General features: G+C 40.2%; 8 protein-coding genes across 15 annotated transcripts; 5 read left to right on the top strand and 3 right to left on the bottom strand.

Moving 5' to 3' along the window:
• Positions 1-664: 664 nt before the first annotated feature.
• tnip1 (TNFAIP3 interacting protein 1) lies at positions 665-15,181 on the top strand. Of its 5 annotated transcripts, none has more exons than XM_054597672.1 (18): positions 665-747; positions 5,355-5,543; positions 6,007-6,171; positions 6,298-6,383; positions 6,539-6,598; positions 7,292-7,501; positions 8,180-8,274; positions 8,712-8,877; positions 9,081-9,173; positions 9,290-9,355; positions 10,544-10,675; positions 10,793-10,921; positions 11,010-11,144; positions 11,689-11,814; positions 11,959-12,042; positions 12,537-12,752; positions 13,020-13,104; positions 13,497-15,181. In XM_054597672.1, the coding sequence occupies exons 2-18, from the start codon at positions 5,396-5,398 to the stop codon at positions 13,598-13,600; spliced, it is 2,100 nt and encodes a 699-aa protein (XP_054453647.1). In that variant the 5' UTR covers positions 665-747; positions 5,355-5,395; the 3' UTR covers positions 13,601-15,181. The 5 variants fall into 5 exon arrangements, with proteins under 5 accessions (XP_054453647.1, XP_054453649.1, XP_054453646.1 ...); XM_054597674.1 differs by lacking the exon at positions 665-747 and adding an exon at positions 4,382-4,490 and having other exon boundaries at positions 12,627-12,752; XM_054597671.1 differs by lacking the exon at positions 665-747 and adding an exon at positions 4,382-4,490.
• Positions 15,182-15,339: 158 nt separating this feature from the next.
• On the bottom strand, positions 15,340-18,851 carry gpx3 (glutathione peroxidase 3). The gene is made up of 5 exons (XM_054597440.1): positions 18,708-18,851; positions 17,171-17,318; positions 16,918-17,035; positions 16,315-16,414; positions 15,340-15,859 (listed from the first exon to the last, which is right to left on the bottom strand). Exons 1-5 carry the CDS (start codon positions 18,801-18,803, stop codon positions 15,635-15,637), a joined length of 687 nt encoding a protein of 228 aa, XP_054453415.1. The 5' UTR covers positions 18,804-18,851; the 3' UTR covers positions 15,340-15,634.
• Positions 18,852-19,810: 959 nt separating this feature from the next.
• Positions 19,811-31,268, top strand: dctn4 (dynactin 4). 3 transcript variants are annotated; one of them, XM_054597397.1, is made up of 13 exons: positions 19,811-19,829; positions 21,966-22,036; positions 22,183-22,361; positions 22,479-22,522; positions 23,037-23,144; positions 24,498-24,571; positions 25,313-25,425; positions 25,521-25,630; positions 25,756-25,829; positions 26,112-26,166; positions 26,532-26,639; positions 29,307-29,404; positions 29,586-31,268. In XM_054597397.1, exons 2-13 carry the CDS (start codon positions 22,002-22,004, stop codon positions 29,803-29,805), a joined length of 1,218 nt encoding a protein of 405 aa, XP_054453372.1. In that variant the 5' UTR covers positions 19,811-19,829; positions 21,966-22,001; the 3' UTR covers positions 29,806-31,268. The 3 variants fall into 3 exon arrangements, with proteins under 3 accessions (XP_054453372.1, XP_054453371.1, XP_054453373.1); XM_054597396.1 differs by lacking the exon at positions 19,811-19,829 and adding an exon at positions 21,206-21,437; XM_054597398.1 differs by lacking the exon at positions 19,811-19,829 and adding an exon at positions 21,626-21,845.
• A 31,315-nt stretch (positions 31,269-62,583) lies between these two features.
• On the top strand, positions 62,584-74,838 carry LOC129090338 (mucin-2). 2 transcript variants are annotated; one of them, XM_054597966.1, is made up of 3 exons: positions 62,584-63,329; positions 67,689-69,751; positions 71,690-74,838. In XM_054597966.1, exons 1-3 carry the CDS (start codon positions 63,161-63,163, stop codon positions 72,893-72,895), a joined length of 3,438 nt encoding a protein of 1,145 aa, XP_054453941.1. In that variant the 5' UTR covers positions 62,584-63,160; the 3' UTR covers positions 72,896-74,838. The 2 variants fall into 2 exon arrangements, with proteins under 2 accessions (XP_054453941.1, XP_054453940.1); XM_054597965.1 differs by lacking the exon at positions 62,584-63,329 and adding an exon at positions 65,017-65,273.
• A 1,761-nt stretch (positions 74,839-76,599) lies between these two features.
• On the top strand, positions 76,600-95,373 carry tspan17 (tetraspanin 17). Its single transcript, XM_054597368.1, has 8 exons — positions 76,600-77,206; positions 84,564-84,614; positions 86,419-86,565; positions 87,324-87,494; positions 87,980-88,105; positions 88,776-88,823; positions 90,463-90,579; positions 90,827-95,373. Exons 1-8 carry the CDS (start codon positions 77,120-77,122, stop codon positions 90,890-90,892), a joined length of 813 nt encoding a protein of 270 aa, XP_054453343.1. The 5' UTR covers positions 76,600-77,119; the 3' UTR covers positions 90,893-95,373.
• A 23,686-nt stretch (positions 95,374-119,059) lies between these two features.
• LOC129090466 (melanin-concentrating hormone receptor 2) lies at positions 119,060-122,031 on the bottom strand. Its single transcript, XM_054598119.1, has 2 exons — positions 121,628-122,031; positions 119,060-119,699 (listed from the first exon to the last, which is right to left on the bottom strand). The coding sequence occupies exons 1-2, from the start codon at positions 122,029-122,031 to the stop codon at positions 119,060-119,062; spliced, it is 1,044 nt and encodes a 347-aa protein (XP_054454094.1).
• A 37,091-nt stretch (positions 122,032-159,122) lies between these two features.
• On the top strand, positions 159,123-234,417 carry ctnna1 (catenin (cadherin-associated protein), alpha 1). Its single transcript, XM_054597101.1, has 18 exons — positions 159,123-159,384; positions 160,993-161,108; positions 161,367-161,562; positions 168,797-168,963; positions 169,553-169,672; positions 171,199-171,468; positions 174,935-175,138; positions 197,684-197,764; positions 198,216-198,368; positions 204,873-204,965; positions 205,709-205,865; positions 206,629-206,829; positions 209,432-209,583; positions 213,732-213,842; positions 215,903-216,084; positions 221,060-221,165; positions 231,409-231,543; positions 232,491-234,417. Exons 2-18 carry the CDS (start codon positions 161,004-161,006, stop codon positions 232,779-232,781), a joined length of 2,724 nt encoding a protein of 907 aa, XP_054453076.1. The 5' UTR covers positions 159,123-159,384; positions 160,993-161,003; the 3' UTR covers positions 232,782-234,417.
• Positions 190,876-195,725, bottom strand: lrrtm2 (leucine rich repeat transmembrane neuronal 2). Its single transcript, XM_054597399.1, has 4 exons — positions 195,664-195,725; positions 194,041-194,212; positions 193,738-193,828; positions 190,876-192,518 (listed from the first exon to the last, which is right to left on the bottom strand). Exons 1-4 carry the CDS (start codon positions 195,723-195,725, stop codon positions 190,876-190,878), a joined length of 1,968 nt encoding a protein of 655 aa, XP_054453374.1.
• Positions 234,418-285,885: the final 51,468 nt, after the last annotated feature.

Here is a 285,885-nt window from a genome sequence, read left to right as displayed (position 1 = left end):
TTGCGTATGTGTGAGTGCAGCTGTTGTCAGGCCATCTTTGAGTTAAAAGAGGAAAGGAGAAAAAAGACGTATGTGGCGAGGAAATCCCCTGCAGTGCGCCAAAATCCAAGGCAACAAACAGAGTCTGCAGCAGACAGTCACACTCTGGTTTTAATGGCACACCCAACATGAAATTGTTCCATTTGATGATAATTGTTAGTGATTAAGAGATTACTTAAATAGCACATTGTTAAAATGCAGCCAATGTCAATTTGAAAAATATACAATTTCAAATACCCTTTTGACAGCTGGGGGAAGTTTGTGCTGTGGTGCCGTTCAGAGCAGTTTGCATTAAATTAATGAAGTTTACATATTTCTTGTGTGTTGCTTTAGCCTTTTACTTTTTATCTACAGTCTCCATGATTATAGTGGCATCGTGATGTAACCATGCAAACAAGCCCATTACTGAGCTGTATATATTGTACTTTATATACAAGTTAGTGTATTTTAGAGGTTATCTGTAAATTTGCAATAAAGTGCACAGCGTGGTCTGCATGCAGCAAGCCACTGTACAAGATTAACTAAATGCATTTAGTCGTTTTTATGTGTAGTGTTACTCAGTTAAGGCAGGCCAGGCAGTTGGACAAACACCCAGCGTACAGTATCAGGCCATTTTATGGGAATTCCCCAACTCTCACATTGATTGCTTCCCCCAGTTCAACAGTTTCCTTAAAAAGTGCCTCTCTCCGACACAAGCTGAATGTGTGGGTGAGTTGTTGTTTATTTGTTTTAACATTTGAGGTGTATAGTAACAGAGAATATTGCATTTATATTCAGTATTTTGTGGCATTGTCTTGTCTTGTTTTGTTATTTTATTCAGGGCAGGTTGAATAACTTTTATGTTGTCACTGAAACAGGTGTTGTTGTTCTGGGTTTGGAAAATTACATGAGAGGCAAACGTAACACAAAAGGAATAATATCTGCACTATATACCAGAAAGAATATGCTGTAAGCTATATCATTGTATGTCATTGGGGGCTATTGCTTGCTTAAGGAAATACTTTGCTGGTGGATATGATTTTCTCACATTGGTTTCTTGGTCGTAGTTTTGATTTTCAATAAAACTTGGTATGAAGAGCCTGTTGGAGTTAACAGTGAAGCATGTTTTGTGCCAGTGCTTGTCGTCCACATTTTTTGCATAGTGATAGAAACTCTTCAGGGAAGATGTCTCTGGTCTAAGGCCTCGAGAGGACAGCTGGAGTCACTAGTCGGCTAACAAAAGGACATTTTGTATTTAGCAGCACAGGGATAATGACTATCAGCTGCTGATTTCTGCTGTTGGAGATGGGAAACTGGACTGTCCTTGTGTTTCAGCAGGGTGGGGTGCATACTCTGTACTTGTTAGAATTCAATCTAAAAATGACCCATTCCTACATGTCATCTGCTCACTCTTCTGTCTATGTACAATGAGGAAAAATGCTTTCAAATATTTTTTTAATTATGAGGAGACAAATTAACAAAATGTACATTTTATTGTAAAATGTACATTTTATTGTAAAATGTACATTTTGTTACACAGGAGGACTAAAAGATTGGAGACATTTCCTGTGTCCTCTGGCTTTTGTTTTTGTGCACCAGCCTGTTTTTTATTTCAGCAGCCGGAGATGGAAACATTGTTCACCTATTAAAAAGGACAAGGTTTTTGGTGGCACGGCGTGTGAACTGTATGTTTGTTTTTTCCTGTAGCCAGCTAACAGCTCTCTTGGGAACACAGGGACACATTTTAAAAGTGTTTTCTGGCTGACAGGGCACTGCTGGTCCACACACCATAGTGTCTAAAATCATATTATCTGTCGTTTTGTTAATGCTTGTGGTTTTGCTTGAAGCAAGGGACTCTGCAATTGAATCTAAAACAGTTTAAGCTGCATTCTTAAGGTTCTAGTTTACGTATGCTATTATCTAAACTATTACTAAATGGGTTTCTCTATTACAGCAGTTTTAACTTTAGCAGTTCCTCAGTATTACTGGTATACACCATCAAAGTGCACCTTTTTGTTCTTACAGGAAGTAATAAGGGTGGCCACATAAAGAGAAAAACAAGGGTGTGTTTTTGATTAGTTTAGATACATTTTTCATAAGTCATGTCATATATAGTGCAACACAATTTGGAAACTAGGTTTTTCCTGTGTTAACACAACACGCTTCCCGATAAGACCTCAAAGGCTGATGCTCTAAAATCAAAATTTTATGGAGGGTGTTTGTCTTAATTGTCTGTGTGGTCAAGGAACAGTATGTTTTAATTTTGATTCCTATAAGAGACTTTTTGGTAATTAAACTAATCATGTTAATCAGTTACAGAGTAGTAGAAACAAGCAATACTTGCATCAGAAGTAGTTTGTGCTTCCAGTTAACCGCATGATAATCTTTTTAATTCTCTGAGGTATAAATATGATCACAGATTACCTGTTTGTTTTTCCCACAAGATGTCACCATTGCTCTAAATCATTCATCTTCGGTCAGTCAGGGGCCTGAAATAAAGTTCAAAGAACTCTGGCACAGTGATCCTCAACAAACACCTCATAACCTGTGACTAACATAACGTTTCAAATATATATTGCAATCGACTTCAAGCTCAGGAAAATATTACATTTAAATGTCATTGTGGTAATAAGTAACCAAATTTAACATATCACAGTCAGAGCTAAAAGGATTAATCAATTGATGAATTTGTCGATTAACAGACAACTAATCTACAAATATTTTGATAATGGACTTATTGTTTCACTTTTTTTCTATTCCTCAACATGAATACTTAGTGTATTGCTGTGTGTTGTGCATTACTTCTTTTAACTGAGTGTGTTTAGGTTTTCGGACTGTTTGTTGGACAAAGCAACCAGTCTGAATATTTAAATTGAGCTTCATAGGCATTTTTTAAAATATATATATTTTATAGACTGCACAACTAATCGATAAAGTAAAATAATTGTCAGATTAATCAATAATGAAAATAATTGTATGTTGACCTAATCACAATATTAATATTATATATATCTCAAAGTAGCTTTAATACCATATATTTCCTGTTAACCTATACACTATAGGTTAACAGGAAATATATGGTATTAAAGCTCAATGTGACTTGAACTAGCCTTATTGGCCTCCTAGTTCAGAGGAAATGTGTGATGCAATAACAGAAACCCCCAACAGCCCCTTCTCTAAATTTATCAATAAAGAAACAAGTAATTCTGTGAGAATGGTTGGGTTTGCCCCTGTACTAAAAAGTGTGAGCTACAAGAGGAAAAAAAAGAATAAGAAATATAGATAAGAAATAAATAAGAAAGAATATAAATCATTACAACTCAAGAGGAAAAATCAGGCTGGTTTTGATTATCTGCTTTACTCATTGTGTCATATGAGCTGTTCTTGCGAAACATTATTATTCATGTACAGTACCAGTCAAAAGTTTGGACACACCTTCTCATTCAACTACTTTGAAGAATCTAAAATATAAAACATATTCTGGTTTGTTGAGCATTTGTTTGTTTACCACATAATGTGTTCCTTCATAGATTGGATGTCTTCAATATTAACCCTTTCATGCATGAATTATGACAACCTCAGTCAAGTGTTTTTATTGCTCTTTAGGCATGAAAAACAAGATTTGAACTTTTTTTAATCCAGCTTTTCCAAGAGATTTTTACATGTCCACTCAAGTGGACAGCATGCGTTTTTGTTTTCAACTGAAGAAATATGTATTTAACAAACAAATGAATAAAATGATATATAAAGATGTGAAAACTATAAAATAATATATGTACAGTACCAGTCAAAAGTTTGGACACACCTTCTCATTCAATGATTTTTCATTATTTTTATTTTTAATTAATATTGAAGACATCCAAACTATGAAGGAACACATATGGAATTATGTGGTAAACAAACAAATGCTCAACAAAACTTGAATATGTTTTATATTTTACATTCTTCAAAGTAGTTGAATGAGAAGGTGTGTCCAAACTTTTGACTGGTACTGTATGTATATACAAAGAAAATGTGCAGACTATCTTTTGTGATAATTGGCAAAGCACCCAGGGCACAAAGCCACAAGATGCATATACAAGAAAACAACATTTGTAGTGACCTCTATGCATGAAAGGGTTAATCTACAATGTAGAAAAATAAATAAATAAATAAAAATAAAAACCATTGAATGAGAAGGTGTGTGCAAACTTTTGACTGCTACAGTACATATTTAAAAGTCCAGCATGTGTCATTCTAGTAAAACTTCCACCAAACTCATGAGAATGTGAAGCCTTCTGCTCCAGTGTTTACATGACGCCCAGTGGCTCCCGCTGGCAGAGCGCTGCGTCCTGATTGGTCCGCCGGGCTGTCAATCAATCGATGTTTACATCAAACGAGGTGGAAATTCCCGGGTTACAGCATAGACCAGTAGACCACTTCCGCAATAGATGTCTGGGCTAGGGAGACGAGAGGCCACTGCGAACTGAAAGGTACCCAGACAAAAAGACACCTCTTTGTTCTTTTGTTTGCCGCTTTACTCCGCTTTACAGCTCGCTAAACGCAACAATAAAAGTATTTAAAAGGGGTTAAAAAGAGAAGAGCTAGCTACTTCCGGTCCCGCACTGTCATCTAGAGCGAGCTAGCCGGGAGCTAACGAGGATGCTAGCGATTTGCATGACAACAGCGAAAACTAATATTAGCCTTTTTCAGCCAATCAAAGGTGGCTGTCATTTGCAGGATTGTGCTGTATGTTTCTCTGGATGTTGGTGAGATGTTTGTCTGCAGGATTAGCGGGTCATTTGTTTGTGTTTGTGCCTTTCCTCCCCTGGATGTGGACGGTGCAGCATGTCTCTGCCATATGTCTCTCCATGGTGGTCATGTTGCTGCTTTTGTTCTCCACCAAAAGCTGTCTGCTGATCTCTTGTTTTCTCCACAGGGCTCCTGAGTGGGGTTGTTTTTTTTATTCAACATGCAATCTAGAAGGAGCAGGAACACCCATTTGTTTTGTTTCTTAGTGTTTGTTATGGTGTTGCTGCACATGTTGTGGTTTAAGGGGATTTGAACCAAGAAGTACTTAAGATGTTTGTCCTCATGCAGTAATGTTTCTGTTCAGCTGTTTCCTTCTTCTGCACAAACAGGTTGGGTGTCATGCCATACCGGCCATACTTTACAATTGCCTCTGATTGGTACATCATTTAACCCAGATTCAAATGTTTCTGTCTGTCAATGTTAGAGTTACTGAAGTAACACAAGGACTCTGTCCAGAAGTTTTCTTTTTTTTCTTCTACCGAGTAGTATCTGCTACTTTGTGTGTTTTTTGAATTGAGCAGAGAATAACTGTTTGTCTCTTCTAGTTACAGTTCAGAGGACCATGTGTAGAAAGTGAGCGACGGCAATGGAAGGGAAAGGCCCGTACCGCATCTATGATCCAGGTGGGAGTGAGGTCAAGGCCAGGGAGGAGGCCGGAGGGGGAAGCAGCTATCGACAGCTACTGGAGGAGAACAGCATACTGAGGGAGCGGATGAAGGGACTTAAGAGCTTAGGTAGGTTCCCAAAGACAGCATGGTTACCTCAAAGCTGAGCACTGAGGGCTTATGCCAGCTGCTCTTGGCATTACACATCTGCTTGACCATCGGAGTAATTATTTAACTTTAACTTAATGCAGCCACAAAGTCATCATAAGATGTCTTCCATTACAGAATACATGACTGAATATCCAGTCAAAATATATAAAAGGGAAACTACTGCAAATAAGGTGGAATGTAGTAAAACCAGATGATCTTCATTGTTAGTTTGTTCAAAAGTATGTTATGTGAGTGGCCTGATTGCTCCCTTTGTGATTCACCAAAGGAGTGCTACTTGCACCTTATTGGTCACCAAACTTCTATCGCATCATATTTGATGACTGTTCATGCTGATAGAAATAGTCTTAGCAGTGTTTGTTGATTGAAGTTAGATCATGTAGAGTGCTGCTGGACAGAGACAAGATCTATCTTAAACTTGCAGGTGATTTGCTGGAAGAGTCGCAATCAGAGGCATCAAGGCTTCGGCAGCGAGTGGAGGAACTCGTGAGAGACAACGAGGCCCTCAAGTCCTCCAGCTTTGCCGCCAGTCTGTGTATGGGAGGGCCCGTTCAGACCGAGGCACAAAGTAGGCCTCACATACTTGAGGGTAATTGTTCATTTTACTCATTAACTAGACATATTTTCACATTTGTGGATAATCACTCTGACCAGTGTTTTAATTATAGGACATACTGTTCTACTTAACTGAGACTTGGATTTGGTATTATTTCAGGTAAACATTGTTTACACTCCGCTGCAGAGCAGAGGGAGGAGCAAACCAGCTGTTTAGGGAAGACCCTTCAGCCTGAGAAGCCCAATGTAAGTCATTTGTACTGTGAGTGAGAGCTTTTGGTACGGACAGAAACAACTTTGTGATGATTGTTAAATTGTAAATGACATTAGATACAGGTATATCTGCTATCCGATATCACTGTGTGTACTATGGTGTTACTTTTATTTTTGTTTTTTTACAGGAGGCCTTAGGAGAGTTTGAGGTCGTGAATGTAGATGGGAAGACTTCAGATGCCTTGACTGTACGTACCAAGCACTCTGTGACACAAATTATTATGATAATTTAACCACTACCACAGGAACTCAAAAGGGGGGGAAAAAAATGTTTATTTTGATCAAACTATTTAACATGTTTAGAATATCACATTGCTCCTGGTGCTAACTCCCAAAATGTATTATTTTGTTTAATATACATAGGCTAACCTTTCTTCTTTTATAGCCATTGCCAAATATTAGGAACATGTTCTTGGTGCGGTGACTCACCGACAAACTCAATACTGGTGTCTCCAGTCTGAGTCAGCCAGGGGAAAGTCCAGGATTTATACTGACTTGAATTACACTGCTGATTCATTCACACACTACATCCTAGGGGATGTGTTAATGGGATAGTATGCCAGAATATTTCTGGCATGTATTTTATCACAATTAATGTTATTAGCTAGCCTGTTCTATAATATTACTCTATATCTTACCTTGGCACAGTTTAACACCTGAAGAGAATATGTTTGGTAAAGGTAAAGATTCAATTTAGATCCAACAGGAAAAACTGGTTTGCCTTTTCAGATAAATTTGCTGCTGCTTTTTATAAAAATAGTAGCACAATGACTCTAACGGTATGTTTATCTTTCTGTCTTGTGCTCGTTGAAATACATTGAACACTGAGTCAGCTTGAGAGGGAGAACTGACTGACTGTTAACCTGTCTGTATATCTCCAGGCCGGGTCGGTGGTAGGAGTAATCCCCGTCCTGCCTCAGGAGAACATCGAGCTAGCCAGCCAGCTGAAGAAACTAGAGAGCTCCTTCAGCATATTCGCAGAGGAGTCCAACCCGAACCAGCTGTTAGCTCACCTCGGTCGCATGGCTGTGGAGTTTCACCATCTTTCCTCTAAGGTCCAAAAAAATGAACAGAGGACTTCCCTCCTACAGGTATGCAACAGGACGACTGCATGATTCATTTGAAATGCTAGACATTGAATTAAATGACATGCCAGATTCATATATCTGATTATATAAAGATATAAGATTTATTTTATTTTTGGCACACAGCACAAGCTTTTCTTATATGAACATATTGTCATTTTATCTGTAATAAATGTATTGTTCTCGCACATTTCTAAGCAATGTGAACAAAGTGCTTCACAATAAAAGCACTATAAATATCAAGTGTATATAACATAGATGTTCACATAAAGAGTAAGCAGTACCAGTTGAATTGCATCACCACTTTACAGGAACATAACGGCTTAATTTAGAATTTACGAGAGTACAAAATTGTAGCAGTATTTGCAGTGACTTGGTCTATATTTGTACTTTTTTATCATTCTTAAAAAAAACTAAAAAAAACCCTTACATAAACTTAGAAAAACTGTTGTCAGTTTGTATTCTGACAAATTTTAAATACAGGACCATATGCCTGAAGAGTAACTTTGTGCCATATAGGTGGGACACATTCAACATAATTTCATTCAAAGTACCTTTTGCATTGTATTAAAGTTAGCTGCATCTGTCTCTATGTAGGCATACTTATGTTAAAAACAAATGTTGATGTCATTACACAGACAGTTGTGAAATATTGAGATTTTTTTTTTTTTATTTGTTTTATAGACTCTCTGTGAGCAGCTCAGACAAGAGAACAATGAGCTTCGAAAGAAAATGGAAGAGGATCATCATATCAGGAATCAAGACTTGGAACAGCTAAGGTAATGTCTTTCTTCTTCTTTTACATTTCACTGGTCTTTTTGTTGCTTGTCTGCTGGAGCAGAAACTTTTTTGTTAGTAATGTTAAAGAGGACAAATCATGAGATCTGCAGTATTTTTCTTACAAATAATTAAAACGCTTTCACATCTCATCACTCTGATCTATTTTCTTTTTTACTGTGGGACAATTGTGTTTCTCATGACCGTTTTAATGTAATATGAATAATCACACTGTTTAGTCTGTCCTGAATGTTGATTTTTCCAATGCTTTCACTTTTGATGGGGGATTATTCTACTGCTTTCTGTTGGCGTCATTGCACTCGGAGGGTATCGTAGGTTCTTCCCAAAGGACATCCTGAAGCTGTGCGAAAACTTCAACAAACTCCGGGAAGGGACCGTGCTCACAAACACTCTCATTTTCATTTTCTTGCCCATTCAGGCAGGAGAATCAAAAACTCAAGGAGCTGGTCACGGGAGCAGCAGCAGCAGCAGCAGCGTCCTCTGCAGCGCAGTCTGACACCGAAGCTCCAGAGACCAAAGAGGAGCCTGTGAAGGAGGAATCAGCTGCTGTGAGACCCAAGATGGAGGCCACCACACCGCAGAAGGTAGTTTAAATTAAATTACATCAAAAATATTTTTTTACTTAGCCTCATGTCAATAAATCTGTCATTTACAAGCCAACTATTTTTTTTAAGGTTTACCCAATCATCTTGTGACTACAAACTTCTCCACCTGTAAACTCTTATGATGTGGGGTTTCGTGTAATGGAGGAATGTTGTGGATTAAGAATTTTTTTGTGTGCCCCCAGAGTGGAAAAGCTGCAGAGAAAACCCCGACTAAACCTTGTGATGTAGAGGTGTATGAAAAGAAGATCAAGCTTTTGGAGAAGCAGAGAAAGGATGTGAGTCTTTTTTTGCTCTTACTGCTCATCCTCTTTTGCCATTGGGGAAAGTCTCTGTGTAATTTGTTTCCTATATGTTCAGTGTCATTTGTTTCACTTTCTGGCACTGCTTACAGGTACTGGAGGTGAACAAGCAGTGGGACATTCAGTGGAACTCCATGAAGTCACAGTTTGAACAGAAGGTACAGTAATGACTTTACAGCTGTTGGAACTGGTGTGGGAAGACATTGCTGTGTCCTCGACTGATAAAGAGCTGAGGAAGGAGAATTAATAACTAATTCTCTCTGAATTCTTATGACAAACATTTTTCATTTTTGTCATTTCAAATCACACTTAAAAAAAGTAAAACAAATTTAAAAAAAAATGTTTTATGAAAGCACTTCATTTCAATCCAGCCAATTATTTGTTTAATTATTGATATTAAAAGACCTCTCCCACTTGCCAGGCTTCTTTTTAGATTCAAAGCAAAGCACTTGGAACTTATACAAGAATGCATTTACATGTTTATTTATTACATGGACTATTCATCTTGCATTTTTCCATAAAACTGTCCTCATACAATATAAATATTGTATGTGCCTAGAATGTAAAACCGTTTGTCTGGTCAAAACGTTTTGCATTATGCCAGTGGAATAACACAATAAAAAATGTGCCATTACCATTAAAGTTGACATGGTTTTGAAATGACAGATGGCAGGGATTTTGTAATTCGGAATATCTTAAAGGAACAGAGGCCTCTGACGTTTGTGTGCATCAGTTGGCAGTGAAGCAGCTGTGTGTGTGTTTTCTATATGCTTGTCCAGTGGAAAGGTGCAATCTTGCAATAGCTCAGTATCTGAGCATACTTACCACACAGCCTGTCACACTTCAGTCAGAATTCCCCTCACCTCTCTGGTACCCGCTGACTTCCTCTCGTGGTGCAGTCAGAGGGCAGCAGAGACACACATATGTACACAATCTCACACACACATACTCACACACCTACGCGCGTGCTAACCCACAATCATGAACAACCCTACATTCACACTTAGTGAGACTGCGACACCATGCAGCCTGGGGTTTAAACCGCAGAACCCTAGATATATCCATTTGCGTCACTAAGTTTGTTCATATTTTACACAAAAACAGAACTGCGTGTCCTTGTGACAGCGGTTTAGCTTATCATTTCACAACATACCTTTTAAAGCAGGTATCATAACGCATTCAACAACAGATGTTTATCTTTACCAGAGATATGTAATCACTGAATCACATATCCATTTTTTTGGTAAATCTTTTGGGTTTGAGTATTTGAGAATTGTTTTTCATAGCTTTGGTTAGTGGACTCCATGAATGCTGTCCTCAACTAAATGGTTTACGTTCCCCCTCAGATCACAGACCTCAGACAACGGCTGGCTGAGTCCCAGAAAACTGTGATCGAGCTGGAGGCAGAGCGAGAGCAGAGGCAGCGCGACTACGACAAGAAGCTGCTGTTGGCTAAGTCCAAGATTGAAAATGTACAGGTGAGAACACAAAGCCCAGGTGTAACTGGTCTAACATTTCCAAACCAGGACAGAGTAACACACATGTTTAAAAAAAGGATACATGACAAAAGGTTTTTGGGGTGTGTATCATTTCAGGGGGAGAAGGAGTGCCTCACCTCTGAAACCACTGAGCTGAAGCAGAAGATTCGCTACCTGCAGGATCAGCTGCTTCCCCTCAGCAAACAGAGGGAGTACCAAGAGAAGGAGATCCAACGCCTCAACAGGGTGAGTGTACTTGTTCTCTCCTCTCGTTCTGCAGCTCTTCCACAGACACCGTTCCTTCTGTGTAATACTTGTTTTTGTCTTACTTCAGGCTTTAGAGGAGGCCTTAAACCTGCACACCCCTTCATCCTCACAACAACCACCTGGTCAGGGTAACTTCGCCGATGCAGCCAATAACCTGAAGAAACAGGAACTGCTCACTCAAATTGCTGTCCTAAAGGAACAGGTCAGACATGCAACAAAACACACACACACATAATCTAGAGTTGTTCAGATAACGATACCAGTTTGGGAAATGGCTCAGGTTTTCACTCTTTTGCACCCTATATTTTCCCTAATTCTGCAATGTGAACAAGTCAATGTTGAAACCTGCAGGAGGAAAGTTAGTTAACTGGTGGTGAGCACCACAGACCTGCTGGGCTAAATAGCGAAGCTAACAGCTGGAAACTGAGGTTTCAATGAGGTACATTATGATGCAATCAGGCTCCATTCAGTAAAAATTAGGCAAAGGTACATTTATAATGATGTGTAATCTTGTGAAACTTTGTTTTTGGCTAAAAAAAGGATATTTCCACAACAATATAGACTAGATATTTGAGAAGGAATTATGACCCGTGTAACTTTATTATAGTTTAACGCGCTGGTATCGGATCAGTGCGATAAGCAGGTTCAAGTATCGGTATCGGGAAGGAAAAAATGTTATTGGAACATCTCTTAACATTCACACATGTACTCTCTCAGGTGCTTTTAACTGTTGTTTTGTACTTAAGGTGAAGATCTTTGAAGAAGACTTCAGAAAAGAGAGGAGTGACAGGGAGCGGATGAACGAGGAAAAGGAGGACTTGAGGCGGCAGGTTGAGAGACTTCAGGGTCAGATTACTAATTTGACCAATCAGGTAAGATGTGTGTTCTCTGCTGTATATGTGGCATGATGAGGAATGCTTTAGCTTTTGTCTCGCATTTAATCACAACTATGACCTTCAGTGCTCTCTAATGTGGGATTTTTTTATTATTTTTTTGACTTTGTGTTTGTGTTTCAGCTTCATCAGGCACAGAACGAGTGTCAGAGGGAACGTACGGAGAGATGTAAGCTGGAGAGACTGCAGATGCAGCATCACAAACAGGTACTGGCTGCAGCTCAGGTCTGAGCCTGGTAGTGTTGCAGACAAGTTTGAATTTTAAATGAAATGGTGCCATCAGCCTGGATAGGTGATATATATATATTTTTGGCCATGCTTACTTGCATTTACTTAGGGCCAGGGCCTTCACTGAAAGTGGTTCTACAAGCCTTTGGGACACATCATGCAGAGGGATATGAGTTGTGGTAAACCTTGCAGACTAGCGCCCCCTTGTGACAGAATGCTGTCACGTACATATTGAATGTAATAAGTTCACATTGGCCAAATGAATACTCCAGGACAAGAGCCTCACTCCAGCTAGGTTGTTTGTCAGTGCATTCGGGATCGTAGATGGAGCATTCACACTCCTCAGTGGGAGGCAGCTGCAGTAGGGTTGGAGGTCAGCAGTGGACCCCTGCCATGACAGGGCCACTGCGCTCGCTGAGAGTAGCAGCCGGGCACTGATTGGGGATCACGTGTGTACTTGTGATCCCTCGTAGGGGCAGCAGCAGGAAAGACGTACCTCAGACCCCACGTCAGGCTCAGTGAACGGCCCGCTGAGCCCTCCCTACTGTGGTCCCTTTGTGCAGGTGGGACCGCAGGGCCCCGAGGGCTGGCCCATACACTTCCCTCCCCGGATGCCCAATGCAGCAGGCGCCACAGCCGCAGCCGCCGCAGCACCGCCCCCTGTACGAGACTTCCAGCCTGTTACCCCGGTAAGGGTCCTCTAAGGCCCCTCTGTCTCTGTCTCTGGAGTGACTCTCTGGTTCACTGAGGAAACGAGGCCCTTTTCTCTCTCACCTCTACTCCCCTTATCTTTTGGGGGAAACAAGCAGTTGTAAATAGGTCTTAACTGTAGCTCAACCTAGCCACGCCTACACTCAATAGCCATTGTTAGGTTTCGGCAAAGACTTGAGGGCTGCTGGTTGTGATGAATGGGTCTATATAGATTTCATCTAAAGTGGTGCTTTCTCTTTGGTCAGGGTTTTCCTTGGCAGTCGTCATTCCCGCAGCCGAGAGGGGCCAGAGCAGTAGGAGAGAGCTCGAGACCACCACCAGAGAATGCAGGTATGGTGCAGCCAGCCAAGTACAGTACTTTTGCTCAAAGGATACAGCTGGTGTTACTCTTTATATTTCCTTGTCAAGGAAATGACATCAACGAAATGGCAATTAATTACTAAAACCACCGATGCGTTTGATGCTGTAGTCCGTCTCTCAATACTTTCTGTGCTTAACCAGACAATACTCGTATGTTTGATTCATTGTTGTTTTGATCATTACATGAGATTTGCTAACAAGAAAAATATGGAATTTACCTTTACCTTTCATGCAAATCGACTCATTAGAACACACCACACAATAGCTAAATGTTTACTGTAATCATTTCAAATGAAAAGTGTGTAGCAGCAAAGTTTGTGACTGTGAAGATAATGCATTCTTGTTTCTTTTTGTGTCTGTAGATCAGTCTGCAGCAGCAGCGGCAGCAGCAGCAGCGGCGGCATCAGCTGCAGCTGCTGGATTTGGAAAAAGGGAGCGACAGAACATTGACCCTGGAAAGCACTAAAGCATCACCGTATCCGCCAAATGGAGTCTGGGTAGTAGCATGAAATCAGTTTGTTTTTGAGTTGACAAGGTGTGATTTGATCTATAATTTTCCTACTGAACTGTAGATATCCTATTGTAATGTTGTTTATACTTGCGTTTTATAAGGCTATTTGTGAAACACTTCGCTATTCTGAATATATACATTCAATATTATTTCGTTTATTTTTTATTTTTTATCAGGAACTGAAGTCATTTATTAAATAGGTTGGGATAGTAAAAGTTTTTGGTTTTTTTGAAAATATACCTATGTGCTTGTATCTCTGCGAATCTGTAACAGGTTGACACTTGGTCTGTTACGTGTAGGGTTACAGGAAGCCATTCCCCAATATGAATAAGACAACATATACTCATTCCAACAATGGATGATTATATAGGTACATTGAATCATAGAACTTACAATGTGAATGTTAATTGATTTAAGAAGATTTCTTCAGTACCATTGATGTTATAGAAATGTCCCATACGTGTAACTGTTCAAAAGTGGTTGTTGAAATACAAAAATTTGGGGAAATGAATTTTGATGGTATCATACCAAAAACATGATTGTGATTATTGATAATTTATTTATAACCTGCTGTTTTGATAGTTGCATTGACTAAGTGTAAATCATTGTCTTTAGTAATGCTGTTCTTTCTATGTTGTTAGTGTAATCCCAATATATTGTAGCTATTGACATTGTATGTTTGTATCAGACACAATACACAATGCACAGTACATACACAACCTTTTTTTTTTCCCATGATGATGGACCTAATCTCATTAAACACAACACTTCTTCTTGACCACAATTGATTTGACCACTCATTCCGATTCTCATACTCATCTTACTGCATCCTGTACTATTGCCCTCAGTTTAGCCCCGACATACAGTATCTAGACTTTAAAACACAAAACCTTTAGGCAGCAGCGATGGAGGTCTTCATACTGTTAATCTTTTTTTAACTTGGTTGTAATCAGTGAAGCTAGTACTGAAACATTCTAATTTTGCTCAAGCAACAGAAATAGGACAATTTTACCAGTATTTAGGAACCCTAGCTCCAATGTTACAGCAACACAGCTGCTCTGAGTAGGAAAACCTCTGCCAGGATGTCTGGCTTTGCTGTAAGTCCACTTCAACAACCTGCAATCAACGGCGTGCCGACTGTCCTGTGAACTGTTGCGACACAAAGTCAAGAGCCCTGATAACAGACACAGGATCCACACCTCAACAGAATGTGTGTTACCATTTAAAAACTGAAGATCAAGTCAAGCCACGGTTTCAACTGAATACCCACTAAATTGACATAGAAGGGCTTTAAAATATGTGCAGATGAATTAGAAGAAGCTCCATCTTATCAAGCAAGTTAAGTTACAGGGAACAAAGTCCTGATGGGTGAGAGCTGAAGTGAGAAATTAGCAGAATTGCACTTTGAAAGGTATGCTGTAATTACTGGCAGTTGTATTTTCTTAGTTTGTAGCCCTTTTTTCTTTTTTGCTGTAGGCAAAAGCACATGTGAGACTTTTTGTATTTGACTGGCTTAATAAATCTATTCTAAATGTCTTAGCATCTTACCTTGTTTATTCATGTCCATTTTCTTCCATTTTTATTGCACCATAGAAAGGTCTGGTCCACAAACTCACTAAATCATGTCCACTTTTCCATGACATGAAACCTTCATAATATTGGTTGTTTATTGTAAAAAAAAAAAAAAAACAAAAAGAAGTCTTCACATTAGTGTGTTATTCTCCATGATTTATTATAAGTAATTAACATTTAGGATGCAATGGCTAACAGGTCCTGGGATGAGAAGATGACATGAAGCTGTGGGATTACAGGGCAGCTCGAATGCACTGAAGAGCTGGCCCGAACCCCAGACTCGGAAGAGGCACCACAGAGTTACTGTTTTCAAGCCTCCTCTTCATTCAACATGCCATCTTCATGTGTCAGGATCTGTCAACATTGCTCTAAGTACATACACAGGTACTTCATTAGATGGAGATACAGTGTGATCAATCAGTTCTCGCTGAAGATCTGCTGTGTGTACAGCTGGAGCAGGTATTTGCGAATGTCGGCATGGATCTCGGAAACAATGACACTCGGGTGCCACCTCATCACCGGCTTCCCGTCTGGACCCACCAGAAACTTCTCAAAATTCCACTTGATGTCGCTGAGTTTCATGGGACCCCAGAACATTCTGGCAGGGTCACCGAGGAGGTCTCCGACTGGAGGGCAGGAGTTCTGCGGTGCAGAAAGCACAGTTGTTATGAGAGAGCAACAAAGTGACCTACCTCCACCCTACAGAGCTGTAGTTTACAAGAAGAATGCAATTCCTTTATTGGCAAAGTACAATGAAATTAAGTAGCAATTCTGCATTCACACATATCAAACAGTAATAAAAGATACAAAGAGAAAATATGTACTTTTCAAAACGGTAAGACAGTTGAGTTATTGAATACATAAACTCCTCGCACTTCATCGATTATAGGAAACCTAGTGAGGATGTTTTCCAGTGGATCATAAATGAAAATCAAAGACCTTTTAATATCCGTTTACAGCTAATGAGTGATATGAAGTTTGTGCACAGCTGGAGTACAGCATTAGTGAAACATGTTGGGATATAGACTCAACAGGCAACCTGTATTGATTAACAGTATAAATGTAAGCTTTCAAATCACACACAGACCACAACGTACCTTAAGGAAAGTGAAAACCTCTTGCTCGTTTTTTCCATTTACATCACCTTTCTCAAACAGCAGGAAGTTTGGAACATATCCATTGCCTGGTCTGACATGCCTGGAATCCAAAAAGAGGGCAGCTTATCAGTGGACGTGCCTCTGAGCACTCTGTGGCTTGGCAGCTGCCCTAGATCCACTACGAGCTGAGGAAAAAAACAAGTCTATTGCGAAGGCTTTGCTATGGATATAAGAAGCCTGGTGGAACCTGAGACATCAATTCTATGCGTGTTAGTGAGGCCTCTAACAGAAACTGATCTTATTGCCAAAGGATGTCCTTCATTAAATTAAGCTTTGTTGATTGACATAGGATTTAAGAATATTGCAAATTCCTCTCTACATCCAGCTCTGAAGGCTCTTATGTTACAGAGCATTACAATGTATACCGTCTTGTGAGAAGCTTGGGACTCAAATTTTAGGGGATTCTCATGTTTCCAGATCTTCTATAAGCTCAAGAAGCTTAATACCACATTGAAATTAAACCTTGTGGTTAAATTGGTTGGGGTTATAGTGTTTTCAGGCTACCCTGATTTTGATTTGCATTTAACAAGAAACATTTCTCACTTTAAACCTGGAAGAATTTCTTTGTTTTGCCCTGGTTCCTGTTTCCCAAATTGGTTGCTGGGAAAGCCCAAAATGGTTAGTCCGAGAGGTTTCATCTGCTCGTGTAGTGCATTCAGTTCTAATGAAGGAAATGAAAAAAAAAAAAAATGAAAAAAAAGCAAAATGTATTCAGATGACGAAGCTTGATTTTTATTTCATTTATTTTTTTAATACTGCAACACAAAATAATGCGACCTGTCGAGCAGTTTCTTACCCACGTACTGGAAGGTCAACCCTCAGTATGTGGCCACGTTGATGAAGAGGACACTCTTGCCCTTGTAGTCGCTGAGGTTTACGGTGTGACTCCCGTTCAGAGTCTTTGCATGGTAGTCGTAAATAGTGTAATCCGTTGGTTCACACCGCTGGGGAGTGGAAACAAAAGGTCAAAGCACGGTATGGTTGTTTTAACTGGCCAACACAATCACCAGCATTTATTTGGCGTAGAATTGTTTGCTTATAAAAGATGCTTCTGGTTGGATACAATATATTTAAATGAAACAAAGCATATGCCAATATGGATGTTGTATGTCCTTTAATTGTTTTTAGACTTCTATTTTCTACAACACTCATTTTCTAGCCAATGTTAGGCCTTGACATGGATTTGAACTTTCTCACTTGTTGTTTGTTTGATTATCAGTGGTGTGTTTTGTAACATTTCAGTCACCCACTACTTTTAATGATTAGTTTCATGAGTCATAATCTTGGCACTTACAAAATAAACAAGAAAAAATACATTTATAATGACAACATGGTAGTTACAGCCCTGCATTAGTCCCAAAATATATTTATATATTAACAAATCATATTTTAATGCACTTTTAAGTCCACTGTCTCTGCCTGACCCAGCTGTTTCCAGTGCAAATATCAGTGGGGGTTGTTAGATAACAGTTCCCAACGCCTTAACCAAATATACACCATAGTAACAGTTGCAACACTTTCACCGTTCTCCCTACTCATAGATGATGTTGTTTTTATGTCAGCCAGACTCCTGACATCTGCCCAACTCAAACCCAAACCCAGTGTCAACAGAAACACAGGCACTTGGTTAATGTGTAATAAATAAACACTCACAGATCTCAGTTTATTATTTACCCATGGAGGAATAATGCCCTCTATAATCCTGTAATTAAACAACCATCATTTTATACAGTTCAGAGTGCCTCCATCCGTGTGACGGAGGTTGCCGGCCCCTGTGTATGTGTGTGTGTGTGTGTGTGTGTGTGTGTGTGTGTGTGTGTGTGTGTGTGTGTGTGTGTATATATATATATATATATATATATATATATATATATATATATATGTATATATATGTGTGTGTGTGTGTGGAAAACAGAAGCTACAGCACTGTCTGTGACATCATGTTGATTTCCATCATGTTTGCTTTAGACGTAATTTGCATATGCAAATGAGCATGAGAGGCCTACATTTGTCATTATTTCAAACTTTTGATGTAACTCATACACTTAAAACAACATTACATTACATTACATTACTCCACACCACCTGTTTTCAACATTGATGCCTACCTGCTGAAGCTTATTTAAGGATAACACAGCGCAGGTGTGTCAGCAGTGCCTAATTAGACATGACTGTGACGTCTGATCTGGTATTAGTCTTTATCTATCTATGTGTGTGTGTGTGTGTGTGTGTGTGTGTGTGTGTGTGTGTGTGTGTGTGTGTGTGTGTGTGTGTGTGTGTGTGTGTGTGTGTGTGTGTGTGTGTGTGTGTGTGGATATCAACAGGTGGCCTACCTGTGTGAATGGGGTTACTGCGGAGCAGCAGGGTCGCAGCAGGCCGAGCAGCAGCAGAGGTAAGAGGGGCCGCATCGTGCCGACCTTCCCCGACATGGTGACGACTCACTGTGAGCGGCCGCGCTTCTCCCTCGGGATGTCTCTGCCTCCTCTGGCTCGGGGGCGGAGGGGCGAGATGACGCCCTCTGCGGACGTAATGACGTAATACACGGTGGTAAGCCTTTGGATGAATGAATGCATCTCCAGTTATGAATAAGATAAGATAAGATAATCCTTTATTAGGGGGGACAATTACAGGATTACAGCAGCATAGAGGATAGTGCAAACAAGAGACATAGTAAAAAAAACTAGATCAAAATAAGTATTATAAATAAGCAAATGAGCAATAAAGAAAATAGAGAGAAAAAGAATAGATGGACATTTAGACAGTGCTGTTATACATATTTTCTTCTGGTATCATAGCATTCACATGATGAGGAGCCAGCTCTTTAAAACGCACTTCCCCTAATCAAGACAAGCTGGCAAACCCAGTGGACTAGGAGTGCGTGTGTCCCTGAGGATGCCTGGTGCTTAACCTGCTGTGAACATTCATAAACAGCATTCATTGAGACGAGAGAGAAAAACATAAGCCTGAGTAATAAATTAATAAAGGAGACTAACGAAGCTGAACTTTACTGAATAAAATGAAAACAAGATACGCATCACGTTCCTGAAAAGAGGAGAAACACGGTTGGTTTAGTTTTTATTCATGGATCATTTCTCCTCTCTGGGATCAGCTGTTGCCATGGTGAGCTGGTACTTGGCCATATGCCCTGTGAGTGGCTCACAGGCCTAATTCCAGTCCTGCTAGAGCACCTCGTAGACCATATTTTACACAGCGTTCAGTTAAGATCTGTATTGTCCCAGAAGGCCACATTCATTATTTTTGCAGCAACACAACACAAGTATAATTCCATATTAATTTTGTGTATTAGTTCAGTCTCTTTGAGGGATTTGTTTTTAATTAATTCACAGATGTTATGATCCCAGGTTGAGTGACGACGCTGGAGCTGCTAATGGAGCAAACTCCTATAGGACACAATCACAGCAGTGACGATGATTTCTCAAAGAAGCACAGGAACTGTAAGACCTATCCAAATGCATTTATCTTTTAAATGAATAAAATATATGTTTATTAAATATAGAATATAAAAGATGTTGCAGGTTGTTCATGCAAAGCTAGTCTGGTATGAGATGGATGGATTTTAGACATCTGGCCCCCGGGGCACAGACACATAAAAGACTGCATCACATTTTGCTTGTTCTTGGTGTCATTAAGAGACATATTTGAAGCAGTTGAACGCTGTAAGAAGAAATTTACAGGATTACAGCAGCATAGGTTATAGTGCAAACAGGAGACATAGTAAAAGAAAAACAAGATAAAAAATAAAAAAAGTATTATAAATAAGCAATAAAAACAGTAAAGAATCCAGTACCAGTCAAAAGTTTGGACACACCTTCTCATTCAATGGTTTTTCTTTATTTATTTTTTTCTACGTTGTAGATTAATATTGAAGACATCCAAACTATGAAGGAACACATGTGGAATTATGTGGTAAACAAACAAATGCTCAACAAACCAAGAATATGTTTCATATTTTAGATTCTTCAAAGTAGTTGAATGAGAAGGTGTGTCCAAACGTTTGACTGGTACTGTAGTCTCAAGAAATGTTTAACCTTAGAAATGCTCATTTAATCCTCACTTCTCATGGTCTCTATTGTTTGAGGAAACTGGTGTTTGATACATAGCTCATTTAAGGTAATCCAAACAAGGAAACACATAAAATACCATGATGTCACCTTGTTAATGTTTTCATGGTTAGACATTTTAATTACTTTCTGTTTCTTTGTCACTGTCAGTTTGGACACACCTTCTCATTCAACTACTCTGAAGAATCTAAAATATAAAACATATTCTGGTTTGTTGAGCATTTGTTTGTTTACCACATAATTCCATGTGTTCCTTCATAGTTTGGATGTCTTCAATATTAATCTACAATGTAGAAAAACCATTGAATGAGAAGGTGTGTCCAAACTTTTGACTGCTACTGTATTACAATGTTAAATGTTAAGGCAGAGTTGTGTCGTTCTTTTGCACACTTTGAATAACCTAGTTAGTTAACACAAGATGTCACTTTATCATACAATTATGTGATATCTAGAGGATACTGGGAAACATCCATCTATCTATAACATGTACAGTACCAAGTCAAAAGTTTGGACACACCTTCTCATTCAACTACTTTGAAGAATCTAAAATATAAAACATATTCTGGTTTGTTGAGCATTTGTTTGTTTACCACATAATTCCATATGTGTTCCTTCATAGTTTGGATGTCTTCAATATTAATCTACAATGTAGAAAAAAATAAAAATAAAGAAAAACCATTGAATGAGAAGGTGTGTCCAAACTTATGACTGCTACTGCATGTGTCGGTTTAGCCCTGGCAGTTCCCCTGTTGACCACACGGGGTCGCCATTGAGCACACCGTGTTTCCTCTCCGACCCGCTGGAGAGCAGTCGGAGAACCCGTCGTCTCGGCTGAGCTGCTCAGAGATGGCGTCCCTTCTGCAGCCAGATAGAGTCGTCTATCTGGTGCGTGGAGAGAAAAGGATCAGAGCCCCTTTATCTCAACTTTATTTCTGCCGCTACTGCAGCGAGCTACGGTCTCTGGAGTGTGTGTCCCACGAGGTACGTGGACGTTTTTCCCTGACTGTCCTGAAGCTAGCTGTTGTTAGCCGCTTTGCTAGCAGCTCTGACAGGGAGGCGGGTGTTCGTCCAACCAGCTCGCGCGCTGTATGGCTAAGCCGCCTGTCAATCAAACCAATGCCCTCTTCTCATTGGCTACCAGCGGGGGGGTTCACTTCCGCTGGATTTAGCACAAATGGGCGAGCAAGCTAGCCGGCTAGCTCTTAGTATTATTTGAGGTTAACGTTTAGGTGTTTGTCTAGCTCGTGTATATAAACAATATGTCCAACAAGTGAGACATTATTTGTGACTACATTATTTCACCCAGCTGACGTCATCACCATCATAATCCACCCTGTTAACGTGGCTCACAGCTATGGACACCACACCCAGACTAGCTTCATATAAAGAGTCAGGGGTTCCTTTGTAAACACGTGATTGCTTATTGCTGCAGCTGAGACAGTAAAACAAAATCAAAGACTCAGTTTAAGGTGTTTGACTGACTCCTCCCTCCCTGTTTTTGGTCACCAGGTGGACTCTCACTATTGTCCAAGCTGTCTGGAGAACATGCCATCTGCAGAGGCCAAGCTTAAAAAGAACAGGTGAGACTATATATATATATATATATATATATATATATATATATATATATATACACACACACATAAACTCTATAGCACTCTTGCTATAGTCCTAGCAGTCCTTTCATTCATTCATTCCTGATTGTCTGTGCTCTTCTGTGTTGCAGGTGTGCAAATTGTTTCGACTGCCCATGTTGCATGCACACGCTGTCTACTCGGGCCACCAACATCCCGGCTCCTCTGCCTGACGATCCGACCAAGACGGCCATGAAGAAGGCCTACTACCTGGCCTGTGGCTTCTGTCGCTGGACCTCCAGGGACGTGGGAATGGCTGACAAATCAGTTGGTGGGTGCGGATATAATGTAGATATTAAGTCTACAGTTGCTCATTAATTCAGCACATGTACATAGCTGTGTATTTCTTTGTATTTCTTTCTTATTTGTTGAATTTTGTTTACTGCAGCCAGCGGTGGTTGGCAGGAGCCAGAGAACCCTCATACGCAGCGGGTAAGTTTCCCCCTGTGGTTATTTATTCCCACAAGTTGCTCACATGCTCCCTGACCATGAATTACTTCTTTTGAATAGAAGTGACACCGTCACATAGCTGGCCAGAGGCAGAAGGTTGCTTAGTTGCCGAGTCCAGAAATGTGCCGCAAACAAATCATCAATTCCCCTTTTTGTGCAGTTTTTATTATTAAACCTTTATGTACAAACATATTTTTAGTGTTTGTAATTGTAGATGATCATTATTCAGCACTTTTCCACATTTCATAAGTTAATTGAAAGTGTGTCAGACGGTTGTTTTGAAGGGTGCCTGTAATGCCATATTGTGTTACATAAAAGAACATCAAATTCTTTGATTTTAAACTCAAACTGGTGAGTATCCAAACAATATGTAGTGTCGGGACACTGTAAGTTGTTTGGTTAAAGTTTACAGAGGCTCAATTCTTGATCACTCTTGCTTTATAAGAAATACATGAAGCATTGATGACCAGTCTCTGAATGTTTTTTTTCTCTACAGATCAACAAGTTGATTGAGTATTACCAGCAGCTGGCCCACAGAGAGAAGCAGGACAGAGATAGGAAGAAGCTGGCCAGGAGACGACAGTGCATGCCTCTGGCATTCTCGGTACTTTCCTTCCTCTGAGCACAATTCAGCCTTTCAAACAATTCCATACCTTCTTCTGTTCCTTTCAAATGTCAAATAGCTGCCGTCTCACTGTAATCTGTGACACAATTTGCAGGTTCTGTTGGAGCAGAATTGAGATCAATGATTATATGCATTTAAGAGATCTATTTGATACGGAGATTCTAAATCTCAATAACGTTACCAATGACACATTTAGAGTATGTGCCCTTGGGGAAACTATATGATGAGCAAATATTTTAAACAAAGCAGAAGGGAAAAATAAGCTGCTCAGCTGCTCTAGTGTTTCGTTGGAGTGCAACTTTACACCATGTCTATACTTGGGCGGATAAGTAGGAAAAAACTATGCATTTGTGGAAACAATTTTATTTATTTTTTTCAAATGGTTTTCGATCCACATTGAAATAATAATAAAAAAAAACCTGCTTAGTCCTTCTGAAATGACAAAACGGAGCAGAAGATGTACATTTTTCAAATCTATTAGCTCCGGTGTAGACATGGTTTTCATGCTTCGTGAGCTTGTTTGCACATGGTTTTACACCTTCTGCATTCTGCTTTACAATGTTAACATCCAATAATGCAAACCAGTCTTTCCTATTGTGTATTGGAAACATTTCCAGACACTTAAGCTGCTATGTCCTGCAGTTGTTTTCCATCTCTGATTACTTTCTGTTGTTGTTGCATGTCACCAGATGCCACTGATGTTTGCTGAATTGCTTTTGTTTCACCTGGTTCTTTATTCTCTCCTTTTTCTTTGCTTATGCACTCTGATATTTTGGTTTTTGCCCCCCAGCAACACACTATTCATGTGGTGGTGAGTGGTATTTTTCACAACTTGGATAATCTCATCTTTACAGTAGCACTGTCTTCTCCTCATCTCTCGTCCTGTTTAATCTGTTATTGAGTAACCTCACAGATCACATGAATGTCTCTGAGATCCAACCAATGGGAGCCTTTGTGTCTGTAAGAGGGAGCGAAGAAATGGAAGACTTTGTTAAACTCTGTGTAACCACACCAAAATATTTTCATACTAATTGAATTGTGAACCCTCAGTCCGTCCGAGCTGATTCTCTCCCACTATCGCGGGCAGAAAGGCTCCTGTTATTGTCTCTTTCCACAAGACCAATGGAATTGTTTTTGGCTTATTTATTGTTTTTTAAATGACAAATACAATTTCTTTCCATTTTAGTTTTTTAAGTTGTCATAAACTCTGCTTATGGATCAAAATGTTGTTAAAAGTAGTCATGTAGAAAATGATTGTAGATTAAGTAATTTCATGAATTTTCTTTAGCTCTTCTTCTCACTTGGAATAATGTCTAATCTTGGTTCCCTCAGGAAAAATATGGCCTTGGAACCAGACTGCAGAGGCAGAGGTCTGGAGCTCCCATATCGAGCCTGTCTGGCCTCTCGTGAGTGTTCTTTCTATCACATACAGGGAATTACTGCTGCTTTTGACTCCACACAGGAAACATTTTTTTTCTAGTAGATCTACATGCATATTATTGGTGACTTGGATAAATTGACTTCTTACCATCCAGCAGCGATCGTTTCATTAATTTCAGTGTGCCATCAATTTGTAGAGCCTTGAAACTTGGCTTGAGATACATGGGAATCCATCACAGTGAACAGCTCATCACCCTTATTTATTTCTCAAAGCTCCATCATCACCTTGTAGTAATACAGTTGTGAGCGATCACCATTTTTATATTAAACCACCAGGATGGATTCAAAGACCCTGCTTTAAGTCTGAAAATTAATAGGCTGACAAAAGTCACTGTACTGACAAAGTGTGCTGTCAGATCTAAGAGACGCATGTAAAACAGGCCAGGAAGCCATGAAAATAATTATACAGATTTGGTCTCTTGTCTCAAAAGGGTTGTCGTTCAGTAGCCAGGTCTTAAATATCAGCTGACAAAGCTTATTTCCTCAACTGCATAACCATGCAACTTTATCCTTGACGAAATATTAAATATAGCTGCTGGACGGTATAGGTATATATATAAATAAATGTGTTGTTAAGTATATGTAGTCTGAGTGACATAAACATTAGAAAATCCCCCTATGCTTTGCTGCTTTCAGTTTACATTTAACGGCATCGTCATAAGAGATGCATCAGATTGTTGATGGCAGTATTTGTGTAACTTCACCAGCCTAAAAGAGGGTGAGGACCAGAAGGAGATCTCCATCGAGCCGGCCCAGGCCCTTGATGAGGTGGAACCCCTGCCTGAAGATTGTTATACCAGGCCCATCAGCCTACCGGAGGGTAAGAGTTTGTTTGGAGCTCACTAAACAATACAAATTATCTTTGTCTCTCTGATTGAGGTAGAGTTGAAACTAAGCTTTCTTGTGTCCTCGCAGTGACCACGCTGCGCCAGCGGCTTCTGCAGCCTGACTTCCAGCCTGCAGGGGCGTCTCAGCTCCACCCGAGACACAAACACCTCCTGATGAAGCGCTCACTGCGCTGCAGGGTCAGTACCACTTCACGGTTTTATTCTCCTGTATATATTTTAAAAGGCTGATCACATTTCTTCTTTATTATTATTATTATTATTATTATTATTATTATTTATTCTTTCTTTATTTCCTCCTCCAGAAATGTGAGCACAACTTGAGCAAGCCAGAGTTTAATCCTACTTCAATCAAGTTTAAAATACAGCTGGTGGCTGTGTGAGTATTGGTCAACAGATTACTTCAAACATGTGTCTTCATGATGATGCTGAACAACAGACTCATGTTCGGGAAATGATCCATGCAAAAGTTGCTTTTACCTTAAAACATTTAAAGGAAAATAACCCCATAATATCCACGATCTTAATGGTTTACTCTTTTTGGGCAATTTATACCATCCAAATAGCACATTGTTCTCAGGCGTTCATCAGGAGTTCATGGTTTGCTTGTGTTTTAACTGGTAGTGAATGTGTTAAACATAGTCGGTTCTTCTTCCCACAGGAGTTACATCCCTGAAGTGAGAATTATGTCCATTCCAAATCTCCGGAACATGAAGGTCAGTGTTTGCATTGGATCGGACATGTTGAGTGTATTATCTTTTACATATATTATCTATTCTGTTCATAATCGTAACGTCAAGAAGTTGGGTCTGTAACATGCTGTGCCCTGCCCTCAAACACAGCTAACTCACCAGTAACTTACCTTTTTGAGTGTTTTTAAGATGAGGTTTTGACACTAGGGAGACATTGCATCTCTTATCAGGACAAAACTTAGTTCTATTATGTTTATTGAGTTAAAAGGTTTATTTTATGGTGCTATTTTAGAGATCAAAACAAGACCAAACCTTTTGAATGAACTCAATCAGGTTTCAAAGGTACGTTGGGTTAAACTTCAGTGCTTTTCTCCATCCTGTCTATTTAGGAGAGCCAAGTGCTGCTGACTCTGACCAACCCAGTGGAGAACATCACCCACGTCACATTGGCTGCTTGTGAGGACGAAGATCCCGATGACATCAACAGCACAGCTAAGGTATTTAAGAGCCCTTTCTCCTTTATTTGTTGAAATAAAAGTATCAGACAGTTAAAAAAGGGGGAATCCGTGTCAAATACTCATTACTGTCCAACAACTTCCAAACATTGACACTATGATTTGAACAGTAATGGTGTAAATACTTAGTGCATCTAAAGAATATCTCTCATGACAAACCTGTAGAGAATTATTCACCCAACTCTGCAGCCCAGATATTTTTTAGACTGAGCTGAAAGCCCAGTGAACATTGAAAATAAATTAGTCAGGTGGTCAGAAACATTTCAGTGGGCTGATCATTTTCTTCCATGTTGTCTGCTGGACACACAGTTGTTTACTTAAACCACTTAATGAGGCAATAAACTGTAAGGACTGTGTTTATCAGCGTGTTGCAGAGTAATTCTGCCCCACATGCTGGCCAAACATCAACGAATGGAGCTTTAACTGCTGAGAAGAGCATTATGGCTCAAATACAGAGTATATGAAATGTGCATATTCCCAGATTGTGGCAGTTGTTGCCACCTGCCTACTATTAAATATGGCATATTATATCAGGCAGTGTTTCTGTGCGCAGGGCGGTCTGTTCATTCACAGCGCCTTTTCCTTATGTGGTAGGTAGCCTTATCATCTTCTCATATGCAGAGCAGTTGGTTCCCATTTTTATCTCCATCTGTCATCTGTCACAAGCACGGCTAAGAGTGCCGTGTTCCCGGGGTAAATGGTCTGCCGAGCTGCCAGTTGCCAGCAGCCGCTTCGAGGCTCTCGGTGACTACAGGCTGTTTGTCCTGGCCTCTTTAGCGATGAACGCATGGGCCAGACTGGGTAAGGAAGAGCTCCTGCCCAACACGGAGCGTCTTCATGACCAATTTCCTTTCACACTGTGGCTAAACAGAGTGTGCATTCCTGTCATCCTGCTTGATCTGACATTAAAACACCTGGAGGGCAGCGTGAGCCGCAGAGAGCCATGTTTGGTTGATTTCATGGACCAGCTCTTTATATATATCATTGCGTATCTTATGTGTTGTATTGTAGAAAGTGTACTTTTGCTGATGACTATACAGTCACAATATACTCATTTTACAGGTAAATATGAGCCATATATATATATATATATATGAGTCCTTTTTCCACCCTCACACATAGCACAAATATAAATTACATGTTTTCTGAGCTGTGCAATTGCATTTGCCTTCACGAAACAATATTTTGGTGTGGGAAGCATTTTAATTTGTAGTCCGAGAAATATCGATCAATAACTTTCGAGCAGGTAACTGCAGATAAACAGGCCTCCTCTTCTGACTTGACGTGGATATCCGTTGGCCACAGCAGAACCCCAGAAATGTGGCCGCTCGCCACCCGATGCTTATCTGTCCTCAGACCAACAGCCGATGGCTTCAGAGATTGGTGTAAATCACTTGTATTCAATTTGGATTTTGGAACACCTTCTTTTGAAGTCTTCAAGTAGTAGCAACAACTTAAAAATCTGCAACTGGTGCTTTTAAAAACCTTATCTGGAAACCTGCGGGAAAAGTGGTCATCCATAGAGCCCAAGCTGTTGTCAGAAGAAACGGACCAGAGCCAAAATGGTAAAGTGATTATTCTGGTCTTTATTATGAGCGTAACATAATTGTTAATTTCATATTTCATGCATCTGCTCGTTCCCTAATCATTTCTTAAAAGAGAAATATGCTAATTGTAAGGTTCATACTGAATGGGTTTCTACTTCATGTTAACATTCTTTAATATAAAAAAAAATACCGTCTCTCTGATTATACCACTTTTCACCCTCTGTCTGAAACGCTCGCCTCTTCACACCCCCTCCCCCTAAAGCCCGGTCTGCTCTGATTGGTCAGCGTCTTCACAGCGTCATTGCAGCCAGGGCCTCACTGTGAGCCAGTTACAGAGTTTAGCGTCGCTTCTACCGGTGACATCACAACCGTACTGAAGTCCTGACGGCTAGTTTAAAAGCACATTTTCTGAATACTGGTTGTGTGCATTTCTCCCTAGATTGAGGGTTTTGATACTGTCACATTAATTAAATAGCACCTAGAGCTTCTTTTTAATCCAAAAAAGACAACTCACTCTCTACAATATTGGACCTTTTAAGATTGTAGTAATAGGATAAATAAATCGATAAATGCGATGTGTTGTATAAAACTTAACTTAAAAATGTATAGAAATAATTAAAATTATTTTGCAAACCATTATTAGTCCAGTCATCTGTGATGACATGAGAATACTCGTCCTGGAATAATAAATTGTGGGGGGTTTTTCTCTGTCAGATATTCTTCATTTGAATTTGCCTCTTCATCTTCTTTGACAACGATTCTGAATCTATGAATATGCAATTACTATTAACTTCAAAAGTCACAAAATGATGCTTGAAGTCAGATTTCAGCGGAGCACAGAAAAATGAGTTTTAAAAACAGCCCTCTGGTGACAAACTGCACGTATATCATTCTGCACAGTGAAGGTCAAACTTCCAAGTGAAGCAACAAAAAGCAAAACATTATTGTCTTGAGTGGGATTGTTTTTCCCCAAAACACACAGATTTACATTGGCCTACCTAAAAACAGAGAAACTTTATAATGTTTAAAATCTCTGTTAACTCATCCAACAGTCTGAAAGTCACTGAATGTTGAACTGTAACTTTTTCTTTCTTTCTTTTAGGTTATGGTACCCAGCAAAGAACTGGTCTTGGCAGGAAAGGATGCTGCTGCTGAGTACGATGAACTGGCTGAACCCCAGGACTTCCAAGATGACCCAGAGTAAGTTAATAGACCCGTGCACAGGCGCACGCACACACACACACACACACACACACACACACACACACACACACACACACACACACACACACACACACACACACACACACACACACACACAGAAAGAAGGAAATGATAGTGTGAGGCAACTCTTGGCCTGATCCCTCTGTTCTTTCCACAGTGTTGTTGCCTTCAGGAAATCCAACAAGATTGGTTTCTTCATCAAAGTGATCCCCCAGAAAGAAGAGGATGCGGATGTCACTGTTTCCTTTAAGATTCGACACGACTTCCGCAACCTCGCAGCTCCCGTCAGGCCGAGCGAGGAGGGAGCCGAAACCACCGCTGAGGCCATTTGGCTCACGCACCATGTGGAGCTGAGGCTGGGACCGCTCGCTCCCTGAACCCGAATACTCTGTTTGCTATCAAACAGTCCTAGTGTTGAGTTCTTTGAGCTAATTTCTGTAAACTGTGCGATGAATTTAATTTAAACATGATTTCTGATTCTGCTTATTGATATGTAAGAACTATCTGTGATCTGCTCGGCATACAGCTGTTCTAGAGTTTTAGCTTAAGTTGCATCACCAGACATCGGGGAGCATACAGTGATCGCATAATAGCCCGCTTTATAAAACTACGTGAAACCATGACTGACTGCATTCTGATGAATGCATCAGGTTTGAATTTTTTTAATCTTTTTGTTTATCAAAACATGCCTTTATACTGTATTTCACTGCATCGTCATTCTCCTCAGCTTAACACTAACCCATCCGACAGTAAAAATAACTATTTGTGTGAAACAAATCCTTAAGTAAAACTTTATGTATACACACTGCCATTCAAACGTTTGGAGTCACCTCTGTGTTGATGTTTTTTCTCTTTACATTAATATTAATTTGTAATTCAGACATCAAATGTATTATTTACATTTTCTGGCCACTGAAGAAGAATTAAATGATTAAAACTTAGGTTTAGTCGTTGTTTCTACAGTGTAACATGCCAGGGGAGAAAAATACCGTGTTGAGAATACCCAATCAGTCCCAAAACTTTTAACAGCAGTGTACATAAAAGTAGTTATTAAAAATGTTAAGTTTTGTTTTAAAACCTCCACTTATGTGCTTGATTGTGATAAAGGTTTTGTCACTGGGCTGCATAGCTTATTAATATAAATGGCAAAGCAGGCGAAGTATTGTTTTTAGCTCATTCCGTCTGTCAGCTGTGGACTTTTTTTCTACAATATTGGTCTTTAATATATGTAGAAAATAGCAGTTTACGTTCAAAGATGGGTAAGTTTATGTATGTTAACATAACGTTGAGAGTATAAAACGGTATCGAATAAATGAGCAATGAGCAGAATCAGAAATCAACCTTAAGAACAATCCAAACAATTCCCCACTGTGCAGCACGGTCCTCTGCGCTTTCAGCTTTTGTATCCTCGTCAGCTTTCTTTTCTGCGGACAGTAATATTGTATTAACTTGCATGCTTCAACTATAGCAGATCTGCCACACGTTAGACAATGTCATCACAGTTACTGCTCCTCTGCTGTTTTCTTATCAGAAAGGTTCTTGGGTCTAAGGTGATACTTGCCCATCATTTTACTATTGTCTTAAGTCAAACAGTAACCTTCACTGGCACTATGGGGAGGAAGCTCTGTAGATTACATTACAGTACAAAGTGTTAAGTATTTAAATGTATGGAGACACTATCATTTTTTTCTGATTAAGAAATGTATCTTCCCGGTTTGTAGAACTCACTAACCTATCTGCCAGTGTATATCGTAAGCTGCTGTCAAGTGTGTTAGTAAAACAGAGCCTCACAACACGGTTAATCTTCTGTACAGGCTAATAAAATAATGTCATACTGTAACAGTACTCTTGACTATTGTTGTTGTTGGGGACTGACATGACTTTTAACAGGACCCTGAATCCCACAATTTCTGTCAAACTCTACCTGTGCCCTGTGGTGTTTTTGTTCTCACCACAGGATGGCGCTGCAGGCAAACAGTTTTTAGATACTTGTTTGGAAGAGAGCTTCGGTAATGCATTCTTCAGTATGATCTTGAATTGCCCTACAAGCTGAAACAGTATGCCTGATTATAGCAATGATCCAGACAGAAACATTTGAATAATGATCAAATCAAAGCTCGATATTGGCTTTTTCAGGATGTGAGTCGTGAGGATAAAATGTCTACCTGTCAACATTTGGAGTGGCTAATAATGGAATGTGTGTTCCAACAGATACCATTTTGTATTTAACACATATCAGTCCTGTTCAGTGATGCTTTGCACACATGGGACACTTTATTGCCTCTGGAAAGGCAGACCAGATACATGCTGCAGGCCTGTCTGCTGTGTAAACAGACCCACTCCGTCTGGGTAATAAAGCCATGATTTTCTTTTATCTCTGGCCGATATAAACAGCTCAGAAGAGTGGCCTGTGTAAGAGCTGTAAATCACCACAGAATATGAGGTAATAAAGCACACATGGGGCGAGTCCGTACCACTGAAGCAGCCCAGACTCCGACTTCAAGCACAGCTGATGATAGCAGCAGCAGCAGCAGCAGACAGACTTTGAGTGCACAGCAGTGGTGTGCTGTACCTGCACTTACTGGCTGGTTGCTTCCTGCTTCAGATATCATATTTTATTAAAAAGATGAATGCTTGCAATGCTAAACTTGTATATACAGTCATGGCCATGATTTAATTTAGATAAACATGGAAGACTGGCTTGCATACGGCCTTGAATCATCTGCCAAAACGCTGTCTGGAAGACAAATTCTGGATTCCTCTGGTCAGGATAATATTTTCCTGGATCAAGACTCCAATTATTTCATGCTCAGCAACAGCGTGATCTTATTTGTAAAACCTCGTACTGTAAACAGCACAGAAATCTGACCTGTGAGCGCGTTACGGGGATTAGAAATGAATATCATGGTTCCCCAGCAGTGTTGAGTAAGTAAGTGGGTTAGTAAAGGGCTTTCACGTCCTTCCTCTTCCTCTGTTTTCCCTCTTTTGAAGACTTACAGCTTTATTTATAAAGACGGGCCCGGCCAGCCTTGACCAGATGAAAAATTCCTCACTGAATTACAAGTTTGACTGCGCCCAGGACATTTCCACAATTACGTCATCGCCACAAACCGCCAGTAACTCAGCCACAGGAGAAGCATGACACAAACGAGCAAAAGAGGAGAAAAACTACACCTCAACAGAGGCAGTAAATTCCCTCCATCTCATAAAAAGATGGCGTCTGGAAGCCGGCACGACTATCATTTCTCTATGTATTACTACCCCTCTCACGCATCAACTGTATGGTGCTACAGTACATATGAGTATAAAGGTGTGCATTCTTCTTTAGATCTGACTGGTGCATAGCAAACTCCTGCACACAAATACATCTATTTGCAACGTTTTGGTATATTGGGATATTGCCAATATGATCCTTAAGGTAGTTACTTTTTTCTCCTGCTTGTGGACCAGAATAGTTTGGACATGTCCTGTCTCTAAGCATGAGTAGGAGAAGCACAAAAAGACCCAAGAGCTCTTTTTACCCCCTTTTTTTCAGGTTGAGAAGTAGGCCTGGAGGTGCTGTGAGTGATTAATCGCCTGCTTCATTTTATGCTCACCAGACCATCATCTGGTTAATTAGAGGTAATGGATGATGTCTACCCATATGAATAACTGTAGGCATGTGGGCTTCCAAATCTGGGAAAGCCAAACTTGAGAAACATTAGCTTCTTAGGAGGAAAAAAAACAAAACTCTCAATGGCGCTTCTTTTGTCATTTTCTCTCCATCTCCGTCCATTTCCTCTCGCTTTCATTCAGTCTGCATACTGACGGCTGTAGGTTAGTTGGAATGTTGACTTTGGACGCCTGGTTGGAAAAGATCGCTCTGAGAAAGCAGCTGACCCTTGACACCCCCTCTGAGCGCCCGTCAGGCTGCAGGCCCGCTCTTTGCTTTCATTTATTATTTGCTCAATTGCTCACTGGGTGCATTACGTGTGTTAGGGCTCGAGTGTGTCAGCACCCTGAGCTAAGGCCACAGATTGGAGCCACGGGGGAATCACTGTAGCCACCGGAGGGCTAAAAGTCTGCTGTTGGCTCCACATCTTCCAACTCAATGGAAAGACCAGAGTAGATATGAAATTAGACAATCAGGATTAGTCTAGTTTAGTGAAGGACATTTGTCACCAAAGGCTACTTTGTACATTCAGGCTTCTATTTGCAAAACAAGTCTTCTGTCTGCCAAAAGAGATAAAATGTTTTACCAGTTTTGAGGAAAACAGTTAAACACAATATTTCGATTTAACACAGACCTATCCCAGTGAAGAGTCAAGAGCAGAGCGGGGAGGCACATCTTATCTTAGCATGAAGACTGGAAACAGCAACTAAAGCTTCATTTATGGATTAAACCACTAAGATATACTGTGCCAATTAGTGAGTTTTAGACGTGCTTGTAGTTGACATTTTTTTATTATTAACATTTGGACCCAGCCAGCTGAGTCCCCCTGTTTCCAGTCTTTAGGCTAAGCTAAGTCAAGTGGCTGATGGCTGTATTTCAATATTCAGCTTACAGATACAATAGTGTTATCTCTCTGTATGAAAGCAAATAAGCATATCTCCCAAATTGAATATGAGGTGATTTTCAATGGAATGTATCATGTGCAGAGTTGTGTTGGCACCTTGGAGATAAACTAGAGCTTGCTGCCATAATCACACCTAGGCCCGAACTTTCCAAAAAGGCTTTGGGTTTCTTTGCAGAGACCACAAGATATTTCCCCCTGGAACAAGAATGACTCATTTTATTTGCTGTTATCAGCAAACAGAGCCGAGCTTGAGTTCCTCTGACATTTACAGAAAAGAGTCATGCATTTTTGCACCCACCACACTGAGATCTTTATTCAGTGATGCTCAGCACACGATAATCCTCTATGGTCTACAAGTATCCACCCAAACAAGGTTCATTAACTGCCCAAATGAATTACATGCCCCAAAGAAATTCAGCCACACGCCAGCAATAATACAAGTTCAATAAATAGAGGATTTTCAATTAGGGCAACACTTGTAATAGAAACACTATTGTTGTCTCATTGTGGACGGTATATTGCCGGAGGCACCTTGGTCAGCTAAGCCCCATTAGGTCTTGCTGAAAGTGTGCTGGCAGCTAAGAGCTTGTGGATAGATGCTGAAGGCAGAGTCGACTGGTTTCCACTGTGTAGCTGTCCCAGGGGCATACAGCCAAACTCACGGTAGCCCAGCCCAACATGACCCATCAACACACCACAAAGATCCAGTACACACACACACACACACACACACACACACACACACACACACACACACACACACAAGTTCCCATCGCTGAGCTGTGCCGTATTTCACCCACGAGGGGCTAAGTTAAATCGATGTTGGGAATCAATGAGAGCTTCATTGGATTTACAGTGCAGGAATATGAAATGTCAAACTGTGGATGTGGATTTGTTATGGACTCTATCAGTGGCACATTTCACAGACTGAGGAGGTCCTCCACTGTAGTTGGACTTGAGGAGCAAACAGCAACAAAGCTGTTCTGTCCACAGTTAGTGTCAAGGCATCCCAAGACAACTCCTTCTTTTGGAATATTTGATAATTTCACCTCTTTGGGCCACAATCCACCAAATGAGACACATCTGTGAAGAAATCACTACTCACATCCCATGACTACATTAAGCTGTGGTGAGAGGTCACAAGCATAAACTGTATATTAGAAGTGGACGTAGTCAGTGTGACGTCCCCCATTGGTTTGTAGACTGCAGTTTTTAAGCCTTTATTTGGGCATTTTGACTGTCGCCATCTTGATTTTTGCTATTTGCCATCTTTGCTATTTGCAACCAGAAGTGACACAAAGGATGGAGCTAAGTACAAATGAATGCTGAATAACACATAAAAGCCCACCTCCATGTCTTTAGCCTTAGTTGGAAGTGAGTTTAGCTGGCTACATGTGCAACTATACACATAGGTGAGTGAGGGCAGAAAACATTTCATGTCTGAGTTAGCCTACTACAAAACTATATGATATGGATGCTATATTGTAAAGTGGCCAAAACCATGCAAGTACTGCACTTTCATGCATGAAGCAGCCACTGAATTAATGAGAGCATCATATGTAAAAAAAGGTTTATAGATACTCAAGCTCAGCTGTGGAAACAGAGTCAAACTAAAGATCCCACAGGGACTGTCGGCTGAGAACAGAGGGCTAAATTACAAATTTTAGTCGTGCCTAAGGAATTTTACACAGATACACTTTGCCATCCCTGCTGAAACAATAAAACAAGGAACAAATAGTGAGATCATCAAGACACACAGTTCGTGGGATTAAGGAAAGCTAATTGTAGTCAGAGAGGTTGTTTGTTAAATAGAAATGAGGCTGTATTAACTGAGCCTTTTCAAAAGCAGAAACATATAAATGATAGGAACTCAGAGACAAGAGGAAGGAGACTACAATCACTGGTGTTTGAGGAAGAAGTTTCCAAACATTTATTATTTACATAAGGATATCTGCTGTCTGTGGACTCTGGCTGCTGTTTATCTACAGATTGGACTGAGGAGTGTTTCACTGTCAGGACGTCCTGAATCATTGCCAGGCGTAGACACTGGTTGAAGTGGCTGCTGGGAGGATCTGAGTAGACCGGGCCTTGTTGATTCTTGTCTAAACCATGTTGTTTTCTTTAATTTCCTGTTGATGGGGCTCACAGATTTGATTTCCTGCCTATGCAGGAAAGATAATCTTGCTGTCAATCCACTGATTTTGTCGGTGGAGAATTTAACTTCAGTGAGCCACGGCGACTTTATCTGGGACCCCCATAACCCCCTCCACCACCTTCACTGTTAGATAGGCCTCCCTGTCATGTGTTCTTTCATTATTTAGTTTTGATAAGACTTGGTGGGCGAGTGTGTAAAGGAGAGAATGAAAATGAGAAAGTGAGTCAGTGTAGGTATACAATACATTTTACAATTGAGATAATAACATAATCCTGCTACCACCGGCAGCAACAACTAGATACAAATCTGGTTTATACAATACATCTGACGGTACATAGTGTAGTGATACTGCAGTGTAGTGGAAGTGGCTTGGCCTGGTGGCAAGATGGAAGAAGGTCAAAGATAAAGAGTAGGAATAATAAAGATTGAGGACGGGGAGGAAGATAGGTGTCCCGAGGGGGAAAAAAAATGTCTTCAATGGAGGGGAATATTTTGGTCTTGGCCCAATCTGAAGCATCTGCCACTCCTTTCCGGTGTAACATCCTCTGGTAATGGTTGAGTCTTAGCAGCAGGGGCTCTTCATAGAATCTCACTTTCTCCAGCAGCTCATTTGAATTCACATGTGTCGGCTTCTTCTGTGTCCCGGCTATAAACTATATAATTTGTGTCAGAACAAAATGCTAATGGCAGTCGGCCGGCAAACATCCAATCTACAATAGTATGAGCATTATAGCTTGGCTTCCAAATGAAAAGTCTGTGCACACAGCAGCTCGCCCACAGCTACAGGGATGGCACTGCACTCCAGGCCTTGCAGTAGTAACACATCTCTGACATCATACCCCTTACCAGAGGATGAATGAGCTTGACCCCTGAGTACTTAACCTTGTTCGCCCTGAAGCTAATGCAACACATTCCCCACTGTATCAACACCACTCTTTTAAAAACTTTCCGTTCGCTGGATGTTGAAAGAGGGACCACCTCTGAGGTGTAGTTTCATACAGATTAGAGTCACATGGATATTTTTGTGTTGCTGTTGAGATATTCCTTTAACCGGGTAAAAATCATGTGGGTGTTAGCCTGAGCACGGCTATGACTTCATGTGTCTGCCGGAGCTTGCACAACACCGCTAGCAGGAATTTAAGTCCAACATGATCTGTTATTAAGGGCCTTACTTTCCCTTCACATCAGTGAGTTCGTACATATTTTCATGCAGAGGGTTATCATAACATGACCTTGTGAAAAGCCAAACAAAGCATTCCTTCTCCTCCTTCTGCGCAGAATAAAAATCATCTACATCCCTCCCCATTTATTTTCATTTTCTCCCTCTTATTCACAGCTCTTAATGACGTCTTTCCTTTCCTTTCCTTTCCTTTTCTTTATTTCTCTGACTATCTTTCCATTCGTCCATCCCTCCCTCTTTCTCTCCTCCTGGTCCACCAAGCCCCTAATTAGAGGGGAGTTAAAATAAAAGTGGCTTTGCTAAGCTTTAGGAGACCATAGTCAAGCCAACCAGGTCCTGCTGCCAGACGAGAAACCTCTCTGGCACATTTGCCAGCATATAGCCTTTAAGTGGGTCACGAAACTGAAAATCCAGGCTGGACTTTTTAGTGCTTTAAAACAGCCCTTCGGAGGCAGAGAGCCCCAACCAGAAGGTCAAACATCCCCTCAATCAAGACCCCCAAATCACAGACACCTCAGGGACTGTAGTGCTGAATTTATTAGTGAGCTTTTACACTGGCTCCATCACCTGTGGGCTGGAACAGGAGAAGGTGTTTTTTTCTTGAGTCAGCCTGAACAGGAACTTGGTACTGCAAGCTATTTATCTTCTTATTTTCTTATTCAGCACTGTAACTGGATAGGCCCAGATGGCTGCCGCTGGCTGGATTGTCAGGCGTGTATTTCAGGCTGTTTATATTTGGATGCGTCTCCAGGGATACTCTCATAACTTACATGGCTGTTATATCAATACCCGATGAGTTTACAAATAACACGCCAAAGATGTTTCTTGAGGTCATTATGTTTTTTTAATTAATTTTATAACTATTTGATTATTTATTTGCACAGGAATACCATGATGGACTGATTTAGAGTTTTCTCTGTTTAGAAGATGTTTTTTTCTTTTTCTGGATGCTCTGTTAAACATTGTACCCTGGCATTAGTCCCTCGCTAGTGAGAAAGTAAACAGTACTATTTTCAGCTGCAATGCCTTGTGTTGTGACGGTAGGATTTTAGTTTCGTAGTCAAATAACCTGAGCTGAACCCCATTCCTTTTGGCATTTGTTCTTCAACCTCTGCCACTTACCTTCCTAGTTGATGTTGGGCATCCTGAATGTCTGACTTCATGAACCCCAGTGTAACAATTGTCAAAAATGCACAGGCCTGTCTGCCTCTCGCTGTACAAAAAGGTTGAAAAGGAAAGGATGCAGACAACTGATTTTTTTTTATGAGGGTGCAGTTTCTGCAGAAAGATGTATTTGTCACATACTTGTTTTCATTGGTTGTGTGGTGTTGCCTTACATTACTTAAGGTTTATGAGGGGAAATATGGGAAAACCCAAACTGTCAGTTAACCTTGGCTGCAGCCAGTAATTAGACTTCCATCACACACGATGGTTAGACGACTGACTCAGATTCAGGAGGCAGAATGCTGGTTTGGATTTAATCCCAGAAGAAATGGTCCCTTCTTTGATTCTACAGACAATAATAACACTGTGCTGCACTGGTGTGGGTTTTCAGTCTTGTGTCGACTTGATTGCGCATATTGACAGCATTTAGCATGGTTAGTTTTTTTTTTTCATCTGATGCTTTCAAGCTCCTCACAAAGGAACAGCCTACATCTTTAAAAGGAATAGCTCAATGTTTTTTGGACATATTCCCTTTTGCTTTCCTGTTGAGAGTTAAATGAGAAGATCAATACCACTTTCATGTCTTTACACTTTCTACAAAGCAGCTGCCAGGTAGCTTAGCGTAGCATAAACAATGGAAACAGGGGGTTAAAGCTAGTTTGGCTCTTTCCGATGGTAACAAAGTCTTCCTACCAGCACCTCAGAAGCTCACTAATTAACACTTATATCCAGTTTGTTTAAGCCGTACAAAAAAGTAACAGTCCAGCACCAGAACACCCATAAAAACTACAAATATTATTTTTTGTAGAGGTTAAACAAACAAGATACTAAGTGTTAATTGGTAAGCCTTAGATGTGCTGGTAGGTGGGTTTTGTTGCCTTTTGACCAAGAAAGACCAGCTGTTTCCAGTCAATATGCTAAGCTAAGCTAAATAGTTGATGATCATAGCTTTATATGGAACAGGCAGACATAAGTCTGGTTTTGATCTACTCATCTAACTATCATCAAGAAAGTGAATAAGTGTGTTTCCAGAAACTATTCTTTAGAAAAAATCAGGACTGTGGAATTTGCTTTTTATTTTAAACATCCAGCTGTGATTTGTTTTTTTTTATCTGCTCTTGAACTTCTGATAAACTTCCCCTCCTTTTCTTGTAACTTCCTCAACATTCATCGTCCTTTTATGGTTATGGAGTTATGAAACACACTGAAAATCTGAAAAAACATCCATACAACATTCAAACTTTGCTCTGTTTCTCAGGAAATGGTTAGCAGAATGACTAGTGGGTTATTTTTTTAAAGGGAGTCTGAACTTGTGCTTGGCTGCACTGAGAGGAGGAGGGGGAGGAGGAGGAGGAGGAGGAGGAGGAGGGGGAGGAAAGGGTGTTGCCGTGGATGCTAACTCAGAAAAGCACAGTACCTTCCTATTCATGCTCGTTGACTAACAGGTAGCCGGGAAATGACACATGGAAAGTGCTGCTATCACCTAACACACCTATTTTATTTCAGCCAACCACCTCATTATCATGCACTCCATCTCTCTACACATGCACACACACACACACACCCACAGTCTATCATCCTGGTTCAACCCACACACCCTCTGTCTATCCTGTATAAAATCGTGTGTCATATTCTGTCACATATCACTAACCTCACATTGTATTTAGCCCAGCTTTGGGTAAAATAATGATTTGCTACTCTACTTCATGTATTTCTGATCAGCATGATCACAGTAGTACACTAGAGGATGCTGTTTTCATTCCTTCAAGTTTTAATAGATTCATGATGTGCCTTGTCTCTCTAAGTTTGCAAGTGCGCCCTGATCAGAGCAAAAGACAATTGAATCAAAAAGTATTTTAGGGGCAAAGAGAAGCTGGATTGTGGATTTCACCATGACGGCCCTGTAGCTCATTTGTTTGAGTGGAAAATGAAACAAGGGGTCATTCACATGGCAGCTCACACCGCTGACATCTGTTTCAGCATCATTTTGAATAAATCTTTTTGTATTCAGCTGCCATGATATAATCTAGATGTACTGCCCGTCATCAAAGTCAGCTTTGCCTGTCTGCTTTGATGTCCTCCATATCACTTTTGGCATACAGTAATGCCTGCCATGACTCGTCTGATCGGAGAGATGTTACATTTTCCCCAGATTTTCCAGTGTTTTGTTTGATGGCAACAGTATGACAATCGCTCATGAGTGATCTTAAGGGAAATGTGAGTCAAAAGTAATTACATTCCTCATCGGACCTCCTCTCCTTCTAGAGAGCATTGGGGCAGAAACCAGGAAAGACAACATCAGGGCTGATAAGACGCTTGGCTGACTGCCCTGTACACAACAGAAAAACATGAGGCATCTAAATTCTACCATATCACTTTTGGAATATACCCACCAGGCCCTGGCTGTCTGAATTCATTGTGTGTTGGTTTTTGCTCCAGGCTGGGTCTGCAGAGAGACGGGAAGCAGATTTAAAGGTTTCATCAGGTTGCTGTTGAAAGGCGGATTTAGCACCCTGCGTCCAGTTAGTCAGCCAACCCAGCCTGGGCCTGCTCCATGCCCACTTTCTCCACACATCTGTAAAAGCTTAGAAGTCAGTGGGCTGGATCACAGAGACAGAGCTGGGCTTTGTCAGACCACAGATTCTCTGCAGCGACTCGATCTGAATGGATTAGACTCTGTCAAAGAGCACAAGGGTAGGACAGAGTTTACTGCCCCCGACCAGCAGCCCCAGACCCTTTAGTCCGTCAGAGCACTGGTCTGCAGAGTGCCAGGACTGAGGGACTGCTCTCCATTCCCCCTGAAGGGTTTTTCTTTGAGAGCACTAGAGAGTAGAGGCAATGCAGCCAGCAGAGTCATGGGTATGAGAACCCTCAAAAAGACTAAACAAAGGCGTAGAGGGTGGTCTAAATAGACTTTACAAATGCCTCTCTTCATTTGATGACTTTGGCGTTTTAGCAGGAACAGCTTACCCTGGTATTTCTGTCTAAAAGCCTCCTCCTCCTCCTCTCATTCCTCATTCTGTCACCTTCCCTCTCTCTCTCCTTGTTTTTTCGTCTCCAAGCCTCTCACCCAGCTGCCATATAATGGCATGTGTTTTGATTGGTGCAGCACAGGGAAGCCGGGTATTGTCTGGACAGGATCTAAGCTGAGATCCGCAGATAGATCGGATGGTGGTTTAGGGCAGTACTCGAGCCACCAACGTCATCTTTGTTTTAGTTGGACCTTGCGAACACTTAGCTAATCCTAGAAAAGAGCCAGACATGCGGGAAGTAGGGACTTATGAAAACAAGCACCAAGACCGCCATTATTATTATTATTATGTCAAACTCATTCATTAGAAATATTTTACTGTTGATAATGTGTCCAGATGTTATCAGACATCTTGTTTTCATTTTGAGTACTCTGGAATGAAATGTAATCAAAAGGATTGATAACTCAGGAAATAATATAAAATGTTGAATTCCCTGCTTTATCCAATCCGTAAATATTGTATTTTGTAAGTTTGGGCATCCTGAATGGCTGATTTCATGGTTGGTTATGGCCCACCCCGGTGTTACTATCATCAGAAGTGCGGAGGCCGGGCTGTCTCAGGCTGTGCAAAAGGGTGCTGACACTGAAAAGATGCAGACAACTGATTTATGTTTTCTGGCAAAAAAGTAGACAATTAATTCCTGGCGACGGGCTCAAATTACAACATGCTTGGGTTGTTGTGGCAGGGGTGCCTGACCTGAAATAGCTGGTCTGTCAGTGCTGTGAATCCGCTGTGATATAGAGGGGTTGGTAGCCAATGTGAAACAGGGCGTGAATGGTAATATATAACATATGGTGTTCCACGCTTTGATCAATGCAGTAAGAAGTCAAAATGTTTCAAGACTTCTGTTTAGATTTATAACATACATAGTATTTGTACAGATTTTGAAATATTAAGGTTGTGAGTCCAAGTTCCCCATTGCAGCCCCTTCCAACTCAGCCCCCTTCAATACAAATTTGACCAGACACCAAAATAATATTATTTTTTGTTACTTTTATTACATGGTGTTCAAAAGCCAATTTCAAATGGGGAAATGCTGAATCCTTATTTTTTTTATCTGTCATTCACTGAGATTTCAATGTACACTGGAATCAGCCTGTAAAGTGCATGTACAAGTAAGTTTCAAGTGTAGAATGTCAACTTGCTCCAGGTTTCTATATCTACTAAATTTATCTAACAAAAATCTAACAATTAATTGTCTGTTTGCACTTAGGCTAAGTGGTGCTTTAAAGTGACAGTTAACCCCAAAATTAAAAAATAAGTATCTTTCCTCTCTCCTGCAATGCTATTATGGTGTGAGTTCCCTAGATTTGGAGATATTGGCTGTCAAGATGTCTGACTTATCTTGAATATAATGGGACTATGTGGCATTCAGCTTGTTCTAAGCACTAAACACAAAATACTGCTGAGGTAAATGGGAACGTCATTAGTTTTGCAGGTGTTTGGTCATAAACCAAAGTATTGTACATGCTGAAATGCTGATCTAATGATAGCACCAAATTAAAAGTTACGGACTCCCCAAAGTTAAAACACTCTTCACCCTTCTTGAGGAGAGAATTAATGTTTGTACAAAATAAAAATGAATTACAAAGATACCATGATTGTCAGGCACGATCGGCTGGCAATCCATCCAATAGTGAGATATCTCAGTCTGAAAGCAGAGTGGTGGACTGACCGACCAACAGACCAACATGATAGTGTCCTCATGATGTGTTGTCTTCACGTCCTCCACACAGAGTCCCCCTCCTGTATGACACATTGCACTGCTGTCTGGGTGACACCCTGGCCAGAGGGACAGTAACACAGGAATCACAATATGTCCAGTTTGTTGAAATAACTTCCTCTTCTTCAGGGGTGGACTCCACATCGCCTGATTCTGTGGGATTCAAGGCCTCTGAGGCTTTCCACAGTGTGTCATTTCCTCCCTGGAATCTGTGGATTCGTCATATCACTTCCTAATGTCCTTGCCAGGCAGTGGCCCACTTTGCCGCAGCTCCTCATTGTTCATGGCTGCTTTTATGGCCTTATGGTTGTGCCATGGTCAGCAAACATCCACTACTGTCAAAAACATTATTTCCTTTGCGTTTCTTTTTCCTTTCCCATTTAACTATTGGTAACATTAAGGAGTGCAACTGTGATTCATTTCAATATAATTCCCAGGCTTTGAATGGCATTTGGCAGAGGACTTTATTGTGTGGCCAAAGGCAGGCAGCAAGTTATTCAACAAACTTTCAGATCCATACCCCTATATGGTGTTGGTTAAACCATTAAAGAAACATTTAGTTGCTCTTTTGATGGGAAGTTCAGCTTCGAGTGATACAAGTTCGGAATGTGTAAAAAAAAAAAAGTGTTAATGAGAAAACAATTGCTTCAACACTTTATTCCCTTAACTGAAACACTGTCTGTGAGGCAGATACCACTTTATTTCCTGAAGGCTTGAGTTGCATGAAAAAGAAGGGAAGAAAAAAAATAACTTTTTCCATCCAGCCTCTGGATCCGCATGTGGAAGCTTTAATGGGAGTCAGATGTGCTCCTAATCAAAGGAATATGGCGGGATATGTTAGTGAGCCCAGGCAGGGAGAAAAGGACTACAGGAACTGTGATAAGACTCAAACGACAGTGACAAATTACACCCCTTGACTTCAGAGCCAACAAACAAATTCACAGTAGGCCTAGAGTTCTTTTTACCACTGCTGGGAACATGATCATACTGTACTACGGTGTTAAATGCCATTTTATGAGGTTCTGTACATTATGGGACTTCAGACAAAATAGCTTGTAAAAGAGGTACAGGCTGTATATCTTTTTTTTAGTGGCTATAATACTAGCGTACTTACATATTATTATATTAGCAATGCAAATTTATTTTCTTGTATCACTTGGTATTTAAATCAACTATAGCACTATTTTCACATCAACAATAGAGCAAAAGACTATGCGTAATGTAAGGGGGTCACTTGTCACCTGAATTTTCCAGCCAACTCTACAGAACATTTTAATATACCGTATTTCAGCTCACAGTTTCTGTTTTACGGCCCAAAACTATCATTTTTATTCACTCTCATCAGTGTTGCTTTTGGCTGCAGCTGACAGCTGTTTTCATAGAAAAAGATCTGAAAACCAATTGCACATTACCAGTCCACCACCAAACTGCAGACGGACAAAGTTAGCAACTAGATGATGAATATAGCAGAGCATTTAGCCGTTTAAGAGACAGATATTTCTCTCAAGAGTTGACGGGGACGGAAAACAGAGTGAACATTGGACTTACATTCATCAGATGGCCAAATACCTAACTCCAAACGAATGCTATTGCAGCTCTATGTCTATAGGCAGTTGCTTGCTAACAAGTTAGACACATCGACTTAAATAGTGATATGCTAGTGTTGTATTTACAATTTTTTTCTGCTTCTCCGGAATAGCCAAAAAGTGTTTTTATGCAAGTCCTTGTCTAGGATAATAAAATCAAAAAAAATCATGAATTGCATGACAAGTAAAACTAATTAATACTAATGACCTTGAGTTGAGTTTTGACTGAAATTAACCAACTGGATTCATAGCTTCTCTTTAGCTTTCTTCATCACCTCCAAGTGTGTGTTATATTTTCAATATAATGATTTTTTCTCTCCACAAAAGAAACGGTTACTGTTGCTCAGCATATTTTTGAGCTGATGTTGCACATGTAGTTAACACTCTGGTAATACCACAGTAGCTTCCTCTATCCTGTGACAATGGCATACCGCCTATCTAATCACCCACTGCACCCGACCTCGCTCTGTCTTCCGCTCTCGCCCTGTTTTCCAATCATGCATCCCGCTTATTATATATTTCAGTGCCGGAGCATGCCCAGAGCACACTGACCACCAGTCAGGCAATGGCATGAAAATGGATGTGATGATGTCATGTGCTGATACACGTTCACAGGAGGGGAACAAACTCGGCTATTCGTCTTTGTCAAACCACAAGCTCCTTTCCTCTGCCTGTAGACTAAACACACTCGCACACACACAGGCACGCACTGTGTGCATGCTGCTCATGAGAACACACAATCAAAGGCCGGGACATACACAGACATAAAAAGCATTTTAAGACTTATGCAACAAAGGAATGACACACAAGCACAAACTAACAGGCCAAACATCAACTTTGATCTACTGTATATCTAATTCTTCACTAATCTGCCTGTCTGTCCATGGGGTCCCTCTCTTGTGTGGTGACTTTAACTGTTTCTGAAGTTTCGTTTGCATCCATCTGACTCTCACAGACAGACGAACCGCAGAGCTGTGACGGCTGTGCCTCCAAACTCCCATAAAATAACCTTAGGTCATGCACAAAGAGCTCATGGGAAAGCAGCACTGAGTCTTCAGCCCCCTCTTACCGCTCAGGCATTGGCTTGGTTACAAAAAGGACATTTCATTGCACTCCATTTTCTTAACCAAACTGGCTTGCTTTACAGAGATCTGTGGTTTTAAGAGTACTACTAAAGCGGGTGGAGTAGGAAAAAACAAAATAGAGAAAGGACCAAAAGACAGCAAATGTCGCAAAAAATAGGAGTTGATAGAGGAAGCTTGTCGAAGCATGTTTTGTCTATTTACAACACACTCATTGCTGCAGTCTGGAATGCCTGCATTTGACTGGAAGAGCAATAATCAAGAGAGCTGCAGGCTGTGGTATCCACACAGAGAGAGGTTATGGGTATTCAGCAGTTTTGCATGAACTATATCTCTCCCTCAGTCCTGCCAGTGAGACAAAAGCTTAAAAACATGCTTATGTGGGTTGCCTAAAAAAAAGAGCCTCTGATGTCTGTTTTTATTTAGCTCTGCACGGAAGGGCCTCAGTGGTGTCATCATCCAGGTGGGTGGCTGAGGGATTTTCTTGAGGCATAGATAGTTTTTCCATTAAAATGGAATCTGGTGAAATAACATGTTTTCTTAATTGGCCATTGTAAAAAGCGAAGAGAATTTTTCCTCCCCAAACCCATATGCTGAACAGATGGGATTAAACCGAACCGGCATTCACAGGGAGTTATGGATAAACAACTTGGATGGCCTGAGGTGTAACCTCCTCTTTACAATAACAAATTAGTTCACTTTAAATTGAAAAGGACACTTCCGCTGCACGCTGTGTGAATAATTTGGGCATTGATTCCACATTTTCCTGCCTTGCTAAGTGCCTGTCAGGGGTCAGGTGCAGGAGCAGACATGATGGAGGATCTGGTATTTATGGGAGGAGACGATGATTTCAGAACCGTTGTGTCTTCTCCAGACATCCGGTTGAGGCGATGTCTGCTGATGGTTTGGTTCACCTGAGGCTGATTTAACAGGTCTGGGAAATGTTTGTGTGTTAATGTGTCTGCAAGCTCATGTGCATTCACACACACACACACGCACGCACACGCACACACACACACACACACACACACACACACACACACACACACACACACACACACACACACACACACACAGTGTAGAGTGAAGCTCCAGTCATCTGAGCTCACAAGGGCATAGTGACAGGTGGTGTACCAAGTTCAAAGAGTTAATGTTCCTCTACTCCTCCGCTGTATTCTCATCGTCTGAGTCACCCATCTGTGGTATTAAGGAATGTTTTCAGTCCTGTCTGGTATTTAGATTCCCAAAGGAGCAATTTTAGGAGTTATGTGTCATTAACAGTCATAGTTTATGGTAGAGCTTCAGTGAATTCTTTATTCTTTCTATGTTTGGAGGGATGAAATTTAGAGACTTTGCTGTTCTTACATCTGTCCAACTCCTGGGGCACAAAGTATTAAGTCTGTCAGGTGTTAGGATGAACAGCCACGGTCTACCCTAAAACTAAGTAAAAATGCAGATTATTTCAACTTCTGTTTTCTTTTGTAGCTCCTGCCAACGGTTTTATCAGTTTTGATAAAAGTTAGATCTTAGGACTGAATTAGATCCAACAGGGCAACAGGCATGAGAGGCCTTATAGATTCTAAACAAACCCCCAGGTAAGTCGAACTTATTTGGAAGAGAAAACAATTGTAAAAAAGACTATCTAAAGACTATCTTGTGATGGGATCACATGAGCTGTGATGCCAAATCCGTTCTCAAACACGGCCTTCATTGAACTATACTATGCACCTGTAGAGATTTCGTGACTGCATCTTGCACGGTTGTGACACGTTGACAAAATCTGTCCACAGACAGACAGACATATCAGCACCTGGCAAAGTACTCAAAACCACTTCTGTGGTAGTTCCTGTAGGAATCTCCAGGACCACATTTTGCCATGAAGACTCACACACAGACGCACAATGTGAAAACAATACCTTGTCGCTGTGGCGGCAGGTAATGATACAAATTTTACCCGAACTGTCCATTGTTAAAATGTGCTAACATTGTTTATAGACCTACTCCTAAATCAACTTTGACCCACATTGTGAGAATAATGAGGGGATTATTGGTGCTCTTGCAGGTTAATTGCTACCTCTCTGATTGTCTGGCAGCTTGTTTTTGATTCCCCACTGGATCTTTTTTTAAAATGTTTCCAGGTTATGAGATCTCAGCAATTATTTTGATGAGTACAATGTTATTGCCTTCAATAAAACAGATGGCTGGAGCAACATAAACATTTTTTAGTTTTTGTTACATTGGGTATATATTGTGTACAGTGTTTACTAACTTGTCAGGCTCAACTCTATAATGTCAGACTTTGTTCAAATTCAATCAAAGCTGTATCTCGTTGGATTTATATCTTTTAACACAGCAATGGTAGAGAACAATGTTATCAGTCCAGCACATATAGTAATACATACTTTGGTTTGCTTAGGCTCCATAGTGATTAATAGAGACAAATATTGAATGCTGTTGAATACACATAGACAAAGTATTGTTTAAAATGTACAACAATCCAAACCTCTTCAAGAATATACTTGTGCAGAGAGACACAGATAATAAACTGTATCTTTGACACTTACAATGCCATCAGTGTTTACATGACCACTGAGCTGTGACTGGCATTGAGAGGACACCGAACACCACAGAAGCTGAGTCCTCCCAGCGTGAGCCGACAGTAATATCGCCTCCCAAAACACTAAGGCATATAAAGCTGATTAGCCAGCTAATAAATCTGATTAACCGGATAGAGATTCAGGGATGTAACAATAGACCATGAGCCAACATATACAAGCTGGGCTAATCACCGTAATTTCAATATATCCCCCCTGTGCTGGGGAGGGAAAAATCTGTCAGGCTGCCCAGTGGAACCAGTATACTCTCATTCACAGTGGCTTCTATGTTCTAATCAATTTGTCTAACTACACATAATCTTGAAATTAAAAAGGTATTATAATTTGATTATGTTTGGTTTGTTAAACGTTAAGGTTGTAATAAAAATCAACAGAACATCCCCTCACTTGCTCTTTGCTTAGCTGTTGTTTTTTCTACTTCGTCCTGTTTTTGTTCTACTTTTTATCAAACTACAACACATCTGTTTGCGATTATCTTCTTTGAACTGCCCTTGGCTACTCCACAACGTTAACGTGACCCAAACAGTAACCTAATAGACTACAGACAGAGCTGTGCCCTTGACTGCCCTTTGCCTCTCTGCTTATCAGAATCGATGAAGTGCACAGACTGTCAGACATTGTTACAAAAGATTGGATTTTTCCGCATGGGAAAGGTCTTACGAAAATGAACAGCTATCTCTAAATGACTCCATAACTTTCCCAAGACTCACTGAAACGAAGCTAGTGAAGTCATGTGCTGTGAATAGGATTTCTACCTGCTGGGATAATCTGAGTGCTAAACTCTAGAGATAAGTGCAAGACTGTCCCCCCCACAGAGGGCAACTTTTATGGATTTAGTCCTGCCAACTTTTACCCAGAACATCTGGCGAACAATCAAAGATGGGCATAAACACAGATCACAGGCACCTCCAACATCGTAACTGGAAAACAGCTTTGAATTATTATTAAATATCAACGACACAGAGATGGAGATTACTGCTGATGAGACACGGGAGTGTTATGAAGAGTTCCAGTTGATATGAAAAAAGCATAAATTACATGTGTGGAGGCCCAGTTTTTTCTAAGTTTACCTCATTCAAAAGTCAGCAAAGGGATCAACCAGTTCAGCACACTCTTAAAACTCAACACATGGCTTAGCAAAACCGGAGGTCTCATAAGGGATCAACTACATTGATCAATTCTATCTGTTGTCCTCCACTAGGCAGATCTGGAGTTGAGGTACTGATGGACAAATTTTGTCTAAGATGATTCACCCTGACACACAGCGGCCTCGGCGCCACAAAGAAAAGGCACCACAGCCTTAATGCTCATGGATCACTCTATTCATTCCTCCTCCCTTTACTTTACCCTGCCTTACCCTTTTTGGGATTTAATAAAGAGGAAGCTCTGGTTAATACATGTATTCAATTATTTCCTGGTCAGTGCCACCCTAACCAAGCACATTCTGTTACACCAACCTTGCTGATAATGAAGACGTCAAAAAGAGAGCACAGCTCTCCTCTGCCCGGCTGACGAGACTGATTAGGCCAACAAGGTCATCAAAAGTTTGATTCATGAGGCTCTTCTTCTGGACTTCATGTTCCTATTCCTGTTTAGATAAGTAGTAGAATGAACAAGATGCACTCGGCAAATCCTGCAAATTTATCAAATATGATATCATAATTTAATTCCTCGTGCTGAGCTGCATTCTTAAAATCTACAGGCCACATAAATAATGTGCGAACTTGTTAGATGACTGTGCTGAGCAACTGTCTGTAATCTGCATTGACAAACCTCAGGACAGAAACACTAAAGAAATAAATGGACTGAGCTCACACACATTAAGGATATATGGGATCAGATCTTCTGCCAATAATCAACCCTTCTCTACTCTCAGAATATTTCCCACAGGCCCTGAAAAGTGCTGTTATAAAGCCACTCTTAAAAAAACAAACAATCTAGACACAACACAAGAACAATTAGAGTCCTATGTCAAACCTCCTGTTTTTACTTGTCAGATCTAATCAGCAAACTTTCTGTTCTTGCCGTTCCACCAGTTAGACACACTGTTCCATCAGCCGGCTATGACTCCTCGTGCTGGGGTTTGTGCCGGCTGTGGTGGAGTTGCTGCGGCAGATGATTGGGCCGCTCTAACCGCAAATGTAAACTTTAGGCCAACACCAAACGTGAAAATTACAAGATAGCAGTGTTATTTTGACCGTCTCACAGAGTTTCAGCAGTTTGGTTGAATTTAGCGTAATCTTGCCCTGCTCTTAGTTAGGGGTTGCCTTTTTTTGATGACTGATGACCCAGGTGTGAAATGCCGACCCCTGTTTCTTTGTGGCAGGTGGCGAGACATTACACATTTCACATTTAATGACTTTCTGTCCTCTGTAAAGCACTTTGAATTGTCTTGTTGTTGCAAGGTGATATTCAAACAAACTCGCCTTGCATTCAGTGAATTTATTTGAACTGTACTTGGTCATGATTAGATGCCATCACTGACTGATGACTTAAATCTGTCCAATCTCTGGAAACCACCATGAAGAACATTATTCTCATCCTGAGCAACTGTAATGTAAGAAGGAGGGTGTGACCACCTATCTTTACTCCATCCAAACACACATACCTTCACACACACATACACTCCAAACCTCAAAGTAAAAGCCAAATATCTGTCGGTGTGGCTGCCCACCACTTCCACAATGAGCTCCAGTATTCCTTTACTTTGTTGGAGACCATAACCCCTTCTAAAAAATGATGTTCACATAGATTAACTTTGCATGTGAACTTCACTGAATGTGTCAAAACTTTCCCTTAAGAACAACTTTGATCAAGTTGTCTGTAACTTTTACAGAGGAAATTCTTTCCTAAAGCTGCCTGGGCTTTGAATTGAGGATTTTTACATTTATTTTACTGGCACAAGCCACTATTGAATAAGTCATTGTGGGGAAACAGACCAATCACTAGGAGCCATCAAAAGAGTTACCAAGCTCCCACTGCTAGTGGGTAAGTTCCATGGAATTTACAAGCCTGTTTATCCTAAATACATGTCCATATGTACAACTTGTCGTGCATTTAAAGCATCATGTAAAATCTAGTTGGCGGTCTTATTAAATAGGTGAGTGAGTTGCTGCAATGCCTCTTGTCAAGGCATGTGCAATTAACACCTTCCTGTTGGGCAAAGCAAAAAAAAGACGATTTTTATTACAAAGGAAGTGAGAAACTCCTAAGAGTGAGATGGGAGATGATGCCACTCATCGTCAGTATGATTTTTCCAGGGTGCAGAGGAGGCTGTCTCTGTTGCTGTTAGTCTTATCTGTCAGGCGGCTGGTGGACAGCTCAGTAGGGGTCCTCTTTAGAAACTGCATGTCTCCTGTGGTCTTTCGAGCCCGTCCAAAGAGGATAAATAACCGTCTCCAGCGTCTGATGAAGCAGCTTCACCGTGACCCGTCCATCGGTCTCCATGGACTCTTTTAGCACTTTCCCCTTAATGGAAAAGTCATGTCCTTGCCAGTATCTGCACTGAGCTAAAAGTAATGGGATCCACTGCAGGCCAGTGAAAGACCATTAAACTCATAGAGTGACAGTGATGAGCAGAGCACACGGTTGAGACTCTGCTTAAATGTGAGCAGCAGGAACACCTATTACAGCCTGACTCACCTCCTGGCAAACCCATGAGGCATTACCTGGCAACTGAAATGACACTGAGCTTCAGCTTTTGCTCTTTGATGACATTTCTCTCTGAATAAGCCGTGTGAACAGATTTTGCATCGTGGATGAAATCATTCAAAAGACTATGTCTCACTATAAACCGTCTAACAACATCATTTGACATGAATGTTTTTGCAGCTGCGTTATTTGTGCATTAACTCAGCAAATCTTGTTACAGTGAGTTATCCCCAGGTGGAAGATTGAAACCTTCTCCAGTGGCTTATTTTTACTGAGAAATGTAGAACGAGGCTAAGAAAAACTGAACGCACAGAGCCTCTAGTGTCTTGAGAATAAATACGAGCCTACGGAATGGAAAAAAAGATTCAAGCTAGTCTCTTAATTTAGTGAATAAAAAAACGAGAGCCCAGATGGTATGAAAGAGGTATGAAGGTATGAATTGAATTGCTTCCAGACACACAGCAAACAGAGGGGGGTACAAGGTTCTGTATCGGCACAAAAAACCAACTGAGAGACTTCTGATGAGGAAGAATTGTATTACTAGTCACCAAGTCTTGAATGACTGAAATGAATTGTGGCGATGAAATGAGCAGAACCATCCCACTGAGCACTGACAAATAATCTCTGTTGAAAGTCTTAATTGTTCAAAATCAGTTCAGGCCAACCCAGAGAAAAAAAAGTTTCTCTATGGTTTTTGGTTAGATCTCCAGCAACATGAAACATTGTGGCAGTGTGATGATAGCAACCCTCTACTGATGTCACAACATGAGCCCTCTGATTTCACAAGCTGTTTGTAAATTCCTTCCTAAATTTGAGTATAAAGTCCTTTCTTAGATCTTAGTAACTACTGTACAAACTAATGACTAATTAATAAACCGGGTTGCACCGATAAAAACTAAGAAATGTCTTAGCTAGTTAAGATTTTAGGAATGTGGAAATCGGTAGTAAGTAAACAACTGTATAACTGTCAAATCAGAAGCAACCAACCATGTAAACAGGAATTCAGTACAGCATCAAAACTTCTAAAAATATAATATTGAAAATCTATATATAACCTAATTACATATGCATACATGGAGAGTTATATGTCTCTGAGTTAGTAGTATTCATGTAGTTTAGTAAAAGTGGGAAATGTCTGATAATGAAAACCTAACTGACGCTAGTTAACATTAATACAGTGTGACATTGTTAGAAAAAAGTTATGCTTAATTACGTATTTTGTGTTATTATTATTTAACGTAATTGTTAAACATTTTAATCCAGTGTCAAGTCAATAATGTCATATTTAGCAGCCTACCTCTTTAATATAAAAGAGTAATATACAGGCTCAGGTTATCTTTTTCAGAAGTTCAGTAAGCTACATAACAGTAACAGCAGTTTCTAGATGTAAAATATGTAACAACTATGTAAAAACTAAGCTGTGTTATGTGTTTATTTCCATTTAAAAAAAACACGTTATAGTGAAGAGCTGGAGCTGAAAATAAGAATATGAAAAATGTGAGTATTTCTCTCACTTTCTCTTTCCCTTTGCATTTTTCACTTTCTTTGATTCTTTCCTTCTCTCTCACACACACACTGGAGCCTCTGATTTCCTGGCATTTCCCTACATAACGCATTCACAATGACTATTTTGGGCTTGGGCACTGATGTAATTTGCAGGAGGGAAGACGAATAAATGTTTTGTCAGAACCTTGCATTGTGTGTGTGATACAAATTAAGTCCTTAGCTTGCATGGCTGTGAACCAGATCAGTGTTTGGCATTTTGTTTTCGTCTCCCGGTAAATTTTGATTACATTCTGCAGAGCGTTGATCCAAACAAAGAGTGAGCCTCTTGTTAGGAGAATAATTCCTGCCTTGTTCCTATCACATCTGCAGAGAGGCCGGCTGCTAAGCAGAGAGGCATTTACATGGAAATGGGCTGAACCACACAGAATCAGATGGGGATGTCACATCTATTGATCCATACACATATGCACAGGCTGATTTGATGGATACAGGGCTGCTGTGAAAAGTGCAGTTTTGATAATGTGGGAGCTTAAACTTGATTGGCTGGGAGGAAGCCTCATACAGGAAGCCACTCTGCTGCAAGGTGACAAGTTACAGTGTGTGTGTAATGGGCCTTTTTTTTACCTAGGCTCCCACCCACTTCCCCTTATTCTTTAAGACTTATATAGTGAATTAGGAGTAAAAATGGGGCATGCCATTCCATTGAATTAAGTAATGTCCTGTACAGATAACAGCCCAATTCTGTGATGCCGACCTCTCATTTTAATTCAGTTTCACTTCGCAGATACTCATTTAGCTTTTAAATGTGACATCCTTGAACTTTTTGGTGCTGCAATGACATATATTGAAACAAGGATCACAGAGCCCTTTTTTCTTCTACTAATAAACTTGGACTAAATCAAACTGACCAAACTTCCGGTGTTTGTTTGTTTTGGCTGCCGGAGCCATGCGAACACTAACGAGGGTGATCTTACACTGATTCAGAACCTGAAATTTACAACATTAAAACATTACAAATCAAAACCAGACAACCTGGCAGTGATGCAAAACAGTGATTTTGTCCAGGGCTAGCCCCTAAGATTCGTTTTGAGTAATTTCTGCTTCCCTCATGTCTGAGAAGCATTGTTGCCCCTGACATATTACGAAGGAGGAAATGTTGCCATATAGCTGATTAGAATTTGTTTTGTTATGTGTAAATAACACCGTTGGCTCTGTGTTTCTGTGTTTCAACACTACCCAGACAGACTGAGCCAGCTGATTGTGGTTTGGGCTCCGTCTCTGTCTGTGTATTAGTGCACAGTCCCACCATATGCTGATGGTGTTGTGGGTCTGGCACACATATACAGTTCATAAATGAACGCTCACACACATGTAGACGCACACAAACAAAAACAAAAAAAGTCTCCAAAGTCTATAGCAGCCCAGATGCCCCGCCTAGTCTGTGGAAGCACTTTAGACCACTTAACTATGTTGTAGTGGGACTTCATCCAGAGTATATTTAGTGTGTATGTTGGATTTGGGGAGTTTGTGTGATTTTTTATTATATTAGCCGGAGCCATGCTGGCACTCATAGCAGAAAAAAGCAGAGGTTGAAGACAAACTCAGATCTTGTCCTTAAAGATATGCTGGGTAATATGTTTTAGAAATATTGTAAATTTTTAACATTTGTTGAAATTCTCTTTACAGCAATCAAAAAATAAAATACTGGGACTGCCACAGGACTGTAATAAGGCTACCCATCTACCTGTCTTCCTGCCTGTTCATTGCGGTCACCAGAGTCTTCCAGACGTTGCTAACTTGACAGCTGTGAGAACTAACAGAAGCCATGTTGGTTGTTTACATTCCTTATGAAAATTTCATGGCGGAGTGGCTTTGGAGGGAGGCCTGAAGTGACGGGCTATCAGTGTCGTCCATTGACTGACTTTCTCAATAGATGTAGCGACTTTTGGAGCTAGTACTGCTAGTTACTTACAAAGGTTAACAACACTGAGCTGCTTTTTTGGTTTGGATCATTTTTTAAATCTTGATTACTCAAAAAGCTTAAAGTAAAAGTACTAAAAGTCATGCAATCAATGATTTCCTTAATAAAAAGTACAAAAGAAGTAGCACCAAAATATAATGAAAGTACCAAATATACTTTGAAAGAATGGCCCATTACATATTATATTATTGGATATCACTTTAATGTTGAGCTGGTGAAGGTGGGGCTGATTTAAACTACTTTAATTGCTGGGTAGATGGATGATTTCTCCTATACATCTTATAATTAATTTATTGATTATATTTTGTCTCATTAATCTGAATCTGCCAGGTAATTAGTAACCTAATCACTAAATAAATGTAGTGGAGTAGACGTATAAAGTAGCAGAAGTACCTCAGAATTATGGTTAAGTATAATTTAGTTACTTTCCACTTCTGGGACTTAGACTGTTGGACTGTCTCTTTCTAATGAGGCCTTACAGTAGTATACATCATCAAACCACAAGTGAACACACCCTCATTCTACCAAGCTTTATTCATCTCTGCTTCTGACCACAACACCCTCTGAGCTAGTTTATGAGAAATACAGATGTCTGGTTGACTGAAAATAAGCAGAGGCAGCGCGGAGCCGAATTAGCCCTGCATACATACCGTATCCCAGAAGATTATTAATCAACCCTATCGCTATGCAGCTGTACTCGAGACGAGGGTCGACTGAGTTGCGCCTCATCTTTGAGGAAAATCTACCCATCAAAACATCCACATTCACGGCAAATACTCTCTCTTTCTCTCTGCCTTTCCCTGTGTTTATACTAGACCTGTGCCTTTGAACAGCCCCACGGCTGAATCCCATTACATCCAGAGATGAGCCGAGGGTTGGTATGGTGAGCAGGAAAGCAGAGACGGGCCCTGTGTATGATTTTAATCAATTCAGGCCTCCGCCACAGCAAAAACTCTCTAATAATAACTTCTGTAGATGGATCCAACTTGAGAGGGAATGCAAACCAGACTCGCTTAGGAAATTCCAAGATGCTCTCTTTGCAGCAAAAGCCCCTCTTCTGAAGGAATGTGCTCTAACATTTCCCCTCAGCTCCCTGCTCTCCCACACACACAGCTGCCCTTCAGAGAGTCACGGCAGAAGAGCACAGGCCGCTAGAAAAGGGAGAAAGAGAGCGATAGACTCTCTCCCTTCTGCATGGGGTCTTATACATGTAAACATGTCAGTGGTTGTGGCGAAGGAGAGAGCGCACAGGAATGGTGATGAAGTGAGGGAGATTTGGTGGGAAAATAGGAATAAGTAGCCTAAAGTGGACTATAAAGAAAGAAAATACAGAGATAAAGAGAGCGAAGATCCATCTAGGCTGACAGATGTGTGTGGAGAAATGATAGAAGAATACAGAGAGGGAGAGCAGGAGGAACGGGGTGTTGAAGGAGGAGAAGAGGCAGTGCTGCCGAGACGTTAAACAATGATGGACTGTCTGAGCAGTCTGGCAGGACCATCCATCAGGTGAGGAATAGGTGGTGAAAAGAAAAGTTCAAATAAACATATGACATCACAGTCACCAACAACAACACCCTCCTAAATTACAAAAGATGCTGGAATAATTTAATATTCTTTGAAAATGATCCAAACTGATTTGGGGAGTTTGTTAAACTTTGTGTGACCTGCTGTTTGAAAGAGTGGAGAACCACGAGCAGAGTAACTCCACCATAAAGTAAAGTTAGCTTATCCTATGTCTGAAAGGAGATTAAACCATGGCAGCCAGTCAAGATATATATATTTTTTCACCATATTTTTCATCCAGTCATGCAGTCTCCACTGTGGATCCAAGAACCCAGTGCCCACAGCCAGTCCTCGTCTCTCTGGAGGACCTCAGGATTCAATTTTAAAGATTTCAAAGATCGCTGAAATATATCCAAATGTTTCTCTGCGGAAAACTGCATATCTATAAATCTAAAGATCTTATCATTTCTAAGCCTCAGACACTATATGATGAACCAGATGTTACTGACATTTTAAAACACCCATGGAATCTTTTGAGTAAATCATTGTCGAAGATCAGAAATTATATTAGAGAGAACCATCATTTTACGATTAAAGTCCCTGCAGAGAGGTCAAAAGTAGTGTACGTCACAGCATATAACTGTCCATGAGTTACTGTCCTGAGTCTGCACACATGGTAAAAAAGCTCTGAAGGGTCTGAAGGGTGTTTCTTGTTCTAAGTCTGCCTTTCTGTTCTTGAGTTTTATGATCCAAAAGCTGCCAGTGACTGCATCAACAAATTCTTGGTGGGTTTTAGCAGGAACTTCGTCTGTTTGGATTTCTCTGCCCGGTGTGCATGGCGGGAACATGGGTCTAGAAAGGAAAGGGGGGGGAGGGCAGAGTGGGGCCCACTGGTCCCTCAACATCCCTGTGTTGAATATGAAAATATATTATAACATAATGTGTTCAGTATGCAAGCTTGAAGGAAACCATATGAAAAGATCCCAGACAAAGAGCCTTCTGTGTTCCAACTGACCCCCCTCCCGCCCTCATCCTTCGTCTGCTTCAATTCAGAGAGGGAGGGAGAGAGAGAGAGAGAGAGAGAGAGAGAGAGAGAGAGAGAGAGGTAAAAAAGGGGGAGGTGTGTGTGCAGAGTCGTAGGAGCTGAAAAGGGGCAGTACACACACTTGCTGCCTCACACAGCCAGACCCACCGGAGTACAGGTGAGCAGCATGACTAAACCAACACGCTCCAAACAGGAAGGAAAGTGCAGAATCCCGGACTTTTATCTGTCGCTGTGAAACTGTGATTGCTGCAGACTTGGTCACCTGCAGCCCATTATAATTTATCTTTCACTGGGTAAGATGCTATCTTTGTTTGAAGAAGGAGAGAGTGAGAGTGAGTGTGGTGGGATATGCAGTGAACTGGAGCAGAAGAGGAGGGAAACTTTGAAAGTCTTTGTTTGAGTAGATGACAAACATCTGGGGCCGCTGTATTTTCCCCTCGGTGCAGCCTGCAGGGGGGGGGGCCTGGCTGGCTACATTAGCGCTGTGGTCACTGATAGCCGAGCCTATGTCCTGGCTGTGTGAAGCCTGCTGTGTACCCAGGTTATAGAGTTGAACTGCACTGTGTAACATTAGATGGTGTATCCAATTAAAGACCTGGCTGGAGCTGTATTGGCTTACATATATAAGTAATTGCTTCCTGTTAACACAACAGGTGAGGCCCATTAACTGCTTTACAGGGGGGGGGCAACTGTAGGTTGTCTTGAGCTACATGTTACCATAGATATATTAACTAATAATACACTTTTTCTGTGACGGAAGATGCTCTGAAACTGCAGAAAAATCCTTTTGTCAAATGTCTCACTGCGACGAGAACACTGATGCTATAAGTAAATACCACTCCACAAATAACTCCTGCAGTATTAATATTATTTGCACACCTTTTAAAAGCGCTTGTACTTTCTCCCTTTGATGTCTAACAGTTTTGCAGATTATGACTGTTTTAGAAGCCCCTCCCCCTCCTCTCTTGGCACCAGATCATACACACCTACTTCAAGTATTTATCTTTGCCTCTTGAAGTTCCCCACCTGAACTCTGAGAGTAGAATGAACTCTGCATTAAAAAAAGTTTTTCCTCTGCATGATTTATGACAGCACTTTGCACGATTTCTAATAGAGGAAAAGGGAAATAGAGAGAAGTAGACATTCGTGACTTTTATTGCAGTCTGTGTCCTGCGGTGTGTGTTAGATGTCAGTCATCAGCCAGCGCAAGCCGAAGCATGTTGACTATCGCAGCCTCCTGAGGAATTATGAACCAGGAATGCAAATTTTGGAGCACTACCCAAAATGATTTCCCAGTGCTGCGAGGGCCCTTGAATGGTTCTTTGTCTGAGCAGGAGCGAGAGAGTGAGCAAAGGGCCCTGTTGAAGCCTCGAGCATCTACTGCAGAATGAATTTTTGCTTGCCAAACTGTAAGGGATCGAGGCAAAAAGGAAAGAGATAACAGACACACAGTAGCTCTGCCCCAAAGGGATTCTATCATAAAGGCTTGTCAGTCAATTTCGTGACCAGATGCCTCATTAAAAAAGCTGGGTAACCGATATGCTTGCGATTCTTACAGTAGGTGGAATGCAAGCTCACCTGACAATGCACACATCTCGGATACCTCAACACATGTGCGCCCAGAGCAACTGATGATGTACAGATGCTGTAGCTGAGGTGAAAATGCATCCAGCATATGAGTTATTAGGTGGCTGACATGCTGTCTACATGTTGGCCATTGATGCAGATGTGTAATAAATGTACAAGACATCGTCCATGAGAGACAAATGATTGCAGTTTGTACGGCTGCCAAAGCCATTTCTTTAGAGCGAGGCATGCCGTAGAGAGCTGTGGGACATTTTCTGTCATCATATATGTCGACGATGTACAGGAACTCTGCGATTACTCACTAAAGTGGCCTAAGGGCCAGACTGGAAAAAGATACCCATGGCTCTAATCATGGAGGTCAATGGGTGGCACAGGAAAACTTTGTGTGGGGGTGGGAGCTGAGCTGGACAAGTGGGCGCTTTGAAATACCTGGTGAACTTCAAGGCAATGGGACGGTAGATTGTGGAAGACGAGGATTTCAAAAGTCCATACGTCTGTGTGTGTGTGTGTGTGTGTGTGTGTGTGTGTGTGTGTGTGTGTGTGTGTGTGTGTGTGTGTGTGTGTGTGTGTGTGTGTGTGTGTGTGTGTGTGTTTTAGCTAAGTCTGCATCTCTGCTACATCTGTTCTTTGTCTGGGAGTTAATAAATATGTGCAAGCTGGATCAGAGAGGAGTAATCAAACCATGTTTCAATCCAACATGTGCTCACCTCTCCTCTCACTGATTACAGCAAACAAGACATCTTGGAACCTCAAAGACAACTTTGAATAAAAGAAATGTAGCGAGATGAGGTGCTAATCTAAAAAGACAATGTCGGCCTCCAAATGAAATCCAGATAGATCCAGACACTTCTGGGGGAATCAAAGAGCTGTTTTCAGTTCGTCTAACAATACCGGCCTTCATCTCATCTCACTTGACAACGATCACGCCAGTAAACGAAAAGGATTTTTCTCTCTCTTCGCAGGGAGGTGGGGCAGTGTTTTGTTTGGGTTGATTGTGTTCAGGGGCCGATGAGCAGTTCTTCCCACAGACCGTCATGACTAAGCTGTCATGTCAGAGGGACGCGTCTCCACAAAAACACACGATCTTCAAGGTGATGCAAACAAGTTAATGGCGCTTGCACACCTTCAGAAAAGCTGAATGCGAGCGTGGTTGCTATGCCTCGAAGGAATTTCAGAAGTAATGATTATGTGTGTAGCTTTCTGCACAGACCTCCCACTCTTGAGCGTTACAGTGGTGACTCACGAGCAAACACAACTGCAATCGTGATCAGCTTCAAGGAGAGGCAAGTCTGATCAAGGAAAAGGACGTGCACACACTGGTATATCATTACAAACGTTGCCAGTGGGTGCTATTTGCTTTGAAGTAGGAACATGACACTGCGGATGTAATGAAATGCTTTATCCGGTAAGATGGAAGGATGCAAAAGATGTCACTGTTGGACATTTAAATCATTGTTTGTCTCTTTACTTCATGCTAGATGCATGCATGTAGAAATCTTTAATCTGCATTCACTTTCTCACCGTTCTGTATTACATCAAAGACCCGGAGGTAGAGATAAAGCTCATTTTTGACAGGTTGATTACACATTTCCGACCTTAAAGCATGAGTCAATTATGAACTTCTTCCGTCTTTGGAGACAACAGTGAGTTTATCACGTTCAGACTTTTATAAAGGCGTCTCCTCATTTCCTCCTCCACCCTATTAGCCTGACTGTAGTTCAAAGTCAGACGGCTGATCTTTATCTGGTTTTTCCATTGTCTCAAAAAGTGGCATATAGGTTGAGATATATGCCTTTTGGGAGTAAACCAATCCTCATTAAAAGTATTAGATGAGCCAAACTGAATATATATAAGTGTTATTTAAGCCACTTATTTTTCACTTTATCACCCACTCCAACTTTTTAAAAACTGCAGACTGCAGCGTCAGGTATTTTGGACTGCTTATATATTTTATATCCTGTATAAAGTATTGGGTTTAAAACACAAAGGGCGATGATGGAATATTGAGTGTGATTCTTGTTCCAGCTGTTTGCACAAAGCTGCCGTTTTTGCCGAAGTTTGTGGGTAGACGCAACATCCAGCTTTTGTCTTTGCAAATGTCGCATTTAAATAACACAATTGACGAAAAGTTTGCATAACAGAATCTTAACCTGTATATTTCTCTTTCTTACAGGTGGTTCTGGACAGAAAATGGACACAGAGAGGAATACTGGATAAAGAACAGCAACCTGTCATCCATTTATCTGAAGCTTTGTCTGCAAAACTAAAACATATTTTTGCAAACCCTGTGAACAATGAGAACACATCAAATCTTTCCTATAAGCAGCAAAACAAACAAAAATCAAATTTAAATGGCGCAGCTGCTAACCACAGAATTACTGCATTCATGACAAATTCTTAGCCCTAGTGTGCCGATGCATTTCAGTATTAATCAAAACTACCACCAGAAGAAATAAAAACCTTCCCTCTCAATTGCGGTTTTGTGAATAAACAAAACAACAGAATTGATTATCCTGCCTTCAGAGGCTGAGGCTGGCTTTAATGTATGAGGAATAACAGAACACCAGAATAAAGCAACTTTAATTGAATACATTGGAGTTCTGAATACAAAGCAGTCTCTGGAATGACCTTTCAGAGTGAAATGTTATTCCTCACATGCACCTAACAGCAGGAAGCTGCCATATACACAGTTCCCCTTCACGTCACTGTGGAGTTATGATCTCCAAGATAAAGGGCAGATCCTTTTCTCCGAAAGAAAAATAATCTGCAGGCTGGAGATTGGGGTGCAGACGAAAAGCATGTTTTGGTGACCAAAATAGCAGAGGAAGAAAAGCAACGTCTGGGAAAGAAGAACAAGGAGTATTAGAGGGATGCAAATAGAGAAGACCGGACTGTTTCTCAGCCCTCTTTGCCAGAATTCCAACAGAGCACAACAAACTTGTGCAATTTTTGTGGCAGTTGTCCATGGGAACTCATCCAAGGCGCATCTGAGCTGACCCTCCTGGGAGGTCCCGTTAGTTCGAGAATAATACTTCATGAGTAAGAGCACACTTTTTCCGTCAAATTCTGGCTGACTACAGGACAACATGTGGAAGGATTATTGCTGAAAGTGGAGCCACGACCGGAAGCAGCAACTTGGAAAGCTGAGCTACTCCTTTCCCTTGTCCCTTTTTGTGTGTGTTCTTGCATTTCAAAACATATTCACTGCCTGCCAGCGAGGACTAAAACTTCCATCTCCACAACTGCACCGACAGTTTCCTCTCATCAGGAAAGAAGATTGAGCTGACTGGAACGAAACACGCAGACATCCCCCTGTGGAGGGCTTTTGCTTCTGCTGCGAGAAGAAACGTTTTACCTTGAGTAGCGATGGAAATGGAGAAGGGACATACTTCTATCAGGAGGGGAGTGAGCTGGAGTCCAGGAGGATTGAGAAAACCTCTCCAGGCAACACACAACACACACACTCCTGGGACAGAGTGCAATGCATCATGGGAGACAGCAGGATTCAACAAAGAACAGATGAGCCGGAAAACAAGTAAGTGTTTGTTTATCTGGCATTTGCTGTCCTTATTTGGGGGAGACTGAGCAGCAGCAAGAGACGGTATTGTTACTCTGTTACTTCACAACACAACAATGTAGTTGTAAATACGTTTGCAGTGGGTTGTTTGTATCTCTGCCTTAATGCTACATTATGGCTTAAACTGCAGTATATCATCATATCAGAAGACCTATAACTTAGAGGAGTAGATAGCAAATAGAGAAAACAGGCAGCCCTGCCTCCTCAGTGCAACTTGACACAGTGAGGCTCTCTGTGAAACATCTGTTTCCATGCCGTACAAATACAGGCTGCCCCCAACAGCTATGGAAATGCAATCATGCATCATTGCTAAAAGCCAGTCTTAATATAAAACACAGCCACTGAGGAAATCGAGCTAACTTGTGGCAAAAGCTGTTTCTGGAAACTTCTTCAGACCCTTCTTATTACTTTCAAAGCTGACAAACCCCAGTAAGTAAGAAAAAAAGATGAGCTCACACTCCATAATAACACCAACAACATTTTGTCATTAAATGGAAAAATGGAAAAACACTGAAACAATACTTAGCTGGAAAGATAATTACCTCTGGGCTGTGAAAGGTCTGTCAGAGGCAGTTTTCAAAGACATTGGAATGTGAGGAAGTTTAACAGGAAGGTCATGGCAATCAGATAACTGTCCCTGATATAGATCTATAGCCTCTGCTCCTCCAACACTGTTCCCGTCACTCATTACTCACTAATTAGTTTCCTCAAATACAGCACAGACCACCAGAAACAACACAGAGGCACAGTTAATAGTCGACTACACCTCTGCAGAGACCTTCCTGAACACAGAAAAGTATCAGTATAAGCAGCAGAGCCTGGTCTTTTATTCCCCTCACGGGATCCACTAAGAGTTTAAGTCAGACTCAGTTGTGGAAGATCCCAGGACCCCTGTTAATCCTCGTCTTTCCATACCGCTTCACACATCACCCACGGGGGCCGGTGCTGTCATCCCACTCCCCCCGCAGCCATCGCCCGGAGAAAGATAACATCCGACAGGGTAATCTGACCTTTGATACACAAATGCAGGGTTGGCCCCCTGATTTAAATCCTTCGGCTGCGGGGTGAGTATGCCGCTGCTCTCACCCACGCAGGGATGAGGGGCTGGGCCGGAGAGAGCAGAGGGATGAGTTATATAGAAAAGGGGGGGGGCAGATAAATGTGGAGGCTCTTGCATCATTGCTGAGGGCTGAGTTTTGCCTCTGCTGGAGGACAGGAAATTCCTATATTGCCCTTGCAGGCTGGAGCTTAGGGCCCGGAGGGTTCAGGGAGGGCAGACACTCGGTTGGGGAGAGGGCTCAATAATCACACACTTACATTTGGATATCCAGACAGACACAGAGGGAGGCAGAGGTCACGTACTGGATCTGTGGAGTCTCAGTAATCTAATCCATACGCACGTTTTTATCGCTGGTATCCCTTTCCACTTCAAAGACTGCAACAAGGGTCTGACACTTCCCTTCCCATCAGAGGACATTAGACAGAGATAAGCCGCTCAATACTCCTCATTGATTGGATACCTTCTCCAGAACTGTCAAAACAAAGTTCAGTCTGAGTGCTAAAAACATCAATGCGTTTTGCAGCAAAAGCCCTGAGCTCTTTACTCAGAGGCATGTCTCTGTTTTTGTAATTAGTAGGAAAGACCTGGAGGTGGGTGGTGATTTGAAAAAAAAAAAGAAAAAAAAAAGTGAAAAAGAGCTGGAGGCTGAATGACAGACAGCACAGCCACGGACCACCTCCCTCCCTGTCTGCCTGTCTGTGTGCCGGGCTGCAGGGAAACAGAAATCCGATCCCGTGTCTCTCTACAGAAAGGGGGGTGTGAAACTATAAGGCGCAGTTATATTGAAAACTCTTGTGGAAGTACAGCAAAACAGCGGAGCTCTGAATCCGAACATGAAAAAGGTAAGGGATCGGCCGCTACATTAAGATAAATCAAAGTTTCGTTTAACTTCGGGGTGTTTTACAGCAACCTGAGGAACAGCTTGTGACTGGCTGCATTGTGAGGAAATGCTGCTGGTTATAAGCAGCGTGTTGTTTTAGTAACTGCAGACATCGACTACCGTCCATAAACTTTAGGGGATTTTTATTTTTCCTCTCTTAAATCAAAAAGTTATAACCGAAGTCTGTCGGACTTTTTAACCTTTCTGTGTCATCAGTTTCTTCTGACTTCTGTAATATGCGCTGTAAATGAAAGAGAGCATCATATATATCTCCGTTTATTTATTAAATATTAACATCTTTATAGATTTTACTGGAAATGCAATGACTTAGTGGTTGGTGTCATTTATTCAGATAATAACCAAAGTTTTCTAGACATTACTCACAAATTCACTGAAAGCCATGAACAAAAAGTACACATTTTTAAAAAAGAGTATAACTTTTTTTCATTATTATGTTCATGATTTGCACCTGCATGCGTGCTCCGTGCTGACCAGTCTGGCTCCCACTAGAGGTAGACGTTTACAGTGAGGGGACATTTCATTTCAAGCCTCACTGCTCTGACTCTGATGTATCCAGGTGGCCCTGGATTATAAAAATGAAATAGCTAATAAAAAATGGGACCTGTAGTGGTATCCCCACCCATGTTGATAAAAGGTGCTGAGTATACAGAGAATACCTGTGTGGTAGGTTTTTGCTGCAGTCTATAAAGGAAGGTGATTTACGGCCATGCCAATAGCTGTGAGAGGTCTGCTTGTTTTAAGGGTTGTGTGATCACACTTCCATCCTTACTATATTGCTGACACAAATATGTAAGGTGGTTGATATATCTCCCTCTAATAGTGTAATTTCCTCTTTTCATCCGTCAGTGTCAGGTTGAGGGATATACCATAGTTGATGCTGATATTGATATATTTCCTTGCAGACATAACCACTGTCATCATCAAAGGGTGTCATTTTGTGCATCTTAATGCACCGCAAATGTTTATCATCCACATAGCCCTTACAGTCCCTAAAATGTAAAAAAATGTATGCTATAAGGACTTTGTATTGGTTTATGTAAAAGGAATGATGGGTTACCTACAAAGAGTTAATTCAATTACTGTGAGGGCAGACTGAAAGTCTGTAAAATTAATGACAGACGCATATTATTCCTTTTTACTGGGGGACGGATCATGTTAGCCTTACTCTCCGTGCCAGGAAAAATCTTATTCTTATGCAGAATAAGATCTATAGCAAAGCTTTACAAGGGATTGATTTACGCATAATTATTGTGATTGGCACATGATTAGATCAAATAATGTAGCTGCTTGGATCCGTCACCTTATTAAATGACGAGAGAGTCTATGGCTGTGCCAATGAGACGTTGCATATTTCCCACCAATCATATTTACATAACTTATAATATATCAGTGACACCACAACCAGTTCTTCTCCTTTAAAATTTCCATTAGAGAATCTGTAACTGAATGTTTTTATTCTGAAATGCAGCTTTGATTTTCCTCTAGTTAACTTTGAAGCGTGATGTAGAGACTATATTTAAGATGGGAACACTTGATTGTATAGTATGTTTATAGACTGCAGTCGGAAGATGTCATTTTTGGGAACCTTAGATTGTAAAAATGGTCTATTAAGGGTTTGAGTGGCAGTATTGCACAAATTAACTACAGAGAGAAACCAAAGGCATGTTGGAAGCTCAGGCAGGGAGTTTTCTCAGCGGTGGAGGAATGCTCAGGGAGGGACTACTGCAGATGGCAGAGGAAATAGCTCCGCTGCCTGCTGGAGCTCTTAAGCTTAAAAAACAAACCTTCAATGGTAACATAGCCATGTTTCAAGGCAATCAGCAAACCTGCAACATCAGTGTTGGACAAAACTGACAACAACTTCTTTAGTACTGTCGGAGACATTGATGTAGATCTTTTTATTAACTTCAACAAGCTTATTAAAATGTTTCTTTGCCTTGCGTCTGCTAGTTCTTTGTCTACAGCTCCACTCTGCTGAGTCAAGTGTCCACAAAGCCGTATTTTTCTTGCTGGATTGGTTGTAATCAAAAGGACTGTAAAGAGCTATCAAAACCATATGGTGCAGAAACTATTTTGTGGGTTTTTAAAAGAGAATATTTAATCTCAGACTTGTTAAAACATTTGTCCTTGCTGGTTCTCTCTATTTGTACATTAAAAGCGGTTTGGTGAGTTTTAATTAGATGTTGAGGGAGTTGTCTATGCTTGAACACTGAACAGCAGATGCAGCACATTGTTAAGTCCTTCAGAATTAGGACTCCTTTTAAAATTTATTGAACATCTCTGTTATGTATAAAGGCAAAATCCCATGTGTGCTGCCTCTCATTGATCATGCTTTTTACTGTCTCTTTCACTCCAGATCTGACCAGGAGCGCCAGTTTATCAGAGAAGGAGCTAAAGGAGGCTCGCGTCAGGAGTCAGATCATCGCTGCTCAGCTCAACGTCCCATCCAACTCCAGCTCCAGAGGCGTGCAGCTCTTCAACCGGCGCAAACAGAGGGTCAGCGCCTTCACGCTCGAAAGCTGTGGAGAGGGGTCACGGGGGGACAAAGCTGAGAATGTGATAACAGACCCTTCATCTAACAAAATAACATGGGCAGAGAGAAGCTCTGAAGAAAAGGATAGAGACCTGAACTTTAAGAATAGCTCTACCAAGCCTCTCTCGTCACCACCTGTGAGTGTACATTCAGTGGGTGATATCATGGAGGAGCCAGGTAAGGAATTTCACAAGGGAGACGACATGGAGGTAATTGTTATCCAAGAGAGACATTTCCTCCCTGTCAAGGAAGAGCAGGAGGAAGAGGAAGAGGCAAGAGATCAAATCCATGAGATTCCCCCTGGAAGTAATAATACTGATCCAGCTCTGATGGGACATGATGGAGGGGAGGCAGACACACATGGGGGCCACACGGGGCCAGCTCCCCCCGGAAAGCTTCATAATGGCTGTCAGAGTACCTCTGGAACTGAGAGGGTGTCTGTGCCCACATCCAAGCAGACAAGCACCATCATCAATCGAACTGCCAGGCCCTTTTTCTCACCGCTGACGGTGCAGTCCCCAGAGGCGCTCAGCCCTGTCATGGGCATCCCCCCTCCTCCTTCCTATGCCACTCCTCCTCTCCCTGCTTTCTCTGCCCCTCAACCTTCTGCGTTCTCACCTCCACCTCCACCTCCGCCTCCGTCATATCCCACGCCTCCTCTTCCTTCCTTTACAAACCAACCTCCCCAGACCTACTACTCCGGTCCACCTCCGATGTCTCCTGTTATGTCTCCTTCCTTCAATGCACCACCCCAGCTCCCCGTGTCTTCTGTGTCTCAGTACCCACCCATGCCCCATTATGGCCCTCCCACGGCCCCAAAGCCCTCCACCTTCGTTCCTCAGCCTGCTGGAGAGAGGAAGCCGATAACACCAATCAAAACAGGAATACTTGAGGAGGGTGCTGCTAGAAGGGGAAATAGGAAGTCAATGTTCACATTCAAAGAGAAGACAGTGGTAGCTCCGAACCCTGAGCTGCTCTCTCTCGTACAAGGGGTGGATGAAAGGAAGAAGCATGGACATAGATCTGTGCCTGAGCCAGCATCCGAAGAAGAGTTGCTGGCGCTGGGGGCGGAGGCATCCAACTTCCTCGCCAAGGAAGAGGACAGGGTCGAGGAGGCGAGAGCTCCGGAATGGGCTTCCTGCCTCAAGACCTCCAGGACCCGTCCAAGGGAAGAGCACAGGCCAGAGCAGACCCTCACCAATGTATCAGGAAAGGGGGCTGAGCTGTTTGTCAAGCGTCAGTCCAGGATGGAGAAATACGTCGTTGAGAAGCAAAATGCAGGACAAATGAGGTCTCCTTCTCCCACGATGTCTCTGCCACCATCTTGGGTGTACCCATCAAACATGCCCGGCAGGGTCAAGGCCATCGCTAAAAACTCTGACATGAGCGCTCAGCTTTCAGAGAACCTAAAAGCCGAACAAGCAGTCAAGCCAAAACCAAGGCAAAAAGCTCCAGCACCAGAGCCAATTCCAGAGCCCCCTCCTTTGGAAAATGGTTGCTCCCAGATAGAGATGGACCTGTCAAGGCACCGACCCTACCAGCTTTCCTCGTCCCTCTTCATCCTTAACCCAGTCAAAGACCCCCTTAGTGCCCTACCCAAAGGAGCACCACAGTCCAAGAACCTGATGTCTACCCAGTCTTTCTCTAGAAAGGCTTCCTTACCAAATAACCCTCCTTCTCACTTCAGTGCCCAGTGTATGTCTCGACAGCTGCCTCTCAGCCCCACAAGAGGCGGAGCAGAATATCGTCCAGATCCGGCCTACGGGGAGCCGAGGATCAGCTCTCCTATGGCGGCCTTTTCTCCAGAGCGAGTGTCCTCTCCTCGGTCAGGGGTCCAGGCGCCGAGGCCCACGTTTTCTGCCAAGAAGGCAGGGATCGCGCCACAGGTGTGGAGACCCTCTCTGTACCATTTTTAGAAAATGTCTTTAATCCGAGGGATGGTTAAAAAACTGAAACTGTTTTTAGTAGGGCTTAACTTTACAGTTTTCTGCACTCTTTTGCTCAACTCGTGCCTTCTTCTAGTACTATCTCTTGTATTGTAGGTATGAAATGGAGTGGAATATTTGTATGTGTATCCCATGGGTCAGAAAGCAATTGATGTATAAGAAACGCAATTATAATTGCAGTAAGGGTGAGACCTTTTCTGTTCCTAACTAAATTATCTCAGTGAATTCGCCTTAATTGTTCAGTGATTTTTAATTATATATTTTTCTACAGTGAGAAACAAATAAGCAGCGGTAATTACTCTCAGTGAAAATGAAAATATGCCTGGAAGTAATCAGATAAATTCTATACCCAAAGCCGCTTATAACGTTAGCCTTCAAATAAATCCATTTTCAGTAAGTTTTAAAATGTGATGAGAAACAACCTCACACTTTTTCCACTTTGTCTCCGAATTCTGTGGGCACCAGGGGATGCTGCTCGACAAAGCACTTTAACAGATGGTCTGGCATCTGCTTTATGATCTATGATTTGCAATTTAATGCTGCTCACTGACATGAAAGTTGCAGTGAAAGAACTCCTTTTATGTCTTTATGTCTTCAGGGTAATTTACTCTGCTTTGCAGCGTTTTCTACATAAATATATGTTGTGTACTTGGATTCTTTGATGTTTCAAACTACAGGCTGCACACTAATTTGCATCACGAACCTACACATGTATTGTATTTGTGACTTTGAGCAGTAATTCCAAAGGTATTTTTTCACAGGACATTATAAATCACTGTTGTTTTAGACTACTGAGTTTATGTTTGTTCCATTTCATAAACTTTGATTCACTGCTCTCTTCTGCTTTTATTCTGTCTGTGATGATTGATCTTTGTGTGTTAGAGTCTTTCCTTCTCTGATTAAAACTTTGTGCTAACACTCTGCTGTGACTTCCTTCTCCTTTTTCTCATTTCCTGACCTCACTGGCTTCTTTCGATCATTAATTTCACTGTTTAGTGTTTGTTATTTCACTTTTCCTGGCTCTCTTCCTATCACTGCAATCGCCTGACCACACTTATAAATGTTATTATAGATCATCTGCAACAGAAGACATATCTATTTTGGAACTTAGTATGTGACAATTCAATTTAAATCATTATTCTTGCCATTGCAAGATGTTTTACACTTTAATAATAATTTGAGTTATGTATGTTCATGTTAAGACGTGCCCCTTGTTCTTGTTGGTCTTCAGACAAATAGTTAGACTTTTGACTTTGTTTTTTCACAGATGCCCTGAAATTTTGAGATTTGACCAGCAACATTAATCTTATGTTCTCAGGACACTGAGCCTTGCAGTTCAACACTGAAAACAGTCTTCATATTATTACCACCAGTGGAGATAGTTTTCTCTTAAGTACTATATGCATAAGTTGGAATGCTACTCTTGCTTTAGTCGAGTAACTTCATATCCCCGTAAAGGTTAGCCACCTCAGGACGACCAGATGACAGTAACCTGAGAGAGACACTAAAGACCTGGCCTATGTGTGCTGGCAGCGAGGCTTATTGAAGAAGAAGGGGATACTTGGAGATGACCTAAATGCCACTAGGGCTTAGATTTAAAACATTGATACTATTTGACCAAAACAAATACACTTTGTGTATATACTTAGTATTATTAAAATGTGTCTTATTGGTTGGGGTTAGCGTCTGTTTAACTGTAAAATATAGTGCTTTTGAGAATTTATGCAGAACAAAACATTTTGTCATGGTTAAATCAAAACCTTAGAATTAACTTAATGAGGACATTTATTTACTATAATTATACTAACATGTCTATTATATAGCAAGCTGTATTTAATGTATGTTTCCAAGTATCTAAAATACATTATTTGCCAACAGACACCAAAAGATTCCTCCCAAGTGGAAACCCCAAGTGAGACTCCCACGCCCACCAGGATGCCCAGCCTCAACAGAAGTTTCAGCAGCCCGGATGGCCCCGCCGCTGGGACCTGGACTCCCAGCCTCCAAACTGATCGGCCCTCCAACACCATCTTTAGCCGACAAGTCACTTCCCCTGTATCCTCTGCCAGGGGTACAAGATGCCAATCCCCTATGGCCAGTCAGAATATCCAGTTATCCACTGTTAGCTCCACTTCAACATCCAGACCCTCTCAAACATCTACAGCCACCTCTCCACGCTCTCCTCCTTGGGGTTCAAGATGTCAATCCCCGATGGTGAGCCAGAACAGCCAGTCCTCCCATGCTGGTTTCAGACCCTCCCAAACATCTACAACTACTTCCCCTCTTTCTCCTCCTTGGGGTTCAAGATGCCATTCCCCAATGGTAAGCCAGCATACCCAGTCCTCCACTGTCACTTCAATGTCCACATCCAGACCCTCCCAAACAATTACAGCTACATCCCAACGCTCTCCTCCTTGGGGATCAAGATGCCAGTCCCCTATGGTGAGCCAAAGTACCCAGTCTTCCACCATTTCCTTTGTCCCTACTTCCAGACCAACCCAAACATCTACAGCCACATGTCCTGTCTCTCCTCCTTGGGGCTCACGTTCCCAGTCACCTGCACTTTCTCAGACCAGTTTGTCCTTCCAGGCCACTAAACCTCTGTACACCTCCTCTGCCACCTCTCCCGTTCCCCCACCCAAAGACAGTCGCTGCATGTCCCCCAATGTTAATAACCCAGACTCTAAAGCCAACCACCGCCTCCTGGCTAAGAACATAATCAATGCAGCCAAACGTAAAAACAGCCCCTCCCCTGGAGCACTGGGCGGTCACAGCCTCCCCATCTCACCTCTGGGAAATTCCCACCATGGCTACGACTGTCACAAACCACCCATCAGCCCTTTCCAGTCGCGGGGATATGGTGCCCAGTCCCCTACCTTCACCAGCCCACCTCCAACCCCATCACAGAGGATCTGCTCCCCTGTGAGGCTCTACAACACTCGCTCCCTCACCGACTCTGATGCCTCTGTTGAGTCTGAGGATTCGGGCCTCCGATCACCTGGCTTGCACTCCTACAACACCTGTCCCCGAGGCTGGGGCAGTAGCCTGAGGGTGAAGAGGAGCTCCGTCTCCACTGACCTGTGAGGGTGTTACAGGAAGACAATCAAAGCATGATTTCAGTTTTCATAGACTTTTGGGGCATTGGGATCAACCAGTTAGAGAGATTCTGATGGCATTTCATCAGACTAAGAGAAGATGCCTTTCTGTAACGTTGAAAAACTGATCCTGAACAATGGTAAATGTTGTATCAAGGTAGTAACAGTATTTTATATGACTCACTTTCATAGCAAGGACTGACAAGAACAAGCTTCTGACATAACGCAGTTGCTGTGGCTTGTACGCTTTTTTAATACCAAAAAAGAACAAAAAATACAGCAAACAAATATAATTGAATTCACTTCAGTTAATGTTATACTTTCTACACTTGCACAACAAATATACACTCATAGCCGCTGTTCAAGTTAAATGGCTTTTAAGTTAATCAGTTTTTAATGTTATCAATGAATAATAATTATGTTTGCTGGTCTGATGCAAGTCAAAATGGGAAGAGACCTTAAAAGTAGGGCATAGAAGACACATATTGAATGAGTAATGAGTACATATATAGCTCATTGGACTGTGCAGTACTTTGTGTAAAGCATTCTTATTGCATTAGAAAGGGATCAAGTTTAACCATACAATGAGTAATGATTTAGATTATACTGGGTAAAATGAGTTTCCATCACACATGCTATCTACATTATCATACAGGGTCACAGTATTCACTACGGTTTATTATCCATTTTAATCAATTTCAAATAAATCCTATGCATTATTATATCAGTGCAATAATCAAAACAATAAACAGCGTTTGTTTGTACGTATGTTATATGTTACTTTATGTACTGCGTTTGCTAAAATGAATGTAAGCTGAATAGACAGATTGAAAGAGAACGACGAGGGGACAAGGAGATGAATAGTTAAGTGAAGGTTTGATGAGGCATTGACGCACCTGTTCAACCAAACACTGTTCCCATGATTCAGGAGGAGATTTCAAAGGGTTTTGCGCTAATGTTTAAACATTGCTGATGAACAATTCAATGAACAAATATTAGCTGTCAACGTGCAAATGTAATGGCATATTGATTGTAATATTCATATTGGAGAACAACGTTTGCATGCCAAAGGTTTGTGGCTTTTGCAGAGCACCTGTAATGTCTTTCGTGAGGAACAAATTAACATATTTTGTGTCTGTACAGGCACAAAAAAAACCTTGGATGAGGTTCAGGAGCAAATGTGTATGCCAGAGAAGGTACAACAAAGCGTTGTTTAAAAAAGGTTAGAAGTATGTTGTATGATGTGAGATATTAATTTAGGTGTGGGAAAAGGATAAGATCAATGGATTGTATTTTAAATACATACATATCTCTTTTAAATACATTCTCTTTAACTTCTGAAGTTTCTTTTTATACTTGATTTGCACTTATGTTCATTCCATTTCAATGGCTAAATAGGCATTGTTTAAAACTTGACTTGCTCGAACGTATCATTCAAAAATAGAACCAGCAAATAAATAACAATGAGTACATTCTTGCGCAAATAAATACATTTACTTGATGGTGGAAATTATAGCTTTAAACCCTGACTTCACACCACATCTGGCTTTCTTTTCACACCATTTGCATCTTTCCCAGTCCTGAACCAGCACACACAACAGATCATTCCTTCACTCCCTGACACGAAGGTCAAAAGCCTCAGCACATTTCTAAATATTTACTTCTGTCTGTCTGTTGAGTGACAGGGACACCTGCTACAGGGGGACCTGGCTCCTTCAGCAGGTTTAAGCCTATTACTGTCATGGATTGGTTTCAACTTGGGTCACCTCTGGACAAACTGCACGGCGCTGACATCCTCAAACACCGAAAAAATATCATTGTACTTTTTTTAGATGGGGGATGATTGTTTTTTTGTTTTTTCAATACTGCAATTTTGTCTCTCATTTCAAAACTGTATGATGTCTGAAAATTAATGCATAATAAAAAGTGAACTTTGAATAATGTATTGTCTTTTTTTAAATAATACTTCATAACAGCTTGGACTGAAAATGTTGGTAAATTACTGTAAGCTGAAGTAGTAATTTCCTTTACTAAATATACAGTACTAAAATGAAACATTATATGGGTCATGTCATGGAATGCACATCATGTCATATGCAACACATTTCCACATACATTTATACTGTTGAATTAGTCCTTTGCTTATCTAATTAATGTATCCTTATTGTAGACTCGTAATCCTGTACAGTGCCACTCACACTAGGATTCCTATTTCATCTGGTCCTTACATTAACCCTACATGCACTTCAACAGCCCCTTCATTAAAACTGTATGGTAGGGGAATTTGTATATTTTTATGCAGTTTAGTAGTTGGAGTGAGATATTATGTATTGTCTATTTTTACTCGCTTCAGCAAATACCAATACAAACGTTGGTAGGTTGATTTAATTACCACATAATTACTAGATGGCTACCCTGTGACTCACAAGTTAGGTACTTCCACATGTACTGGATCACCCAGCACATTTGAGGACGTATTTATTTGGTTTTACAATCTTATGTCGTGCTTTACTGTCAGGGCAACTAACAACAGATTCGAGGTAATAGTAATGGTGGCTGCAATGTCCTTTACAGCAACTCCTCAGGGTGAAAGTAAAACTAAAGTCCCATTTATCACAGGTTCATAGACTGCCATCTGTAGGACTCCAGACAGAAGTTCAAATGAGGCCACACTGTCTGAACTGCTTGTGTACATGCAACTGTTTTCTCGAAATAAGCATGTCATATATTCTCTCGTGGTCTCTATTTCTTTGTGTTCAAGAATGTATCTTAGTATAAAAATGAAACAAGAAAAATACTATGAAGAAAATACATTAAAGCTGCAGTTTCTCTCTAGTATCTCCATATCAAAGGATATTTTGACATAGCAGCAGGGAATAACTAAATGCAGTCTGGATGCTCACATCCCGTGATTACAATGATGTGATTCTGGCACAGTCGGATTGCTGGGGGGGGAACAAAGGTGATATCTTTGTGTTAGATATCACAGGTTTCATTAAAGTGAAAAAGTGAAAGGCATGCAAGAGAACTGCAAAGAATGTGGCATGCAGTCAGCAGCTGTACAGCAGGTCTCTACAGCATGTGTTGACAAGCTGAGCAGCTTCCATTTCACAACTCACAAACACTGTGTTGCCAAATATAAATGAGCCCATCAGATAAATAATGGTATAGAAATACAGTACCAGTCAAAAGTTTGGACACACCTTCTCATTCAATGGTTTCTCTTTATTTATTTATTTTCTTTTTTTATTGAAGACATACATTGTAGATTAATATTTTTATATTTTACATTCTTCAAAGAAATGACATCCAAACTATGAAGGAACACATATGGAATTATGTGGTAAACAAACAAATGCTCAACAAACCAAGAATATGTTTTATATTTTACATTCTTCAAAGTAGTTGAATATGATATTTTACATTCTTCAAAGAAATGGTGTGTCCAAACTTTTGACTTGGTCCTGTGTATAGTAATATGAATAATTAGCTGTAGATAGGGGACGTTTACAACAAGTAGGTCTGTGAACCGTGTGATTAAAATACAGCTGTTGATTGGTTTTTTTCCCCTCTACTTTGCATTGATTCAATTCTAAAACGTCTTTCGACCCTGCTGCCCCCTGCGGATCCATAAACCTGAACACGGGCTCAAATGATCTCGCCAAAACACTTCCTCGAGACGCGTGAGGGCGCTCGTGAGGAGGAAACGCGCAGTGTCCTCGCTTCCTCGTTTGACAGCAATGGGCTTGTTTCACGAGACGAAACTACAAGAATGAAGGTTTCAGGGGACGATGCGGGAATAGACGCAACCGAGGAGACGCTAAGCTGAAAAGGCCATCAGCTGGACCTGGCGAGGAAAACTTCAGCCCATCGACTGAGCCGCAGATGTCTCCTCCGTAAAGTGTCCCTGCATGTTGTTGTGGTTAGCTGCTAGTGCTAACCATAGAAGTTGCCTTGCTGGCTGGCCTAGCAGGCTCATGGTTGAAGCGGGGACAGGATCATTACATGCATGCGTTTCCTTGTCTGTATCTGATGGAGGCTTCAGGGGCTCAAGCGCCGCAGCGTCGGTCCAGCTGTTAGAGTACCAGCGGCGTGAGAGTGAGAGAGTGAGAGAGAGAGTGAGAGAGTGAGTGAGAGAGTGAGAGAGTGAGAGAGTGAGTCCCCACACCGTGAGTTAGCTCCCCCTGGTTAGCCGCCTCTGTCCTCTGGAAGAATGAGTAGAAAACACCATCATTTAAAAGGAGCAGAAGTCAGCTGCTGCGTGAAATACTTCTTGTTTGGATTCAACATTTTGTTCTGGGTGAGTGGACACAGTCTTTGTCTAATAACATGAAGATATTTGAGAGTTTGAACTTAAATTTAAAGTTGCTTAATTCCACATGTTGTTGTTTTTGTTGTTGTTGTTTACTTCTGGTGACTTGCATAAGAGATCTACTTGATTGTGCTAGAGGAAGCCTCTTACTGTTGTGTTGGTGATGACAGTACTCAGGTGTGCTATGATCCTTTAACACTTTCTTAACATGTCTTTCAATGGTTACATTTCACTTTTGTTTAGCAGACCGCTTATTCTAAAGTAGCTCTCTTTTATTATTGTCCCTATGCTGCAACTTCTCCTGTCATGTGACTCTGAAATGATATAAATCACAAATATCACCAGCCGCTTTAAATAGCCCACTTTATTGGCCTACTATAGTTTCTAGACTAGTGAAGGGAACTGGAGATACACACTCATGTAGACAAAAGCTGGGCTGATGTGATTTTCTCTCGTTTGTAAGGATCGGTACCAATAACATGAATCTCATTTGTTTTGTTGAGCCAGTGGAAAGTTAGCCCACATCTCCTCCACAATGCCCCTCTCCATATTTATCTCTCCTCAGTCTGAAAAGTTCCTCTGTTCAGTCTCCCTCACCCCTCCCTCCTCACCCGTCTGCATTGCGACGGGTGTATCATAATGTCTGTGGGTGAAGGAATAGCGTGTCTGTGTGCCCCGGAGGGTCTTCCCACACACTGTTGGAAGGGGAAAAAAAAGGCCACACGGGCCTGAATACCCTCCAGCCCTCCTCTTGTCAAGCACCCCCCCTTTCACTCCCTCCACCACAATGGTACTCAGGCTCTGTGGGACAGCATTGTTTCTCTCACTGACACACCCACTAACGCACAAAGATGGATGGTGATAACAAAGACTGGGGGACGGGGTGTGACTGTGCTTTCTCCCCCCCCCATATGCTTGTTCTGATGGACTCATCAGGCACATGGGATCAACATGCAACTGGATCTCTTCCTGTTCCTCCTCCATTCGTCGCCACCTACTCATTCCTTAACACTCGCCCTCAAATGTAGCACTATTACAGTGTAATCTCTGACATGTTTGTCTGTGTGTGTGTGTGTGTGTGTGTGTGTGTGTGTGTGTGTGTGTGTGTGTGTGTGTGTGTGTGTGTGTGTGTGTGTGTGTGTGTGTGTGTGTGTGTGTGTGTGTGTGAGAGAGAGAAAATGAGGTGATAAGAACTGCCAGAGGTTTGTTTTTTTAAAGAACAATGCACAATTTCATTTTACAATTGGCCTCACAGATGAAAGGTGCTTTGTAATTCAATTGTATTGAGCAATCAACCAGGAAATATTGAGTCATAGGGCTAAAGTGTTGTGTCTGACTCATATTGCCTTCTTTCCGACTGTTCTGACACTCAGGCCAAGCTAACAATCCCGTGTCAGAGCTCTCTCTGAAACTATAGAACAAGTTCCAGCTCGCTGGCTGTTTCCGTTAATAATTGCTATAAGATGTTCTCCTCTTGTCTGTGGGCTGCGAAACAGGATTTGACAGACAAGCTAGTGCATTGCCGAAATAGAGAGAGATGGGGTTTATTCTCCACAAATCAACCCATTTGTCTTTCTCATAGTGATCTTGTCAGGTTTGAAAATGCTGCCTAAATTGAGACAGAATGCTTATAAGACCCTAAACTTAGTGAACAAAATAGAGCAGTACAACTGTGTGAATTCTTCCGGTGCCCAGTCTGCTGTTGACAGCCAGAAATTCTCACCCAAGAACAACATACCTTCTCTCGTCCTTACAATAGACACGTTCCTCACATCCACTTTATTCATATTTTTTTTTCTGCCTGAGCTGCTGAAATGTTTGGAAGCTCTGCATGCTGTAATTAAAAGCTTGTTAAGCTCTCACCAAGTTGCTGAGTTGGTTGGATGGAGACTGTGTTATTAGCTAGCTTCTGCTGTAAGTGTGATACAGTGTTCACATTAGGTTATCACACCATGTTGGGATAGCACATCACAGGTGGTGGTGAGCAGCTGTAAAGAAGTGGGATAGCAGTCATTTGAGGACACATCATTCAAGCTACATTTAGGGACAAGGGCTCATGTTTCTACATGTTGTATACGTGGTATGCATCTCTGATTTGCATTGGAAGAAAAAGCAAAGCAGACTTTTGACTGTGTGTATAGTAAAGCTGAAATGATTACTAACTTAATCAATTATTTTATTGACAAATCTATCGTTCCAGTCTTTTTTTCGAAAAAATGCCTGTATGTTTTTTTTTTTTCTTCTGTTTTAGTAGTTGCCGTTTCCCACAGCAACAGGGAGGCAAAGTCCACTCACAGTGGGAATTTTTCTTTTCTGATTCATTTTGATTTCTGTTCTGGTACTCTATGTCAAGTGCAGTGTTCCTCATGAGTCATTTGGGTTTACACACTATCTGGATTTCCATCGTTTCGCAATAACTGCTTTCAACAGCAACTTTCCATTATAGCATCCTGTGTCTAAAGTCCATTCCAGTCAGATATATTCTCGCCCTGAAATTTGTTTTAGTGACACGCTGTTGTAATTAATCAGCCAAATTGTTACATTGATATTGCAGTTTCAAGTGTGAATGCCAAATGGCAGTGTCGTTGATATCATATCCCTAAGAATGGCTCGGTTCACATGGCCAGCCACATTAGGGATTCAGCTTTTTAGGGAGTCAACAAAAGGGCCGTCACACTTGAGTAAGTCTAAACCCTGTGTGTATTTGTGTTGTTGTGTGAGTCCAGGCAGCGTGGAGCTTGGTTTGTCTGCTAGTTAGTTGGGGTTAATGGGATCAGCTGGCTTAAGGAGGCATCTTCTCAAGTGTTGATAATCTCTCTCCACATCCAGAGAAAGTCTTCGCTCTGGGACACACACACATCTTGCAGCAGCACTTGACAGAAAAATAACCAGATCAGACCTGATTTGGATAATGAGGCAGGTACAGGGACATCTAGATCCAGATTTTGTTTATTTGCTCTGTGATAACAGCACATAGATCAGACAGATACAAATGTACAGAAGAAATGGAAACAAATTACTTCCTAGATCAGGTGAGATTTAAAGAAACAAATCCTGGAGTGTTTTAAGATATGAGAGATACGAGACAGCTACAATTAGATGAATGTGAATCTCATGTAAAATTAGCATCTTATGTTTAATTTTCACGTTGTTTTTATCTACTGCTCAGTAAAAAAAAACCTGATAATCTGGTGTGTTTCAATGCCACCGACTGACCTGAATTTGACTCTGGCTGCTCCCTCTGTGGGAAAAGGAAATAATGTAAAAACTGTACAAAGGCTCAGTTCAGTTTCAGTGTGCTCATTCAGTCAAAATCACTTAAATATAACCGTATTGTCCAAGGCTGGAAGTTTGGTTTGCAGATAATGCTCTATAAACAATATGCTTATATTATGTTGAATGGTGTGTTAGGCTTACACAGTAACACACTTCACAACATTGTCTAGTGATACTTTTAAGTAACGGTAGGAAAATTACAGGGCTCCTACGCAGTATGCAAAATTATTACATTTGAGCCATTTTCAGGTCCGTCGGAAAGAAAAGAAAGTATGGAATTATATGTGTGTTTCCAGACTATTGCCCCCATTCTTTTTTCTGAAATATAACATTCAATCATGTCTAAAAATGAATGTATTATTAATGCAAAGTGACTTTTGGAGCAGACAACCAGCGCAATGTTTACCACTATGTTAGAGCGAGCTGGCCGTAGTGTCCTTGATGCCGTCAATAGCAAGGCAAGAAGTAAGGCAGCTGAGCAGACACACGCAGAACTAAGCCTGTACATCACAGCCTGTAGAACAGCTCTGCTCCCAGTGCAAGATGTTTGACAATGGAACGTCGTCCAACTGTCTGCGTAGGAGTGTGGACCGAACGGCCATGATAGGTGAATGGAAGTTTTCCGAGGGCCAGCTTGACAATTCAATAAGGCCTGGTTGGCTAAGGATTCCAGAATGGAAAAGACAGCTGGGTGCAAACTCTGTGTAAAATCGTTCCATAACCCATGGCAATTGTAAGCCCATATGCAAGGGCAAAAGCACTGTAGCATCCTCTGCACAAATATGGTCTAAAAAACCTTCTGGAATACTATGGAAATGGAAAATGTGTGGGAACCCTGAATTTAGTTGAGAATGATTTTTTTTTCTTTGTTGTGGCTTAAATTGTCCTAGTTGTAGTTGGGCATTGATTTTTAAGTTTTGTTTGTCTGTTCCTTTTCTGAAAAAGTGGCTCAATTATTGCGTGTTTTTAGAAATACCGTTATTGGAGCAATTTACTGTTTGAGAAAGAGACTGAGAAATGGTGTAAGAAATAGTAAGCCAAAATGACAGGGATGGTACCGGGCATGGTTACCTCCATATTGTCTCACTTTATGCTGCCTTCAAGGTGGCCTCAAGCTGTAGCAGGGGGAATGCAACTTGACATGTCTAGCACTGAGGTACTTTTGACCGGAAATAATAACAAAATTCGTTGTATAAAATAAGTACTTTTCTGGTGTCTGGCTGTTGTTTTATTTTAGAAGCACCATGGTAGAAATATTATTTTCTTCCTGCTTTAATTGGATAGTTCACAGCAGAGACAAAGCGGGAGAGATGGGAAAAGAGATTGTGATGCGTACATACTGAACCACCAGGGCATTGGTGATTTGCAATTAGCCATAAGGAGTTTTATATTTATTTGAACTAGCCTACCTATGGAATACTGTATGATAAACTTAATGACACATGCCATCAGTCAGTATGGATTATGTGTGCACACTTCACGTTGCAGTGTGAATAATATCCCAAATCTACTTTTCACAGATTTAAAATGAATCTTGTTATTGAATGTTATATAATTACTTATAATTAAGCATTCACAACTGGTAACTATCCACAATATCTGAAGAACCATTCAGTAAAATTATACTTTCGACGGGGTTGTATAACAGTCTTTTCCATGCTGTAAAGTGAGAGTTGTTTTCTTTGCCTTCTTAATCTATGTGGATTATTTAGAGTCAGAGGCTAAATGGTTGATTACTCCCACTCTGTCAATCTAATCTCTTCTATCTGATCTCCACGTGCTTACCTTGACTTTTCCTCTCTTTTTCTCGCTAAAACCACCACACCCTTTCCTAGAACTGCTTATGTCACTACCAGAACACGCCTGCAGCAACCCTCACTTGTTGGTCTTGTTATGTATTCTGACGTATTGCCATCAGTGTACCTGCTTCCCCGCGATTTAATCAGCCTCCAAACCACATGATTTTTATCTCATGTCAATGGAGCTATTATATCTCCGTCTCTGTCTTTATAATGTGCCTCAGTTCATTACCTTCCCAAAGCTCATAGGAATGACATTTTGTGGCAGCTAAGCAGTTGATTAGACAATAACATTATACAATTAGAACCACACTACCCAGAAATGGGGGATATTCACTTATGCCGTACTGTTGTTTTGTGAAATAAAGCACATTGGTTGGGTAGAACTCTACTTCAAAGTCAAAGAACAGAAGAAGGTCTTTTCAAAATTAGAACTGTATTATCATTATCAATAAATAACACAGCTGAAAAGCTTTGATAAATATTAATAGCAAACAATTAAAGTCTCACAACCTATTAACATCTCACTTTACAAAATATAGTGTAAAAGTATCTCACATCGTCATAAATAGCACAATAAAATCATGGAACTAATTTGCATTAAAGTATTCCTAGAAGCACACAAATTTGGAATAATCCAATCAAAAGAAATCCATTATTTTGAGCTAAATTGGGGTAATTAAACATTAATTTGATATGAGTATGCACAATAGGATTCAAACATTTACAGAACTTCAGAATAAATTCACTTAGGCAAACTAGGATTTAAAAAAATATATAATCACAGCTAAAAAACAGGATTATTAAAAAAATAGATTTGCACCATGATTTGGTGCTGTGACCCTTTTGAGGAGGTTTTTAAATGGTAGAAACAAATATATAAAATGAATTGGCAGAATACACAACGTTCTGCTCAAGGAAAAATCTAACCGGTGCTCACTGCAAAAGTTTAATGATGGTTGGAATAAAAGATCTCCATTCTAAAGAAGCGAACATAAAATGATAGAAATGCATTTCCTCAATAAAAGCATTACCACAAATGAAAAATATTGTTAATGCAGTACAACTTGATGACATTTTTATCAAGTTTCCTCTGATAGTTGTGTGAAGTGTGTCTGTTAAGATGTGCATTCCTTTTGGCTTTGTCCAAAATCAAACAGAGTGTGGAATGAAATCAAAGAATGCACATCTATAACTTGGAAAAACAAAAATGTAATTATCGGCTGAACTGTGTCTCTGTCTGGATGCCGAAAAAATAAGATGTCCTACAGGGTTTTTTTTTTTTTTCCCTCTCTTGTTAATATGAAGCTCTGAAAAAACTCACTAACTTACCATATTTGAAAATAATTGAATAGATATTATTTGACCATAGTAAAGACATTGTCTGAAGATAGCAATAAAATGAAGCAATTCCATGAGGTATAGAAGTGCATTAATAGGGGCCTATAGGACTTCGAGTGGTGGCGGGCTTGTGATATGAATGTTCGTGTGTATTTTGTCTTTAGATTTGTGTAGGTGAATGTGTTAACGTTTCATGTTAGCCTGACACCGGTCTTATATAACATACTGTATATGCTCGTACACTTCAGAGTTTCTTTACATGTGGTGGTCCATCTCAATCAGTCACCCCAAGTTCTCCTTTTTTGCCGTGTTTTTAAACTGTGAGCCCTACATCCATCCTTTACTGGGACAGGAGGCTAATGCCGAAGGGATTTCCCTTAGCTCTCAGGATATCAGATCCTCCAACTTCCTAATCGTGCAGTGCAATGACTCTAACCTGCAATAACCTGATGTAATGATTCATTCTGTCCACAGCAAGTAAGACATTTTCCAGAAGTTAGGTTTCTATAAAAGGTTCTAAAAGCCAATTTTCTCAATGGGCCTCTTTTTACAGTGTATGGGTTTCTACATGAACGCACTATTAACTGCCCATTTTAGAAGAATGCTGGTTATTTTCAACAAAGAATGTCTGTATTTCTGTATTTCTGTACACACTCTTCTTGTGTGTTGATGGATCCACATTTATCCATGAGCCTCACCCACATCAGAGTTCAACAACAGACAGTAATTTGGGATGTCTATCAGGACTGTGTGTGTGTGGTTGCTTTGATCACTTCTGATTTACAGTCTGTCAATGTGAAAAGTGTTTTTTTGTTCGATCTTAACTTTGTTTGATGGTTATTGAGTCTCAAATGTAGAATTTTGCCATTATTTCACTGCTGCTTTCCATCTGACAGTGAAGTAAATCTTCTGTGTGCTTTGTTTTACAGTTACTAGGAGCCGCATTCTTGGGCATAGGCCTGTGGGCATGGGCGGAGAAGGTAAGTTAACATGTCACGCAAACACACTGTTGAAGTACAACATGATTGCCTCAGCAGCATAGCTCAAATTCTTTCAAAGTCTTTACTTCAGCAGAAAAAAGGCTGGAAGAACAATTTTGCACAAGAGAGTTTACGTGAAGACAGGGCTTTTAAGAAAAGTGGCATGGAAAATAAAGGTACTGTTACTGTTAAGGCAAATAACTTTATAAATGTCCGGCTAAACAGGCCACGGTCGTCTCAGGAAATGAATTATGTTGCTGAAGCCGAATTGTGATTTGTGACTGGGAAAAGTGTTGTTGAGCCAATATGTTTTTCCAATAGTTGCAGAATTTAACTTAAGCTAGTAATGGTTACAAATAAGGAGTCAAAAGGCCAAAATTACAAATGCATTTGACTCATAGCTACCACGAATTCAGTGCCTTACCTATCACAAAGTAATTGCCTCAAATTTAAAGTTTATTTTCCACAGTATACCCGCAGCAAACATCAGGTGCTGCCATCAACCTCCCATGTGCAGTGGATCATGACCACATTTAAAACTCCTTCCTATCGAGTTAACAGTCAATTTGTTCATTAATTAGCCACAAATTGTACTTGTCTGTTCAGTAAATGCTACGCCAGCGTGGAAGCGTGTACTGATTAGTAACGTCTGGTCATGAACTCTGTGCAAATAGGCCTGCACCGGAGAACCTTGCTGGAACCGCGTGAATAATTTAAAGGGATTAGACCGAATGATGAATAGCGGGTACTGGGAAGGCATAATGGTGAGTTTGGTCTGAGTGACTATGATTGGTTTGTAGCCCGCTGCGTTCAGACAGACTACATTGTTTCCGTGCGTCATGCTTAAATTCGAATGAGGGCACTTTATTCTGCAGGAATTCCATTAAAACACAAGAATGCAGTTATGCCTCCGTCCTGTAGTTGTCCCTTGGCTTAATGCAGTGGGAGCTTAACATAAGCAGTATGAGATTTCAGCTTCTTGGGCTTTAGCTGCAAGTGTTTGACATGTGTACTAGCAAACAGCATGTCAGAACAGAGAGCAGGCACGCATTCTTTCTGGTGGGATCTCTTTCGAGACGGGTGAGAAATATAGAAAGAGATGGTGCGAGATCATGCACGAATCAGAACACGTTATATATGAACCAGCGTTTTCACTCCCAATCCGCACCTCTCTCTAGTGTGCAATCCTGTGACAGTGACTCATCTTCCAGTGAGCCCACTCTTTGGCGTCAGGGTGTCTTTTCTGTTTGTGTAATGTGGCAATGCGAGGCATGATGCGGACCAGAGACTGACAGGAAAACATGTCGGACACACTGTGGCCTCGGGGCTGTCAGGGCAGGATATGCAGAGAGGAAGGACAGATGTCTGTTTGTGAATGTCTGCTGAAGGCTCCTGAACGGTGCCTCTTCTGATAAAAGTCACTTATTTCATAGCTTGGACAGAGATATACCAGAATTGTGTTTCAGATAAATTGATACTAAATAAAATGATCGAAAACCCTTAGGGGTTGTGTTATTGTATTTATGAAACAACACACTTGGCAGATACATTCTAATCAAATACCTTTTAACAGATGTTTCTGCTGTGCCGCTTCATCTCTGAACAGGGCAACCCTAGATGGCCTCTTGGTTAACTTCCCCCTATTTATCTTTGATATCACAATCCCTTTTCAAGGTTAACTGTGTGTTATTGAAGAGAGAGGGTTTTTGCCGGGACCTATTAAAAGAGAGATAGTAAGGCTTTTTTGAAATATTAAAATCTGAATTTTAACCATTCCCTTTTGTCTTTTGTCCTTTTCCCTCAGGGCGTGCTGTCCAATCTGTCATCCATCACAGACCTAGGGGGCTTGGACCCCGTGTGGCTCTTCATCGTCGTAGGAGGGGTCATGTTCGTCCTGGGCTTTGCCGGCTGTATCGGAGCGCTCAGAGAGAACACAACTCTGCTTAAATTTGTAAGCCAGCTCTCCACTTTCTGAGCACAGACTCCATTTCAACCACTTCTCGCCCTCTTATTGCTGCGGTTCACACCAGAGCCGAGGCTGTCGCTGCAGCAGGTGACTCACCCATAGCCAAATGCTCTAGGTGGTCGCATGGCACAAATATGTGTTATCACATCACTAAACCAAGTCCTGATTCATCAGAATGTTCTGATCAGAAACAGTGATCCGAGCTTCATAAACACACCAAATTATTTTGTCTGTAAGAAATATTGGAATTATTCTAACGGCAAAAACCACGTCAACACCATTTTGGGAGGTTTTGTTTGTGTCTAGCTGTATTGATAACTACATGTGACTGACGGAGACAAACATGCCTTGTTGCTGGCTGCGATTCTGAGTAGCTATTAACTCCAGCCAATGTCCATTAGCAGCAATAAGTCAGGCGTCAGAGCGAGGAGCTAATGTGGCTTTTCAGCATTTATCATTAGCCCCGTCTCCTCCTACATTTACTGTAAAGGGGATGCTATAACGGCACCTCTGGGACTGCGGTTTTTTGTTGCCACACTCACTCAGCAAATCAGTACCGGCCCTACAACCAGACCTGCGCAAGGACATTACATCAGAGCTGGTTTCCTTTTTAGTCTTTTAAAAAGAAATGCCAGAAATAATGTAATTGGTGCTCTGATCCCTTTTAGAAAACAGGATTCTGTTTGGTGTAACCAGATTCCCTGACTGAAGTGACTGATTTATTGTTTTCTTGTGCTTTCCAGTTTTCTGTGTTCCTGGGTTTGATCTTCTTCTTGGAGCTGACTGCAGGGATCCTTGCCTTCGTCTTTAAGGACTGGATCAAAGACCAGCTCAACTTTTTCATCAACAATAACGTCAAGGCCTACCGCGATGACATCGACTTGCAGAATCTTATTGACTTTGCCCAGGAATATGTGAGTCAACACCTGCTGACTGAATAGTGTTTCCAAATGTAGAAAATCCAACTTCCTCTTCCCAGCTCATTGAAATTTTGTTTTTGATACGAGTTTCAAAGCTGTTCTTGAATCAGGCCAGTTCAGGGCAGAGAGGAGACCATGTGACCCACTACAATTGAGTACATCGCATGATTAATGTTATTGTATTTCCCTCAAATGATTATCCAATTATATGAATGAGGCAGTTGAGATAATTGGCTCCCTAGTGTAAACACTAGCCTCCGTCATAATGAACTGTAAAGGCGATTAGATCCTCTGTTGCCTCGCTGTCTGTGTCTCACTATCTGTAGTCGCTCCCCGCCACAGTAAGCTGGCTACCCACCCAAGCTGACCTGAGCCAGACTCTAAAGGGCTGTTTCAAGACCAGATCAGAGCAAATAAATCTGTCTGTTAGCCGGAGTTGGCTGCCTAATCTCTGCCTGTTGTTGTTGCTGCTGTCTCAGTGGTCATGCTGTGGAGCTCACGGGCCCGACGACTGGAACCTGAACATCTACTTCAACTGCACTGAGCCGAACCCCAGTAGAGAGCGCTGTGGAGTGCCCTTCTCCTGCTGCGTCAAAGACCCTGCAGTGAGTCATTCAACCATGTTAATGCATGATGAATAGCGCAAAATTATCATTTCAATTTTTAATCTAGTATAGAGCTGTAAGGATTAGTTGATCAACACAAAATTCATATGTAGCTAACTTGATAATAGAATATTTGTTTAACTCATTTTTAAAGTAAGAATGCCACTTGATGCTTTTCTTTGTCGTACATGATAGTACACTGGATATCTTTTAGTTTTGGACTTGTTGGTCCAACAAAACAAGGCATGTTAAAGATGCTATCTTTGACTCATAATTGGCATTTTCCACAATTTTCTTACTTTTTTTTAGACAAAAAGTCTGCTTATCAACCGATAAAACATTTCTACGTTAATTGAAGCCCTTAACTAGTTTATGAATTGCTTTATTTCTTTTAGCATTTGAGTTGTTTTTAAAAAGTATATTTGTAGAAAATGGCGAATAATGACTCCATATGTAGCAAACATTTGTAGCCATTATTCTGGATCCATACTCAGTTGACGGATCGTTTATCAATCACTTGTGGTAAAGTTACTTTTTAAAGCAGTAAGTTAACTTGATTTAATTCTGCTCTATTCAATCAGACTTTTAAAAAGAAACATTCAACATCTCCAAACTTGTGACCAGTAGCTGAGATTGGGAGGATTTCAACATTTTTGTGTTGTTCTTACAGGAGGATGTCATCAACACGCAGTGTGGTTATGATGTTCGGCTTCAAGGGGTTTGTATTTCTATACATGTCTCTACCACGCTCTATATACTTAACCCTATATTTGGTTTACTTCACTCTCCAATTAAGCTCTGTCTATACCTAGTTCTCTGAAATTTTATATTGTGATTTGTGTTATTTTTCAACAATTTTTAGATAATTCCAAGTCTAATCAAATTCGAGCAGTCAATCAGAACCAATTCTCATTCACAGTACAGTCGGTGTCAGTAGCAGAGCATGATTGGCAGGCAGTGCAAGCCTTTCTGCTGAGTGAAATTACTCCTGTGGGCGAGTTGATTGACATGCTGCAAACCTGTTTGATTGAAACGATCTAAGCATTTGTGGTGGGTGGAGTGGCAATCAAGTTTATTTGTATTGGGCTTGATTGCTTGTCTCAAACCTCCCAGTAAAGTGGATTAATAGATTTAAATGAACTAAAACAATCACATTTAGATTTGTATAGCCTCCTTAGATCATAGTATTGATAAGAAAGAAAGAAAGAAAGAAAGAAAGAAAGAAAGAAAGAAAGAAAGAAAGAAAGAAAGAAAGGAAAACCCCCCCCAAAAAACACAAAAAACGTGTGCCTAGCAACAGTTGGCCAACACAGGGAATGTGTAGGGTTAAGTCGCACTCACTCCCTTCTCTTGGTGCTTCTTGCCTTAATAACAGATTGTTCTTCTGACGGGGATAATTAGGCTCCAGTTATAGCCTAGAGAGCAGCCATACTACACTCTGTAATTGGCAACTGGGTTATGCCAGTCCGTTCCCTTTTCCTCTGTGCGTGGGTGTGGTGGTTACATCTCACTGCACTGCAGTCAGAGAGATTGCTGTTGCTAGGCGCACTGCAATACAGTGAGCCACCTGCCACTGAGTTGGTATGAATTAATTTCCCCTGTGTGCTCTTCTGCTAATGCCCTGGCCATTGACATTTTGCTGAAACTAGCTTGTTTATGGAGTCCAGGCTGGGGAAGAGGAAGAGCAGGAGACACAGGAAGGACAGCAGCACAAAGAAGGGCAGGGGGCTGAAATAGCTTCAGAGGAAGTTTGCAGCCAGAACAACATAGTGTTTCCTGCTTTTTTATTGGCTGCCAAGGGGCCCCCTTTAGCTTCCATTGGTTGAAAGCTAGCTTTCAGGTTTTTGCAAGAGAACAAAGGGTTCGCCTGGTTGAATTGTCTTGAAGAAGAACAAAGAGAGCATTGTATGGGGTACTGTTCAAACTCATTCTTGTTCCCCAATTTTAGTGTCTTTTCAGCTCTAAATTACACCTTTTTCCGTCCCTGAATAGACCATGTACATCATGGTGTGAATCTGACAGGACAAACGGCTAGCTGGAAACAGCTTCCGCCTGTTTGTTCAGTCCTGACAGAGTCCCCCGAGAAACTAAACACACTGCCTTGATATTCCCCGTGATGTCCAGACACTGACCCGTTGTAATCTAAGAGTGACTCAGATATCTGTGGGGAAGGAGTCCCTGCTCAAAATGCTATCTGTGTTGTTTGTTTTGTTCAGCATTAGTTATAGGTCAGAGTTCAGATGTTTGTTTAAGGCCAATGTCCTCCCTGTGAGCTGATCATATCAATGTGGTTTTAAAGAAACTATATCTTTTTCTTAATTTAAATGAACTTCTAATTTTTTCTTATGGTTAAAAAGGAGCTGGACCGGCAGAAATATATCTATACCAAGGGCTGTGTGGGACAGTTCGAGAAGTGGCTTCAGGACAACCTCATTATTGTAGCTGGGATCTTTGTTGGTGTTGCACTTTTACAGGTAAGAAGTCCCTGTTTGTAGATGTTTTTTCTTACAAATAACTTCACAAAGAAACCTAGTACATTAGAAATGAGGCGTTTACCTAAAACTAACAATATGCCTTGGGCCTGATTTTGTATAATCATTGCCATCTAGTGGTAAGAACCGGTATCATTAAGCAAACCCCTGTCACTATAAAATGCTGTATTCTGGTTTCCTTTCCTGTAAACATCGCTTTACTTAATGCCCTGTGTGCTCTCTTCTACAGATTTTTGGTATCTGCCTTGCTCAAAACCTGGTGAGTGATGTCAAAACCGTCAAAGCCAACTGGTGACATGAGAGGTGACGTGAGGGAGCCCCGCCCCTTTAGGCCCAGCAAGGTCAACACAGCACACACAAGTCCCGTCCAGCTGAGGACGGAGAAGCGGAGAACCATTGCCGTTGAGCTAAGCAGCACATATGCACTCTCACACTTTTATACCTGCATACACAAAGAGTTTACTTCCCTGTTTATCAGTGACACTTGAATGGGGAGAAGAATACCCCACACAAACCAAACAGTTAACACTTTGTTTACCACTCAGCTGGATTTTAACCCGGATATACAAAGGACGGTCCTGCCTACTTCGTAGTTAGATTCTTTTTTTCCCCTTTCTGCTTCCTCTGATTTTTGTTCTTTGGACAAGTATATTTATGGGGCGCAGTTTCACAAGAACTCCTGTCAGCTGGGAGAATGGAAGCCATGGATGAAGCAAACTAAAAGAAAAGGATAAGTGACATTTAGTCTCCTTTTTTAGGTTCAACCATTACATTGTTACACAGCCTCCTTCCTCTCAGTGAGGGGTGGAACATCTCCGCCTACAAACAGCCTGTTTTTAACTTGCTTGTCCCCACTCCCTGCTGTAGGGGATCGTGGGTGGCTGGCTGGCTCGCTGGCTGGCCATTAAACACATGGAATCCTCTGCGTGTCTATACTTTCTCCATTATGACTTTTTATGACCACTGTAAAGACTCTGAAGACTGACTGGTAAGGTCTGCAAAGTGTAAAAAAGTGCCATTAATTTCCACTGATAATTTTGTCCCCTTCCTGTTCTTTACATGGAATTTCTGCACCCCGCCCCAGAATTCCTCAGGGCCTGGCCAGAAAGATAATGCTTTCTGCCATTGGTTAAATGCATATCTATTTTTTTTTTCCATCCATGTCTGTGCAATTTAAAGATACTAGCAGTTCATTGAAAGTCGCCCCGTTTGCCCTGCAGTGATTGTATTATCCAATGATTTACTGAAGGATGTTGTATTGTATGATATGGAAAGGCCTGGTGTGGTTAGGAGCGTAGTACTATGCTATATAGGGAAAGGGTTTAATGATATTGTTGTTTATCTCTTAGCATCCCTCAGGCACATGGGATTGCTGGTTTGGGGCCTTTTTTACTTGATTTATGTTACCACACTTGTCTTACATTCTGTCCTCTGCATAGTGAAATAAGAATATTTGTCTGTTTTTAAAGATGTCCTTTATTAATCCTTTATTTCCTATCCTTTTTATAGACACAGATTTTTATCCTGAGTTCATTGTTTGGCTTCACCAGGCGCCTGTTTTACCTCTGACCCATCAGTCAACTGCGAAAATGGCTTCTTATTGTTGATGTTGTTAGCAGTCCTCATGGACACAAGCTTACTGCCAAGGTTTTGTCCGGCCTCAATTTTATAAGGAAGGCTAAGCAAATGACAAATAGCGTTTCTAGACAGCCAAAATGTGAATTTATTGTCCCTTTTATGTGGGAAGTGCCAGTTGGAATGAGAAGTCAAACAAAAATGTAAAATGTAACATTATAGCTTTTATCTTTAATTAAATGTTGTGTTTTTAGTTTTGACTGGTTTTTAAATAGAATAGTAGAAAAAAGCTGTTACCTTTTCATATTAACGACTCAGCCTCAATTTAACATGAACGCTGCTTGAACGTTGACTAGATTATTGATATGTAGTACAATAACCAAGCTAACAAGTCTCACAATTTGCCATGTTGCCATTGTTTCCAGGCTGAGGACATATTCTGATTATTTGTTCTTTCTCAAGTTTACACTCTGCGCTCAGCTTGTGGTCCCTTTTGTTGTTCATTTAAACAAAAAAAGACTCTGGAATCACACTATTAAGTCGCCCTTACAGCTTTTCATCCTCGTCCATGATCCTCACAATTTGACTGGGTTCACTTGATACTTTTGTTAAAAAAAAAAGAAGAAAAAAAAAAGAAACTCTCTGTATTTAACCACGACAGTTGTTTCTGATTGTAGCAGTGTCATTCAGATACACCGCACAGACATGATTTGGCACACCCAGACAAAAATAAAACATGTTTTGAATTGCAATGCAAATAAGTTGAAAGATGAGTAGCATTAATATTCTGTGAACAGAACACCGAACCCCGCTTCACTGAGTCTCTCTGTAGTATACACACACACACACACACACACACACACACACACACACACACACACACACACACACACACACACACACACACACACACACACACACACACAGAGAGGAGCTCGTTCAGTAACAGCACCTTATGATCGCCTGCTATGCCTACATGTCGCATGTTGCTTTCACCCACACGCTCCCTCTTCAGAACCCTACCTGATCCGGCTGCACCTGTTTCAGAGCCTGTTATTTTGATGTATTTTTAAACACAAGGCTCGTTTGAACAAAAAAGAGAAACGCAAGACGGAACAACAATCGTTTGAATTTAGGCTGTCACGAATGAGCGAGTGGATCCAGAGCAGCACAATGCATCTGTACCGGAGTGACTGAAGTGAGTCTTTAATGACTTCTCGATGTTGAAAGTTTTCCATAAGAGAGGCTCATTCATTTCAGCTCTTTAGTTGTAATCAATGAGTAAAAGCCTCGAGCAGTCTTAAGAAAAATGTATAAACATTTTTCAGCCTGATGAGATATATCTTCTCTCTATTCCAAGTGTGTGTGTGGGCCTCTTTGATTCTACTAACTGTTGTAAATCAATCTGTCCCACCGGAGTCTAAGAGATCAGGAATAAATAAACCAGTGTTTATTTTCCCTTTTTTCATTTAATCTTTTGAGAAGTAGGTTGAAACAGATAACGGGTGATTAATTAGTTCAACACGCTTCTTTAAAGGGTTTCCTTATTTTTTTCTTAAATTACCCTTATTTGGAAATGTTTGCTCAGGGTCTTCGACACCCCTTCCCCTCATGATTAACAAAAACCCTCTGCTCATGCATTCGAGAAGATTCTGTGTTGAACATGATAAAATGGTGGGCTGCTGCCTTTTGAGTGATGCTGAGGATCTGGCTGAAGGCAGATGGAGGCCACGGGTGTCAGTTCTGCTGCAGTAGAGAGCCGCAGCTCTTAGACAAAAAGCACTCCCTCTATTTCACTCCCTCTATGTCACTCCCTCTGCAGCCGCCGCGTCTGGATGGATATGCCAATAATCAGACAGTCACCTTGGTAATAATGACAATAATGCCATCATATTCAGTCGTAGCAGCGAGGCTTCAATATGCAGACACTACAAAGGTGACTTTCTGGAATATGTTTGTTTGTTTTTACAGCTTTGGGTAATTCTGGGTTTTGTATTCCTTTAATGTAGGGGAAAGGGGGAGGGAGAAAACAATGCTAATTATGCTTTGTCCTTTATCATAATGGCCTTGCATTATGAAACACCCTCTTAATTTCTCTGCTTTCCCTGTGGGCAGTTAAATCATTCCCGAGGAGGAGCCTTATGCATGCCATGAATGTATAAGTGTATCAGCCGCGGCTCCACACTCGGTTAGGATTTTATTCTTACCCTTATGCAGTGCGATGCACAAGTGAAGCTTAGGGATGTGAAATAAAGCTTTGTCTTTAGCAATGTGTGAGATGTTATTCTGGTTTGTTTCTTTTTTTGATACGTTTTAGTGAGCATGAAAGCAGTTGAGCATTCCATTTCTTCTGTTCGTAGGCGTGTGTGCAGAACCTCATATGCAATCGCGAAGACTTTAAATCCTCAGAAACGACCAGTTAAACAATGTTGTTCTTGTCAATCTCTCTTGTTTTAACAATGTGTGTGATTTCTGACTGATCAAAATCATCAATCAGGTTTTAATAACATTTATTGATCTAAAAACGTATTTAGCTGCATATGCACTTATGAATGATGTGACTGAACTTTTTTTTATCCTTTTCACATACAAATACAAAGTGACACATATTTCACTCTGATAATCTCTCCTGTGATCCTTTTTGAAGGTTTTGACATCTGCTAATGTTTTGAGGCATTTTCAGTTTTATTCCCGAGAAAGGTGATCATTCACAAAGTCTTCAAATGCAGATGCCGGCCACAGAGCCAAGAGAAGCAGCATAATTGACTCATGTTAACAGCAATACAATGGTTGTTAGTGTTGACATTTCCATACCAGGTCATGATATTTGATCAAGACTCAAGCGTGATCTGACTGGAACAAAAAGTGTTTCAAATTCATGGGTTTTACAGTTGAGGATAACGGATTCAGTAGTTAAGGATCATTTAATCCACACAAGAACCACTATAAATATTAATTTTGTTCCGCTGAGCAGCAAGAACAGCTTTCTCAGTTTGACTTGGTTTGCAAGTACAGTTTTGAGTTGATTGCAGCAGAATACAACAAAGAAAAACCATGTTATCCATCCACTCTCTCAGTTTAGACCCATCTACTGGATCGGGTAGCCTTGTAAAGAAATGTTGCATATGAAAACTGTGGACATGGTCTGTTACACTGTATATTGTGTTTAAAATATGCCTCTTTCATATATTAAAGGATTTATGATAACAGAGGAGTGTTTTCTTTTTTTCATCCGAGCATTCATGCTTAATTATATGCTGTATTTACACATTGTAATATTTCATATTTCCACTACTTTATACCTCTACTACATTTACTGCATTGATATCTATAGTTGATGTTTATTTCAGATTTTTTATTTTTTTTTACATATGACCAGCTTACAAAATAAATTCTGTCATAAACCAAACACTACCAAACATGTATAGTTAGTATATAAAATTGGTGCTGCCTTGACCAACTACTCCATTAAAATGTTGTTACATGTTAATGCAACTAAATACTACAGTAAGAATAATGATGTGTATGATATATTTTGCTTTAAGTACATTTTGCAGATTGATTGATTGTAAGCTTTTGGACTTAGTAGATAATTGTGCTTGTCCGACTCTTACTGAGTATCTAAATTATTTTTCCCCCACTGAACTGTAAAAGGGGTCCAGCAACTCTTTTCCGTTAGACACTGACAAGAAATGAAGAATGAACGCTATAGTAATTGTTCCACTTACACTGGAATGTTGTTTTTCAGGTTTTCTGTGATTAGAAAATGCTTTAACTGATCATATGACGGATGAGTCAGCCAATAGAGGGAGACAAATAGTTTCTGTGAGTTCAGACACTGACACACATCTGCTGTGGCTTCGTCTCTTAAATCCTGCTAAAGCAGCAAAAACTGCAATGCAAAACCTGCTAAAAGGGGGAAGGAAATCGGTGTGTGTATTCTATCATTGCCATTAGAGGCTTTTGGAGAGCGGCTAGCGGCTATACAAATCCATTCAGTTACCTGCTATTGCAGCTCTGCCTTGAAGTTGAGATCAAAGAGAGTAACTCTAAGGCAAAAAATAATCCATTAACTTCACAGACTATAGACATTGTCTTTTACTGTGCTTCTCAAAGACAAAACACGCCAGCAGGTTGCAGAAACTGGAGCCGTCTCCTTGACAATGAATTAATGACTTAGTGGACACAAGCTTCAGTGCTTTTGCCGCCTTTGTGTTACAGTTTTTTCCGACAGGGAAGGGCAGCAAATTATCATTTGTAAACCTAGCCATCCTTGAAAATTCATGAATTTAGTGTCGCACCTGTTTACATAAAGCATGTGGCTTTGTGGCTGCAAGGACAACTACCGCAGCACAGATTCCTCCTTTTTTGATTTGATTTAAAGCAGCTGCTACCATGAGCATTATCGGCCCAATAAATAAGACTGGCCTTGTGTTTTTATCTGCACAGGAAACATCATGCACGGTGGGCAGCAACAATCTGCTCCCATACATCCGCACAGTGCTCAAAACCAGGCTGATGTTATTTAAAGGACACAGTGAAGCGATATCATTGCGAGATACTCTATTCATAAATAAAGTTTTAAAATGTAGTAATCACCAGCCTTTATCACAGATCTGCAAGGCTACGCCGGACTCTGCTGCTGCACCTTTTGTCTTGAATTCTGCTTTACAATTTGTAAACAGAGCTGAAAGCAGTCTAATGCATCCGACCCTAGCATACATATAGATGCTCTTCCACGGTACCATGGTACATTGTCATTTCCTTGAGTTCAATTTAAAAATGGTTGGAGATTGTGGTGAAGTCGAAGACAGATTAGTGTAAAATAAGAAAAGTGTCTTCTCTTGAGATTAATTGATAATCTATGTTGTGCGGTTGACTGAACACAATGTGTGAATCAAGTGTCCACAGCATTCTGATTTATGCTTATGGCTTTACAGATAGTAATCTGGAATGCATTTAAAAAACAAAACAAAAAAAAGTGTCAATTTGAACTAGTTGTTGGTACATTGATAATTCTACTTCTACAGGTGTTGGTCTGATTGAACAGCTCCGTCTAGTGGATCTCAGCCTCTTCAGCCTGTTCAACGTGAGTACCAAGTTCAGGCTGTTCTCATGCACTGTTTGTACTTATACCTAAGAAAAGTATCGCAGTATGATTAGCTTATAACACATGTAATCAATTTGAATGAAACCCACAAAATCGTGAGACAAGAAAGACAAAGTATAAAGAACAACAAAGTCCATGTAGGGAGGAGGATGGGTGAGTCCAAACACATATGACTTTCCATTTGTCACAAAACTTCTGTACTTATTTTAACCCCAAACAACAGTCTTTTCCTAAAACTAACCAAGTAGTTTTTGTGGTTTTAAGAAAGCAGGAGCTTGCGCAGAACCACTGATTGCTTGTATTGCTGGACAATTGTAGCAAAGCGCATAAAATGGAACTAATGAACTTTTCATAAGACATCATAAAAACCGTTGTATGAAGATACGTTGCAGAGTTACCATCATTCAATGTCAATATCTGAAATTGATTAATTGATTAATTTTAAACCCTAAGTCTCTGTATTAATATATCATTTTGGCAACTGTGAATTTATTTGCATGTACTATACATAACCAGCTGATTTATAAAGAAATCTGCTAATGTTTTAAACATTAACTGCAATATCTTCCACTGTTGTTTGGGCTTTTGCTAACGTTCAGTCTTTGTGTTTCTCTGCCAAGGAGGTTTTAAGCCTTGCTTCCTTTCAACAGTCATAAGGTCTGTTGAGTTTTTCACTCTGCAGAATTATTAGTGAGATTTCCACACTATAGATATGATCATGCGACTGACAGCAGGTTCCTTGCAGCCCAGAAGTGTCTGTCTGAGTCCATAGCCCCGAGGGCCCCTACATTTGTGTTCAGGATTCCACCAATCCAGTTTTAATCCTTGACTGAGCAGCCGAGTTAGATCCACACAGTTTGTAATTAACCAATTAAAGCCACAGTTCGCAATCTTAAAGTAGACTGACTGTCCTCCATTTAACACTCAGAGAAGAAAAAGCTTCTTGTTCCTGGAGGTGAGTCACTCTGAGCTCAACCTGGATTTGAATTTGAAATGGGAAAAAATCACACCACTGCATTTGATTTCAAAATGTGAGGACAAATGAGAAGATAAGGTTAAGCATGATAATGTTATGAAAAAGAAACCTTTATGCAATATAGATACAATGCATGGTTGTAATGTTCTCATATACAACATCTACACCTCTGGATGTCTGTTTACCAACAAAATGACACATAAATCACAACAGTCATAACACAAATAAGCTATGGTTACGGCCTCTGAGCAAGCATAGCAATTCTTTCCTATGGTTCACACGGGAACAAAACCCACAACTTTGAAGTAACATGCAGAAACCCAGATGCACCGATTGAACTGAACAAGCATCAGCTATCAGGGGACGGCAACACATTACGAGGCAGTGGGAATAAGAGTTCCTGTGGTTCTCCACGAGGGAAGAACCATGTCAGCCTCCAGATAGGGCTGTTAGTCCTGCCGGCATGGACAGCAATTGATTTCATTGATGCGCTCCGTGGAGCAGACTAACCCTGCCAAACTGTCAAAGGCCCCCATTCAGTAGCGGGTGACGTCACATCTGCGTCAGCTAACTTGGAGAAACAGACATCACATGACAGTACTCAGCTCCTCGCCCTTTCATGTGGTGTGTTAAAGGCCTCTTTGAGAGCATTTATAGGGCAGAGACGGAGGTAAACAGAAGTTGCTGTAAATAAAAATCTTTTAGGTATTTGGGGAAAACCAACCTGGTCCCAATCTCAAATACTGTAGGCTGGTCAAGGCCCCCCTGGCGTCTGATACTGACGCACCGGCTATCAACTAACGCTAATGTTATCCTACCCACGTTATTATCAGACAGTCAGATCAAGTGATCTAGTATAAAGACCCAAGTTATAAAAGAAGAGCACCGCGCTTTGACGCTAATTCTACATTGTGGCCGAACCGTGGAATTACAATTTCCTGGTCTGTGACTTGATGCCATTGGGCCCCAAAATACTTTTTTTCAAAAGACTTTAAATGGAAAACAGATGTCTAACTCAGCGACTTACATTTTTTTTGTTAGGTCAGTCAACTTCCCATAACGAACACTAGAATAGCTGCTAATTATGTCACTAAATACTAAAAGTTGTAAAATGCACTAAAAGCCAAATCCAGAGTTCATGTGAATGAGAACGAGTCTGGACGGAGGGCCGGGAGGCGAGGTTAAAAGAAACGCTAGTTATTTTCATCTTAATTCCATACTCAGAAGTCAAACTTTTGTTGCTTCATGCACTAAGGAGCAACTTTCAGAGGATGCTGTATCCACTCCTCTTTATACATCCGAGCCGAAACCAAATTAAGTGGTTTAGTTCCCTAACTAACCGAACTTTCTGTGAAGACGGAAGTTTATTTTAAGACATATGTGTGTAACCAATGTAAATGAACACGCCGTCCCTGCCTCCAAAACTGTAGCTAGAGGGCTACATTTGACGAGTTGGGAGTGTGTTTGGAAAACATGAATACGCTAATCTTCATAGTGGTGCGCTCCTTTTCTTATCTGTTTTAAAAAAAAATGTATGATGTGTATTTCTTATCCCTGAGTTTTGACACCACATGATCCACAACTGATGATGGCCTCCTCTCAAACAAGATAGATAAACATCAATGATGTCATGATGTCTGAGCTTTGTGGTCAGACCTGATTGGTTGATGGTGTAATTGAATGAGTTTCTGTAATTATCTGAGAAACAGTGATTGAATCAGAGCTCAATCTAATTAAAGGCAAGAAGGATTACGGCTGAAGCACAAAACTCACGGCACTGCTCTTAATCTGCTGGCACCTCAGTCACAGGAGCGTGCCGCGGGGTTAAGTCGAAGGATAGAGCTTCTCGGGCCAACCATAATTCACCCATGTGGCTCTGCTTTAAAGACAGAATCACACAGGAGCTAATTGCATGTCACCCATTTTTAGCCGGAATATATATTTATCTGCACTATATATATTTATAGTGCTTTCAAGGTGCTCGACCAGAAGAGCATAATGGATGTGTGAGTGTGCTTCTGAACTAGGTGGGGCACAGCTTTACATTGAAACCAGTTAATGGGGGGGTTCTGTTTTCATTAGATCTCAAGCTAAGGCTCAGGGCAGTCGGGGAGTGGTTGAAGCTAAACACGTATGCGTTATGGTTAAGAGTGAGTGTAATTTAAGTGAATGTAGAGTCTTTAATGGGAAAGTCAGATATGCTCTCTTTGCTCTCTTATAGAGAGTCTGTTGGTTGCCTGGCAACCTCAGAGTGAAAACATGACTCCAGGAAGTCACTGCATCCTGTAAGATATTCCCATTGTTTTTAAGGTCGTTTTGCGCTTTGTACTTTGTGCTTAGTGCTATTTAGCAAACATATAAAAAAAATTAGCAATGTCATTTGGAGCAAGAAAGCCAATAAGGACTGTGAGGAATCTGGGTGTGACCCTGGACGACCAACTGTCGTTCTCAGCAAACATTGCATCTGTCACACGCTCCTGCAGATTCCTCCTCTACAACATCAGGAGGATTCGCCCCTTCCTCACTGAGGAGACGGCGCAGGTGCTCATCCAGGCTCTGGTCATCTCCCGCCTGGACTACTGCAACTCACTACTTGCTGGAGCCCCGGCGTCGGCCATCAGACCTCTGGAGCTTGTCCAGAAAGCTGCAGCACGTCTGGTGTTCAATCGCCCCAAGTTCTCCCACACAACTTCCCTTCTCCGTTCTCTACACTGGCTCCCTGTAAGAGCTCACATCCAGTTTAAGACTCTGGTGCTAGCCTACAGGGCAGTGAAAGGAACAGCTCCTTCCTATCTCCAGGCCTTGGTCAAGCCCTACACCCCCGCCCGACCACTTCGCTCTGCTGCCTCGGGGCGACTGGTTGCCCCGTCGCTCAGAGGTCCCTGCGGCCGATCCACCCGGTCACAGCTTTTTTCTGTCCTGGCCCCTCAGTGGTGGAATGAACTCCCCACTGACGTCAGGACAGTAGAGTCGCTGCCCATCTCTTCATGAAGTACTACCCTGAGCCTTCCTCGTAGCACTTATTGCATTCGTATTAGTTGTTGCACTTATTGTATTCGTATCAGTTCGCTGCACTTATTGAATTCGTATTCGTTTACTGCACTTATCCTATTCGTAGTAGTTTGTAGCACTTATTATATTCGTATTAGTCTGTTGCAATTATTGTTTTTTTTTCAATTATTTGCCTCAGCACTATACTTTTGCTCTGGTTTATGCTTTAAGATGCTTGTTTAAGAAAGGAGATGCACTTATGACTTCTGGTGACTAGTAGTTCTCTTGAATATCTATGTTGAATACACTTCCTGTAAGTCGCTTTGGATAAAAGCGTCTGCTAAATGACTGTAATGTAATGTAATGTAAGTATCTTTCCCAAAATGTCAAAAAAGAAACTGAAGATACAAACCTAAGTGAGCAGGTCATGTATCAGCCCGATCCAGTTCATTTCTTCATCAGGTACCTAAGTACCTGGTGTACAAACGCATACTGTAGCTCCTTCGTTGAGGCCTCTCACTGTAAGTCTCTGTGAGGCGAGTGTGTGCCCTTATTCACCTCAAACACAGTAATTAAGAAGTTGCTTCTGAGCGCATAAAAAATATCTTTCTCTTCATAAATACTTAAGAACAACTGTGTAAATGTAAAGCTTTTTTTCAAGGCCTTAAAAGGTGTAAATTAACAAGTCAGTGGCTGCCTCCCCAGAATATTAATCATTTTGAACTTCACCATGAAGGGATCAGCTAATGGCATCCTGAAAACAGCTACAAGTGAAGTGCAATACAGGTTCCTTACATAGTTCATGTACCAAAGAGTTTAAGCTTTACATAGCATGAAATATTGAATTCTGTCTACACAGCCGTTAGCTCATAATCCCATCATTCCTCTATATATCATCAAGGCAAGGTTACATAACATATGCAGCTTCCAACAAGTCCTACTTAATCATATTAGTAAAAAACACTTCTTCCTCAGCCTATTTAGTGCAGATTTGTTTATCTCCCACCTTAAAATATGTTACTGCGAGGCAATTTAAAGCTGGGGTGTGCAGTTTGTTTTTTGGCTTCATTGGGCAAAAATGACATAATAGCCTTGACTTCTGCACATCCACTTGGCTCTGTTTTAAGGCTTCAAAAATCTAGCCTGTGAACGGAGACTTTGGTCAATCACAGGTCATTTCAGAGAGAGGGCGTCCCTATTGGCTGTTCTACAAATGTGGATTGCGCGTGTACATCCATTCAGATGATGAAAGCCTGATTCAACGGGGGAAACTACTGCATGAAAAGTTGCTATTTAAGCATTGGTAACAACTGCCTCTACTGCAAGGCAGACCAAAAACAGAAGATGGTCTTATTGAAGATGGAGAGAAAATATTGCTGTTAGTTTATCCTTCTGCTAATCGAAGCCAATGGCTCACGGCTGCTGCTAGCTCATGGCAGCTCACAGCTACGGTTAGCAGAAGGATAAACTATAAGCATCATGTTCTCCTCATCCCTCAAACAGTTTGACCCTATGTGCTGTGGTGCAGCCCTAACATTTATGGTTAGCAGAAGGTTAAACTATTAGCAACTTTTTCTCTGCATCTTTAAAACGCTACGCAGATATTGTAGCTCACTCGAGTCTTGGATCACAGTATATGTCATCATATATCGGCACTTCATTTTTTGTGTCTGCCACTTCGAATTCTATGTAGAAACATGAGTCAGTGGTACCAGGCAGTAGAATAAAGGATTACCTTAATCCCTGACTGATTTTGATTTAGGAATAGCTTTTTTTTACCTTACATTTCACCAGCCACAGCCAACATTTGGCAGGTGGCAGATGTTAAATTCATTTCCTGTTGCCAAGGCAGCCTCCATAATATTGTCAAAAAAAAAAAGGGAGAAGAAAAGAGAATTGCCAAAAGATAAAAGAACAAAACGGCAGAGATGCCTATTATTATCGCATGACCTCTGTGTTCAGCGCAATCTGGAAGGTAATTTGTGGTTGAATTTTTCCTTTGCAAATTACCGACATGTCAGATTCACACGGGATTAAGATCACAGACGTCCTCTGCCATTATATCAAATTACTCCCAGGTAATACTAGTCCCATGCGAATAGGGATTGTTGAAAGGAACCTTTGTTTTTTGTCAGGAATGGTGGAGGAGGATGAAGAAGCTCATGCAGCAAACACATTCACGTGAACACTCACATAGGCTCTCTGCTACTCATCCAGACAACAGTCCTGATCTTGACATTGCACGCTACTAAAGAAAGCCCACCAAAATGTATTCAATTATAAATTAATTTCCAAATTATAACACAATTAAAGTCTCATTAATTTGAGGAGACATTGTCACAAGGTGCATTCAGTGCTGTTCTGGAATTTTCAACCATATCACATAATCTTCATCAGCAGATTCAACTTGCTCTTAAACTGCTCAGGAAAATAATTGAAATTTGATGATCTAGATTTCCATGACAACGGGGCAAACATATGTGATATGATCAAAAGCTCCAGAACAGCTACTAAATGGACAGCGTGTTTCCCTTTGTTCTTTTGAATGTATGCAGTAAAGTAATTAAAGTTAAATGTTATTGTATAGGTTGCAATAATAACAATTTCATACATTTTATGTTTTTAAATACAAAAACAAACGTACAGTCCATTTACAAATGGGGCTTTTTAATCTTTGAATGCATCTTCCCCTTTTTATCTTTACTTGTATCCTTATAATTCTCATTCTTTGCAAAACTTCTTTCAGCACAGCCCTATGACCTGCACATAGTTTGTTTATGTGATGCATATTATATAACTCTGTGAAACCTTAAAAGACAATTTAATTTGCATATTTCTAAAGTAGACACAACAAAATACAAAAACAAGTCATGAAATTTATACAGTAAAACCTGTAGTGTTGGCATATTTTGTCAAAGTGTTGGCATATTTTGTTGTTTCCTTGTTCCAATTGTTAACACCACAAAATGCACCAGTCAGCATGGAAACAAGGCTGTTTCATAATATTTCTCTAAATAAAGTTTACTTTCCACAGACATAAAGTTCAACTTCAGTTCAACTGTGTAACTGCAGCTGAGCCAACACACACGCAAACACCATGAGCTTGCCAAGACTGTTTGAATTATGTGTGGTTAACAATCTATATACTAAATGATGTCCTCCACGTGAACACACCAGCCTTGGCCTCGTCATTACTGTTGGCGGTATTTATTCTTTACCTTCAGAGCAGATTTGTGCGCTGAGTCGAGCTTCTGCACCTATTAAACTGGTCTACTTGCTTCTGCTGCCAAAACTCTCGTCTTCTGGCTTTTATTGCCTGCCGAGCTCCGAGCCAATACCTTAAACCATATTCTCCCCAGCGCCACGACGAGAACAGTACGTTCTCTGGCAGACCGATGCAACAACGAGTACTTAGGGAACATTATCGAAATCAGAAATGAAAAAATGCTAATCAGTTGTTGTTGAAGACAACCAGAAGTTGACCTTTTTTGTTGAAAAGTTTCTTTTTTAAGATGTATTTATGATTTTGTGTGGCGGTCAGACGAAATAGAGTTGAAAATAAAATATTATACAGACAACAGCAAGAAACTTTGAAAAACATGTGTTTATTGGCAATAGACCTGGGCGACCAGCATACCTGTGTAAGGCCTCAGCAGGAGTCCCTCTCAGCAAGACAAACACCCCAGCGTCTGGCTGTGCGTATGAAAGCGGAAAAGTGTTTTTCAGCGCTGGAATTGAATGTCGAAATCGATGTCCAGATTTAGTTTTGATATGGCTTAGGGTTGTCATATCACATTAAGATGGATACCCTGTGGAAGGTGTTGCCAGGAAGTGTGATGAGGAGGATCCTTTCCTCCAGCAGCAGCTAATCAATATGCCTCTCAGACACTCTCTTTCTCAGACTGAGCACCGCTTCTTTTTTAACAGTGCTGACACAGTTCAATTAAACATGAAAAAAAAAATCAGGATTCAGTGGGTCTAACTCATTTCGATTTCAGTACACTCAAGCATTTTCCCGCTATTTAATCTGCATCTCGCACCTTCCTTTAAATAGATGATCAAAACGTTACAAAAGTAATGATGCATCTGGATCGGCGCTTGAGTGATTTGTGTGTTCGTATGTGTGTGTGTATGTTTGTGTTTATTGAGTTATGACAAATCACACCTCTCACAGCGTAGTTGCATCCTCTGTCATCACTCGATCAGCCACTCTCAGAAGGAGACAGAACAAGTGTGGAAATGATTATATTGAGTTGCCCCACGGCTGTACACAGGCACCTGATCAATATTCAATCTCAGTTATTTCATCCCACATTACCATCCCACACAAGGCTGCTCCATGACTGGAAGGCTCACTGAGACGAAGAATCGCTTAATCAGAGAAAGTAACTAGATTTTGTGGTGTCAATAAGTGCATGTGAGCTTGTGTGTTTAAAGCAGGTGGAGATATTATGGTGAGCCTTTAATGCAGCATGACAAATTAAGCAAGGAACGCCTTCAGGATATGAGACAAATCATTTTCAGTAGTTGTGCCAGTGTGTTTTTTTATGTGGGTAGAAATGTGATTTATTAGTTAGCTATTAGCTGTTCTTGTTTGCCTTGTGGTTAAGAGGCACAGAAACATTTGCGTGGAAAGTTGCTCGTCCATTCTCAAATCAGTGTGTGCAGTTAATGGTGATGAACTTATCTTTTATCTGGAGAACGTTTGTGATGAAGAAAAAAAAGAAGGAGTCACCATTCTTTCTTTAGTATTCACAGACAGAAATAATTCTGAGTTTAAGGTTCTACACTCAACTCAAGGTCCATTTACAGACACATCTCGTGGTCTTCATCAGATGTCATGGAGATGGTTCAGTTGTCATCACCTTACAGAAGTCGGTGAACCATTTCTATTAGGATTTAACAAACTTTATCCACTGATGAAGACCAATAGATGTGACTTTGATTGAGATGAAATTTTTTTTTTTCTTTTTAAACTCAACCTGCTGTTTCCAAGTTCAAGAATCGACCTTCATCCTTCAACCTGGAAATATTCAACTTTCAAGCACACTTGACATTCATTAGACTTGACTAATACAAATACCCACCGTGTTTAGGTTTGGAAGATGTCTGTCAAAAGGTTGTAGTCTGCTACTTCATGGAGAACATCTACACCATATTTGGCAAAACTTGATTTGGATTGATGTTTTACTTTACACACATTTTTCTCAGATAGGTTGCCAAGAAGAGTTCTGCTGAAATACATAAAACCAACAGCTAAAGAAACAAAAAGGGCATTTAAATACCAGCTAAAATAGAATAAGACAGGCGTTAAATAAAAAAATTAAAGTCAAAGTGCATCGTTAATGAAAATAAAATATATAAATAAACATTTACTCTTTGTTTATGTAGTTGGGCCCTGATGAATCTAATAATCGTGTTTACTTGACCTTGCCTGCCGAGCAGCTTGGTGTTGATTTTAGCTGAGAGAGGGAGTGTGATTTTTTGTAACAGCCTTCATGAGAACACAGTACACTTTATTGAATCTTAAGTCATGCAGGAATTAGACAAAACAGTCTTTCAACACAGACTTGTATTCTTTTTTTTGATTGCAGAGTGCATGAAGACTGAATATACAGGCATTGCTTGGTCACAACAGATTCATTTTGGGTAAGGCCTGGAGGAAGGTGTTTATCAGTACAAGGCTGGTCATTATGTCCAAATGAAAAGAGGGGATGACTTATGCTTTATGAGTCTTCTAACGGCTTCCAGGGTGAAGCACTGATGCACACAATTAGCCACATACCAGCAGCTTTGTCAGTCTCCACCACTAATCCCAAAACATTTTTTTTTCTTGAGTCTATATAAAGATGATCACGCATTTTCTCTGAGAGTATTCTTTTTAAATTTAGTACACTATGAATGAAGTTTTTATCACTCTCATGGTCACACTTTATTTTCAGTCAAGTAGTTGGTGCAAAGAACAAAAGGAAGTTACTGTGCTGCTTTAGATTCAGATTCACTGTAACTGGAAATCATGTTCTGACATTCTACTGGGCTGTTCTTATTCGCCAAACATTGGGGACTTGTTCAGGGATTGATTATTAATTAATAATTCCTTTTATGTAAAAAGATGGTTCTATAATCATATATCTGCTTGTTTTCTAGGATATTCGTTGTATTTTCTTTTTTTCTTTTACTTATCTTTCTCTGTGAAATTTCATATGCAATGCCTATTTGTCCGTCTTGTTTTTTAAGTGCTTTGGTTATGTTTGGCACTAATTATGTTGTTTGCTGGGACCTGTCTGACAGGCGACCAGACGGGTTTTACATCTGAGGATCGATAAAGTTATCTAATGCAATCTAACAGTTGCATGCAAATAGAAGAACTGAAAAAAAATATAATCAGAGAACAAGTTAGGGGCGAAAGTGAGGGAGAGATTGGAGATTGTGAGTTCTGCGTTGGTCACAAACATCCTTGTTATTGTTGTTTCTGCTAATGTTTGGTTAGGGACTTTCATTGAATAGATATGTTGTGCGTCACATTTTAAAGAACATTTAGAAAAGTACACTGGAGCCAAGCTGTTCTCCCAAATGCCAAATTCTACATTTTTAAGAGAGCTTTACATCTTTTAATAAAAAACGTATTTGAGCTGGAAAATAGTGATACGAAGCCAGCTGACGGAAGAACACCCTGCTCCTTTTAGTGCACTCAAAGATAACAGCGTTAAGTGGAAAACTGCATTTTCCAAGTCAGTGACAAAGTAATGAAAACAAAACTGAGCAGACCAAATGAACCAAAGAGTACCCCGATTTAACTGCTGGAAAGACAAGAACAATTGAACCTGAAAAGTTAATGCAACATCGTTTGACCCACAGTCAAACACAGAGATGGAAGCATTGGATCAGGTTGTTTAGCATATTCAGAGATGTAAAGGATCATCTCCACTCCGACCACAGAGAGGTGCCGCTCGGTTCATGCAGTACAGTTCCGCCTGACTTAAAAAAGTGTCGCGATTTTCTAGCTAGACAAAAGCTTAACTCGCATCAGAGCTCTCTTTCAGGCCTATTTAAATCCAAGGAGAAGCAACAAGCTTTCACTAGCATGGCTTTCTGTCAGCAGTCACAAGACCGCAACCCCAACATCTTTGAGAATATTGAGAAGGAAAAGTATTTGAAAAATATCACAAGACCGTCTCTGGTAGCTGGAATATAGGTTTTCAAATTCTGAATAATTGGTAGAAATAATCTGTGAGTGTGAACTCTGATGAAGACAAACAGTGGACAATACAGATATCTAAATCGGTATTGCTCTGGAGAAATCAAAACCGCCTCTCCAGTGTAGGCGAAATGTATAGTTGTCAAAGGATAAATTAGGTTGAATTGATAAAGCATTCACAAATATTCTAAAAGTCTATCATGCAAACACTTTTGAAATCGCTCCTTACATCTCAAATGTCCTTCTTGTGTTTTCAAATGATTACTTATAAACTGGGCAAAAATAAATGTGTAAAAACAAATGTGTAACCACCCGGCCAAATTTAAATGATGAAAAAAACCCAGCAACTATATTAAATTTGGTTTCAAAATGTCCGGTGATGGCTCAGAAACCACGCCGAATTTTGGGTGAGGCTTTATAACATAACAAGTTAGAGTATATACCACATGTGGGCCATCTCACTGCTGCGCACTACTTTTGCAGAGTGTTAACGCTCTATGGGCAGAGCATTCACACCGGAGACTAGCCACTTAACTTGAATTGGGGTAAAGGGACTCGATTGTGCAGCTCTTCTAGACTTTCCAAATATTATTGGACTGAATATATCAAATTCTCATTGTGAAACTAGTTCCACCTTTTAACTGCAACGACAGTAGTGCAATAGTAGTAGGCTATGATGGAGCCTATGATGTAAGCACAAGTTTAAGTGGAACACGCATTCAGTACGCTCTCATGCATACCCACAGAGAGGAGACAGACAGGGCCGGGCAGCCGGTCAAAACTTTATGGATTTTTTTGCACCCAGGTGTCGGCCCAGGGGGATTTGTTCTGGTATGCCAAATGGCCAGAACACCACTGCTAGATGTCAAACTGTAGGCTGCGGTGAGTAAGTGCTGTAACTGGCGTTTGAGTAGCAGAACCACTGATGCAGATATCAGCTGTAAAGCTGTAAAATAGTGACCTTCTCAGGCTTTACCAAAGCCACATTTAATACCTGAGCTGCTGCATTGAGATCCTCAGTCAAATCACTGAATTATACTCATGTTGCCTGTCAACATGTTGATACCGCATGTCAACACCTCCATTGTGTGATCGACTATAGCGGAATAAAACATGATTGCAGAGAGAGCTGGAGGCTACCCCACGTTGCTGCTAAACAAAAGTATTCACTTTGCCAGTGAAGGTCAAAGGGAAACTTTGGGGTTTTTTCAACCTGGACCCTATTTTCCGATGTTTTTGTTTCTAAGGGACTAAAAACATGTAATTGGTCCAGCATTGTGTGATAAACGGGCGTTATCGCACCATCAATTTACGTCCACTAAAGGTGCTTGTTTTTGACACTGACAGGCTAAGATTGTTATTAATATTTGAAAAGGACCCAACAGAGGAATAAAACATGTATTCCATTTTGCTTGTTTGTTATGGAGTCTAAACATGTCTCGCTCGGGTTAAGCCTCATCCACATTGTCCTAATCAGCTAAATATTCAGCCATGACATTGAACATATTCTAAATAAAACTGAGATACGTTTGCTGTACTCCAACAAATGAATCCCTGCCCAACAATTCTCTTTCCAACTCTCCCTCACATTTTCACAACTGTCTTCCAGCACCAAGTCCCCTCGCTCTAGATTTTAGAACAATACTTCCCCTATAGCAAGACTTGTTGCCTGACAATTCTGAACCTGTCAGTGGCAAAAACAAGCACTTTTAGTAAATGTACAGTAGATTGACGGTGTGCAATTGCCCGGAATAATTACGTCGTAGCCCCTTTAGCAGCTGCCGGCTAAAGCTTTCTCACTCAATGCTGGACCAATTTTAAAAATTGTTGTCCCCATTAGTCACCTAGACACACAAACATGGCAAAATAGGGTCCAGGTTGAAAAATACTTACGTTTCCCTTTAACTCTCCCTGACAGAGTACTTTTGTGAAGAAGCCTCCAGCTTTCTCTGCAATCATGTTTTATTCCCCGATAGCTGATCTCACAATAGAGGTGTTGACGCACCGTATCAACATGTTGACAGGCTACATGAGTATAAAGCAGTGACTTGACTGATAATTTCAATGCAGCAGCTATATAGGTATTACATTTGGCCTTGAACAGACATTTTAAAGCCTGACAAGTTCACTATCATACCGCTCTGCAGTTGCCTGCAGATATGACCATCAAGTACAATCCAAACCCCCATATTGTGTGCTTGAAAACAAAGAATAAGGGATCACAGTGAGTGGAGGTGACAGAACGCACATTCAACCTTCTGAGAACAAGAACAAAGTGTCAAACTTCCCGTTCCCTACCAGATGATGGATGCATTGTACAATTATGTTGTTAGCCAACTGAAAAAGGTAGAAGCAGAATACATTTGATCATTTCCTAGTTTTTGTAGAGAGAAAATAAACTTTTATGTTACACATTGAAAACACCCGACTCACTTTTGAGATGTAAGGAGCATATTCAAAGAGATAAGTGTTTACATGGTAGAAAACTTAGACTTTTGGAGTGCATGTTAATTTTCTATCCATATTTTCAACCTTATTTCAAACAGTAATTTGGTTTCTTATGCGCATGTAATTAAGCAGCGTCACCAACCTGGTCTTGACAACACCAGCAATGATTTTTTTCAGTGGTTCAATCTTAAGAAGCACATCATTCAGGGCAGTCTGTGGTGCTTATGGATATTGAGTCCCCGCTCTTAAGGCCTCCAAGTGCCCTTATGGTAAATTTGTACTTGAGTGGTAAGAGATAATGAAGATGAAGAGCATCGAGTCACACCAGGGCCGCTGCTCCTTCTACCAAGATTTGTATTTGTGGCCTCAAACACAACATATCAGACATGAAGCTATGCCTGTTAGCTAATCCAGGCAGACACCTCAAGACCGCTGCCACCCTTACATGTCATACTCCTCTCACTGCAGCATATCGAACGTTCTTTTAATCTGGTCGGTGTACTAAAGCCTGCCGCCTCCCTGCTCAGCTACAAGCTTTGCTTATGCCACTTCCACCACAGCATTCACCTGTAAGCTCAGACACTATGTTCCGGTGGGGAAAGCTGCACATTAAACATTAATAATTATCTATTCGGCTTGGGTTGGCTAGCTGGTGCTATGTAGATAGCAACACATCAGTATTAAGGGGCAAATTGAGATTTGGAGAATTTCATTGTCTCTTAACGGCTCTCAACATGTCGACAGTGTGCCGACATCTATAAGCTAGTTGAGCTAACAGTGCTAAAAGTGCAAACTGCAGGATGGCATTATCAGCTGTAACCTTTGTATAAGAGCAGTCCAGAGCACTGGCCGTGAGCTAGCCAATGGGGCATAGTCAAATGCTTGATCATGCACTAACTTTTTAGATTTACTCAAAAAAAGGCTCAGACATTTACCTAAAAAAATGCTAAGCACTGTACATTTTAGCCAATGCCATTTTCTTGGGGACTAATTTCAGCTGCAGATTAATATACATTTGGTTTCTTAATGAGTAGTTACAGCAGCAGAATGAATTATGTGGGATTGATTTAAACTAAACTAAAATGCCCATGTTTATTGTGATAAAGAAACATGTCAGTTAGCGCACTGGTATGGCTCGTTGATGTATTTTTAATAGTTTTTTGGACAACAATGTAGCAGTGATGAAATAAGCAAGGCTTTAGCTACAGAGATCATGCTTGTTACTATCCTTTATAATGGGATTTGTTGACGTCAAGAAAAAGGAAGATAACAACCAGAGTTATCTTTTCAGTTGGTTGACAAAACTCATCCCATTTTATGGTAAATATAACCTGTGAGTCATCTCTGGCAACGCAATTTGACGAGATGGAAATAGTAGTGTTGTGTGGGACAGTGTGTAATATTTGGTTGGAGTTTGGGTGTGGACAGTGGATGAGCCAAAATGTACATGCTATTCATTTATAGTCTCCAAAATATGGCAGAGGCCACCCTACTTCCTCTTCCACAGGGCAATGTTTTCAAGTGTAATATCCATGCTTCAGCAGCATTTCAGTGTTAACAAGTGAAGTTTTTATAGTCAGCGTTGGTTTCACAAGCCATAACTCTCCACCTGAGCACCTGAGAAGCGCTGTAAAACCAGCCCACTTACTCTGCATGGAGTGATCTTCTTTAATGTGTCAGCAGCAGAGCGGAGAATTTGTGAGATGTGCATCTTTTATGATGTGGTGATGATAGCACCTTCTGCAATGCAGGGCGAAGAAGTTTGGCTTCTTTTCGCCATGCCTGAGACATGAGTGTAAAGATTCCCTGATTTGATTTATGTTGTCTCCAGTGGGACCTGGAGGTATCTGCTTCACTGAGATAGGAGAAGAGAAGTCAGTGCAAAGAAGAGGTGAGGGGAGAATCATGTGATTTATGTGTTTGCCCGTAAAAGGACTGCTGTCCAGCCATTTCTTAAGTCAGCACTGGGATTTGTTTTTGCTGCTGAACAGGTGCTGCTCACACCAGTAAATGTGAAGAGCAGGGTAAGATGACAGGTTTAACTCTTTTGCTTTAATAACGAATTGTCACCAACAAGGAAAATTCCTATGCACAAGAGGAGCCATGTATTTTGGAATAAAATGAGTTACCATTCAAAATGAAATCATACATTTTCGTCATACATTTTGGGAAATAAGCTCATTCACTTTCTTGAGTGAGATCAATTGACTCCTTGATATCCGTTCCCCTAGCAGAGCATTAAAGTTCACGGTGTATTTAATTTGTTCTGTCTTTCCACAAAGACAAATGTAAGCACTCTAAGTGTTTTTACATGGGGTTAATCAGTGCTGTGACTAAGTACTAAAACTCTTGGAATTTCGACTTAGATTACCATTTATTTGCAATTTTGCGTGTCGGAGCTTGTGTCCTTCTGTTTGCAGCTTTAGCTTTGTTTTTACTGAAAAGACATGAGAGAGTGTCACATATCCTTAATAAACATATAGATCGATTTTCTATCTTTTCTGTAGGAATATTCTATATTTATTTGTGTTTTGTTTTCCTTGAAGGGAAAATGGGACATTGGCATTACACATTTGCTGTGTCTGTCTCATCCGGTCTGAAAAGTTATTACTGTCATAGGTTTACCCAAGGCAATCTTCTTAAATAGGAAAAAGAAAAAACAAAGTGACTACCATGATAATTTTGTTCAACTGTGTCTACAATTTTCAAATCAAATTACACAGTGGATCCATAATTCCCAAAGCACTTGGCCCCATGACAGGAAAGTATCATTCATAAAACTGCTGTGCTGACACATTGATACTTCAAAGGGATTTCAATATAGCTTATCAAATTATCTGCAGTCTGAATCTGCAGTTCACATAAGAATCAAACAGGAGCCTGGTTCAAGGTGGAGATCTCATCCACGGTCACTTGAGTGGATGATTGTTCGTGACTCTGAAACTGTTTCTGCTATCAAACCTCAGATTCTTACTTCCTAAAGGTCCCATAGACACACAGTACCCGCAACATCGGACAAACTTGAGGCAAATAGACTCCCACAGGCACCATCTCATTTTCATGCAGCCCTTTCCACTGTTTCACTTGGCATCCCCTAGCAGCCCGCTACAGTCATAAATAACTTAAGAGCGTATGAAAAACACTGTAAATAGCAAAGTCAAGTGTTTTTATTTCACGTGGGTGAGGGAGGGCAATCAAAGATAAATCTTGATTATTACCACTACACCAATCAATAATTTAAAAAAAAATGACTCTCATCCATTCTTTATGGTTGATAGAACAAGAAATAAGAGCACCGATGAATTAAACAAAAATGAGTGTAGTCTCTGGACAACAGTTTGTGTGACACTGCTTAAAGTAATGACAAAGTACCGGCTGCAGTTTATTTTATTGTTTGGGAAACAATTGAAAGTATACTGTACAATATACGTATGAATCTTTACAAACAATGTTTACATTCAATCATATAGATTAATTGTCAGTTATACCATGTAAATTTACCATCGACTAAAACATCAATTTAAGCTTTGGAGGATTCTATTTGCCAGTGGATACAGAAACCATCACAAAACAGTGAAAACTACTCAACAATAGCAAACACTGAGCAAGAGTTTATCAAAGTCAGCCAGGCCGGATTTTCCCACAGTGAGGTAAATATACGCTGTGTCCCCAAGTTAGTTTGTGATAATTTGTTTACTCAACTATATTTAGCAATAAACACAGTGTTAACAGTTGACTAATGTCTTCAGTGGCTATAGAGAAGCTTTGCCAAGTTTGATAAAAAATGACTCTGATGATATCATCAGGGGTTATCTATGGTGGCCCTGATGGCTCAATAAACTGCAAATTAAGAAAACATCTTGATCACCAAATAAAAAAACGTGATGTAAGTAGCGCATGTTTTAGTGTTTCCAAGGCACACTAAAAAGTAAAGCACACTGCTAAGATAAATATCACCAAATAAGCCTGCATATTATGAAATTATCACAAACTAATTTCTAAAGAGCTCCCCGCTCTGCCCAGCTGGTAATCCAGCTGTGATCAAAGTAAAAACAATGCCTACAATCTTTACACACAGCACAGAGAAGAACCATATATATACCATACATATGTGCTTAAATGTAGCAGATGTGATTTGTGTACATGACACACAGTACTTAACATTTAGTGCTCCAGTGCCATTTGAAAAACAATAACTCTCATGATAAAAGATAATGGAAATGGTAAATTTCTTGTACATTGGCTCTCACTTTTCATTATGCAAATGTCCAATCAGGTAAATGACATGATATGGATGCAAGAGCATTACCTGTCCTTCATACTGTCTTTGTTGTCTCTGCAATATCACTGTATCTGTCCTCTGAATCCATTATGAAAGTAGATCCTTGTCACAAAAAATACACTTCAAAGCAGCGTATGAGCAGTTTGAGTGAATACAGATGGGCCTTGCATGGAAAATAAGAAAGACGCACAACAGTCACAATCAGAAAGACATTGTACATTAAATATGACAACGGGATAACACCACTACATTATTCTACAAATCAAGACAACCAACACCATTTAACTCAATATATAATATCAATATTTAGTATCACAATACAACATAATACAATACAATACAATACATCTTTATTGTTCCACCAGGGTGGAAATCTGTCTTCGGAGTCGTACTGTATTAACTTTATTAGTTTTGCCAAATCTCAAGTAATAAACCTGTCAGTATTGAGATCAATTGCTTTGTGTGTTCACACCTTTTCTATCAGTTGCAACCCACCTGAGAACAGGACAGTGGTGGTGAGGGGTGTAGCTTTAATTGTATCTCAGGAGGCTTAAGGGAAAAAAACAATGTCTTATGCATATTATTATAAAACCAAGCAACTGAGACTGTAACACACCCACAACTTAACCACTGAAGGCCTATCATGACTATCTGACAGATTATTTTTATTTTGGTGAGACATTGAGTGTTAAACAGTCACTGGTATTTTACGCTGCATGCGATTAGAGTCTGAAACAAACAGAAAGGGGCTGTTCTCCTAAACAACAAAACAATGTGATTCTGTGCCCACTATGAAGTACCAGTATTTCTCGATAAATGTGAAATGTTTGTCTAATGACTACCACAAACTATACAATAAAGTGCCTTTTTATTTAATCTATCAAGCAATTGCTTGATTAGTAATTGGAATGAAGGGGTGAAAGGGTCCATACGTTGTAACTAATGGCTATGAATCGTTAATCTATCATTTACTTGTGCTTTATAGATCAGTTATGAGCCATTATCAAGTACAAATTAGGGGATGCCAGATTTTGAAAACTACCTCTGACTAGTTTGGCAGACATTCCAGACCAAAATCTATATATTAACAACTCATTAACGTTTAAGTAGAAAGTGAGAAACCCTTGAGTATTTTGAGCAATAAAAACATTCATATCTACATTCTTACAAAATAAGAGGGTAAACACCAGCCAATGAATGAGAATCTTTTACAACCTGAAATTCCTTAATAAGTTGTAACTGTAAAGCATTAGTCAATTTTATCAACCATTAATGAAGCCATCGATTTCAAATTATAAGCCCTTCATAGACCCTTATCAGAAAGACCTCATAATGTGAGGAGATAAAAACTTTCCATAAAACAACAGTTGTGAAGTGGGATACAATTTCATCTTGAGCACTTAGGAAGCTAGCTAATAATAAGAGTGCTTGTTTGTCAGTGACAGATATCACAAGCTGCACTTCAGTGTTGTCAGCGTTGTCACTATCCAGCACGAAACTGAGTGTAGCCTGTGGTTGATAAAGATTAATGAAAGCTCCTGGTCCAAAAGAAAAAAGATTCACACTTGAGTCGCTCCTCAGTGTCCCTTCTCATCAGTGCATCTTCAAAAGTCAGTGCTGATATTCCCTCTAGTTTCGGCTCAGTTTTTATTTTTTGTTGAACACCGTTGTTTGTTTGTTTTTGTTCAAAGGGACAGTGAAGCACAGACCGTGTTAGACATATAAAATACAGTAATAATAGACAGAGGACAAAAGGTCCTCAAGCTTAACAACACTCCGGAAATAAAATAAAATATACTAAATAAAATGCACCCATGTGTGTGACTGTCTTTATACGTATAACTGAAAGAGAAAGGACTCAAGAAGGAGACAGAAGAAAGACTGAGCAAATTAACTAAAATAAAAAGAAAGTAGGAAACACAAAATAAACAAAATAAGCATTATGGTAATACTGAAATTGGCCCCTCTGGGCATACTTGGGCTCAGCTGGTCACTTATTATTTATGGATGATCTGTTTTGGGTCTCAACCAGACCCTTTGGAGAGTGCAGGTCCGCTGCAGATATCTATGGCCCCTTTCAGAACCTGCCCCCAAACCCTCTGGAGTGAGTGAAGTATCTTTAAGTGTGTTTTTGAAGTATCTTTAAGTGTGTTTTTAATCTCATCTCTGCAACCCTTCTACATCATCACTGGTGCCAGCAGGATGATTTCTTGAAACTTTATACCCATAAGTGGGAGTGGGGGGGAAACGTATATTCATGAAAAACTACTTCAATAAATGGATCACAATGGGATAAATAGACAATGTTGTCAAAAAATGAGGACAGGAGAAGACAATTGTGCAGGTAAATGAATGAGAAGATGAAAGGGTGAGAAAGTAGTTTAATCTGAACACTCTAACCCCTAGCCCTATTCCTCGGAAAAAGTGGCTATGATAACATGCATCCAGAATGCATCAGGAATAGCTCCTCAGCCATGAGGCTCATATGCATATTTCTGATCTCCTTTGAAAAGTAAGAAGCTAAGGAATAGCTTTAACTACAACTTGGACTGTAAATTTGCTGAAAATACACTGAAATATTATATTTATGATACAATTTCTAAAGCTATAGGCTACTAGTGGGATCTCAGATTTTTTGGCATGTTTACTTTTTACATGATGACTGTTTACTTCAAAACACGTATTATTTCTGTATAGCCATGTTAGAAATAACATTGAAATAAGAAACACAATGAATGTTGATCATATTCAATTATGACCGAAGAGCTCCATGCTATAACACAATTAAACGGAGAATGCAAAGAATTTAATGAAACCGGTCTCATTGGATTTCTCTGAATCCAGGGGATTGAATGCTTTCAGGTATGTCATCATCATGTCGCTGTATCTACAGATACTAAGAAAAAGAAGTGGCTTTGAGTAGAAGTGCAGCAGATCTCTGTGACTCTCTGGATTTCTATCATTGCAACAGACATGTAAGTTACTATATCTGCTTTTGGTGAAAATAACATAACCCTCTGTGCAATACTTTGACGAGAACATAGATTTATGTCAGTCTGACGGTAAATCCTTAAAATTTGACTGCCTTGTTTCCCGCTGACGGGGCGTTTTCTGTATCCATGCGAGGTCAATTCAGGTGCATTTGTTGTTTCCAGGGATACCAAGCATTTTATTGTAGACTGACGAGAAAATGTTCTTGCTCGTATATTTACAAAGATTGAATTGGTGCAACTTTATTGTTAAAATACTTCGTAGTAAAACATAGTTTGGACAGCAAACAGTTGGTTTACGGACCGTCGGGTAAATGATTAGGTATGTGTGTGATACCTCAGGTGTGCCTTGTTGTAGGAGAAGAAAAAAATCAGAAAAAACTAATAAAATTGATAAATAAATAAATAATAACAGAAACAACAAAAACTGTTATTTTAAAACCAACAAAAGAGTGGAAAGCTCTGGGAAGATAAACACATGTAATTCCATAATGATAATAATATCAGAATAAATAACAAGGTATAATATGCAATTATTATTATCATCATGAGTGTAGATGTACACATGTTAGTGCATGTCATCAGACAGTGTTTGATATTGAGGTTCATCCTGCAAGGATAAGTCAAGAAAGATAAAGGTCAGCTTTAAGAGGAATGATTATATGTGACAGTGAGTGCATATGTTGAAAACCTTTGACATTACCTGTACTTTACTTACTTATGGTTGACATTTATGCTCAAGCTTCATACCCATGTTTTTGTATCGTATCAATTTCACATATTTATGTGAAAAAGCTGCAGAATATGACTTCAGAGGCAACACCATTTATCAATCTACTTCCTTTTAGGGCAAGCAGCAAAAACATTTACATACAAAAAGAAATCTCTTTAGTTAGATGACAGTACAGCGGTAGTTGGGATCACTGGTCACACTGGAACCATCCGTTTTGACCACCGTGACCTTGGATGAGTGCTGGGAGCTGTGCAGTGCGTTCCTGGAGCAAAGACGCTCGCGGTAATTCTGGGCAAAGATGAGCAACATCAGCGGGTTGATGCAGCTGTGGGAGTAGCTGAGGCAGATACTGATGTTGTAGGCATAGATGAATGCAATGGTCGGGGTGTTGTTGGTCAGGTTGACCACCTGAATGACGTGGTAGGGCGACCAGCAGATCAGGAACAGGGCGATAACCATTAGGACCATCTTGGTGGCTCTTTTAGCCCAAACGGACTGCTTACGTTTGACGCGACGGATGGAGCTGAAGACGTGGTAGAGGGTGAGTGAGTAGAAGGTGCTGATGATGATGAGGGGGATGATGAAGCCCAGGATGGACTGGTAGAGTGTGTACCAGTACATGTCCTCAGGCCCGTCCAGGTACATCATGCACACCTCCAAATGCTGTCTGCGCACAACCTTGGCGTACAGCATGACGGGGACTGTGAGGAGGAAGCTGCCCAGCCACACCAGCAAGTTGATGATGATGGTCCACTGGATGGTCCTCTTCTCTGAGGTGGGGTGGACAACAGCTATGTACCTAGGAGAAGGAGGTCACATTATTAGAGCTGGACTGCAGTCAGAAACAGGGAATGACAAAAGTTCATGCAAAGAACATTAGTTTTGCTTAAATAGGTCATTATCATCCTTGACAAGCTCAGAGACTCAAATCGAGCAAGGGGGAATCATGAAATCAAGTACCATGGCACAGATACACCCTCAATATATTACGTGCTCGGTAGAGTGATAAATGCAGTGACTAATAAGTATAATTTAGACAAGGTGACAGCATAATTAAATTAACACATTTCCATTTGGTTTTTTGGATTTGATTGTGTTTTCAATTTGAAGAGCTGCTCAGACAAAATTGTCAATCTTTAGGCTATTGGCAGGAAATGAATGATGTTGAAATATAAATAAATCTACTTTAAGTGTGATGGTTGAATCAGTAGGTGCAGATCAAAATTGCAACTACTGATGTGTTGCCTCAGTTTAGCCAAGTAAGACAATGAGATGATCAAAAAAATACACTTGGGACTCCTTAATGTTGAGAAATGTTGAGGAAAGCCTGAAACATGTTTGTGTCCTTCTGCAGATGTTCATTACTAACAGTTGTACATACTTGTTTGTGAGCGCTAACGCATTTGCTACTGTGTAATTCTCGGGGTCGGCACCCAGTACACTCTAAAGACATTTGAGTCAAGCACACCAATTCCTTTGTTTGATGCTCTGTAGTTGTCGGGCTTTTACAGTAACCACAGTAAAAGTTTATCTTTCTAATATTTAAACACCTCTTGTATTTATTATACTATACATATATACTTCCTTTATTAAGTTGCTCCCCAACAAACATGTATACTTGTATTTTACAAAAGTGTTGTGATTTGGAAAAAGGAACTTGTTGACACATAACTGCAGTGAAATGAAATGATATAGCATCCAGAGTTAAAGTGGAGCTGTCAAATGGAAATAAATAATCACATTCTCATTGAATTGAATAATAACAAAACTTTAAACACTATAAGTATGTTGCTTTTTATATTACTTCTATTGAGGTGGCACACAAGACAGCTTTTTGTTTGTTTGTTTGTTTGGTTTTTAGAGGTTATCATTTGTTTGATCTCCTTTTAACTGAACACTACAATATCTTATCTTGAAGGGCTTGAAGTTTGGTTTATATTTGATCCATTTTTGTTAGTATTTGCAGCAGCAAACCCTTGTAACTTTAAAGAAAATATAATAAAAGTAGTTTTGAAGGACAGTGTCGAATCCTTGTGTTGTCGAGGATAAATAACACAAAACAGTGTTGATAAATGATAAAACGACTAAATGTTATGGGGCCAATTTTCAGTGCAGGTGGTGCTGCCCATCAGAAGACAATTAGCTGGTCGAGTGGCTCTACATAAATGCATTATATATACTATCACTGAAGTTGTGTGACATTATAACTCCTGCTCTGGTGATTACCATCAAATGGAGATGTTTATCAGTCTAACAATTGGCGCACAGGCTCATTTAAATGACCTCTCTGTGTTCAGATCATAAACATGGCACATACATCATTTATGCAGGAACATTGTGTCTTCATGGGCGGTTTCACAGATTACCCTCCACTAATGGTATATTTTCAGATGGACTGTGACCTGATTGGCACTTTCTACATTGATCACACCTGTAAATACACGTGCTAACAGGGGTAAATACAATTATTTCAGCTTTACTCTCAGAGAAAAAAATAGATTATAATGATGATTAATAAAACTTTTATAATATATGTATGTATATAAATGATTTATTTAGTTTTGCTTCAGAGGACAGCTCTTGCTTTTTTTGCCCCAACATTCCCTAAAATAATAATAATAATAATAATAATAATAATAATAATAATAATAATAATAATAATAATAATAATCAAACATGGAGGAGAATTGGCATCAAATCTGTGATATGTCTGGATTAAACACTCACCGATCAATGCACAGCACAGTAACAATCCCCACCGTGGTGAACTGGTTGCTGACATCCACCACCACCACCGCTTTGCACATAAAGTTTCCGAAAACCCACTGTCTGTCTCTGACCAGCTGGTGGATGTTGAAAGGCATCACAAGCAAGAACAGCATGTCGGCTATCGCCAAGTTCAGCACGTAGATGTCCGATACCATTTTCTTCTTGCATGCTTTCACCGCGTAGATGACCAGTCCGTTGGCTATCACTCCCACTGAACACAGGATGCCGTAGATCGAGGGGAAGATGTGCATGAAAGTGGTGATGTCGATGTGGTTGTAGGACGAGGGAGTTGAATTCCGACATGACAAGTCAGTCAAATTCTCCGTTTGGCGGTTTTTGCAGAAGATGCCCGTGTCGTTCATCTTCATATCCTCTTAATAAATCGTCCTGTGCGTCCTTACTCCAAAACTTGGGTACCAAACTCTTGCGCTGTATCCTCTCTTTGAGTTCGTCCGTGAATTTCTCCCCCCCCTCCCTCCCTCCACCCCCAAAAAAAAAAAAAAAAAAAAAAAAAAAAAAAAAAGATTGTATGATTTAAAACAGGAAAACGACGGGAAATTGAATCAAGCAGGACTGCACCAGCAACGATTATTCTCCCTGGAACATGTTTATCTCTGGAGGCAGACCATTTAACGCGCATCCGATGTGCCCTTTACTTAAAAACACAGAGTGCGCCTCCAGCCTGACCAGCTCCCTCCCTTCTCATAGAAATCGCTGTGTCATGTCAAAAGAAGCAAATGAAAAGAAGGCATTTTCAAATCTTGGGCTGCTTTATGCATTGATAACACATTTAAATGAAGGAGGAGACTAAACTTGTGATGCATTTTGATGCAGTTTTTTTTATATCACCATAAGTTTACATTACATTACATTACATTACAGTCATTTAGCAGACGCTTTTATCCAAAGCGACTTACAGGAAGTGTATTCAACATAGGTATTCAAGAGAACTACTAGTCACCAGAAGTCATAAGTGCATCTCCTTTCCTAAACAAGCATCTTAAAGCATAAACCAGAGCAAAAGTATAGTGCAGAGGCAAGTTACTACGAAAACAATAATTGCAACAGACTAATCCGAATATAGTAAGTGCTACAAACTACAAACTACTACTTTACTCTCTGCTACAGGTTAAGGCATTTTGTTTACTTTGGTAAGTGTAAAGTAATTATTACAGTCTGGTAAATACATAGGCATGGATGACAAAGGCTTACATGTTTAAACTCTAAGATACCAAAATGGAAGAATTATATATTAGGGTTTAGAGGGATAAATCTAAGGGACAGGGTATATCTTCACAATTAAGACACATGGTTAAACTACTGTTCCACAAAAGGAGATTTGTGTTCCTTTTTGCATTAAAAACCCAATCACATAAAGCAGGGATATTCAATTAGAATTCATAGAGGTTCAGTTACAAACATTTCTCCCAGCAAAGGTTTAATTCCTAACCTCATTATGTCTAAATCGTTGCCTGTAGCCTACCCCTAAAATCAACAACACCCATTTCCATATAATTTCAACAATATTTATGTAATGTTAATTTTAAAGTTGAATATTTTACATATAGACAATTTGAATATGTATGGCACTTGTATGGAAAGAAATAACCTAGTGATCTTTACCATGAATAAAATGAAACCATTCATAGCATAAGACTATCCAAACATGGTCAAGGTGTGCAGTGCTACTCGGGTTAGACCGGGAGGACTGTCTCATTCATAGTCCGTAGCGATGCAGCAGCAGAGTGGGTTGTTTAATGCACCATGCTGTCATATTATGCTGTCATCTCTCCCACATCTTTCTGATCCTGTTGTTTTCTTCAGCAAACGGTCTGTGCACAGTAGACAAAAGACTTGATTGGCTCAATTGTGTGACTTTATTGCCTTTCTAAAGCTGGGGTACGCAGTATACCTTTGGAACAATTTGGTCTAAAATGCCATAATTACCTTTCAGCATATTGTAATTCAAGCGGTCTGAGAGAAGACTTCTGCACCTCCTCTTGGCTCTGTTCAAGGGCTTCAGAATTCACACCTAGCCTGTGACGGTAGACTGGCCAATCACAGGTTATTTCAGAGACCCATTGGCTGTTCTACAAATGCAGATGTGCGTGACCATCCCTTCGGAAGGTGAAAGCCTAATCCAATTATGAAAAATCCTGCATAAATTACTATTCCTGCATTGGTAACAACTCCCTGGACATGCAAAGCAACCCCAAAAAAGGAAGAGCATATTACAAAAAGGGTGTAATAATATCGGCAAGCATTTCAGAGACGGAGCGGAAATGTTTCTAACAGTTTAACCCACCTGCTCACTGCTGCAGGTAGCTCAGGGAGCTAGCCTCACAGCTACAGTAGCTAAGGCAGTAGCTCAGGGTGAGCATCATTTTCTCTCCATCTCTCAAATAGTTTCGCCTTCTGTGTAAGCATGAAAGCAATAGTTGGCAGAAGGCTAAACATTTTCGCTTCACCGCCTACCCTGGGGTCTCACCTGAATTACCATATGCTGAAAGGTTATTATGGATTTTTTGCCCAATAATGCCTAAACCCCCTTACTTTACTGAATTAGTTGTGGCCCATATGCTTTTTTGAAGTTTATTATTATTTACCCACCGTGCAGGCTGCTTTGTAACCCTCATACCAAAAATGGGGTTTTCTTTGAAGCTTTGTTCTGACATCATTGGGAATCAGCTTTAAAGGACGGAAACTGATCCACAGTTTGATCCAGCTCAACTCTGCTGGGATCCGGCCACAGGTCAATTCATGTGAGCTTTTCTCAGTTGGCTTCAGGTGCCTACCGTTGTTTCATTCCCTGTGATGCTTTCTTTCTCTTCCAGCTGAAGTTCAAAAAACACTACAATATAATTATTTTACCACATATATTCATTTAAAATACACAGAGAACAATGACAAACCTGCTTCAATTACCTTTTTGAACTCAGCTCTCAGTTACTGACAGCAAAATAACCCCTTAATATAATTCACTTTATTAATAAATATTCTATCATTTTGATCTCTTCAATTTAGATCTGTGAGTATAAATTCCCACTTTGCCAGAGATTGACCCAAGAGTCATCAAGTGTGTCAATGGTGTTTGTATCAAAAGTTTAAAAAAAGGCGGCCAAACGTGTGCTGCATATTATTCTCAACAGCTTTTACATCCCCTCAGGATGAATCCTCATGTAGTGCCAGGTCCAAGTTTTCACACATTCTGTGAACTATCTCAACATCTACTGGATAAATGGGTTCAAGAATTTGGGCAGACATGTATGGTTCCGAGACTTTGTATTTTAACAACCTTTGGTGATCCACTGACTTTTTCCACTAGCGCTATCATGAGGTTCACATTTGTAGTTTTGAGTGAAATGTTACAACAGCTTACCGATGGATTGTCATAATATTAGCTACATACATTCATGCCCCCCTCAGAATGACTTGATAGGACTTTGGTAATCCTGTGACTTTTCATCTAGTGACACCATAAGGTCAACATTTGAATTTGGCCGATATTTTGGTTTGTGGCCAAATACCTGCAAAACTAAGGCCATTCCCATTATCCTCCATTTTACTATGTGTGTAGTGCTAATTTTCATGTTAGCATACTAACATGCTAAACTAAAGTGGTGAGTATCGTACATTATAACCTGCTACACCATGTTAACATTGTCATTGGGAGCTTGTTAGCATGCTCAAGTGCAGCCTCACTGAGCCACTAGCATGACTGTAGACTCAATCTTGTTATTACTGTGATGTAAATACATGACACATAACTGTGGTTAACATATTTCAACACAAATATTTTATATTATTTATCAGTTGCTGCTGGTGCCATCAAACTATTGTGAGCTGATCGTGTTGCTGTGAAAAGAAAAACTGACTGTTTGATGAATTAATTAAGGAGTGGGTTGAATATTTTTCCAAAGAAGCCACGTTTTGTCAGGTTGGAAGTCAGGACGAGTGACAGCCCAGCACAGTGGAGTGTTCATCCAGGGAGAGGCTCCATGCAAATTTTCGCAGTGAGGTATAGCAATGATGCTGGAGGAATAATGATGCAACACTGCTCAACAAAAGGGACTCAGAGTGTTGCCAGAGTCATGAAATGTTTGATTCCATTAACAACCGATTAAATGTTCTCCGGTGCGCATCATGTTCAGCCTGTCAGATTAACACATATCAAAAGCTTACATCCTCAACAGCCAGCTGTCTGGGAAATTTGGCATAATTGCAGCAGGATGCTTAAATTAAGATTTAGCCTATAACGACTCAAAACTCGTTCTATGCCCTTTTAATAAATAGCTTAAAAGGTTCCCTTTGGCGCCTATTATTATTATTAACATTAACATTTTGTATATATATATATGTATATATATGTGTGTGTGTTTTTTATCTTAACTTTTTGCTGTTCTTCAAAGAAATACTTTGCTCAAGATCTGTCCATGCTTCAAGTTATTTCTTAGAAAGGCGCTCATACGTCACACTCTGCCTCTCTGTGTCCCTCTTCCAATACTTTTACAACCTCCTCATTCACCTGCTCACCTGTTTTCACTCTAGTCATCAGGCAGTCATAACAAATACCAGCCCACTTCCTTTATTTCCTTTTGCTATATTCATTGTGCTCTGGATTTTCTAACAACTCTGACTCTTCTCCTGGTCAACCCAAACCTGTACCCGCCTACCTGACAACACCTTCCTGTAAGTTAATTCCCCTGCTGCCTGCACTTTCAATCCTGACACATATGTTGGGTATTCACAGCTAATGTGTGTAGATAAAGCATTATGTGAAATAAAAACCATAAATCCCATTGTTTGGTTTTGTGCTGGTGCTAAGAAAAAGTTTAACTCTTCTCAAGACACCACTGTTGGAATTAGTATGAACTGCAGTGAACTCGTGTTACCCAAAGCTTAAAGATTTGGGCCTGTGGCTGCAACAAATCCTCAGAGATCTTTCCTTTCCTTCAACAGCTGCCACTGCGAGTGCTGGTGCAAGACCGGGTTAGTAGGGTCATAACCCCCATCTGCTCAGTGGCCGACAGTAGAGAACGATGCTCGCCCTGGTCAGCTCCTGAGGGTGCAGGTGTACACCTGTGTAAATGTGAAGCAGGACATTGCTGAAAAAGAGCACAAGTGGTCAATAAAACCCCAAGCAGGATCAAGTGAGGAATAAATATGACAGCTTGTTAAAGTGTTTAGACTTTTAGGGCTAATTCAGGGTACAAATTAAACCTAAGTAGGTATTATTGAGAATAGTTTATGCTAGCTTGAAAAGATGACTTTTTAAAAGACATCTTATATATGGGTTAGCTACTTCTTGACAGTGGAGTCCTTGACTAGTTAATTGTAACAACCTACAATATAGTAGTCCTCATTAATGAGACAATGTGCTCACTGCACTAGCTTAAGGCATCACATAAAATCTCAAACAGATCACATAAAGCTTTCAGTATGGTGACATCAGAGGAGAAAAAACAGACACAAAAAGGGTAGCAGAAACAAAAATAACAGTCACAAACACATAACCATTCAAGTGATCAGCACGTGGAGAGGGAATACTGGCTTTATTCTTTGTGATAATGATGTTATCACAATTCACTGCTTTGTGAACACGATTCACAAAGCCGTGAATTGATGTCCAACGATTTTTCTCTCTGCAAGTAAAAATAGTGCCATCAGCGAGATGTTTGCGTGGCTTGTTCCTGTCAGTGACAAGTTATCTGGCTCATTTACAGATCCATGTGCCATCCATGTGACAAACAGCATTATTCATAAGTTAATCCTGTTTCTTTAAGGCTTAGTTTACTGTAATTAAAAATAATGAATTTACTGTCTTCATCATCATGCCTAATATCTGAGAGAGCTAGTTTGAATTAGTATTAAGTCTGGAACTAGATTTATTCTAAAAACAGCTTTTAAGAGTCGACTCACTATCGCTAATACACCTAAAGCTTTAAAATACATCACATATCATATTTAGTTATTGGACAAATGTTCATCACATCTGTTAAATTATGAATTATGGGATTTTTTAGGGGATCTCAATGTACATTAACTATGTTTAGGTAAAAGCAGAGATGTACAGATTTCTAGTTGTAAGAAATGATTTGCCCATGAAAGGCATTTTTTGTGCAATAATCATCGACTGTATAGATTTATGGACATATCTGTGCCTCATCACAATCATTCCTATGATAGTCGCTAAGGGGCGCATGAAACGAGAAAGGTTTTGATTTCCGATTATAAAAGTCTGATGAAAATACCTGGATCTTCAGGCCATCTTATTCATCCATCCATCCATCCCTCCATCCATCCCCGCCTCCCAGCCCTAGGAAGTTAATTTACCTAAAAATAATTAGCTGCTGAGTTAAAGACATTGCTTTCCCAATAAAATTGGCTTCTCTACCTGATGGCTTGGCCGTCACCACTAGGTTTCCGAAGAGGCAAAGTGAAGCTCAAAGTGGGTGGCCCTGGCCGTCGCCATCATGGCCATATTTGGACGAGAGGGTGGAGCTGGGGAGGAGAAAGCCTGGGTGGAGGCAGATGCCGCTAGCTGTCTTAGTTAGCAGCATCTGTAATTGGTGTTTACAACTGTAGAGACATACATTTTTCTTAGCAAAAAACTGGCTTTTTTTAAAGAAGAAATGATCGGTCGACTCTTTAGTGTACTTTTAGTATAATAAGCTAATAAACCATCTTTGATGAGCACAGACACTGATACCTGCTAATTAGTGCTGTAACGTTATGTGACTAAAATAATACTAGAATTGCACTCATTGAACAAACTGCATCACAGACTTGATCAAACTCAATCAATGTATTTGTCATATGAAATCTTGCAAGGTACAACTTCAGGTTGTACTCATCATGTCACCTCCTTCCAATTGTGCATTATTCACTCAAATCAGAATGTTAGTTCGGTATGTATCGGTAACGTAACTTCAGGATTAGCCAAGTTTCGGTGAAACAAGGATATCACGGTTCCTGATATCCCGTTGGAAACTTATGCGGACACGGAGGTCATCCAACTGCCGCACATTTGGCAGCAGGATGCCCAGCGTAATTAATCACACAGCAACTCATATTCTGTCCAATATTACATGAAACATTGTCTTAAAGGCATCAACACAGCCAAGAGGTCAAGTTCAGTCACTTGAAATAAGCCGAAGTGACGCCTAGCAGTCAGCTGTGACAGCACCCGCTTGTCACGCAAAACTTAGCATTTAAACGGGTGAGTTATTTAAAGATTCACAACCATGTACAGTTTTCATGATCGGGGAAATTAGCACCAGAGACCATAACAGTTTTATGGAGGTTTATGGGGATTTACTTGCTTTTGTAACCAGCCTCAAGGGGCCATTTGGTGAACTCCAGTTTTTGGCCCATCCTAATTTGCTTCATTTTTTAGCGCTGGAGGTTGTCGCTTGGTAATAATGGCATTCTTGGTTTTGATATTGTCCCTTGATTTGGATCCTTTCATTTCCATTCAGTTTAAATGTTTCATATTCCAAAAATCATTCATTTATTCATACAAATAGATTGGCTTTTTTGTAAATATGTGTATTCAGGATCTTGCAGAGTAATAGATGAGAATATTGATATCGGGGGTATACTCAGTGGTTTATGTGCAGGCTTGTTTCTTACCTGTAGCTTTTTGGATTCCTCACTGGTTGGCAACTGCTCCCCGTTAAGAAACAGTAAGCCACATAAAACAACAAACTACTTTTTTGATACTTTGTTTTTTGCATGGATTAAATAAAAGAGGTAGAATATGTTAATTTGGGAGCTGCAGAGATGTTGGTAGGCAGATTTAGGTACCTTTGGAAGGAACCAGGCTAGCCGTTTCCTTTTGTTTCTTTTGTTTAATGCTAAACTAAGCCTTACCATCTGCTGGCTCAAGCTATATATTTACCGTACAGACAAAGGAGTGGTAACGATCTTGACATCTAACTCTCAGCCTGAGATTAGGTATGTTTATTTCCCAAAATGTCAAACTAATCCTTTAAATTACTAGATCCAATTTCCCCTTGATACCCAAAAGGCTCCTCCTGCTTTGCCTAGTGAGTAATCCAACTTTGATTCAATGAAGCGTAAATGTCAAAAAAGTAGACTAATGCGTGTCATACTGTGATGTCACTGCATGTGGCATTTGAGCATCCTCCACTTCTTCCGTCTCACCCTTCAGTCCTGTCGAGCTGTCATTGTAGTGAAGAGTACACGTAATTCCATGTGACATGAAGTTTTTTTATAGGATTAAGGAGTTTGCACTGATTTCATCATTAGAGAGAGAACATGTGGTTGCTCAGCTCAGGTAGAGAGGGAAAGGGAAGCTTAGAGCTGCTTCATGCATTATACAGTATGTGCGCCGGTTCCATCTGTGGAGGTAGCATTTAGTTAGTAGTGTTTTCATGGCGAAGGGGATGCTTTGCCACTGGGTGTCAAAGGTGCTTGCCAACAATATAACCTCAACACCCCATTGTTTGTGTTTTTCATTGACTTGGGTTATTTGTGTCGCTTCAAGGCTGAGAACAGAGCGCTCTTGGTGTACATAAGTTTTTTCACGTGACTGACTGCGTGAATCACTCATGTGCACATATAGAAAGCCATTCATCTGCAGCAAGAGAATACACAGTGTGCTCACTCACATGGAGATACAGCCCATACGTGAACACATTATTGTGTTTCAATTTTTCCACACCACATTTCATTTGGATGATTTAATAAACTTCAGATCCAAACAGTTACGTTTAATAGACAGACTCTTACTGTACTGATCAGTGACTTGCCACAGCAAATCATTTATATCACATCAAGGAACACAGACCTGAGGACATCCTGTCCTCTGTGTCCATAATTAAAGTCTTTAGACATGGGGCTGAAAACGATGAGTGATAAGTGCTGTTTGCTAATGAGTGGTAAAACGTGGACATAGCAGAGCGTCTATCTAACTTTTCTGAGAATATCTTTAATTGAATAGATGCGCTGGTATGCCTGAGGCATAACTGAATTAGGGAAATGTGAGCTGAAATGCCAGTTGCCAGTGTCTGTGTGCGTTATAGAAAATGGCCTTTAAGATAATTAAAATGTTTATTTATCAGATTTTCCACAAACTTCAGACCAGACATTAGTAGGTTATTGTGCAGATAAATTAATTTGTGCAATTTGATGTACATTGGCTAGTGCTGCACATTCAACAGAGCCAGTCTAAAAGCGTCTGTTGATGTCAAAGCTGAGCACAAATCCAGAGAAAAAACATGAAGTAACAACACACAGTTGTTAACTACAAACAGTAGCCTGCCCTGTCTGGTTCCCATTTAATAGTATCACATGCCTTAAATGTCATATGATTTTTTTGTCAAAGATAAGATCAACATCTCTTCATCCTTGCTCATGATAATTGCATGCTATGGTCAATGTTAACCCCCACACCATTTCTTTCAGCTGAAAAATAATGTATATGGGCATTTAGAGGTGTTATCTTATCTTGACATTTTAGTGAAGAGTATTTGAATTCTACATATTGTGTTTTGAATATGCATAACAATTGCCCTCAACTGGTTGAATACCAGCGATTAGCATAAGCTAATTGAAAAGGTAAACAGCAATTATCCTTGATGTATGACTAGACCGTTAATCTATTATTCAAATTGTAAGACTTTTTTCTGTCAATCAACTAATCAGTAAAACATTTCAACTCTAAATGTCACATCTACAGTAGCTGCAGGCACTGTTGCATTGCAGGGATTCTGTCCTGTGATGACAGTAGATAGAGATGATTGGTTTATTTAGTTGTTGAAATGCATTGAATATTTATAGGCTACAAAAGAGTATAAACTGTTATGGATATCTGTTCATCCTAAGTGCACTGTGCTTTCAGCTACTGAATTCAGGCCATGTCAATGTGGCTAGTAGTGCTCCCTGACCCTTGACCTCGACCTTGACCCTGACCTCTTCTTGCCCCTCTGACACAAACCCCGTCCCCTGGCCTGCCCTCTAACTCAGTGCTGGCCTTCGGGAGTATGTAAAGGATCATCAGTCACAAAGCCTGCTTAGTCTTCAGGGCTCTGGAATCTCTAATGTTAGAAATAAACATATACCAACAACTGAACTTTACTATAGGCTTCTTTGACTTAGTTAGTTACAGTAAGCCTATTACGCTGTTACTAAAAACTCTGGTAACATCATGGACGGTTGGGTAGCATAAGTAAATGAATAAATAAACCCTGAAAAGACACAATTTAAAATTTGGATTGAAGTGTTATTTATGCTGCAATCTACCACTCACCCAAATTACTCTAATTTATACTGTTGTTTCTTGCTTCTGCATCTGACATAAATACCACTCAGAACAGATGTAAGTTTGCAGTGACAACGATTGTCAACCTTGATGTTCCCCTTCAAGCCCAGCAAAATGCAGTGCATGTTTGGTCCATCATTTTGTGGGCGGGGCTTAGCAGAGTGATAAAAGGCAGCCGAAAGAGAGGTTGATGTTGCCTAGTTCAGCTTTAAAAACGGTGACATCTGGCTATATGTTAAAGTAATGTAGGCCAAGCCCTATCCAGCTAGCTATTTTTTGATTGCAGGGTGGAGGCGCTTCAGCCAAAACTCTGGGGTTTAGTTCCTCTTTAAGTTTATTATTCACATTTAGAGAAAGAAATTGCATTTTCCTCACTTGCGTCTTTTCCTTACATCTAAGTCCCTCCCACCAGGGAGGCATGGAGAAACCATGCGAGTAAAGAGGTAACAAGAAATCTGTGTGTTCCAAAACCCATGGTACCATACCATTTAGTAGGCCAGAAAAGCTTTTTAGTATGTCCAATGCAGTTTGACAAAAATACCAGGATGTCCTACTTCATGGGGTCGAAATTGTGCAGTATGCAAGCCATCATGCTTTTCTGGCCATTCAGACCCGAAATCCTCTGTAGAGGCGATATATGAGCAAGAGGGTCAAAGTTCAGGGTGCAATGTTATGACCAAGTACTCCCAGTTGAATGTTACTGCATGCACTACTTTGTGAGGGCAGGTGGAGTATGAACTGAAAGTAAAAGTTTGTGATCTGGAGAGCAGTATGTTTTTAGAGAAATGAGACATCCTTTCCACTGAAGCGTCATCTGGAACAACGTATTTTTTGATGTGTATTGCACTAATATTGATAAAGTCATCCAGTGATCATTGCATGTTTCTTCTCTGTTATCTAATTATTTATTAGGCTAAATGTGTCGAGGAAAATTTAAATGATGTTAGTCATTTAAAACCTGGAGCACAGGAATTATCAACCTCACGTGACTGAAATGAAATGGCAATAAATTATGGAAGACATTTTTTTTATGACAGAACTGCTCTTTCTGACTTTAATTGGATCCGTAATAAAAGTTAATGGGGAAAATAACAGATCATGAAAACACAAATATTTTTAATAAACAAATAAAGTTTGTGATCCTTTTGTTGTTCAGACCTACAATTACCACCTTTTTTTAAGAAAACAGAGAATCAGAAAACGCTCAATTTAGGAGGGATACACTTGAGTTAAATCTGTGATCTCTCGTCACTCCGGCATGACATTTTATGATATTAAGAATTGTATCCAATCAGTTCGATCAATCAAATAACTGCTAAACAATGAGGGCGCGTGTCAGTCGTCCCTCCTCACTCCTTGATCCTCTCTCCTCAGACCAGAATAACAAATATGAGACGGCCTTCTAGATGGCGGACCAGAACAACCTCCAGTTCAAGTGAGAGACACGGAGCGAGATAATATCAAATAAGGGACTTGTGATGCATCCATTGTGTTCCGAGGCATCAGACATGTCACGAACACAATGGGAAAGGTCAACACGAGCTGAGGAGAGTTCAGTGTCAAAGTACAGTCCTACAGTGTTGTTTGGGGGATTCCCATTGGTTTGCAGCCTCATTTGCATATCTCCTCTGGCTATGAAGGCCAATTTTTCATTTCTAAATAACCAGGGAATGTTTTTCTCTTCACATGAACTTCACATGTATGTATATGTATGAAAACATCAACAAAATAATGAAGAACAAAATGATTGTGACAGCATTCTAATAATACATCAGTCTGAAACCACACCAAGGCCTTAAGGTTGTTTTCTTCTGTCATAACATCTAGAAATAATGTCCCCTGTGTGTGCACTCCCATGCAAGTTTCCATTATAATGTGCAGTTTCCTCTGATTAGACGGTCGATCAGATTATGACTCACTCCCAAGTGGGACCGTTATGTCAATATGAACTTTCATCTACATCAAGTCATGTTTATGATCAGATTGTAGTGAGTAATGCAACTCACGGCAAACTCAAGTTGGATTACTTTATGTTTGTTCGAATCTAAAACCAAATGCGCTTTGACAGGCGCTTTGAATCTGGGGAGTCTGACCATAGCGCTCGTCCTGTCGGGCTTGTTTTGTTCTCCCCTGACTGCTGGATGACACAGATCTTGTGGACAATCATATGATCTCCTTCTGCCGCCCCTTCAGGGGATCGAGCGGGATACATTCACACAATGTGGTGAATCCAGTCCTTTGTTAAGTAACTGCATATCTACTCCGATGTTACAAATGCCTCACTTCACGAGAGACTTCTTTTCTGAGAATTAACGATCACAACAACATCGTGTTCTCTGACAAAGTGGGGAATAACCCGCAGTTTATCTGTGCTTCTTTCATGTAAAAAAGTCTATTGATTCAGACCACAATATGTTCTTAGAAGGCAAAACGAATGTGGTTATAAATATTAAGTCTCTGATTCCTTACATGCAGGAGAGAACATGAAGGGATAATGTAAAATTCAGAAAACAAAAGATTGCACCTAACTTGTTACTTACCTGCTAACAATCGACAACAATCGATTGTGTTTACTTAGTTATGATTAGTGAACATTGTCTCTTAATGCTGATTTCTAGTCGTGAAAACCTGAACATGTTTCACATTGTTAGATGTGAAAAAGAAAATGCCTTTTAGCCGCATATTCTTTGTTTGTCGATGAACAAAGATAGGTGTGTTTTGTTTGCCACAAGGACACTTAGTGTCAAACGTATTTGGTTCTACTGGACATGGAAAGGAAAACATGACATTTGTATTCTTTATCATGTCATGTCAATCAGTTACCCTGATTAAGGTGTCTTCATGACAACAGAAACTTGTATGGAGCTCAGTCTTTTATTTTAAAATAGTTTGCAGGAACAAAATAAATACAAAAAAGTGGTCTGTTGTCAAATCACCAACAAACCTCCTCTGCCTGGGATGTTTTTGACTCCTATCAGTGACATGTCAACTGATTGATATTCTTTAGTTTGTTTTGAAAACCTTTTCAGATGGGTTTATGTTTTCCTTTGGCCAAGGTTTTGAGTTGTGATCGAAAACGATGTTAATAATCTTCTTCAACCTTCTGCCCCCCCTGCAACTATTTCTGTACCAACCATGATTCTTACTCTAAAAGCATGAGAAATATATTTAATTTAGATGTGCTTTGTGTAGCATTTCTAAAGAATAAGTGTCATTTAATTATTGTGATTTGTATCAAACACATAATTCAACTTCACTTTGTGGCAAGTCAAGAATATCATCACAGTACTCCAACTTGGCTATTACATTCTTTCTCATTAAGGGTTAATGGTTTATGTTGTGTACTACCTGTATCTCTCATCAGTGAAATTGTTAATGCTAGTGTTTTAAAATAATAACTTCATAAACCCCAGTGCTGCGTGTCACTCATCCTCCTCTCTCTCCCTGGTGCCACTCTGCCTTTATTCCTTTTGAAGATCAGAAAGGAGAGAAAGAGTTGATCATTAGTGATTTTTCCATCAAGCTTTCATTTGTTCCATTTATTTCACATTGAAAAAAAACCTTGAAAGTTCTTCATCTCTGCTTGAAGAACAGCACTCTCTTTCCCATCTAATGTGGGATATGCACTAGGTTCTTTAAATGAATGTGGTAATGATCAATGACTAATAGCTCATGCTGATGAAAGCTTAGTTTAACCCTGGATCACAATTATGATTCCAAGAAGGAGATTTAAAAGGCTGAACAAGTGTGATAAAAATATCTTAAAGGAGGAATGGTAGTTAACAAGGAAACAATGTGGCATATGCAGGCAGACTGCAAACTGGGACTGATTGCTGACAAGGAACAGCTGGGTCAGATGATGAGCTGAGGCAGGAAACTCATTAGTGACAGTTGGTGGGCAGGTGTGGAGCGGCATGTCTGGAGCAACAGGAGACTCCCAGAGTAGGCCCTTTTCACAGAAGACAGTTTGGCTACGTTTGCAACGTTATTTGTGTGATCAGATATCACCGACCTATCGGCATGGGTTGCTGTGGTAACGTTGTGTGCGTAAGTAACTACATAGCTACGCTGATGATGCCAAGAAGTATTCGCCATTAGAACAATCTCGCTGACAAGTCAGTGGACTGAAATTGAAAGACATATTATTGATGAAACATCATCATTTATGGATATACAGTGATCAAGACACAGTAGGAAAAAAGTGTAAATAATAAAATGGAGATGGCTGGATTCCATTTAGCTGCCTCAGTTTCAGGGTCTTGGTATTGTGCATGCTAGCTCACTGTCACTGTCATTACTTACTGAGACACTTGAAAAAAACAACTGTTAACTTTATAATGACACTTGCGTTTTTCCATTATAATGAGTCAACATGTCCGCTGACAATACCAGAGTCAGGATGCTGAAACTGAAGCAGCTAAATGGAATTCAGGCATTATCAGTTTCACTATTTGAAAGACTGTCAGCTAAAATTTTTAGATTTTAAAATTTAATGCATTTTTTTTGCAAATCAGATCCTGGTTTGAAAATCGCTTCCAACCAGATTTCTACGTCTCAGTCTGGATGCTTAAATCGCATTTTCAAAGTGTGATAGTGCTGAGCAGAATCCACGCTGCTGCTAGCAGAACACTGTAGAGGACAACGGAGGAAACAAACTGTCCGTGCACAGATGTCAAACTAAATTGTGTTATATATATATATATATATATATATATATATATATATATATATGTGTACCAGTGGAAAGGTAAAGCAGAGTTAAAGTACCAGTAGACCGTCTAATGGTTCTGCTAAAGTCCTCCATGCTTTAACTCAGTCATGCCTCAAACTTGCTCAACAAATTATTCCAATGTTAGAGTTCTCTTCTCACAGCTGACATTTTAGCTCATTACAGCAGGAAACACACAAGGGTAAATTATTTAAAAACGAGTGCATTCAATGTAGCGGAGCTATATTTTCAAGATGCTGGTATTGTGCACGCTGGCTCACTGGCATGGCTAACGACACTTAATGAAACTGAGTCATCGTTAACTAAATTTGTTTCACCTGTGCTTGTCCTGCTATGACAAGTCAAAGTGTCTGCAATTAAAAAGGCCTTTTGGCTCACTTTCACTTATAGGATTGATTTTTAAAGTTTTACTCTCGACATAGAGAGCAATAAATGTTCACTTAACAGAGTTGTTGCGCCATCAGACAACTTAGAGGAGCCTTGACTATTCAGAGCAGGGACTCAACTGGCACAGCTCCTTTCAAAGTCTCAAAGAAGAAAAGAAAGTGAAATCAGAGCACTTTAATAAAAACAAAGCATCTGAAAACCAATTGGATTCCGATTTCTTTGGCTTTGTATTGATTTTATTACTTCAATCGTCACTTAAATCTGGGACTGTGGAGGGAACGCACACCCTCTATCATCATATGAGGGTAAAGAAAGCGAATCAACTGAAAGGGAAGGTCTCCATTCAGTATGTAAGCAGCTGTGTGGAGATATGCTAAAGAAGATATTTATCTATGGCGTGCATTCATGTCAATATTACCAGCAACAATGTTTTCACATCCTGGCTATATTTGGTTGTGGAAACTGTAGTGAAAACTACCACAGAGGTGGTTATTCAGTATTTTGCTGCACTTTCTGTCCGTCATATTTGTCAACGCGATAGTGTCACAACTGTGCAAATGCAGTTTTTACAGGTGTATAGATGAGACCATAGCTCAGAAAAGGGTGTGGTCCGAGGCAAGGCGGCCAGCTGTAGGGGGCTAGGAAGTGGGGAAGGAGCCATTGGCCCCCCCCCAACTGTACGCCTTTGGCCTGATCTGGCATTGCAGCAGAAAGGTCTATATTCATGTGTTTCTGCCAACTAAAGTGATGAAAAAAGCAGAATAGGGGCGTGCAGTTCACTGCTGACCTGGTTTTAGAGAGTAGACCCTCCAGCTTCATATGACTGTAAAGAGAGCGGATCAACTGAGAGGCAGGCCTTCATACAGCATGTAGGCAGCTGTGGAGAAAGGCTGATTTAGATGTTTATCTATACCTAGTTGGCATTATTCATTTTCGGTCCTTTTGGAAGGTTTACCATATAATATAAAAATCAAACTAACTAAATATTTTTAATTATGAAACAATTTCAGAGAGTTCTATATTCATGCGTTTCTGCAGACTAAAGTGATGTAAATAGCTCGATTTGCCAGCCAAGATGTTTTTCCATAACCTGAATAAGTGGTTTTGTTGCCTAGACTTAACTTTTGTTTTTAACCTAATGTCGTCCCAGAAAAAGCCATTCCAAGAAAATGAAAAAAACAATTTATGTCCCTGTACACGAAACCAATAGATTGCGTTTTCACAAATTGCTGTGAGACTGTGTTGTAATATACCATCAAAAAACTATTGTCTATATAAGGACATAGCGGAGATATGTCTACCTCTTTGTGTGTTGTAATCAGAGCTTCTCTTTCCTCTGTTGACGCGTGCCTTTAGTGCATGTTGGTGTTTACTGCTCTTATGGAGATTGTACAACCGCCATCCAGATTACTGAACTAAGATATGTCTGAGAATCCCACATATTGATATCTTAGATACTAATACAGGATCAACAGCATAGCTTTCCAACCCAAGGTCATCATCATTTGTCTTTGCCATTCAAAACGGTTGGAAATAATTGTTGGAACAGTCAATCACTTTTTCACAATTTTATGATGTGACAAGTCTGACAATGGATGAGGTTTGGCTGTGTGTATGTACAGTCACAACTTGCTTAGGTTTATGAACATTTAAAATTGCTGTTTTATTTCTTTGTTGTCATGGTTGGCGACACACCACCTGAAGCTCAACCTGGACAAAACCGAGCTACTGTTCCTCCCGGGGAAGGGTTGCCCGCACCGAGACCTGTCCATCACCATTGACGATGCCGTGGTGACGCCAACTCGGACTGTGAGGAATCTGGGTGTGACCCTGGACGACCACCTGTCGTTCTCAGCAAACATTGCATCGGTCACATGCTCCTGCAGATTCCTCCTCTACAACATCAGGAGGATTCACCCCTTCCTCACTGACGAGACGGCGCAGGTGCTCATCCAGGCTCTGGTCATCTCCCGCCTGGACTACTGCAACTCACTACTTGCCGGAGCCCCGGCGTCGGCCATCAGACCTCTGTAGCTTGTCCAGAAAGCTGCAGCACGTCTGGTGTTCAATCGCCCCAAGTTCTCCCACACAACTTCCCTTCTCCGTTCCCTACACTGGCTCCCTGTAAGAGCTCACATCCAGTTTAAGACTCTGGTGCTAGCCTACAGGGCAGTGAAAGGAACAGCTCCTTCCTATCTCCAGGCCTTGGTCAAGCCCTACACCCCCGCCCGACCACTTCGCTCTGCTGCCTCGGGGCGATTGGTTGCCCCGTCGCTCAGAGGTCCCTGCGGCCGATCCACCCGGTCACAGCTTTTTTCTGTCCTGGCCCCTCAGTGGTGGAATGAACTCCCCACTGACGTCAGGACAGCAGAGTCACTGCCCATCTTTCGGCGCAGGCTGAAAACTCACCTCTTCAAGAAGTACTACCCTGAGCCTTCCTCGTAGCACTTATTGCATTCGTATTAGTTTGTTACACTTATTGTATTCGTATTAGTTTGTTTCTGTACTTTTGCTCTGGTTTATGCTTTAAGATGCTTGTTTAAGAAAGGAGATGCACTTATGACTTCTGGTGACTAGTAGTTCTCTTGAATACCTATGTTGAATACACTTCCTGTAAGTCGCTTTGGATAAAAGCGTCTGCTAAATGACTGTAATGTAATGTAATGGTTACATTAATAACGACTTGGTTAAGGTCATGGGGGATTGTGGTCTTGATAAAAAGAAAAACAATGTTGCCTGTTGTTTGGAAAATGGGAAACAAAAATATTCTTTTGCTACGAGCATTAACATTGAATCTCTGGGATATTTCATCCTATTGATCACGCAATGACCATTAACGGCTGGCCACGGCACAGATAACTTTGTGACACATTCTAACATAGATAAGCATTTATATTTATATACAGAATCAGTCATTTGTTTTGTGTGTGGGCTGACAATATGTCTATGTGTGTCATAGCTGTCTGCGTAGACATTTTAGTAAAAGGAAAGGGCAAAATGAGGTGATGTTGAAAAGAAAAAACAGCGCGTGGCAATCTGCCAAACTTGTATCGGGAAAAAGAAAGATAATTACTGTAACAAACAATTTAACTCCTGCCTGCTTCACTTTGACACTACTCTGTTATGACATCTGTGTCACTAAGGCAAATGATGGAGAACTTTGATTCATTCCTCTTTAATCACAGCTTCTGAGCAAGCTGCTTTAATCTCTTTATTTTTATTCCTCCTGTCGGGGCTCCTGTTAATGCTCGGCTCCTGAGGACCCATCAACGCACCAAGGAGTGACTGATTGCCTTCCCTTATTTTCAAAAAAATATACACTTTCATATGTTTGACAACTTTGCTTGATGTGGCAAATCCATCCATCAGTAAAACTGTAGTGTGTAGTGTGGGCAAAATTTAGTTACAGATTTCAAAAATAGATTTTTCTTGCAACTACAATTAAAGTTTAAAACCACAATTTGTCTTCCTGGCATGCCTGTTACCATGTGAAGTGCCAAAACTCAGCATTATTGGACTAAATTTCTAGTGCAGTTTTTTAAGTCTTTTTGAGTTTTTAATGGTATAATTACTATATTCTTCAGGCTTCAGGGAAGGGCGCAGATGTTTTTTTTCCCCCCAACTGTCTTCAAAGTGTTTTTATTCTGAAGTATAAAATGTCTCCATGCAGTTCATCCCTAGCAGGTCTTTTGATGGTTGTGTAAAGAGTGTGAGTGCCCATCAGTTAGCTTTTGGGAAATAAACAAATTTCAAACAGCTTATTTTCACCTCCAAGATGTAAAAAGAAATCTGTATGCTGTATTGATCGTGCTGGGCCCAGTGGGCTTTATGAATTAGTGCTCACCGTCTCCACTGCGAGAGCGCTCACCTCACTGTTGCATCTGGGGATTCATACAGTGTCTGTGGGGTTTCAGCTTTATCAGTATGCAGCACACACGCCTGCAGGTCTGCAAATAACTCTGTGACATGCCCCCCGTCCACCCACCCCGCCCCTTTGTTGATCTATACTTTATTGCTATATTTATGAGTAATACACAGGCTCCAACACTGTCGTTCCAATCAACCAGGGGTTGTGCAAATTCTTTTTCCCCACTAGCCATAAAATGTGATGAGTAATTTGAATAGGTGCTGATGCAGACGGAGCTGGTGGTCAAGTGGGTTTATCTGATTAGTTTTTAAATATACTGTGCTGATAGCGTGCTAACAGACCGTATTTGAGCCTGGTGAACAAAGGATACAATCTTGTTCGTCTGTAACTGCCCAAACTATCAGCTTGTAAGATTTAAAAAAAAAAATGAACATGTCAAACAAAATGTGATTCAAGATAACATCTCTCCTCCGCCTTTCTCTGCAGAAGTAAGAACTGCATCAGTGCAAATGGTCACAAGCAAATCGACCTGCAGCCAGCCCTAAACATAATCCTTTGTGGACTCCAGTGATTTTGATGTGGAGATACGGTCAAACACTAAACCCATGGAGCAGTGGGAATCAATAATAGATTTTTTTTTACTCCACAGGGGGAGGTTTTATGCATGACAAGTGTCAATCTTCTTTCATTCATCCATCTGGAAATGTTACTAAGGACACACTATAGTAATTTGAGGCACAGCAGATAAGAGCAGGCGAGAACAAAGGATTTCTCCTCTGGTATCAAGTCAGATATAACACGATCTCAGCATGGTCCTGTGGATCAAAAATCCATCAGGTAGCTGTGTTTTGTGCCACAATATAAATCTTTCTTATATGTATAATGTACTCATATATTTTTTTCTCATGGCATGCCAGTATACCTCTTATGCCAATTAATTAAACATGCAAAAACACACACACATGCTTACATACATACACATAAACAAGTAAAGATAGAGATTATAGAGCCTGCATGCTTACTTTTTTACAGGTGCTTAGATCACGGAAAGTTTTAACATTTCCATTTCCATGGCAACAGAACAAACTCAATCTACTAGTGAGGAGGATGGTGTGATGTGGTCAACAGCTACAGGGCTCGTGTGACAACATTGTTTTGTTGAATGTTGAGATTATGCAGTTATTGCAGATTATGCAGATTATGCAGATTTATGCTATTTACAAAATAATGATGCAATTACCCAAAATGTACAGCAAAACCCCTGTTGTCAAACAACACTTGAGTGCTTTCAGTGGCATCATGAATATATTTTGTGTATTAGTAGTTCATACATATCAAACCATTCTAGAGTCAATGCCTGTTTTCAATAATTGATCTTGTTTGTAATTATAAGTGTGTGTTTGCCTTAAAACTTAAGATTCCTCTTCCTGCTCCTGGCACTGCAGTAAAAGCTCTTTGGCAATGACTCAGCCACTTAATATGCATATATTTCCCCCTACTGGTCAACTGATAACACTGCACATCCTATTCGTCCCTTTTATTTCCCAGTTTGTGATACAAATCTAAATTACTGCTGCAAAATAGAGATTTGGGCAGATAGTAGACATGCATGTAAAATGTTAACATATTTATATAATAGATTGCAGTCAGTGGAGCATATCACTGGCAGCCTCTGGGGTTTATAGCTGTTATCAAAACAGGCTGAGACAGGCCTGCATTGATTTGTGTCTCTGTTCTCTGGTATATCTGCATGTAATTTGTCCGGTGCGTCCCTTTTTGATCGATGCTGCAAATTTCCCCTCGAATTGGACGCCACAGCATGAAAGCTGTTCTTGCAGTGGATTTTACATTAAGCCCGTCATCCTGCTCTGATGTTCTGCTATTGGGAATAAAATAGGTGGTGCCTCCCCCTCTTGTGGTTTGATGCAATATTACATTGGTTTGAAGTTGTTGCAACTCTTAACTGTGCCAGGTCATTAGAGCTTTTGATAACCATATTGAGGCTGATGCTGAGCTTGAGCTCTGCATTGCAATCTGCAATTCATGAGAAAAATGCTTAGCGCATCGATAGCACTGCATGCTTTATCTGAGCGAAAAATCATAGACACTCATTTCCGTCAGTATATGTGGAGTTATGCGACTGTCTGTGATCACGAAGACAATGTTTGAGAGGGGAGCGAAAAAGAAATCAATGTCAGGATTGAAGCGGTTGCGTTTTTTCCTTTGGAGTGCAGTGTATTGCTGATTGAGCGTTCAGACCCATTCAGAACTAAGATTGCCTCTCCTCTTTATAGGCAGCTCCAGCTTGGATTGACTCTCAGTCTCACGATGCTGGTAAAAATAGCTATATTCTCAACAGGCTGGATTTAATTTAGCAGGCCCGTGTCTTTGCAGTGATAGCTGATGGGAAGAATTCATGACAGAGGAGCGTTCAGATCAGTTTTATATTGTTTTTCCTTAAAAAAAAAAACCATCAGCATTGCAGCAGCATATTTTGCATGTTCACAATTTCCTCAACCTTCATATGTCATTGTGCATGTGTTTTCCTTTCACGGTAAAGACAAGTGTTCAGAGTAGCGAATGTTTCTCCATGCGTTCCGAATTTTCCTCTTTCTGAGGAAGCTCCTGGGCTTGGCTGCGAAGCATGAGTGACTGTGTGAGTTATGGCACGCAAGCTCTTCAGGAAGGTTTCGAAGGAAGAATGGATTTCAACCAATAGTGTGTCCTCTCAGATACTTACCAGATATTTAAAAAAAAAAGCTAAAATATAGGACAGACGGTACCGTGCACAAGGGAGCATCGGTCCCTCGAGGGTGACAGTAGAAAAAAATAAAAAAGCCACAGGAAAGTGTGTTTTCTCTGGCAATGAAATGGTGAGCAAGGAAGCCTGGGTTCATTCTTCTTCTCCCTCCTAAGGGCACTGAATTCATGCCTATCTTTCTTTTTCTCTCCCTCCTCTTGTGTGTTTACGTGAACGTGCATGCTACACTGTTGTCTGTGTTTGTGTGTGCATGGGGTGAGTGTGCCGGGGCATCAATGGGTTGAAGCTATGTGGAATGGAATTTATCAAAGTCAGTGGAGCATTGTGATGAGAGCTTTGTGAGGGAATTTCAACCATGACTATAGCCAGGGTCCATGCAAAGTGGTTAGCTTTCTCTTGCTTTTTAATGAAAATTCTCCCCAGCTATTTTGGTTCACAGGGTCTCAATATAGCTTTAACCTTTTTCTGTTTGTACTGTCAGCTGAATTGGCGGATACCATCCATTGGGCGGGTTGCGAGAATTACAATCATCCAAAAGTTGTTGTGCATGCTGAAAACTTGACCAGGCGTCTATCTATCTGCTGTGTCCCTCAAGGCAGATTCTCCATATTCAATTTGTATTTGCTCCATCCAGTTTCCATTTGAAAAACTGATTGACTCAGTGCCTCCCCATCCACCATAATCATCAAATAATTTACATGAGGCAGATAATGGAAATTAAAATAAATCCCAATCTAAACTTTGTTAGGCCAGAACATGACAATCAAATGCTTGAGTTGTTTGTGAGGGGAAAAAGAAAATAAAAAGGAGCAAAAAACTCTCTGTGTTAGTTATTTGTGTGATTGCTTTTGATTTTTTTTTTTTTACCTGTGCTCTTTGTGTCTTTGTGTCCAAATGGCTTTCCATACCTAAGACCAGTCATTTATATACAATAAACCGGCACATTACTGTAAATGGCACGGCTGAGACCAGCCATGATGTCCTCTGCTCCTTACGAATGAACACAGCCCACTGCCTATGCATTGACAACCTCCAGGTAGAGCACATGATATACAATTGAAATTAACTTACTGCCACTGTAAATGGACCACAGTAAACACATTCATGATTGCACCACAATAGCCCTGCGTTGAAACATGATGGATGCTTCGCCACCAAAATCATTTTTTGATGACAGATTTGCTCCAACAGTTTTTCTGCTGCAGGTTTGACAGTGTTGGGAGGCAGACAGCATCGGTACTACACTGGGAGCAGGTGATGTGTCAGTTAACATAATTTATTTCTTTTTGGTAATATTCGATCTGACACGTTGCTATATCTTGTATGCGCTGGGGTGGAATTTCATTTTCAGCTGTGAAAAGTTTCAACACTCAATAGTTATTTTCAGATTGGATAATGAAATTCACACCATCGCTACAGGTACAATATGATTAGGTATAATATAACTGCAGTTTCATCAGATGCGCTGGTGGAGACAGAAAAACAGCTTTAAGTAATGCATGCCGAGAACTCCTCCTTTCTTTAGCATACACCAGCCACACACACTCACACACCAGAGAAGCAGTATTTTCTGGGTTTAAATTGACACATTCATGCCAGGCAGATTTCACAACACGTCATTGACTGCTGTCTAAAAACCCAGTAATATATTTCCACATGTATAGAAAACTTGCATAACATGATGGATATCATTTTTTTAAAAATACATCGTTCCTTTTATATCAATAGAAAATGCCTATCACGTACTTATCACCTCATGCTATATCTATCCTCTTTCACATACAACAGATTATTGCAATCCATTAGCAGAAATTGTAACACCATTAGCTAACAAGCACTGACAATGCTGGCAAGGCTTTCTCCCACTCATACCTCTGGCAACCGTATCTGTATTTGAACTCTGCTACTCAAAATTCCTGACCACTCTGCTATTGACAACTTATGCATTTCAGTGCAGTGTAGTGAGGAAGGTCATACGAAGAACATACTGTGGGCCTATCAATGGGAAAAACTGTGTCAAAGACATTTGTTCAGCTCCCTCTGATTCTGATTTATAGTTATGATGGATTTGGTGTAGTTTTTGCAACACAGGTTCAAAGTGTCAGATGCACAAGAATAATCAGAAATGCTAAACTATAAAGATAACAATCTCTGTTTACGGTTCTTAGACACGGCACAGATTCAGTACTCCAAATAGCAACCCTATCTTTAGGTAGAATATCATATACAGTATATAATGTTCAGAGGTTTAATACAAGCCTGAAACCTTATTACCTCCATTTACTCAATCATTACAACATGTATTTTTAATCATGCCTCGTTTCCAACAGCACTGGCCAACTTAATAGTACTGCAACATAATTAATACATGATGAGTTTGTAGACGCACACAGAGAGAAGGCGCCTTTAGCCTTATGTGCGACACTCAGTCCCACAAAAATATGTATAAATTGTAATCAACAGAAGCACACAGAACTGGATAACAGAAAAGGCAAAATCAATTTCAATCAGCAGGAGCCTGACCTAACACTAACTATGAGGTACTGAGTCAATTGCAGTAACTGTGTAAAACAGAGGGTAGGATTTATTTTAGAGGGAAAATAAATACTATTTTCAGTCGGGCTTTAAGTAGATCTACAAAATTTGACTCCCCAATCTCAACTGACAGGACATTCTGATGCAAGGGAGTGTTGTTAAGGCTACCTGGTGGCATTGATTGATAGAAATGACCCTGCGTGGCAGTATATATGATCCAACAAGATCTGATGAACAGAATGATGTTAATAGTATGCTAGCTGCACCTAAATGTCACCTCCCAACACAGATTGGACATAAGACCCCTGGAATAGTAGTCAGTGTCCTATCACGCTAACCTGAATGTCTTTGGAATTGGGGAAGGAAACAAAGCATCTTGAGGAACACAGATATTGGGAGAATATGCCGACTGTGACAAAAAGGATCAGTTTGCGAATTAAAACCGCCCTTAGACCTTCTTAGACCGTGAGATGCCAGTGCTAACAACTGTGAGGCTATAAGGGAAATCTTGCTATTGTCAAAATAAGGAAGCAAAATTGCTGTTTTGACATGACAAATTTAGTTTGAATTCAGTGCATCTCTAAGATTAGTTGCAAATAAACTATTCTGTTCAATGCTTAGATAAAGTTGAGAGTCATCTGCATAGCAGACTAAAAAATTGAAAGCCGAATTTATAAATCATATAATTGTGATTTATGGTCATACTTTTTTATACGTAAAACCTCCTTAACTGCCTTCTTATTAAAAAAACATTTTAATATTTCTGCTGCTCAACACTACAACCATGTGGGCATGCCCATATGCTCGTTAGCCTTTTCAATTAATAGCATCACCCAAATGGACAGTTTTCATAGTATGGATACCTTCCCTTACTGTTACAGAATTTGCCCTACAGTTCACAGTTGCTCTGTGGTTTTAGGGATCAAAGATTGAACTAGAAAGGTGCACTCAGTTGCTGTTTTGTGTGATTGAATCAATACAACCACAAGATGTGTTTTTCACCTTCATGTGGCACACAAAGGATACACTTTATACAATTGTGCCAAAACAGAGGTAAACTCACCAAGCTGTCTTGCCGCTTACCAACAGCGGTGAGGTACAGCAGTGTGTGTACTGGTAGTTCTGTTAGCTGTTAGCCTTTAGCCAAACACATCGTCCAAACCATAATAATGGGCAAACTGTTTCTGCCCCACCGTGTCTCTGGGGCAGAGCACAGAAGCTGCCAGGGGTCATAGATGCTCTCATCAGTGTTACCACTCACAGCCCCTACCGCCTGGGGGACGGCTAAGAGTTGTGACTACGGAGTAAGTAGGCAGTCAATGACAGCATAAAACAGGCGATAAGAGGTGTTTGAGAGAGTGTGAGACAGCGACAGCACAACCACGAGATGTTCTTGAGAACAGAGCCATAACTGGCTCTGTAAATATTGTGCTGTTTGCTGCAGTAGAATGCAAGATTATATGTGGACAGACACAGAGGTTCACTCACTCAGTCACATACACACATATGCATACACCCAACCAATTGTATATTCTCCTTGAGAAGGTAAAAATATTTGTAAAGAATGCCATGGAAACTTTCCTAGGAGTTGATGCTATGTTTTTACATTTTTTTATGATAAGGTCATCCTAAAGTGTCCATCTTTTGTGTGCCATAATTGCTGAATAACGTAGCAGTACAACTAAAACGCCAATTCTCTGTCATATGTATTAATAAGGTACATAGGGTGTGAAGAACAAGATTATTTTTTTATGTTAAGTTTAAAAGTTTAGAAGTAAGGAAGGACAAAAGTGCTGAAATCATTAAATAACTCTGGAATCTGTCAAGCGTATTAACTGTCCAACTTTTTTTCATTAAGAGATTAGGAAGTGGCTCATCTTTCTGTATAGAATGGCATCTGCTGACGAGTGAAGGGCACTTATTATGAAAAATGTGTTGACTCAATCTACCAGCTCAGAAGACACCCACACACACCCACACACTATACATGCGTTGTCATTGAAGCTGGTCATCTTTCTTATAAGAATGAATGAGGAAATGTCTGTATTCGTACACATTCTCCACATGGAATGTCATATTCCGCAACCTACTTGACATTGAAGTGACTCATACTACAATGCCAGGAATGCTTTTAAACTGCATAAATGCTGACTGGATTTACACCAGTGTGGATGATATGATAACGTGATATTAGATCACATACTCAGAAAATAACTTTATTAGAAGTATTTTGGAGATTTTAGAGATTACTGATGCATTTAAGTCTCTCATTTTAGTTACTCTCCTTTTAGCTCTGTTTTGGGCTCAACTCCTGAAAAAAAATATTTGGGTTTTAAGCTGCTAGCTGTTAAATTTTCTTCACCAGCTAGTTGCTTATCTTACTCTTTATTTAATGAGGGTGGCTCCTACTCAACTTTAGAGTAAATGTGTGGCCCATAAAACCAAAACAATAAGCAAAAACTATTCAAAAATGTTTAGAGCTGAAGACCTGGACATTAATTCTCTGTGATTTTGGCACCATGAGAAACACCGTTCATATTACACATAATTTGATGAATGTTAATACCAGAAAAAAATGATGTCTTCAGGTTTAGAAGAAATATTTGAAATGGCATGTAAAGAGCCATGTGACTTTGCAACTTAATGGTTCAATAACTTTGATATTAATGATTTTTTAATTTGTTCTTCAAATGCAACTTGATGCAAGGCAGCTTTTGAAGTATTTGTCCTCACAGTGTGCATAGACAGCTTTCTAATCAATTCCCTGTTGGCTTAGATGAGCGTTACGTGGCAGTGGAGGCAGACCTAGACATCTGTTGGGATACATTTTTCATAAGGAAGCCCTCCTTGTGGGCATACCCTCTGCAATAGTGTATGAAACATTTACTACAATCAGTAAAATGAAGCTGAGCAATCGGCAAGAAATGAGTCAAAGGTGCATGTCTGTGGTCCTGCATGTGAAAAAAAGGGGCCAACCAAAGCTCTTTGACATACAGTACACGCAACGCAGAGCTGATACCGCAACACCCAGGCCAGCTGCAGATTCCTTACATATTCCTGCACTTTGATCACAGCCTCCTCTTATAGCTAGCGAGGGTAATCTTTAAAAAAATATATGTTGTTGTATTTGTTGAAATTATCATTACATCCCAACAGCAATTAATGAATCCAATACTCTGACAATAAAAAAAAAAAAAAGTGTTTCTGGTTGTCACAGGACTGTAATAAGCCCATCAGGCTTCATGGGATTCAGGGTTTTTTGGAGCTAGTGCTGCTAGCTACTTTCATTGGAAAAGAGTTGGCAACACTGAAAACGCAACGTTTTTTTGGTGTGATGATTAGAAAAACTCTTGTTAGTTTCTCAGCATCACAACCCCTTTAAGTAGGACCATCCCTTACTTTGCGCTTTCCTTTTATTCAGTCCCGCCAAACCTCAGCTCTCTCACCCTGTAACAGCCGGGTCATTCTTCTCATTGCACTTGTTTTCCTCCTCTTTTCATGCTTCATAGTTAATGGCTTCATTATACTTAAGAGAAGACACATTATTGAATAATTTGCGTTGTATTATCACAGACTGGTCGTATCTTTTTTCAAGCTTGTCTCCTGTCACAAGATAACCTTGGCATGTTAAATGGAGTAACAATAGTTCTTTCCAAGTTGAAATTGCAATGTGACAGTGTCTTTTATTATCACTTTGTCTGGTCTTTGTCTGTCTTCAAAGACATGTCGGTGCTACAGTCAACTGTAGTTTAACCCTGGGATTAGTTTTCGCTGCCATGTACTTTACTGTGGATGTGCGGCTACACACTGGGTGTCAGCTCTGTCACACAAGATGTGAACTGACAGGGTGTGATCACTTATTTTCCGGACATTAAACCCTGTCGTTCAGTTTATGTTGTTTGTACGCATCCAAGTGTAATTAAAAGACTTCTCAATGAAAGGTCAGAAAATTAAATGTCATTTTGCAACACCCCTAATTATTGGATAAATGATTACAGTTTATCAGTGTTTGGACCATGCTATGTCGGATATCTGAGTTGTGTTCAAATTTTCAAATTGAGTACAATATTAGAGGTGAGACATGACTATAATGATTTTCATTTCTTACACGATCTGAATATTGTGTTTTATATAATATAACAAATATGGTCTTATAGGTAGTAAGATACCGGTTTTGAACAGTTGAGAAGTGCCTGTTTGTAAAACTATTTATTGTGTTTATCTTCCTCTTCATCTAATACCATTAATGAAATATCTAATGACTAGTTATGAACACTGACACATCATCATCTTTTAAGTTGATTTGGTATACTTTCCAACAAACAGTAGCTTTAGCATCAAGTTGGAGTCTTGTTTCTGGTCAATCAAGTAAGTAACATTGTTTTCACTAGGTTATCACTAAAAATATAGATTTTATCTGCTTTCAAGTGTCTCAGGAAATTACTGAACCTATTGTAGCTCAATAGCTGTGTACTGTGTGCAGTATGCTCTAGAGCTGAATCAATAAATGTTTCTACATCTTTGATAATGGATTAATAATGAGGGGTTGGCGAAGATGGCAAAATAATCACTGCTTCCAGCTTCTCAAATGTGAATATTGAGTTTTTTTGTCTTCACTGATTGTTAAATTTAATTACTTTGTGGTTTGTACCATTGGTTGGTCAAAACAACACATTTTAACCTTCAGACCCCAGAGGTATACCTATTGACAATTCTCATAGGTGATCATGACTTTATCAGTCACTTTGTTCCTAATAACTTCATATCATTTTTTTCTGTTGCTGTTTGTTTATGCTTTTTAAATTTACTAATGTATTGGGGTCCTGGGTGACCCCAGTAAAAAGCATCAAATTGCAGCCTGTGCAGATTTAATAGATTAAATATAATAGATACAATGTTACTTATTTAAAGTATCACAAACTGTAGGGGTACACAGATTTCCTCATGTTTTCTGTCTATTTTCTTTAAAGAAAATAAAAATAAACTTTCCTAAAATAATAATGAATAATGATCTGTTTTTTTAGAATAATGTATAATGTTTTGCAAACATTCACATGATGGTTGTTTCTTACAGAAGTTTATTCTTGGGGTACCCAGGGACTCCAGCCAGTAGTCCTTGTATGTTAAATATGTTGGTAGGATGGAGGTTAAGACTTCCTCATAGGCTCTGGGAACCTGTGATGGGCATCTTTTGCTTTTTTCAGCATAGACCAATCAAAAAATAATAAAAAGTAGGTTAATAAATAATGAAAATAATTGTTAGGTGCAGGACTTGTAATGTGTACAATAGGGATAAAAAGTAACAAACTTTTAAAACAAAAACTATTGATTTTAATGGTTGGATACAGAAATCAATGAATTAAAAATATCCAGTTTAAGAAATGTGTCCATCGATTTATTTTGCTACAGGAGGATTTACCACCTCTTATGAAATATCGTGAAATTTTGATAACAGTAGCATTGGATTCCCTGTTATTGGCAACATTGACGTGTCAAAATAGGAATCCATAAACCTCCCGTGACAGTGCATTAAAGTGGACACATCCCCATGATTGATTAGACATCCAGCTGACACATACCCGCCGATTGTTTACTGTGGTGGACCCGGACAACGACTGGGCGTTTATTGCTGTCTGGTCCAGCAGTATTTCAACATTGCATCTCACTCCTCAGAGCCATCAGCAAGCAGCTTCACAGCAACCACACACATCCAAGTAAGCAGTGCTGGTTTGTTAGCAAACTGCAGCACAGGCCTGCTGAGTTTGCCTCTGCTGCCGCTTCTTGCAGGTATATTGCATTTACAGAGAGAGAGTAAGGAATGTCACTCTGGATAATTTATGGGTAATTACGCATCGCACTTTGACGATCAACATCGTCTCTGAATTCCCTTCAGGTTTGTAAGCACTCTAAGAGGAATAAAGAAACGCTGTATGACATGTTGGTATTGGGAAATGGTAGGCATAGATTTCTGCATATGAGTGGCTCAGCTTTTTCTTAATTTTGTATTCATTTTTCAATACACAGCTATCTTTTGCAAAAAAAGCTTCTAGAATTTTAAGCCTTGAAGTAGGGGTGGGGGGGTGTCTTTTGCTGCTATCAGGTGCTGCTAAAAACTTCTGCACCTCATTAAGCATTTGAATCACAGCAGCACGCCATGTGAAAGCCACAAATAAACAATGATACTGATACCTTCCACACCAGGAGTCCTTTCATTGGACAGAATCAATGTCAGACCGATGGAGCATCACTTTCCCTCGCCGCAGTTTTGTTTTTTTTGCTTTCAATGACCCATGTCTTGCACTGTATCAAAAAAATGAGCAAAGTTACTTTCCCCCCCTTTTTTGGTACGTGGTCATGCGAAGTTGATTGCATTTGTTATGTTCAGAGATGATTTGATTCTACAGTACATTGTGTGAGGTAGTTTCAAAGCAGGCCAGTAAACAAGCAAATGTTTGTGGGTATCAGTTCTGCCTGAGAGAGAGAGAGAGAGAGAAAAAAAAAAAAAAAAATGCTGCATTTCAAAAAGACATCATCAGCTGCAGGGAGAGTGGGAGGATGTTCTCATTAGATTACTACACTTCTGCTGCTGCATTCAATAAAGAGTGACCCAATGTTAGAGCTTGGTAGTTGCTTTGATACATTTTTATTAAAGTAAATATGGGGCCATGGATGAGCTGGCGTTCTCTATAGTCACATGTATTCATTGCCTATGGATCACATGGCCCCAAACAGGTCCTGATGATGTCATGGCGCTCTGCATCATTAATATTGAGAGGTAATTTCCTCTACTTGGAAGTCGTGTCTATCACATGCTGGGTTCAAATTTCAATTTGCCACAAGACTGCCTTGGTCATTCCTACTGTTTATCTGGGGAAAGACTACCTAACCGTGTTATAAAATTCCCCTGGATATCAGCTGACTACATTTTTTTATTGTTTCCTAGGAAGCACAAGCAGCACAATGTGCCACCCACTGTTTTCCTTTTACTCTGACTCGAGCCTATTTTCAGTGGATAGAATATATTCAAGAACTGACTGAACGAGATTTTGACGCTCAAAATACTGACGATGTCACACAAATTATAAAAATAATAAACTCAAGCAGAAATATCCTGTAAGTTAGTGTTAAAAAACAACTACCAACTCCATATTTGCTATGAAATGTTATTGTGGCTTCAATAGTGTGTGAGTCGTGATGAGCACAGACTTGTTGCCAGCCTTGAGATTGATATTGTTTTATTTCTTACAGGTGTCAGCTATTTTTGCAAAGTTACCAGCAACAACACACTGACGTTTTTTGTTTACAAATTGAAAACTCCAAAAACTATGTATTTTTTCTTTAGGCTGCTTTGGAGAGTTTAGAAAGCTAATGTACAGAGTTACTTGTATAGGCATCATTTGAAAACCTCAGAGAAGTTTCACTTTCCATCAGCCAAAATCCTTCTTTGCATTCTATTTTATCCATTTCCAAACCTGTATTTCCACTTTAGATAAGTCCTGGGTATAAGGTAGTCTGATGACATATTATGATGTATGTTTATTATTTAATTCAATTGACAAGTAATAGTTAAACTGATACATTTTGCTATCTACGTATACAGACACATTCAAAAAAATGACTTTGCCAACAAAAGTCACAGATTAAATGTTATTTTTAAAGCCTGTGACAGACAGATTTTCTCAGAGGTCCTTATAATAAATGAAATCCAAACTGTAAAGTATCGTCTGATTTTATACGCTGTCCTCAGCTCTTCAGTTCGAGTTATATTGTGACCTTGTGCATTTTTAGTGCTTACAACAATACATGTGTACACTGAACACTATATATCTGAAGCATCTGGTTTAAAAAGCTTTAGATGGTGACTGAACCTGTAACTTATCACAGCTTTGAAAAGCATTATCTTTCATTTTGTGGCTTCCTCCACATTATTAATCTCCCTTTAACTTGAATCCCATTTGAATAGCAAGGAATTAGGGCAGTAGCTCCCTGGAGTACTTTGTAATAAAACAAGGTTTCTGGAATAGTGCGTGCACTGTGAGTGATGAGTGATTTTCCATTGCTGGTCTGCTGGTGATTGTATTTCAGTCAGTATTCATTGATCACTAAAACATGATTACAAACATTTTATTGTCTCCCTGTCTGTGAAACACATCCAGAAACAGAGGTAATTAGATCCACAAACAATGTCAGGGAGAGCAGAAAAAAAAGCAATCCGCACGCACATATTGTCAGCAACACGGTGTCCTAGAAAAGTCAACATCACCTCTTCAGGAGGATCTGGAGCTCTGCAACAAACACTTGTTTGACTTTGAAGCCCCCTTTCAGAATAAATACAGCTTGAGATAGGCACTTGCAGATCTAAGTTTTATAGGTAAAAACAGACTATCCGAGGGTAATGATTCACTATAAAAGGTTACTCAGTGGTCCCACAACAGGTAGAGTAGCTTGTCATTCAGTTACTTCCTGCTGCTTCTAAAGCCAAGGAGAGGTACTTCCCCAGAACAGAAGGCAACAGTCTGACACCACCGTCTGAACCAGCAGGTGAAGCTCAGACTTCCGACAATGTGTTGGCAGCAGTCAGGATGTCATACGCAGTTGAGTCATGAGAGCTGCGACCTTCTCAACGGTCCAATCAGATGGCAACGCTGCCTTCTGAAACAATGAAATCACTGTCCCAACATCCAACTGTAAATATGTCCAAAATGTCCTCCCCTTGGACTTTTTGTTAAATCACTGCGATAATGTATGTTTCTTTTCACCGCTGCAAGAAAGTCACAGTCAACGACTGCTATCAAGAATGTTCATTGGTGTGACTAACCTGTTGACTTTCCCGTCCAACCCCTGGGTATTGCCGTGGGAGAGTGACGCCTACATTGCCGCCACACTCATTTCTAATCATGTTGGTATAGGTCTCACTCGGGACGGGAGAGCCTGGAGATGACATCATACAGCTCCATGGACAGCTGTCAGGATGAGTCAGGTGAATGTGGGCAGACTGAAAGTCGCTGTAAAGCCGTTATGTCAGGGAACAAAATCTTCCTTCAGTGAAGGAGCTTCCAATTCAGTCAGTGTCAAAAGTATGAGTAACTGCACTGACAGGAAGCCATAATGTACAGTAACGCTCATGTCTGCAAAACAATACATATCACGAATATTAAAGGAGCTTACCTGTGCCTGCGATCACGAGTGATTCTCTTAAGAGCATAGAGCATTGCCATTTGTTAAGACATTGTGTTTCCTGAATAGATATGTAAAACATACCATACCATAAAACATATTATTTTTATATTTTAGAAGATTAAATTATGATTACAAACAATTAAAATAACATTTATTTATTTAATCATCTCTTCTCCTTTTGTTATGCACCATAGTGCCACATGCAACAGATTTGCATGTGCTCAATTATACATTCAGTGTGTGACAAACATGTGCACTTCCTCATAATGAGAAGGAATTATTTATAGCATGCTGTGCTCTTTTCATTTGTCGGGCCCAAAAGGTACAAAAAGATTGAAGTTCAAGGACATCCAAACTTGTCCGCCCAGCAAGCTGTTACTTGGACAAACATTCATCATTCAAGCACACAACTGCACCGCATCCAATCCCTCTTTACTGCCGAGTATTAATTGGACAAACAAATCTCTGCTACATTATGTAAGTGGCAGGTCCTCCTGTGTCTGACTGAAATTAATATTGCACACAAGATAGTTCACTGATGCATCTCAGTTCGCAGGAGTTTAATGTGCCTATTTAATGCATGACCCTTCAGCTTCGGCATGGTCAAAACTCTGTGGAGAAAACAATTACTTGGCAAATTATTATTGCACAAAAAAAGGAAAATATTCAGCAGTGTCTTTCCATAACATCATTATATTCTGAGGCCTTCATTAAGAGCTTTGTGAGAGCATTTGTAAGCTCATTCTTTTCAGGACTGTAATTCATGCTGCACTGGTGGAGCTTCTTAATTAACACCTACTCCGGCCAACAAATAGAAGTGTGTTAGTTGTACTTGCCCGCAGAACAAAATACCATTGTTGTTTGTAATATTCTTTGTGGCCATCTCTTTGAATTGCTGATGACTTTCTCCTCTTCTTTTTTGTATTTTCCTCTACATATATAATTGGAATTATGATCTTTCTGCTTGCATTGCTTTGTCATATTTTATTATATATTTTCAGATATGTTTTAACTAAGCATAAACCAACTGTCAGACTCTTTCCAGTAACGTTATGCAATCATGAGGTCAAATCTATGAGCATGCAACCACTGTTTAAAGCGACATGTGAGTGTGTGTGTGTTTGTGTCAGAGGTTTAAAAGTAAGGCAAGGGGTGGCACCTGGCCTCTTTAGATAATCTATTTATGGCTTTCACACTTCATTAGGTCCAAACCAAAATACTCTCTTGATTATGTTTATCAGATGTCTCAGTGTTATCAGTCACAGCTGAAACAAACAATTAAGAGTGACAATTGCTTACTGATCACAACATGTATAGTTTTTCTTGACCTTGAATGTTGTAAAATGTGTGGCTTCTGTAAGCTATCTGAGTAAGAGTCTTATATGAAATGACAGCGCTGCTGTAGTTGGATGTTCGTTATATATTAATAAAATATGAGAAACCGAAGCTACAGCCAGCTCATTGTGTGTGTGTGTGTGCACCTGATGCTGCATTAGCTGACTTTGGAGCACTGTCTTTCTCTGGGGCTTTCTGTTAAATTTGTTAATCCAACAATTAAATATTCTTAGTTAACGACTGGCATGGGATCATTCCTAATCCATTAACTGTATTAATAAAACTTAAAGGGAAGAAACAGAGGTAACAGAATGGGTCTGTTTTGCGTCCTGTTAGCTCAGACTCTAAACAGACAAACAAGAAAATAACTAAACTTCTAATAAATATATATATAATATATATATTTATATATATGTATTATATATATATATTTTTTTATACATATTTATTGTATATACATTTTTATTTCAGCCACGTAACTCTATGCGGAGGGGAAATACATTTAAGATTACAGTCACATGATTTGAAAAGATTTCATTTTAGAACAAAGATTAGAATTTTCCCAAGTGGATACATATTGCTTAAGGACTAAATCCTTAACCTACATCCTTTTTTTTTATTGTGGAGAACAAATTATGTGTAATGGGGGTTAAAGCATATTATGTATGATCCCATTATTCCAAGACTGGAATAATGGGATCATTTTTTGATTAATTTGGGTTGTGAGTTTTGACATGGTACAGCTGGGCAGTATTAGAAAACTGACAGTGACAAAGACACATAAAATAATTAAAATGTCTAACCATGAAAACATTAACAAGGTGACATCATGGTATGTTTTGTGTTTCCTTGTTTAGACTTGTAAAACTCACCTCTTCAAGAAGTACTACCCTGAGCCTTCCACTTAGCACTTATTGTATTGGTATTAGTTTGTTTCTGTACTTTTGCTCTGGTTTATGCTTTTAGATGCTTGTTTAAGAAAGGAGATGCACTTATGACTTCTGGTGACTAGTAGTTCTCTTGAATACCTATGTTGAATACACTTATTGTAAGTCGCTTTGGATAAAAGCGTCTGCTAAATGACTGTAATGTAATGTAATGTAGATTGCCTTAAATGAGCTATGGATCAAACACCAGTTTCCTCAAATAATAGAGACCGTGAGAATTGAGGATTAAATGAGCTCCTCCAAACATTTTTCATGAACATTTCTAAAGTTTAACATTTCTTGAGACTAAATATTAAATATGTGACCCTGGTGTCCCACAGCTTGGCCCGGTCGTGCACTACATTTATGGAATAATAATAAAAATGGATTTTATTTATGTAGCACACTTTAAAATACAATGAAATATCAAGGTGCTGTACAGGGTAAAACAATCACAATAATCAAATATAATAATAAAACGCTAAAAACAAATAAAAAATAAAATAAATGAATTAATTTAATCATATTAAAATCTAAGAATATACACCAGTCAAAAGTTTGGACACACCTTCTCATTCAACTACTTTGAAGAATGTAAAATATAAAACATATTCTGGTTTGTTGAGCATTTGTTTGTTTACCACATAATTCCATATGTGTTCCTTCATACTTTGGATGTCTTCAATATTAATCTACAATGTAGAAAAAAATAAAAATAAAAATAAAGAAAAACCATTGAATGAGAAGGTGTGTCCAAACTTTTCACTGGTACTGTATATTCCACACATATGGAATTATGTGGTAAACAAACAAATGCTCAACAAACCAGAATATGTTTTATATTTTACATTCTTCAAAGTAGTTGAATGAGAAGGTGTGTCCAAACTTTTGACTTGGTACTGTACGTGTTATAGATAGATGGATGTTTCCCAGTATCCTCTAGATATCACATAATTGTATGATAAAGTGATATCTTGTGTTAACTAACTAGGTTATTCAAAGTGTGCAAAAGAACGACACAACTCTGCCTTAACATTTAACATTGTAATACAGTAGCAGTCAAAAGTTTGGACACACCTTCTCATTCAATGGTTTTTCTTTATTTGTTATTTTTTTCTACATTGTAGATTAATATTGAAGACATCCAAACTATATTCCACACATATGGAATCATGTGGTAAACAAACAAACACTCAACAAACCAGAATATGTTTTATATTTTACATTCTTCAAAGTAGTTGAATGAGAAGGTGTGTCCAAAACATTTGACCTGGTCCTGTAAACATTAAATATGTGACCCTGGTGTCCCACAGCGTGGCCCGGTCGTGCACTACATTTGTGGGAAGCGACGCTGAGTCCATATAAGGACATATCCAGCTATGGCCACGCCCACAGCCCCTCCCGAGGCCGCCCCGCTGCCAGGAAGTTCAGGAACTCGGTCACCGCCCCGGCTCCCCCCTCCTCCCCCTCATCCATTGTTGGGCAATAATCTGCGACATCGAAACAATCTTGACCGAAACTTTCCAGGCAACTAGCAGCTGAAGACCCCTCTCTCAGCCAGCTCTCGTATCTACTTGTTCTTTCCTCAGAGGAGGAGCGCAGCGTGCGGTCAGGAGCAGGAGGAAAAGTTTTGAAGCGAGGAACTCCGTCATTCCCATTCCTCCATTTTGAACTTTTTAAACTTAGTTTCTCCCGTGGATTGTTCTCAAGTAAGTTAACAACGTCGCCTTACGTATATGTGTATCGTTGGGTAGTTCATTGGACTGTATTATCGCAGTGTTAAGTGGACTTAAAGAAAAAAAAAGGCGTCAATGTTTGTTGTGTCGGCTAGCATTAGCATTAGCAAGGTGCCGTGTTCGGCTCACCGTACGGCAGCAGGTAGCGTACAGCGCGTTTAGCTGCATTAGCTACAAATGCTAACGCTAAAACATGACCAAGACAACGTCTGTTTGAACTTAGTCAACACCCTTAAACCCACAAAGTTAAGTTAAAGTGACAATTAAGGCTTAAGTTAATAAGTTAGCGCAACAGGTGCGATTTAAGCTGCTTAACGACAGTTTTACGGCATTAGCGCCCACTTTACGTTAGGAGCTCCACCCACACTGTTTCCTCACCACTAATGATTCCTGTTCACTTTCACGTGCTATTACTATAGTTTAGCACATTTAAACTACACATTGGGCTTATTACAAATGGTTTAATGTTAATTTGAGATTAAAGGGTTATTTTAATCAAATCCTAACCCCCGGTGGTATCTAATAATAATAATAATCAATCCTTTATTAGTCACACAGCGGGGAAATTTACAAATCTCTGCATTTAACCCATCCCAGAGGAGCAGTGGGCTGCTTAGAAGCGGCCTGGGAGCATATCTAGACAGGCACATAGTTTTGGTTTCATTTGACCAGATTTTGAGATATCAGCCCTGCCACACCCATACAGAGGAGGTGAGCGGAGTTTCACACGCAGTGTCTCAGTAAACCTTAGTTTGCATCTGCACTGATATGTTGAGGTGATTTGTGTGAATGGACATGTCTGAATTATAGTAGATGAGAAACCTGGCAGTGGTTGATGAGTAATTGTACTTTAAAGTCTTTGTGAGTAGTAGGGAAGTGCTTTAGATTTATGTCCATGATGAAATGAGTTACAACTGTGCCAGGTTATCTGCAGCCATCCATACTGGCTGGCTTTTTTTTGGAATTAAAAAATGAAAAGGGACCATAGATCATAACAAGTATGCCCCATCCAAATGCAAACACTGCTCTGGATTTTTAGGCTAAATTAAAAGCACACCCACCCAATACATAACAGTTCAATATTAACATTCTCAATTAAGTTGTCATCATTTAGGTGTTCTCCTTTTGTTAGTAATAGTTTTGCCTCTTTGTTGACTATATAGGTTAGTGGCTATCTACCACAGTCTTCTCATAATACAGCTGACCGACTTTCAGTTGAGGCCCCTCAGCCCTCGGGGCTTGCTGATTATCCAGCCCCTCCCCATTAGAAAGCTGATCAATGGAGTTGCAGTCGCTGCCTGAAAAGAGAAATCGAAATTGGGCCACAGTGTTACTTTTGGCGTTCATTCTGTGGGGGATGGAGCATTGCTGTCCCAAAGAAAGACCTTTACATTTCTACTTCAGACTATCATCTCAGATAGATATAGATATTCAGTGTTTTGGGAGACGAAGATGTTCATGTTTGGATCAGCCTAATTTTTATTTATTTTTTATCATTGCATCTGATGAATGAAATTGACTCAGCCCTGATCATCTGTTTCAACCTTATTGTCTGACTTTGCCAATTTGTTCTGTCCATAGTTCCAGACACCATGACAAACATCAACACAGCTAACATCAACTTTAAATGGGACCCAAAGAGTCTGGAGATCCGTACTCTGGCAGTGGAGAGGCTGCTGGAGCCCCTGGTCACGCAGGTAATGTAAACACAGTGTGCATTTCTTTATTTTATTTTGAATAATAGGACAGGGCCAGATAGCTCAAATGTGGAATGACTGCAGGGTCTTGTTACAACAAATGCTATAAAATACAATCATGTAAATGTGACGCTAAAGTAGAGTTGATATCAATTGAATAAAAACAGATCTCCCGTCAGCTATATTTTCTGAAAAGAAGCAACTGACATGAAATCCCAGCTGTTTCAGTTGTTGAACTATTTTGCACCCCTGACCTAGGTCACCACTTTGGTAAACTCCAGCAACAAAGGTCCATCCAACAAGAAGAAAGGACGCTCCAAGAAGGCCCATGTTCTGGCGGCGTCTGTGGAGAATGCCACCGAGAACTTCCTGGATAAAGGAGAAAAGATTGCAAAGGAAAGTCAGTTCCTTAAGGATGAGCTTACTGCTGCCGTGGAAGACGTCCGCAAGCAAGGTATATTGAAAACGCATGTTGCATCAGTGTGCATTTTCCAGCTTGTACAGAGTGCTTCTTAAGATAGAGTGATGATAAATAAACCATAAACTATGTACATATCCGCTGCTCCAGTGTACGACCTTAAAATAAGAATATGCTTTGAGCCTGATAGTTATCTTTACGCTATGGGGTATTGGGGGGGCCTATTAAGAGATTTCATTTAGGCATGCAAATGGTTAACATTCATATCCACAATACACTGTCATTACCGGGCTCTCTCCAAGGATTCAATTTAACCTTGTTTCCCCTCAGAAGTATGTGTGTTATTGGAGCAGAGGTTAAGGTTGCTAAGTAGGTTTTTTTGGACTGGAGCGTCACAAAACCTCACCCTTTTTAGTCTTATCTGTTACGTAATAGTGTCCCTCTTCTTTGTCTCTTTCCTATCGTGTTCTTCTATGACAAAGTGATAGATCTACAATCGAAGACTCACATTTAGACCATTAGAGATGGTCCCCCCTGAAAGAAACATAATATTTTAATGAACCTAATTTATGTGCACTTGTGTTATTTCAGCTCATTGTGAGATTCTTTACTACGCCTTGCTGTCACTTACTGTAATGCTAGTTTCTCTACTCTTCTTTCCGTCCTCTTTTGCTTTGGTGTTTAATCAAGCACACACACACACACACACACACACACACACACACACACACACACACACACACACACACACACACACACACACACACTTGTCAGTCCACTAACATGTTACTCTTGCTACCAATAGGCTAAAAAAAATTGCATGCAGGCTGAAATTCAACCTGGAGATGCAGTGACTCAAACCAAGTAGCTGTAGAAGGGCTATGAGTAAGGCAGTTCATCCGTCTTCCAAAGCAGTCAACCATGGGAAAACACTGTACTCTATATAAAACAAAATCACAATTTAAACTGCAATGTTGAGCTTAGTTTGCCATGTATTTTAGATTTTGCAATTTTTTGTAAACTTAGCTGCTGGCTGAGACAGTGCAGCCCCTCCTCTCTCTACCAACGGTCCCTGCCGGCAGTGAATCTCATCAGCAGAGGGAGGAGGACAGAGGACAGGATGAATGACTGATACTCACAGATGTCTGTTTTTCAATCTTTCTAAACTTCACCTTGTATTGTGTTGTCAGCTATTTTTATTTTATTTTATTGACATTTTAGCTTTGTTTCCATGAGGTATAATTGAAGTTCATAGAGTAACCTTGCTTCCGTAATCATTATTGTTGCTGCTCTAGAACCAGATGCAATTATTTAATAATGGGGGAAAAAGGATCGATAAGAGTATCGATTTAAGAACCGAAATTATAAGGAATATTAAAAACAGTAGTAGTATTGATAAAATCCTAACCATTACCAAACCCTAGCATCATTTAAGTAACAACAATATGATTGAAGGATTTTTACAATTCAAATTACTTAGATTTTTTTGGTTTTACATGTTTAGAGAGATTCTTTCTGATATAAATCTAAAATGTGAATGAAAGAAATTACATCCCGATCCTGAGTGAAGTTTAGAAAGAATGAAGAACAGACATCAGTGAGTATCAGTTATTCATCCTGTCCTCTGTCCTCATTCTTCTGCTGAAGTGAATCACTGCCTGTAGGTACTTTTTGGTAAGAGGAGGGATTTTAGTCTGTCAGCACTAAGCAGATACGATTATTAGGATTTTAAGATGCGTCGCAAACTAAGCTAAACGGTCTGAGTACATACAGACAGCTTTGTTCTCAGTTCTCATCGTTATCTGAACTTGAACTTGTTAACTTCACTGTCTCCACCTAGACTTGAGCATGTAGTTTAAGGAGCTAAGCCCTGACGCAGAGGAAGTGTGCACTACAGCATGAAAATAACTTGCAGCAAATAGTCCTGATAAAAGAATCGATAACTTTGGGGCCTATCAATACTCTGGTCTTGAATAATTTTGCACCGCTGCCTATTTAATCCCTAGTCATTTCATCTATCTAGATTATGACACAGCGTGGTGGGAGTGGGGATTTGTCTGTTATTCTGTGACGGTTATCTGTAGGGCTGCTTAGTGGAGTACCAGTTAATTGTGTGACAAAATGAACAACTTGTGCATCTTGAGACCAGAATCTACCATCAAATCACCAGCCAATTACCCAATTCAATTACAAATTGGCTCGCGCTAGCCAATTCCATAATCTAACAACCACGATCACAAATCTCATTTATCCCCTCCGCCCCAGATCTCTGACCGTCTTTTGACACACTAGCAGACCACTGAGACCGGGGCGCTTTGACTCGAGGGTGGCTGTTATCACCTTGTGAAGCGACATCTGTGTCACCGTGTCTTTGCTCCCCAGATGCCCAGCAAGTTATAGGCGTCCCCTGCTCGAGCTCCTCTCTGAGTAGTTGGGAGGTAGATGACATGTCGCCAGATAGCCTGTGCAGTGCTCAGTGCCCAGGAATGTTACTGTAGCTGTGGTAAGCTGTCACTGGGCTGGAATTCACTGGCTGTTGTTAGCTGGTGCCTAGGCCTGGCTGTCAGCTATGCCACGCTGCTCAGTGGAGCGTGCCTGGACTGATAATACGGCTATTGAGGAGAGTAACCCCCCCCTGGATACAGAAAGCATTTTCCACCCAGCTGTGGCTTACCAGCTGTTTTAAAATGGGAGGAAAAAAATTCTGACATGATCATTAAGATTGCCAACAATGCATGTTGAAGTTGCTACTGGAAGTTTTTTTTCTCCAATCATTTGAAATGAAATGGATGTTTTTTCCGAGTAAACATATTTGAATATTTAAAAACATATTTGAATATTTAAAAACATATTTGATTTACCATATGCATCAGTATAATCAGTCGACATTTCTTACCCCCTTTTACAGATTTATTTTCTTAACACAGCAGCTTCTGTTGCTCTTGTCCTCGTTCTCTCTGTCTCCTCCTTCCCTTCAGTCGGTGTCTGTTTTGCCCTGTTGGGTGTGCTTATTGTGTGATACACATTTTAATCATTTCATCACGCACTTGCTTGGCCACAGTTGAGCGTTAGATGGATGGAAGTTTATTAAAGGAGCACTGATCACTGTCTGCCCCCTGAAATGGCCCTATTGATTTTGTTCACAGGGGGGGGGGATAACAGCCTGAAGGTGTGGACTGTGTTTGAGGTCCATGTTGTCGATCATTTGCACAAACTGCTTTAGCTCTCGGTCTGTGTCTCTGTTCCATCGGTTTTGATAGTGCAACTTGTTTTCATTTAAATAATTTAATTGTCTCATTAATAACTCACTGGGTTGGTAATGATGATAATTGTTAGTAGCACCCCTGTTGTTGGAAAAAAACAAACCTACTGTGTCCTGGATGTTTTTTTTTAGTTGCTGCTGATATGGACTTGCTAAAGCCTCAGTCACCTCTGCCTCACACCCATTTTACTGCTCTGTTTTTCAGTTTGTCTGTCTGGCAGACTAGACTTGCTTCCATATAACTGAATATCTTCTTTCTTTGTCCTTTTTTAAGCCTCTAGTCTTCTCTCTCTAAACTTGCGCAGATAACTGCATTGATTTTGTGTTGGGCTGTGAACAATGTCAAAACCCTTGCGAGCATGCTGCACAGCCGTATTGTGGCTGAACAGATCTACTGTAGTCACTTCTATCTTTGTACGCTTATTCGTTCTTTGTTATTTTTTAAAACATTTAATTTCAAGTGTCTTCAAAATAGTCAATTTGCATATATTTGTTGACAAGCTAAAGTAGAAATTTGAAGCAAAAGGGAATTGTTATACCATGGCATTACTGAGGAAAGAATAATCCTGAAATGGCTATCAAAGATTTTTCAAAACCGTTTTTTTCTTTTGAAGTGCAACACTGCAAGTTCATTTGTTTTTCTCTGGTTGGTGGCAGTGCTTGAACACATCTAAACCTCTGATTGTTGAGTAAGTGACTTTAGAGTTTCACTAAGTAATTGTTGAAGTGCACATATTGAGCTGAAAGTGCTAGTGGGCATGCATGATGCTGATGTTTGGCAAAGGCGGGGGTGGGAGCTCGGTGGTGTATTAGCAAAGCAAGCAACATTTATCAGGGTTTCTCACAGGTTGTCAGTTCACCTGCCCTGGGGGGGTGGGGGGGGTGTTGCTGATGGCTTGTTAGTGATTTTAGATTTACTAAGACGAGTAGCTTCTATTTTTTTCTGTCCAGTCCAGCCTGTAACATTAGCTTTCACTGACTGGTGTCAAGCAATAAATCTTGATTCATAATTGAAGGCTTTATGACAAATAACAATATTATTGCAATGTGATGTTGGTAAAGAAAAAAAGAGGTTCAAAACTATAAGTAGTTTTTCGCCAGTAGGAGTTTTATTCTTTGCATTAATATGTCCATGATTGAATAGACAAAATACGTCTTAGTAATGACAGACTACTAAAATAAACTCTTTATTAAAAGTACATTTAAGTTCTTAACTGAAATATAGCTTCCAGTTGCAATATATTTATCTAATATATCTTTTTTCCATCATTATTGTCTTGATGAGATGATTGATAACTCTGTATGTTAAGTGCAGAGCTGGACCCGGGAGGCCAATGGCTTAGCATAAAGACTGGAATCAGGGAGGGATGACTAGCCTGTTTAGATCATGGTCTTCTCATGAGGGTTAAGAGCAAATGTATAAACTTGGATTCCCTACTATTTTCTAAACACAGCGTCGGATTGATTTTTACATTGCCATGTCTTATTTAGAATTGATATGAATGCAAGTTATGGCTGCATTAGAGCACGCAGTATCAATCCAAGTCAGCAGATAGATTCCAACGTAAGTCCCTTTCACGTAGCCTGTTCAAAGCGGGACTCTTAAGTAGGAATTCTGCTTTGCTGTTCTCTGTGAAAGGTACAGAGGCAGAATTGGGGGACTGCAGCGAAGGTGGTCACAGCCAAGCTGAGCGTGAAAAGGTACAGAAGGCAAGGCAGTGCGGGTGTGACGTTATGATTGCCGTGTTATTTGTGAGCCCCAACCACAGGGAGACCTAAAAAAGTGCTAGCAGCAGTTACAGCAACCGAGAATGGCAGCGAGTTGGGTTGACAACAAGGTCTGGGAGCTCTTTACCCTCAGAGCAGAGGACCTCGTCACCGGGGATGTAAATAGATACGACTCTGGATACAGAGTCGGAGGCAGCGCCCAGTTCATTCCTATAATTGGTGTGGTACCTGTAATCACAGACTGGGGCAGCATTATGCCACTGTTGAGTGGTTCAGTTTAGAAAAGCAAAGTCGGCGTAAATGTAGATCATCTTTGCGGCAGTATTGTAGAATCTCTGTGTGATGGTGACTTGAGACAAAGAGAAGCGGATTTTGCTTTAGAAGCTGCAAATTATGTCTGCTCAAGTTGAAAATGTTTCTCCTCCAGTGAAAATATGTAGTTATTCTGAGTTGTGTGACTCAATGAATGTTAAGACGCTGGGGCAGAAGATAGATGGCTTGAGGAAAATAAGAGAAATTGCAGTTCCTGATAAATTTGCAAATCTATCTGTGTGAGCTGTCACACACACAAAAGTACATTTAAGTTCTTAACTGAAATATAGCTAATGTAGTCGTTGGGGGACTCGTTCACAGACTGCTTCCAGAGAAAACATTCCAGAGGTCAAAGCCAAAAAGTCACTTAACATTGCATCTAAATAGAGAATGCTTGTTATCTTGGAGTGATACAGTTCAGCCACACTTTGAAGTTGAATGAGAAAAAAAACGGTCTACTGCGCTGATTTAGTTAGTAGCGGTGTTGCCTTTTTGTTTTATAAAATACCATGCAGCAACATTCTGCTAACCTATTGTCTTTGAAGGCATCCATAATTGTCTAAACTGCTTACCCTGATTAGTTTCATCGTGGTTTGACTCATTTCCAGCACACATTGAGTAAAAGGGGGAGGTACGCCCTCTATCATAGCACGTCTTTGAAAGCAGTGAGCTGCTGAATAAACATGATTGTCATGGAAACATAATTTAGCAAGATGGCAACAACTTTTCAGAACCCAGGCGGCAACTAACGAGTATTTTGATTGTGAAATAATCTATTGATTATTGAAACAATCGACTACTCGCACTGTAAATCGCATAATAAGTCAGGGGCTCTTATTAAGTTACTAGCTTTTAAATTTAGCTTGGATATATTTAATGTATGTGCAAACTAACAACAAAGCCCCAAAAATATATATGTTATTCAAAAATATATCTTTTTATGACCTTTCCTGTAAGAAAATCATTTGTTTTGCTGCCTGCTAACTTTTTTAGCTCCAGTCTCTATAGAGCTTTACCAAATCATAAGAAAGGGGACAAGAAAAGTACTTTTTTGGCTTTGGATCTTGAACACACACACAAAGGTGTTATAAAGCTATTCTTAGAGTTTGAATTTGGCTGTGCCTCCACTGGAGTAAACTATTTACGGATTTACTGTCCTGTTCATAATGTGAGCTTACAAAGTCTATTTGTGTGCCCAGTCAACTGTGCAGGCCCATCCAATGTAGGACAAAGCTTGGTGCTGGACCAACCAGACAGTGAGCCCTTTGTCGGGGCTTTGACCTCTTTTCTTTCTTTTTTTTTTTTTTTTTCTTTTAAAGAGGGCTGTGTGTGCATGTCTGTCTGCAAGCAGGAATTATAACTGGGCATTGAAGAGGTGTGTGTGTGAGTCTGTGTTTGTCTTTGTTGCTCTGTGTGACATGTGCTGGCCCTAAGCAGGCAGGGGAAATGCGTCACAACGTTGCGTCTCTCCCGCACACTCCTCTTTGTCTCAAATGAAGACTTTGATGCAATTAACTTGTAGCCTGGAATGAACTGTGACTGCTGTCAGACTGCTGCTGTCAGCGCCTGCAGAGTATCTCTACAACTACTACCACTACACTACTAGTGTAGCCTTATACTACTACTGCAACTATTAGTAAAACTGATTTAAACAGGAAGAATTCTGTCTTGAATTAGAATTAAAAATTACTTCAAAAGGGTAATATATATATAGTTGCCATATGGTAAAAAATACCATATGGCAATTTGCTGGTGAGGCGCGTGCCTAGATAATTGAAATATTAACGTATGCAACATTATGCAAAAGATGGGAAAACTTAAGCACACACTTCACTATAAAATCTATTTCATAGTGGAGTTTTGATCAAGTTCTGGTTCAAAAGTCTGTTTTTGAACACCTTCCCATTTGAAGTTTTAATTTAACCCATGAAATTACAGCAGATGCTTTGTTTTGTCATTCCGTCTCAGGTGACTCGATGCGGCAGGCTTCTGGAGAATTTGCAGAAGACCCTTGCTCATCTGTGAAGAGGGGCAATATGGTCCGTGCTGCCAGAGCCCTGCTGTCGGCTGTCACACATCTGCTGGTGCTGGCAGACATGTCTGATGTCTACAAACTTCTACTGCAGCTTAAACTGGTGAGATACTTTTTATATTTAATATTTATAATTTCAGAAAATGTAATTATTCGACTCAATAGAAAACCGCCACACTTAAGCCCCTCTATCAAGAACAGTATTATCAACTGATACGTTATTTGAGCACTAGAAAATTGCAATGAATTGGTAGGATCTAGTATGTGCAAATAGACTAACACTAACAATGACTACATTAGGGTATTCATTCGACTATAGCAGCCACATGAGTTTTAATAAATAAATTAATACATAGACCTTAATTCTGAGTTTCTCTTTGATGTCTTTTCAGCTGGCTGTAACTCTTCACCTCTTGAAACATAAGATAACAGGCTACAGCAAATTAAAATCACAGCTTGATTTGATTGCAATCTTGAAAATTGCTCTTTGAAATCTTGGTGTGTTAAGCCCTAGTGCACTCCTGGACATAACAAAAAAGTGCAAACATCTTCCTAATGAGTTATATTTTAAGAGTTGTAGGTTAATGTTGTCAAAATCGACCATTCATTTTGTTTAAACTTTCTAACTTTGCTCAAAGAACAGTATTTTTTTTCCCAAGTATTGTCTAACTTTTTCCACCTATCCGGCTCAGGTGGAGGAAAATCTTGTGAAAGTGCGTAATGCAGGAACGGAGCAGGACCTTGGGATCCAATACAAGGCCTTGAAACCAGATGTGGATAAGCTGAACATGATGGCTGCCAAGAGACAGCAGGTAATGTACAGTTAGCAAAAACGAGAGTCACGGTCGGATTGTGGAAGCAGAGGAGTCTGATGGATTTAATTGGGTTGAGAGGTTATTGAGGACCTCGATGGGTGTTAGTGGTCTAACTCATAACAAAATATGCTCTATGGGAAGTAAAACAATGGGAGGGAGTAAGCATGAAGAAGAGTGCCTCATGCTTTATCTGGACGATTAGATGCAGTAGGCATGAACAATCTTCTTGTTACCAAATGCAGTGCAGTCGGCCATGGGTGCAAAAAAACAGCATAAAGGCTTGACTCCAAATGTGACAAATAAACATTTCCTTGTGAAATGGCACATCATTTTCCCCCGCTGTGATAAAAGTGGTAGGCAACATTAAAGTGAGTTCCATGATGCTTTATTCCAGATGAAACAATTTCATAATAACTGGAATTAAAGAATGCTTAGTGTATACAAATTTCAAATACATACAGCTTTCTTTTTCAACATTATTTTCCAGAATTATCAATAAACTAACTGCATGGGATTTAATATATGTTTTAGTAATGACTGAACAATCCTTCATGCTGGCCCGTGGAATACATCATGTATTTAAGTTTTTCCGCTCCTAGCATATAGCAACCACAGTGAATGGTGGCAGGACTTACATTTTTGTTAACGACTAGTTTTACACAATACTGCCAGCAGCATCATGATCTTCAATTCTAAAGTTTATAACATTTTGTCATCTCTCTATGGTGTGCACATTTGTAAACCATCAAAACCTTAAAGTCTGGACCTTGTGTGGAAGTTAAATTGCTGTGAGAGTTGAAAATGTATATTTCAGAGCCTCTTCTTGGTTAAACCTTGATCTCTTACATTTGCACAAGCAGTATTCTGACACAATAGGACTTTGAGGTAGTTATTTTTTATGATACGAGATCGCCACTGAGAACAATGGCAGTCATACAAACAAAAGTTTTTCATTTTTTTTGGTCGCCATATCCTCCTTCTTTGAATGGAAAATTGGCCAAAATGATCATTGACTATCTCCTGAGGAAATTGCGAAAGTGAATGCAGGACGTAATGGGGCTTTAAGACCATTGTGTTTTTTCTTCTCAGAGCATGTCTGAAGCAATAGTGAAAAAAAGCCCTGGGAGCGTTCCATTTGGAGAAGAGGCTTTCTTTTTTGTGTGTATGCAAGGTTTTTTTTTTTTTTTTTTTTTTTTTTACACACACCATAAGTCTATGCCAGCGATCACTATCTCCTCTCTTCCATGAAGATATATTTGCAATGTAATGCTGAGGTCTGAATAGCAACGCATTAATTTGCAAAGGCATATTCTAATGGCCTGATTATGACTGTGTTGTGTTACCGCAGGGGACAGAAATAAATCTGGGTCATCCAGAGCAAACTCTGTCACACTTAGTGTCTACATAAGGGCATGTCAGGCCCATTTTGAATCCAAAGTACATTACCACCGTGCCCCCTGTATGTACTCCATCCTCCTGTTTAACCCTGTGTTCTTTGTCCTTTCCTAAACTCATTCTGCTAGGAGCTAAAGGACGTCCACCACAAGGACCAAATGGCTGCTGCTCGCGGGGTGCTTCAGAGGAACATCCCCATGCTGTACACTGCGTCCCGTGCCTGCCTCCAGCACCCTGACGTGGCGGCCTACAAGGCCAACCGTGACCTGATCTACAAGCAGCTGCAGCACGCCGTCTCCGGCATCTCCAACGCCGCTCAGGCCACTGCCTCTGAGGACTCAGCACTCAATCAGCCAGCAGGTGGTGGAGAGCTTGCCTACGCCCTCAACAATTTTGATGTAAGTCCAATCACTGGCTTACGTTTGCCTTTTTTTGGGAATCCACACAAAACATCCAGGTATCTGCCAGATTAATGAAAACATGAACTTAAAGATCCTATTTTTTCCCCTACAACAGTATGGCTTGGGTTCCAAATGTACGATTAAACAATTTATTAACAGATTGATGAGGGGGTGTTCAGAAAGTTTAGTTGGGTCAGATTTTTAGTTTGTAGAACCTACCCAACTGAATCATGAAATGACCAAAACCCTTGAAGGGCTCGGGGTTGAGGTGGAAATAAGGACAAATTTATGTGGACAAATTGGGACATGGCTTTGGGGTACATTGAATATGTTCTTGAGTCACTACTACTTAATTCCTTGGTTCAGCTTCTATGTCAAATGAAGGAGATTTTTACAGCTCTAGTTCACAGAGGGGGCTCTTGTACTGAGACATATATCTTGTAAATTACTTGACTTAACCACGTCTCTGCTGGTAGATACTGAGCTTTGCTCTACCGTTGTTAGGTTTGTTGGTTTTGAATAATACAGCTGAAGTATATTTTATCCTCATCGTTACTAGAAATGGTACCTTTTTAAATATTTTCATTTGGGGAAGATGTGAAAACATGCACTATATGGTCCTTTTTAAAATGCAAACAAAAGTGTCCTTAACTTTGAAATGTAATACAAGGAGGAGCCTTAATTTACTAAAAACACTTTCCATGTTGCTGTCAGGTCCCTCATATATTCATGCTTAAAACCTTTAAACCTCTGAAAGTCGGTGTCATCCAGTATTTACTCAAACCATATCCAGCGTATCCCTAAAATCCACGGCTGACTCACATGAACTTACTTTTTGAATTCAGTTTTGAATAAATTTGTATCGCTCTATTTTCCTGCACTTGCTCTCTAATTCTCCATACAGCTGGGATGGAGTTAAAACGGCACTCAACCCTAAACTGAATTTTTATGATTTTCATAATATGTGTTCAATCAAATGTATCTTAGTATTAATAAGAGGGTGAAACAAAAAAGGTATATGAAACATATGACAAACTATCATCATAATATTGACATGAAACAACATCAATATAGCAGCTGGATAAAACACTGAGCTAATCATCTAAATGCTGCCTATGGTGATAAATGCAAAGATGATTAACTTGACTCCCTTTTTTTATTTTTTATTACTTCCGTCAGACTTGCAGAGCACCTTTTTATTTACAGGAGATATGTTAATATTCAGACGGCTTCCAATGCATCTCGTTCAGTGAGTACATGCTTCCATTGTGCCCTCTCTTCTGCTAGACGCATCGCTCATCTTGTGTTGATCAGCTATTTAGTCATTTAGCAAGTAGCAGTCTGTAACTTGATGTGTCAGTCCTGCAGTGACTGCTGTTTACCCTAAAGATTGATGCAATCTGCATACTCATATTTTAAGAGCCCATGACCATATGACGCACTGTTTAATTAATTAATTACTCATGACCTTTTGCATGCATCTTAAGGGTGGTTATTGCAAATCAAGGGCTTTCTTTTGGTTGAGCATGAGATGGATGTTTGTACTTGTTTGATCTAGACAAGAGAAGCACAACCTTTGTAGTAAATGGATGTTTATAATAAATACTTAATGATAGGATTGCTGGCAATATACCGGATGCCCAGTTTTACATAGATAATGTGCATTTACATGTGTAAATCCTCTGTGCACATTCACAACATGATTGTTGTGATAGGATCTATGTGATATACACTTTCCAGCAATGCTGCTCCTGAAGTGAGCACATCGGCACAAATGATATGCGGACATATAACATTTGTCTTGTTTACTGATGTAGATTATCTTTTTTTTAACTTTATTCTTGCCTCTGACTTTTGAGTGTTAAGCATATATGATCGGAAAAAAAATCACATTTCCATAGTCAACCTTTAATTAACCAGGAAGTCTTGAGATACATTAATCTCTTTTTCAAGGGTAACCTGTCCAAATTGGCATAGTTGTGTGCTTAATTGTCATGACAAAAAGCTTCGCCCTGTTACAGTCAGTAAAATGCTTTGGTCCTCCATTTGAGTCGGTAGCTCTTAGCAAGACTAATGAAAAATTTACTTAAGCTAAGCTTTTTTTAAGTAGCAAACATGGTATTTAGGCATTCCCTTTTAAAGCATCCTTCATCCAGTGAACATTACTTTACAAAGTAGTCTCAGTACTGAGTTTATAAAAGCATGTCGTTTTTGCTCACAACAAATCTGTGTTTTCAGTGAAATGATAACCTAATGGCTTGAGGAAGAGAAAGTTTGTTTACTTTATAGCAGTTAGCTGCAACCGGCAATATGCAAGTTTTTATATTCAGTAATGACCACTCGGGCCGACCGATTACAATCATAGACATTTATGTAACACACACTATAAAAGCCTTTATCTCTGAAGGATGGCATTTCAAATTATTACTCTACATAAAACGTGTCAGCAATGCAGTCTTTCAGATCTGTTGCACCAGTGATTATTTCACAAGTAGCCAAGCAGAAAGTCACCCCCTAAATACTTATTTTTATATATATTTATTTATTTATATATATATATATATATATTTTATATTTATTTATATATATAATTTGGACATATATTAAAAACGGCTCCTTTCTGTTGCCCAATTTCAAGTGCAAGGCAAAATTAGCAAATGAGTCAAAAACCCCGTCAATCTCTCTCTCTTTCTTCTTCCATGTCTTTCTGTGTGCCTGTTGCCATGGTGATATGACACGCAAGCAGAGGAGGTCAGATGAGACCGAGTGGAGGGGGGCTGGAGGTAGCTTTGATAGAGGGCGGGCTGCCTAATAGGCCATATTTCTAACTGATGAATTGTTTAATATTTTGTAGCAACACGGCATCTGTGGAAGCCCAGAGTTCGTCTGTCACGGGAGAATGGGCTTTCTTTCTTTAGCTGCCACAAGCGTCATGGTGATACCTTAACCCTCTGCAGTGCTTCTCCAGCATGTCAACTAGTTGCCTCTCTCAGCAGGCTTGCTCCTGTGAAATCAGACATTTAAGTGTTCTCTCTCATCCTGCAGATATAAAAGAGACGACAGCAGTTTACTACAGCACCTCTGTGACTCAAAAGAAAGGCGGCAAAGGCTATAAAGTCATAATCCTCTCGCATAGAGGATTATATATTTATATAATTACATATTCATAGGCACATCTGTTGCCTAAAATATATCTTGTACACATAGATGTCCTCGACATAACGTCAGCACTGTTACTTTGCACTCTGTTGATAATGTTTCATTTTTATAATGTTTTAAACAAATGTTTTGTTTTATGTTACACATAACACCTTCAACACATTGTTCCATTCAGGTTTTTCAGCCATCCTGTCAGTCTGCCTGTCGGGTTTCTCTCTTCGGGCTCGTAGAGGGAGAGATCTGTTTTTGACTTTTAGCATTTTTTGCTCCCTGTGTAATTTCCCCTCTGACCCTCTCCTTACAGAAACAAATCATCGTGGACCCCCTGGCGTTTAGCGAGGAGCGCTTCCGTCCCTCCCTGGAGGAGCGCCTTGAGAGCATTATCAGTGGTGCTGCCCTCATGGCCGACTCTTCTTGCACACGTGATGACCGCAGGGAGCGCATCGTGGCCGAATGCAATTCTGTGCGCCAGGCTCTTCAGGACCTTCTCTCTGAGTATATGGGCAATGTAAGTGTCTTACCTTTCCATTTCATACATCTTGCCACCACACCCACTCTTTACGCTCAATAGCTATCTTAATGGAATTTTCCTTTAATTGGACAGTAGGACGGAACATTTTGTACGGTCAAATGAGACACCAAAGTAAAAAAAAAAAAAAAGAGCCTTGATAAACTATTGTAATTATTCGGTTCAACATAGAGGTAATGCTTACCTCTATGTTGAACCTAATAAATAAATACTTTTTAGATAAAGTTAACCTGCTTTACAATCACTGTCATACTGAGGGTCTAGGGATCTAAGTGAGTCCTCGCACTTACCTGTTCACATTCTTGTGGGAAAATCCTAATGCTTGGATTTTTTTCATCCACCTTTTAAATACCTTGCTATATGTCCTAAAAATAAAAAAATCAAGAGTCATCTAATTTATAACAGATTATTTCCCCAAGATTTATTTGCATGCAATTACACTTCCAGTTACTTGGTTACCTTACCTTTACTTAACTTAGTTAAGTGGAGTTAATTTGAGTTTTTTGAAAACAAATGAAAAGTCCCTCTCTCATTGTCTTGATAAAAGCGCCATCCTGCACATTACATGTCATAATCGATGTATGGAAATAAATTCAATATACAGGGCTGCAACCAACAGTCTCTCTTGGTAATCAGGTCTTTCTAGTTTACATATAACAGTGAAATCGAACTTTGGTCATTAAGTTGTACGGTGCTTGAACAGTAATGAGACAAAATTTAAATAAAGAAGTCACTGGTTTATTTATGGAGCTGATTCTGGGTAGGGAGAGAGAGTCTTTACTCTGTCAAACTGTTATTGTTGGGCTCCCATGGACACAATTTATCTTGGGACAATTTTTCAGTTCAGGCAAATGACTGTGGATCCATTTAAATGCATAGTGTGGATTAAGGTTTGGATTTAGCTTGAAAAACATTTCTTTTTAAGATGAGTGTTATGCTATTTGTTTCTTAATATCAAAATGACAGTGACTTGGTTAATAATATTCTTGCTTCAGTTTACAGACAAAACACACAATGCTTTACAATATAGATTTCAGGTTAGGGCCATAGTTGGGGTTAGGCTTTTTGCAAAATCCAAGGAAAGGAGATTGGGTTAACACACACCACAATTTAGAAAAATGTCTGCCTTAGAGGCTCACCCAGGGCCCTGAAATCTCCTGGGCAACCTCTAGGCTATGTGAAATGTGTGCTTTTGATTCTGATTTGAACTGGAGTCGGGGTTGTTTTGATGTTGACTGTTGGAGTGTTTGATATAGTTTGATTTTAAGCCAGCTATGTGGTGGTACTTCTCAAATTGGGAGGCTGCTTTGTCAGTGAATACTTCTCTGAAACCACAAAGCTCGCTGGATCCAACATTTTCAATGGCAAGTCAGAGTCCCCAATTAACCTCGTCATTTCAAGTGTCTTATATCCAGATAAAATCCAGATGAGATTTAAGGCACTTTCATCTACACATAACCCTATATATGTGTCTCTGTTGGCCAGAACACAGATCTGATTACAAAATGTATAAACTATTGGTGAGTCAAAAGTTATATTATCTTCACAGGCTCAAACTCACACTGCTGCCTCACCATACATATTCTGGGGTTGAACCGATCAGATAAACAGCAGATGGTCTATGGAATTTTAATTAAAAATTTTCTTTAACAAACGACTAGCTGTTATGTCACTGACGTTAACGTCACTTTTCAAGGGTGAGAGTATTAATTGGGCAGCTATCAAATAACATAAAAAACAAAAATATGAACAGTGTTGCTGTCTTACCTGTCAGTGGTTTTATTTTCTAACCATTCAGCCAAAGCAATCAAAAGTTCTGTGTCTCTAGTTGATAGTAGATACAATAGTTTCTATAGAGCAGTAGAGAAAACTAAACTTAAAGCTTTATGGAATTTACTTTCAAGTTTTGCTTACTCTGGTGTTACATTAAAATGTTGCTGCATGGGGAGCATCAAACTATTGTAGAGACAAACAGTATAATCTGTCCTCTACTAAAGACTAACTAACACAGGGAGGAATTGAGACTAACGCATCCTGTACTCTGACGTCTGGTGTGTACTTGCTATTTTTTTTTACATATAGATTACACTTAAAAATTTATAAAAACTGTTTGTTTTAGAGTAGATTGTTGGCTTCACTTATCCAGAATTTACAAATGATGCTGATTCTGAATCCACCCTTCACTGTCAAATCCACTTAGATTCCATCCCGATTTAAAGTATTTTCTTTAAATGATCAAAGTCAATGTTTATTATGTAATCAAAGGATCAATGAAGTATTTGAATGTATTATTGTCATATATTATCTCGTCAAGAATATGTTAATTTTAACAATAGAATTTCAGCAAGAGATGGTCTGCTGTTTTGTTGTCAGTGTTTAGTTGGGAACACGTGTTTATATTGAGGCATGTACCTTTAACCGCCCAGGTAACCAGAGAAAACACTGTATTATTTTCTATTAGTTCAGAATAAGGCTTTTTGTTTCCCATCAGCATATTTGCCCATATATTCACAGTCGAAAATTAGATCCTGATAATGACTGTTGGACTGTATCTCTTACTAGAACTTCCCCAAGAGATCATTTCAGTAGAATAATTTTCCCATGTGCCCATTTCTTGCTCAGATTCTTCTTTTCTCTGTTTGGAAACGGCTCTTTTAAACCCCTCCTGACTATCCTCTCTGTAACAGCAGCATTTCAGTGTGAGTCAGTCACCAAGAGAAACTCCACTGCTGTTGTAATGCCTTATTTATTACTGTCTATGAGCTTGAACTTTATCAGTTTTCTGCTGTTCTTGCTGTCTTTTTAGAGGTAAAATCATGAATTGCACAGCTTTCCCTTGTCATTAGTGGAGTGTTACAGTGGTCCTGTGGCTGTAATGGATGTCTGGCCAGGCAGGGTGCGATAGTAGTACAGATTCTGACTCTCACACACACAGCAGTAATTCTGCCAGAGCACAAATGTCTGAACAATGCAACTGCTGCAAATTGATCCCCAATTTGTGCAATGACCTGCTATAGGCTTAAATGGTGGCTGCTAATTTTAGCGTGCCTGGCTAACTTGCTTACTACCTAACGTAATAACCTTCCTTAGCCAAGAAGTAACGTCACATTATCGAAATACAGTATTTTGTGGGTCTTTAGGTGAAATTATAAATGGACCAATTTAGGACTGGCACATCTGCTGCATGACTGCCGAACCAGGTTATTTACTATAGCAGAGAATTGGGCAATGTCCTCAGCCTGCCTGCTTTATAAGTGGGCAAAGCTGCACCCAAAAGTAATCTGTCTCTTCCTGGCCTTTGACCAAACTCTCCATGCAATGTCACTGAAATCTTTCAAGTAGATTTTTTCAGGGATGCTGCTTAGCAACAGACAAACATACGGGCCCAAAAAACAACCTCTTGGGCAGTTATGATAACTGCATACCAAGATGGTATTAAATATTTATGACAGTTGCAGTGGCTCTGCAGTTTGGAGAAAGTGGCTTTGTTTTAGTATGTTAAAGTAGTATTTTGTAGTAGCCCGGTAGTAGTTTGGCTCAGTTATGTAGTCCTTGGGGGAAAGTATTCGATAGTAAAAGGATACATTTGTGGCCAACTTTGTGTTTTGTGCATTTGCTACATAAGGTCATTTGCCCTCAGTGATGTCTTATGATGGTATTTAAGGAAGCATTGGGCATTGTAATAGTACAGACTTTTGCATATCAGCACATTTTCTTCAATATCATGTTCAAAAAGGACTTCTGGAGGGTTATCACATGCACAAGCTTTGAAGTACAGTTTTAAACCATTTGGGAGCTGGTGAATAAAACATTTGTAACCTGATAATTATTGAGTCAGGGTTCTGTTGACTAATGTTTGATTTGAACCCTGTTTTTTGTGTGTTTTCACTGGCCATTGACTGACAAAATGACAAGCAATCAGATGTCAACTAAGTTTACATGTCAAGTCCTCTCAATACTTTTCCTGCCCATGCTCAGGCATCCCAGCCATGGTTTGCTCTCATTGCTCATCCAGAACACTGCCAGTTTATTTTAAGGTTCAGGCCATTCATGCAGCATCTCTGGTTTGGCTCAAAACAAGTTTTCTCCTTGACTGGACTATGACTTAATAACTTAGATTTACAGAGGGACACATCTCATCAGCGCAGTGATGTTGAGTAGACATGACAGGGATTTGGCCACTCATTTGGCCAGATGGAAGGAAACCAATGAGAGGCATATGTCTTTGTCCACCTTGTGCATGTAATGGCCTGGTAAAGCCTCTTAGAACTGTTTGTTTCACTTGTAGTTACAGGGCTACAGACTGCAACCAAAATGGTCATGCGATAGTTTTTGGTGGGTGTGCGATTTTAAAATTTCACATGGTCACATCAATAAGAGTGCATGTTGAGCATAATGGATCGGAAATGTCAGCTACCATTATGCGTGTATATGTAGCAGTTGAAAACTTTATTGAACAATCGATTTAGCTGTTACAATGGTCCAAAAATGAAACACTCCATAGCTAATCATTTTTAAAAGCAAAATGAGGAGGCTGGTGGGGAGGGAGAGCGATGAGAGGTTCTGACTGAGACCTCACTTATGATGAAAGTGCAGGCAGGGAGAGACCAACTGAGACTGTGTCACTGATTAATACTAGTGGTTGAAAAAGTACCAAGAGTAAAAGTACTAATACTCTGATTTAAACATCCTCTGTTACAAGTTAAAGTCTTGCATTCAAAAGCTTTGCTTTGTAATAGTACGAAAGTATATATAATCAACAAAATGTACTTTAGTTTAGAAGTGTAGTGTAGTTGGCTATAGTAAGAAGTATAGTGCAAAAGTAGCTACTCACTATGCAAACAAATGGACTCTCAAGTTGTGACATTATAACATATACGATTATTATTGATGCAGTAACATGCACGATGCATTTAAATGTAATAGCTGGCTGCAATAGAGCTAATTAAAAAAAAAATGTATACTGTTGGGTAGTTTAATTTACTGTATTACAATAAACTGTATATCATATACTCATTATAAATACATGTGTTGAAGTAAAAAGTAAAATATTGAAGAATGTAGCGGAGTAAAGGGTAGCATCAAAATTCGACTTAAATATGGTAGTAATGGAGTAAATGTACTTTGGTGCGTTCTACCACAATAAATGGTGCAACCATATCATGTGCTGGTGCGACCGACTGAGAAAGTTGGTAGCACCAGTGGAACAGTCAGCCAGCAGCCCGTAGTAAACATAGTGAGATGGCTAGTCCCTTAAAACAATAGTAGACAGCGTGACAGGTAACCTGGCTGTATCCGTGATTAAACTTGGCAGACCAATCAAACCTCACATCGGCTAGATGAGGATGTGTGCGCTCTCATTCTAAAGCAGAGCTGAAGAGGTGCGATGAAATATGTAATTCATGCAGAGAAGGAAATGCCTTCCTAGAGAGATACACTATAGGGCCATACATGCTGATTTGGCTATATGTGTTTTGATGGCCACAGTTCTGTCTGCATTTATTCTAATAATTGTAGATGGGGCAGTGTAAGTCCTTAAAGCGTCTGTTTCCATTACAGCATATGGGTTTACGCTCACAGCTGAGCCTGTTGGATGGACTCCCAACTCGTTCTCTTCCTCTCTCCCATCCCTTCTGCTTCTTCAAGCCCTCCAGCTACAAGTTGTGTTCACCCCCCTTCTCAGATTTTCTTCCTCTCCTTCAGGCTCTCTTTGACAAAAATTCAGTTAGACATCTTTACCTCACCATCTTTTTTAATAAGAAATTTCAAAGATTTGAAATTTGGTGAAATGAATTCGCTAACGTAGCCTGCCGTTCTGCTGTCCAGGATGTCTGCCATAATTAAGTCTAGATATTTTTTTTACAGGTTAAAATAATCTATATAGTGAACTTGAAGTACTTTGATCTGAGCTCTTAGTATACTCTAACATACCTATGTATCACTCTTGAAATCCTGCTCCCGAATGGAATCTGTTCTAGGCTAAGTGTATTTTGATGCAGAATTAAGCCTTAATTGTGCCACGGCAGAATTAAAGCTAAGTCAAGACAATGATCAAATATAACACATACACACTTCTCACACAGCTACAGCCTCTTAAAGAAGACTAGTGGAAAAAATCAATGAATAGAAACAAAGTGTTCCTACTACATCTGTTTGTTGAAGAGATCAGACTCTTGCAAGAGTATTCAATTGATAATTTAAAATGATTAAACAGATAAAAGCAATCAGAACAGTGTTTAACAGCTATTGAGGTGATGGGTTCTTTTCAGCTCTAGTGCTGAATTTTCAAAGCTTTCTGTTAATGTACTTTCCTAAAGAACATTGATTTGAGAAGCTGTTACCAGGGAAGGAAATACTGAATTATCAGATTTGGGTTAAAATAATCGAAAAAGGGCTGGGTCTAAGAAAAACAAACAGATTTTCCACTCAAATCAAAATAAATTTGAATCATCCTATATCTACTCATAAAATCCATAGATTGATCTTTTAAAATGTGCCTTTTCCCGCAGATGCGAGACATTTAACCCCATTAGTCTCTCGTTGCCAGCATCTGGTTCTTTGTGCAACAAGATATGGCAACATGAGCGATTAGCGAACCTGTGATGACTGCTGTAGTGTTGTAACTTGGCCAATTCTTAATGTAAACATTAATATTTTGGATAATGCACCAGGTTAAAGTGTTCACTTAACAGCAGTAATTCTCTGTGAATGTCTTTCATAGTCATGCAAACTAGATATTGAAACTGAATCGGAATCGATTTGGGGAAACTAGTGCCGATACCCAGCCCAATTGGCAAAAGGCTAAATAGATGGAGCTCATTATGTTTTCGCATTACTGGCTAAGGTTCCTGGAGTGTAAATTGTGTACGGTGTTATGATGATCATTTAACAAGACTAAAGCTTGTCTATTCAGCCGGTGAAGGGGCAAGGCGGGTTGGGGCGGAGGGGTAATGAGGCCCCTAGCACACCCATAGCGTGGCCTCAATTGTTCTATATTGTCATGACAGTTTGGCACGGCACGTGTTAAGTGTATCTGTTTGTGCCACTTTTTATTAATAATGCATCACTAGTTCCCAGCATCTGTCAGGGTTTTGTTTCCCACAAGATAGTGATTCTGGGTTGCTTTGACATACAGAGCGGCTGACATTTAAATTCCTTCAACTTGAAGTGATTCAATATCGTTTGGACCTGTATGAAAAGGACTTGCGTGGCCACTGCAGTGGGACCCCTACGTCTCCCTTCACTGGCCCTTTTACTGTGCATCTCTATATAGTCCTCCTACTCTGAGCACTTAAACTTTACTCTTAAATCTTTTTCTCCTCGCTGAATCCTCCATCTTTTTTTCAGTCTTTTTCCCTTCCCGTCAGTCTTCCTCTCCCTTGATAGCTCACCCTTTCCCCGACTCGCGCTGTCTTTTTGCCTTGAGCATCTAAAGTGAGTGTCAGACTTTTGCTTTAGCACTATTCCTCTGTGCCTACCGCTCATTTTAAACACATTTAAGGTTGAGTTGATCTCGGACCATCTAACTCTCCTACATGATCCTGTTATGATCTATGTGTAACCTAAAATGGAAACCATGATTGGTTTCAAGTAAGAAAACAACTGCTCACCAAGTTACTGCTAATGGGCATACCAGTAAGCATTTTACTTGCCCTTTATTTTGGCCTGGACCGGTTTATAAAACGTTAGGTGTGATGTCAATCTGAGAGGGCGAGAACATATTTTCCATCCCCGGCTAGCAGACTAACGTATGACAATGTAGTGAAATGGTCCAATATGTTTTTTTACCCATTCTTTTGGGAGAAGGTTCAAGACCAGCGTGAAAGCAGTTCAATTTATCTAGTTGTAATCTCATCTAAATGCATAATTAAAACGAATTACACTCTACAAAATGTAACCGGGAAAAGATTTAGTGTCCCCAAGGCTTTTCGTATATTTACAGCCTCCATAAAACACTGGCCTGTCAGTAACGGCCTGTCAGGCAACGTTTCCCAGATCTGGCCCTTGATCTTTTGCTGGAGAATTCTAGGCTTTTTGATTGGCCTTTCTGGCAGGTAGAGAAGATGCACCCTTTCCCCCTGCAGTTAAACAATAAAGAATGCCACGGCCTGATTTAAGTATACAATTTGCCTTCCTTCCTAAAACACTCTCCCTTGTCCCCTGGGATTACTGAATTCCTCCACATATCCCTTTTGTGCTCACTCTGCAGATATGTTGCTGCAGAGCGGTCTAGTTTATTTCACATTCTACTTTTAAATTGGAGTTTTATTACTCCTAAGAAGTGAGGAAAAGTAGTTTTGAAGGTTAAAAGGAAGCCCTTTGATTACTACTAAGCTTCTCTGGTTTTACTACGTTATTGCAGCTACGTATCTTCAATTTATTTTAGAATACATTATAAAATTCATACATAACAAGCAATTAAGAAAATAAACACAGAAGACTAAAGTTTCACTGCACCCTGACAATATTCACATATTTTGTTAAATAGACAGCGATGCATAGTAATAGATTTGCTGGTGAGTGGTGAGAGTAGACCTTCGAAAGTAAAGTTGTGAGTTGGAAAAACCAAAACATGCCATGCTACACAAGCTCCTTTAGAGCTGAGGGGAACTGCAGAATCAGGTCCTGATTCTCTGTTGTTTCTTTCACATATAAATAGTGGTGTTATTTGTTGTTAATAAAAAAATAAGTATATTAAATGCACTTTAAATGAAGTAGGAGACATCAAGTGTGTTTTTGGTCCGACTTCTTAGAAGCATTGTAATACATTTCTTTGATTATCACATAAAGATAATCAACAGAAGCATTATCATGCTGAATAGTGTTACACCTTCTGAGTCCGTTTCTTAAGCAGATGAGTCTGATAAGTGGTTGTCTTCCAGTCAATAGCGCAAGCATTGTGAAAACTGACAGTCAGAATCTGCTGTTTGCAGTTTAGCCAGTGAATGCAGTTTTGGCTTGAAGGTCAGGTAGACTGAATTGAAGTGACTTGAGCTGTGATGGACATCCCTGAATAGGAAGCAAACCACAGCTATGCATGTTTTAACACAGGCGGGCGGGTTCGGACAGATGCTCATCTGTAGCAAGTCCCTTTTTTATTTTCATCAGACATACCACTGACCTTGGCGGCAGGAAATTACTTTTCAAAACTCGGATGTTAAATTAACTGTATTATATTAAATTAAACGCCGAAGGAGAATGGTGATTGCTTAATTTAATTATGTTATTAAACAAATAACTCAAATAACAAATCACATTTATTTCCCTGCTTTCTCACAAGACTCCATTCAACCCATTCAATTACCGTTAGTTTATTTGTTATTAAATGAAGCTATATCCATCCAGCCATAACTTATATCCTGCTCAGGGCCCAGGGGACTACAGCCTATCACACATTCAGAGAGATGCAGTGTACACAATGGACAGGTCACCCCAGACAAACGCGTTCCCGCTGCGGGGAAAAGTGTTGTGTTTTCAGTTCACCTGACCTGCATGTCTTTGAACTGCAGCACTTGAAGGAGACCCCGGCAGTCATGGGGAGAGAAGAAAATGTAGATTCCACACAGAAAAGTCCCAGTCTCCATTGGAACAATCTAGCTGTCAGAAAACAATGCGAACCACTAGTATCTGTAATAAGGCAGTCTGTGGAGCTATTCAGGGAAATGTATTGATATTTGCTCTCGTCCACTTATTTTCTACAGAAAATGTTTTCCAAGCTTTCAGCGATGTATTTTATGTAATGATGTATCACATTTTGAACCATTTGCCTATAACTTAAGAGCATTGCTTATTGTGTAGGAGGCAGCAATAGCAGACTTGTCATCCGGAGTTCTCTTTTTGTTATTTTTACCTCTTTTTATGATGACTTTGAAGTCAGCAGTAACCTTACAGCTGTGAACATAGCAATGCAGTGGGTTTATTTGATATTTGATGGTGAATAAATGCTTCAACTCCTAAAGACCCAAGCCAAGCTGGTTCATTGTTAACATAATAGACTACTTAAATCATGATTTTAATGTCTTTGAATTCTGTATAGTTGCTTTGAATTACTTCTTAGTTGTGTTCAAGAATTATTTTGTGTCTGGGTTTTTCTCCTACCCTTGACATGAGGTACGATTAATTAATTAAGAATGCACAGCACGAAGATGCAGATGGCCAAGATGCTCTTCCCCAAAAAGATCAACAGAAAAGTTCAGCGCATTCGTATTCAGAGCATTATGGGTGACCGAATAATCAACTTTTTGATCTGAGGAGCCTGATTCGACTGCAAATCATAGTCGAATCGTCGAAGTGACGGGAAATGTGTCACATTTTTGATTCTGTAAAGGAAATTGATGAGCTTTAAATTATGAGCTTTAAATTAAGACCTTCAAATTCAAAAGCAGGATTGGCGGCTCTTGACATATATCTTTCTCCACCCCTGCCTTCTTGTCTGAAGGAAAAAAAATAACTTTGAGCCTGCCTGCTGGAGTCTGAGATGACGAAGAAACAAAGATAAAGAAAATGTTTCTGCTTCCCTGAAGTCTCAGGATTTGCAACATTTAGCCTTCCCCTCGAGTTACGTGGTACCAGCCTTGTACCAGCCTGCCATCTATTTAGTGGATCTTCTTTTTGTTGTTCAACAGTTTGTTCCAAATGAGCATTGGCCCAGAAAATGATTGAGCTTTGAAATAATTGAACCTTTAAGCCTTTTGGAAACCATGCAGTTAAAGTTATATGAAAAACATTCATATAGGACATTTTATTTATAGTGTTTAAACAATAAAAAAAAAATCAATATATAGCAATATCATTCCGATTTCTGACTTTAAATGGTTTGTCAGTGTTTGATGCAACAATATTACAGCATCATGTTCAGGTTAACAGTATTATCTTTATTATCAAAATCATATCCTTAATGTTAACAACTCCTATGGAGCACAGAGCAAAGTTTTGGTAAACTGGCAAAGGAGAACTGAGATGCGAGGTCTCGGATCCATGGAAGAGAGACTAAAAACGGGTTTGTAATGAGGGATTTTAAATCCACTCTTGCTGATTATCAAAGCTCAGCGGGAGGACATGCCGCTCCGCCAGAAACAACTCTTAATTCACAGTAGGGAGCAGTTTCTAAAGATCATTTTTTTATAACATCTTAGTTCTGATAGATTCTTTTTCATAACATCTTAGTTCTGATAGTTAGTTAAAAACCGCATTAATATCGACATAGGAAACAAAATCAAACATCAAACATTACCAGAGTCGTCAATGTATGATCCGAGAAACGCAAAAGTGATTTCAGAGAGAAGCCGACAGAAGGGTCTACAATATGTGTTTGAAAGATATATCAAGGGTGTCAAACTGATTATGCAGTGAAAACAGGCTAAAACGATAAAGCTAAAACCTTCAGACCGCCATGTAGAAGTGAAACGCCACATCAACTGGCGATCAGGAGTTAGCGTAGTATAAAAGTCCCTATTTAATGCTGTGCTAATGCACTCTGCTAATGTCAGCTCCACAGGTTTATATTTAGAAACGTATCGCTTTAGAGAAGTATACATCACTTTGACATTCATCCTAAAGCTTATATGGGTAAGGGTGGAAATACAGCATTGGTTATCATTGTTAGTCTTGTAGTGATCGTTCACAAATTTATATAAAAGGCCCTGCATTGCCACATTGCAATACACCAGAGAAAATGTACTCCACTGGAGCATTAACTGACTACTGTCAGTGAACACCCTGATGACTAATAGGCACTAAATTCATAATCACATATTTTATCTGAAAGGTGAATATTGCTTTTTCATTGCTAGACAAACTTAACTATTGAAGTAGTGCTGATCTGGATAGTCAGTTAATCGATTAGTCAATAAAGTAATTTATCTGTCAAAAAAGAGAATTCTTAAACACATGGTGCCTCCGTGTTCTCAAATGTGTGTATTTAACACTTTTCTGTTTTAAATATTGTATATTGAATACATTTGAGTTCCGTATCTTTTGAACAAAACTGGCAATTCTAAGACATTACCTTGTGTTCTTGAGACTTGAAGGCCATGTGTCGCTATATGTTGACACTAAATAAACTAAACAATTATGCAATTGATTAGGAAAATAATTGGGAAAGTAATTAATAATTAAATCAATGGTTGCAACCTTCTATTAAATCCTCTTTGACCACTTCCTCCAGTAGACATAACTGTAAAGCGCATAGATTTTTCTGCATTACCCATTACTCTTGTGATTACTCTCCATATTCAACGGTAAAACCAGGGCATCACTCTGCCTTAAAGCGGTTCAAGCTTCTTTACATTGTGAATCCCAGAAACATGAGTTTTGCACAAAAGCCCTCATTTGAATTTTTATCTTATCAACTTGTAAAGTAGATGATTTAATCATTATATTGAGATCCATCGGTGAAAAGGAATTGGATCAAATGAACACATACTGTTTCACAATATACTGATGCATACATCAACGTCATCAAGGGTTGGGTTTGGTTTGGTTTGCCTAAGGATTCCTTAAACATTTCTACATTAAACCATACTGCAATGACAGAACAAACCAAGTTGTGAGCATCCACCAGTTAGCAAACACTCTTTAAATTATAACCATTTTATTTAAAAAATATATGTTTTGAGGGGAAAATGTTTTTTTTTTTCTTTTCAGTTTGGCACATCTTATCCACTATACAGATATGAAATTGTACATATTACAATACAAAAGGAAAATGGGAAGAGAAAAGCATTCATTTTGCACAAAGAGGTTGGGTAAGAGAGAGGGGATTGGTTCACTTGTTTTTGTCGTTTTTTTTTATTTTTAGGCAGGGTGGGGACCAGGGCTAGAGGATGACAAGAGGAAACAAAAACGGTTTACAAAGAGCCAGAGTGCAAAGGGATGCATATTTCTACAAATTTCGTGGATTTTCAGTCACTTGGTACAACTGCAGTCTTAAACAGTGAAATGTCAAATGATTGACCGAACTTTATAGGAATTCCACACACATCCCCATTCTTGGTGTTATCAAAAAAGAGGTTTCTTCATAATGTTTGCTGAATGACATTAAGAAATATTCAACTCAATTGACTTTTGAACATGCAAGACAGATCAGAAGGGCAGTAGTAAAAGCAGTGCGAAGCTGGAAGAAAACAAAATTAGAAAACAAAGTGGAGTAGCTTGACTTTGGAAATCAGTTCTATCATCGTATGCAATGTTTTCCATTGTATTCAAATGTGAAGTGTAACAATTTTTGGTTCACACAAACACTTTCTTAGAAGTTGTTGTAGGCATCTTATGACCATGAGCACAGAGACATTGACACAAGCATTCATTTAGAAGATTGAAGCCAAATTTTCACAGCCTCAATTAAGTGACGAAGCCAAAATGGCACCTCCTGGCTATCTCTAGGGAGCACCAGCCAACAACCTGCGTCCTCGTTGCTCAAAGCCACATAACTCGTTTTACTGCTGCTGTGCTATCAGAAGCATCTTGCCGTCATCACCAATGATTTGGTTGAACATATCCAAAAGTTGAAATGTTGATAAAATGCCATATGGTTAATTTCCTGGAAAAAGAATTCCAAAAAATGCAGTATTTTTATCTAAACTATTAAGAATTGAACTTTGTCTTGTTGTCCTTGTTGTATTGTTCAAAGATTCAATAGTTCCCTTTTACTTGTAACAAAATTGTTGTTGCTTTGTGATCAGTGTGCATTTCATGCCCGCGGTGCTGTCAGTCAGTATGTATCCTTTAATTCTTTACCACCTTTGCTTGGCAAGAAAGATTGTTTGGTTGGTTTTAATAAACCAAGACATTGTCCCATCGTTGCCCCTCTCCATCGTCCCATCAATTCCTCTCAATCCCTCTCTTTCACCCTGCCCCCACCACCAAACTGAACACAAAGAAGTGCGGAGCTGCGGCAGCAGCTTTAGTCTGATGCTAATGCACATCCTCTCCCCTGCATACCAATGTGTCCTGACCCTGGCTTGCTGTTTGCTTATCACTGGCTCTCCATTTGCTTTCAGGCTATTGACCGCAATTTAACTTGACACTTGTGACTGCTAACCAAGGAACTGTTATAATATGCATTATTCAACGTAATCTCCCTTTTAATACAGTAAATGACAACCCAGTACCCCTAACAAGAACAATGTCCTGAAGTAAAAGGTTCAATGTTTTTATGTAGTACGGAGGATGATTGGACTAGAACTATTTTTGAGTGGCTGAACAAGCTTAATGTTGCTGGATCACTGGTGTGGGTGACAGAATATCAGATTCTTTTTGCCGTGCCTTAATTGGTTCAATCTTGAGCCTGTCAGTCCTGATTAGTGTGTAAGCAGTAAAGAGCCTTGGCTACTGGGGAACGGTTTTATTTTCAGAATGAAATGCTTTTCTATCTGGCTATTCACTTGCTACCCTCACACCTCTCACATGAGCATGTATGTATATTGATCCTAGTATAATAGCAAATCAGCAAACTGTACTTACTAGGTTAAGCTGTTGGAAATATTATGGTCACAGTGTTTATGGTGTTTGGGGACTAGAGAATCCATGTCCAGGTCATTGTACATTTAAAGGTCAAATCATTATGTTCTTGATGTCCAAGATGAGGAAGACATCTGTGTGTTTTTGCTAAGCAGTGTAGTATATTGGCGATTGACCACAGATGAACAATGCTTAGTGTGTCCCACAGGTTGAGAATTTATTTATGGTGGTTGGCCCTTGTGGGCAGGAGCTCCAACATCCAAAAAGCTGCAAAACATAATTTAATTTACGAGCTAACGTGTGGTTAAAGAGGTCATTTTCCCAATATATATAATTGAACATATATTCACCATATCGGCTGTCTTTTCAATCAGTTCACTCTTGTAGTTGCATTTCCACACACATTTTCTTTTAATATATCCAAATTTAAGCAAAATAATCCCTTTTTGGCTGTTCTCTTTTTGGGGGGTGGGCCGCCCAAATGAATTGTGTAAACAGGAAACACTGAAAGGCCTTTGATCTGATGTCAGATTATAGTTTTGCCTAATTGACTTATTTCTGAATTGGTAAATGTATTAAAATGTGTGTAGACCGAATATCATTTCAGGGCTCTTGTTTCCTCACGAGAGGATTTATTTTTAACAGTGACATTTATTTTCCATTTATAATTCAGAATTAGATTTTGGTCTTCGTGGTCTTTAATGTATAATAGTTATCTTAACATAATGAAACCGTAAAACAAAAACATTTTGATAATTGGTCCAATTAATTTGCCCCAGTGATTGAGTGATTGGCTAACAGTGCCTGTGGTGCAGTTAGAAACATGATTCCAAATACTTACTTTTTTAAAAAGAAATAAGACATAACTCACATTTCTCCACTCAATGTATTCCGTTAGCACAGGGCCATTTGGCTAATGTTTTCTCTGTGCTGCAGAATATAGAGACAATGTGGAGACAAATCTCACAGTTTACAATTTTCTTGTTTAAAATGATTGCCCCTGCCTGATATGAACAACCTTGCATTCATAGAAAAATAAATTTGTGATTATCTCTACATCATCCCTAAACTGTCCAACCTCTGTCATTGTAGCATTCAACATATCTCACATATTGTCAAATCTCACTTGTAGAAATTATGCTTTTTACATAAACTGAAAAAAAAAAAAAAAAAAAAAAAAAAAAAAAAAAAAGCAAACCCTGTATCATCTGAAATGGTCAAATGGCAAACCATATGCTCTAGGAATAAATAAGAGTTCATACTTCACACTCTTTGTAAGGCAGTTGCTGACACTTGCACTGCCCATAGCCGTTTATGATCACGAGTGCCCCTTCTTCATGGCTGGGCTCATACTCATTATAGGGTACCTGTGTAGCTAGATCTGCCATAGGCTGCCGCTGCTGGGTCCTCATCTGTCTGCGGTTCTGAATAGCCGAACAGTGGCGTATCCGGCGCAGGGTGGGAGGGCAGCACTTCCGTGAGATATACACAACGAGAATTATGAAAAAGAATGAAAATAGAAGGACCATAGTTCCAATGATAACCCTTTGAGTCATTACAGTGTTGTCCGTTACAGAGGGGTCCCCTGTCACAGCTGCCTCTTCAAATGTAGCGGTAGTTGCTTGAGCAGTGGGTCGTGTTGTTGTTGTGGTCGTCGTGGTAGTGACTGTGGTAAAGCTCCCGAAATCCTCTGCATAGTCCTGCGTCGGGGTTGGCTGCATATTTCCAAACATGGAGCTTGTGAACTCTGCAGCAATAGTAGCGTCAGTGGTTGTGCTAATGGTCTGGACAACCGGCGCTGAAAAATTCTGGCAAAGCTGGAATCCATAAACCGCATCAAGTATCTCCTCACCTTGGGCATATTCAGGACTGTGGCAGAGAATGGAATGTTCCCACCTTCCCTTAAAGGTGCTTAGCCAAGTGGCCAGAGAGCAAATCCTTTTGGTACATTCCCAATAGTTGCTGGACAGCCCAATGGTACCCAGTGACTGCCACATATCCATGACTTGGGGATCCAGACTGCTTAGTTTGTTGTTATCCAGCAGCAAAATCTTTAAATTTGGCAGCGTTTGAAACACATCAGGTGTCAGGACACGAATTTCATTTCCTGTGAGGTCCAGCTTCTCTAGAGTGGTCCAGGTCCACTCCATGCCGCATGTTAAGTTGCTGATTTTATTCCACTGCAGATAGAGAAACTGGAGGGCAACAAGGCGAGGGAAATGGGCCAAGTTGATCTTGGTCAGCTGATTGTGCTCCAAGTGGAGCTCTTTAAGCTTAATGAGCCCAGCAAATCCATTCCGGGCCAGACTCCTCAGACGGTTGCTGCTCAGGCCCAAATATTCCAGGCTGCGGCAGTCCCAGAATGCACGAACGGGTGTGGTGCGAAGTAAATTGGAGCGGAGGTGGAGTATCTGGAGCTTTCTCAGTCCATGAAAGAGTTCTGGCTCCAATGCAGTCATCTGATTGAAGGACAGGTCTAGTATCTGGAGGTTGATGAGGTGGATGAAGGTTGTGTTGGGCAACTTGGTGATACGATTGGAGCTCAGATTGAGGTCCTTCAGCTTGTAGAGCCCTTGAAAGGCGTCCTCCTGTACTGTCGTGATCTGGTTGTGGTCTAGATGTAGCCAGGTGAGCTGGCTGAAGCCATAGAACTGATCAGGGCTGAGCTCAGTGATGCTATTGTGGCGTAGCGACAACCCCAGGGCCCCCTTGTCCACACCATCTGGGGGTGCCTGAAGCCCCTGGGTGTCGCAGTAGAACTGCAGGTCCTCACAGCGGCATTTTTGAGGGCAGGTTGTGCACGATGCAGGAGGCAGCAGGCACGCTAGGAGCATGCTGATCACACACAGACACAGAGCCGCTGGTGCAGGTCCCACCAATGGCCACCTTGAATGGAAACCTGGGTGGGTTCAAAGATAACAAAATGAACTGTGGGGCGGGAAAGCTTATCTCTGCAGAGCACTTATTACTAATTCATGGTGACGATTGTGCTTTTCCAGTGTGCTCTGCTTTTCCCCCCAAACATGCTGCAGTTTAGATATTTAACATTGACAACTTTCACAATGTACGTAAACATGATTTCTTTGCGCTTAGCTTTAATAGAGATGTCATTTAGTTTGGCTTTTAATGATCAATTACATACATGAGCTGGACTTTGTTTCCACACCCTTTCTATTTATATATAGCCTATTTTGTTCATATTTCGTGCTCTGTAATTTGTCTTAAATACATATTTTTCTGCTGATTTCCGTCAATCATCATTTATTGCGTATGTTTCCCCCCCCCTTTTTTTCTTTACCATCGCAAATATGCAGATGTCCCTTTTGAATTCTTAGTTTTTTTTTTTCTTGAGTCATCTTCAGCACTTAAGAGGTCTGCCATACAATACAAATGGTGTATATATATATATATATATATATATATATATAAATATATATATATATAAATGGTATATATATATATATATATATATATATTCCCAACTAGTGTTTCCGTGTAGAAGGAAAAATGAAGGACAATTGCGGTAAATAGACTAGGCTGAAGAGCTTTTAGTCCTTAGCCTCCCTCTTACTTGTATTCCCTATTCATGTCCAGACCTTCCATATAAAAGGACTAACTTACCCATTCTTTTGTGCACATCGGAGGCTGCATTCAACTGTCCTTTTCCGCAGACTCTTGGAGCAACCAGATGGAAGAAGAATCCAAAGGGAAAAAACCCTTTTGAGTAAGCACAAAAGGAATCAGCCTCTTTGGAAATAAAGCGATTCTGAGCCCACCCAATTGAAACAAAATATAAAATTCCATGTCCCGAGCGGATGTTTATTCCCGTGGTTTTGGTCAGAGTCCTTTAAAATCCAAGCTCAAAGAAAGGGTCGAATCTTTTCCTTCATCTTACGAATCCTGGAAAATAAATATTTATACACATTCTTTTTTTTTTTGAAGTTGATCAGTTGCATCCAGAGCGACTCCGGTGAACAGACCCCCCCTCCCTTCCTCTCCCTTTTTTCTTTTTCTTTTTTTTACCCTTTTGTTTCCCTTCCACCGCAATGATGTCAGCTCAGATGGTTAATTGAAGATCAAGCGTTCCCTTTTCCTGGCCGTGCTCTTCCAACCCTAACTTGTTGATGGCAGCCAGAGATCCTGCTTCCGACGCCGGCTCAGTCTCGGCATAGCCTCTGCAGAGCTGTGAGCGGAGCCCTCGTCTGCTAGCTGAGACGCAGGGAGAGAAAAAAGCAGAGCGGGGAGCCAGGGATGTTATTCTGTGCTTTTTGTTGCAGCCACTCACTGCTACAGAGTGGTGGCAGCCTGGCGTCGATCATCACTACTGTTTCTCTCTCTCTTTCTCTCTCTCTCTCTCTCTCTCCCACACTCACAAACACCCTCTCACTCTCTTGCTCAGTCACTTGCTCTCTGCCTCATACGCACTGCTTGTGCACCTCAGTCTTCCTCCACCTCCCTCTTGCATCCTCACTTCCCTCCCACTGGCTCGTCACCATCAGAATATTGATATCTTGAACGTGTTGCGGCAGCTTGCTGTTGAAATTAAACACAGCTGTAAATCTCCGCCTCGCCTTGCCGCTGTTATGCATGCGCCTGTGTATGAACGCATACCAGAGACATACACAAAACATATAAAATACATGAAGCTCATTATAGTTTGAAACATGTGGCTCCAGACAACATCAACATGTGCATGGGTGAGCAAAGATGTGCTGCTTTCCCTTATCTCTGTACAAGAGCGAGCATGCTATAGGAATGCTTCGGTAGGATGTCTGGCATATATTCATAATTTACATATCCTGAGCAGTGCTGGCATGTGATGTATGGCCAGCTGCTCTGAAGCTAAATTAAGCTGGCTTTTAACATGTAATAGACCAGACCGAAAGCTTTCTTCACTTTTCTTAACCAAAAGGTGATATCAAAGAAACTAAATGCTGTTTTAAATGTTTTAGTGTTTTTTATTTTTTTTTTACTTTTGGCAAATTTAGTTTTATTTGTGGTTTTTGTTCAAAGGATATTTTTCAGCTCTAGCTAGAGTGCTAAACAGAATGAGATCTCTCTACTTCAGTGCATGAAAGTGCTGACTTTTCCTTAATTATTTAATGTGGGTGGAGATGGATGTGAGGTTAATTTCAATTAACTAGATCTGATGCAGCCAAAGTCTAGATACAGGAGAGAATATGAAGCACTGATCGTGATGACTTCGGCACTTTAACACCTTCTTTTCCACTCAAGCATCTCTTACCTAAACATGACCTCAGATTGCTTGAGCCCCCCAGGCCACCATGTCTTATACTTGTACATTACTTTAACTATAACTAACTAAAACAAGTTCTCTATAATTCAAATCTGTATTTGTTTGGATAATATGGAAATCATGTTACTTAACTTCTACTTCCTAAATAATTTGGTTTCATAATTCTCAGGTTTTAGGACAACACATGCATCTGGCTGTGACTTTCCAGGTCACTTGACCGGCATGCTGCTGTCATTCTCCACATTTATTGGGGTAGACTTCATCTCCCGCTGGGACTTTTCTGCAGAATGTGAGCGTAGAAATCATGGGGGGGCATGAGGGATATTCCCTCCACTCTGTGTGTACTGGCTTCCCATTTGTAATTCAAGATGTTTAACAAGCATTTTTTAAAGCAAAGTGAACATGCTGAATTATCACAGAACAACATCATAGAGCTCTGTGATAATTTGCCACTTGAAGCATATTTTGATTCCATTGGATTTTTCCATAATCCAGTGGACCAGTGGTTTGGTGCAAAAGCGAGGTTCCTATATCTGTCCTAAAGGAGATGGATAGAGACTTGAGTATCATAAAAGATGCCGCAGAGAAACTGCCTCCATGATAAGCACCTGAAGAAGTGCTTTTGAACCCTCTGGCGCGGAAATGAAATATAGGCTAGGCGTGAATAAAATAGGATTGAGAGAGTAGGGGCAGAGCAGACTAAAGTCCTACCGAAGCACTGCATCCAACCAGCACAAAATCACAGGGGATTAGAGCCGTAGGAGCTCCCCGGCTCCTAACTATGTACACAACCCCCCAATGGGCAAAGGGCAGTGGGGGATGGGGCAGGTCAATGCCACCACCATCCATGGTGTTATGTCGCAGTTGATTTGAGCATTATAAGGGGGGATGAACAGCCCAGAGACCAACTGGTTCTTTGCCTTTTCTCTGTTGCCCTTTGCCGTTCATCAATTTTTGCTCTAATTGCATTATTCTCCAGTGTCTGTCCATCTATCCGTCCCTCACCCGCTCTTTCGTTTCTCTCCCTCCATCTCTCCATCATTCCTGAGAGTTTTTAGATTTTTTCCACGTTTCGCTTGAGCAGTTTGCAGAATGCGGCTGAACATCTCTCTGCTCTCAGTGGGGGCCAGCATTTAGGGCTTTGACGGCTGCATAATGTTAAACTGTGTGACTCCTGCCAACGGTGTTGCCATGTGTAGTAAATTGTAACCTTTTAATCAACACACATTTCTCAGTGAGTATGAGAAAGATGTCCCTGTGGGGAAGAGATTAGAGTATTACTTTCAGTGTTACTTTACATTATTAGTGCTCATGGTGATTAACCTTTTTTCTGCTGCTTTTAATTTATGAACAAAGAACAGACTAATAGTGTTTCCATGGTTTCTACTAGCGGTGGACCGATTAATCGCTTTGGCTGATTAATCTGGCAGTTGGGATGTTTAACAAACTATCTTTATCAGTGGAACTGGGCTCCAATAGTAGCCAATGGCTATACATGCAGGGACATACAGTACATCACTGTTCTACATAGAGGCTCCATATACATAATTAGCGCCACTTTTGCTCTTAATAATAACCTAAACAACTGTTAAACACACCATAAAATGGCACTACCTTTAATTTCAACAATTCTTACTGATGTTGGCCTATTAAGCCTCAGAAAAACACGTGTGTGATATTGTGCTATACAAATAGCTTCTTGCATCAGAAAATGATTTTGGCAACAGTGGATAAAAAAATTCATGAAAAACACCAAGACAAAGCTAGAATAAGAATCAGTTGTTAGAATAAAGGCATCTCAGTGCTGCTCACATCTATCTCATTAAGAAACTAGAGCCTGCGTCACAGGTTGACTTTGTTGGTTTACTGTTATATATTGTACATAGTTCTGTACGGTTTTCCTGTAGAGGGCTGTGGGTGCAGGATGGCTTGAACAGGATTTGGTTAGTCTCTTTTGATCCCTGCATGAATAAAAACTCTAATTTAAATGCAGTTTGCAACAGCAGCAATTAAAAGGGTGTGGTGCCCATGAATTATGGCACTGATATAGATGCAAATCAGCTGTTTTTTAACCCAAAGCAGCTGTGCCTTTTACTGATGCAGGCTTTAAGTGTGTGTGTGTGTGTTTATTATTAATTGAAACTGTTGGCTGCCGTTTGTTTGTGTGCTCACTGGTTCGCTCTCAAGGCAATCATTTAGGAAATGATTCCAGTGTTTCAACAAAGGGCAATGTGGCAGCTTTTGACAGCTGGTCTACCACAATGGTTTACAATAAATACAAGGATCACAAATGGATCTGGATGAGTATCTGCCAAGCCCAACAGAAATTTAATGTGAAGATCACTTTTGGGCTCTTACTGGAATGTTTTACATATAAAACATGTATACATATACAAATTTAGTTTCTCCAGAACCTGACAGCATAATATATTGACCTTTTATGTTCCTGAAACATTTTTGTCCTTTTCCATCTGACAGCAACCAGCAGCCAAAAAAAGAAAAAAATGCCACAAATTGCTGTTCTTTTTTGGAGAAACTACATCAAATTCAACAATTTTAGGCAACAAACATATTCAGCAGTTCCTATCCAACTACCTTAATAGTCTAAAAAAAAAGCTTTACTAAAAGACGGAACACACTGTACATTTTGAAGCCACATTATGTATGCAGAATTGTTCCTGTAAATTGAATCTGAAATGTATAATCATCATTGTGTGTTATACAAGCACCCACAGCAAATATGTTGAAAAGTTGTTTTCATTGCACAATGCTAGTCACTAATTCGTCTTTCATTCTTCATGTTCCAGGCTGGACGGAAGGACAGGAGTGATGCTCTGAACACAGCCATCGACAGGATGACTAAGAAGACCAGAGACCTTCGCAGACAGGTAATTATTCTTTTTTTGGGTCAATCATTGTTTTCCATTTTGTCTTCATCGTGCACATAAACTGCTCACTGAGCTTTTATTGTAAAAACAAAAAAAATCAATGTAATTTTTCCATGTTGACATGGTCTGCTATTGGTTTAACATTAGGCAACAAATGGCGTGGATGATCAGGTTACTTGACCATTTTTATAGTCATAGCAAAGCCAGCACACCATGTGAACAATTGTGGAAAGAAACACTCACTCATCTTTCCAAAAATATTCAGCCAACAGCAATCAATTGAAGTCAGTTGGTGTGCTCCCCATGGTGTTGCTCACTGTTATTTGTGGCTGTGCTCACCAGATGTGTCAGGTTACGTAGAAATGTGCGTGTATAATTGTGTGTTTTAAATATGTCTGCACAGGGGATGTATTATTTTTAACAGTGCCTTTTTTAATTTCTTACCTCACAGCTGCGTAAAGCTGTAATGGACCATGTGTCTGACTCTTTCCTGGAGACCAATGTCCCCCTCCTGGTCCTGATTGAAGCTGCCAAGAATGGCAACGAGAAGGAAGTCAAGGAATATGCACAGGTGTTCCGTGAGCACGCCAACAAGCTGATCGAGGTAATGTAATGTTTTGAATGCCTTCCGAGTCAAAACCTGGTGTGACCCAAACCCAGAAAATTCATATTTTTCTTTTCCTTCCCACCAGCTATGGACATTTTTGCTTAGTTTGTAGTAAACATCATCCAGCTTCTCTGCTTTCTCTCTGTGGGTTTGTTCTTAGAGATTCCCCTGTGATACAACTTAAAGATCACAGTGCCTCAGGAAGCAGCAATCTGGGATCTTTTTCCCCTAATGAAAACAAAGATGTAAACATTGAAGTTATTTTCTCTGGTTGCTGTCTTTGTCTTTCTCTCTCTCTCTGTGTGTGTGTGTGTGTGTGTGTTTGTGTTTGTCTCTCTCTCTCTCTCAAGCAAACACACACATTTAGTAAATAGAAGGTGATGCTGACTCTAATCTGATGCTTTCGTGAGCAGACAAGCCAGACGTTGCTGTGTGGTCACAGCAACAGATCACATTTTTAAGCAGAACCAAAGGAATGGAATAACCACAACTCAAGGATAAGTGCTACCTCTGGGAAACTGTTGTCCTTGCCACAACAGATTGATGTTCCATTTCTTATTGGACAACACCACATGTGTGCTTGATGCTTGCAAAGATAAATATCTTAAAAGGAGCCTAATGCATCCTGCCTCTTACCCCTCTCTGTGGTGGGTCTCATGTCTCAACAGAGGTGCTTGTTGCGGGATTTCTTGTCTCCAGCGCTGTATACATAGCAAAGACAACACGGATACAAGGGGGGAAGGCAAAGTGTTGGACTTTGATGGGTAACAAGCTGACAGAAACCTGAGCGATCCTCAGTAGTGGTATTTCCTTCAATTTCTTGAGTGTCTGTGTCAGAGCATGATATGCTGACATTTGAAAGTGACTTCTTCCCATGGGCAGATGACCATGAGTGTAGCCGGATCAGTTGGGCAGTATAAGCATTCACTGGGGAAACCGCTGAAGCATCAGAGGGAAAAAGGAACACTGGGGAGCAGACCCTGAAGGCCTGAGTGTCAGAAGTGGCATTAAAGCATGACATTGGTAGACCCCTAATGCTCAGGCACTATAGCGTGTATCTGCTTATAACACTTGGATGGGATGCACAAAAAAGCCCAGCTCTGATTAAAAATGACTTGTTGGGTATGAATGTCATTAAAGTGATTGACATTGAAATGATTGAATCATTTCTTAGTCCTCTATTTAACGCAGTTGGATGTGATAGAGTTGTGTGTCGATTGAAGCATAAAAGATAAAATCCCTAAATGTGTTTTTCAACTGTCAACAAAAACAGTCCTGAATAATATAATATAAGCTGGACTGAATCATATCGTATGAATCATACTAGTGGATGATAATGATAGTTTTCACTATCTTCATGTAAAGTGGAACTAAACTGCTAGTTCGGTCTAGTTTTAACTAAAATATCCATCAGCAGAGGTAACTTTTGTCACACTTGAATTAGGAACGGTGGTGACATATTTATTTAAATTTCCTTTTACTTTACTATATAGCCGTTAGCGCAATAAGAATTGTTTACATTCTGCAACTGGTTCATGCATTCTGATTTCTTCGGATATTGAATAATTTTGTGCTGCCAAGCAAACCCTATAGTAAGTGAAGCCTTCAGTACAAACATTTGGCATTCAAATGTTTTAATTTTATTGTATATGTACTCCTGACTGTAGAATAAGACACCAAATACCTTTAATGAAGGCAAAGTCGTGCAAAAAAAACAACTGTGATATACCGTGAAACCGGCAGAATCTTAGAAAGTACCATGAAACGGATTGTAAGTCGTACCACCCAGCACTATCTCAAGGTACGTTCAGATGCTAACTGAATTCTAAAGGTGCCGAGACAACCTCAAAGTGCAATGCAGTGACTTGAGCACATGCTCCCAGGGTGTCGTCATTCTTGCCCTAGTAATTTGAGGCAAAGGTTGGTCAGCGGGGCTTAAACGTGGTGATTATGTCATCAGCAAAATGACAAATCCATACTTTTTAAGAAAAATGAAATCCTGTTTTAGGGTTTCAGTAACAAATGTCAAGTTCACCACCTTCTTGAGTAACTGTCACAGTAGTACTCATTACTTGGATTATATTTTATTGTTAATATTTAAATTTGCAGGAGATGCATGCCATAATGCCTTTGTTGTAGCTAAGAATTGCAATGTTTTTAGGAGAGCTTAATGTTGCATTTTTATCATTTTAAATTAACCGATTTTTAGCATAAGCTGATATAACTGCCAAAGTAAACGGTACTGTAAGTTGCTCTGGAAAAGGTCCTCTGCCAAACTCTATAGATTGAATGTATGGAGTTATGATGTCAAGAGCGAGGAGTAATAAAATGTTTGGTTGTTTATCACATAAGTAATGAATATGTTGTAAATGCAATATGTCCCTTACTCAGAAAACTCAGGACCAGCAAGTGCCACAAATCTGTTTGTATGACATCATGAGTTGTGTATGTGAAGGCAGCCTAAAGGCAAATGGTCCATTAGCTCACACACATTTGTTTGAAAGCTATATTATTACTGACCCACATTTATTAGGAGGCCCCCTTTAAGCTCCTCCCCTACCCTTGTTTGTCAGAACATCATGCTTTGAAACCTGGTATTATTTTTATCATTTTTATAATGCATAATTACAGGTTTTATAGTTTCATTTAATTGAGGTGTCAAATCCTGCTTCAATGCACTTTATGTAAGCTATCAGACAGCAGCTTGTAATGTATCATGACCAAGTTCACTTCTCTAAATTATTCTCTAAACAAAAAAATATTCCACATTGCATTTATAATCTATTCACTTTGATATTATCAGGTGCGATAGGTGTGCACCTCTGTGTCTGTCCACTGCTAATCTTGCTTTCTGCTGCAGCAAAGTGCTGATTATTTTTGGTGCCCGGTCGCTGCTGCATGCTCAATAAACTCTTGTGGTTCAGTGACTCACCATCATCGTTGTTTAAGAGCAGTGCTTTTGCTTTTTATGCATTAAAAACAGCTCCTTTTAATATTTTTATTTTGCATGATTGTAGCCGCTGACCCGCATTGTTTGCTGCTCGTCTTTGAGTTTGAATAAAGTGTGTTTAGCGACGCCTTACAGCCCATTGGTGGCTACACTGGGGCTTAGCCAATTGTGGGTTGTTTTCATTAATCTACACACTACAGCAGTGGTCGTTGCAGACGGACCTGGCAGAGATCTGAGTGCACCTTTCTCGTTCCTAATGTTATTAGACTGTGTTCAAATGTAGACACGTATGAAAGGAAACTATGGCAATGAATGTTCATACTGCCATTTGTCGCAAAATCCAATGGTTAAGTGTTTTTCATGTCCCATGTTGCTTGGCATTTTTAAGCAGAGAAATTCATCATCTTAAGAGCAGGGGAAAAATAGACTGAGCTGTTGCCTGGGTGCCCAGGACGATGTGGAGATTTGAGCACACAGTTGGCAGAGGAAGAATGTAGTCTAGAACAAACAGCTGAATATATATAGCTAGCATCTGTAATGTCCTCATGTAATGTCTTCTTTGAGCCTTTCATCCAGGCAAAGGCATGGTAGGGACATTAGATGGAGGATTAGTTTACATTATTTAGACAAGTTGATGTTTCCTCTGAGTGCACATTCTGTTTTGATTATGAGCTTTGGAGTTAAAAGCCAATAAGTCAGAGATTTGATGCATGACAAGTCAAGATGCAGGGATGCCTCCATTGAGGTGTGACCAGTGATCCAAAGGAATAGTGTAATCAGTGGTGGAAATAGCTAGAACTGCAATTTTTTACACTGTGCCAAAAGCTTGTTTTTAATGCATAGAAAGCAGAAGCAGACAAATAGCCTAATATAATAAGATGTGTTTACATTTCTTTATTTAATTTGATAGATAACTCAATGTTGAAGTCTAATGCCTCCTGCATTAAAATCGAATATATATATTAGTGTTAGCTGAATTCTTCATCCTTGAATGGCTTAACTTTTATCAAGTTTCCAACCTTTTTTATATGGAGAGCTACTAAAAAAGAAATACAGCTACAGATGTTTACCTCTGATTTTATTATAACAATGATGACATTGCATATTTAGCTTCCAAAACACATCCCCCCCCTCCTCCTCCTCCTCCTCCTCCTCCTCCTCCTCTCCTCTCCTCCTGTCCTCTCTCCTCTACTGGCAGCCAAGAGGAATTATTTATGATCGGGTATCTAACCCTGTTTGGCTATACATCCACGAGCGTTCTGTCTGCATTTTCTCAGCATTTCAAAGTTGGTTCATTAAGAAGGATACGTATTATCTATCATAATATCTGTGACACACTGTGAATCATTGAACCTGCTTTTATTGTATAATATGGGAAATGATGAGATGGTAGTGGTAAACGTGTTCGTCATGTCGTCTTTTTAAGTCTAATATCCATAAACATAGTATTCAATATCCATCTTGTTACACATAGAATCACACACAGCATTTCTACTAAGCCAGTGTGCACTGAATGGTCGTTAAAGAGATAGTGTGGTAAAAACGATACACCGTGATAAAGCCATGGGGATAAAGTTTATGGGATTGTCCTTCTTGGTGTATCTGCCTAGACAGCATAATTGAATCACTGGTCCTTACCCATCTCAATTCATTGTCATTGAATGGAATGTATATTAGTGCAGGAGTTTAGGTTTATATATCTTTGTAGCCTAATAAAACGGTTATTGTGGGGTTTTTTTTTCTCTATGGAAAGAAAGTATGAATTAAAACTGGTGCATTTAGATAATTGTTTTGCACTGATTTATTAAACTCTGACTCTGCTGACACTTTAAAAAAAAATGGTTTGGTTACAGGATGGCCAGTGGGAAAACATTACTTGACTTTAGGGTCGAATTTTCTTGTTTGGCTTCCTCCACAGTGTCTTTATGCTCAAATGGCTGCCCTCCCAGTGGTGTCACGCTGTGAGTTAGAGAAGGCTTATGTGAAAGATCATGAAAGTGAAAAACGCAGATCTCCCCATAAAGTGCCCGTTTCTCTTTATATAACCGGCTCTCTCAACCTTCCACTGGTGTTGCTGGATTCTCTCCCTGTGGTCCCTGCATGTGTTTGCATAGGGATGTAGGATGTTTTATATCAATGTTTCAGTGTGCTTCACCAGCACAGTGGAGTAAGTGCTCCTCATCAGCAAAATTGCTAAGGAAATTGTGAGGTTGGGGTCGGCATCTTCTTGTGGAACTGAGTAGACGGACGAGGAGGCGAGGAACTTCCGCGTTCATTCACACTGCCACTCTCACACCCAGTGATGCATTGCACCACCAGGGCTTTCATGGAATTATTTTCCTTATTATTTTCATAGATTTGCCCCACATTTAATATAATTTTATCTACCAGCTTAAATCTGGAGATAACAGACCCCAGTAGAGTTCATTAGGCCAAACATGAGCAGTCAGAAGATCACACGGGTTCAAAATAAACCTCATTAAACCTATTAAAAATGAATACCCGAGCTGTGCATTAATAAACATTCATTTTGATCAAACGCAACTTTCTGCTTTATTGTGAATGCATGTACTGTTTAAATGCACAACTGACAGTTCTGTTGCACAGTTTTATAATATTATGGTATAAATCTGATCACTGCTTATGTTGCTGCGTGACCCAGATCTCAGTGATTTAATTATTGACTAAAGTCTGACAGATTCATTGCTGAAATTACAAAAAGAAGACCCAGGTTGTTTAAAAAAAAAAAAAACCCCAACTTTCAGCGCTTGTTCCTGCTGTAGTACAATCAAGAGTTGTTTTTTGCTTTATGTTTCTGCACATTTTCTGTCCATTGGATAATCCCTCTTTGGCAATGTTCCTCACATCCCAGGCATTCTGTTTCAGCATTGTTGCCAGCATATCCCTACCAACAAATGGGAATATTCAAAGTCTCTTGACCTAAATTTTGTGAATATGAGTAGATGCATAATGTTACCCCGGAAGATGCTAGAATATTTAGATATGGTTGTGCGAGAGCATGATTTGTTGGTCAGTACAAGAAAATATACTCACAAACCATAAACGTGTGCAGCCAGAAGGAAGACTTGCTTAGCTCAGCACTCCAGTTCTCACTCATTTTTTAAAGTGTCAGGAATATTTCCCTCTCTGATCAGGGAGCGTAATGGCAATCTGGCAGCCTCGTGATTAAATCACAAATAACAACGTCTTTGAGTCTCCAGCTACAACCATTTACACTTGGAGGAATTTACTAGTTTTTGGAAACGAATACAAAATTTGTATTTTATCTATTCATTCAACAGCTTAGCTTTTGTCCCCCCATGTTGTCATATTGTGTCATTTTGCAGCTTTATAAATTAATCCTCAGCTTTGGGTTGATATTCCACAGGGATTGGTTGTACTGCAGAGCTGCTCTATTTCTGATGGATAAATTCATTATGGAAGCTTGGGTTTGGGATGCTTCTCTAAGATTAAATGTGCTTTCTTTGTTCCTCTCTAAATAAGACTCTGTCAGTCTGTGGCTAACAAGGAGATGTGTGTTTCCTGTTTAGGTGGCCAACCTGGCATGCTCCATCTCCAACAATGAAGAGGGAGTGAAGCTGGTCCGCATGGCAGCGTCTCAACTGGAAGCTCTTTGCCCCCAGGTAACTGGCTGTTTTGCACCCAAATTCCACCCACCTCATTGATTGTTCACCTCTTTGGGAGACTTCCACATTGTCTTTTAATACAAGCACTAGGAGTTGCACTAATTAAAAACAAATTGAAATCGCAGCACAGAATTTTTTTTTTAATTTTTTTTCCAACTCATGGTTATGATCATGAGTTAAGAAAAAAACAAAAAACCAAAACGTCTTTCTTTCTTTAGTTTAGATACGTACAACATATTTAAACAGCAACAATAGCTTGGATTCAACTCTGGGGTTTTAATTTCACGCATACTATAGATGATATAGAGGGAAAAATTGTGTAGAACAAGAATAATGTCTATGCTTCCACCATTGAGCCCATCTTTTCATCCCCTTAGCGTTTTAACCGCCAGTCTCTCATCTGTTCCCCCGAGTCCTACCAGCTTTCTCCACTATGCTGCCACTACTCCTTTTAATCTCATCTAATGACTCCCATTCATCCTCAGCTTTTGAAATTCACAGATGTTTCTTCCCCCCCAAAAACAAGCCGCTCTTAGTTTTATTTCATTCAATCCTTCAAAACACTCTGCACCTATAATCATTCCCTGGAATAAATTGGCTTCATGCTGCAGTCCCAACATTGGGGTGGGAGAGTGGGTGGTGGTGGGGGGGGAGGGCTTCGCGCAATCAACCTATGCTAATGTTGTGGCTGAGGGCTGTGCTGTAATGGAGCTTTAATGGCTGTAATTGGGTGATTACAGGTGATTAATGCAGCGTTAGCCCTTGCTGCCAAGCCCAACAGTAAGGTGGCCCAGGACAATATGGATCTGTTCAAGGAGCAGTGGGAGAAGCAGGTCCGCATCCTCACCGACGCCGTTGATGACATAACATCCATTGATGACTTCCTTTGCGTGTCTGGTGAGTGGGAATTAATTGAATGTCAAGGCCACGTGAAGGCAAAAATATATGCTTCATACTGTTGGAATGATCATTGATGTTTTTAGGATTTTCTTTTTTTTTAATATGTCAAACCTGAGAGGTTCAACGTTGATTGGTAGACTGGGCTCTGGTCAGCAGTAAGATGGATTCGCACGGAGCACTTGCCTGTGGTATTAGTCCTTTCTGAGGAGAGCCATACATACAGAGGCTGATTGGGCCGTACAGAGGAAAGCACTGAAGCATGAGCAGCACTATGTCTGAAATTGACATCCTGTCACGTGTGTTAAAGCGCACAAATGGTTTGTCGGGCATAACCTCAAAGCGCTCTCGTTAAGCATTAAGCAGAGTGACTTCTCTCACCTCCAGCCAAGGACGGACTGTAATTTACACAGTGGACATTTGCATTTTACAGGCTTCCCATCAATAAGCAGTCTGAGAAGTTGTCTTCAGCCTTCCCCATCCTATACTTGAGCTTCCCAGTGGCCCTCTTAATCTGAGGACTATGCAAACCTAGAACGAAGGCTGAGGATTTCCTGACTCAAGGCATTTTCTCATTATTACTAGTATAAACATGTTCCATCTTTTGATTAAAGCATATCTTGGGTGAAAACGGATCAAAACACAGTTTGAACTTCCTCGCTAACAACTTTGCATCCAGGCAGTCTGATGGCATGTTTGGATTTAAGTGTTTGAGTAGTTCAAAGTATACACCACTAACTGCAACATTGTTTAATGTCCCCAGAGAACCACATCCTGGAGGACGTGAATAAGTGTGTCATCGCTCTGCAGGAGAAGGATGTCGACGGTTTGGATCGCACTGCTGGGGCAATCAGAGGCCGCGCTGCCAGAGTCGTCCATGTGGTCACTTCTGAAATGGACAATTATGAACCTGGAATCTACACAGAGAAGGTCTTGGAGGCCACCAAGCTCCTCACTGACACAGGTAACCCAACAACTGAATTATGTAACGAGTGTAGTTATGCTTATTTCTTTCTGCACATGCACAAGAAAGCTCATGGGAACGTTCTAAAGGCAGACACTATGCTTTATAGTCATGTTACTATGTATAGTATATGAAGCTAGCGTGACGAGAAAGCGGGTCAAACATTCCCACCTCATGGCGTCTCTGTTGGTCAGGAGGTCACGTTGAGCATTTTGCTAATTGTAGATCGCTCATTATGAGTTCAGCATGTGGACACGTCTGTCGTGGGATGAGTGTGGCTCTGTGTCCACTTTATGCCGGATTCACCCAGATCTGTCTACTCGGTTATTCCTCAGAACTCTGCTCTTAAAGAGCTTTTTGTCTTTCCTGTGAATGCTGTTTCAAGTTTGTTGAAGTGTTATTAGAAATGAAAAAAAGCAAAACATTTTTCAGATGCCTCCAGAATTGTTTCTGAAAGTCCATTTTTCTGTTAAGTTAGGTTACGGCTTGTTTACAGCCTTACTTGTATTTATTATGAATGCTGCAGAGTGAGATCCAACAGTTGGCTCCGACTCAGCTGACACTACTGATCTGCACAGCCGGCACAGTTCAGGTGTCAGATAGCCCCGAATATCTTAACCCAGGTTATGTAATGGAAGTTGTTTTTGTCCATATTCTGTGCTATGTCGTTATCAGCCAGTATGTGTGAGCTGTGTTAGCTTCCATCACTAGCAAGCTAACAAGATGGCAGAAAAGATTTGTTGGTTGTCAGATTTGAAAACGGCTTGGTCCTCTTGAGGGTGAGCCCATTAAAAATCAGGAAATGCAGGCTGTAGCTTAAGTTAGATTTCTTCTGTGGCTGAGCTCTGGAGACATCGACTGTCGTGAGACTTTTTGTCAGATTTTCTCATGTCGGCTCCACAAAAAAGTGATGGAATTCAGGTTCAAACCCAACAGAGTCGCTCTTTAATGTAGAATCTCTGCACTGACATGCACTGTCAACTGGCTGACAAATAGAGGCAAGTATTTGTGCATGTAACCAGGCAAGAATTTTAAGTTTTTCATAGGTTTACTTGAGGTCAAGTTTAAGAGACATGCATCAAAAAAAATTGTCAGTATGTAATTTCATTGGTTTGAAAACTTTCTAACTCAAAGTAAAAAAAAAAATCCTTTTCCCTTAATTACCCATTCATTAGAAAATAAAAAGTAACTGGTAATTGAATTTAAATGTCTTGTTATGCCTTGTTTATTTATTAAGAATCCTAGTTGTAAAAAGCTAATTACATTGACTAATCCAAAGTATGACTGTATTATACCACACACTGTAATAATAAAAAAAAAGCAATCTTTTCTTAATTAGATGGCTGACTGAGTACAAAATGTTTAATGCAGTAAAAAAAAAAAGATCACAAGTTGTCTACAGGCATCTATTTAAAAAACAGTGTGCGTGCTGATGTTGTATGTTTAGTTTGGCTTGGTAGAAGGATTGTGCCGCTGAGAAAAAAAGATGAGACTCAAAGGACGTTGCAGCCCTGGAGTTCATGAAAGACAATGCATTTCGGCTGCTTTTTATCTTTTTGAATGTGAACGATTTGACTCGTCAGTAATAGGTCGAGGGAAATGATCGCTGTGACTGTCACAATCAAAGTGCTGCCTGATTTTTAATTTTAACATCATTTCCACACAGAAGCCTGCAGGTTAAAAAAACGCTCTGCAAGCTCAGAACCAAATCTATCTTTCTTTTTTTTTTTTTTTTGCTCCCGCTGCTCTCTGCTCACACATCTGCATCCTGGCATTGATGCCTCTCTCATGAAGGCCCAGCTGAATCCTTAATACTGAATTTGAAATAGTATTAAAGCATATGTGCTGAAGAGCCCTCTGGAGCTGTTATTATATCGTCAATGGGGGGCAGAGTACATGCCTGCTGGGAGAGCTTTGTGAAACCTAACCTTTATATTGGAAGACTCTGTTATGCCAAATCTAGGATATATTCCCCTGAGCATTTTGTTCCTATTTCTCATGCAAACCAAGAAGGCAGTAAGAAAGCAGACCAACAGTGCAAAAGTCCATCTGTCAAAGCTGCATGTAATGACTACACTTTTTAATTACACATTTAGAGGACCATATTTTCACTAGCACACATTTTCTTTCACCAGGAGAAGGCCTTACTGGTATCTTTTGAGGGGATCATTTATAAGAATCTCGGATGTAATTTCCTCAGTTTATGTCAAGTAGCTTTTGATACCCTGCATCTCAGGACGGATGCCATAGATATGGAATAGTTAGGAAACTGAGCCAAGGCAAACTGCTCTGCTAAAGTCTCACCTCAGTGCAAATGCTTTCACAAGCCCATTGGCTCTGAGTTGGTTTTGTGTTGGAGGTGATGGCTGGACATTTTGTTTTTGCAAAACAGAGCTCTGTATGTTAATTTAGTTTTTTTCCAATGTTCTTGTGGGATAACACATTCCATCCAACCTCAATGTATGCGTTTGTTGTCTGTTCTTTTATGCTGTGCTTACTTACTGGTCATTGACCTTTCTTTTATGTTTTTTGGAGTGAATCTTCATCAATATTGTTTTTCTTTTCCCCTTCTTCCACCCATACTTCATCTCACCTTCGTCAGTCATGCCACGGTTCACAGAGCAAGTCGAGTCCGTGGTGGAGGCCTTGAGTGCAAACCCCTCACTACCTGTGGATGAGAATGAGTTCATTGATGCATCCCGTCTGGTATATGATGGTATCCGCGACATTCGCAAGGCTGTCCTCATGATCAGAGTAAGTCGCACAGTTGTTTTTTTTTTGTTTTTTTGTTGTTGTGGTTTTCTGCAGCATAAGGCTTGATTTTTCACCTTACCATGAGTATCAAAACAATATTTATTTTTCTCTTGCTGATCTGTATCGACATTTTTTGACTGTCCTTGGCTATTTTAGTTTAATGTAATGATATATAAATGTGTTGAAGCTGTTTTTAATGGCTTCTAATTTCTAGACTTGAATGTATTGCAGATATCCGTAATTCAATTCTTCCTAGTCAAAATGAACATTTCAAACATCCACAACGTCGGTCTTCCTAGGAAAAGTGACGACACGTTTGCCATTGATGTGAATTGGACTTTCAATTTCAGATATCCACAATTGCACTTTAGGTATCTAGAATGAACACTCTGCATATCTACAATATAATTCTTACTAGGAAAAACTCATTTCAGATATCAACAATCCAATTATTAATGGTCATAATTTTGATTTTATGTATCCAAAATGAAAAAGAAAAAAAAAAAAGATCCCAGATATCCATGATGTAATTTTGAATATTCAAAATACATTTACGGTAATCCTAAAAGATAATATGCCAAAATGGCTCACTTCAGTTATGTCTAGTTACAATGGGATATTAGATGTTAATGTGTTTCCTAGTAAGAATTCTATTGCAGATATCCAGAATGTTCCTTCTAGCTATCAGAAATGCAATTGTGTATATCTGAAATTGAAAGCTCAATGGACAAGAGACGTCATTTTTCGTAGAAAGAATGACATTGCGGATATCTAAAATGACAGTTGGGGATAAGGGAAGTGTAATTGTGGTTATCTGAAATGTTCTTTTAGGAAGAGTGAGATAACAGATATCTGCAATATATGTCCAAGTCTTGCTATTATTTGTCCAAATGGCCACTTTTACTTTTTAAGTATTTAAAGCTATCCCAAATGTAGTTTTTACTCGTACAATCAAAGTGGTAGATAATATGACCCGCTTGTATGAATGCTATTTTGGATATATTCAATTACCATTCTGACTAGTACGAATATAATTTTGACCAGGACAAGTTATTATGGACATCTTAAATGTAATTACATATAGGAGTGTGTTTCGATGAAATGTTCAAGTATCTGGCCATTGCTCTTGTGCACCAGATGCTGCTTTTAATGGAATGTAAGAATCTGTATATGCGTGCCGTCCTAGAAGCCACTGATTAACTTGTCTCATGCAAGAGCAGACCTAATTGACCAGACTTGCAATCTAGTGCAACAACAGCCTTCGTCGTCTGTGGGCTAATGACCTTAGCTTGAGTAGAACTATAACTGAGACAGATGGTAGTTGGGTACCTAATTGACTGACTGATGCACTTACACGAAAAAAGCCTCTCCAGTTATAATAAAAAATAAATAAATTGATAGTTCTTAAGGCTTTATGGTATAACTAGTTTGACTACACAACACTGCCAAATTAGATTTTGTTTATATTAAGATGTGAATGAATTTGTTTAAGCCACATCTCATGTGTAACGGCACCTAATTATGTATTTACTACGTTGAGATAGAATGTGCTCGTTGGTTGTATTATGCCATCCTCCATTATTTTCAACGCTTAAATCTTTTGAATTGGAATCATTAGTCTTGACAGCACATTTCGTGTTGACAATGGTGCTCCCAAACTGTGCCTGGGCTCCAATGAATAATGCTGCTTAGACAGACAAGAACCAAAGGAGCGGGGGACCATTATGCAGCATTTGCATTATAATAAGCAATTGATTTAAGATGGAGGTTTTAATTAGCATTCTGGAGTTGGACTGCGAGCCAGAGAACTACATTCACTCTCCATCTGCCCCAGCTTCACTCTTGTTATCCAGATTGATTAAGCTGTTAACACCGGGCCTGTGGGGCGGGCTGAACACTACCTGGTGGGTGGGTGTAGGTGTGTCGAAAATAACAGAGGATTTATCAAAAATCTTGCTTACTTATAAATGATTCTGCCATTCTTAACTATGAGCCGGAGAGGCTGATGAAATTCAACTCAAACGTCTTCCATTATCTTACAAAAAAAGAAAGAAAAAAAAGAAAAAGATGCAGTTCCTCATGGATTTTCCAGGATTTCTGGATCAGGTGTGTGCGATAATCCTCACAGGTGCTGTGGTGTTAATTCAGCGGGAAGTGCCTCAGATGCTCAGCCGGGTAGTTACGGAATTTCCAGCAGCATCTGCACAGCGATCCACTTAAGCTTACTCTTAATTGCTGTCGTTTGTAATGAGATTAGACAAGTGTATCAAAAAAGATCATTTTCTATTTAGAAGAGCCCTTTGCTTGGCTGGACTGCCCTTCAGTGGCACAGTGTTCACGTGAAATGTCCCCGTTCTGCTCTGAGTCCAAAGAAATATGAAATGTTGCAAATCAGCCGAGTTGAGCACTACGAGACAACTTCTCCAGAGGGCAAGGCCACGCATACACACAAACACACATGCGCTTGCACGCGAGCTCTCCAGCCATCTTTCCATGATCCCTCGCGTGCATGCGCGACACAGTGGCTCACTCTTTAAATCAGAAGAGACAAGTGTGTGGTTGGGGCTGCTCAAGATAGACAAGTCTTTAACCTCTGTAAGTGGTGCCCAGGCAGCCTATGTTAGATGTCCCTTGGAATATTTGACAGGCAGACAGAGCCCTCTCCTCACCTACAGCCACATCAGAGAATATGCCTCCCAGACATCAAACTGTCTCAAAGTCAGGGAGCTGCTGACAGCGAGATACAGGGGGCAGCTGTCGTTACCTTATGATTTGTGCAGTGCGTCACGGCCCAAGGTGATTTTTGCTGGCTTTGCCCTTAAAAAAAACAAAAAAAAAAAAAAACCTGCTCTACTCACAGAGGCTTTGAGAAAAATGCCACCCAAATTGGCATTTTACAATCGGACTGCCATGTCCGCATCTATATCGGCAGGCAGATATACTATCTAGACTGTCACAATAGTGTAATTTCACTTCTGTCCCCGTCTTCTCATGATATCATGGGGCGGTCAGATGTGCCAAACAAGGTAATGCAGCTGGAATTGAATATTTCAGCTTTCATGCAGACAGTGGAGAGTCTGATCATTACAAAATTTCAATATTGAACAGCGTATTTTGCCACAGCTGGAAAGATAGTGTCAAAATTTCACTTACTGTGCCGGCAGTACCAGCCGGACACAGAACCCTTAATTAAACTTCAGGCCATTGTTGTCACATATCTACAGTAGTGTCCTATTGGGTGTCCACAGCGAGCTTTCATTTCTGAGCCTCCCACATTCGCAGGTTATCTGTTGCACAGGCCACGGCAGGTGATATCTCTGCCCCACTGAGCAGCATTGTCTGGCTTGAAAGAGATGCCTGTGAGTCACTACAGCTTTGTATCTGAAACTATACCCCCTATTCCCATGAGAACAAGAGCATCTCTACATTTCATAAAGCAGTGTAAGGTTGTTCAGAGACTTTCAGCTATTTTTAGATGCGAGGGCTCCAAATCCATTACAGAAGGGGGGGTATTGAGATAGCACAAGTAGCGGCACAGGCGTGATAATGCACCTTTATCTGTCCGCATCATCTTCCCTCGGCCCATGTCGCCACCCGAATACATTTCCCTGTCAATCAGTATTGTATTTTGACTCAAGCAGGACCCGTTGTCATAGACGTTGTTTTGAACGTTAATTTGTATGGGAAAATGCTTGCTCCTAGCTTGTTTTGGATTCAAAGCCAGCGAAGAGGTGAAGTGGCATCACTCTTGAAGAACACAACTCATGCCTCACCCGCCTTTCTACACATAGCAGCAACAGATGGGTCTCTGAAGCATTTTGCTCCCAATATGTTTCACAACAGCTTGCACCTTCATTTCCCCTCTCAAAATGCACAGGCAGCACATTCCATTTGATTTACAAATTCATTTTGAGTTTACGGTTTCTTGTACCAAGCTACGGAGCAAAATACATTTATCTGATGCTGCCCCGGCTGGCAGCGTCAAGACATTTCTCATAGATAGTAAGCAGGTTGGTTATTTGATAGTGCTTAAAAGGCTGTAGTGTGCCAATATATTTTTTTTACGGCCTCAACATACAACTAACAGCTTTTCCTGACCTTTTCTCTCCTTCTTTGCACCGTCCTCCCTCCCTGTGTGTCCATTACAGACTCCAGAGGAGTTGGACGACTCTGACTTTGAGACTGAAGACATTGATGTTCGCAGCAGGACCAGCACGCAGACAGAGGATGACCAGCTTATTGCCGGCCAGAGTGCACGGGTAAGATGTCCATCGCCTCCTGTAGTATTTACAGACATTCCTGAGTCTGATCTCTTGCCTTTTAAAAGCTTTAGTTGTGAAAATAGCATCATGTGAGATTTCGTGCAAATACAGACGTAAGCATATTAAAAGTACATACTCTTAATATTTACTCAAGCATAAGAGGCATACATGAAAATTGTTAAATATTTACTAACAAGCTTGTGTTTCATGCTTCAGTAAGGTAGCTGAATATTGCCCTGGAGCTTGAGTAAATTCATGTGGTATGTTTGACAATCCAAAAATCACTTACCGGGTTCAATAAAATGTAGTAATTATACATCTCATTCACAAGGCTGTAATGTTCGAAAATAATTGTACACATTCTTTTGTATTTGTACGCCCTTGTTAATGTGTTCAGAGCCACTGTTGTTCTTTCAAACACTCCACCCCCGTTCTATTGTTGGGAAATGCACAGTTGGCTTGGCGCCACCATAACTGATGTGACCCATGTTTTTCATCACTCAACTCATTCATGGTGTTGAAAACAGTTCAAGCCCAATCCAAAGGTTTTAAATGCGTAATGGACTTCAAGTATACGTGGGCCTCTAGTCCTATAACAGTAGCCCTCTGTTCACGAAGGTTAAAGCAATTCATTATTTTCCAGACTTTTTTCCAGACTTTTAGAATTTCAATTATGCGAGTCGTCTGTTTTTTTTGTTTTTTTATTTAAATATCACGTTCTCGTCTGAACCAGGGGATTTCTGTTGGTGGTTGACATGTTGAATGTTAAGGTTAGACCTGAAAAGACTATCGGCAGATACTAAGTCTGCCATTGTTTGCCCTATTCAGAGAAGAGTCGAAATTAAGTGTTGAAAAAATACAAATAAATACATTAATCTAAAACAATCCCTTATTGCCGAGTGACCCGCCAGTAAATCGCCATGCCGTTTGTTTTGTTCACCAAAGATTATCTGGCTGTGCTGTTAGGCAGGGGCTTTTCATCTTTGCACTGGCCCAAGCTGCTTTAGTCAAGCTTAGGTGACTCTAGAGAGCGAGTCCTATTTACCAGTAATGGAATCAACGCTCATGCGATGATATTCGATTTCCTGCTCTTAAGTGTCTGCCCACTTCTGCCTCACAGGCTCATTCATTGAATGTCTGATTGCCTGTTTGGAAACTGCCCTTTAACCGCCAAGCCCAAGAGGATGGATAGAAATGGTGCTAAACACATTTGCACTTGGTATTAAGTAGCGCTAGACAAATGCCCTTGTATTGATCTTCTTCAGTGACCAGAGGCATAGAGTTCAATAAATGTATATTTTTCCAGAAGACATCAAATACTATTGCTTAGTGATGAACCCGGTTTTTGACCCAGCTTTCGTAGTTGACAGAAACAAGATTAATCACAGTCCCCACTTAGCCTTGGCCAATGGGTGACATTTGTTTGTTCAATTAAACAAGTGAGTGTCCTAAAAAAAATAAGGTTTTAAAAAAAAGCTCAACATTATAAGCATTACATTACATTACATTACAGTCATTTAGCAGACTCTTTTATCCAAAGCGACTTACAGGAAGTGTATTCAACATAGGTATTCAAGAGAACTACTAGTCACCAGAAGTCATAAGTGCATCTCCTTTCTTAAGCAAGCATCTCAAAGCATAAGCCAGAGCAAAAGTATAGTGCAGAGGCAACTACGAAAACAATAGTTGCAACAGACTAATCCGAATATAGTAAGTGCTACAAACTACTACGAATAGGATAAGTGCAGTAGACAAATACAAATTCAATAAGTGCAGCGAACTGATACGAATACAGTAAGTGCAGCAACTAATACGAGTGCAGCTTTGTTAAGGACCGATTTGTGGCAGAGCTGTAACTAGAGCACAGCGATACTTTAAGCAAGTGTAAAATATGTAAGAATGTATGAAAGTATCACCGTAGTACCACAGTGAGCATCCACAGAAACCATAGGAGACGATGTAAAACGAAGTGCCCTGGAGACAGAAATGGCTTCGGTAACGGTAAGCTAGAGATCTTGTGTCCTAACCCTCTACGCTTTCCATAATTCCTCCTCCAGGCTATCATGGCCCAGTTGCCCCAGGAGCAGAAGGCGAAGATTGCCGAACAGGTGGCTAGCTTCCAGGAAGAGAAGAGCAAGCTGGATGCCGAGGTATCCAAGTGGGATGACAGCGGCAATGACATCATTGTGTTGGCTAAGCAGATGTGCATGATCATGATGGAGATGACGGACTTCACCAGGTGAGTTGGAACTAACAGCTTGGCTCACACCCAGGGACATTTTTCTCCCCTAGCAAATGATGTCTTCATTTTGTAATTGTAGGCATTCTTCTGGCCTCAGAAGATCTCTGAATGAATGGTTTGGAGTATGGCTGCACATTTTAAGTTTGCAGTCCGTGTCTCAGGGCTGGATATGCATATGCCATCTTACCGTCCTCACATTAATATTCCAACGGTTGTGCAATTCAAGCAGAATGCCCCCGAGACAGAATGCATGTTTAAGTTAAGCCAAATACAATCGCCCAATAAGCCCACATTTGTTTCCCAACATTTGGCCGTATCTGCACAATACTATGCACCCAGTTTAACACCACTGTTTCATGCATCAATGCTCTTCATTTTCCTTAAGCAGCACTGTAGGTAGGATTTTCTTCTTGATTATTTTCCTTCCTCCACTAATCTTAATATGCACAACCATAAGCAGTGCCTCAAATCTCTCTGGTACACGAATAAAGCTGGGTGTGCACTGTAAATCGTAAATGGACAGTCTTACTCAGCAGAGCTGCTATAAGGTGGCCACATTCACCATTGTCGGTGGTTTTTCGAGAAAATTAAGATGGTGGAAGAATGGTTAACACAAAAACATCTCAGGAGTCACGATCTGTACTTTAGTAGGAAAGGTCTTTGCAGTTAATCGAAAATCATCAAGTGTGTCTGAAACCTATGGTTACAAGCAGGTTATTTGCTGGAAACTGGTTTCATATGTCAGAAATATTGATTTCTGCAGAAGTGCTGTTTGGTAAATCTCAACAGTGTAACCAACTACTTGAGGGAGATGAAAAATGTATTTGAATTTAATCAAAATCACAGCGGTTCTAAAAGACAACGTAAGCGAAAGGATGGCACCACCACTGAAATTAAAACAGAAGATTTGAACAGATTGTCACTCCCAAATGAATCAATACTCTTGCCTTGAAAACATTTATGATTTTAATATTGTTAAATGATTGTTTTACTAAGTACTGTTTTATAAAACCCTAAAAACACAACAGGATAGAACAGACAGAGAAGGATGTTTATTTTCAATCATTTTTTACTTTAGTTCTACTAGTTCTGTATGTGTTGATGTTGGTGTGCATGCATGTGTGTGGAAATGTTGACACTTTCTGATTAGTGCTGGACAGATGTCTATGCGTGATCGTCTAGCTCCCACAGTGAGTGCCTTAATGTGTTGGTGTGTGTGTAGGATGTGAGGAGACATTTTGATTAGCTGACTGTTTTTGTGTGACTCTGCCTTTTCAAATTTTCAAGTGAGTTACTCAGGGGACATTTTGTGCCTAACTCTGAGTCACATCCGTAATGATGAAACGCTGCCTCCCTATCTCGGTCCTCTGAATGGGTCAAATATCCTGTCTCCTCGGCCAAAGAAGTACAATACTGGAAAGCTGTGGCAGACTTTTTAATACCAGCACAGCCTGTGATCTGACTGAGGTCACACAGAACCCTGCAATTTTTTATTTGCGGTCCATTCATCCAAAGGACCAAGGGGAAAAAAAACATAATTGCTGCTTCTTGCATTACATCCACTGTAGAGACACACATGTAAATGAGGTGCAAAAGGTGCGGTTTCCATCTCAAGAGTACCCTCCCTGTTTCTTTATTAGATGGCGTCAGCTGGGTGTATATATGTTAAGAGGTTATTGATTGCAGTGACATCTTTATATCAACGTAAAGGCTTCCTTCTCAGTTTTACAGAATAAAGCAGACCCCAGGAATTCAAATGAAAAAGCAAGATCGGCAGAAGAAAAAAACAATTGTGAACACATTTTTTAGAATACAACATAGATTCTCAGCATTTTTTTAGTACTAAGATGTCTCTATCTTAGTCTAATTTATTTTCAGATTAGTTGCTGTTTATACTTATCAAGACAGTATCGTGTTGGTACTGAACATCAGGTGTCTATATTCCTTAAATTTAGCTGCTCACCCTGAAAGCAAAAATCATGAACACTAAATCACAGAGTTCATTCATTAGCCAGTTAGGCTTAAAACAATGATAATATGTCAACTAATTCACAGTAGTTTACGTTCCAGAGATGCCAGTGAATAAATGCTGATTTCTTTTGGATGCCCCACAAGGCATTTTTATAGGCAGTAGCTGAATTTTAAACCAGAAAAAAATCAAGCCCGTTATCCTCTGCATATTTCATGTAGGATTTAATAACAGACCCTAAATCTTCTCGGGGGAAAATTTGGAATGCCGTTTCATAATTTGATATCATCAGCCGCTAAGTCTTTCTAAATTAAATGTGTATTAGCTGATGTTGATTGTTCACCTGATTCGATGTGCACGTAGAAAACAAAGCATTTAGAAACCTCCCGAAGATGAGAATTCATTAGATACTTGCATTCATATTTGACATTTTTTACTTCAAATGTTTGCATCATTCATTAATTGTACAGGAATATAGAATTCTCAAGGAAGTGTTATTTTTTTTGCTCCGGTTTTAATAACCTTAAAACGATAATAGTTAGTGAGTAATGTTCATCCTGGGTTGCCAAGTCTTGAATTCGGAGAGTGTTTGAGGTCGAGATTTATTATCCTTGACCTTAGTGATGATCAATATGGTCGGATTCAGTGTCAAGGACATATTATTCTCCACGCTTGGTTATTTCCATTAAAAGAAATGAGTTAATAAAATAAAGCTGGTGGAATGGCTTCTGTTCCTGTGTTGTTAATAGTGCAGTAACTATAATTTATGGGCCAATACCGGAACTTAGTGTTGCGACTTTTCTTATTTGGCTCTGTGAGAATTTTGGATTGCCGTCCGTCCAGCCAGTGAGAGTGTCTGAAGAAGCACACGTGGATGTTGATCGGGATGGATATATATCTTCACATTATGCCTCGAGTCTCTCAGGCGGCCGTAGCACATGGAAGGTCAGTCGCCGACTAATTCAGCCGTGCCCAAATGATTGCCCCCTTAACCTTGGGCTGGCACAGAGCCCGGCCAAGGTTAATGCTGTGTGAGGTAATTGTTCTGGACCTCTCGCCTGACAAATCGGCAGAGAGTGAGAGAGACTCTTTGCGACTCGTCCATTGCTTATGGCTGTTTGGCGGCACTCATGAATAAGGCATGTGTGGCTTGGAAACATGCAACATATTTGAGAGCCACCTGTCCTAGAGCATTGTGTGCTGTGGAGTGCTCGGTCCGATGTGGCTTACACCCATCTGTGACGCCTGGAGCTGTCACCAGACCTGAAGTCCCCAGTTTATTCTCCATGTACAAATCCACTACCAAAATCTTACAAGGGTGTCCACCTGTCAGGTGGTCGCTTGTCTATCTCTGTGACCTCTTTGTGCTTCTGCACATATCGTTACTCACTCGGCCACCTAGGCAGAGCTGGAAATCATGACGACATATAGCAGCTGGCCCTTTTTTATGGCATGTTTTTAGGACGGAAAACAGTGGTTGGGGAGAAATCAGTGGTTACTGTATTTATGCATTGTGATATGTTTTTTTTATTGAGGCAAACTATGACAAAACACAAGCAGCATTCTATTAAACTCACTCCATGCAGGCCTATTTTACCCCCAGAAGCCATCACAAAGCCTGCAGCTCTGTCTCCAGAGGTTGACTTTCCCCCGGAGAGCTTCCAGTCTGTGCTCTGACACATGGCTTCTTCTACAAGGATCCTGACTTGCTTTACAGGGGGAGAGCAAGAGAGGGGGAGGGTTGGAGATGGGAAGGGGAGGGAAGAGGAAGCGAGAGAACAGAAAACAAAATTCCATCTGTTCTGGGTTGGATGGCTCGTTTTTTAGCCTGGAGAGAGCAGCTTTTGAATCCAATTTGCGCCTCGTGCCAACTGTGTCCCAGAGTCCCTTGTGGGGGCAGAAAACGAATGCAAATGGCTGACGAGCTTTACAGCGGGCCGGCTCAGGGCTTAACTGACCTGTACTTGGGACGGGCCTCGTTTGGCTCTAGAAAGGTCAACGATGGATGTTTAACATTAGGACAATGACCAAAGTCTTTAAAATGATTTCAATTGTCTGTTTTTTTTTTTCTCTGGCTCTCCTCCTTTGTCCCATACTTGGCTGAAAATGACCATACAAGTGACGAGCTGGTGTGCGTGTAGACGTTTTGAGGGCTACCAGCATTTCCCTGCCAGCAGACACCAAACCAGTAGGATTTGCGTCTTAGCCTTCTAATAAAACCCTTCAAAGCTGCTTGAATAAAAGAGGCCAAGCAGTACGCTTAGTTGCTTAGCTTCTGTGCCAGTCTGCTTCTCCAAACTGGGAGTGAGCAGTCCGCCATTTACTGCAAGCAATGCTCTGACTATAGATACAGCCTCGCTTCAAAAAAAGATGGACTTTTAAGTTGCTATTTACCATTTTTTGCTCATTATTTATAATACAAGGTATATTGAAGTGCGAATTTCTGTTATGACAGAAAGCATATGACGCTGATGACTGCTAGAATACGATGGCCTCTTAGATCTTGAACATAATCGTACTGCCTGTTAAAGGTTACCAACATATTTAACTACCATGTGCAAAATTATAGGAGGACAACACCTTGCTTTTGTAAGTGGGTTGATGGTGCTCAAACAGTGGTAGTACAGCAGCGCCATGGTCCCAATCTTGAAGGACAGCCATGAGACTGAAGCCCCCCCCTCCCCGCATTTAATAGGTTATAAAACGTGCTCAGCTCTGACTGAACATTACAGTGCCAGACTGTTAGTGTTTTATGTGTGCGGAGTGATCTGCACGCCAGCATACACGTATTCCTGTGACTTCCCCCCCTGAACTATTCCCATAAGTCATAGCTTCTCTATCCATACTTGAACCTCACAGAAAAAAAGAAAGAGAAAGGAAAAACCTTCCAAAACAAACCGCCGCTCCATGAATGAGACGCTGCTCCTGCATATTGAATGAGATCAGAAACCGTGACTGATCTTTCCACTTTTTTTTTTTTTTTTTTTTTTTTTTTCTCCCCAGGGGGAAAGGACCTCTGAAGAATACATCTGATGTCATCAGCGCCGCCAAGAAAATTGCAGAGGCTGGATCACGAATGGACAAGCTGGGCCGCACCATCGCTGACAATGTAAGTCATTAATGCACCTCCATCCCGAAGGGTTTGATGTAGACTACACCTTTGTGCTGGCGACCCCAATAGATAAGAAGAGCTGTGCCACACTGTCACGAGAACAAAAGGGTGAAGCAACACATGGGACAAATGAGGGAAAATCACTCACTTGTTTGTGTAGAGGAATCCTAGCAAGACTTTGTGACACAACACTGCCATGTCTGATGCAAATGATATTTCTGGCAAGGGGAAACTACATGAGATTAGGTTGAATGAGAAGCTACAACTGAATTGATTTACTTCTTAAACCCTGCTCTAGTATCATATTGACTTTATTTTGGTCTCCATTTTTTTATGTTAGACCTCAGAATGTGCTCAAAGAATCCGATCTATGTGTAATTGCTGTATTAGGTGAGAAAAGCGTCAGTAAGCCTACTCCTTCAGGCAAACATCAGGGCTGCACTACATCCTTGTGATGGTCACTGATTTGCCTCAGAAGTTACATTTACTCTCTACTAAGTCATGAATGTTCTGACTACGGTAAACAAGCTGACACCAAGTTTAAAGTTAAATGTTTTTCATTACCCAAATGCACTACTCTTTCTCTGCTCCTTCTGCTGCAGAAGGAACTGACGTCGCCCCATGTTGTGCTTGGGCACAGTTGGAAAAAGCGAAGCTTTCATACTGATTGCATCTTGAGACTCCTTCCTTTTTGTTTTTAAATGTCGTCCTTAACAGTGCTGTGGGTAAACCAGATTTTAAAGAGCAGGAGGCAAACTTTTCTCTCAGGAATAGTCTATGATCTTAGTACTTAAAGAGCTGTATACAAACAAAAGTTACAAACTGTTACTCGGTACATGCATTCTTTGTTTTAAGTCACTTTCCTCTCATTTGCACATTTAGGAGCAAATCCAAGTAAAAAGGCTGGCACAGCAGAGCCCTTCAGATGTTAACAACTGCTATGATTTGTGTTATTCATGAGACACCCCTCACCAGTCTTTGCCAATTTCTTTCAGGATCAAACACTCCCTCCCTCCCTCTCTCTCCCCTTCTTCCATCTCCCACTCCCCAACTCCCAATTCCATCATCCCTCCACATCTATCCCTTACCCCAGAGACTATGGTCCTTGACATTGGGAAACACACATTCAATTATCCATGGCCTCATGTTTCACTTAAATACTTGCACTGTACCACTCCTCAGGGAGACACTGTTCATGATTTATCCCCCAACTTATTCATTTGCCTTCTCTTAGTCAGAGACTTATAGCCTCGGTGTCTGCACCGTGTATACATTTAGTTGTTAAATCATGGAAGAGTTTAGTTGTAATGTTTGCAACACGACATGGTTGTCAGATTGAGGTCTTGTCCCGACATTGGTTACTTCTGTGGTTCGGATGTAGCAGCTGTGTGGGCTCCTTCCCTTTCTATCCAAGCACACACAGGCACTCAGACAGGCACACACCGGCTTTAGATGTTTGTGCAAGATTTTCAATTTGATAACATTGGAGCCGTTGTCAGTCTCTCGTGCTCTGGCTTTGTTGACATCTCTGCTGATATGTTGGCAAGAACAACATTAAGCCTATTTGTTAAGTAATGGCATAACAACAAGTTAAATGTTTCATGACGCACAGATTTTGATGCTATGCATTGTTCATTACCAAATCTGTTTAACTCTATTTAGCACAATAAATATTGGTCTCTAAACAGCCCAGGTTTGCCTACAGAAAGCAGTGGTTAATAATTGATTTAAGGATTATGCGGTTAAGGTTTTACATCATTTGTTTTTCTCCACTGTTTCTTTGTGTAATGAGCAGAGATATTCTAGGGCAATTGTGAAGTATATTCTACATGTAGTGATTCTGGGGGGAAAAATAAATCCCAAGCTTATAAATTCCCATAAATTGTGCTCCTATTCCAAGGTGATGTGAGATATAGATTAAGTTCCTCCTAGTCTGCTGTAATGAGCTGCTGGCCTCCAGGAGCCCTGCACGTCTGATATTTTATTTAAGGTGACCTCAGATCTTTGATATTACTGGCCCATGTCTATCGCAAAGTAAAAATCTTATCTGTTCTGACCTAATTGCATCCGCATCATCTGAATGGGGAATAAGCCGTTCTGGAAAGTGACTTTATTTTTTTATGCCTCACTGCCACTTTTGAAGATGCTTATTCACTTTAATGAAAACAGTGTTATCCCCCAAAGAAAACAGATGGGCAACTGTGCAGGTGTGTGACTGTGCTTGTCTGTGTGTGTGTGTGTGTTTGTGTGTTTGTGTGTGTGTGTTTGTGCCTACATATGAACACGTCTGTTGACTGGCCTGCCTCTCCGCTAGCACAAATCCGATGTGTTAGATTTGTGTGACTGTTTCATTCTCTCATCAACTGTTCTGTCTGTAACCCGTTTCTTTACCTTGTCCTCTGTGTATACATGTTTGCGAGTGTGTACACTATTAGGGGGGGTATTGGGGTTTGAAGCACTCAAAGTATGAATAAATGAAGAGCTTTGGCTGTTGGAACACAAGTCTTTGCCAAGAGTGAGGACCCCTCCAGCCTCTGAACCCATCCACAGCTGTCCCTCGCAGCCTTTCCCTCCCAGCAGAGACCGAAACACATCAGCCAGTGCTCCCAGGGATGGACATGGGGTGGGCAGGAGAATGACGGAGAGACGGGATAAGTAGAAGGGTTTCATTTGTGTGGAGTGAGGAACATCCCTCCAGAGAGATGAATCCATTACGAGTGCTTCACCTTTTTAATTAGCAGTGTAATTGCCAGGTGGCAGTTTTTAAAAAAATATATATTTATTTAAGCACGCAGTTTATATTTAGGTTTGTATCTCTAAACAAAGCAGGAGATGCCAGAGGCGCACTTACAGCAAAGGCATGGCACGTTGGGATGTCCACATGCTCTAGCAGCAATGGTTAAGTGAATCACCACCAAACATGTACACATACTGACGGAGAGTCAGAGGAGCGAAGGCAATGCTGGGGCTGCTCATTATCCTGGGCATATTAATCACTTGTGCTCTGTGCCTCTGGCCTGGAGGGCCGATGAGGGTTTACTCCTCACATAAAACACATCAGCAGATGGTCCCAGACTGATAGCACAGAATCTCAACACGCAGTTTTACTTCGCAAGACTTTGTCATCTCGAGTTTGTCTTTTACGTGCGTGTTGTGTTCAACTGAGATGTCTAGGTGGTTTGGCATTTTTTCTGAAATACAGTTAAATATGTGTAATGGAACCTTATTAAAGTTTAAAGAAATGAGTGTAGTGCAGAGATGAGCTGCAGGATTTAGGTCAGTGCCGTACAAAGGTCTGCACTGCAGTTTATTAAGAATTTATGACCCTCCTCTGCAGGGCACCTTATGAGAATTCCATCGGAGCAGGCTGGTAAACAAATAATGCTATGTAATTGAGATTTATAATGCAAATGTGTGAGCCACTATGTAGCCCATAAATTTCTGCTGCTCGCCTGCTCACCACATAAACACTTGCATGTCCACATACAAAAACATGCACATAAAATAAGGCTTTCATATTTAGAGAAAAGGCATGTGCATTGCGTGTGTGTGTGCATGTGTGCGTGTGTGTGTGTTTGTTGTGCGTGCATGCTTTATTCTCATGATGTATACTGACATACATAGTGCACTTTTCCAATTTGCATTCAATCAGTGCAGATTTATGGTGATCCATGGGCTCTGTTGCTGGTCACAGTCTAATCCCGGCTCTGGCCCTAGACGCTCTACGGCAGACAGGGTTGTAAATTACCTACTGCAGTGGGGAGGCAAACTCACCCAGAGAGTCCACAAATTCTCAGCTCAGCAGTTCAAGGGTCAGCCCTCAGCCAACTGCAGTTCAGCCCAACCAAGTGAAGCCCACCTTATTTGCTGCTTGAGAAAATGTATCAACTCCCAATTGATTGTTTTGGAAGCCATTTACCCATGATCATTCAATATTTTAACGCTTTATGTTGATCCTGACTGCCCAATAAAAGGGGTCTGGCCGTGATAGAGCCACGTTTGGTAGCCAAAGAGCTCCCGGAGGTAGATAATCATTTGGGAAGAGCAGAGAAAGAACAGCCAATCATCCATCAGTGATGGTTTAAATGACCATGATTTAGGTTTTTAGGTTACTCCTGGTTCACAGTGGACGCAGAAGCGCCGTGAAGCCCCACCATATGTCGATTGTCGTGCGAGCAGCAACCTGGTTGTTCACACCAGAAGCTCATTTCTCTTCGCCGGTCAAGAAGCGATTCTGCTCCTCTGCTGTTTTCCACAGAGCTAATCTCTGTCTCCCTGTCCGGACGTCTGCTTGTGTGTCTGATTGTTGCGCTCGCTCTCCGTTTAGACACTGTGGTTTTTTTTTAAATTGCGTACTTATTCCATGTATTTCTCAATCACAGACAGCAGTGACACTAGGTTACTTCTAATGAACATATTGAATGGATTTTGAAACCAGTGTGGTAGGGGAATCGGGGTGAATTGAAACACTCAGGAAGACCAGCAGAGAGAGTGAGAGAGAGGGAGAGAGAGAGGGGGGAGGAAAGTCAAAAGAGTGCATATTCTATCACTATCTGAATGAGACAATTTATATCTGATATAATACATCATTTATATTGTTTATAGTGGATTATTAGTGTGCTTTCTTGCCATATTTGCTTGCGGGATGCAGAGAAAATAGACGGAACTATAGCTTAAGATTGCGACATGGCTACAGAACTTCAACTTTGTTTAGATGGTCACCAAAAGAGCCCCTCTAAACCAGCGCCACTGAAAACTATGGTGCTTCGCGACACCTGCCCATCCAATGTAAAACCTGACTTTTCGGAGCAGTCACGTTTCAAGTGAGCCAAAAGTATTCAAAGGTCAGGCCAAATAAAAGTCTAAATGTCAAACACTAATGTATAAATGTTTTAACATCCCTGTTAGTACTTACCTGTTCTGCAGCAGCCGTGTTAAGTTCTAAGTTTAGCTGACAAGTACTACAGTGAAAGGCCTGACTGACAGGTGCAGCATGAACATTAAAAATTGATGAGAGCCATCTAATTGGTCCCTGTGGTTACCTCTAAAGTCCTTCTTTTTGGCTCGCCACCAGCTTGATTTTTCTCCTGTCATACCCGGACCCTGTTTGCCTCACTGTCACATTTACATTCCCAAGAGCCAGTGTGATTGAATTGGCCCCCGCGCAAATTTAGAGCATCTTTTTAGCAGATGCACTGAGGAGAGGAGATCTGGCTATCATCAATCTGTTGGTAATGGATCTTGATTGATATCGGTAGACCGTGGCAGATTTATATTTAGCCATCAACGGTAACATAATCAGCACCAGACTTGACTCAATCTAATGTACAGCACATTACTGTCGGGCCTATTAACAAGGCCGTGCACGCAAAACACATGCGCACTCGACTTCATCAGAGGTCTTGTGTTGAGGATGCAAGGATTTATCCAGACGTTAAACTCAGCAGAATTGTTTAAACTCGCTCTCCTCGGTGCCTTTTCAAGCCCTCTCGTCCATCTTCACTCCTACTTTTCAGTCATTTGTCATCATTGTATTCTCTGCCAGCGTTTTCACGTTTCAAACTCGCCGTCATATATTAGAATGCTGCCACGTTATTGTGTTCATCTTGAAGTGTCTACGGACTGCAGCTTGGAATCGATCATATAATTTCCTAACGCTGCCTTGTCACATCTTCTACTTCACTTGCCTCAAGTAACAGCATGATCTTTCCACTGCTTTGTTTCCAGTATCTACTTAAACTTTTCCCACATATTCAGTCACACTCTTCTCCCCAGTGGCACTGTAACATATATATCTCTGCAATTTGTTTTACTCCCCCTGGAAGATGTTTTGTGTGTAAGAGCAGTAAAGCCACATGGCGAAACGATATGTAATGGGTTGCCGTATAAGGTCATGGTATAGTTTTCTGTATGCTTTTAGAAGAAAAACATGTTCTTTTGAGCTGTTTGGCTGTAGTGTTTCTGTTTCTCCACTAACAAGGCCAAAGTCTAAAGGGAAAAAGCAACAGGCAGAGTCTCTCCAATGAGAACGCTAAGCAAACACTCTCAACATCCCCTCACTGGGATCTGAGGGAAGTGGAAATATCAATTTTCTCTTTTTCTCTCCCTTTCATTTCATGACAGGAAGTGACTGAAAAACAAAACACATCAGTAAATACCTCTATATCCACCGCCCCCTTGGCAGCCCCTAACAGGTTGCTAGCCGTGGCGCATTAGAATGCTGCCTTGTCAGTAAATATTGGAAATTGGCATTTCCTGTGGGTGATGCGTCCTGAAAGGTCAGTGCTGGGCAGCTGCAGCACAGGGGCTCTGCCTCTGTCTCTATTTAATGGAATTCAGCACAGCCGCATGGCATTTCCAATGATGGGACCTGACCTTCCTGATCATCATTTATATCATGGACATTACCCAACACGTAGCACGGTGAAATCCTTTTGTTCAACATCCTGCTCTTTCATCGTTATTGCCTCATTTCCTTTTCTTATACTGTCGGCTGTACTCGTCCGTCTGAACGTCTCCTCTTTAGAGCAGGAGCTTAAATGCTCAGGCAATGCTAAGTGAAGTAGGAGCTACCTACACACACTTTGGAAGCAAAACCCTCATGGATATGGAACTCAAGAGGTACAATTAGAACAATTAAAATAATGACCTGCTACCCTTTTTGACCCGTCTTTGATGCGCCACCTTTTTATTTTTCCGAGAAGGCACTTAAAGCCAGCAGTGAAGAGGCAGGGACGACTTCCCAACAACCGTTGACATTTCTACCTGTACTGCTGGCTCCTTTTTTGAAAGATGGTGACTCACCTTTTCTATTAGTTTGCCTTGAAAACATACCCAGAGTCTTGTGATGAAGTCTCTTGTACTTCCTCTCCCTGCTTTGCCATCTCTCAATAATAGCTGACACAAGTGAGGTTAACTGTCCCAGTCCATAACTGGCCACACAGCATGTGGGGGAAAAGCAGGAGGCTATATCATCAGGCTTGAGGAACATTTTACAGGAGCACTCAGAGGAGATGAGAAAAGAAAAAAAAAAAAAAAAAAAAAAAAAAAAGATTACAATGATGGGCTCTCATGGTTGAAGTCACTATTAGAGGAGGGCATCACTCAGTGGGGAGAAGAGCGACCATCCTCTTTTTCTTCTTCACACTAGAGCAAATTTGTTTTGTGAAATGGAAATGAATTGTTTAAAGAGTGAGGGCAGAAGTGCTTTCCACCATGAGCGCTTGGTGACAGTGTTTGCACAACCTGCAGATACATTAACATAGAAGTTGAACAAATGCATCTGCCTCACAAGCTCGATTTGTTGTCGCCTTTATTACTATTCATACCGTTGAGCGTCAAAGCAGATAGAAAAAGGTGTCTGTGAAATGCGAGTTAGCTACGGATACGTGTGGTTTTAAGGGAAACGTCGTCACGAGCAGAGCACAGTCAGTCGGCGAGGAGCCTGAGCCTCTCGTGACGACGACCTGCTCGTGAATGCTACCCCGAGGTAGTCGCACGCAGCGCTCCCAATTTGCATTTACCAAAAACAATCCAAGGTGTTCTTGTCTCTTCTCTGTGCAACTTCTGTATTCACATGTCACACTCACAGCAGCCTTGCAGAGTTTCCTGAGTGCTGAGTGAAGCCAGCAGCTGAGCTGAGTACGAGGAGCACAAGTGATGCTTTCACAGTGCCCTGCTCTCAGCCGTCTGAATACTTCCCCAAGCCCTCATTAGCATGGCTGCTGCATTCAGCCTCATCCCAGGTCTTTGCTGTTGCGTGTGTGTGACTCTGCCCACGCACACGCACACACACACACACACACACACACACACACACACACACACACACACACACACACACACACACTCGTACTTACTTAAAGCCCCCTCCCAACTACAGTTGAATCCTCCGTGTCTACGTCCCGTTTTCCCCAGTTGGATTTCTCCCCTTATTTACTCCCGCATACTGTTCCCCCTCTGGCTCTTCATCCTCCTCTTTTTCTCCAGCTACTTATTTTTCCTCTGGTTCTTTCCTCTTTTTTGTTTAACCTTCCCTGCCTCTCCCATTTTCAGTCGTCTCCCAGCCATGTATGACGATCATCCCCTCCAGCTTTTTTTTTCCTTTTTTTTCCTTCTCATCTCCTCTTGCATACCTTTCTTTAATATAATGTCAACTCTTACATTTCCCTCCTCTCCACTTAGCCTATCCTTCTATTAATCAGGAGTGGATGTTAGCGATGGCGAAGACTCGGTCCATTTTATTAATATTGCACGAGGACAACTATATAGCTCCCATTAGGGAAGGCGATAATTGTAATGGGTTAAGCTGTGTTTGATTTTGCCACATAATGTATGAAGATAGGGTGGGTTTCTTTTGAAGAATGTTTCTTGTATCTTATTTGTGTCCTTATTGTACTAAAGCACCCGATCTCTCTGATGTTTGGTGTGTGTGAAGGAGCACAGCTGGCCGGGCGCTGTGTAAATGCATGCATGCATGGCTGTGTGTCTGGGAGTGAGCTCGCTTTATTCAGCGGAGCGTTCGGCGCTCCCACCAGGGATACCGACGCGCTCGGCAGAATTAGAGGCATCAAGTCCTAGTCTGTTTGAAGTGTCAAAAACAAAAATCTCGCTACCAAAGATGATTCCTCATCTTCCCTTTGCACAGAGAAAGGAACATGCTGGTTATAGTGCACTTAAATAGTTGCGATGACCATCATTCAGAGATAACCGCTTCTCTTACAGCCGGACCAAATGCCTCTCCAGCTGGGTCGAGACACATGCAAACACTCATGCGCGTTCGTCAGCGCTGACCTCCCCAACTCCTTCCTGCAGAGAATCCATCAATTAAAAGATTGGCTGCTATTACCTCCCTCTCACCTTTTCCCGTGCACTCAGAATTAACAGCTGCCAAAGGACTCCTCCTTCAGACTGCCAAGCACCTGCAAATACTGGTGTTTCAGACAGTTTTTTTTTCAGCCCTCTTGGATTGCACACACACACACACACACACACACACACACACACACACACACACACACACACACACACACACACACACACACACACACACACACACACAGCCCCCGTGCCTAAAGTTAGTTAAGTATGGGATTACCCTCTGCCTATATGTAACAGACAGTCTCTCCATGTCAGGATCGTAGCTGCCATAACGTCGGTGTGTCAGGCGGCTCTACTGAGATCTTTAATCCGACGTGAAGCGTCAGAGACCCATCAGGGTGTTTACATCTCGCGCTTGACGAGCAGCTAACGAGAACTGTGGCCTAATTACTTTGCTGGCAGGGGGCTTGTTTAGCAAACTCTGAAAGAGATTGGAAATGGTGTTTGAAGGTGGACCCCAGTCTAATTACGATGAGACGAAATAATTCAAAAAGATTGCCAAGGCTAAATGGCTTGCATTTGTGGAGCTCTTCTCGTACTTCTTCTCTCAAGTGGGTTTTATGATAATTTATTGTTTTTCTTGCAGTTGATGGATTCCTTTTATACCGCCAATGTATTTTGTTTTGTGTCCCCGGCTGACTTTTGACAATCTTGTAATTCCTCGTTTGGAACAAGAATAAGACGCCTTTTCAACTCTGTATTGGATCTATTGCCTCTGTTTTGCCACACGCGTCAAGCTTCCTCTCATCCACTGAATGTTTCCTCTGAGTTAATTGTATTTATTGAAGCCTGTTTGAGTGCCTCTCCAACCCTGAGCAGTTTATTTTGCTCCCTCACACCTAAAGTCATGTTTAAGTTGTTTGGGTGGAGTGCTGGCAAACCTGCAGTTTGTTCCATTTTAACTGGCTGCTGTCACTTTGGATTTTCGAGGTATTTTTGTTGCTAATAAGACTTCACACGAGATGATTACCAACACCTAAAAGTAATTGATTGACAGCAGTGTTTGCCTCCTAATAGAATTAGCATTCTGTGTGACTTGACCGTGCTTAACCCTGTGAAAATGAGTTATCAATCTACAAGGTTGTGGGCGTAAGTTTGTCATTTTGGCTCTGTGCACGGCCCTAATGTGGGTGTCTACCTTACCTGTCACACCGCTACTAACTCATCATGATAAAGTGTGAGATCATGGCGTCTGCAGGATCACATAAATATTCAGATTGAGTAGTACCAGCAAGTTCCCAAAAATTGATTCATGACACAGCCCGCGAGCAGGTAGTGTTGGAACCACAAAACCCGTTTGTGCTTGTATTCAAATTGATGTGCACACTCGTTGACACGTGTTTGTCTTTCTCCCTCGCAGTGTCCCGACTCCACCTGTAAGCAGGACCTGCTGGCCTACCTGCAGCGTATCGCCCTGTATTGCCACCAGCTCAACATCTGCAGCAAAGTCAAGGCCGAGGTGCAGAACCTGGGAGGAGAGCTGGTTGTCTCCGGGGTAAGCTCAACATCATCTGAACCGTGGACGCATTGGCCACAGCTTACAATCTGCAATGCGTCGATTAAAGTAACTAAGAGTAGTGGAGCAGTTGAAATGGGATATTTAATAAAACTCTTTTCGAGGACGGCAGCAGGCGGTCAGGGTTGGTTGCAGTGATGCAGCTTCAGAGGAGGGATGCGGGAAGACTGACAGTCAATGCAAAGAGTGAAGGTTTAAAAGCCCTCATAGAGAAATGTAAACATGAGAGGCGAGGTGTTTTTCTGGAGCTTTAAGGATACACACAAGGTATTTTGTTGAGAAACAATTGACAGTTTACAGATTTGCGTTTGTTCACAATTAAATCTGTAGCCAGGAAAGTTAATTAAATCAATGGATTGCATCAGCTACTTTCTAAACTTTTACTACTGGTGTTGCCCACATAAATTCAAAATACTAAGACGTAGTGGCATAGGCTTTGTTGTGATTAGTTAATGATTCATTCTTTGCCCTGTTATCAGCAGCGTATATTTAATATTGAACAAAACAGATAATAGCTTTCTCTGTGCTGGAAAGGACTAATGTTGCTCAAACGGCCAGTGTTTACAGACCCTTTAAGCATTAATTAACCACTTACTTGCCATTCAGATTAATTAAAATAGGTCGTCTCGGTGTGCAAGAAATAACGAATCCCCCCCCCTCCTCCTCTCTGTGTGCTGAAACCAGCCTGTGCTTCCCACACTTCAGTCAAGTGTCACCATTGTCTCCGAGGCTATTAAATTGTGGAGATTAAATTAGTTTGACCTTTTTTTATCATATTCTCAAATTTCCTCACTTCTGTTTGCATGCCGGAAAAACAATCCGAAAGGTCGTTAATTCTTCCATATATGTAAATAAAACCGGCTTTGCGTTCACCACTTTCACAAAGCTAACCGCGTCTCTGACCTCCTCTCCCGTCTCTTCCTCAGCTGGACAGCGCCATGTCCCTTATTCAGGCCGCAAAGAACCTGATGAACACGGTGGTGTCCACTGTCAAGGCCTCCTACGTTGCATCCACCAAGTACCAGAAGAACAAAAACATGGAGGCCCTGAATATGCCAGCCATCTCCTGGAGGATGAAAGCGCCCGAGAAGAAGCCTTTGGTGAAGAGAGAGAAGCAGGACGACGGCCAAACCAACAAGGTCAAGAGGTCCTCTCAGAAGAAGCACATCAACCCGGTGCAGGCTCTGAGCGAGTTCAAGGCCATGGATAGCATCTAGACCACCCCGCTGTTGAGTCCCAGAGATCACAAAATATTGACCAATGAGTTTATATATAGATAAAGCTTGTCATTCTAATTAAAGGAAAAGGGTTTTATCGTATTTGTTCCACCTTTTGCATAGACAACTTGTCTGTACGACCTATTATTATATTCCTACACTGCCTCATGTCTATTCCATATATTCAGATTTGCTCTAGTGTGTAGCATTAACTGTCTCTTCTCTGGAAAATGCAGTTAGAGGGAAATCAACTGGACGAATGCATTTTTTTTTTTTATTATTATTTTTTATTATATATTTCCCATTTTTTTCCTTTCATGTTTATTGGAGGAAGGGGAGCAGATTTGATAGATTATATAAGAACTAATTCCAAGAGGCTTTTGATTTATTTTGTATTCTAACCAGTTTTATAGTAATACTATGGGGTCGCTGGTGTTTTCCACTACAATGTTTGATTATGTCGAAATAACCTTCTGTACTGCAAATATCAACTATGCAAAATCTGTCTGCCTTTTGTTGACTTGAGCAATAACTGTAGTTCATTTGGATGTGCTGGGCTAACTGGTAAGATTTTAAACATGTTGTGGTGACTTAAGGAACCAAACTCAATATATACAAGTGTGCCTGCCTTTTTCTAACTTTATACATACCTTTGTTACGCCACTATTAACAGTTCAAATCCGTTTTAACTGACCTAAACACTATTTTCAGTGCTGAATGACTAATGATTCGAACCGATTTAGTTCTGGGCTGATTCTTTATAATTTAAGCTCTGAAGTTTAATTTTCAGCATTTTTTTCATGTTAATGTAATGCAGCAAACCAAGGTGACGGAGTGTTGCTGTGTTACTGTTGTGCTGCATAAAACTGCGACGCACACAGATCCATTCGTTTCAGTCAAACTTTGTAAATACGCCCGGACTCCTCTGAGTCTGGGAGGACCCAGTGGGCTCGACAACGAGCAGACCAGCTTCATTACCTGTCAATGAGACCAAACGCCTCCACAATCTCAGAATGTTTCCAAATTGAGGGATCAATATGTTGTTGTTTTTTTCTCTCCGCAACTTTAGAGGTAGGCGAGGAAAGGAGATTTCTTTGACTGAAAACTCTGCTTATTGTTTTTATTTCTTGTCATTAAGCTTGAAAACTAATCGAAATGTTACGTCGGGCACAAACTTTATAGAGAAATCAAACAAGTTGTCAGGAGTTGGAGCTTTAAAATTAAACAGGAGACAGCTTTTTTTGTTTTTGTTTGTTTAACTTCAGGTAACAAGTGTGAGGTGTTTCCAGTCATACCTAGTGTTCTGCTGCATAGTGGTGCGTCGGTATACAGCGAGGCTCTGAAACCCTGCTGCTTTGTTCTTGGGGCTGAACCTTTGTTTTTGCTCGTTTGGCTCCTGTGAACTATCGCAGGATGGGCGAGTATGATTATCTGACAGGTGGATTCTTTTTCTGTACTGTAGAGCCGAGCTTCTCAGCAGTTTGTCTTTTGCTGTAACCGAGTTTGGATTTTAATCCCGAGTGATCTCAAATTACTTTGCCGTGGATTTGTTTGTTATTGAGAGCTGACTTATTGGTGCACACGTTTCTTATATTCATGTGCCTGCTTTATATCTTAATAAACATTTAAAATGAAACCGCTGTTCTTTTCTTTCTTACTTGCAGTGTGAAGTCATGTTTTTTTTCTTTTTCCTCCCTCCCTTAATCCTTTATATGCTTTGTCTTGCCATTATACCAGTTGTATTGCCAACGAAAGTGTAAGCCATAAATGATTATAGCCTGCTAAGGTAAAATGAGTTTTAGAGCACCCCCAAACATTCTGCTGCACATAATTAAGGCATTATATTATGTGTACATACCTCCCTTGCAGTCTGCTTTACTGACTTGAGGGCTGTGTACAGAATGCTCTCGTAACTTCTGTAATTGGATTGTTCTACTGTCGTGGCTTATTTTCTCTTTTTAAAAAAGAAAAGTGCAGCTTTTAACATCAAACACATCCTGCAGTCTTCTGGTGGCGTCTCTTTATCAAACAATAGCCTGTGAAGAAAAAAAATGCAGTGGGGGAACTGAGTGTGCACCATGTGAAGATAAATGTGTCTGAAGTAGGAAAGTATTTGGGATGAATTGTCTTTGCCTCCCCAAAGTGCTGAAGTAATTGCACCTCGGAGTCAGTCTGACTCATCACTGAGAGGACACCGAGAAGACAAATCCCCTTTTTCATAATCTTACACAGACAGGTCATTTTCAGTATCACTGTTTTTCTTGTTTTTTTTTTTGTGATGATTGTTCTCCATTCAGTTACCCTAACCCATCTACATCCACTTACAATTTTTCATAATATCTTTGAACATCCCACAAAAAAAATTGGATGTGAAATAGATGGGGAGCACTGCAGCAGTGGAGAGAGAGAGAGAGAGGATTTCCATACTCCCGCCTGATGACTTTGGCAAACAAACGGTTCAGTTACAGATTGTTTTATCACATCAGATGTAAATACATTGACACCAATAAATAAGGCTACATATTTTAAAGCCAGAGCCACTGACTCCGTATATGTCACTCCTGTCAGATTGTGTGAGATGTGTGCTGTTGACTTGATCGTTGTTGGCACCTTTTCCCCCATGGTTTGAGATGGCGCAGTGATTAAGTCCTTCTGGGAGAATGCTTCAATCCCTGGGTAGTATTTTAGGCCATATCCCTTATTACCCAGTGTGTTTTAAATACAAATACGGTATTTTATCACAACTCAACAAACAATAACAACATGAAACAAAACATAAAAGTGGGCAATTAACTGCAAGGAAACCGGAGGACCCAACACGCATCATTGCTCTTTATATTGTATAGCTTTCAGTAAAGCATTAAGAACAACTGTTGTGGAATGACATGGACTGTGAAATCCTAACATTACATGTGCAATTTGTTAAAATAATAATAAACAAACAATAAGAAATGCACACATTGAAAGGAACATGCCCTTAGCTTTTCCTCTTTTAACAAGCCCCAATGGCTGCCATGAAAAAAGGGTCAATTAATGAGAGCAGCCGCCATAATTGAGTTGAGCTATTGAACACATTATTTTTTTTTTTTTAATATATTTAAATATATATATATATAATTAAATATAAATATAATTATATATTTAAATATAATATACAGTACCAGTCAAAAGTTTGGACACACCTTCTCATTCAATGGTTTTTCTTTATTATTATTTTTTTTTTTTCTACATTGTAGATTAATATTGAAGACATCCAAACTATGAAGGAACACATATGGAATTATGTGGTAAACAAACAAATGCTCAACAAACCAGAATATGTTTTATATTTTACATTCTTCAAAGTAGTTAAATGAGAAGGTGTGTCCAAACTTTTGACTGCTACTGCATACTTTAAATATTATATATTTAAATATATTTAAATTTAATATATACATATACTTAATATATTTTAAAATATTACTTTTATATTTTTATGCGTGACCCAACAGTTTAAACTGTAGCAACTGCGGAGCTATAAGCTATATGTGCCACAGCATGAGGTAGAGCGCTTGTCCCGTAACCACAAGGTTGTTGGTTCAAACCCCTCTACCGGCAACATGCCGAGGTGTCCTTGAGCGAGACACCTAACCCCAAGTTGCTCCCGGGCGCTTCATTGCAGCCCACTGCTCCTCCGGGATGGGTTAAATGCAGAGAAATAATTTCCCCATTGTGGGACTAATAAAGGCTTAATTATTATTATTATTATTATTACTATAAGCGGGAAGCTCGCAGCGTGTGAAGTGTTAGCACGCGGATGAAGTGTGAAGTGTTAGCAGGCGGCTCAGCGGATAGCTCTGGTCGCGTGCGGCCTGTGAAGTCACGCTCTGCACAGAAGCACCAGCTCGTCGCGTGACGTGGGAGTCCAGCTGAGGGAGACATGACCCGCAGTGACCAACAGACCGGACCGATGCGAAGGTAATCCAGAGGTGGCTCAACATCTGCGCTCTTTCAGTGCTAAGTGAGACTTATTTTATTTATTTTTCATTTTTTTTATACACATTGCACACACGAGCTGCAGCCTGCTTTCTGTATGTTTTGCATTGATTTGATTGCTATGTGCTGTTGTTGGATGGAGATATGTCCACACAGATGTTTCACATCCAGAGCTATGTTGATGCAGCTGTGTCATATTTCTTTCTCATTTTTATGTCAACCCCCCCTGGGTGGCCTTGAAGTATTGTTGTTTGTCCTCGATCAGCAGCCTTGGATTCTACCTGTACACCTTGTTGCTCGTGCAGTTGTGGGATGCTTGTGCCTGGTGTTAATATGCATTAACGTGTTAAATGATTTCCTAAGAATGAATCAACTTAAAGTGTAAACATAGGACATTTTTCTATTGTTGTGTTGCTACTTTTTCCCCCCAAGTGGAGGATCTGAACACTGCTTGCACCACCACACAAAGTTGAAACTATTCTCCTCACTCAAGAAAACTCACTGACACCAAACCCTGACATCTTCTCTGAACTTGATGAATCAGTATGTGGTGCCATGCACACTGTTGACTGAAAAGAAATAGAAAAGTGGAGAAAGTATTCCTGGGCAGACCTCGTCAGCATCGGCCATTCTTGAGTGGCATTTATGTTTGTACGCTAAATTCCTTGTAGGACCGTAGTTCCATAATGACCCGTACTCATTATGATGGATCGAATTTTAAAAATATAAAACATCCACTTCATCTCTGTGTAAAGTAGGCCCTCGCTGACTATTACGAGGGGTTCATGTAAGGAGTAAATCTGCCCCTTTACAGTGGTAATATCTGGGCTGGTTTAATTTAGTCTGCCTGCATGAAAGAAGCAGTAAAGTCTGAAACTGTAAAGGCCTCAGACATCAGTGAACGGTGATGATAAATGTCCCATGTGTTTCAGTGAGTCCTGTGTGTTGATGTAGCCTTTGACTTGGGTTGACAGAGTGTTGTAGTGCATGAAGAATATGAAATAAAAACAACAACAAGTAGCCTGCTCTGTCAACAGTTGTGATTACTTTCACTCAAGCATGCAGGTAGAACCTAAACAAACTTCATAGGACAACGACAATTGCGGAGACTTAAAATCGTACTCGATGTACAAAGTAACAACGTTGTAAAGCAAAGTTTTCCCAGAGACGTGATTGATTTCTGTCACGCTCCAAAAACGCTCTTTATTGTTGTGTTCTTCTGCCCCATCAGTGCTTCCCTTATTCATTAACAACCATTCTCAAACCTTAGAGGTCACAGTGGGGATTTCTTAATATGACTTTACATTTAATTGCAATAACCACTGACATTTCCTTATCGCTGTTTGCATACACTTAATACTTTGCACTATTGTCCTCGTTTTATGGTGTTCCTCGAGGGACAATTTTAAGATAACTTGTATCTTTTGTCGACCCTCTGAAAACTAAGCATTCTTCTGCAATTCTCCTTTCCTTGGGCTATCCGGTGTACCTGTGTCTTTACATACTGTAGGTTAATTCACATGTAAACATGTTCTTATAGGGCTATCCTTCAAATCCCAGATGAGCATAGCCCCGTTCTACAGTTATATGTGTTACACTGTTGGCTGATGGGAACCTTGCTTTGCTTGAGGTGGAGCTGTCCAGTCTACTGTGGTGCTGATTCAGTTCTAAGTCAGAATTGGGCTAGCCAGTGCTGAATGCATAACTTCAACTACAGCTGAAATGATCAGCGAGGTCATTCCACGATCAGCTTAATTGATTCATTACTAGACATAAATCCAGCTTCCAACTATTTTGATAATCAATTGTTTAAAAATATATTTTTTTGAAGCAGGAAATATATATATTGCATTAGTGATATTAAAATATAGCTTTTACAGTCAACCAGACCTGACGGTGCTGCCATCTCCCTTGAGACCGCATTACACCAACTATGTTAAACACATGACCAGTTTAATATTTTTCTCAGGTTGGGGCTCTAAAAACACAATTTGTAGAGCGAGAACAGATGTACAAGACTTGCTGGATTCATTTTTTTCTTCAACATCTGCACTACTGGTTCTTTGTAAAACTGGTATTGAGGGTGGACCGCTAACAGATAACACTGTAAGGTTTTCTGCAAATTTTGTAAAATTTCATAAAAACACAAACTACAAACAAGTTTGCCTGGTTTCTGTAATAAAGTTGTATCTTTTATGGCACATTTCATCATTCAGCTATCAAATAACTGCACCAGCCCGGCAACCACTTTTAAAAAGTGAGAGATTGTTGTAAGGCATTCAATTGAGGGCATTGCTTCAGAAAGGTTTATGCTTTGTTTCTCCCATCACAACTATTCATGGCAATCCACGCCATTATAGGCGAGACTGCCAGTCATGTTAGCAAAATGGTACTCATACAAAACTAGACAGGCGTTAGATATGTGGCCGGATTTCTATTTTTTCTCAACCTGATTTAGCGTTTCATTGCTCTCACCTCGCCTCACCCCGCGTTTGAGCCAGAACCCACCACGGTGGCCCCCAGCCGGATACGTCTCTGTGAATACGGCTGGTCCCCGGAGACTGTAGCCGAGTCTTGACGGAGGATAATAATAGAAGGCTTCTCCTCTGCTCTGAGACAGGAGACCTACATCTTCCAAGGCCTTTTAGAGTGAAATAATACAATGTGGCTGTACCAGACATTTGAATGCAGATATGATGCAAAGGTGACACCCCCACACACACACACATACACACACACACACCCCCGCACTGCTAGTTTCCACCCATCTGTCGTCGCATGACATGTTGCAATGAAGTTTTATCAATCACAGTGGTCAAGTTTGGCAGTTTAATCAATAGACTTAAGTTTTCCCAGCGATACCATTATTTTTAAAATTAGAGGAGCCGGGCAAAGTGGAGTGAGAGCATGTTCTTAAAGGAAAGGATGGGTGGGCTTTTTAGCTGTCAAGCTTCGCTGTACATAAACACAGGGACTTCAGTATTATTAGCCCTGAACCTAGCGAGAAAGAATTGGCAATAAACACAAGCTACTGGACTGGCAAATCTGTCAGTGCCGAGGTGGACGTCTTGGATAGATAGACTTGGCTCTGTCGGGGTATAAATGTTAAATATGACTGGTTGGAAGGATCAGTGAACCACACCATACAGATGCCAGAGTGCAATCATGCCAAAATAAGGCAGTCCTTACTCAAATGTCAATAGCTTACACAAGAATCCAAGAGTCTAGTGAGAGGGATCAGCAGGAGGCCCAGGGAGAGTGCGTCTTTAATGCCCTCCGCCGTGCCGACGAGCACATCAGAGCGTCTCTTTTATTTGTTGTGCTGAGCTGCTTTGTAGCGGAATCGTTTCACAGGTGAAGGTTTCAGATGCGACATCAAACCAAACGATCCTGTTTAGTCCGGCGAGTTACTTAACAGTCACAGCACAGACAATGAAATGTCTCCTCTCTATTTAACAAACACTAGAGGCAACGGGGAAGGCTAGAAACTTAGACGTAAATGGGATGTAGTTCATCCAATTTGAAGGTCTTCCATCAGTTCCCCTTCACCGCATGAGTCTAACCTTTCCAGGGCGTCATTAATAATGACATCTTCACATTAATAATACAAAAAAAAATTGCCAGGGGCTGTCTGGAGGAAAAAAGGTTTCAAGAAGTCTCCTTAAGCCACTGCTTCAGGCGGAGAGCTGGGAATTTTAGAGAACTTTAATTACCTGAGGGCCAGCAGGAGAAATGGTTACTGTTGGAAGGTACTGAATTGTATATCGGTCTGCCTGAGTCAGGTTTATAGTGGCACAGTAACCCACTTATCATGTCTAATGGAAGTATTGTCCTTTTGGGGGGGATTTGGATTTGCTTTTCTTCGTAGAAGTGTAATTAGGGATGTGGCATGGGCCTTCAATCTACTCGGCATTCATCTCATAAAGTTTAGAATTCCTCCCCTGTTGGCTGGTCGGAGTTTTTTATGGTGACTGCTGAGTCTTAAGGCCAGTCTTTTTTTTTTTTTTTATGGGCCAATGGCATGGCATGTTAGCTAAAGACGGGAAGGAGCTCTGCATTACATGCAGCCCCACCACTCAGCCTGTCAGCACTGGTTATGGTGGTAAAACAGTCACTGAATGCTACAGCGATGACATTCAATTTAAAGTTAGACTTTTAATGGTGCATTATAAAATCGATTTTGTTCTTTTGATGATTATGAGAATGAAAAAGTGACTCCAGGTTGAAGTTTAGTATAATTAAAAAAGAAAAGTATATTAACATTGGAAATGCCATAAAATCCATTGCTTTTTCCCCCCTCCATAAAGACATTCACACACGGGAACACCATTTCATATCTTCTCTTTTCCATGTCATGGCTTCTGGGACCAGTTACATAAAAATCTATATGCTAAAATCACCTCTTTCTAATGTGAGTGCAGGCATAAGGGTACTTATCCCCGGGTCTGAAAACATTGTAGAGCTGGATGATATGTAATCCAGTGAAATGGTGCCAGTATTAAAAAGAGCACTATCTTTTCATTTAAAGTCACTTTTTATAATCAGCTCCCAAGGAATCAAAAAAAAAAAAAAAAAAAAGGCAGTAAAAAAATAATAGGATCAGCTGCGGCACAGACATAGGTAATTTCGTTAAAAACCCCTTTCACAACGCAAGCTTGGGGAAGGAAAAAAAAGAAAGCTTAATACTGTAAGCCGTGCAGTGAGGGCTGCTGTCATTGTATTGCAAATAAATGGCTGTGGTGAACATGTGTGTGTGTGTGTGTGTGTGTGTGTGTGTGTGTGTGTGCTGCCCGGGACGATTTGTGTGATGTAATTAGATGTAAAATGCTTTTTAGCGGGCTCTTTAATTGACTTTCGGCTAGAGTGATTTGTGGCCATCAGGTTTTCCCTCGTGGCATCGTGTTGTCTTCACTCAAGGCCAGTGGATTATTTGCAAACACCTAAATCCAGTTTCTTGAGCTGGCCTTGTTCGATCAGCCCTCTCTCTTGTGTGGAGGTGATTTCTATAACCTCAAGGATGAACTGCTTTAAACGTGTATTCCTTATTCTAGGTGTTCAAATTCCCTGAATGAGACTCTCCTGTGCTTTTACTTGAAATACATTCTGACAGCTATTTAAACCGCCATATATATATTAAACATTCAGTTGAACACCTTTTGCATAAAGTAATCCAGCGGTGTCACGCGCCATTGCTGACTACCAATCATCTCATATGCATTCCGGGTATCCGGCACTGTATTTTAATGGCTGACATCTCAGGGCTGCAATTCAAGTGTGATTTATATCTCCTCAAGTCATCAGTTACAATCAGATCCAAGGATCTGACTCTGTGCTCGCCAGACAAGCACAGCAAACACGGAGGCAAAATATTTAAAAAAACAGCTGCGTCGCGTACATGAATTCTTTTGTGAAATGTTTTGAATCAAAGGTGCCGCAGGAAGGGGTGGAGAGGCTCAGACAGACGGAGTAAAAGAGGGGTGACGGGGCTCCGCATTGGTACGCAAGCCTGTGTCTTATCCCTTAAACCAATTTCCTTCCTCAGTACTCTGGGGAGTGGTCTGATTTGCACCGTTTCCTTTTCTCGGAGTGAGTGTTTATCCTGCTTTTACAATTAGATCTGGCTCCCAGCTGCAGCATTAATCAAATACCGAGACATATTCTCTCTCTCTCTCTCTCTCTCTCTCTGCGTTTGAAGATTGAGGGAATGTGTCCTAAATGTCTTCCGCTGTGCTAACGGGCTGTGAAGCAGCACAGTTATTTGTGAAGCAAGAGTCTCACACATACTGTACACAGATCTGACCGGTCAGGAGGATTGCAGAGAGCTCTGAAGGGGAGCCAGAGTGGAGCTTATTTAGATATATGGTGCTGGGAAACGTGCTTGTGATCTATTGATTATATTGATATTGCTCTTATTTATCATGGTTCGGTATTTGGCTGTGGGTTTCAGACTGTACAGAGTGAACGGTGTATGGACCTTGTTCAAAACCACATTATGAAAATATTATTTTGTAGAATCTTTTTTTTTTGTCCTTTCTTGAAGTAGAGATGTGCCTTCTGGACCTTGGGAAGTAAAAAGGGATGACTACTTTGAGATGAGAGATTTTGTTTTTGTAGAGCCCAGCACTACATAATAGAGTCATTTAGCAGATAAACCATGGACCTCATAGTTCATGGTTGCAGTATTGTGTGGGTGTGCGCACATTTCTCTCTCTCTTCATAGCATTATGTCAATAGAAATCCACTACAATCACTTAATGTACTCCACCGCCCCACTCTACATATGGGCTTTAAATGCTTTAATCGAAGACCTGCTCATTTTTATTGGTGTTCTTTATAGGTAAGGTTAGTGATGATTTTCAAATGCACTCAGTGATTTGTGGCTAATTAGGGCGAGAGTCAGACCACAAAAAAAACGGATGTATGTTTGGGGGGGCAGTGAGTTGGCCTGCGGGGAGGGGCCACAATACACACCGGGACCAGATCTCCTTTATTTTTTTATTTTTGTTATTTTTTTGTTTTTGCAGACGGAGAGTGATGGCTCTAATGTAGCACAGAGTGCAGATGAAAAGACGAGCATGTACTGTAGTTGGCACTATACAAGAGGGGTGAGCAGCATTGTGGAACCAATCGAACGGTTGCCTCCGTCACCATGGTTACTTGTGAAAGTTGTGACATTCAGCCAGGAACATGCGAGACAACCAATTTATTAGTCGAAATGATTTCTGATGGAGCCCAAATTAGGAGTGATAGAGATGGGCAGCGAAAGGTATAAATCACAAATTGGTCTGCTGCTCTCCCTATGATGCCGTGTGCTGCTGGTGTCACATGCTAATCATCATAAGCGAGACCTGCAACAACAACAACCGATCCGGCAGCAGAGCACGCAGTTTATTATTTACTCATTAATTCCTCCTCAGTTTTCAACTTTATCTGCTGTGAAACCTGTCCCTCCACACTGCACTTGTTTATCCACCTCTAAGAGGGCTTTCTCTGCCAGATATATGAGGCAGGCCGCTATTTTGCTGTGTTGGCCTGAATTATCTGCATCCAAATGGAAGTGGCTAATGCAGCCCCTCAGGTGGGGAGTCAACACTTTGTGTATTTCAATATTTAATGAGCTAAACGCCAATGCTTCCCACAGAGTCTCAAAAAATAAAATAAAAAACACCTTGATGCAAATTAGTTCTGGTGGACAGGCGTGAGGCGAAGATGATGATGTTGCCTCAACCGCAAATTGGACAAGTCGTTTCTATCTTTGCGTCAGGTGGAAACTTTATTACACTGAAGTCAATGGTAGAACTGCAAAACTACAGCTCAGGTGAACTTTATTCAGTGTTATCCTTCATGGTTTAGCATTTACAAACTGTTTGTAAGTCAATAAAAATATCCAGCCTCAGGCATGATGAAATAATAATGGTACAAGGTGGGAGTTGTGCCGAGAGTAAGAAGCTGAATATTAAGGTTATTCATATCTCAAAACAATCTGCATTTTTCTCATATTGTCAAACAACAGTACTCCCCAAAAGTTTCTCACCTGTTGCACGATTCATCCTTTCTCAAAAACATTTTTTTGGGGACGACCAGACAGTCGCATTAGGAATGAATGAATTCCACGAATGGCAAGTTTAACCTTCAGAAAAAAACCCCCAAAAAAACTTGCCTGTACAGCAGTTACCCATCTCATCGTGTGTCATCGACTAATCCGCTGTCAGTTCCCATATTATCGCCGTTGTGTTATGTGCGTGCGTGCGTGCGTGTGTGTGTGTGTGTGTGGGGGCCTGCAGTGACTCCACGGTGAGCCCTGAAACGGATGTAGACAGCGGGCATAAACGCCGCTGAACCGAGGCTCGCCGAATAACTCAGCCTTCCATTGTAATCAGCCGCTGTGCGGGCTGACTTAATTAAAAGTGATGTTAAATAATTTCTCTGTGGCGATGGCGCCGTGAACTCTGCTCAGCCTCACAGCGCGACCCGGTGCTCTCCTCCACGCCTGATTTCAGCCATCATGCACACTCGAGGAGCTGTATTTATCAGAAAGGGAGTTTTTATCTTGCCTAAGAAAAAACACCCGTAGCATTAAATTTGGATTAGAACATTAACTCCCCCTCCATCCACCACCAGCACCACCACCATCTCTAGTTACTCTCTACAGGCTGAGTGATTCAGGGTGATTGTCCGTCTGTATTTCCGATGAAGTGGGAGACAGAAAAACCAAAAAAATGGGATTCTGCTTTGGAAGAGTGCCTCAGGAGTGTCTGCTTTCTTGCCTTGATTGCTCCGTGTTCCTCGAAGGCTGTGTAACATGGACGACAGTTCAATATGAAAGTAGAAGGGGGGGGAGTACTATTAAATTTGTCTAAGGGTTGAGTGAACTTGTCATTGCATCACTCTCTCTCACACACACACACACACACACACACACACACACACACACACACACACACACACACACACACACACACACACACACACACACACACACACCCCGACGGTCCGATCCTGTTTTTCCTGGAGATTGATTCCGTTACACAGGAATAGGCTCAGGATGAAGTCATACATTACAACGTGATTCAGCCTCATTAGAACCACTTCTCACCGCTTCGTGGACGATTCCGCAGACATTGCTTCAATTTAAAAGCAAGCAATGGCTTTTTTTCTTTTTTTTTTCTTAAGCGTTTTCAGACAGACGTGGTAATATCAAGTCTGTTTGTGATACAAGAGGATCAGTAAATGTATGTGTTGCTTTGCCTAGCAACTTAAACCTTTTGGAAATATGGATTGTTTTTATTTTGGCTATTAACTGAAAAAAGAGAATAAATACTTTCACACAGATGTTGTAATTGCATGGTGTAGTAGTAGTTATTAATATTTAAGAGAGAAACCAAGACAACCATTAAAAAGAACATATGTCCTAATGCAAAATAATTATTTTTGGAAGTGTCTTATTTTGATATTCTTTATGATCATATATATATGTAGTCACTTCCATTATACGTGCAAGGATTAAGGAGAAGAGGTCTACATTTGTTTGCTTTATTGATTTCCAGAAGGCATTTGACTGGATTAATAGGGAACTTCTTGAATATAAGTTATTAGATTCTGGTGTAAACGGGAAGTTTTATTTTGCTTTAAAGTCCCTTTATCAAGCACCTGTTGCTCATGTTCAAGTGAATGAATATACAACTGGATGGTTTTCCCAACAATTTGGTGTGAAGCAAGGAGATGTTTTGTCTCCAACATTGTTTTCCATTTATTTAGCTCTACAAATTAAAGCTTCTAATTTGGGGGTCAAAGCAGATGATCAGACAGTGGGCATATTATTATATGCTGATGATGTAGTTTTACTTGCGGAACAGGAAAAAGATCTGCAGATTATGCTGAACATTGTTGTGGAGTGGTGCTGGAAATGGAGGCTAGTGGTAAACCAAGACAAAACACGAATAGTACATTTTAGACACAAATCATTACAGAGAAGTTCAGTTGTTAGCTTTGGTTCAACAGTGCTATCTTACTCTGAACAGTATAAATACCTTGGCATTACTCTCGATGAGCACATGACATTTAAAGAAGCTGTCAATGTTCTAGCTCAGTCAGCGGGAAGAGCACTAGGATCTGTACTGAACAAAGTCAAACACTGTGGTAATTTAGGATTTCATACGTATACACAACTATATAACTCATGTGTATGTCCTGTGTCTGACTATATTTCCGGTGTTTGGGGTTTTGGTGAGCACACAAGTTGCAACACTGTGCACCACAGAGCGATTAGATCATTCTTGGGAGTTAAAAAATCAACATCAGTTTTGGCCATTACTGGGGATATGGGTTGGGAATCACCAAAGATCCGACATAAATGTCAAATGCTTCGACTTTGGAATAGACTTGTGAACATGTCAGATCAGAGACTTACAAAAAAGATATTTCATTGGGACATTTTGCATGGCCATCCATGGGCTAAGGGTTTGAAATCTCTGTTTTATATGATTGACCTGTCTTTCATTTTTCAGAACAGATATATATAATATATGTATATACATATATACATATATATGTATATATATATACATATATATGTATATGTATATACATACATATATGTATATATGTATAAACATATATAAATATATGTATATACATACATGTACATACATACATGTACATATATGTATATATGTATAAACACATATACATATATGTACATGTATGTATATACATATATACATATATGTACATGTATGTATAAACATATATACATATATGTACATGTATGTATAAACATATATACATATATGTATATGTGTGACGCACACAAAATGTATGGTCACATTTTTGTTTATTTGAGGATATTAGGACCAAACTGTTTCTTATGCATAAAGAAAAATGGTCAGTTGACATATGGTGTAAACCAAAGTTACGAACTTATTGTCTCATAAAAAACAACTATAATTCAGAACTTTATGTTAAGTATAATTTAAACAAAAGATCCCTATGTGCACAGTTACGCTCAGGAACATTAGCATTTGCCCTAGAGACCGGTAGGTTTCATTCCACTCCAGAGGAGGACAGAATCTGTTTGTTGTGTGAGCTCGGGGAAATTGAAAATGAGGTGCACTTTTTGTTTAACTGTCCTGTTTACGAGGACATAAGGGATGTCCTCTTCAGTAAAATGACTTCCATTTATGATTTCTTTTGGCTGGATGACTATGAAAAACTCGAGCTGTGTTTTAGGAAAGGAACCTTCTTTGTAGCAGATTTTATTTGCCAGGCCTGGGAGAGAAGGCAGAATGTTTTGTTTAAGATGGAGCAGTGAAGCAACCGGTTGATTTGTAATCAAATGTGACTTGATGAGATGTGGATCCACTGCAGCTGTACTGTTGGTGTCTTGTAAACCCATGAGGGTTGGGCATGTTTTTTTGTGCATGACACGAAAATAAAAAAACTATCTATCTATCTATCTATCTATCTATCTATCTATCTATCTATCTATCTATCTATCTATCTATCTATCTATCTATCTATCTATCTATCTATCTATCTATCTATCTATCTATCTATCTATCTATCTATTACATATTCTTTCTTAACCTCCTCAGTCAGCTGGTTCCTCAAACAGCCCCCCCCCCCCCCAGCCAGTAGAACAGCGCAGACTGCTGACAATGCAGCTGCCGTCACACTGCTTTTATAATAGCATACATCAAGCCTTAAACGCTTCGGAGAAACACTCAAACATCTGCGTGCGGGTAATTTTTGTTGCCCTATAGATTCTGCCCCGACAGACGGAGTGCAAAGTAATAGGTGTGCAGCAGAATGAAGAGCGCACACACCCATCCTAGCGACAGCAGTGATTTTTTGGACTTTGGTAATCAGTGAGTCGGTGGCATCTGCAGAGGCCTCCTCTTTTTTTGCTCTTTGCCCCAGGCAGTGCGACTGACTTGAAGTGCTCCAGTATGTAGAATGCTTTTCAAAGGGGCCTTAATGTAAATACTTCATAGCATGCTGAGTGGCCCTATGAATATGTGATAAGGATACAGGCTGCAATTTAAATTAAACGTTACACGGGGGCAACCATTTTGCATAAATGTGTACTTCATTTTCAGACATAAAGTCTATGAGAGGATGTGAATAACAGCAAACGGCTGGCTTCATTGACCGCATTTACTTTTTATGCCACCTGGTTTTATCTGTTTTAAATTAGGTTTTAGTGAGGTGCGGTAGTGTTGTCTGTGAAATGTAATGTTTTGTAGCAGTCAGCCGTAACTACCGAGTGGCCACCTGAACTGGACTGGTGTTCGGTGCGACAGCTGCACTGGCAGCCGTCACTGCACATCATAACTGATGTTGTGCTGAACTCAGTGCCCATGACTGCAAAAAATCTCTGGCTAATTGACCTGCAATAACTCCGGTCAACAGTGAGCCCATCTTTGCCTCCCCTGCATGGTAAAACAAGTCCAACTATATCCAGAAAAGCTTCCGTCGTATCCATTTATGAATAAACACACATGCATCTTCCTGATCTTGTTTTTCTCCTTCACTACTTCTGTTCCAGAACAAAAAAATAAGCATTGAAAATATGCTTCTCCTGGGGAACACTAATGCAGTACAACCCAGAATCTTATTAGTTTGTCCCTCAATAAGCAACGGTCTGAAAAGTGGAATGGATGAGTTCCTCTGAGTTCTGTCTGTTGACATGACAACCGTGCCCTGCAATAAGAGTACATCTGTTCAGTCAACAATTGGACCTGAACTCCTTGTAAAAATGTCTCTCTATGTTCAGTGTTTCCTACAGGTTTCTTTTAGACCGTGGTGGGTGAACCTCAGACCCTCTTTGGGGGGTCCAGGGGGGTGCTCCCCAGGAAGAAAATGAATGACATTTTAAAGTTAAATGCATCAATCTAGTGCACTTATAGGGCAACATTAAGAGGCTTGCCCTTCTGTAAACACTTTTGTGCTCTTGTAATTGCATTGGTCGAATTTAAGTACATTTAGGCTATTCGAGTACTGTACTTGCTTAACTTGCGTAACTGTAAGCTTCTAGTCCACTACATCCCAGAGGGATAATTGTTCTTTTAACCTCCCAAAATGATTTGACATTATTAGTTACTAGTAAGGCAACTTTTCAGATTCTTAAAAAAAATGCTTAGAGCTAGTGTCAGGAAGTTAAAAAGGTCATTTTTCTCTCTCTGTAACTTCTTCAAACAACCGTATTTATTCAAGTGTCTTGCCAAAAAATACATTATCCAAGATAACATTTGAACTAGTGGTGCAACGGATCATAACACTCACAGCTGGGATCGTATCACAGATCAGAGTCAAGGATCGGATCAGCGCAGAAGAAAAGAGAGAGCAAATATAACTTTTAGAGATCCCTAATCACATTGTTTTTACTGCTGATACTAATTTGTGATCAGTGATCAATGATTAGTAGTTTTTAATTATAGCAGCTGGTCTACAAAGCTCCAGACTTTTTTTTTTTTCCACCGTCCCAAAAATCATTTCAACCATTTCCACCCCATCCTAACAGCAATAAATAACTTATGGGCAATGAAAAAGAAGTGAAACAAAAACGAATTCTCCCTGTTAAAATGCTTACCAATCGGAGACATTGTACCCGAATCTAAAGAACCAATCAAAAATCATTTCAACCATACTTAAGTCAAATCATGTCAAATCCATCAAAATGTCAACCATCAGAAATTCTAAATGTTATCCTTTTACTTTGTTATAGTCATCTCTCTTGTTTTTTTTCTTCATAAAAACACACAATTCAAATGATAACGTAATAAAATATTTTATTTAGAATTTTGTATTACATGAAATTTGTCATTACTAGTTCTAATGATGTATTATAAGCTGCAGAGACTTATTATAAACAGGTTATAATTTAACGAATATCTATTTATGTTGTTGGCCAAATATCTCCTTCATACAACTGGATTTATTCAAGTCTCTCACCAACACTACATTTCACGAGATTACTTGTAAACATATCATGATAACGTTATAATTTATCTTAATGCAAAACTAATTTTCAGTGCCTGAATGCATCATAATGTAATCAAACGGAACCTGTGTTGTTAGCCGTCAGTGATGCTCCCACTGCTACTAGCTCTCCTCCAATCAATTTAAACACGGATTGATTGTTTACATTATAACATTTTTAGGGATTGGTGACTAGAAAAGCATAAACCCTGATGTCCTGCTCAGATATTTTACAGAATATCGTTGGATAACAGTCGTCAGTAAAACGTTAAACTAAATCTAATAATTAAATTAATCTGCGGTTCGCATGGGTGCTGAACTGTGAGGTTAGTTACACCACTAATTGGAACACATCATGATGATGTTATAATGCCCAATACTCATTTTTACTGAATAGAGCCCATAATGTTACTCAATTGAACTTCCGTATATGAGCTCAAAGATTTTCATTTGTTAGCTCCAGTGTTGCCAATGTTAATAGCTCTCCTCCTCGAGCATAAATGCAGATCTCCTGATAGCATATTTGTAATGAATATTTCCAAGCCGAACTAGAGCCGGTCCAGTGCACGGCTGCTGAGGAAATGCACCTGGAGAAAGCCAGCCAACCCACATGTTGAAGTTTTACTACATTTTTGGTTCATAATGAAACTTTGGCGGGCCAGAATAGACTTTGGCGGGCCGCCACAGTCCATGTAATTAATGGGAAACACAGATGCAGAAGGCTGGCTGTTCCATCTCTGTAGCCAAACCTATCCATTCATCATCTGAATCAGCCAATTAAAATTTTCCACAAAAATTGAATCTTCTCTTGTAGTGTCAAGTAAAGAGCTTCTTTTTAAAATGTAGCATGTCCTGCTGCAGCGCATCATTTCTGTGGATGATACATACATACAAGCAAAAATGAATGAAGGAGTTAAATTATGAGCAGACTAGACTTACAACACACTGCTGGCCAATTAGCATCTCCGTCTCGGTATGATCCGAGGCTTTGCAAGGCACTGCCTCTGGCAGTTCTCTCTCTCATTCTGTTCAGAGAGTTTTGTGAAGTCCAGCATCTCACCCCATGTGCCCTGGAACTAGCTGAGTCTTACTCTTTTGTAGCCGTCCAGTTGCAGACTGACAGTGACGCATCGGTTGCTGCTGGCAGAATTAGATAGATAAATACAAAGAAATCTGTAACAACAGAACCTAGAGTCCGTGTCTCACTTATTGATCGGTTCATGCACCGGTAGATCTCCATTTGCCTTGACCAAAGTATGTCATGCTTTTCTTGAGGATGACCCTGAGGATTTACAGATATGAACAAGACAACCTCAAACTTCAGAGCTTATGTTGTTTACATGGCAGGAGCACAGAAAAGACTCAACAACTGTCAAATATCATCTCCCAAAAAATATCTATTTATTTTTAGGCTATTTATATATTTACAGTGCTTATTCATATTTATCCCCCTTGTGCTGAGCTTGCACGGAAAGCCTATTGTGGGCAGGGAATCATGTGACAATGTCAAGTTTCTTTTTATTACAGCGTTGCTGCCAAAGCCCAGTAGTGTTTAAACTGGATCATAGCAGAGCAGGGAGTGATGGATGTTTGGAGCTGCTTTTTTTTCACTGTGCGGTTATTACACAGCCCCAGTGTAAAAAACCCTGAGGGACATAAATTCTCTCTTCACCATTAAATGAAATGTAATGTAAGGGAGGTTATTCATGCTAAAACGAAAAAGGGTAAATTACAGAGGCTGTAGCTAAGGAATTGAAGGTCTGGCTTCATACATGACTTGTATTATGAGACTATAATGCTCATCCTAAAGTGTGGAATAGAAAGGAACAGGGAAAAGGTATGAGAGAACGTTGACAAAGGGAAGTGTCGAATCAGTCACCTTTTTAAATGTTACCTGCCACTGTCTAGAACCGACCTGTCCTCTTTTTTTTTTTTTAAATTAATTACACACTGCACCATACAAAACCACAAAACCGAAAAAAAAAAGTGCATCTTTCAACCATATGTGTTGCTGTTGCATCACATGGTTCTTTAATCTCTGCTAAATATATCAGCGCTGTGAACAGATCACTGCGTTCTCACAGCTCAAAGCACAAACCTCTGCATCTTATCTGGAGGGCGTGCTCACTCCTTCCTCACAGATTTAAGGACTCCGGAGTCCTCATCTGCATTTATATAAGTGACCATAAAAGCTGGTTTCTGGTCTTGTTGCTTCCCTCTTCCTTGGACAGTCTTGAAGAACAGGAATAGAATTGAGATGCTGGCATCGGCTACTTACTCACACGGAGGCAGCAGCTGCATTAACAATGCTTTATTTCACATCCTCTTAATGTTTATTCACTGGCTCCCATTCGTACACTGATAGTGCTGAGTCACACCCTCTTGTGCACACTCTCTAATTATTCCGTACCATAGCAACCGTAACTTAGCAATTGCTAAACCTCTTCCATTTGAGAGCTTCAGAAAAATGTCATTCTTTTTCTTTCTATTTATCTTTTCAAACTCAGGAAAAGATTAGCATTGGCTACATTATTATGAGTCCTTTTCAGCGCTCTCTCCATGAACCCTAACTCACATAATGTCCCTTTTGTGATATGCTGATTTGAGGTCGAGTTAAGTCATTTAAATTGACTTTGACTGACTTGTAAATGACCTGTAATTTCATGTAAAATATCGAAAGAACATTGTTTCATTAAGGTGTAGGCTATTAAAAAATGTAGTAAGAGACTTCTATCTGATGTCCTTTCTGCACAAGCGCGCAGTGTCTGGAGAGGAGCCACTATCAATTCTGGGCTCCCTGACAACTAGTGACACTCTCTCTCTCGGCTGATGTGTCTTATAGCACTTTGACACACAGAGCTGTGAATCGCACACAGGATATTAGACACTCATTCATACAGAAATGAGAGTAAAAGGTAGATAACAAGATGTTGGGATCCTAGGCTTTAGCTGTCATCATAAAGTTCACTGCTACATGACCGAGTTATTAAATGCTGTCATGTCAAGCAAAAAAACAAAAAAGGTTGTGTAATTTAATAAAATGTTCATTCTGTGCAGTAATTTACTCTCCACAGTCCTTTTTGTTGCTTTACAGCTGGGAAGAGTGAAATCTCTGGCTGAGGCAGTGAGTTGCTAAAACTATCTGCAACATTTATACAGCGTTTCCCACAGGGTTTTGTGAGACTGTGGTGGGTGGTCTTTGGACCCTCTAGAGGGACCGGGGTAATGCAGCCCCTGAATAATTTTTTTCTTCACATTTTTAAAGCTTAATGCATCAATCTGGTGCACTTGGAGAGCAAAATAAAGAAGCTGGATCTATGAAGAACATTGGGTAGTGTAACCAAGTTCATTTAAGCGACTCGAGTACTTTACGTAAGTACAAATTTTAGCTTTATACTTCTAGTCCACAACATTTCATAGGAAAATATTATACTTTTAACTTTACTAAATTTATTTCTTAGTATTAGTTACTAGTTAGGCTAGATTCAGAATCTTAATACGAAATATAATTCAACTAATAAACTATAAGGGCATTTTAAGACGTATACAGCCAAATAACAGTAATTATAAATTGTTCCACCCTCTACCAGCTGCAACATTGAAGTGATAAACGAGGACTTGGAGATATGGACAAAATCAAATATAACAATATTTTTGACCAAATACCTTTATTGATATTGCCACAATATATTAGGGTTGAATACTGCTGCTCTCACAAAATGTTTCATCATTATTAAGGATAAAATTACAAAGAATGTAAAGGCAAATTATAGAACAGCTAAAACAGTCTGCGGAGGAGTTGTGCACTGAGAGGGTCAGCTCACCAGTTGAGAAATGTAAAATATTTTTGGTTCATTCTGAAGCATTGGTTGGACAAAATTGACTTTGGCAGGCCGCCAGAGTCTAGGTGGATAATTGGAAACACTGTTTATATTTGCTACAGAGATGTGAATTTGTTTTTATATTATTCATGTTTACACAACTGGTAAATAATCACAGCATAACCAGAGCCAATTCATGATGGGGCTTTGTTTGGTTCCTTAAGCAGCTACTTACTAAAGCATAATCAGCACCAGAAAAGTGCCGTCGGTAGCACTGAAGTATTGGACTCACACAGATAACACCAGCCCACCTGCCATAGCTGTTATTGATGGGCTGTCGCTCCCACTGCACAAGCCAGTCATTGCTAACCTGGACACGACTCATTTTACACAGAGTTCTTTTTTTGGGTGGGGGGAGTTGACTCATGAAGCATGAATTTTTAAACATCTTGGCATTTGAACGTTCCCATCTCTAATTTATAATGCTACATTTCTTACTACTATTGTAACCTGTGGTCTTCTTTTCATTTAGAATCCAAGAAGTATCTGTGATGTGAGAAAAACGCTAGTTAGGTTTTTCGAACAAATCGTAACGGAAAGTTTAACTTAACATTTTTGGTATTTAGTTAATTTAGGTATTCATTGACCCCTGCCTGTATAACGGGTGTGACAGGTTGTCTTCTTGGTCTATGACAGGTTCAAATGAAACTTTATCAATTTACCATCTCTGTAGTTCACATCAAACACATAAAAAATGAGTCAGTCTATGTTGTTTTCATTTTAGAATGTTCACCATTCCCAGGTTTCAAAACTGAATGTCAAGATTTTTAAACCCTTTGTTGCAAATAGTTTTGGTGCGTGGGGTTTGCTTTTGACTACACTCTGACTGGTAATGGAATGCACCACAGGAGACTGATTTTCAGGCAAACCTAGTGCCTTGGTATTTGACTCCCACTTAATATAGCCATTGTTGACACCTTCTCAAACAACCAGGTAAAAAGGAATAAACTTCCCAGAATAAACGGATAACAGCCCCAAAAGTGCTCAGGGTGAACATGCCCTTACGCCTTATGGCGGAGAGAATCACCTTGTCCGTCTCAAGAGCTTACTGTTGTTGAAGATCCCCTGGAAATGTCTCCTCTTTTCCTTCACTGACTCTCTTATCTTGTTTGTTCCTGCCCAGTCTCTGAGCTCGACTGTGTCGGATGCATTCCACACACACACACACACACACACACACACACACACACACACACACACACACAACACACACACACAGACAAGGAGGCACAGACTCTGAGTCAGTCACATAACACCACGCTCGCACACTTTTCCTTTCCTGCCCTCGCCCAAGGGTTTGGTTTGATTCATGCCCTTTGTCAGAGTTTGAGTCGCATAGAAATAATAGTTTGACTTCTCTGGGAGTGTGGTGGCTTCCTTAATTGGTGTCTTTTCTCGCATGTACATCACATTCGCCCTTGTTCACTTGAAATCACACATCAAAGGACCTAAAAACTTCTCTCCTGCAGTGTCAATTTGAAGTTCATACCACTGAGGTCCTGAGAGGAGTTGCACATCAAAAAATGTGAGAAACGAGGAGGGAGAATGTAACAAATTAGTGCAGATCAGCGTTACATCTACCATACACCTAGTGTACACAGCAGTAATTCCAATAGTCCCTTTTTTATCTCTGAAATTATCTCTAAAACATATGACATTAAAGGCACTGATTTATTGTTAAAGAAAGAAACCTACAATTTCTGCATTGACATCAAAACAATAGTTTGTTCTTATATATTTGAATCAAAGGAGAAATCCACGTTTGAAATAGATTTGACACATTAAGAGCCGAGTTCAGAGCCTCTCTGTAAACACACTGTCGTGTCAGTTATTATTCCAATGTGATTTGACACATGCCCTTTAATGTTGAAGAAACAAGATTTTCCTTCTGTAAATGTTCTGTAAATGTTTTATGTTACAGGGTGTTTATGTACGCAATGCCTCTGCCCCTGAAAACCACAATAAATATCTTATAAATGTTAAACAGTTATTTATTCTATCCATCCATCCATCCATCTTCCGTAACCGCTTATCCAGTTAAGGGTTGCGGGGGTGCTGGAGCCGATGCCAGCTGTCAATGGGCAAAGGCAGAGTACACCCTGGACAGCCTATCACAGGGCAGACATGTGTAGACAGACAACCACTCACATCCACACCTACGGGCAATTTCAGAGTCATCAATTAACCTAAGCTGCATGTCTTTGGACTGTGGGAGGAAGCCGGAGAACCCGGAGAGAACCCACGCTGACACGGGGAGAACATGCAAACTCCACACAGAAGGTTGTCTGGCCCGGGAATTGAACCCAGGCCCCTCTTGCTGTGAGGCGACAGTGCTAACCACTACGCCACCGTGCAGCAATGTAGAAAATGTATGTGTATATATGTGGATATGTGTGTATATATATCTATATATCTATAGATATATAGATATATATCTCAATAGAGACACAGAATGACAACATTTTCTTATTCTGCTTGGTTTTCATTGTTACTAATACAACTTTCGGTCCCAATTACATTTTCCACATTGTAGCAATCCACAGACAGAGAAGGGAGAGTCAGAGGATTGTTCAGAAATACAAAATATATCTAGCAATATATCTAGTGGTAATACTACTTATGGGAGTGCTGATTAATACTTGTGTTCTTTGATTTTGAAACGGTAGCCTTGCGTTGTTATGTGGCCGTTGATGCTGATCTGATGGATCCACAAATTTGAATGGTGCAACATGGTGTTTACATGGTGATTTATTCACGTACACTTTGTATCAAAAGCGTTATTAATAGGTTGATATTTAAACAATTTGGTATTTATATATTTATACTCTACTTTTGAGAGCACCCCTACATAACTCAATGTATATTTCGTTAACAGTTGTTGTTTGACTACAATCCTGAATGAATGATTCTTCTGAAAGCTGTTTTCCACCAACCCACACATCAGACATGGCCAATTTGTTAGTCATACCAAAAAAGATGTCATGTGATCACACTAAACTGTGAAATGACAACTAAACACAGGAGAAGAATAAGAATAAAAGTAATCTCTGAAAATAATTGAATAGATAATTCTAATTAAATAAACGTAATGCCTTCCCCAGCTGTCTTGAATGACTTGGAACATATGTCTCATACACAGTGGTTGAATGTAAGCTGTGAGTTTTTCTTTCCCTGTCACCAGCGAAAAAATGAATGGTCATGTTTTTATCCGCTCAGGTGTGAAATTGCTGCTGTATTTGGCAGATCGGTGTGGGTTAATGTACTCTCTGAGGTCCTACTTCCCATCCCTTCGCGCCGCATCCTGGCTAGCATGAGCGGTCCGCATCACACATGGTGTAGTGGTTTCACAGCGGCCACTTTGGCGATCACAAAAAAGATTTGTGAGGGTGCTTGTGTGCAGGAATGTGTTCCGATATGGAAACATGGCCGCAAACTGCTCCGTTGAATCCGCCCAAACGGCCCGTAACTCCTCAACGATCACGCCGGGTCATTTGCTGGTTCTCCCAAATGGGGACAAGAATGGAGTTTTTTCCCCCTACAGTCAGACTGATAGCAGTGGCCTTTTAATGGCTGGTTGTTTTAGGGGGGGGCAGGGAGCATTTAAAAATAGCTCTGCACCTGCCCGTTGGAGTCGCTGTGCAGCTGGTCTCATCTGTGCATTGATCGCTCTGTTTTGGATCCTCTTTCATCTATAAATAATGTAGTCATCTGCAGAGTGTTCTCCCTCTGTAGTTGTCGGCAGAGTGTGCTCCCATTGAAACCCCCACACACACACACACACACACACACACACACACACACACACACATACACACACACACCCCCGGTTACCAGCACCGTGGAGGCAATCAGCCCTACCAGGCATGTCATGCCTGTCTATGATAATTGTTTTCTGGATGCCACACTCACTTTCACTCTCTGTTTAACTCCCCCCCCCCTCTCTCTCTCTCTCTCTCTCTCTCTCTCTCTCTATCTCTCTGGCAGATTATTGCACATATCAGGTAGACCTACTGTTAAGGGCTCCTTTTCCCAGTCCCCCCCCCCACCACACACACACACACACGCATATGAAACACCCTCACACCTACCCCATGACGGTGGCTCATACGATCACTAACGCTGCATCAAAGGGGCTGCAGCACAAAGGCCACTGCTGATGGCCGACTCCACTAGAGGGGTAAATAAAAACAAGAGTTGACTCTCTCGCCTTGATTCTTGCCTGCACAAGTAACACTTTTTTTTTTCTCTCTCTCTCTCTCTCTCTCTCTCTCTCTCTCTCTCTCTCACTCGCTCCCTCATTATCAATGCTTGGTTGCATGTCTTACCCAGTGTACTGTAAATGCTTTCAATGGCAATCTGGGCGAGCTGAGAGTGTTGTGATTTCCATTCTGTTGCACATTTCTCTCTGCTGGTCTCCAGAGAGAGTCGGGGGGGGGGATTGCCGGGGCTCCCCTGAGGTTGGACACCAAGCCCCCAGGCGTTGTGACAGATTAAGTACAATGGAAATTCACATTTAAAAAGTCCAACTAGATATAATCCATACTGTTGTTTGTGTGCCATGGGGTAGGATGGGCAATTGCTTTGTCAACTCACAGCACATCGTAAATAACTGTAAATAGAAATGCCGTCATTCATGATATGTGTTCACATGCCATGTTTTGTGTAAGTTTTCCTTCAGAAAGTAAACATTACATAATGGTAAAGTGCAGTTTGTTTTATTTTTTGTGCTCTAGCACTACTTCACATTAGAGTATGCAAATGATGCAGGAGTTGCAGAGCTGCCATGACTGCTCTGAGATGTCGCCGCGTCTCACTGTCACAGGAAGCTGTGGTGAGCCTTTCCAAAGCACCTGGCGAATGTGGAATACCACCGTTTGTTTCATTTCTTCAGAAGCCAAATGCTTGTTTTTCAGTTTAATCTGGTTCTTGGACTATTCTCAAGCCAAAGAACTGTGTGCAATATCCCATCAAAAAGCAGGATTTATCCTTTAATCTTTCCCCATCGTCGCAGTGCCACTCAACATGGGCAAAGTCCTGTTATGTGGCTTTGTTGTTGGGATTAAGGCCATGGCTCTTTCTAATGATTTGTAATATCTTAAGTCAATAAGTAGAATAATGAATGAAGCAATAGGAAGAATTGCTTGGAGTCACATTAGTTCGTATCAGCAAGTATGGATTCATTCTGTTACTATTTCATTGACTGACAGATAAGTTTACACATTATTGCCAGAAAATAAATTAAATTTATCTTTTGAAAAAAACGATAGGGCTGAATTCCCAGTGTTACACAAACATGCACAGTATGACAAGACTAAATATCTCCTGACTTTTCTCCTGCCAGTACCACAGTTTCCTTGCTCTGGAGCCTATCTCTGTGAGAATACTGCTGCATACTACAAACTGATAAATAATTCTGTCGCGCTTTTTGAAGTCACGCTTGGCTAGATGACTGCCAATAAACAAGACTCTGTGGAACCAAATCACCCTCGCAATCATCCTGATGCTGTCACGGTTCTTGAAGACAGGTAGGAATCAGTAGCATTTGTTTCCTGCACAGCTGAGTAGGAAAACTAGCAAAGAGAAACAACCAAATATGTGGATGAAATTCCACTGCCTGCTGTTGAAACATTTAAGACTTACAAGTGGCTTATTCTTATTTTTTTATTTCTCTCACTTTAATATATGAGACATGAATACTGATAGCATGGAATGTGATAAATAATGTATCTTATTTTGACATGCCTATGTATGCATGGATGAAAAACATCTTTCAAAGTGCAACGAACACATTGGTCTCTACTTTGAGGTTTGTAGCATTAAACTTAGACACCATTAATGGTTCTTGAGTCACACCTAAACCTTCAGTTAGTCTCCATTTTGTTTCTGAAATGGTTTAATCAAAGGGCCAGTTCACCCCTAGTGGTGCCTTGCAGAGGGTTTCAGTTAATGTCCTGAGATTTTCAGATATTTGCCTCTATATTCCAAATACTTTCTTTTAAGGAAGATTCACTTTAATATTTTATTATTCCTTGAGGGGCAATTACAATTTTTTTCTCACTTTTCCCATTCATGCGCGTACACAGGACTTGACCAAGGGGTTGCAAATTTCTGGGCAGTGCCCTGGTGAAATACTTAATGGTTAAGAGCATCGGCCAGTCAGTAACTGGCCACCACAAAAGCACATTTGTCGAAACGTTTTGACATACAGGCACATTATGGCATTGGCTTAAAGAAGTCATGAAGGACATTTGTAGGGGTCATTGATAATCTTTTTGTGAGGTTTAATTGATGCTCAGTATTGAGCTGTGTAATGGAGCTCTGTGTTTTGTAACACGCTTTGTCAAAAGGAAAAAAACCAAGAGGTGTCAAATGTCAATGTTTCCAATCTATTCAGTCATTAGTAGTTATAGGTCTCCGCTGTATATTCTGAATATTTGTATCTATGTATGTATTATTATTTTTTGCGAGTGCAACAGAAATATCAAAGAGAAACAAGGAAGAGAGAGGGAAGGATGTAATAGCCGCTGGATAAATTGTGCTTAATAGGGTAAAAACCTTTAAAATTAATTGAGCAGCCAAATGTTACCTCATCCCTCTCATGCATGCTTGCAGCTATGGAGAATCCTACCGCAAATGGAAATGGCTTTGTTCTTTGTCTCAGAGCCGCACAGAATGTGTGGACGTCGATTTCATCACATTATTCTTTTTTATTAGGGCCCCTGATATTAATGCTGTGAAATGCATTGTAAGTTATGGTAGACAATAAATGGCATGCTGAGGTATTCTACTGTGAACTTGTCCAACACCAACAATGGGTAATAGCACAGCAATCAGCCGCTATTAACTGGATGTGGATTTGCATAAAGAGCAGATAATTTACATGATCAGACTATACCACAATTCATCATCAAAGCCAGGAGGTTCTGACCCTTTTACACCATGAACTGTTTAAGGAATGCAGAGGCATGAAAGACAAAACCCTTTAAGGGACAGTCCAGCTTTCAGTTAAAAAAAATAATTGCAAAAGGAAATAAGACCTTAACATATAAAGCCAAAGAGAACTTTGTATAATAAAATAACAGTAAATAAGTGTGTTGCTCAGCAATACAGTTTTGCTTAAAACAACAGCATGGCTGCTACTACTAACTCTGAACAAATCATATTACATTTACATTATGAGGCAGGCTACTACTCTCAAAACACATGTAGGTCTATACCAAATTGTCATATATTTTTAGAGCAAAAACATATGTTTGAGTAAGAAAACGTAATGTATGTTCCTTTACATTGCCAGTGGAGGTAACATTGCTGGAATTCTTTATTGAATAGAGTACCCTGTTTTATATTTTTATAATACATTATACGGTCACTGCAAAAAACTCTAAATATACCTTCATGTCGCCCACCCCTGCTTTGGGGTCAGCTCTCAGGAGCAGTTTGGAGTCACAAAAAGCTTCAGTCCAATGTTTTCAATTATATCTCATCTCAGTTTGCTGGACAGTAGGTGTGGGCCAATATGAGGCTCAGGCTATTGTATCTATTTGGTCTGAGATTGTTAGCTGACCCAGTATTCAGCCAGAGCTTCATGCTTCACCAAGCCTCTCCGCAATCTACTCCACTGTAGCACCCAAGAAATTAGGGATGAGAGGGAGCTACAGTAGCATTGATACATTTCATCTTTGCCCAGAGGCCTGTCTTTCTCATGCAATCAAAAAACTGGGGCCGAGCAGCAATTGCCCTGCAAAAAAAAAAAAAAAAAAAGATCCATGAATCCTTGCTAAGCCATTGGGGTTTTATAGGCTATTCCCCGGGAAGCAACAATTATTATTGTAATGAATGCATGCACGACTGTGGTGTGGCGCATCACATGACCGTCTTCCAGGTTATGAACACATCTAATGCCGACGGCAAACATTTCAATCTCTCTAAAAATGATTGTACGCAGTGCTGTGCTCTGCTGCAGTCATTGCCTTACCTTATAATATCTGAAGTAAAAAAAAAAAAAAAAAAAAAAAAAAAGGATAATGCTCTACCTGAAAGCCACAAATGGCGTGAAATGACACTGATAAGAATCTCAGCTCTGATGAAACATCTTACATTCAGAGTCATAAAGATGATGTGTATTCGTCAATGACAGGACAGAAATTGCAGTGCTGCGTGTCGTCTAGGAACCCAGCAGATCTACATGTTCTGTCCCCAGAGGCTCCCGGCTTCATCCTCTTCCATCTTAACTCAACGAGAGGGTATCGTGGATCCAGCCTAAGATAAATCATATTGGTTTAAATTGAGCAATGATCTAATTTTTTGAAGTGCTGAGGGACAAGAGAGGAGGAGAAAACACTGATCCGACAAAATGCAATTTTATGACTCCTCCTGTCACATCTACTTGCTTTGTCAATTTAGCGCTAACACTGCCGCCTTGGGGCCTCAGCATGGGAGACGTGGTGTGTAGATGTACCGGCCCCGGTTGCCTCAACTGCCGTGGCATGCAAGAGTGCACTTCACATTGCTTACAGTATACAATTAGTTCAGAAGGTCAGGCATGGGGGGGAATCAATATTCAGTGTGTTTTTAAGCTTAGTAGGCTTTTAATTAGGAACTGTGAATCCCTGAAAATATTGTTTATCTCAAAGTGTTTACAAGACTGAGAGAACCTGAATTTAAAACCTTCTTTTTGCCACAGTGAGGAGAAACACTTTCCAACTGTGGTCACTCAGTCGCTCACTAGGGACACCAGCATAGCTGACAGCGTGTGAGAATACTATGTGTTCAGCTCCTCTCTCTGGCTCTTTAATCCATATATGGCATTTTTACTACAGTGTTGCTGATACTGAAGCCATTGCCAGGTAACAAACAAATAAAAAAAGCAGCCAAACCACCAGTTGTTTCCTAGGCAGTATATAATTAAGATCACCAAGCGAGATGTATGTAAAAACACAAATTAGCTTAATGGTCTCATCTGCTGGAACATTAGTTTTAACAGAGGAGACTTTTCTCTGTTAATGCAAGAATGTCTTCTGTTTCCAACATTTTTATTTCAACAGACTATGATAGCTATAATGCATTTCTTCACACGGAAATTGACAAAATTCAGAGAAACCTAAAGATGTTAGGATTTGTATTGAGTTTGCTTTTTGATGCTTGGATATTATTGTCCCACATTTGGAGTCAGAAAAAATAAAACAGAACGGAAGAAAAATAACTTTGGAAAGCATTTTGCTTTTTAATTGGCAGCAGCATTTCATAGAATGAAGTGGGACGAATATTCTCAATCAAAAATCTATGCTCTGCTGTTTTGTTTACTTTTTGCCTTGTCAACCTGCAAAGGGTCTTTGACTGAAACATTGAAACCCAGTGTGCAAAAGTCACTGTTTGTATGATTGTGAATAAGAATGTGAATCACAGAATAGTTCACAATACAACATTATCATGATACGTTCACAGGATTTGACAACTGAATTGAAACAAAGTAGAACAACAAATTGCATAGAGTGTTAGCTTAGTGCCTCTTTAATACACACATGCCGACTGCAACCTGTCCACATGTGCCATCGTTCTAATGTAAAATAGCCATAAAGCATCAAAAATTAAAATGTTTTGAGAAAAGATGCAACTGTGCCTCACTAAAATCTTTCTAATCTAAGTTGACAGCTTCGTCAAATAGTTTTTAAAGTGAAAACAACAATATACATGTCTGCATTATAAATCGAAATGATGTGATGTAAAGGCTGAAGACAAATCAGATGTTTTTCTACACACAAATTCATTTTGATCATGTCAGTTGTAAAACTGTGAACACTGTGAAAACACAAATGTTAGTAATGTGGTGTTAATGGGACCTAGAGTCTCCTTGACCCAGGAGGTTCTGGGCTTGGAGCAGCTCCTGAACCTCCAAGCTGAAGATGCTGGCGTAGCTAACTAGTTTCTTCTTTCTAGTTTCATTAATGTGAAGATGACTACTGTAATAGTCTAAACCTTTAGCCGGGGTAACATCCAGTAATGCCTGGATCTGCCTGAGCTCAAGGCTTGATGTCACAATAGTGCCTCCACAAGATTCAGCCACGGGCACTGGAAAGGTTTCCATTTAATATTGACTGTGACATTTCAACCCTTTGTGATACATTTTCCAGATGAACATTGCTCGCGGTCTCTTTGTGTACTGGTGGTAGGGCTCAACAAGTGCACAGGAAGAGTTCAATACAGAGGAGAAATAATCTGCTTAGAAATGGCGGATGAGACGCGTCAGCCTTCATCTCCTTTGTGCCCCCTGTGCTCCGCGGAGGTGTCTGTGGCCTTGACAACAATATTACATGCTCGCCAGTTGAGGTGTATGACCCTCACCATCATCACCCCACCTCCTCCTCCCGTAAACACAAACACACACACAAACACACACACACACACAGACACACACACTGTACATATCCCACCATGCAAAAGCTTATCCTCACAAGTGTTATCTCCAGTGAAGCCGTTGGAGAATCTAATCACGAGAGCTCCGTGTGGAAACCTGAGTGCAGTTTATTCTGCTGAGCTGTACTCCTAGATAGCACTCCAATGCACTCCTCCTCACACAGGCCACACGCCGCACGTGCAAACAGTAAGTCCTTCCCTTCAAAACAGGCGACGCCTGTCAAACGGGGAGAACACGACACGCTGAGATAACATAGTATTGTCAAAGTTTTTTTGTAATGGCATCACTGCTCTTGTGGCTGCCACTCTAAATGGGCTGCAGTCCGAGTGCTGCCTCTCAGAGCAGAGATTCTCACAGTGGATGAGTATTTGTACGGCAGCAGGAGGGGCCTCGTATCCCCTGAGGACAGGCAGAAGCCCAGCCATGCTTACAGATTGGGAACCCTCTGGGAGGCAGAGAGGCTGGGAAAAAGCTCTTGGGAGAGCGATGGACACGGGGTCACATACCCTACAGGCGTTGTTTTTTGCCCTTGATTGTTTCTGCACACTTTCCTGAGAACTTGTCTCTCTGCCTCTGTTCCTCAATAGAAAGGGGACTGAGACGAGATGTCAGCATGCTAAATTGGTTGCTCCTCGGTGACGGTGACATTTGAGCTGCTAATTATTATGTTCTCTCATGCACTGTTCCTCTGCTGACTCTGAATCACTCTTTGAATATCTCTGAGCCTTTTTCTCAGATTAGTGTATTATGAATCAGAATACAGTAATCCTGAACATGTTATTACCTGACAATTGTATCACCAGACATGTCATTTGGAATCTGGATCCTTTTCTTTTTCAGAATATTTATTATTATTATTAAATGATTATGATTATATCATTTCTTTATAGAAATACATACATATAAATATATTTATGTATATATATTTTTTAATATATATGTCTTTAACATTATTATTCATTTTAAGTTGAGTTTAAAAGTGTTACCTTTTAATTTTAATATGACAATTTTGTACCAGCACTCACATTTTCTTTATCTATGGACTTGCGGTGCTCAACACTACAGCAGAATAAAACTTGTAAGGGAAATTCGGACAATGTCAGCAGTAACATACCCTCAGAGAGTCCCTGTTCACTCCCACGTTGAGCCTCTCATCTGGCCTGCTGAGCAAGTAAAGAGAACATGAGGAGAGAGGCGTTCACATAAAATGACCTCTGTCCTGCAGAGAGCTCTTTACCTTCGAGCAGCATCTGTGGTCATTTCAGAGGAGCAGGAATCAGGTCTGTACTATGCAGCTGTAAAACATTTTTTATATCATAGCTTTAATCTTGTGTTTCATTTGGAGGCCACTGCATCTGAAACTAGCTCTATTAGACAAGGGCGCAATCAGATCTCAATGTCTCCGGCCTGACAGAGCCCTATAATCATTATCCACTTTCAGAGCTGATCCTGTGTGTACATGTTTGACCCAGTGTTGCTGTCTGACCACGGGAAATCACTGTAGTGCGCCCTGCTACAAAACCCCCACTGGGACATATCCACAATTTTTTTTTTTTTAATCTTCAAAGGATGCTTATTTGAATTTTAAATTTCTCAGACATGTGTCACTGCACACAATGAAGAGCTTGCTTAAAAATATTCTTTCTGAAATGACTAACTAAGAATGATATTTTTATATCTTGTCTTAGGCGAAGGGAATAGTGAAAGGTGTTCACTACATGCAGTCCTCTCAGCATTTCCATCATCTATCACCTATACAAGAGCTTTCCCTTGGTGTACATTATGTAGAGCATTAGCAGTAGTTATGTCACAGCTTCAGGTTTGGGACAATGTGCCACAATCAAGGGTTGAAGGATTGTTGGGCCTCACGCAAGAACATTTTCATGTTCTTATCTTAACTTTCTCTCACTTTATTGGTTCATTGGGCTCAAACGAGTGTGCCACCACAGATTCAGAAAACGCCAGATAACTGTGTAAATATCCAGCACACCTGATGAATGTCATTATGCGTAAATGAGCATGCGTTCATTATAATTTAAAATAATGATAAAGAATTTTACAAAATCAGTGATTTAAGTCAACGAATTGAAGGGAAATCTATCCTTTTTAACAACTGTCAGCAGCAAAAATAAGGAACCTGCTGAAGCCAAGGAATGACGTAAAAATAACCAGTGCTGTAATTGCCGCCTCACCTGAGGGTCGTAGTGTCACTAAAAAAAAAGACATGGTTTGCTACAAAAATGAAAAAAAAAAAGTGTTGCTACAGCAAAGCATTCGATTTATCGAGGGTCAGGAGAGGGTCAAGGGGAAGACCCCATCACGGAGATGGACGAAAGACTATGTGCCATAATAGGTGATGTTCTGCTGCTAGGTATTGAAACGCTGCCTAAAGACACGCTCTCTTCCAATTTAGTTAGTCGGCCATGAGGCACCTGGTCATATTTCTCACTGACCTTATCATATAGAGAGACAAATTGACCTTTACGTTTTTGCAGAATTTAAGTTGTTTTGCAGCTTGAGATGTTCATATCAATATTGTTGTGTTATGTAATGGCAACAATAGCCCATTTAAAAAATGTCCTTTTAAAGTTAACGTTCCTTGTCAAACCAGTTACTTTACAGTAAACAGTAAACTATAATATTCTAAAACGTATAATGTTTGATTGAGGCAGGAAGACACTGTCTTTATACATCAAAGTGTCCCGTGATTTAAATTAGAGTATGTTTAAATGAACACTGGGAGGGATATAAAAGATGATGGACTCCAGCTCTTTGATGGATTCCTGCTGCGTGCAGGATTTGTCCCAGAAGTGCTTCACCTCCTTGATGTATGTCAGGACTGTAGGTGTAAGCTTCTTGGCCAGCTCTTAGAAGTTGGGCTGGAAATATTCCTTCAAAGTCCCATCTCCACATGAGTCCCTGCTTCTGTGACTGGCTAGTGCATTCCCAGTTTGGCCACCGCCATTTAGGGCTGAATACTGTCCCTTCGATGGGGGTGAGGAGGAGGCATCACCGTAATCATGAACGCGAATACAAGCACCCTTTGTTTTCTGTGGCGTGACCTTTTAAACCCTAGTATTTGGATCATGGGGCTATAATGATATGAATATTACCTGATTTAAACGTTCAAATTTAGGTTGAAGTACCTAGGTTTTAGCTCCAAAATTCTATTTTCCTAAGCTCTACTAAATACTACATGACTAATGTGGGTCTCTGCATGATGACGTTGCTACATGTATATACATATGATCTTTTCAATAGTCAGTGTATCACCTACTGTACCTTAGATGGTGGTCTGAACGCTCCCAGTTTGGAGAGGAAGACAGCAGTACTAGCATGGAAGCTAAGCAATATACTGCCGTGGGGACGCCATGTCGGTTCAGATCCGAAAAACAAATTTACCGAAAATATATCTCTTAAAATGTTTAAAGTCCAATATTTCCCTCTGGAGCTCTGGAGACAGCTGGACTGAGATGTCTCAAGTATTTGTAAAAAATGGGTTTCTTTTCCACCATATAACAAATTTTGATGTAACAGTTGTTTTATTTCCCAAAATGGGACGTGCATAAGAGCAACTATATGGTAACTCCTCTCCAGGCTGCTGAGGAACACTGCAGAGTCAAACAGGCAAATGCATGTTGGCCTTCATAAGCTTAAGGAGATAAAAGCCAGATGCCTGTCCTCGTCAGGCCTCCAACATGACACAAGACCATGACCTTAGATCCTATAAAGAGGTGCTGCACTGGCCCCCATCCAAGGTCATCCTGACTGAGCCTGATTGACCTCACACAGCACCACAAGCAGACTACGACAGTAGGGGGGATGGGGGGGTCCATCCATCATAAATCCTGTTCCTGATGTTGTGCATTTGGCCGTTCTTGTCGACTACTGGTCGTAGTTCAGTACTTTTGTCAAGGCACATTGTTTCCTCCCATAACAATTAAGAATTACAATGAAACTAAATTCAGAAGCACTCCACATGAGTACCTTGACTGAAGAATTGCTTGGGTCTCACTTTATATATGTTAACAGAACACGATCTAGTATCCTTGTTTGACTCAGTAATTTCCTATACAGGTAAGACCAAAACCTGTGCACTGTTTTTAAAAATCAGGTCACTTCTCTGTAAGAGCTTTTCATTAATGATTTCATCTCCCTGCATGGCCTTGCTTTGTAATTTAAACTCAATGTTGGCTTTCTTTTATTGCCTCAGTCACATTGTTAGTCTTCTCCAAATTATAGATTTTTATTCTTCAGCACACGCGATAAAAAGAGGAGGCAGAATTGCCACTATTCTCTTTCTTATTTCACCTCTTCATTATGTGACTTTCTCCCCTTTTTGATACTTAGCTTTGGACAATATAGCAGCTAAGTTTGTTCTCAATGTGACTGTATTTGTGTACACCAGTAAAGCACCATCTCTTTTTTTTTTTTTTTTTTTTACATCAAATGACCCTGGCATTGAAGCTAAATGTTTTGTGGTCAATACTCCTCCACCTAACAATTACCTAGCTGGTGACTTTGAATATTTTAATAATAAATGACAGTTCTCAGCAGATACAGTTTGTTCTGCACTTATACAAAAAGGCAAGAAAACTGAAAATCACCAGGTGCTTTTCGCCAGTTGAAAAGAAATGGCTGCAAAGAAAGGAGTCAAAGAAGGGAACATGTAGGTTTAAAATTGAAACAACATAAAGATTAGATGTTGATTTATATTATTTGAAATGCTGCCAGAATAATAATCTTGTTACCTCTCTAAAAGATGATTTCAGAAAACTAAAGAGTCTTTTTTTGCCACAATCAATAATAGTCCTCTTAATAAAACCCATCCCGTTCTTTGAGTCTAAATAATCAAGCATCAACTGTTAAATGTGTACAAATATCCAACATTTAAAAATGGAAATAAAAGTCCCTGCACGTAGAATGTCATTCTATATTATGATGACAGAAGATGCAATCAGCGTTGCAATTAGCAGGATGAAGTCATCCACTTGTGTTCTTGACCCTATTCCACCCAAGCTGTTTAAAGCCAGTTTCCAGTATCTCTCCCAGGAAACGAACATTAAAATTAAGTGTTCTCGAAGTTCAGGCGTCCTCCCCATAGCTTTGAAAGTATCTGTTGTAAAGGAAGCACCTATACTGATATTGCCAATTGGGCCGTACTGACACAAATAGCTGGGTCGTATACCAATGACACAACAAACTCTGATACAACCGGTGTCTCGTGGCACTGCTCTAACAAACCCTCACTCACGTTTACACCATTGTCTTCCGCCAAGTGACACAATAACAAACAGAAAGCGAAAGGTAAGAAAGACGTTTCATTTCTCTTTCGGGTAATTTACATAATGTTGTCAGACACTTATAATAACAATCTGAGCCTATCAGTGGCAAAAACAAGCACTTTTCGTGAATGTAAATGTTGGTGCGCAATTGCTCGATTTGATTATATTGCAGCCCATTTAGCGGTTGCTGGCTGCAACATTATCCCTCAATACTGGACCAATTTCAAAAAATGGTTGTCATGATTAGTCAATCGGACACAAAACCATGGGAAAATAAGTTCCAGGTCTAAAAATATGGAAGTTGCCCTAATAATATCAGCACTTACAGGCCAATCTCCTTTTTGATTTGAACCAACTACATATTCAGCCGAAAATATAAAGGTATTATAGGAAGGTCCGATTACAAACGCTCCTAATGTTTCCTACAGTAGTACTGGTGAGGCTATCCTCTAGATTGTAGAATATCCTGCACCTAGTATTTTAAGAATAAATGAAGTATCTATTCTTGGTCTCCCTTGAAGGGGCATGCATAAGACTCACATGACACAGGCATAACCATGACATGACATGGAGGAGTCTTTATAAACACTTGACCATTGTCATTCTGTCAATTATATCAAAGCAGGCCTAATTATTTTTAGCTTTATGTGCTATTAACGTTACATTAGAACTTCAAATTTCATATGTGGTTGGTTTTGTAATTGGCTGTCATGAGATCATTATAATGGTCTCATGAATATTTTCCTTGACCCCAACTACAGTGGAACTCCTTACAGATGTCATGGTTATGACTGTATCGTGTCAGTCTTATGCACCCCCATTTTAATACATTTTTATCCCTTTTCTTTAGTCCGTCATTTCATTTGTAGTAAAGGTTTGGTACTTTCACATCGCTTTTTTTTGCCACAGTGGTATTTCGAAGCATTCATTTATTACAATTGACAACAAGTTGTAGTCACACAACACAACATTGAGTATCTTTCTATAAAGTAACTATGTTGAACATGTCAGTAAATAGGGATGCACAGACCTGACTTTTTCAGTCCTAAAACAGATACCAGTGTTTTACTAATAAGCTGTATGTAAGGCAACATCATACTTGACTTAATCATTGATTTTCTATCTTTGTAAAACAAAATATAAAAAATAAATACATATATGTAAATGTACTTTACTTGGTAAAACATCTTCAGATTTAACAGGAAATAAAATTTGAGTGTAAACCTTTTTAATGCAGCAGAAATTATTCAAAACTTAAACAGGATTTTAAACTTCTACATATATATATATATATATATATATGTATATAGTATATAAACAGGTAGGCTCAACGCCCTCCCTGAAATCTGCAATTTTATTGTGTTATTTGCTGAGCAACAGATTGATCATGCTTTGGTCTAAACCTTGATTGTGCAAACATTTACAAGTAGACTAAATAATACAGGTGAGTTGTGAATATGAGCCTTTTTTTGTGACTTACACTTTTGGTAGATTCTTCATAGTCCAAGAATATTTGAAAGTAGACAAACTAGAAAGTAGACTAGGTAAATCAAGGCTTTTTAGACATGGGTAGTCATAGCATGTTCTCCTTCTGGTTAGATATCCAATCCCCCAAAAAATCCAATTCATAATTTTATTTAATACACCGATTAATGTGGAAATCTTGGCATTGGCTCGTCCCCCTCGCATTTCCCAAAGCTGCATTTTTTTGTGATACTCAATCATATTAGCTTTGAATTCCAGTGATCATCAGACTCATTAACATGTGTTCATATTGCAATCAATTGTTCCATGCTTCAGTAAAAAAGGCTGCTGCACAGTCTTAGTTATGTGCAGCCAATATTCCAATCCTCTGAAGTTTGAACAGCCTTCTTAATAGTAAACAGTTCTGCTCAAGCCCCGGCACATAATTTACTTTCACTTGTTACTTGTTGAGTACTTGATAGTAAAGTATTTTATGCAGCCCATGTTAGTTTACCATTGTAATTTAATGGCCGGCCCATTGAAAGTCCTCTGTGCTTTATATAAAAAAAAACTCTTGATAGATGTGTATGCTTAGTGCAAATAATAAATCCAAAGCAGATATGTAATTCAATAAATCTGGATTACATTAGGAGAAATGCATCTCAGAGATTCAATTTAGGACTTATGAGGCTTGAATTATGAAAGACGATTACTGTCTGCCTTCTGCCATGACTGCATGAGAACTGAAACTGAGAGAAGCGCTTTATCAAAATCTCAGACAGTAAATGTGAGTCGCTTTTCTAAATAAACTGCAGTTAAATTATCTATTAGAGGAGATGAGCATTAACGGTGATGATAGTTTGCTTTTAAGACTTAAAAAGCCCATTGAGGTCAGCATCATGGGGTATGTTTTTTCCATCATTGCAGAACAGTTGCAGCTGTTCTTTAGCGATTAGCTCGACACATCATGTGGTGTGTACAAAGTGCTACCAGGCTAACAGCTGAGTCAAAAGTAGAAGGCCTTGGGATTTTCTTTTTTTTTTTTCATACCCTGCAACCGTCTCAGTGGGTGTAAGTGAAAAGTAAAGTGTCCTCCCTTGAAAGTCTCAACGGAAAGTGATTTGCATTGTATTATTCAAATTGCAGTTAAGTGCATAATACACTCTAATTACACGGTACAGTACTGAGTATGTTTTGAATTCATGCATTCCATCTTCCAGGCAGACTAACACAATGAATCACATGAAATGAATAATGGAAGGAGGATTTTTTGTATTTGCAAGTAGATATTTGAGGATATGTGCATGCATGTACTGAACACATCTATTTGTGCCTGCTAAACGAGGGAACAACTCGTTCTCAGAGAACCTGGTCAAGTAAAATTTCCAATTTAATTCTCAGCACATGCTTGAACACAAACCTGATTAGCATTGTTTGTCTACATGGTGTTGAGGAAGGTACTGGCTTTTCAATTATCTACTTTTCAGTGAACTATGGTCTTAATTAGAAGTGAAAGTCTTCTCATGATAAGATTCAAAATCCATTCTCCATAGGGGTGCTACTCCGGTACGTTGTGCACAACAAAGGAGCTGTGGCAAATTATGGCATGAAACCAGGTGTAAGTGAGTTAATGTTTAAGGATTTTTTTATAATTTAAAAAGTTTCATCAACTGATTGCAATCATTATAAAAAACAAATGCAAAAGGTAACATTTAATCATGCAAAACTTTCAAAAATAAACACATTTTAAGTTTCTCAATTATCAGTGACTTTAAGAATAACAAGATCAAGTTGTACCTTCAAAAAATTAGATTACATAAATTAAAATGATCAAGTTAGCTATGTTTTTTCTCAGACACTTGCCAATTTCACTTACACTGTAAAATTGGTATTTTCTGTACTTAATTAAGATAAACATAACATAATTAACATAAATTGCTTTCCCTACGGCAATGACTCAGGCGATGTGGAACTGTTTTAAGCTTAACTTTTGTTGGATGCCCTGTTTGTATTTATTCTTGTCGCTTACTTTGAACGCACCACAATGGAAGAGGAACACCTGTTTGTGAAGTTGAGATGTGGAGTAATCCATACGATACCTCCTCATTTAAGGACAAAAACCTCAACAAGGTGACAGTTTACTGAAAGGGAGATCTCTTGAAAGTTTCCTCTTGCTGTTGTCCATATTGTGAGTTTCTGGTAAATCTTACAATATTATGTTAACGTTTGCAGTCTGATCTCTAGCGCACAGCTGTTTGTTTGTTTACATGATGTAAAGCTACCCCTTCCCACCCCTCGTCTTGATTGCCTTTCTATGGTAATCCCCATTCATTTGGTAGGCCTAGCAGGCTTTGTGTGTGTGTGTGTGTGTGTGTGTGTGTGTGTGTGTGGGTGGCATATTTGTGATGCTGAAATTGCTACAGTTATAGCTGCGGTGAGTAAAATGTTTACTGTTAGATTTCACAGATTGACCATCATACCTGTAAGTGATTTTGCTGAAAATCTTGCTGAAAATCAATGAGTCAGTTAGGATCCACTGTTTTTTTTAGACTGAAAACAGCCCTGGGTTAGAAAAACACAAGGGGCCGGGTTAGTCGGTGTGTGTAGTTTCAGTTAGGTAATGAAATACAGTCCAGGAAAGAGTGTTGGTTTCAGTTTTAGTTTCAAGGCTTATCAGGCGCCACAACACTCCACAGCTTTCTATAACCCCATCTGGAAGGACTTTAGAACTGAAAAGTTCTCACAGCAGCAATCAATTCCTCCTTTGATGCAACAATCAGCTGGTAAACAGTATAATTAAGCCATTCACGTTTCAAAGTGAGGTACCTGCAGTGCATGTTTGCTTGCACGTTGTTACCGGACGGCACTGTTTATTTATTTTTTTACTTTTCCTCTGCGATGAGTGAAATAGATGTCTACTAATGTAGGTCTGAACACAGCCTTTGGCAGGTGGGATATCCTCCAGTGAACATGAAATGTAATAACACTCAGGAATATATTGAGATGTACAGGAATGTATCTGAATTAAAAAAGATTACAGCAGTTGAATTTAAACTGTAGGATCTGATTCTGTAGAATATTTGAACTTTGAGCCCAGATGGTCAAAACGGCAAAAACTATAGATAACACGGGAAATCTTAAGCTGTATAAAAGAGCGGACGGCTTTTCACTTTGTTGTGTATTATTCATGAGATTGTTATTGATGAGTCATGTTTTAAATACAGTCGGATGTCAGATGTGTCTGGCCTAGAGAATCTGCACCGATGGGGGCTTTTCGCTGCTGTTTGTTATTATCACTGCCTACTAGCTGGGTGGGAGTTGGGAGTTTGGTTAGGCTGCTCTGTGCTCACATGAGGACATGAGTTGAGGTAAAACAGGCAAACACAGGTTTTTACAAGAGGCAAAAGTGTGAGACAGCATTCACACCAGCATTACCTCTGGCTGCTTCTGTTTACCAGCTTACCGTATTTTCCGCACTATAGGGCGCACTGGATTATAAGGCGCACTATCAATGAATGGTCTATTTTCGATCTTTTTTCATATATAAGGCGCACCGGACTATAAGGCGCATTAAGCGAAACAAAACAGTCAGTCAGTCAAACTTCCTCCACTTCCGTACCATTGATTCATTAATGTTGAATTCTCTCGCAGCTCTATTCCCATGTTCTACTGCGTGACTGACAGCCTTGAGTGTGAAGTCCGCGTCGTAAGCGTGTCTCTTGACAGGAGCCATGTTGGGTCCTTATACACACACACTGTAATATTATGGTGAAGCACAGTATGTATTACTCCGCGACGCTCCTGACTACGGTAGCCGTGATGCTGCTGCGGTGCGGCTTTGTAGTTTACCAAAGTCGTACTGAAACATGTTGACAGAGCGCCGTGTACCACACAAAATCGCTTCGAGGTCAGTAAGCACAACCAGAATTAATCCATATATAAGGCGCTCCAGATTATAAAGCGCACTGTCGGTTTTTGAGAAAATTAAAGGCTTTTAAGTGCGCCTTATAGTGCGGAAAATACGGTACTACTCTCAACAGAACAGAACACAATAATGCTTTCACAAGCAGCTGTAGATAAATGTACCTTTTTAAGAGCAGGCATTTTGACTTGCCACAGTGCTGATAACATTACCAACGGCTCTTTTTTTATTCAAGTGTCACATTGAGCCAAGGCACTGTCACAATGACCACAATACCAGGCAAACAATGAATCACACAAAATGAATAATGGAAGGAGGCTATTGTACAGATGTATACAAGTTCTCTGTACTTGCATTTTACAGGGAGAATAAGGAGAAAATGCATTTGCAAGTTAATAGGTGAACATATGTGCATGCATATTCTGTAAACCTCTATTTCTGCCTGAAGTGTATGCTTGCATGTACCTTGTTGGAGGAGGATCCTCCTTTTATCATTTGTTTCTCTTCCTTGAGTGAATGAGAAGTCTACATTGGTTCATGCTGTAGTAATGGTGGTCTGAACACAGCCTTTGCCAGGTGATATAACCTCTTGTGAACACTCTGGGAATGTACTTTCTGTAAAGGGTGCTGCTGAGCTTCAAGCTTTCATATGCTTTTGAAGATGCCAGTGAGCACAATGACAGGACCTTGAAACTGAAGTAGCTAAAGGAATATCATGGAAATTATAAATGTTATTATGTAAACATGTGCTTTTCCTGCTGTAACATTTCAACTTGTCATATGTGAAAAAGTTTATTGTTCTATTCTTTTTTTTTTTTTTTTTTTTTTGGAAGAGATTATATGAAAGATAAAATGTTATTTCCACTGTGTTCCACGCTCAACTAACAGATCTAGCACTGTAGAAATGTTCTGGTCACCACCTATTTGAACTCTTTATTTAAATTTGCATTTATACAGGTGTTCCGGTGCAATCCATTGCAAGTCGGACATTGATAATTCCGAGTTGGTATTCCCAACATCTAAATGCGTCCAAGTGCATCTGCTCGATAAAACATGGAAGGTGGCAGCAAACTGATTTTGTTTTTATTACTATCTCTGAGCATCTACAGAGGACCTACATTAACAATAACCACAGCGCCATGTGGACTACCAAATAGTTCTTAATTAAACAAACACCAATTGGGCATAAGCAAAATCATAATTTAAGGACACAACTACCATTTGGTGACAAGTTGTTAAACTCATCTGGTTTGAATGCAAACTCTCAATTTAAGGCTGTGCACCAACATTATCTACTGTCATCTTGCAATAATACTCATTAGTTTGTATTACTTACATAGCAAGTATATTTGCATCTAAAAATAATTCCACCATCTTTGAATTGAAAACATTCACAAAGTAATACATCTCTTTCAGCTTTAAGCCAAGAATGGTAGCCCCTTCACTGCCAGGAAAATGAGTCATTTGGAGAAATGGCTTCCTAGAACTCCCCTTACATCAGCATGAGTGTAAAGTAGGATGAGTGGCGAGCCACCAGGATCTTACTGTACTGTTTTCACAGCTCAACAGGAATCACCACCTATTCGATACAAGTGCAACCACAAGCGTTTACATGGACTCCAACTGTGGATGGAGAAGCAACGATATCACAGCACGCATGCAAAGGGCCCTGTAGTGCACGCGCCCACCTACAAATGCGCTCACTTAACTCTTAATTATCATGGATGCTCCATTCATAAATTATTAAGCATACTCCAGGCGTTGCTAATGGTATTTTTGGAGAGGAAGCTTTATCTACTGTAAGAAGGTAGATGTCTAGTTTGGGAGTCTGTGAAATAATTTATGGTGGCCCCACTGGCGGTTTAAATGCTGTCTGTATTCAAATCGACTACAATGCCCCAGCAAGTTAAGGTGGTTTTGTCTGACCCTAATTCTGTATCCATTTAGATTGCAAATACTCTCTAGCTGACAAGAAAGACCCATTGGATACCACCGCACACATATTTCAGACAGATGTTACAGTAACACTACAGTGCATGCACTAATCTGCACAGTCTGCTATATTACACCTTGATTTCATCAGACTTTCTTTTTTTTTTTTTACAAATGGAAATTGGGATATTCTGAATGTGTTATGCAACTAACATCTGGATTTGTACGGTATCACTAGTTGCAATGATGACAATTTGATTGATTCATATCATAGCAGATGGCTGCAGACTCTGAGACCAACGGCGGACATTTCTGGGAAAGAAAATATCTGTTTGAATTTACTGTAAGACATTGTATCCAGTGGCTTAAAACAAAATAAAACACCTCAATATCACGGTACTGTGACAGGGGGTTGGCGTTCACCTCTCAGCTTTAAAACAAATGCTTTCAATTTGGGACAATCCAAGCATCACCAAAGTGAGACATTGCGCCGGGTGAAGTAGGGATACTGTATTTCAGAGGGAGAAAGGGAGACAGCGAAAAAGGCTTTGGTGGTGAAATCAGCAGTGTTGCTTGTCAGCTTCCCCGTAATGGAAAATGTATTTAAAATGGGGTCTACTGGATCTCATTTTACGAATCATTAATAATAAATTGGTGCCATCAATCCTAATGATGACGGGTGCCCTATTATCAGGCCAGCGTTTGGGAAATTTCTGTTGGCTTGGAGCAATTAATTCCCCCTTTTTTCCCCTACACATGAAACATCTGTTTGGTTTCTTGAAAAACAGTCTTGTATGAAACAATGGACCTTGGGGTCTGTGGCCTCGCTGGTTGGATGGATGACCTACTTAACCTCTGTTTGCTGTTGCAGTTTACTTCTGATAGCAAGAGAAGGAGAGCAGGGAATGCTAAGCTCAAGGCGATGGCTACAGTATAAAAGGGAAAAAGGCTAAACCCACAATAGCTGAGTTAAAGATCCATGACAGTACACGCTCCAGCCATATGACCACACTAATAGATGAGATTATTTGGAGTACTGGGGGCATTATGGTTTGATGATCATGGACATGTCCTTGAACAACAGCCATCACTCATATTTCCTCCTTCGCTTCATGCCATGTTTATGAGCATGCCTTGATATGCAGTCATTATGAAGATTTACTTTCACATACACAGCATGCAGGTAGGTCACTGCACATAAACGCGCAAGACGTATAAAGCAGGGTGCCATTTATTAACTGTAAACCATTTTCACAACAGCACTATTATTCTTTTATTGACAAACACTGGCCGGCTTCCAAAATTGGGAATGTTGGAAAAATGGTGGACGTTAGGACATTTATCCAGCAGGATAGTACATGGGAATGTTTATGGGCCTCTGTGGGACTGATGATGTATCACCGAGCTCTAAGTCTGAAAAGAAAGCAACTGAAATGGTGTTGATTTAATTACAGTAAAGTAGCAATCCTGTCCACAGCCAACATTTTGGGTGTGTTGAATGCTTGTTATACATTAGGATTAGACAGAAGAATACAAATGATGTGAACTAGAAATCATGATATCTATTTGTTCATTTTATGTGGCATTTTCAAGGTGCCATTACTTCTGTGTATTGTCAAAAGTCCCAGTGCACAGTTAGTTTGAACTCAAACAGGAGACCTATTGTATACTGGATGACTGAGACCTGTTCTAATATCAGCATGTAGAAGGCAGGACCCTGACCAATGCTTGCATCAGCTCAGCAGTATCATGAAAACTGCTGGTGGCACCTTGCTACACATTTAAGAATGCTAGATGTGCACACTGATTGTAAAGTTACCAGAGGGAGCAGTCAACCTGAGGCGAAAAATGCTAGCATTGGCAGCTTACGCTACCTCCAATACCCTGACTCACAACTCCTCCCCGTTGAAGGCAATAACTGAAGTCATGAGCCGTTTTATTTACAGCACATGCTCATATATTATCATTGGAAATACCACATTTAGAGGGAAGGCACTGACCTTGTAAACAAGGTAAATAATTCTCAGTCAGCAACATTTTCAATGACGATTTCCTCCTTAGCTCACGGAAAAGTCAGCCAGTGTACCGAATCATTGCCTTTATTTTCTTGTATTCCTGTTTCAGTGCTTGAAATAAAAACCGAAATATCTTTTTCCATTTTAAGTTCCTCAAAAGCTAATGATTAAATTCATGACCTGATATAATTTAAAAATCCTTTATATCAGTCCTGAATGAGTTTATAATGGCAGCTGAATCAAATCGTATCAAACTGACAAATTATATCCTGACACATTTACTGGGGTCATTTTTGTATTGTATGTGGGCCATTTATGCTTGTAGGTCAGTCGTACCCATAATTTATTCAAACCATGGGAGCCTTTCATAGAGATAAAACCCCATGCTTACCACCACCAACACAATATACATGCACGTAAGCTTTTTGTGTAAAAATGAAAAAAAATTCAAAGCATAAATAAACTCAAATCCATCAATAATCAAATTACTATTAAAGGAAATATTGTTTGCCTCTTCTCACTGAAAGAAAAATATTAATAAAAACTAAAAGAGAACAAACGCTTTTTGGCACCTTTGGCTTATCCTTAAAGCGCCCACTTTGGGAAGCTCTATCTAGATGCAGGTCGAATAGTCTGAGATCAGAGCGTTGTATACACCCCTAACAGGTGCAGATAGCAGTTGTATTCATCTACCGATACATTTATTACATCACTGCATGCCACTGCCGCTCCCTTCACCACCCCAACAACCTCATTGTGTTGATGATGTGCTTAATTCTTGACATTGTAAAGACTTTTATGTGTCTCTAAATCATCTATGCTGTAGTTCATATGTTTGTTAAGCTTGTAGTCGGATCAGTAATTCCAGAAGAATCCTTGCTATGGCTGCTATTTCAGAGCTACAAATCTAACTGACCCTCCAAAAAGTCCCACCCCTCCAACGCAGTATGGCCAATCATAGCGTAGCATCGGCTAGCTCCAACCAGGGTCCGACAAATATCCGACTCTGCTCCATAGACTCTCATAGCGAAGGGTCTTTTGTATAAACAATAAATGGCCACGTCTTTGATGTGTGTGTGTCAGACTGAAATACTATATCTAGTTTTTTTTTCTAAATTCTTCGTTCTATCGACATATACTGTAAACAAAACAACATGCCCCATGTCTCAGTTATGTCTCATGTGTGTTTTCCGTTTCACAGACAAACTGAGACGGGAAACTTTAAAAATTAATTTTGTTGTTCTCAGCATTAAGCTTGATGAAAGATGATGTGTCGTTGCTGTACATCCAGGTTATCTACACTCTAGAGGTGCTGAAAGGTCAACCAAGATACTGCAGAACGAGACATGCCTTACATTATTCATAGTTTACGAGTGTAGAAACCTGCCGCCATTTAGCAACTTTCAGTCCCTGACATTTTATCAGTTGATTGTTATGGTCTCAGGGAGACTTTTAAAGGCCCATGTCGGAATAGCTTCTCATTTTATCTGCATATTGTTATCTATGTGTTGTCACTCGTATCTTTGTGTATGGTCCATTAAGTGTGTTCATCTGTTGGTTTGTCTAATTGGCAGTTAGCATGAACCTCACTTCATAAAAAAAAAAAAAAAAAAAAAAAATTGCACATACTTTATACCATAATTGCATGTATTGTATGTATATGTATTTCAATGCAGATTATATTTCAATTTGTAAACACTTCTCACTGAATAATTAATTATATAAGTATTGTATGTTTATTGTATCACCACACTAGCTGTAATGAATTTTAGTCTGTCGTTGGACACACGGTTTTGATCCAGATTAATAACTCTCAATTCATGGTCACCACAGGATTAACCCTACTGACTGTAGTTTCTTGCCTTTTCCACCATGATATTGACATTTTTTTTGTGTAGTATTACTAAAGCAGCATCTCATCTTGTGTTTAATTGGCATTATATTTGCTTTCAAATGTGCAATGCCAAACGTACATTAGAGACACTTGTGTTGCCCGATTGATCAGTGACATTATTTAGTTTCCCATTAAACTAACTGGTTGTAACGCGTGTGATGGCACAATCAAAATGAGACACTTCACTTTCATATTTAATCGGGTTTTTTAAAGTTGCTTCCAGCTTCAGTCCGACTGGACTCCAGAAAACCTGAGATGCAAATAATTCTAAAATGTGTCTCAGAAAAAAAAGGTAATTACCTCTATTCATCTGTAACCCATGGTGCTGCTCACTGTGTTGTGATGCATACTGAATAGAGACATCGCAGCTAGAAATATATGTCTAAATACTAGTTAGAAATGTTCTTTATCGCATTAACAAGGAACATTCTCAGTCCGACACCTCTGATTGTTAAGTCTTAATACTGGGAACAGCGTCTCCTCCTGCCTGCCTTGTCATGCCACTGCTCAACTCATGTGGCAGATCTAACACCCGGAGCAACAAATGAGTCACGTCTGCATGCATTCAACCAGGTCTCACTGGCTCCTCGCTAGTCCCCGTTGCCCGCAATCTGTGGCCATTCCCGTAAAAATTGATCCATCACTACCGACGACAGCCGCCCCATATGCATTATGATCAATGTTTTCAAAATGGGTTTTGGTTGCCTCAGGTTGGGACGGAGCTTTGATTCTGTTACTTTCCTGCACCTCCATAAAATACACAGCCTAATGTGGTGAGGTCTCAAGAACTGAATTAAAATCCTGACCTTTGACCTCCAGATGAATAGATGCATTACTGTTTGACAGGGATATTCATTGGTTTGAGGAGAATGTAATCAAGCAAGCAGTGCACTGCGTAGATGACTGCATGTAGTTATTGCAGTAAAGTAAGCGAACAATAAATGTCAAAGCATATTGAAAACCAGTATTGAATCAATTTTTTCCTGCCGTAACATCCACTTGTCATCATAGTCTACGGCGTGCAGCACGAGTACAAAGTCAATATAAACGTTTTTTTGACATGTTATCTACATTTCCAACAGAAATTGAATATTAGCCGAGTGTCCCGCTGTTGGGTTACATTAAACTGTCAACCTATGGTAACACTGTTCATGACGAATGCCTTTGAAAAAAAATAAGTAGAGCTGTGATTTACAAACATTAGCCTCTTGGGCAGAACACGCTTATCTGAATTATGTCAAGGCTTGCCAATGACGGGGAGCAGTTCGCTCCGAGAAGCTGCGCCGTTATCTGAGGAAGCATGCGAAAATAGGTTTTTATTGTCTGATCCGCCTCATCTGGCATCCGGCTTCTCATGCCGCGTCTTACCCCTGACAAACAAACATACCAGAGACAGCTGCACAGATTGCACTTAGCGAGCAGCCACTCAGGCTAAGCGGACAGACGTCCTACTGAAATGAAGGGCACCTCAGGTAAGAGGCGGTGTCCAAGACATTTCCTCAACTAGATTGGCTCGGATTAAGACAAACACGGTCGTCTCCCATCCGACTACAAGCCCAGTTGTGACATTTGCATCCATTTAGATGATCGTAAGTGACAGCTACCATGTTTCGGCCTTTACTTTGTGGTATGCTGTGGCTTTCTTCTACTTCAATTATTCAGGTCTTTGTCCGGCGGAGTATTGCACCTCTCTCCCAGGCTTTTTTAAGACAACATCATCTGATTTGTTCCAAGCCACTCTCATCAGGGCTAAAAACTCCTTGCCTAACACTCAACTAGTTACATTGTGCAGTTCAGAATGATCTGGAGCTCACAGGGCTTTCAGGCTACTCTGGTTCTCTGTTGCACAATGGATGTGACAATGTGATGCTATTCATATCCTGGAAACACATGCTGTGTCTAATAGGGATTCAAAAGCATATTCCAGATAGGACAACAATTATAACATTACCATATTATCTGTTAAGAGTGTTGGCCACTGCAATGTTTTGATATTATCAGGGCTGTGCAGACACATTTTCCTACTCAGTTCATTGAACATTTACATGCTGCTCTAAACACATTTGAGTGCATCATTTCTAAGAAAACATCCTCTACTATACAGTAGATACTATACTATGCAACCAAAATATGGACTAAACATATATATCTATAAATAGATATGTAGATATAGCTCTAGAGAGAGCGATATATATATATATATAGAGAGACACTAATATAAGGCATAATTTCAAGCCAAATAAATGAGTCACCGTACCAAAGCCCCATGTAACCATGGTAACAATCATTAACACAGCCACAGCTATCCCAGCTGTGCTACAGGTTTCCCCTGGGTTGAGATTGGAAAAGGAAGTTTCCTTAATGTTGTTGGTGACACTGTGGCTCTCAGCATATCTTCAGTGTCACAGGTTGTATACAAGGTATCAAGGGCAAATTCAATTAAGCCTTTTAACTTTTCAAACCAACCTGCAGAGGGCAAAAAAAAAAGTTCTTCAGCATTGCTAGGTTTACCATCGTTGTTGGAGCCATTGATGGGACACACGTCAGGATTCATCCAGGCAGTGTCAATTGTTCCTGATCTCTGGTTCCTGAGCCGTGTTGCCAGATGCAAAACATTGCAAATATCTCAGCTTTACCTTGCCTTTGAACAGGGCATCATTGATTATCATCTGAAACATGGCTCCTTACTCCCTTCCTGACCATTACAGTACCACACGTGCACAAAGGGACTACAATGCGGCTCACGGTTCGTCTCATAACACAATATAGAGAGGGGCTTTTGAATAGTGAAGAGGTGTTTTAACTGTCTTCATGGAGAACTCCAGATGGCTTCTGGTAGTCTGCAACATTATCTGTGAGACTGTTAAATATAAGTTGTCAAGGGATCTGGCAAAAGCAGGCTATTTTAGTTGCAAGCTTTTTCCTATAGGCCTATTAAATACCTCATTATCACATTTTTCATGTTTATGCTTTAGCTATATTCAAAATTGTTTACTTCATTAATCAGGGATCTCTGGCTTCCTGACCCAGAAGATAGCAAGGATGAACATTATTATTAAACTATGGTGAACAGAGAAGATTCAGAGGAGCAGAATGGAACTGTTCGATATGTATGACGGATGTATGTTGACAGACTTTTCTCCGCCTGAAATCACAAATCAAAATCACATGAAACTGAGCCACTATGTTGACAGTCTCTTCTATCTATTCAATACAAAAATATATATTTTAATAGTTTATTTTCTTTGTTAACTCAGGTGATACAAAAAAATAACATTTTAGCATTCTCACAAAACAATAATAATCATAGGCCTACATATATAATGTGCATTTAAGAGATTATCCTGATGAATAAACACATGAATAAATAATTATTCAATTAAAACCCCAATTACAGGGAGCAGTTGAGCACTAGCAGATGAAACTCTTTGAAGAACGTGACAAAAATAATGAAAGCAATGCTGTCTCAGTAAATTCATGTTAAAACTTTCCTCAATTACATCAACTTCAAGGTATTATTGACACTTCCATTTACTGCGTCTCCAGCTTCAATTTATCTTGCTGGAGCAATGTTCTTTCTTCAGATTGAAGATTTAGGTATTGTTTGTTCAGCACCATGGACAGAGTTGCTGTAGTTCCCTCTGACACTGAAGGGCAGACCTCTGTGCTCGGACCATCGTCTCCCTTTCTCCTGCTGCCCAACTCCCCTCCTCACTCAGACTTTATTCTGAAGCTCACAGTATAGCTTTATAGCCAGCTTATTGAAAACACAGTCACAAAGTGATTTTTTTTCCTTCTTCTTTTGAATGATGTCACCAAAACAATCACTGGAAACATTGGCATAGTGTGACTTGTGTTCTCCTCTTGGTTGTCATTTCCTTCAGTTTCTCCCCGACTCAGCTCCAGCACCAAGGGGGGCCCCGCTGTCGACCCCACATAGACCGCTCCCCTACATACCGTTTATCCACCAAATAAAACAGGCGAGTGCCCGCCGCTCATCTTCTGGATTCCTGCTCTTGAACATTTCTTTTTGTAGCGTCTTGTTCGATGTTTTTTATATATTTTCTGAATGTCTCTGATGCTCCTGTCTCAGTGGGATTGACACTGTTCACTGTCGCTGCAGATTTAGTTTTTTTTGGGTTACAATCTTCTCTGGAATTCCCAAGTAAAACATTTTTTTTTTTTTTTTTTTGGAGTTTACACAGAGTTCATTGTGCCAAAGTCCTGCTAAAGATAATCAAGAACTAAGCAGCTTTGTGCAATGGATGAAATTAGACATCTATCTGGTAAAAGTCTGTCTTTATGAAACCGGGCCCTGAATATGGATTATCGTGACATCCCAAGTCAGATCCCCTTTATGCGTCATAAGATTTAACACAAAAGGTACACAGCCTCCTATACTAACACACACCAGACTAGTAAGCTTCTCCACGAAATGTTAGCAGGTGTTCCATCAAAGATGTTTGGATATTTCTTTACTTTAAATAAATCTCCAAACAGCACTTCCTGGGGATAATCAAAGTACTTTTTCTGTCTTGTCTGAGGGATTATTTTGGGGAGTTGAGCTTTTTTTGTTTACAAATTAAGTCTCCTTTGGGTACACTTCTCTTCCTCAAGCTTCTTAGCAGAATCCGACCGGTGTTGTTCTATATTTTAGCCTGCGAAGCACACGCATTTCATTATCTGTTTTTATTCTTCAAATGAAACATGTTTTTCATTCCGGCTTTCTTTTAATTTCCATGTTGTATGAAAATCCACTTGCTTGAGAGGCGTGATCAATCAACAGTGAACGACGTGTCTGCTTTTATTATTGTCGATGCTAAGTTATTGTTGTATGGTAATG

This window comes from Anoplopoma fimbria, chromosome 4, assembly GCF_027596085.1.
Source record: "Anoplopoma fimbria isolate UVic2021 breed Golden Eagle Sablefish chromosome 4, Afim_UVic_2022, whole genome shotgun sequence".
Lineage (NCBI taxonomy): Eukaryota > Metazoa > Chordata > Actinopteri > Perciformes > Anoplopomatidae > Anoplopoma > Anoplopoma fimbria.
The sequence above is the reverse complement of the archived record's forward strand: the minus strand, read 5'-3'. Positions and strand labels throughout refer to the sequence as shown.

Coding starts and splice junctions, on each gene's coding strand:
- LOC129090466 (XM_054598119.1), bottom strand. CDS start 122,031: ATGAACGACACGGGCATCTTCTGCAAAAACCGCCAAACGGAGAATTTG. Junction 119,700..121,627: donor ACTGTGCTGTGCATTGATCG/GTGAGTGTTTAA, acceptor TCCTTCTCCTAG/GTACATAGCTGTTGTCCACC.
- lrrtm2 (XM_054597399.1), bottom strand. CDS start 195,725: ATGGATGGTGGTGGCATTGACCTGCCCCATCCCCCACTGCCCTTTGCC. Junction 193,829..194,040: donor CTGAGGTGCACAAGCAGTGC/GTATGAGGCAGA, acceptor CCTGCGTCTCAG/CTAGCAGACGAGGGCTCCGC. Junction 192,519..193,737: donor TCTCTGGCTGCCATCAACAA/GTTAGGGTTGGA, acceptor GAACCCACCCAG/GTTTCCATTCAAGGTGGCCA.
- dctn4 (XM_054597396.1), top strand. CDS start 21,303: ATGGCGTCCCTTCTGCAGCCAGATAGAGTCGTCTATCTGGTGCGTGGA. Junction 25,830..26,111: donor AAAATACAGCTGGTGGCTGT/GTGAGTATTGGT, acceptor TTCTTCCCACAG/GAGTTACATCCCTGAAGTGA. Junction 29,405..29,585: donor GACTTCCAAGATGACCCAGA/GTAAGTTAATAG, acceptor TTCTTTCCACAG/TGTTGTTGCCTTCAGGAAAT.
- tspan17 (XM_054597368.1), top strand. CDS start 77,120: ATGAGTAGAAAACACCATCATTTAAAAGGAGCAGAAGTCAGCTGCTGC. Junction 84,615..86,418: donor TGTGGGCATGGGCGGAGAAG/GTAAGTTAACAT, acceptor CTTTTCCCTCAG/GGCGTGCTGTCCAATCTGTC. Junction 88,106..88,775: donor GCTGCGTCAAAGACCCTGCA/GTGAGTCATTCA, acceptor TTGTTCTTACAG/GAGGATGTCATCAACACGCA.
- LOC129090338 (XM_054597965.1), top strand. CDS start 65,081: ATGACAGACAGCACAGCCACGGACCACCTCCCTCCCTGTCTGCCTGTC. Junction 65,274..67,688: donor TGAATCCGAACATGAAAAAG/GTAAGGGATCGG, acceptor CTTTCACTCCAG/ATCTGACCAGGAGCGCCAGT. Junction 69,752..71,689: donor AGGCAGGGATCGCGCCACAG/GTGTGGAGACCC, acceptor ATTTGCCAACAG/ACACCAAAAGATTCCTCCCA.
- ctnna1 (XM_054597101.1), top strand. CDS start 161,004: ATGACAAACATCAACACAGCTAACATCAACTTTAAATGGGACCCAAAG. Junction 206,830..209,431: donor CAAGCTCCTCACTGACACAG/GTAACCCAACAA, acceptor CACCTTCGTCAG/TCATGCCACGGTTCACAGAG. Junction 216,085..221,059: donor GAGATGACGGACTTCACCAG/GTGAGTTGGAAC, acceptor TTTTCTCCCCAG/GGGGAAAGGACCTCTGAAGA.
- tnip1 (XM_054597672.1), top strand. CDS start 5,396: ATGGAAGGGAAAGGCCCGTACCGCATCTATGATCCAGGTGGGAGTGAG. Junction 11,815..11,958: donor TTACTAATTTGACCAATCAG/GTAAGATGTGTG, acceptor TTTGTGTTTCAG/CTTCATCAGGCACAGAACGA. Junction 12,043..12,536: donor AGATGCAGCATCACAAACAG/GTACTGGCTGCA, acceptor GATCCCTCGTAG/GGGCAGCAGCAGGAAAGACG.